The sequence below is a fragment of the Thamnophis elegans genome, chromosome 15 (genome assembly GCF_009769535.1).
Source record: "Thamnophis elegans isolate rThaEle1 chromosome 15, rThaEle1.pri, whole genome shotgun sequence".
NCBI lineage: Eukaryota > Metazoa > Chordata > Lepidosauria > Squamata > Colubridae > Thamnophis > Thamnophis elegans.
Window position 1 is genome coordinate 38,182,381 of NC_045555.1, and position 288,358 is coordinate 38,470,738.

The 288,358-nt window shown below is 42.4% G+C and overlaps 3 protein-coding genes across 5 annotated transcripts in view; 2 read left to right on the forward strand and 1 right to left on the reverse strand.

Annotated features, from left to right (window-relative positions):
* The first annotated feature begins 29,698 nt into the window (after window positions 1–29,698).
* Window positions 29,699–178,672, forward strand: MCU (mitochondrial calcium uniporter). 2 transcript variants are annotated; one of them, XM_032231911.1, is made up of 8 exons: window positions 29,699–29,936; window positions 152,936–153,005; window positions 161,116–161,286; window positions 163,716–163,820; window positions 166,563–166,747; window positions 168,813–169,016; window positions 173,915–174,031; window positions 176,715–178,672. In XM_032231911.1, the coding sequence occupies exons 1-8, from the start codon at window positions 29,769–29,771 to the stop codon at window positions 176,790–176,792; spliced, it is 1,098 nt and encodes a 365-aa protein (XP_032087802.1). In that variant the 5' UTR covers window positions 29,699–29,768; the 3' UTR covers window positions 176,793–178,672. The 2 variants fall into 2 exon arrangements, with proteins under 2 accessions (XP_032087802.1, XP_032087803.1); XM_032231912.1 differs by having other exon boundaries at window positions 166,563–166,723.
* Window positions 178,673–199,117: 20,445 nt separating this feature from the next.
* On the forward strand, window positions 199,118–260,734 carry OIT3 (oncoprotein induced transcript 3). The gene is given in 13 exon segments (XM_032231764.1): window positions 199,118–199,369; window positions 213,490–213,864; window positions 224,791–224,860; window positions 224,862–224,899; window positions 230,439–230,483; window positions 230,486–230,560; window positions 231,842–231,964; window positions 235,666–235,826; window positions 243,057–243,207; window positions 243,210–243,242; window positions 243,245–243,470; window positions 255,651–255,750; window positions 259,978–260,734. Coding segments are annotated over 13 exon segments (1,719 nt in total). The 5' UTR covers window positions 199,118–199,221; the 3' UTR covers window positions 260,152–260,734.
* Window positions 260,735–264,089: 3,355 nt separating this feature from the next.
* The window catches only part of PLA2G12B (phospholipase A2 group XIIB), a 28,637-nt gene continuing 4,368 nt past the window's right edge, over window positions 264,090–288,358 (reverse strand). Inside the window, exons 2-4 of one of the 2 annotated variants that reach the window (XM_032231928.1) lie at window positions 276,065–276,141; window positions 274,470–274,635; window positions 264,090–264,877 (exon numbers count right to left, since the gene is read on the reverse strand). In XM_032231928.1, the coding sequence (XP_032087819.1) occupies window positions 264,759–264,877; window positions 274,470–274,635; window positions 276,065–276,141 (362 nt within the window). In that variant the 3' untranslated portion in view covers window positions 264,090–264,758. Of the gene's footprint in view, window positions 264,878–274,469; window positions 274,636–276,052; window positions 276,142–288,358 lie in introns of both variants that reach the window. The other variant, XM_032231927.1, reaches the window with a different exon arrangement.

Consider the following 288,358-nt stretch of genomic DNA (forward strand, 5'->3'; position numbering starts at 1 on the left):
AGACAATTTGGAAGTGCTGCCTAGAAAACTACAACAATGTTTTTAATGTGCCTACCAGGAGTCATCTCATTATTTTCCATTTAGCCTGGAGGGAAGAATATTAATAGAAGACATACTGTAATAGCATATTTCATTTATCTGAAGGGTTCTTATTCAGAAAATTGAGCAACCGTATCTGCTATTGTAGGAGGTTAAAACCCACTCTTCTCCTAAAAAAATGAAATATCCTGGGAAATATTGAAAAGGTAGAATATTGTATTTCCCTGGATAAGAAATGGAGAAACATCAGCTCCAGGGTGATGGGATTAAGACATGATCGGATTAGCCCTTTACCCACCTGGGAAGAAGCAATCAAGCTTGAGATTCAAAAGGCACACAACCTACAAAGTTAGCTAAGACCCCTGCCCTTGAGAGTCTGACAACCAATCAGAATACATTTCTTGCACAGGAACAGGAAACAGAGATGTGGGGCCGAATAAAGAGTATTAAAAAACTTAGGAACTTTCAGCAAGCCCCTTTTCTCTCTTTTTTTTCTTCTTCACCCAACATCTGGAAGCATGTGATCCCCATTTTCTGTTCAGGAGCTCTTTCCATCTTTCCAAGCAGCCTCCGTGTTTCCAGTGTCTTTTTCCCCACTTGGAACTGAACCCAGAAGGACATTTCTTCCATCGCTATCATGTTAGAAGAGAGCTAATAAGCAGGTATTTCAGGTTAGTAAGTTTCCAGCGAAGGAACTCTTGGGCTGCAGAATAAAATCATGTGTCCATCAAATAACCCTCTAGGTGTTTCAGTAGAGATTCTGTTGCTATCTGCCAGGGTTTCAAAACCATTGAACTGCAGGGGTTCCATTGACCAGCCTAGACCAGATGCCTGCTTTGACCTTTTCCACTTCTAACCATCTGTAACGATCTTACAGAAGAGATCTGTAAGAGACAGATCTCTTCTGATGCTGTTCCCATTACCGGACACCTCCACACAGTGGTGGGTTTCAATTTTTTTTTAGAACCTCTTCTGTAGGTGTGGCCTGCTTTGTGGGAGTGGCTTGCCAGCCATGTGACTGAGTGGGAGTGGCTTGCCAGCCATGTGACTGAGTGGGAGTGGCTTGCCAGCCATGTGACTGCATGGGCGTGGCCAACTTGTAAAATGTGGCGAAACTCAATTAACAATGCTCTTGCTTAGCCACCAAAATGTTGGCTCGGAAACTCTGGGATTTGAAGCACACAAGTCTTAAAGCTGTCAAGTTACAAGACCCTTGCACCCCCAACCCTTTAGAAAAAAAAACCCCAGGGGTGTTCAAACCTGACAGCTTTAAGACTTGTGGACTTCAACTCCCAGAATTCCTCCTCTCTTCATCTTGATGATGTGCGGACGGGTGGGCGGGGGAGCTGGAACCGGTTCTAAACGGCACTGTAGATTTGTGGAACCTCTTCTATAGAAGAGGTTAGAACTGGCAGGAAGCCATCCCTGCCTCCACAAGATCAAAAGGTTTCATCAAAATCAAGAGGACAGCATCAAACTATAGCTACACACGGTTTGACTCTTTTGAACATGGAACTTCTTCTATAGAAGAGGTTGGAACTGGCAGGAACCCATCCCTACCTCCACAAGATCAAAAGCTTTCATCAAAATCAAGAAGACAGCATCAAACTATAGCTACACACAGTTTGACTCTTTTGAACGTGTATGCAAAGTCACAACAGATGTACAAAAAGAGACAAGTTTGCATCGCAGTAAAGTGATATAAGGCTGCTTTTGTCATTTGGATTTCCCTTGTTCCTTTCGCTTTCCTTTCGCTTTCTATATGATATGATATAGTTTTGAAGGCAAAGATTCCCCTAGTTACTTAACTTTCTTGGTTTAGCACAAAACTGAAAACAGGAAACAGTGAAATGATAAAAAAAATAAATGAATAGCATAACAGTGTGAAAGTGTATGGCATTGGAATGGTGGGATCCTCACTGCTTCCCAAAGAAACACAGTGGAATTCGAAAATCAGTATTTGTTACTTATATATAAAGAAACGAGTTATAGAATAGAATACAGAGGTGGGTTCCTACTAGTTCGCACCTATTCGGTAAAACCGGTTCGTCAAATCTACCTAACTGGTTAGAAGAGGTTCCACCAGTGGACCCGGAAAGCAGGCCACACCTACAGAAGAGGTTCCAAAAGTTTTTGAAACCCACCACTGGTCCTTGGATCTGATTATTCTACACTATCATGCTCATATTTATAAAACTCAGTGCCTCTATGAAAGGTAAGGATGACTACTGCATTTGTGGTGCAATCAGAACATTGCGTGTGTTGAAGTTGTTTTAACACAAACCAAAGATGCCTTTTAAAAAATAAGTTTTCATCATATTCTTATGCATGCCAGTGCTGTGTGTGAGGTAATTTAAGGTGGTTCTGACAAGTGTCATCGGCATCTTCCGGTCACATGGGTGGCAAGCCACTCCCATCCAGTCACATGGGCGACAAGCCACTCCCACAAAGGAGGCCACACCCACAGAGTAGGTTCGAACAATTTTTGAAACCCACCACTGATAGAATAGAATAGAATAGAATAGAATAGAATAGAATAGAATAACAGAGTTGGAAGGGACCTTGGAGGTCTTCTAGTCCAACCCCCTGCCTAGACAGGAAACCCTATACCATTTCAGAAAAATGGTTGTCCAACATCTTCTTAAAAACTTCAGGTTTTGGAGCATTCAACTTCTGGAGGCAAGTTGTTCCACTGATTAATTGTTCTAACTGCCAGGAAATTTCTCCTCAGTTCTAAGTTGCTTCTCCCCTTGATTAGTTTCCACCCATTGCTTCTTGTCCTCGGGTGCTTTGGAGAATAGTTTGACTCCCTCTTCTTTGTGGCAGCCCCTGAGATATTGGAACACTGCTATCATGTCTCCCCTAGTCCTTCTTTTCTTATTGACTCATTTAATCCACTCAGGCAGGGAGAGTACGGTGCAGATTCCATCCTTTAAAGAAATTTGGCAGAATCCGGGAATAGATTCCATTGGCCCAGACTTTTGGGACATGTAATCCCACTAAAGTGAGGTGGCCCTTGACTCTTCTGACTTTTCAGTTGAGCTCCAAGAGAGGGTACTTTCCAATCTAGGGACGTGGTGGTTCACTAGGGACACGGTGGCTCAGTGGCTAAGATGCTGAGCTTGTCGATCAGAAAGGTTGGCAGTTCGAGGGTTCAAATCCCTAGTGCCGCGTAATGCAATGAGCTCCCATTACTTGTCCCAACTTCTGCCAACCTAGCAGTTCAAAAGCATGTAAAAATGCAAGTATAAAAATAGGAGCCAACTTTGGTGGGAAGGTAACAGTGTTCTGTGCACCTTCAGCATTTAGTCATGCCGGCCACATGATCACAGAGACATCTTCAAACAGCGCTGGCTCTTCAGCTTTGAAACGGAGATGAGCACTGCTCCCTAATGTTGGGAACGACTAGCACATATGTGCGAGGGGAACCTTTATCTTTACTGCCGATTATCATGGGTGTGTGTGTGTGTGTCTAAGGGTGATATGCAACCCGGGAGATGATTGATGATTGAAGGCACTCCCTCCATCTCTTTCAACCTCTTTAACTTTGTTCTTAAGTCTATTTGTTTTTAATTTTGCTTTTTTAAAAAACTACTGGTTATTTTTCTTGCAAACTACCCAGAGTCACTTAGGTGAGATGGTTGGTGTGGAAATTTGATAGGAAGGAAGGAAGGAAGGAAGGAAGGAAGGAAGGAAGGAAGGAAGGAAGGAAGGAAGGAGTTGAATGGAGTTAAGTAATTTATGACCCAGTGAGTCTTTCTGCTTCTTTTTTTTTTAAAGTGGTGGTGAGGTTATAATAAAAATAAGATGAAGGCACAGAAAGGAAATTAGAGATGGCAGCCCAGCCCATTGTTGCAATCCCTAAATGGGTTGATCGTTTTCTACCGACTGATGTCGCAAAGACAAGAGAGTACCACAGTTAGATTGAAGGATTCAACACATTGCTTTGCATAATACACTGCTTGCACACGTCAAATCAAGGTAAACTTTTTCTGTAGTCACTTGGAGCAAACACAAAGGAAACAGTGTTGGTTCTGCCAATGTGAGCAGCGCTCTGGGTCTTAGATGAGTCAGAGATGGGTGGATAGCCCATTAACTCAGGGATATGAAGGAGCCTATGCATGATAGGCGTTGGCTAAAGAAAAGAACATTTTCATAGTTGTTAATCTCTTGTGCTCAGCCAGGTTGAAGATCACAGTCAGGTTGTAGAAATTAAGGTGTTGCAGTGGGTGAAAGCTGAAATGCTGCCAAATGAAACATTTCAGATAAGGCATTTATTATATAAGTACTCTGAAGTCATTCATAGAATGTTACAGAGATCTGAATTTGATGACTCACAGAATAAAGATAAAAGTTCCCTCGCACATATGTGCTAGTCGTTCTCAACTCTAGGGGGTGGTGCTCATCTCCATTTCAGAGCCGAAGAGCCAGCACTATTCGAAGACATCTCCGTGGTCATGTGGCTGGCATGATTCAATGCCGAAGGCACATGGAACGCTGTTACCTTCCCACCAAAGGTGGTCCCTATTTTTCTACTTGCATTTTTACATGCTTTTGAACTGCTAGGTTGGCAGAAGCTGGGACAAGTAACGGGAGCTCACTCTGTTACATGGCACTAGGGATTCGGACCATCAAATTACTGATCTTTCTGATTGACAAGCTCAACGTGCCACTGTGTCCCTTACCAATTCACAGAATAGCTATGTTCTATTCACGATAAGATTTTAAGGTTTAAGGTTTTATTTGGTTTGTATGCCGCCCTATTCCAGCAAGACTCAGGGCGGCTAACAATCAGAAGGGGAATTGAATAATAACATGCAATCAAGATGACAAATTATTCTACCATCTTTTTATTAATGTGGTTTAATTGAACACAGGAAAACTAAAATGTTATTTGCCAGGTTCAGTTCCCCCCCCCCCCCATATTACAACCACTTCTGGTTTTGCTGCAGACCAGGCAACCAGCATTTCTATATGTATTGAATATGGGAATTTATTTTTAACCTGATCTGAGCTAACAAATGAATTTCAAAGCTGCATTCCTAGCATGATTACAGACTATTAGACATTATTTAGTGAGATATATGAGTTTGAGTCATGCTGGTTGATTTTCTGTGTGGTTGGGAAACTCCATCAAATAAAGCAGTGGTTCCCAAACTTGGCAACTTTAAGACTCTGCTGGCTGGAGAATTCTGGGAGTTGAAGTACACAAGTCTTAAAGTTGCCAAGTTTGGGAACCACTGAAAAAGTAGAGGAATGAGAATGACTGCTTGGTATGAGATTTGAATTAAAAAAAAAACTGCCACAGGTTTAAGTCACACAGTTTGCAGTTAAAGTACGAGTTGTCCTTGCCTTTCAGCTACAATTGAGCCCCAAATTTCCCTTGCTGAGACATTGATTAAATGAGTTGGTCCCATTTTACAACTTTTCTTGCCACCGTTCTTGGGTGAATCACTGCAGTTCTTAAGTTAGTCACAAAGTTGTTAAGTGAATCAGGCTCCCCCGTTGATTCTGCTTGCCAGAAGGTCACAAAAAGCCCCCCCCCCGTGAGCCCTGGACACTGCAACCGTCATAAATGTGAACCAGTTACCAAGCATCTGGATTTTGATCATGTGACTGTGGAGATCCTGCCATGATTGTGTGAAAAACGGTCATAAGTCACTGTTTTCAATGCCAGTATAACTTCGAATGAACTGTTGTAAGTCAAGGATTACCTGTGCACCATTTCAAACTGTTTCTTGTTTTTTTCCCTTAATATTTTTTTATTTTTTTATTTTTATTTTATCAATTTCATATATACATTCACAATTATATGATCTCATAACTGTTATTAATAATATGTATTTATAACAATTTTTCCCTACAGTTGACAATATACTTGAAGATTGCTTTCTTAACATCCCATAGATCCATCTTATCTTACAACGGTCCTACTTCTTCTTCCCTCCCTCCCTCTTTCCTTCCCTCGTTTCTTCTCTCCTACTCCCCTTCCTTCCTTCCCTCCTTCCTTCTCTCCCTCCTTCCTTCCTTCCTTCCTTCCCTCCTTTCTTTTCTCCTTCTCTCCTTCCTTTCCCCCTTCCTTTCCTCCTTCCTTCCCCCCTTCCTTCTCTCCTACATTCCCTCCTTCAAACTGTTTCTTGGTACTGTAGCATTGATTCCTTCCACGAGGACCTTTGAATTGTGCTTTTAAGTCCATGGGGTGCTATACCGGCAAAAACATATGTGGGCAGATTTTATTCATGGAAAATCTAACTTTACACCAAATAGAATTAAAGCCAGAGCTATTTCCATTAGGCATGCTAACAGGGAAATATAATTTTAAAAACTCAATATTTAACGCTACATGTAACAACAGCAGCTCAAACCTGGAAAGAAAAATGGAAATATACCCACAGTGGAAATGGTAATAAAAAAAAGTATTATTCTGTGCTGAGATGGACAGGTTGACAATGGAAATTAAAGACAAAGGAGAAACAGAATACAATTTAATTTGGGAGGTATGGTATAATTGGTTAGATAGCAGATGCAAAGATGAGAAAATTAACAATGAAAGACAATGAATTAGAAATTAGAAATAAGTATCAGTACAGTGATAGATAGAAGAATATTTATTATAAATAATATAGCAATAGCAGTTAGACTTATATACCGCTTCATAGGGCTTTCAGCCCTCTCTAAGCGGTTTACAGAGTCAGCATATTGCCCCCAACAACAATCCGGGTCCTCATTTTACCCACCTCGGAAGGATGGAAGGCTGAGTCAACCCTGAGCCGGTGAGATTTGAACAGCCGAACTGCAGAACTGCAGTCAGCTGAAGTAGCCTGCAGTGCTGCATTTAACCACTGCGCCACCTCGGCTCTAAGTAAGATATTGGTAAGATATTATAAAAATATAATATGTAAAATAAAACATCCAGAATGATAAATATATAGACTTATGTTAGAAATATGGAAACAATAGTTATGAACATGCTACTGTATACTAGGAGACATAATAGTACGCATAATGTAAAAAAATTGTGGATGCAACCAGTATATCGATGTTGCAAAGCTGAAACTCTGATGTAAAATGAAGAAAACTCTATAATAAAAATACTATATATTAAAAAAAGAAAAGAATGGATGGTTCAGCTTCATTGAAGCAAAGTAGTAATATTCAAAAACTGATGACGTTACCTAGTTTGGTCATGAAACGTCTTCAAGGAAGCAGCCAAGCGCTGAGAGCACCAAGGACCCCTCAGAGTAACATTTCAACACTGCAATTTAAAGATGTTTTTAAAATTGAAAAGGAAAGGAAGCTCCGAGGCACCGAAGGCAGGAGGTGGGTAAGGAAGAAGAGCCCACTGTGTAGGAACTGGAATGCCCGCTGGCAGATGTCATGGTCGAATGGAACATGAGCTATTAGCGTTGAGGATAGTTCATTGATTTAATCCCATTAATCTTGGGGATTAATTCATAACTGGATTAACCCCAAGATTATAAAAATAACAATTGCTGAAAAACAGAGAACGGAGCAGCCCAGCATGAAATGGGAGCCTAGGGCATCAACCAACCTATGCATGGAAAGGGCATGCCAGCTATGTAGCCACACAAAGCTGGCTGCTAGTGTAGAATGAAATTCCAGACATTAACTTCGCCAAGGACAAGATACAGCATTTTTGAACTGAAGCTGGAAACATGGAGGGGAAAAGGCATCTGCAATGGGCTAGATGTGGGAGGTGGATGAGGTCATCGGTGCCGGCACTTGGGAAGGGGGGGGGATGATGACCCATACTAATGATGGGCCGAGTAGAACGTGCACTTCTAAATTGGTAAGAAATAAGAGACCAAACAAGGAAAGGAGAAGCAATTTGATTAGGAAGTGAAGACGGCTAGAGCTGATGTGATCAATACAGCCCGGCTCTTAAACTAGCATCCTAGGTACCGAAGTTGACCTGCTCAAATTAAGCCCTTTGGGCATCTGCCAATGCAATAAAAAGGGCATCGCAAGCAACTAATGGGGCTTAATTAGCTGCTGCAGCAGGAAGGTATGGAAAGGTATCCGGTAATGGTGCTGGAGCTGGCTTGTGTAGATGTGCATGAGAGCCAATAACTGGATTTTGTTGGAATTTTGCAAGCCCGTTGAGAGCACAGCTAAGTCACCACTGCTTGTAAGCCAACCATCTGCTTGGCAGTTCAAGGTGCAGCACAGAAGAGGCAATGGAACTAGCAGAGCTAGCTGTTATGCTTTGGTTCCACCACAAAACCGCGTTCGACGAAACCGCGTAGCTGACGTCATCAACAGGGCGACAACAGCGCAGAGATAGAAGCACACTGTAAACGCTAAACCTAAAATTAACCCCTAAACCTAAACCTAACCCCCCTAAACCTAATCCTAAACCTAACCCTTAACCTAACCCTTAACCTAACCCTAAACCTAACCCTTAACCTAACCCTAAACCTAATCCTAACCCTTAACCTAACCCTAAACCTAACCCTAACCCTTAAACTAACCCTAAACCTAAACCTAACCCTAACCCTAAACCTAAACCTAACCCTTAACCTAACCCTTAACCTAACCCTAAACCTAATCCTAACCCTTAACCTAACCCTAACCCTAACCCTAACCCTTAACCTAACCCTAAACCTAACCCTAACCCTTAACCTAACCCTAAACCTAACCCTTAACCTAACCCTAAACCTAACCCTAAACCTAACCCTAAACCTAACCCTTACCTTAAGTTGAATCGGCTTGCTTTCAAAGCGCTATTTAAAGCGCCCTTCTTTCTCCGCGCTCACTGTTGTCGCCCTGTTGATGACGTCAGCGACGGGGTTTAATCGGGCGCGGCTTAGTCGAGCGTGGGTTTGTCGTGCCACGTTATGCATCAGCACACCACTGTAGGTACTGTATTTTTTGGAGTATAAGACACACTTTTACCCCCTAAATTTGGGTGTGTCTTATACACTGAATGTAGTCCCACCCACCTGCTGGCCCCCACCGCATTTTCCACCAATTCTAATTGCTGCTGCCTGGAACAGGCAAAAAATGGGGTGCACGTAGGTGAAAATGAGGTGTGCGGAGGTTGAAAATGGGGCACGCAGAGGCAGCAATAGGCTATGGCAATCCCTGCAGTATGAAACAGCTGATCATTGGGAGACCGATCCAACAGACAATCAGCTACTTGTGCTAATCAGGCTGTGTGGAAATTGAAACTGAAACACGCTGGAGGCAAATTGCTGGGAGGCAAAGGCAGATTTTTTTTCTTATTTTCCTCCCCAAAAGCTAGGTGTGTCTTATACTTCGGAGTGTCTTATACTCTGAAAAATATGGTCCTGGATTCATGAAATATCTACTTTAAAGAGTTGTGGGTGGGTACTATATTTACAGTCGTGTATTCTCTTCAGTTCTTCGTTTGGAACAGAATCCAAAGTACCATGCAGTCCTAGCTTTGGGAGAACTATGACCTGGATGACTGAGAATCTCCATAGACAGACTTTGATGTAGTCTAACTGGGAATCTAGGGGTGCCAGGGGTGTCAAACTCAAGGCCCGTGGGCTGCATCTGGCCCACGGGGTGCTAAAATTTGCACCATGGGCTGACCTGGAAACATCAAAGGACAGCCCTGCGGTGCCTCTGCTAACAAAAATGGGGCACGGGGCCGCATTTTGGCCAGCAAAGTGCTGCAAGAAGCCATCCAGGTTGAAAATGGGGCATGGGAGGGGCACGTGCAGCTCTCCCATGCCCCATTTTGGCCAGCAGGGTGCTGCAGGAGCCGCCCAGCCTGTCTCCCCCCCACCGCCGGCCAGTCCGCGAAGAACTACAATGCTGATCCAGCCTTTGAAGAAATCCAGTCTGACACCCCTGCAAGGTTCAACAATCTCAGACAACCTCAGCTATGACCCCTGCATAGCCCCATGGGAGTCTGACAGCCACCAATAGAATACATATTATTGCACAGGAACAGGAAGCTCAAGTTCAAAGCCCAAGAGAGGGTATAAATGCCTCTCACTCTCCACTCCATGTGTTCAGCTGCCTAGGACCTCAAACTCATGTGGTCCTGTTCATCAATAAACCATCTCTCAAATCAGCCTCCATGTTTCCATTGTCTTTCTCCCCACTTGGAACTGAACCAGATGGATATTTCTTCCAAAAACACAAAAGTTTCCGCTCCTACATTGGGTTGTTGGTAACCAAATGGATTTGGAATGATCCAGTCACTGAATTTTGATCTTGCTATTTTTTTTTAATTTTTAATTTTATCAATTTCATATATACATTCACAATTATATGATCTCATAACTGTTATTACTAATATGTATTTATAACAATTCTTTCCCTACAGTTGACATTATACTTGAAGATTGCTTTCTTACCATCCCATAGATCCATCTTATCTTACAACGGTCCTACTTCTTCTTCCCTCCCTCCCTCTTTCCTTCCCTCCTTTCTTCTCTCCTACTCTCCTTCCCTCCTTCCTTCCCTCCCTCCTTCCCCCTTCCCTCCTTCTCTCCTTCCTTCCCTCCTTCCCTCCTTTCTTCTCTCCTTCCTTTCCCCCTTCCTTCCCTCCTTCCTTCCTTCCCTCCTTCCTTCCTTCCCTCCTTTCTTCTCTCCTTCCTTCCTTCCCTCCTTCCTTCCCTCCTTTCTTCTCTCCTTCTCTCCTTCCTTCCCTCCTTCCTTCCCTCCTTGCTTCCCTCCCTCCTTCCCTCCCTCCTTCCTACCCCCCTTTCTTCTCTTTCTTCTCTCCTTCCTTTCTTCCTCCTCTCCTTTCCCTTCTCTCCTTCCCCTTCCTCCCCTTGCTATTTTTGCCCCTTGCGGGACGCAAAAGGCTGTGTTTACAATTTGGCGTATGCCCTAAATATTGCTGTATCTCTGGTCATTGAATTAAAATAGTTTTATGATGCCTTGTCTTGGTCTTTTCTTCTTGGGTGTAAAAAAAATAAATAACGATGCTAGCCTCCCATAGCTTTCAGAAGTTTATATCCTCGGATTGGAAAAGCATGAAATTTAATCTTGGGATTATAATCAGTTCAGTCTGTGAGAATAATGTATTGGTTTAAGATGTTTTTATTTTGCCTGTCATTTTCAAGTTATTTACAGCTCTGGAAATACATACTATACATAAAATGTGAAAGCATAAAAATATAGATTAAAAAAAAAAGGATTGGGGGATTTTGCTGCAGTGGGACAAACATCAACCAAAAATATCTGGTTTGGATTTATCCTTCTCTAGAAAATGTGCTTTCAAATGATCCTTGTAAACTTCAAAGACGACGAGAATCTTGTTTTAAAATTAACCATTACAGCGTTTGGATGTGAACATAAATTGGATTTAATACATTATATCAGTTTTCTGATGTATTTTATTGCTGTATGTGGCACATCAAAATAAAAATAAAACAACTACTTCATGAGCACCTAAGCAGCTTCTACATCAGAAAGATCTTCAGCGTATTGTGGAGGTTGATAGGTCACAGGATTTGAGATACAGATCTGTGAACTTTCTAGATACACCGACCAACTAGCAAAGGGTCCAGTTTAGCTAGTTTAGCTCAAAGAAGGAGCCTGCAGGGAAAGCAGCTAAGGAATCCCTTTTCATAACCACAATAGCAATAGCAATAGCAGTTATATTTATATACCGCTTCATAGGGCTTTCAGCCCTCTCTAAGCGGTTTACAGAGTCAGCATATTGCCCCCAACAACAATCCCGGTCCTCATTTTACCCACCTCGGAAGGATGGAAGGCTGAGTCAACCCTGAGCCGGTGAGATTTGAACAGCCGAACTGCAGAACTGCAGTCAGCTGAAGTAGCCTGCAGTGCTGCATTTAACCACTGCGCCACCTCGGCTCTCGGCATGACATGCCTGCTGAGCATTTAGTAATCTGGGTTAATTGTGGAGATGCCTTCATCTTAATTCTCCAAGTCCTCATTTGAATCTCAGGCGAACAGAAAAGAGGTCTTGATAGCTAACTATAGCCAAAGAGTTAATAGCATACTACCTTTCTGTTTACATACGTACTATCTCTTCTCAAGAGTTCAGGAAGTCAGAGTTCAATATTGGAAGTGGGTTTCAAAGTTCACAATCTTGGCAATCACAATATCTCTCTCTATATATAAATGGCTGTGTGTGTGTGTGTGTGTGTGTGTGTGTGTGTTCAGCATAACTCTGGAACACCTTGAGCAAATTCAACCAAATTTGGTACACAGATGATTTACTCTCTGGAAAAAAATGCTGTGGGGGTAAGACACCTCTAACAACCCTCAGTGTGTGTGTGTGTGTGTGTTCTTATGAGATACAGCCTGTTGTGCCTTAAAATGGCTTCTACTGTACATTAACTATTCCAGAAGTTTTGATGTCTTTGTGTGTGTGTGTGTGTGTGTGTGTGTGCGCGCGCGCACGCACGTGCGTTCCTTCAGGTCAACCTTGATTCCTGGCAACTGTCTGGACAGGTCCTTCAAGTTTTTCTTGGCAAGATTTCAAAATGGTTTGTCATTGCCTGTGTCCTAGAGCAGAGACAGAGAGAGAGAGAGATGGAGGGAGGGAGAGTGAGGGAGGGAGAGAGAGAGAAAGAGAGAGAAGGAAGGAGGGAGGGAGAGAAAGAGAGAAAGAGAGAGACTGGCCCCAGTTCGCCCAGTTGGCTTCCTTCCCAAGGCAGGTCTAAGAGTTGCCAGTCTTCTGATTTCTAGTCTGATGCCTTAACCACTACACCAAATTGGCTCTCCATTCCAGAAGTTATATCGGCATTTTTATGTTATCAGGTGGAGACTTAAATACAGGTAGTCCTCGAGTTACAACAGCTCATATAGTGACCCTTTGAAGTTACGATAGCACTGAGTAAAAGTGACTTATGACTGTTTTTTCACACTTACAATCATTGCAGCATCCCCACGGCCATGTGATCAAAATTCACACACTTGGCAACTGAGTTATGACCCTTTCTCCACACTTACAACCTTTGCAGTATCCCCACAGTCACTTGATGAAAATTAGGCTTGACAGCTGACTCATATTTATGACGGTTGCAATGTCTCGGGGTCATGTGATCGCCTTTTGCAAACTTCTAGGAAACAAAATCAATGGGGAAGCCAGGTTCACTTAACAATTGTGTTACAACGGCAGTGATTCACTTACAACGGTGGCAAGAAAAGTTGTAAAATGGGGCAAAATTAATTTAACAATTGTCTCATTTAGCAACAGAAATCTTGGGCGACATTATGGTTAAGGATTACCTGTACTGGCACCATTCAACTGGTTCCACCACAAATGCGCGCACAACAAAAGTGCGCCTGACTAAACCGCGGTGTCTAAAACGCGGTGACAAAACCGCGCGACGAATGAGCGACTAATTAGCCCTAAAGCGCGCCGACAAAAGCGCGCCGACAGAAGCGCGCTGTAACGTAACCCTCAACCTAACCCTCAACCTAACCCTCAACCTAACCCTCAACCTAACCCTCAACCTAACCCTAAACCTAACTGTAAATCTTACCTTAAATGAAATCGCGCTTCTGTCGGCGTGCTGTTGTCGGCGCGCTGTTGTCGGCGCACTTTTGAAATCGCGGTTTTAGCGCCGCAGTGTTGTTGGCGCGCTTATGACGTTCGCGCTTTTGACGGGTCACGCATTCAACTGGCTCATCTTAAGTAGTTTCAGGGACAAGACTAGTTAGGAGCAATATCCTTAAGTAAACTACTTATTCTAAAAGTCTCTTCTAAACAAACTGATACTTTTTTTGGTGTTTTGGTGAAGATGCTCTTACAAGTTTTGTAGTCAGATCATTTGTTAGAGTGTTAGATTTTAGAATCTGAAGTTGTGGCACTAGATTCTACTCTGCCAGGTGCAAGGGATCGGAACCATAGGTTTGCAGTTCAGAAGATTGCTGAAGTCTATACATAAGAATCTAGTCGACTAAAATTCAAGCCTCAATTGGCACTAGATAAGGGTAAATGGATGGCTGTGAAGGTTGGACCATAAGAAAGGCTGCGCATCAAAGAATTTGAACTATGGCACTGGAGAAGACTCCTGTGAGTCCCTTGGACTGCAAAGCGATCAAACCTGTCAGTCTTAGAGGAGATCAACCCTGACTGCTCTTTAGAAGAGATCATGAAGATGATCTTTGGCCACCTAATGAGAAGGAAGGGCTCATTGGAGAAGAGCCTAACGCTGAGAAACATTGAGGGCAAAAGAAGAAGGGGACGACAGAATGAGGTGACTGGATGGAGTCATCGAAGCAGTAGGTGTGAGCTTAAATGGACTCTGAGGGATGGTAGAGGATAGGAAGGCCTGGAATTGTCCATGGGGTTGTGATGGGTCAGACATGACTTTGCAACTAACAACAACAACAAGGGTCAATGGAATTGGTTCCACCACAAATGCGCGAACGACAAAAGCACGCCTGACTAAACCGCAGTGACAAAACCGCGGTGACAAAACGGCGCCGACGAATGAGCGCTGAAGCGCGCCGACAACAGCGTGCCAACAGAAGCGCGCTGTAACCCTAACCCTAAACCAAACCCTAAACCTAACCCTAAACCTAACCCTAAACCTAACCCTAAACCTTACCTTAACTTAAATCGCGCTTCTGTCGGCGCGCTTTTGTCGGCACGCTGTTGTCGGTGCGCTTTTGACATCGTGGTTTTAGCGCCACGGTTTTGTCGGCACGCTTTTGACATTCGCGCATTTGTCAGGTCACGAATGGAATTCAGTGTCTTTTAATTGGACTGCTTACGATAACATAATGATTCTAAGCTTATGATACATTTAACTCTGCCTCCAGTTCTTCCTGCTCTTCTCCTACATCTCTGTGCTACATCTCCTGCTGAGTCAAGCCTGCTTGTTGCCTCTCTCAGCCCTTGTTCTGTTTCAGATAAAAAAATTCCATCAAAGGTGCGCATGCAGACAAATCATTCCACTTAAGTGCTCTGTGAGCAGAGCTTTTGAATAAGGAAATATTGACCCAAAATGCAAAGGATCTTATTAAGAGTCTATAAGAGCAGATAGAAATCAGAGCAAGAGACACACAATCACTTAAAAAAAAAAGCTCCTTGCAGCAGATCGGGTAAAAATTTACATAGTGAGAAAGCGGACGTGAAAAATCTCCACTCTTTTGCCATAAATCTTCCCGGTCAAATGAACACTGTAATCCATTCTCATTAAGAAAGCAGTCATTCTAATTTTTCCTCTGTAGAGCAGGAGACGGGGAAAGTGGAAAAGCCAGATGCTTGCCATCAAGTGTTTTCTTTCATTCACCACCATCCTGACACATGTGGGAAGAAATCGTATATTTCTGCAAAACAAATTACTTTAATGCACCAGCTCTGGGTACATTCCAGAAATGACATTAATGGTTTTTTTGGACGGTGTGCCTTGAAATCAAACCAGCGCTACCCAAAGAAAGAAAGAAAAGAAAAGAAAGAAAAAACTTTCCTAAGGGAGGTCAGCCAACCGAAGAATCCTTCAAGGAATTGTATACTGTACACCATTTATTTCCCCTGGGCACATTGTATTCTAGGGAAGGCATCCAAACTATTGTTGAGTCAGATCTATTTCCACTGGCAAGAGAGTGAAAAAAACGTTGACCACAATCTATGCACTCACAGGGTGAGCAACAGAGAACAAATCCAAACCAACCTGCTTGTTAACAGTTTTAGGTGTGTTCAGATTAGAAGGTTTATTATATTCCAGGAGATTTCTCACTTCACACCCTTAGAGACCAAGTACAAGCTGTCCTCAGCTTATGACCACAACTGACCCCAACATTTCTGTTGCTGTGTGAGACTTGAGTGAGCTTTGCCCCCGTTTTACGACTTTTGTTGCCAAGGTTGTTAAGCGAATCGTTGCAGTTGTTAAGTTAGTAACATGGTTGTTAAGTGAATCTGGCTTCCCCATTGACTTTGCTGGTTGGAAGGTCGCAAGAGGAGGGGTCACACGAACCCAGGACGCTGCAATGGTCTGTAGGAAGTTAGCACCCACCCCTCTCCTAGAAAAATGAAATATCAAATATTGAAAAGGCAGGATATTATATTTCCCTGGATAAGAAATGGAGAAACATGTTTTTAGGCAGGAAACAGACCCACTCTTAATAGCCCCCACCTTTCTCAATGGGCCATTAGGGGCCCTGAGCTAGTTTACTCTGCATAGCAAAGATAGGATTAGTCTTCTACAGAAACTCACCACATGGCGTCTAGGAACTCAACCAAGCTTGGGACTCAAAAAGACACACAACCTGCAAAGTTAGCTAAGACCCTGGGAGTCTGACAACCAATCAGAATACATTTCTTACACAGGAAGAGAAAACAGAGAGGTGGGGCCGAAAAGGATACAAAAAAAAAAACAGCAAGCCCCTTCTTATTTTTTTCTTTTCTTCTTCACCCAACATCTGGAAGCCTGTGATCCCCCTTTTCTGTTCAGGAGCTCAAGCCATGTGATCCTGTCCACCATTAAAACCATCTTTCCAAGCAGCCTCCATGTTTCCAGTGTCTTTTCCCCCACTTGGAACTGAACCCAGAAGGGACCTTTCTTCCAACAGGTCATAAATATAAGCCAATTGTCAAGCTCCCGAATTTTGATCATGTGACCGTGGGGTATTGCAATGGTTGTAAGTGTGAAAAATGGTGATAACTTATTTTTTTTCAGTGCCGCTGTAACTTTGAATGGTCACTAAATGAAATGTTGTAAGTCTAGGACATACATATATATTTCTTGCTGCAAACTAGGTCCATCAAGGGCCTCTAGAAGGTAGCAAAATGCTAAGCAGAGCCAGATTAAGTTAGTTTAGGGTTGGAAAATTAACCAGAAATCCTTCCATTCCCCACCAACCAGTCAGAGCTGAAGAAGCTTCTTGGATGTGAAGTGAACCGACTTCAAGGAAAACAAGAAAGTCCAGGTGCCTCTTGAAAAAAGCACCTTTGAGACAACCTGGATGACTGGGAATCTCCTTAGACCCCAGAAAATACCATGGTGCTAGATTAGAGAAGCAAATAAATTAAGCAGAGACCATAAGACTGAATGTAACATATAACATCAAAAGGTTAATTGTATAGTGCTTTCTACTATAATTAACGGCTATATTAACTTGTATTACTTTTAAATGGAAACAAAATAAAACAAATTATAGCTTTTGTCTTGGCCTTATCTACTTAAAAAAATATACATCCCCCAGCATGTTGCTTGAAGGCCAAGTAAAGCCTTAGCACAAAGTTATTTCCCCCTCTTTTTTACATAAAATTGTGCTGTACAGCTTTGCTTGTGGTCCATTCTATGTGTGGGGATTTTTGGTGTAAATATCTGAATAATCTACATGGAGGACACTCCTTGGATTTTTGTCTTATGATTCTGCATGAACTTAAAATAGAAGTGTGAAAAGGAAAAGGCTGCCCCAAATCCCAGCTGAGGACAGCCTCTCCAACTAGGAGTAAAAAGATAGTATTGTAAGTAGTACATCAGGGGTGTCCAACCTTGGCAACTTTTAAGACTTATGGACTTTAACTCCTGAGGGCTGGCTGGGGAATTCTGGGAGTTGAAGTCCACAGATCTTAAAGTTAGCAAGACTGGACACACACACACACACACACACACACACACACACACACACACACACACACACACACACACACGGTGTTGCACCTTCCTCTTATGAAGGGAGAACATAGGAGAGGAGTCAAGAGACTTGTGGTTATGGACTCAAAACAGGCCTTAAATAGGAGGAAAGGTACTGAGATTGGTAAAGGTAAAGGTTCCCCTGCACATGTGCACTAGTTGTTTCTGGCTCTAGGGGGCAGTGCTCATCTCTGTTTCAAAGCCGTAGAGCCAGCGCTGTCTGAAGATGTCTCCGTGATCATGTAGCCGGCATGACTAAATGCTGAAGGCGCACGGAACACTGTTACCATCCCATCAAAGTGGTCCCTATTTTTCTACTTGCATTTTTTATGTGCTTTCTAACTGCTAGGTTAGCAGAAGCTGGGACAAGTAACAGGAGCTCCTTCTGTTACGTGGCACTAGGGATTCGAACCGCCAAACTGCCCACCTTTCTGATCGGCAAGCTCAGCGTCTTAGCCACTGAGCCACCGTGTCCCACTGAGATTGGATGGATACCCAATTACCAAGGTGATGTGGTCAAAAACACTGTCACTTGTGTGAAGTTGAGAAATTACTTGGATTAAGGGCAGTTTATAATGTCTATTTTAGAAAACTAAACAAATGAAACCTTGAGCACTTGAAATCATGTTGTCTAGTCTTTCCATTATATTGATTAAAGAGCCCATTTCAAGAAATGCACATATTTTTTGATGTCATCCTTTATTATATGGTGTACAAGAACAAGAACACATTGCAGTCTTTCATGCAACTATTTTTTTTATTCTTTCTTTTTTTATTTATTTTTTTTTAAAAAATTTTTTTTAATTACATATTTTTTTATTACACAATGGGAAAGGGAGAAAATGGAAAAAAAGGGGGGGGAGGGGAAACCCATCTTCACATACCATATGTCGTTTGATCACAGGTGCATCCCTACTAAGTTTATACATCCCGTATCTCTCTGTTGTATATTTAATAAGCACCACAATAAGCTAGGGTTTAAAAAAATAAAAAATAAAACAAGAAAAAAAAGGGTGGGGGGAGGCCAAAAAAGACAAAAAAAAAAAAAGTCCAAAAGGGGGGAAAAAAAGAAGAAAAAAAACAACCATCATCACATGCAGCATGTCGTTGGGTTACGGTTGTTTTAACATCTACATCTTCAAATAATATTTACCATCTCAGATATTTCCTCTAATGTAACTAAAGGCCTCATTTTCCTTCTAGAATATATATTCAGTTAACATTAGCATTGTTTTCCCCCAGAGAGTATACTTCTATTCATTGTTAACCTTACATTTCATACCTTCAAACAGAGATCTTATTCCTTCATTGTTCAACAAGGCATCGCTGCCTATATATACCAGTTTTCATTTGTTCCCCTATTAGAATTGCCTTATCAGCAGCGAAGTATCATTATAGTAAGATCTTAACCTTATACATTATATCACCAGACCTTATATTAGTACTTCCTTATATCAGTGTTGAATTATTTCACAGCATAATTATATCATCATTTACTTTTTCCAATTAAGGCATAAGTGTATCATTTTTCATTTCCAAAATTTTGTTTTTTTTCCCTTAGCCATTGATAAAACAAGTCCCATATCTTATAAAATTGTTCATCCTCTTGCTCTCTAATTTCAAATGTCAATTTACTCATTTCGGCACAGTCCATTATTTTTCGAATAACTTCTTCCTCTTTTGGTATTGTTTCATTTTTTCAGTTTTTTGCAAATACAATTCTGGCTGCTGTTAACACATTTACAATCAAATATTTTAAGTCTTTGTTGTAGGTTTCTGGTAAAATTCCCAATAAAAAGACCTCTGGTTTAAAGTCTATTTGTTTGTGTATCATTTTCTCCAACCACATGTGGATTTTAGTCCAGTATCTTTTGGCTTCAGTGCAAGTCCACCACATGTGGTAGTATGAGCCAGGTATCTGGTGACATTTCCAACACTTTTCTGATTTATTCTTAAACATTCTTGCGATTCTGGTCGGGGGTAGATGCCACCTGTAAAACATCTTATACAAGTTTTCTCTATATGCAGTAGACATTGTCATTTTGTAATTTTGAGACCACAATTTCTGCCAATTCTCTAAATCAATCCCATACCTAAAGTTTTTTCCCCAAGCTATCATAGTTTCTTTAACTTGTTCTTCATGCAATTTAAACTCCAATAAATATCCATATAGTTTTTTAATTACTTTTTCATCAGTACCTGTTAGAATTTTGTCTAGTTCAGTCATTTTATTATAGAGACCTTTAGTTTTTCTATCTTCATTATATCTAGATTGTATCTGTACATATGAATACCAGTTCATTTCCATCCCTTCTTGCTTCAACTCTTGACTAGATTTGAGTTCACCCTCTGTATTCAATAATTCTGTATATCTAACTGTTTGTTCCTTTTTATTTCATGCAACTATTTAAATACTGCATTATTTAAATACATTATTTAAATAATGCCCTCTTTCTGTTTCCTTATTCAGCTTGTCTTTGATTGTCAGCAGTGTTATCAATACTTTTGAGAATAGAATTTATTTAAGTCCATAGATTCTTTAATTTCTTCTTCTTCTATATCCTGCCCTCTGGAATAGATTTCCTCTCCATTCACTTCCTCTTTCAGTATTCCATTCTTTCCATTTTCAGGAACAAACCAATTACCATCAATATCAGCAGGTTTAATCTCTTTATATTCATTTTCCACTTCGGTTTTTTGAGTTTCAATCACCCGTCTTGAATTTGATAAACATCCTCATTTTTTTCATCATATTTTATTGTTATGTGCTCTAAGTATTCCAGTTTTTCCTCTATTCTGTCATATTTATTTGATAATTTCTGTATTTCTGAAAGTATATTTTGCAAATTTGAGACTTCTATTTTTTTTGAAGTTGTGCCATTCTAACAAATACAGCTGCTCTAGCTTGGAAGGTTAATAAGATTAAAGCATAGATTCACAAATAATGTTGTTTCCACTTCAAAGGGACATATGTGTGCTTCCCTCTGTAGTCAAGCAGTAAAACCTTGTGGTGCCAAGTCAAAACAATCTGTGAAGGAACAAAAACCTCCCAACCTCCAAGCAATGGTAATGCTGTTAAAATGCTGTTGTATCTTTTTTGTATTACAAGTTAGAAAAAGGAAATCTTTAAATGAATTAGAAAAATACCCACAGCAATGAAAGAGGAAAACTTTAGTCTATAGATTACAGAGAATCATAAAGAAAAGGTAGAAGAAGAAAACTTAATCCATCCGTTTCAAAAGGTTTGCATAAATTCCATCCATGAAGATAGCATTTAAAAAGTAAGATAACCACTGTCCAAAACCATTCCAAATTTAATTCCGCCGCTTGACTCTTCTATTCAATTTAAATTAATTTTTAAGTTTTTATAGGCAGTCTCTTTTTTAAAACAGTAAAAGTTCCTCACCAGCTAGAAACACTTTCACTTTCTGTATCCTTCCGTTTTGGAGCCGCCCCGACTTCGTCAGCTTTGGCTGGATTTTTTGTCACCAGTTTGAAGAACTTCTCTTGCTTCTTTCAGGGATTTTGCGATATCCCCGAGATCAGCAAGATGTATTCTTCCTGTTCACTGTCTCTTCGGGATGGTTTAGGTCCGTTTGGACCACCCAGCGGCAAAAGTATTGGCTGCGGTCTCAGAGCATCGAGACCGCACGAACATATCGTCGCGACATTGGCTCCTCCTCCAGGTGGTCCCTATTTTTCTACTTGCATTTTTTTGCATGCTTTCGAACTGCTAGGTTGGAAGAAGCTGGAACAAGTAACAGGAGCTCACCCTGTTACGCGGCATAAGGGATTCGAACCGCCAAACCTCCGACCTTTCAATTGACAAGCTCAGCATCTTAGCCACTGAGCCACCACATCCCTCCAAGTTCTTCCTCACTCAACTCACTGCCCTACTTTTAACAGAAAGATAGTTAATTTTTCCATCTACTAGCACATCAGCGTCCACAAGCCACAAAGTGTGCCCTTTGACATGAGCAACAGCCACACATCACAGACTTGCATAATATGTGAATGCTTTTTAATTCCCCATACTGGTGGGATGCAGTCTGGATTCCCAAGAGGGAAGGGCTGCTTTCCAAAGGAAAAGGCAGAAGAGTTTGGAAAGTTTAATTAGCAGGAAGAGAGTTACAATGGCTCATCCCTAGCAATTCCCAGAGTGTACATATAGTTATGTATATGGTTGTTTAATCTGGCAAGATTCTGTCTATAGATAAAAGAGCAATAAAGGAAACTACTCAAAAAGAACTCATGGTGTTCTTAGTTTTCGGGCTCTGACATCCTTCAGCCTCTGTTTCCGCTCAGCAGGATGCCAATTCTAGGCTGCCATTCTTCTTGTATCAATTATGCAAAATTGCTGCATGAGGTGGCAATGAGCACATGTTGCTAGAAGACCACAAGAGTATTGTGCAATTTCCAGTCTACTACAAGAACCATGGGAAATGCTTCTTCGCTAATTCTAACCCCACTGCAATAGAATTGTCAGTCAGGTGTCCAAGAGTGTGTCAACCTGTTTCCCATGAGATTCACCGAGTACAGGTTCCGTTAGAAGATTTCCCTTAACTGCTTGTGGTTTTATTGTACTTCCTCTTTGAGCTTCACCTTCAGTGTTGTTCCGTCTTTGCAGATCCGTGTTGTTCTGAGAATTAGTGGACTTTCCTTCTTTGTCACTCGTCCTGCTCCATTTACACCTCTTAATAATTTTGGTTTTGTAACCCTGTAACGAGCTGTGCATGAATCTCTTCTTTTAGCACATTGCAACTGCCAGAATGGTAGATCCCAGCCAGATTTGCTTTATTATACAGAAATGCCCACAAATTCTTCCTGTCACCACATCTTTTGAGCTATTCAACTCGACCAATCAATTCATTCTGGGTTGGTTTTCCTCTGATGTACTATTTTAAGTTCTCTAATGCAACACCCCCACCCCCCCCAATGATGCAGTAGCCTATTCTGATCTGTGCAAAAGCTAGGGAGCCATAAAAGGGGCTTTTCTTTCTTCTGTAGCCAAGATGTGTCTAAATACCTCCATTAATTTATTTTGAATTTGTGATAGTGTTTGCACTTTCGTTAGTTGCCCTAGCTGATCTTGCAAGAAAAGGAGTTCAGAAACAGCAGTGTTATGTGGATTTTGTTTATATTCAGGTCCGCAAAAGGGGTTTGAGTGCCTCTTAGCATAGAGGTAGACTTGCAACCCAAGACTGCAAAGATTATTTATTTGTTTAGTTATATGCTGTCCATCTTCCCTACAAGGTGGCACTGGGCGGTAATTCCCAATCCTATGTTTTTGCAGTTCCCAATTAGAGCTGGGTAGAAATCCAGTTTAGAAAGACAAAATGTGACTTAAAAACAGTCCAAGTGTTCTGACCGAGGTTTCCCAAGAGCATGAAGCAAACTCCTAGTCCTGAAAAAAAAAATCCCCTTTTATTAATTTCCTGTAAATTCTGCTCATTCACATCCAGCAAAGTCTTTCAAGGGAGGATTTACAGTCACAGACCTTCTCTGGCTTGGAGAGCTGCCAAGTCAATATCTGCAAAACTTGGCAAGGAGTCTTGGAGAGTCATGAACTAATTAAGCGAAGTAATTGTCTCCTGCAAACTCCGCTCCCCTTTCGCTCCTCTTTTATTTCCTCTGGGAGGGGCCATTCATCGCCCACCTGTGGCTTTACTCCCAAGTCGACCCCTGTTCTTTAGCTGTTCTCTTCGTCTGGCAACTCTGCGCATGCGCTCACTGGGAACAGGCTCCAGCTGTTTGTCTGCCTCACTGATGTCTGACTCTGAAAGCAGCTGTTAACTGGCATATGACTCTGCCCCCCTCTCTGCCTCTGACACAGAGCCCTCATTAGAGCCTTCTCCAGACTCCAGGACTGGCTCATATTCCTCCCCAACCTCCTCACTGTCCAAATCTACTGCCAGCTCTGAGGCCGCTGGAGGGCCACACCACCAGGTAGTACAAGACTTATGACCATAATTGAACGTGGTCATAAGTCATGATAGTTGTAAAATGGGTCGACTGACCTGATTGCACAACCTTTTGTGGGAGGGCTGCTAAGCAAACCAATGTTGAACTATGGCCGTGGTTTTGATGAAAAACCAGATGTAAATGCCAGTTTTCAGCAAAACATTCATAAAATATTGTCACATGACTACAGAATGCTGCCAACTATCATAAATCTGGCTTGGTTGCCAAGTGCCCAAATTTTGGTCATGTGACTGTGGGAGGGGCCCGATCATCAGAACTTGAAATCCATCTTGTAAATACCACCAAAGTAGATCTGTTGTAATTTCAAAATCACTAAGCAAACTGTTGTTAAGTCGAGGATCACCTGTACATAAGTATGCATATTGGTACTATGCACTGCAAGTCCTTCCCCAGTTTGCAAGGATTAGGATTAGGATTTATTTCATTTATATGCCGCCCTTTTCCCCGAGGGGGACTCAGGGCGGCTCACAACTCAGTCAAGGGAAAGGAGGTACAAACAGGGGATAAAAAGACAAACAAACAATACACAATTTAAAACACACAACAACCATACCATTCGAGAAGGGGGGGCAGAAGCTCTTTAGCCCCAGGCCTGCCGGAAAAGCCAGGTTTTAAGGGCTTTGCGGAAGGCCTGGAGGGTGGTGAGGGTTCGAATCTCCACGGGGAGTTCGTTCCAGTGGGTCGGAGCAGCCACAGAGAAGGCTCTCCTCCGGGTAGTCGCCAGTTGGCATTGGCCGACGGATGGAATTCGGAGGAGGCCTAATCTGTGGGATCTAATCACACACATTCCTCCACTGCCTTTGTTCATCGGGAGTTGGCTGGGAAGGTTGGAAATGGTGATCACATGCCCCCATGGCACTGCAACCATTTTGAATATATGCTGGTTGCCAAGTGGCTGAATTTTGATCACGTGACTATGAGGAATGCTCCAAGGGCTGTAAGTGTGGACTTTTTTCAGTGCTGCTGTATCTTTGGATGCTTCCTAAATGTATAGTTGTAAGTCGAGGACTACCTGTATACAAGGAGTCATGATGACCAACCACTTCTTGCTACATCCTATAGCAGGGGTGTCAAACTCAAGGCCCGCAAGCCAGATCCGGCCCACAGGGGGCTTCCCTGGAAACAGCGAAGGACTGTCCTGCAGTGTCTTTGCCAATGAAAATGGAACTCAGGAGGGCCTCCCGAGTCCCATTTTAGCTGGCAGAACGCTCAGGCCACCACAAGTGCCCCCAATACCAGCGGTGTCGAGCTGGCCACACCCATCCTGGCCCCCTGAGGTCAAACACAACCCTGATGCGGCCCTCAATGAAATCAAGTTCGACACCCTGTATCTGACATCATTAGTCCCCTAAAGTCTTTTCAAGAGACATCTTGGTAAGGAAAGGAAACAGAAACATCTACTTTTCCAGCAAAATATTTTTGGCCGTGACCCGACAAAAGCGCGAACGTCAAAAGCGCGCCAACAAAACCACGGCGCTAAAACCGCGATGTCAAAAGCGCGCCAACAACAGCGCGCCGACAGAAGCGCAATTTAAGTTAAGGTAAGGTTTAGGTTTAGGTTTATTTTTAGGGTTAGGTTACAGCGCGCTTCTGTCGGCGCGCTTCAGCGCTCATTCGTCGGCGCTGTTTTGTCAGCGCGGTTTAGTCAGGCGCACTTTTGTCGTTCGCGCATTTGTGGTGGAACCATTTTTGGCAACAAACTGATAACTGTCTTCACTTCACATAGGCCCTCATTTTATATAGCCTTGTACTGAAATGATTCTGGGTTTGAAGTGGCTTTACCATAGGAAGTCATCTGAAACAGGAATGCAAAACTTGTGGCTTTTTAGTTGTGAACTGAGCTTCAGGGTGCAGCATCCCTTGCTATTGGTCTGGGGCCACCACGGATGTAATTTCACCTTAAATCTGGCGGGCAACTGGAAACTCTTTTATCAACGTTTGCAGGAAGAGGGCATGGCTAGTCTACTGAAGAGAAGGACCTGGGGAGACATGAGAGCAGTGTTCCAATATTTGAGGGGCTGCCACAGAGAGGAAGGGGTCAAGCTATTTTCCAAAGCATCTGAAGGCCAGACAAGGAATAATGGATGGAAACTGACCAAGGAGAGATTCAACCTGGAAGTAAGGAGGAACTTTCTGACACTGAGAACAATCAACCAATAGAACAGCTTACTTGGGAAGTTGTGGGAGCTTCATCACTGACAGCTTTTAAGAAGAGACTGGACAGCTATTGTCAGAAATAGTGTAGAGTTTCCTGCTTTGGCAGGGGATTGGACTAGATGACCTACAAGCTACCTTCCAATTCTGTTAATCGGTTAACTTTATGGGATGTACTTTTAAAATGTATGATATCATGGGACACTCTCTCTGAATACCAGAAGGGATATGAAATGGAACCCTCCTTTTTAACGGTTCCACCACAAAACCGCAGTAGACTAAAGCGCGTGTGACTAAAGCGCGGTGACAAAACCGCACCGTCAAAAACCGCGCGACAACAGCGCACCGACAGAAGCGCGCTGTAACATAACCCTAAACCTAACGCTAAACCTAACGCTAAACCTACCCTAAACCTAACCCTAACCCTAACCTTAAGTTAAATCGCGCTTCTGTCGGCGCGCTGTTGACATCGCGGTTTTAGCGCCACGGTGTTGTCGGCGTGCTTTTGACGTTCGCGGTTATGTCGTGCCACGCTTTTTAACATTTAGGAAGTTTTTAAAAACATGGGGGTGTTTTTTGGTGCCGATTTGGAGACTGGTGTCTGAATAGGTGGTGGCGTCCAAGTTGGGGTTGAATCTTGCTGCTGGATGATATATCACGGTTTCATGATTTTAATATTATCACTGCTGATGACATCTCTTCTTTCTGACACATGGATTCCATCGGTTGACTAATGAATTATGTTGCTGCTTGTACATTGCTTAGTTTCATACCTGTAGCTGCATGAAAGATTAGTAATGAATAAATGAATAAGAATACAGGTTCAACTTGTAACCGTTCATTTAGTGACTGGTTACAAGAGCACTGAAAAAAGTGTTTTCACACTTACGACTGTTTGTAGCATTCCCATGATCAAAATCGGAGTTCTTGGCAAATGGCATGTACTTATGACAGCTGCACTGTCCCACGGCCATCATCTGTAACCTTCCCAGCTGGTTTCCAACAGGCCAAATCAATGGGGGGAAACCAGATTCATTTAGTGACCGAATGATTCACGGAACACCTGCATGGATTCATTTCACAACTGTGGCCAGAGAGGGCGTAAAATGGGGCAAAACTCACTCAACAACTGTCGTGCTTAGCAATGGAAAAGGATTCATTTCACAACTGTGGCCAGAGAGGGCATAAAATGGGGCAAACCTCACTCAACAACTGTCTTGCTTAGCAATGGAAAAGATGGCTCAATTGTGGTCGTAAGTTAAAGACTACCTGTACAATGGGCACGATCACCGGGCGTCATCCAAGAAGAAGGACTAGGAATGACATGATAGCAGGATTTCAGTATTTGAGAGGCTGCCACTAAGAGGAAGGGAGTAAACTTATTTTCCAAAGCATCAGAAGACAAGAAAGAATGGATGGTAACTAATCAAGGAGAGAAGCAACCTGGAATTAAGGAGAAACTTTCTAACAGTGAGGACAATTAACCGGGGGAAAAGGCTTGCCTTCAGAAGTTGTAGGTGCTTCATCACTGGAGGTTTTTAAGAAAACAACCCAAGGAGCCAAAATGGTCCCAGGCCTTTGGAGCAGGACTACCACATTTATGCATGCAACTCGGGCACCTCCTCTCCAGCTCTCGGGTATGAACAATTCATCAGTAGGACAAGTTGTCTCTGGAAGTTGTGGTGGCTCCATCAATGGAGGTTTTAAAGAAGAGATTGGACAGCCATTTGTCCGGAATGGTCTAGGGTCTCCTGGTAGAGCAGGGGGTTGGACTAGAAGACCTCCAAGGTCCCTTCCAACTCTCTTATTCTGTAAGATTTGGCAGCCACTCATCTGAAATAGTGCAGGTTCCCCTGCTCGAGGAGAGGGCTGGACTAGAAGACCTCCAAGGTCCCTTCCAGCTCTCTTATTCTGTAAGATCTGCCAGCCACTTATCTGAAATAGTTCAGGTTCCCCTGCTCGAGGAGAGGGCTGGACTAGAAGACCTCCAAGGTCCCTTCCAACTCTCTTCTTCTGTAAGATTTGGGAGCCACTTATCTGAAATAGTGCAGGTCCTCCCGCTCGAGTCGAGGGCTGGACTAGAAGACCTCCAAGGTCCCTTCCAACTCTCTTATTCTGTATTCTGTAAGATTTGGCAGCCACTTATCTGAAATAGATCAGGTACTCCCGCTCGAGTAGAGGGCTGGACTAGAAGACCTCCAAAGTCCCTTCCAACTCTCTTTTTCTGTAAGATTTGGCAGCCACTTATCTGAAATAGTACAGGTTCTCCTGCTCGAGGAGAGGGCTGGACTAGAAAACCTCCAAGGTCCCTTCCAACTCTCTTTTTCTGTAAGATTTGGCAGCCACTTATCTGAAATAGTGCAGGTCCTCCCGCTCGAGTCGAGGGCTGGACTAGAAGACCTCCAAGGTCCCTTCCAACTCTCTTATTCTGTATTCTGTAAGATTTGGCAGCCACTTATCTGAAATAGAGCAGGTACTCCCGCTCGAGTAGAGGGCTGGACTAGAAGACCTCCAAAGTCCCTTCCAACTCTCTTATTCTGTAAGATTTGGCAGCCACTTATCTGAAATAGTACAGGTTCTCCTGCTCGAGGAGAGGGCTGGACTAGAAGACCTCCAAGGTCCCTTCCAACTCTCTTTTTCTGTAAGATTTGGCAGCCACTTATCTGAAATAGTACAGGTTCTCCTGCTCGAGGAGAGGGCTGGACTAGAAGACCTCCAAGGTCCCTTCCAACTCTCTTTTTCTGTAAGATTTGGCAGCCACTTATCTGAAATAGTACAGGTTCTCCTGCTCGAGGAGAGGGCTGGACTAGAAGACCTCCAAGGTCCCTTCCAACTCTCTTTTTCTGTAAGATTTGGCAGCCACTTATCTGAAATAGTGCAGGTCCTCCCGCTCGAGTCGAGGGCTGGACTAGAAGACCTCCAAGGTCCCTTCCAACTCTCTTATTCTGTATTCTGTAAGATTTGGCAGCCACTTATCTGAAATAGAGCAGGTACTCCCGCTCAAGTAGAGGGCTGGACTAGAAGACCTCCAAGGTCCCTTCCAACTCTCTTCTTCTGTAAGATTTGGCAGCCACTTATCTGAAATAGTGCAGGTTCTCCTGCTCGAGGAGAGGGCTGGACTAGAAGACCTCCAAGGTCCCTTCCAACTCTCTTATTCTGTATTCTGTAAGATTTGGCAGCCACTTATCTGAAATAGTGCAGGTTCTCCTGCTCGAGTAGAGGGCTGGACTAGAAGACCTCCAAGGTCCCTTCCAACTCTCTTATTCTGTATTCTGTAAGATTTGGCAGCCACTTATCTGAAATAGAGCAGGTACTCCCGCTCGAGTAGAGGGCTGGACTAGAAGACCTCCAAGGTCCCTTCCAACTCTCTTATTCTGTAAGATTTGGCAGCCACTCATCTGAAATAGTGCAGGTTCTCCTGCTCGAGTAGAGGGCTGGACTAGAAGACCTCCAAGGTCCCTTCCCGCTCTGTTCCGAGTGAATTCAAGTGGCGAGGCTTCCAGGTCAACGGGGCTTTTTTTTGGAGCGAGTTTAATCGGGGTGAAGCCCGAGGTGCCTCATCCTCGCACGCCTCACCTTCCACAGCCCCCCCCCTCCCCTCATCCCGCCCGCGTGGGAGCCTCGCGCGTCTCCCACGCCGCCCCTCCCGCCTTCCCCGCGTCACTCCCTTCTCTGAGGAAACCTCCTCTCGCGCTCTCTCTTCCCCCCCCCCTTCCCACCCGCGGCGTTTTCCCGCCTCCCCTGCAACCGCTGCAGCTTGGCGGGCGGGCGAGGGCGGAGGCAGCAGGGGGCGGGGCCCCGGGCTGAGATTGACAGGCGGCGCCCCGCGCCCTCAGCGACGGAGGGCCGCCCGATTGGCTGCCGCGCGCGGGGATCCTTTTTTTTTTGTCCCCGCCCTCCTCCCCACCCACCCCCCCAAACTCCCCCCTCCCCTCCTCCTCCTCCTCCTCCAACCCCCCCCCCACCCCTTTCGAGCAATCCCGCAGCGCTGCCTGCCGGAGAGCGGCGGCTTCCAGTGGAGCGATGGCGGCCACCGCGGGCAGATCGCTCCTGCTCGTCCTCTCCAGGACTCCCGGCGGCGGCGGAGGCGGCGGAGGAAGCGGAGGAGGACCGGCGTTGGCCGCCGCCGGCTGCTTCTTGGGGCTGGAGCGGCGCCGTCAGCAGCAGCAGCACCACCAGAGGCACCGGACGGTGAGTTGCCCGGGGCGGAGGCCAGAACAGGCGAGGGGCTTTGCGGGACTGGTTGCCCTTCAAGGGCTGGGAGCGGGCGGGGGAGCCGTCGGGGAAGCCCTTGGACGCCGGACTTCCCGGTGCCGCCCGTCGGAGCCTCTTCTTCGCCTTCCCTCCTTAGGGCGGGGAGCCCTGCCCAGTCCCTGGCTCAGGGTCCGCCCCGCCAGCGGAGGGACCGCCCGCCCGGGGGCAAGGACGACCCTCTTTCCCCGGTCCCGGCGTGGTGGAAGAAGGAAGGCGGCCGGCTGGAGGAGAACGAAGGACTGGTTGCCGGTGGGGGGGGTGTTAAAAAGAGGCGACCCGCAGGCTGCGGAATGGGAAGGAAGCGCCGCCGCTGTGGCTGCTTTGCTTTTGCTGCAGCCCTTGGAGGTCTTTCCCCGCCTCCTCTCCGCTGCTGCATCTTTTGGCTTATAAAAATAAAAATAATAATCATCATCCTCATCATCCTCTTGGTCCGGGAGCTCCAGGTGGGCGCGGCTGCTGCTGGGCGAGAACCGATCGTTGGATGCGAAGCGGTCGCCCCTGCGAGGAGCGCAGAGGGAAAGCGCGGATTCTTCTTTTTTTTTTAGTCACAGGCGCAGAGTTGGAAGGGACCTGGGAGGTCATCTAGCCCAACCCCCTGCTCACGCAAGGGACCTGCACTAGGGATTCGAACCGTCGACCTTTCTGATCGACAAGCTCGGGGTCGTCTTCTTCGCCTTCAGTCCCAACTTCGGGGGGGGGGGGAAGGGAGGGGGGATCCTTCCCGAGAAACGACTCGGGGTGGATCCCGCTGGGTTTTTTTTTTTTAAATGGGGGTGAACGGTGTTCAGACGTGCGGTGGGTTTTCCCCGTTTTCTGCGTCTCTTAAGCCAGGGTTTCTCAACCTTGGCAACTTGAAGATGTCCGGACTTCAACTCCCAGAATGCCCCAGCCAGCGAATGCTGGCTGGGGAATTCTGGGAGTTGAAGTCCGGACATCTTCAAGTTGCCACGGTTGAGAAACACTGCCCTGGCTGGGGAATTCTGGGAGTTGAAGTCCAGACATCTTCAAATTGCCAAGGTTGAGAAACACTGCCCTGGCTGGGGAATTCTGGGAGTTGAAGTCCGGACATCTTCAAGTTGCCAAGGTTGAGAAACACTGGCTTAAGCGAAGATGCGGGTCGCTTGACCGGCAGCGATTTTTGCCTTTCTTCACCCCACCCCACCCCCTCGCCAGGCCGTTTTGGCTTGTCACGTCTGAAGGCTCCAAAAACGATGACAGCGCGTCGATGTGTCAGGATTCACAAGCCACCTTGAATGCCAGCCAAGCGGTTTCAGCTCGGCTGCTCTCTGCGAACCCACCCTGGGGCAGCTGCTGTAGGCTGTTTGAGCACAGTGTTGTGTGAACCCATCAATATAGTCAACAACAGAAAGCCATAAGCCATAAGATACAATGAATGGGTTGGAATAAAGCCCTGATACCTTTGCATGTTGATAGCCATTGGGATGTGATTCCAGAATCTTGTCACAGGTTGTTTGGTAACTCTTGTGGTTGGCTTGCATCTAAGTATGTAGTAAAGATGGGTTCATATTTAAGTTGGTAAAAATCCCCTCCTCTTATGTTCTGTTTTTAAGATGGATATTAAGAGTGCTTTTGGCTGCTGCAGTCCACAGTTTCCTACTATCTTGCGGTGCCTTAAAGTTGTGAAAGTAAAGAGTACATGTTGTACGTAACAATGGTTTATTAATTCTTTATTCTTCCCACTTTAAGGGGTTTACTCAAAACAAATATAATCACTTTGTGCCAGAGTAACTTCAGTATACTTTGTGGAAGTGACTTCTGCTTTATTTTTTTGTGACACTCTTCGAATGAAACATGTTGTGAGGCTACTATCAATGGGGAAGGCCAATTCACTTAACAACTGGGTTACTAACTCAACAACCGCAGTGATTCACTTGACACTTGTGGCAAGAAAAGGTCGTGTAATGGGGCAAAACTCACTTAACAACTGTCCTGCTTAATAACAGAAATTTGGGGCTCAGTTGTGGCTGTTAAATCAACAACTACCTGTATGCAGCAGTGAATTTTCAACAAGAGTTATAGTTGTAAATTTGTAAGGCTTTGAATGGGCCAGAGAATTTACAGGCCAGAGATTTTCAAACTTTTTCAGGAATCTGATACTTTAAAAAACAAAAAAGCAGAACCTTTAATGATTTAAAAACTGGCAATAAACTGAAACTTATATCACTGTAATTTGTGTATGCAACTGTGTGTATTATTTCAATTTTACAAAAATCAATGCCCTTATCATTGTTCCAGAAAGCTTTCCACTTATTTCAAATATAAAAAAGTAAACTGAAAAATTAATATTTTGGTGTAAAATTTTTAAACCCTGAATTTCAAAGTGACATGATAATTCAATATTCAATATTATAACAAAATTAATGTCCACTGAGTGGGTAGAACTGTATTTCATTAGAAAAATTGCTGTGAACATTCTTGGCTGTGTTCACTTTTTTGCCATTACAGAACTCTATTTTTACTTATCGTAGACAATAGTTTTGATATTTGATATATAGATGCCAAAGGTAAAAAAAAACTTTTGCCAGAATTCAGGCCAAAAAAAAAGGGTTTTTATAATGCTATAGATGAGTGATAGTTTTGTCTAATTTATTTTAACAGAATATTGAAGTCTTCCTCATCCTAGCTGGAACATTTTAGTCTGAAATTAATATTTTTCAATCTGAAAAAGTAGGAATGATAACTGCTTATTAAAAAATAAGTTAAATGGAACATTTATTAATTTATTGATATGGTAGATCTGGTATTGATATAGTCAGTCATGATGTCAGTTTTGTGCTGATTTGTTTGTTGAGAAATAATTTTCATGAGCATAATAATCATGTGAAAACACTCCTTGATTCTTACATAGCAATGCGAGTAAGTTATATATGGGAAACCAGGAATTATTAATGCTGTGCTCATGTCCAATTCTGTCATTGGGACAATCAGGCATATTTTTTTTCATCCTTAAGAGTTTAAAAAAATACGTTCAATGTTGCATTTGTTTTGTTTGAAGGTTATGGTAGATTTCACTGAACAACCAACCTGTGCTTGCAGTAGATGGCATTGCACTATTCTGGTGGATTTCATAAGGTCAGAAATCAGATAGTTTTCACTGTTTTCTGTCCTCTGCTATTCAATAAAAGGCACATTGAATTGAGGCAGACAGTTTAAGAAACACAACTGTAATTTATGTGTAGTATGTAGAACAGCTTCCTCCACTAAATTTGAAAGGCTGGCGTGCTTTTGATGACAGAAACATGCCTGCTCTTGTAAGCATGTTTTATTATTTATTGTAGACATTTGGCCCTGTGAATATGTAAACTTTAAAAACCAGGCCACGTGGGACATGCCTGCATGTTCAGTTAGTTATTCAAAAGCTAAGTTCTCCTACCTCCTTCAGAATGAATAAATGAACTTAGCAAAGAATTGGGTCTCTCGGACAGGGAACATTTTCTGACCTTCCCCAATGTTTATTACGATTACTTGTATAGTTGTGAGATCTCTCCAGTGTTGTTTATTGTCGTCTTCTACCTTGTAAAAAGGTCAGGTGGCGGTGAAAGCATCTTACCTTATTATATGGTTATATTGCCATCATAATGATGTTCAAGGTTGCCATGGTGGTAATATGATGTTTGTGTCATAACCTCATCCCATCACAAAGGTTGTGTAGATATTGTTGCTGTTGTTGCCAGCATTTTAAAAGAAGAACAAAGGAAAGAACAGTTTGCAGTAGAGAGCATTGTGCTTCTTTGTTTAAGAAATCGAACAAAATAAAAAAAAATTCCTAGTCCCTGTTGTTTCTGTGTTCAAAACCTCAATACCTGTGGGGAAAAATCAGTAACATTGCATGGAAAGTGAGGCCAAAGTTGGACTTTATTTGGAATTATTTGGCCTTCCATAAGTTAGTTTATGAATTAAGGTTGGAATTCCTTCTGCGTTATTGACTTATATGGAATACACTGTATAAATGTATATTAGTCCCATCATTCAAGAAACAGCAACCAGAATTTTGCACCAACATTGCACTGCTATGCCTGTGATTTTGGCATATACTTCTATTTTTCCCAATTAAAGACATCACTTAAAATTTGTTGGGAAAAAAAGGGAATAATGAGTGTTCCTTTCTATAAAGCTCTTGTATACAGTACTTTTCCCACAAGTCTTAACAGTATTGGTGTAGCTTGAATCTTTACAACCATAATGTAGACTGGGTAGTTGTGAAGAATTCTTTTTGCAGGATTTATTTATGTGAGTGAGTGAGTGCGTACGAATGTGCATGTGTGATTGATAGCCTCCCATTTTTTTCTGTCTGGTTACAAAATTGTGCCAACAGTGAAGCTGTCATGCAAACATGTCCTGCGTGTTAATATTTTTCTAATTTTGTAGATGATTATCAAAAGTTCCACTTTACTAGACTGTGTTGCTTTCGTTTATTTGAGCCATGAATCAGTCTCCATTGCAGCCTACTATCTGCAGTTTCCGTGACAAGATTTTTTGAAATGCTTTGCTGATTTCCTTTTTCCTGGGGGGGGGGGGGAGGAGAGAGAGAGAGAGAGAGGGAGAGAGAGAGAGAGAGAGAGAGAGAGAGAGAGAGAGAGAGAGCCTTTTTTTTCTTTCCATTGTGGTCCTCAATTTCTCTTAAGAATACACTAAAACAATTCAACATCATACTGCTAAAGAACAGAGGCATGATTTCCTATGAAATTTTTAGGGGGGGGGAGGGAATTTGAAATGATAAACCTTAGGTATTTTTAGCAAACCAAGCTCTCCAAATAAAAGATTTGTCCTGGGGTGAAAAAAATGTTGCATCAGCAATCTTGACATTATTGCTCAATGGCCCGCAGTCACTAAACAATTGTAATAAAAAGTGCAGCCCCTAGCTACAAAAAGAATTGTCCATCTTATTTTAATATAAGAGCAAATATTATCCTTCATATTCTTTTTATATTTGATCACCATATACATTCCCCCTGAAGATAATTATATTTTAATATTTATTGAAGTTGCTGAACAACCAAAATAATGCATTAATGCATCAGTTATAGTGGGGATGGTGCATTGGTGGACAACCTGAAAAACCAACTTATGGACAGATCATCCCAGATAAAATCATGTGAAAGGTTAAAACCACTTTATTATGCCTTATTAAGGCCATGCTTGAAATACTGCATCCAGTTATGGTCACCACGATGTAAAAAAAGATTTTCAGACTCTAGAAAGAATGCAGAGAAGAGCAATAAATATGTTTAGGAGACTGGAGGCTAAATCATAGGAAGAATGGTTGCTGGAACTGGGTATGTCTACTTTGATGAAAAGGACTAGGGAAGCAATGATAGCAGTGTTCCAATATTTCAGGGGTTGCCACAAAAAAGATGGAGTCAAGCTATTCTCCAAAGCACCTGAGGGCAGGACAAGAAGCAGTGGGTGGAAACTAATCAAGGAGAGAAGCAACTTAGAACTGAGGAGAAATTTCCTGACAGTTAGAACAATTAATGAGTGGAACAACTTGCCTCCAGAAGTTGTGAATGCTCCAACACTGGAAGTTTTTAAGAAGAGATTGGATAACCATGTGTCTAAAGTGGTGTAGGGTTTCCTGCCTAAGCAGGGAGTTGGGCTAGAAGACCTCCAAGGTCCCTTCCAACTCTGTTGTTCTATTCTATTCTAAATCTAATGACAAAATATTGACATAAAATCTATGTGGCTGCTAAGACTCACCACTGACGTGATAGCAGATAATCCGCTTAATACAATTTCATCCATAAGAATTTTTCATAAAAGCTTAAAAACAATATCCAACTTCTACAAGGAAAAAACATTGAATATGCAGAAGATTTTTTTAAAAAAGCATGTCCATCCTCTATCTCAGTGGTGGTAACCTTTTTCTGAAGGCCAAAATTGTGTCCGCGCGTGCCCACCCACTTGTGCATTTACGAATGACCCCACCCCCCTTGTGCATGTGCAGCCCTCCCAATGTGTGTGGGGGAGTTTTTGCCCTCCCCAGGCTTCAGAGGCTTTCCTGAAGCCTGGGGAGGGGAAAATGGCCTTCCCCGGCCCTCCAAGTGGCCAAAAATCAGCTGGCATACGCACTGGAGCTGAGGACTGCCGTGCTGGCAAATATGACCCATAGGGTCACCATCACGGCTCTATCTTATGTAAAAGCCAGCGAGATATAGTGGTTCAGGTCAGTGGTGGGTTGTGCACGCGCGCAGTTCACGCATGCGTCTTAGCGCCTGCGCGATGCTCCAGCTGCTTGTGGAGACTTGCGCAGGCGCTGTATGTGCCATGCGCCTGCGTGGAAGCGCAGAAGCCTTCAAAGACTGGTAAGGAGGGCGGGCGGGCGGGTGGGCCCTTTGTCGTTCCCGGAAATTACTTACTTCCGGGTTCGCCGACCAACCGGTTCGCGGAGACCGCCGCGAACCGGTTGAAACCCACCCCTGGTTCAGGTGTTATCCTGCCAGTTCTGTTTACCTCAGAGGTTTATTAAGGTGGAGATAAATGGAAGGAGGACAGAGTGCTTGGTATCCTACCTTGAGTACCTGAATAATAAAACCAATATAAAATCTAATTCATACATAAAGTCTTCCTTGTTACTAACACTGCTGCTAACTCCCAAGGGCTTACCTTAGCTACATTGGATTATAAAATGACGTTTGAATGAAGTGCTGCTTTGAAGGCTCTCTGATGTGGCACCCGATTTCTAATTATCAGAATTTACTTAGCAACAGCTGTGCTTGTGCTCAAAACCCCTGGAATCAAGCAGCCTTGCCTTGCCTTTATACATTTATTAAACTCTATTATCCATTATTCTGAAGACTTCCAAAAGCTGAAACTCCTTTCATGCTGTATTACCTTGAAATGATTTGTCTAATGTATACTCTCTTGGCATGGCTATTTAAAGATCCGAAGAACTTTATTACACATGGAAATATCGGCATCCCTGCCTGTTCTTAACAGCAGTATCCAACTCATAAACAAGTTAAAAGTTAAATTTTCCTTTTGGAAAATCTCTTTCGGTCTTGCAAGCTGTAATTTATAATAATGCCCTATAATATATCACAGCTAACCGGTTTCAATACTCTGTTGGGTAGGTTCAGATGTGATTTTTAAAAAGTTGACATCTTGGAACCAAAGAAAGAATAGTGAGATTCTGGTAAGTTCAGTGTTTTCATCAATTTACTTGTCAGTAATTTTTGTTCTTTTAGGATCACAAGACTTCAGGCTTTGTGAAGGGGAATTTTGATGAATTAAATCAACAGTTTTATTGCAATCATTGGCCAGGTTTTTGACTTTTTGGCTAGGTTCAAATCAGTTTAAATTGGGCTGGTTCATGCAGTTTGTTCAGCAGTAGATCATATGAAGGTATGAGATATGCTACAAGTGTCCTGAATATGCTATTTATTAGTGCTCGTACAGATGTAGCAATATGCTCTTATAACTCTTGTGCTATAGTGAGACCAGGAATTGGTCTCTATGAACTGTTGATTATATGACAAATTGGTTTGGAAATAGTGCTATTAGCTTGGTGTTGGTTAAAATTATGAAAGTCGAGAATGTGTTTGTGTGTGTGTGTGTTTTAAAAAAGAGGAAGCATAAGTGGATTAGAAATCTGACTGATGTTCATGATATAATTGATTTGGCCATTTGAAGAGGATAAATGTCTTCATGTTTTTAGTCATAGCTCTTCAGAGGCATAGCATCTAAAAAGCTCATCAGTTTCATTAAAGTACATGGATCTTAATAGAAACCTTTACAGAACAAAACAAGAGCCTTTAGCAAGTCACTGATAGCAATTAAGCCGCCACGATATCTTTAGTCTATTCCGGAATAAATTATGGGTTTGCAAAAGCATTGTGTTCTGAGCTTGGAATGGCCACATTAAACACTCTTAACGATGGACTAAGATACACGTTCAGGAGAGATTTGCTGGGATCCTGGCTTAGTGTGCTGTGATGTCTTCAACAAAGCATAGTGTATGTGTCCTTCTGAGACTAGTCTTTACAAAATACATAGAATCACTGGGTTTTAATAGTGATTGATAAGGAAGTCATATGGTTCCTATGTAGTTCTTGTTAAGGTGGACTACAGCTTTTCTAAACCTGAAAACCTGTTAAAGGTACTTTCTTATGCAGAACACATTGTAATGGCCAAACATGATGTCACTTATTGGATGACATGTCCATCTGGGTTTAGTTCCAGGTGGGAGGAAAGACACTGGAAATATGGAGGCTGATTGGAAAGATGGTTTAATGGTGGACAGGACCACATGGTTTGAGGTCTTGGGCTTTTTTGCCCTAGCACATGGGTTAGAGAGGGAGAGAGATTTATACCTTCTCTTGGGCCCCGCCTTGGAGCTTCCTGTTCCTGTGTAAGAAATGTACTTTGATTGGTTTTCAGACTTTCATGGGGCCATGCAGAGGTAAATTTGTAGGTTGTCTTAAGTCCCATGCTTGGTTGAATCTTGCTGGGTGATGGTGTAATGAAGGGGCTTTGGGAAATTCCTATTATGGCTGAATGGTTTTGTCCTGGTTTGGATCTTGAGTGAGGGCTAATCCTATCACCCGGGAGCTGAAAGTCTTTTGTCTTGTAGCTATGCTGGCCCAGTCTTTCTGGGCTATTAACAAAGGGGGGCTGCTTTCCAAGAGAATGTTTCTCCTTTTCTCATCCAGGGAAATATAATATTCTGCCTTTTTAATATTTCCAAGAATATTTTATTCTTCTAGGAGAGGGATGGGTGCTAGCTTTCTACACACTTAAGCATTGTATCACTGAGGTCAGCTCTGCGTTCTTCAAGAATATATATTCTGGACTTGATTCATTTTAGGCTTAGCTGAGCAAAGGCATTTATAGCGTCCCTAATGGGTGGGGCTCAAAAACATCGTACTAAGTCATCACTTGTTTAACTATGGTTTATGGAATGAAACAAAGAGTATTATGCCAGTGATGACTCAACCCAACGTACCCAGCCATGTTTTTTTTTCAACTACTGTTACTTGATTAGCCTTTTTTGCATATAGTCTTTAGATGTAATTAATAAATTGTTTCAGCTGTGAATTGTTTTAATTTATTTGCATTTATGCAAAGCTTTCATATTCCTGTGTTCTCAGGAACCGGGATGCCAAGTTGTCATTTGAAGTGAGAAACAGGTATTGAATTTATGTTAAAAGAAATTGGAGGAAGTGAACAAAAATGTTCTTGGAATTTTAACCTTTAGTTTACTTTACTCTATTTATATGCCAGCCCTATCTCACTCTGCAAAGCAATTCGGGGTGGTGTACAATTGCAGTCATAAATACAACAAATATTTTAAAATGTTGAAAACATTAGGACCAAAGGTAAGAAAAGGCAAGATTGGTACAATGGTGGCATCTTCTCTGTTAGTTCACCAGCCACTTCCAACATAGGACTCCAAGCCAGGTTTTTATGCTCTTCTGGAATGCCAAAAAAAAAAGGGGAGGGAGAAGACTTTACACAGGAAGTAAGATAATCCAAAGAGCAGGAGCACAGCAGAAAAGGCTGCCCTTCTAGAACCCCTCCAGCCAAAACTCTTTGACCAATGTGGGCTGTAGAATGCCCCCTTGTGCTAGATTGAGTGGGGCTCATACCATTAGACCAAGATGCTTCTTAACCCTTATAATCATCAGTTACGTAAATCGAGATTCACAGTATTTTTACTACAAGCACTTGATGCCTGCTATTGCAGTGATTCCTTCTGGATAGTTTCATGATGGTGATCACTTAGATCAGGGGTGTCAAACTCAAGGCCCGGGGTCTGGATCCAATCCACAGGGTGCTTAGATCTGGCCGGCGGGGCTGCCCTGCAAAGAGTAAAGGACCAGCCTGCAGTGCCTCTGCCAGCAAAAATGGAGCTTGGGAGAGCTGCGGGCAGCCCTCTTGAGCTCCATTTTTGCTAGCAGAGTGTTGCAGGAGACCATCGCAACTGAAAATGGAGCATGAGAGGGTCGCGGGAGGCCTTCCCGAGCTCTGTTTTAGCTGCAGGAGGCCGTCGCAGCCAAAAATGGGAGCTCGGGAGCCTGTTTTTGCTGGCAGAGGGCTTAGGCCTCGTGATGGCAAGCCTATGGCATATCTGAGGGCACACAAGGCATTACCCTGTGTTAGCTCTGATTTTCAGCCTTCCGGAGGGCAGGGGAGGCTGGTTTTGCTCTCCCTAGGCTTTAGGGAAAGCCTCTGGAGGCTGTGGATGGCGTACAACGGGCCCAACGGGGCCTACCGGAAGTTCAGAGGCTTCAGTGAAGCGTTCATGTGCAGGGGAATGTGGGGTTGTGTGCATGCAGGGGGAGGGCATAGCATTATGGGTGTGGGCACACACATACGCACCTTTTGGCATCCGAGCAGAAAAACGGTGCACCAAAGTGACTGAAGTCAAGTTGGCCACGCCTACACTGGCCATGCCCACCATGCCACCCCCAAGGTGAAAAACAACCCTCATGCAGGGTTCAATGAAATCGAGTTTGACACCCTTGACTTAGATCAAATATACATTTTATATATCTACATGGGTATTGAACATTTTTCATGCTATCTGTTGCCACTTGTAGGGACAGAAAAATTTAGATAGAAACCTTCATTCTTTTACAAGCACAGCTGCATATCAAACTGGAGAATTAGAAGTGAGGGGCATTAAATATATTAAGATAAGAGATGAGAATGAAATCCAGGTTGTGCATTTCCAGCAACCTCGGATAATACCCCTTGTTGCTGTATTTTGCACTTAAAAATGGGGAGATTTAAGAGGATCAGTTGAAAATCGGCTATAAAATCAGAAAGCGAAAGTTGACACTTGAAAATTTGTCATAATTTCCTCATAATGGTGGTTGTGGAGGAAATTACGAAGAAATTGTGTTATGTGTGTTTGCTGCCTTGAGTTACCTATGAAAACAAGTACAAGCAGGATATAAATAAACAAACGTAATTGTGAATGAATCCTACAACCCAATCCACACATTCGGTTCAAAAAGGTATTTTCTGTAAAACCGAAACACTGATATTAGATAGAACCAGTAGGATCCTGCTGGTTTAACAACTGGTTTGGTAGTTCACGTGCTTTGTGTGCGACCACAGCTTTAACAAAACTTACCTTCCACGTTACCTCTGGGGAGTAACACACCGCGCAAATCAGCTGAGAGGATAGAAGTAAGTAAAGTGCAGGGGCAGGCGGGCAGGCACACCTAATCATTGGAGTGAAGCATTCACTCTCCACCTGATTGTTGGAGCTCCCGGTATGCCCGAACTGATCCGAACCGGCTGAATCCCACCCCTGGATAGAACTATTATAACCATTATATTCAAACCAGATAAAAGAAATATGTGTACTTCAGGGGTGAGTTTCTCGCCCCGTTCCAACCGGTTCGGTTGGAACGGGGCCAGTGGTGTCCTCGTGCACGCACGCGGTGCATGCATGTGTACTAGCGTCTGCGCGACGCTCCAGCTGCTCCTGGACGATCGCGCAGGCGCTGTATGCATCCTGCGCATGCGTGGAAGTGCAGAACTCGTCAAAACCGGGTAAGGACCGCGGGCGGGCGGGCGCGCCCTTCGCCGTTCCCGGAAGTTACTTACTTCTGGGTTCTGTGACCAACCGGTTCGCAGGGACCGCCGCGAACCGGTTGAAACCCACCCCTGGTGTACTTCAGAGTAAAAGCATGTAGACAGGGTAGAGAAGATAAATGGATAAGACTTATTACGATCATAAACCAAGAGAAAGAAAAGACCACTATGGTAAAATATTGCATAACCATTAGGAATTACAGCTCCTCACAGGCCAGCATTTACACACAGTAGAAAAAGAATTGGCAACATTTAAGACACAGATACTACCTTTGTTATCTAACAGGTAATGCAAGTGGAATAAATCAGAATGCCCTGGGAATTTAGAAAGAAGAGGAAGATCAACTGCAAATAAGTCTCCCTGTAGAACTGGCTACATAACAAAACATGAGCTACATTTTTTATTGTACCTGCCTCACAAAGGCACCATTGTTTAGCAAAGGAGATTTTCTGCGCTTCCAGCCTACTGTAGGTAGGGGGGGGGAAGGTTTAAGGGCAATGTCTGTTTATCAACCTACAGCTTAACCTTAGGGATGGAAGAATGCCTTGGCAGTTCCTGCTTATGTATAGGCATGGCTTGTTTAAACATAGAGTTTGCTGAACAGTTGCTAGGCTCACACATGGAAAGTAATACAAGCATTGTTTCCAAGATACAATTATTATATTTGTTTATTAAATTGAACATAACCTTCCACTCTAGTGTACTCTGGGCAGCTTACAAAACACAATACAGCAGTGGTGGGAATTCAATTTTTTTTTGCTACTGGTTCCGTGGATGTGGCTTGGTGGGCATAGCAGGGAAAGGGTACTGTAAAATCTCCATTCCCACCCCACTCCAGGGGAAGGTTACTGCAAAATCCCCATTTCCTTCTGATCGGCTGGGACTCGGGAGGTAGAGAATAGATGGGGGTGAGGCCAGCCAGAGGTGACATTTACTGGTTCTCTGAACTACTCAAAATTTACGCTACCGGTTCTCCAGAACTGGTCAGAACCTCCTGAATACTTACAAAAATTCATTTTGTGACCATTTGAACTCACAACTGCACTGTAAAAAGTGGCTAATGGCTGTTTTTCACCCTTACAACTGTTGCAGCAGACCTGTGATCACGTGATCAAAATTCAGACATTTGGCAACTGACTCGTATTTATGACGGTTGTAGTGTCCCGGGGTCATATGATCATCTTTTGTGACTTTCTGACAAGCAAAATAATGGGGAAGCCAGGTTCACTTAACAGTTGTGTTACTTACTTAACAACTGCTCTGATTTGCTTAACAACTGTGGCAAGAATGGTCATAAAATGGGGCAAAACTCACTTAACAACTGTCTGGTTTAGCAACATAAATTTTGGACTCAATTATGGTCATACGTTGAGGACTACCTGTACAAGGTGAAAATAATTAAAAATGAACAAATTATTGGATTTGCACTGTACATGAAGTAGGCGGTATATAATAGTTTGGAATACAAGCAGTCCTCAACTTACAACAGTTTATGTAGTGGCAATTCAAGTTACAGCATATTTTTTTTTTTAAGTAACATGATAGTTTTTCACACGACCATTGCAGCAGTCTCATAGTCAGTGATCAAAATTTTGATGTTGGCAACTGACTCGTATTTATGACGGTTGTAGCGTCCCGGGGTCATGTGAGCATCTTTTGTAACCTTCTGATAAGCAAAGTCAATGGGGAAACCAGATTCCCTTGACAACTGTGTTACTAATTTAACAACTGCGGTGATTCACTGAACAACTGTGGCAAGAAAGGATGCAAAAAGGGGTAAAATGCACTTAACTGTCACGCTTATCAATAGAAATGTTGGATTCAATTGTGGTTGTAAGTCGAGGAGTACCTGTAGTTATAAATCTAGGCTGGGTTCTCGTCTTTTGATCTTGGGTTTCTTCTGCTATATGCTGATTTAAAGTAAAGAGATCAGGATAACAAGCGGGAATTGCAATGCTGATGTTTGCTAAATTAGAGTTCTCCAGTTCAGATGTCATGCAAATTAAAATCTTAATACAAAAATGCTCCAACATATGAAAAGGTAAGAGAGAGATTCATTGATTATGCCATAAACAATGATGCAGAATTAATTGGATTCCAGACTCTTTTAATCAGTAGGAGTGGAATGCAAGTTGAACAATTTGATTTGCATCTAGATCCAAATTAACAATCCCCCCCCCCATTTCTATTAGACTACCATCTCCTATAATGTTATACGTTATACGGAGAAATGGCCATTTTCACTCTTTTGCATTTATGTGTAAGACAAAAATATTCCTTTTTAATTGGGAATTAAAATGCACTGTGTGTGAATGTAATACACATTTAAACTGTTCGCTGTGTACAATTAATTTGGCATTAAAAAAAAACCCCTTCTGAAATGAGCATTAAGTATGAAATGCTCAATTTTCTGAGCCCCGTAAAACTTGCAATTGGAGTTTTCTTGATTTACTTCTATATCCCTGTTATAGTATTTTCTAGACGTTTTTATAACTTTATTTATTCTATTTAAGGGTGTTACAGAACACCGTCAAACCAATTCGTTTACACACACACACACACACACACACACACACACGAAAACAACCCCAACTTTTTTTTTTAATTAACACGATTCATACAAATCGGAAAAACATAGCAACTGAAAAAAGAACTCAGGAATTTTTTAAAAAATCAGCAAGGGTGTTTTTTTGTTGGAAAATCATTGTTGCACTGAATGATTAACTAGCAGGTAGAAAAACTGCAATGCTGATTGGCAATCTCTCCCAGCATTATGCATCATTTAAAACTGCTCAAGCTGTAGGAGGAATTAGCTCTCCAGCAGCTAGAACTAAAATGAAATTGAAGTGAAACTTAAAGCTGTAGTGTATGGGTAAACTCTTAACTGTCTTGAAGTCGTTCTTATTTTGGGGAGGAGTTAATGCTGTTGTCAGACTTGACACCTCTGAACAGAAATGAACCTTGGTGCCATTTGTTGAGAAATGTATCGTTTATTAGAAGTCAAGTGTATTGCGGTATTGCAAAGCCAGAACTGAGAGTCGCATGCTAAAATCTCTAAGTTCTACTTTTCCTTCCCTTAACTCTAACCTCACTGCCCACTCCAGTGCAACCAATCAGGTTCAGGCAAGATAGTTTCATAAAGATCAGTCCAAGCTCGTTTTGGTATGCGGCTTCCTCCTCCTTCCAGCTGAATGACCTTGAGGGAACTTCTTGAGGAGACATAGCACTTACTTTCATTTCTCCAAGCCTTCCCCCTTCATTCTCCCTTCCCACAGTTCATGGCAGTCTATCACAGCATAGCAGCAAAGCCAGTGGTGGGTTTCAAAAATTGTTTGAACCTACTCTGTGGGTGTGGTCTCCTTTGTGGGAGTGGCTTGCCACCCATGTGACCAGATGGGAGTGGCTTGCCGCCCTGCCATGTGACCGGATATGAAGATGCCGACGACACTTGTCAGAACCACCTTAAATTACCTCCCACACAGCACTGGCATGCATAAGAATATGATGTAAACTTGTTTTTTAAAAGACATCTTTGGTTTGCGTTAAAACAACTTCAACACACGCAATGTTCTGATTGCACCACAAACGCAGTAGTCATCCTTACCTTTCACAGAGGCACTGAGTTTTATAAATAGGAGCATGATAGTGTAGAATAATCATATCCAAGGACCAGTGGTGGGTTTCAAAATTTTTTGGAATCTCTTCTGTAGGTGTGGCCTGCTTTCCGGGTCCACTGGTGGAACCTCTTCTAACCGGTTCGGTAGATTTGACGAACCGGTTCTACCGAATAGGTGCGAACTGGTAGGGACCCACCTCTGAGCAAAGCACAAAAAAACATAAGGGGGCAGTTGATAGGTGTTCTGCTGATTGAGGATACCAAAGCAGTGAATTGGGCATTGAATTTAATGACTTAAGGGGAAGGGTTTTACAGTGACTTAATTATTTTGACCAGGTGTAGTTCAAACACAAGACAACCCCACCCCCAAGAAAAAGAAACTTTAGCAAAGTGCTTCATTGAACAATAACACCCGGAATCCATGCTTATCAAGGCACATTAGAAATGTTTAGAAAGTTTCTGGAAATAAAGGTCACCGTTTAATTTGACAACTCCTATTTCTTAATTTTATTGGTTAAATTTATATGCCTCATGAGCTCAGTGCTTATTGAAAATAACCATATATCATTTATCTATAGCTCATCAAATAGACAGTTCATCTGTCCAATGAATTCTAGAATGAAAGATATTAACAAGAGTCAGACAAACCAACCCAGACAAGATATCATTAATTGAAGTGAATTACAACTGATATTTGTAAGGACCCCAAACAGTAATTTTTTTTTAATCTATTCTCTGAATTTCTCTTTTAATTTAGACAGTACATACGGTAATACTGAATTTAGCCGAATAAAAATTGTACGGGCATAAAGTCAGGATGATTTTTCCAAGCTATTAAAATAGGAGTTGAGAACATGTTAACATCAGAGCAGGTTTTACAGTATGGAAAAGAGAGCCATCATTACGTATACTTTGTCTCTTGATAATAATGGGATATGGATGAGAAATTGTATCTGTTCTTGGAATTACCTGCTCATTTGGCTGTTTGGGAATTTCTTAAAGCTTGATATGCATCCATAGCATTATGAAAATGTGGGTGTGATTCTCTACAGCCTCAAGCACTTGATTAAGGCTTCCTTCGTAGGAAGAACTGCACTTCTGTGTGATGCTACCAGGGGTGGGTTTCTCGCCCCGTTCCAACCAGTTCGGTTGGAACGGGGCCGGCGGCGTCCTCGCGCATGCGTGCGATGCGCGCGGCGCACACATGCATACTAGCATCTGTGCGATGCTCCAGCTGCTCCTGGAGGATCGCGCAGGCGCTGTATGCGTCCTGCGCATGCGTGGAAGCGCAGAACTAGTCAAAACCGGGTAAGGAGCGTGGGCGCGCGGGTGGGCCCTTCCCGGAAGTTACTTACTTCCGGGTTCGCCGACCAACCGGTTTGCAGGGACCGCCGCGAACCGGTTGAAACCCACCCCTGGATGCTACATGTATGGAACATTTTAGGGAAGTACAAGTAGTGATGAAATCTATAAGGAAATAATTTGTATAGCCTTTTTGGACTTTTCAGAGTATGCCCCCCCCCTCCTTCTGATTTTCAGAGACTGCCTGGATTGTTGTTGCTGCGAAGTTGTGTCCGACCCATCGCAACCCCATGGACAAGTTTCCTCCAGGCCTTCCTGTCCTCTACCATCCTCTGGAGTCCATTTAAGCTCATGCGTACTGCTTCAGTTACTCCATCCAGCTGCCTCCTTCTCTGTCGTCCCCTTCTTCTTGTGCCCTCAATCTTTCCCACCATTAGGCTCTTCTCCAGTGAGTCCTTCCTTCTCATTAGGTGGCCAAGGTATTTGAGTTTCATCTTCAGGATCTGGCCTTCTAAATTTTGCCAAATGTTTTGTCATTGCCTCCTTAGAGCTGAGAAAAAATGATTGGTCCAATTGGTTTTGTACTGAAAGTGGGAATAGAACTTATAAGTCTCCCTGTTTCTAGCCTGATAGTTTAGCCACTATGCTAAAGCATCTCTCAATAGCATTTGATCTGATGGTTAAGGCTCCAGGTTAGAAAGTTGGAGACCGCGAGTTCAAGTCCTGCCTTAAACATGAAAGCCAGCTGGGGTGACCTTGGGCCAGTCACACTGTTGCAGCCCAGTCCATCTCATAGAATTGCTGTTGTAAGGAAAGTAGGAGGACAAAAGTGTGGTTTGCCACCTTGAGTTATTTGTAAAAATAAAAAGGCGGTGTATAAATAAATATAATTTAGTAAAAATTTCAATAACTTTTCCATAGCATTCATCAGAAGCAATGGCATGAGGTATATGTGCATACAATCAACAAGATGGAAATAGAACTTGTCAGTCAATTGATATTTTAGAACAGTAAACTTTAAAAATACTTGAAAAGTTATTAGAATTGCTACCTAAATCCATATCTTTTCATGTCAGTTACTACTGATAGTACGTAACGTGCTCTAAAGCCTCTCATTATTTTTTTTATATCCTTTCCTTGGGTGAAAAATAAAAAAATGAGATTCAGCTTTCAGAAGATGAGACTAAGAAAGTAGATACCATATTTTTCGGAGTATAAGGCACACTTTTCCCCCCTAAAAGAGGGTGAAAATTTGGGTGCGTCTTATACACCGAATGTAGCCAGAAACGCGAAGCACGGGCGAGGCGATAGTCTGTGGCAATTCCTGCAGCCTGGAACAGCTGATTGGGGGTATTCCGGGAGCCCCACCCACCAATCAGCTGCTCATGCTGAATCAGGCTGCAATAATGTGCTGAAGCTGACCTGTCTGCAAGGACGTGTCAGAGTTTGTAGCAGCAATCACATTCAGAAAGCACATACAACTAATTAAGCAGGATTCAGTAACTTCTCTTTGTATATAATATAACACATTAAGTAAATATACAATACCAAAATCAGGTTTTCCAATGTGATAATTCAGCAGAGAAGTTTCACTTTCAGTTTTAGTTTCAGCTATCAGGACAGCATGCAGCTTTAGTACAGAACAAGCCACGCCCTGGCTCCTTTCTGTCTCCTTCCTTGTTGCTCACACAGCAAATGCTGTTTGTTTCCAAACAACCCTCAACTCTCTCACACATTGACAGGACGCTAGCCAGATGAATACCATGGTAGGTAGAGACAGAATATTTTTTTTTCTTATTTTCCTCCACAAAAACTAAGGTACGGCTTATACTCTGGTCATCTTATAGTCTGGAAAATACGGGTAGTTAATGTTCTTGTGAGAGAATTTTGTAGGTTAGACTGGGAAGTTGAAAGCACATTCTTTAATAGGGAGACGGCCAGAGCTGGCTGAAAGATGGGCAGCTATATAATAAATGTTTTAAATAAATAAATGAAATCTGAAATAAAACAGTGACAAACCTCATTCATGTTAACATTGAGCTTGATTTAAAGAAAGCTTTGTTTTGTTTTGAGCTAGAAGTGTTTTATAGAAGTGGCTGGGTTTAATTTTTCTTGGCAGTATTTCAGGTAGAAGCACAGAAGGTTTCAGTCTTTAAAAAAAAAGGAAACTTTGAAATTTGGTCATTTATAATTTGGGATTGAACCACACGAAGTAACAGCTCTGCTAATGCAAAATTAAAGTGTTTTATTATTAAGATAAAACTTAATAAATAAATCTATTTTTTATATTTATACAGTTAGGTTCATTTAAATTCATTCACATAAAATGTACACTTTTACCTTTTGACTTCTAAACTTTTAGTTTAACCAGAGAATTCATACTTTTAGGATGAATTTTGACATTGCCCATGTGATATGTTATAAAGAAGCTCAGATGCATTGTGTAAAAAAATAATCTTTCCAAGAAAATGTCTTATGGGGATATTTAAAAAGAAACATGTACCTAAAATTCTTTAGGGGAAAAAAAGGTTTCTTGTTGAGGGAATTGAAGAATTAACGATTTGCTCAGATGTTGAACAATACATTTGAATAATTCAAAATGGTATTTTAAAATAGAAATTGGCTTCATAAATCAATTAGTGGCTGCAAGCAGCCTTCTGGTTTTCTTTTTCCTAACATCTTCATGAAAAACATTATGGCAGTTGAGTGCTTTCAGTGCAGCTTACAGTGATAATGCCAGGTTTATGCCCAGTGCCTCAGAATGTGGGAATACAAATAGTCAAAACAGAGTTGATTAAAGTGACATTATATTATATTATACTAGCCTGTGCCATCTTTGCTAATTGCCATTTGTTCTGTTTCACTGAAAGATTGCAGCACTGACCTTTGTAGTCTAACTAATCTTAAGATAGCAGAAATTGAATATTTCTATAACATTTGCAAACAATAATGATATTCTGGGATACTCTGCCATAATCAAAGGGTAATCAGTCTTTACACATAAGAGTAAAATGTGAGACTTTACTCGTCAAGTTGGGTTATAGGGACAAAGTGAGAATGCTGCTTTTATACCTTCGTCTTTGATCTAGGAAAAGTGCCTGTCTCAGTTTTTGGATTCCAGCCCTGGGTTGGCAATCAAGTTTCCAAAGCTGATTGTTATTAGGGATCTCTGCTTGTTTTTCTTGGGAGAAGAGTTAGAAGTGGTTCAGTCATTCATGGCACCCATGATAGCCATGGACCTGTTCTGGGTCACATCAGAGATGGTATTCAGCAGATTCTGACCAGTTCTGGAGAACCGGTAGCGGAAATTTTGAATAGTTCAGAGAACCACTAAATACCACCTCTAACTGGCCCCGCACCAATCTAATCTCTGCCTCCCGAGTCCCAGTTGATCAGGCGGAAATGGGGATTTTGCAGTATCCTTCCCCTGGAGCGGGGAGGGAATGGGGATTTTACAGTATCCTTCCCCTGCCGTGCCCACCAAGCTATGCTCATTAAGCCACACCACGTCCACCAAGCCACGCCCACAGAACCGTTAGTAAAGATTTTTGAATCCCACCACTGGGTCTCATAGGACCCCCCCAAAAAATAGATGTGGATTTTGTGATGTGATTGAAGGCTTGGGATTGTTAATATCTCCCCCTTATCATAGTCAATAACCTCTGATTACTGTAGAGTGTTGAGGTGCCATTAACCTCCATGGAGAGGATAGGCCTATTTAATCAGTATCTCCAGGTGTCTAATGGAATGGCTTTGTTTTCAGAAGCATTTGGCAGAGTTACTTGCTGAGCAATTCTGTTGAAGCCTAAGCTACCTGTTGGAACAGGGAAGTACGGTAGCAATTGATTAAATTCCTCTTGAATGGCCTATCATGGCTTGCTAACTGGAGGAGACTTCTGGGAGTTCTGGGAACTTCAAGGAATTAATTTAATTTAATTTATTAGATTTATAGGCCGCCCAATCCCAGAGGACTGAAGTGAACCAAGAGATATCTCAACTGCCACTGACATTAATCAAAGAATGATTGTAACTGGCCACAAGAGCGAGCCCATACTGGGGCCTATACTGATAAACTGATGAACCCCACTCTCACTGCATCCATATGTAGCTGCCCAGCAGCTTTGAGTGACACTGCGTCTAAATAGAGACACAGGAGGTAATCCTAAGGAGCTACTGGGCGGAATTTTGTAAAGATCTGAAAGACAAAGTCACTCAGTTTCTCTTGGAGTTGGATGCTAGCTGGGCAGGTTCAGAAGAGATGCTGAGACATTGTCTTATGAAGTTATCTGCAATGAGTTTGATCCTTGGAGTCCTGAGGAAGTGATTGTAAAAACTTCCAAAGAGGTAAAGGGGAGCTGGTTTGGGACAATGGTGAACATATCTACGAGAGAGGCAGTGTTACCCCCTTCTTTAGATGAGCTAATATTATGTCTCCAACAGATGTGGCTAGATCAAGCCAAATTGGACTACAATCCACTTGCCTCTCCTTTTTGAGGAAAGTTGTAGAGAAAACTGCAGAAGATGCTGGGGGGAAACAAATACGCCCTTTTAAATTATATTTCAAGTCCATGCATGGCACAAAGGCAGCGTTAATTATGCTTATTGATGATCATTGCCAGGACTGGAATGGGGATAATAGATTCCTCTCCTCTTGCTTAGCTTTGGATTGGGATATTGATTCGGGCAACCTCCTGAGCCTTCTCCAAGGGTTAGGAATAGGGGCTACTGTTTTGCAGCAATTCTCCTTCCTGCTCCTTTTCCCCTTTTCAGTCCAAGGAGGAAGAAATCAAGCTACATACCTCTTAATTGTGGTGTGGTGTTGTGTTCAACACTTCCGTCTGCTCTTATGTGACACGCATGTGAAATCATCCATCAGCAAGAGGATAGGCTTCATAGTAGTGTTATTGTTGTTGTTAGTGGCGAACTCGTGTCTGACCCATCGTGACCCCATGGACAACGCTCCTCCAGGCCTTCCTGTCCTCTATCATCCTGTGGAGTTCATTTAAGCTCACACCGACTGCTTCAGTGATTCCATCCAGCCACCTCATTCTCTGCCATCCCTTTCTTCTTTTGCCTTCAATCTTTCCCAGCATTAGGCTCTTCTAATGGTGAGTCCTTCCTTCTCATTAGGTGGCCCAAATATTTGAGTTTCATCTTCATGATCTCTTCTAAAGAGCAGTCAGGGTTGACCTCCTCTAAGACTGACCGGTTTGATCACCTTGCAGTCCAAGGGACTCACAGGAGTCTTCTCCAGCACCATAGTTCAAAGGCCCCAATTCTTTGGCGCTCAGCCTTCCTTGTGGTCCAACTTAAACAGCCATCCATTGCAACTGGGAAAGCCATACCCTTGACTATACGCACTTTTGTTGGCAGGGTGATGTCTCTGCTTTTTAGTATGCTGTCTAGGTTTTCCATGGCTTCCCTCCCCAGGAAGTCTTTTAATTTCTAGGCTTTTATTTTTTTAATTTGTAAATGTCTTTTCATTTCTTTTAATTTAATTTCTTAATCATTACATAGTAGGGTATTGATTCCCAAATTTATATCTTGGCCTTTGACCAAATGGTACTGGGAAGCATTGTCCATATCTGGACAGTTGGCGGGATGTGAACAGGAGATTCAATCCCAGCAAGAGGCTGGTTTGAATTTGAGACTGATAATTCTAATGAGATTCCACCATTAGCACTGGACGCAGTTGCAGTTGGAAGGTCCTCTTGGAATCACAGCTGGAACGTGGGAAATTACTCATTATCATTCATGTCTTAGTCAATTCTTTTTTTAAATAATTTTTTTATTTTCAAACAAACAAACACACAAAACATATAACATAAAAACCTCTTCAACTGCATACAGTATGTTGATTGGTTGCAAGGTCTTTCTGCGTCCTTTCCATAGTCATCACTTAAGCTTTATCAAAAATCACATATTGTCAAATCAAATATTTTTGTATACATTACTATTATACTTCATTTGTTTGATTATCACTATTGTTTCTCCATTTTAAACAAGGTATTCTAAATATGTATCAATTTACATTATAATGATTCATTATATCTTCTTCAATGGAAAGGAAAGACAAGGATAAAACCTAGGTGGACACTAAACCAGAACATATTACAAGATAAACAATTTGTACAATCAATAGAAAAGGAATTGGGATACTTTTTCAAAGAAAACGGTAAAGAGCAGACATCAATACAAAATGTCTGGGATACAATGAAGGCAGTCGTGAGGGGAACATCAATAGCCTATATAGCAAGAAGAAATAAAATGCATAGGGAAAAACTTAATACATTGAACAAAGAATTAAGAGAGATAGAACTGCTGATTCAGAAAGAGCCAGACAATATTAAATACAGGGAAAAAGGAGAGTTAATTAAACACCAAATAAATCTGATTTCTCAAGAGGAAGTAGCACAAAACATTAAGAGAATGAAGCAGAACTATTTTGAACACGCAAATAAAACTGGGAGATGGCTGGCTCACAAAATAAGAAAAGATGATGCAAAAAGAACTATTAAACAACTGAGGGACGAGGAGGGGAACTTGAAACAGGAAATAGGGGAAAAGAAAAAGATTGTACAGAACTACTATAAGAAACTATATGAACCGGACGAAATTAGTGAACAAGACATCAGAAAATACCTAATAGAACAGAAACTTCCAGTCTTGCCGGAGGAGATGAGTGAAATGCTTGACAAGGAAATTACACAAGAGGAATTGAAAAAGGCCATTCAAAAACAAAAAAACAATAAAACACCTGGTCCAGATGGGCTTCCGTGGGAAATCTATAAAAAACTCCAAAATACCGTAGAAGACAAATTATTAGAATTATTTAATGAGGCACTACAAAACGGTAAGGTTCCAAAATCATGGGGGGAAGCTTTCATTACCCTAATACCAAAGGAAGAGGTGGATAGTAGTAAAATCCAAAACTATAAACCTATATCCTTGTTAAACGCGGATTACAAAATTTTTATATCAATTTTGGCGGAAAGATTAAAAATAATATTAAATCAAAACATCCATTCGGACCAAAACGGCTTTCTCCCTAAAAGACACATTCGGAACAATACAAGAATAATAATTAACACCATGGAATACTACGAAACAAGATCTGAGAAACAATTAGCATTAATTTTTGTCGATGCGCAGAAAGCATTCGATAACTTAGATTGGAATTTTTTAATCACACAACTAAAAATGATGAAATTCGGTGACAAATTTATTAAGATTATAGAAACTATATATTCACAGCAATTAGCAAACATTATAATTAATGGAGAATTAACAGAGAGGGTACGAATCGGAAAGGGTGTTAGACAAGGGTGTCCGCTCTCCCCATTACTATTTATTATGTCGTTAGAGGTACTCCTAAATCAGATAAGATTAAATCAGGAAATTAGTGGTTTGACCATAAAAAAAGAACAATATAAAACACAGGCCTTCGCTGACGACATGGTCTTTATTGTGGAAGACCCTCTAATCTCAGGACCGAAATTAATGAAGGACATTGAGGACTTTGGGTGTGTGGCCGGATTAAAAATAAATAAGGAAAAAACAAAAATGATTATAAAGAACTTTCCCAAAAAACAGATAGAAGAACTAGAGAAAGCAATGGAATTAAAGGTAACTAAAAAGGTCAAATACTTAGGGATTTGGCTATCTGCGAAATGCTCTTCTATAAAAGAAGATAACTATGATAAACTATTATGAAACATCCAAAAAGATTTTAAAAATTGGTCGAAGCTACAAATATCGTTGATGGGAAGAATGGCAGTAATCAAGATGAATGTCTTGCCAAAAATACTCTATTTATTTCAAACGGCACCGGTCAAATTAGGAGAAAAATTGTATAACGATTTGGATAAAATGGTACGAAATTTTGTGTGGAATGGCAAAAAGCCTAGAATAAAATATAAGCATCTTCAAGATAAAAGAGCGCAAGGTGGAATGGGCCTACCGGAATGGAAACCATATCATCAAGCAGCAACAACAATGTGGATAAAGGAGTGGGTAATGTTAACCAAGAAAAGAATCCTAACGATAGAGGGCCACGACTTGCAATGGGGGTGGCACAATTACTTATGGTGTGAGGGAAATGAAGTCCACAATTATTTTAGAAGACACCATTTAAGAGGGGTACTGATTAAGGATTGGCTGGAAATTAGAAGGAAATTCTATATCCAACTACCCAAATGGATATCCCCGACGGAAGCCCTGATATACCCAAATCTGATAAATTTTGACAAAAATGTTATTTACAAACAGCTGTTAGATGATCAAAATAGACTAAATTCCAGGGAAAATTTGGCTGAAATGGGAATAAATATTGATTGGTGGCCATACTTTCAAATACAAAATAAATACAAATCAGATCTAGCACAATTTGGCTTTCAGGACAAGAACCAGGAATTGGATAAAATCTTAATAGGACCAGACGAGAAATTAATCTCAAAAATATATAACTGCTTGCTGATCCGAAAAATGGAAGCAGAAAGAGTGAAAGAAGTCATGGTAACCTGGGCCCAGAATATCGGCCACACAATTGACCTGGATGACTGGGAAAGGGTATGGGAGTGGAACCTGAAATTAACGAAGTCGACGGCCTATAAAGAAAATATATACAAAATGTTCTACCGCTGGCATCTCCCTCCGACAAGACTGGCAAAAATTTCCTCAAAATTATCGGCCAAATGCTGGAAATGCAAAACAACACTGGGCACGTACTACCACATGTGGTGGACGTGTCCGGTGGCTAAGACATATTGGAAGCGAACGCTAAGATGGCTGAATGAAATCATGTCAATTAAATTAAGTCTTAAGCCGGAAATATTTCTATTAGGGATAACAGATCAAAAAATAGGTAAAACCAATCAATACCTTCTCGTCCACATCTTGACGGCGGCAAGGATCGCTTACGCGCAGTGCTGGAAGAGTGAAAATGCCCCCACTAGCACAATAGTGATGAACAAAATCTTAGAATTAGCAGAAATGAACAGATTGACAATGCGGATTAACGATAAAGAAGACACAGACTTTTACAAAGTCTGGGAGAAATTGTACAAATGGCTTGATGAGACTGTGAGGATTCAGATATAAAAGGAGATAGTTGACTAACTTAAAATGATCTAAGCAACAACTGAAATAAACAATACACAAAGACAGAGGGACAAATGAGAGTAGAAATGTATTAGAGGTGAGAATTCACCGTCGAGTAATACCATTAGACCACAACGTTGGAAAAACTTGAAAAGCTGATAAGAAATCCGTTATAACTACCTGCATGGAATTAGCAACCTAGTCTTATACTAGGTAAGGCGAGATGAGCTATGGGAGATGAAAATATGTAAAAAGCTTTATCTATTTTTGTATCTTGTATTTTGTAAATCTTGCCTTTTTTTATATAACTTTCAAATAAGGAAAAAAAAAAAGAGAACCAGGTCATCCCCGAAGAGGAGAATATGTAAACACAACAACAGATAGTGGATGGAGGGAGGAGTAGAAGGAAAGATAGGAAGGAGAGGAGAAAGGAGAGGAATAGGAGAAAGGGAAAGGCAGAGGAAGAATGGGAGGGAATGTAAGAGTAGGAAAGAGGGGAGAAATGGGAAGAAGAGAGGAAGGGTAAAGGGGAGGAAGGGGAAGGAGAGAAGGGAAAGGAGAGGAGGAAGGAAGGAAGGAGAGAAGAAAGAAGAAAGGGGGGTAGGAAGGAGGGAGGGAGGAGGGAGGGAAGGAAGGAGGGAAGGGAGGAGAGAAGGAGAGAAGAAAGGAGGGAAGGAAGGAGGGAAGGAAGGAGAGAAGGAGAGAAGAAAGGAGGAAGGAAGGAGGGAATGTAGGAGAGAAGGAAGGGGGAATGAGGGGGAAAGGAAGGAGAGAAGGAGAGAAGAAAGGAGGGAAAGAAGGAAGGAGGGAAGGGGGAAGGAGGGAGGGAAGGAAGGAAGGAGGGAAGGAAGGAGAGCAGGAGAGAAGAAACGAGGGAAGGAAAGAGGGAGGGAGGGAGGGAGGGAAGAAGAAGTAGGACCGTTGTAAGATAAGATGGATCTATGGGATGGTAAGAAAGCAATCTTCAAGTATATTGTCAACTGTAGGGAAAAAATTGTTATAAATACATATTATTAATAAGAGTTATGAGATCATATAATTGTGAATGTATATATGAAATTGATAAAATAAAAATTAAAAAAAAATATCCAATACTAACGATTTTTTTCTATTCTATTCTATTCTATTCTTTTAGCATTGATAACATTCTCTAATAATTTTCAATTCCATGTTTTTACCATTATTAGTATCATCAATCTAATATACATGTATACAAATTATTATAATTGTTAAACATCCATTAAGCATAGCTATCATTATATCTTTTTTATATGAGGCATATTAAATTTGAAGTAAATTTATATTATGGTGTTTCATTACATCATCCTGAAATCATCCAATGATATTACATCTTTATATTCTATTCTATATAGAATTATTTATCTTTTATAAAAAGGCTTTTCAACATCATCTCCATCAATCTCACTTACAGTTTGTATAAAATTTCATATTATGGATCTAGTATATATCAATGCTTTATTATCATTATTGATCATTTATTTGACTATAGCTATTATTACTTTGTCTTATACATAATACTCAAAGTTTAACTACATTTAACTAAATGTTATTGTGACATTTCATTTCATCATCCCTTATCCTTCCAGAAATAGTGCAGTCCAATATCTCTTGCCATTTGTAGAATCTGTATTCTAAGTGTTTTCTTGATAAGTCTTATGTGGACTTCTCTTGACAACTTGTTGTTCATTGGATATCTTAAAAGAATTCGAAACCCTCCATTTGTTCCTTTCATCTGCTTGATTTTTGTTATCACTGGTGCTTCTGCCAAAATTACTCTAATTGTTTCTGCAAAATTTTCTCCACTTTCTTCATCTAAGATAGAGTTCCAGTTCATCAATCTCTCTTTTCCATATTTTGCATTTATCATTTCCCTCTGCACTCGATTTGCTGTCAGTGTCAACAATTTTCTTATCACTTTCATATGTCTCTGTGATTTTTTTAACTCTGTCCTCAAATTTCATCGTTGTTTTATAAGTATTCTCAACTCTTCCCTCTGTACTTTCTGTACAATTCTGTACAATTCTTTTCTTTTGATTCATTCATTCATTCATTCTTTCATGGTTCCAAGTAACACCCCTAATGAAAGACGACTCTGAAGCTTGAGTTTCCTCAAAGTTCCATTTTATTAGAGATGTCATATTGACACATCTGGGAAAACCTGAATCTGAAAGTTTCCAGGTTTTCCCCACCCAACTGGAAATTCAAGTCCCTGCCTAGCACCCACATGTCCATCAAACCAATTTCATTGTATTTATTTTGTACAATGACAATAAAGGGTATACTACTACATGATCCATCCAAAACTGGAGATGCCTCCCAGTCTCACCATCGCAGCTGCAGGGCAAGATGTCCTTGACTCTCTGAGAAAGGAATGTTATTTTGACTATATATCACCCATACTCTGCCTAATCCCCACTTCCATTTTCCCACAGTAGAAAATGTGGCAGGCCTGAAGGGCCCAATGTAAAAGATGGCTTCCAGGTCTGACACATTCATCAAATTTATAAACTGCTTGTCTTATAAAAAGTGACTCTGGATAATATACATCAAGACTAAAATAATTAATATATAAAACAACTATTATTAAAAAATTAAAAATCACAAAAGCTCAGAGAAAGCAGCAGATGTTAATAAAAAATGGAACAATTATATGAGGAGGTATTTACCCACCTAATACAATAAGAGTGCTACACAATAGCGTTTGGTACAGTCAGTGTAGTCTTTGTGAATTTTCCTGATCACAAGCTACCAAGTCACTGTTGAAACGTGTTTTAGTTACCTGTTAAGTCATCCCTTCCTTCAACAATGAAATAACCTCTTCCTCTTGGGCTTCAGGAAGTTAGCGAAACTTGAGTTTCATGCATTAGTGGAGGCCAGTTCATGGTAAATATCCCTGCCATAGCGGATTTGTATTGTTTTGCATACAGGTCACTCTCAACTTACAGTCACTCAGTTAGTGACCATTCAGAGTTATAACGGCCTTTAAAATGTGACTAGCAGCTGGTCATAAGATTGGGCATTTTGGTCCCAGTTGTGGTTGTAAGTTGAGGATAACCTGTATATCTCCAAAATTCATGTTTTCATTTATATTACATAGGGTTTGATCTGTATTATTTTTAATCCCAACTACTAAATGTATTGGGAATTGTACACCACTCAAAGATGCCTGATTGAATTGATTATAAAGCCAATAAATAAATAATCTAATTAGTAAAATGTAATCAGAATGGTATTAAAAACAAATCCTTGTTTTCACGCTTGGTTTGTGCAGTATTTAATGCAGACATTGCCCACAACTGAATATGTTTTAAGGATGCATTTTTTAAAATGGAATTGGTTAATGAAGCTGATGTTATGTCCTCAAGACAACTGCACAGAACTCTCTGGCTTTATATCTACTTTTTATTTTATAATCTGATTTAAGATAAATGACATGCTGTTCATCCAAGCATGTTAGAAATTTTCTCAGGGGAGCAAAGAGTAATTTCTCACTATGGTAAAAGTGTCAGTGTGTGTGTGTGTGTGTGTGTGTGTGTGTGTGTGTGTGTGTGTGTGCATGCATGCATTTTGGAAATATGTGATATATACTGGAAAGCTTTGACATATTCCTGTACCACAATGATGCTTGGCTGGAGAGTAGAGAATTTTACCTTATCTTCTTTTCAAAGTTGCTCATTGAAAGAGCATCAAAACTAGATAATGAAAAAGTTCTCCTCTGTGTAAGAATCAACGAAGCTGCAAAACAATTTGCTTTTTTAAAACATTGACTTTTTGCTTAGAAACCTATGCTGGATCATCCTGTCTATCAGTATTGATTGGATATTGTCTGATCATGGCCTCTGCTTTTGAAATCAAAGAGAAACAGAGGCATGTGCTAATGGAGTTCAATGTCTCTTTTGAAGCTTATTGCCATTATGCCTTCATCTAATAATATCAAGGCAACCAAGCTGAGAGGATGAAATCTTAGTTCAAGCCAGTAGTTGTAGCAGGACATGTATTCTCAAGGCTGTAGGTTTATGTCAGAACTACCAACTCACACTCACCTCGTGCCTTTCTTTAGGTGCCGGTCAGCCATAAACTATGGGGGGGAGGAGAGAGGAGGAAGGAACACTGCTGTTCACTGTACCCAACACAAATTCAACTAATAAAGGAGGATATTTGTATCTAAGGGTTGACATCAGGGATCCTTCATGCTCTCTGAGCTTGCTTGTGTTCTTGCAGATGTGTCATTACCAGGGGTGGGTTTCTCGCCCCATTCCAACCGGTTTGGTTGGAACGGGGCCGGTGGCGTCCTCGTGCACGCGCACAGCGCATGCATGCGTACTAGCGTCTGTGCGATGCTCCAGCTGCTCCTGGAGGATCGCACAGGCGCTGTATGCATCCTGTGGATGCGTGGAAGCGCATAACTCATCAAAACCGGGTAAGGAACGCGGGCGGGCGGGTGGGCCCTTCGCCGTTCCCGGACGTTACTTACTTCCGGGTTCGCTGACCAACCGGTTCGCGGGGACCGCTGCGAACTGGTTGAAACCCACCCCTGGTCATTACCCAAACTAGGTAACATTGTCAGTGCTAGCCGAGGTGGCGCAGTGGTTAAATGCAGCACTGCAGGCTACTTCAGCTGACTGCAGTTTGGCTGTTCGGCTGTTCAAATCTCACCGGCTCAGGGTTGACTCAGCCTTCCATCCTTCCGAGGTGGGTAAAATGAGGACCCGGATTGTTGTGGGCAATATGCTGACTCTGTAAACCGCTTAGAGAGGGCTGAAAGCCCTATGAAGCGGTATATAAGTCTAACTGCTATTGCTATTGCTATAGTGATGATGTTACCTAGTTTGGGTAATGAAAAGTTTGTAAGAAAACAAGCAAGCTCAGAGAGTGTCAAGGACCTCTCACGAATCCAATCTATTCTATGAAGAATAGAATAGAATAGAATAACACAGTTGGAAGGGACCTTGGAGGTCTTCTAGTCCAACCCCCTGCTTATGCAGGAAATCCCTTACACCACTTCAGACACATGGTTATCCAATATCTTATTTAAAACTTCCAGTGTTGGAAATATAACTGCATACCAAGAATAACCATTCCAACAACATCTGGTTTCAATATGATTGGACAATCAGGGACTGAGGGCAGGTGGATCCTAAAAGAGGGGAATTACACTTGGGAATTTGGCACGTAAAACTCAGATCTGTTTTTGCTCTACTGTACTAGACTTGACCTTTGGTAAAGTAAATCCTTCTTTTAAAAGGGAGTCATGGATCGTTATTGCTTAAGATTTGAGTCAAGGCAGGTGACAGTTGCACATTAAGAGCCAGTTTGGTATAGTACAGTGATGACTAACCTTTTTGTTGTTGGGTGCCAAAAATGTGTGTGCACGTGCGCAATAGCACACATGTGTGCCGGCACCCATAATGCAAAGCACGCCCCCACATATGCATGTGTGCACAACCCCCCCACGCTCCCCCCATACGCGCCCACTGCTCGCCTCCAAGTTGAGCTTGGTATTTCCTCCGGGGGGGACCTGTGGAGTCCGTTTTTGCCCTCCCCAGGCTGCAGGAAAGCCGCTGGAGCCTGGGGAGGGCAAAAACGGCTTCTCCTGGCCCTCCGGAAGGCCAAAGATCAGCTGGCCGGTGTGCGCATGCGTGCTGGAGCTGACGGCTCGCATGCCGGCAAATATGGCTCCACGAACCACCTGTGGCATGCGTGCCATAGGTTCGCCATCACAGGTATAGTGGATAAAGGAACAGAGGTAAAAACTGGGAGACTGAATTCTAGTCTTTCTCTTAAACACAAAACCAATTGGGTGACATTGAGCCAGTCATTCTCCCTCAGCTACAGAGAAGGAAATTTTGCTGAGTAAATTCCAAAGGTTTATCTAGGAAGTCATCAGAAATCTAGACTGATTCTAAAGGAGGGAGTGAGGGAAAGAGAGAGAGGGGAAACATTTTTTTCTTTATACTCAAGCAATATTTCTCTGGCCACTTGTAGGACCATCCTCAAAAATATCCTTTGGACTGCGGGTAGTCCTAGACTTACAACAGTTTGTTTAGTGACTGTTCTAAGTTACAACGGCATTGAAAAAAATGACTTATGACCATTTTTCACACTTATGACTTTTGCAGCATCTCCACGGTCGCGTGATTTGCATTCAAACACTTGACAGGTGGTTCGTATTTCTGACAGTTGCAGTGACCACGTGATCCCCTTTTGCAACTTTCTGACAAGTGAAGTGAATGGGAAAGCCAGATTCACTTAACAACTGTGGCCAGAAAAGTCGTAAAGTGGGGCAAAACTCAACAAATGTTTCACTTAGCAACATAAATGTTGGGCTCAATTGTGGTTATAACTCAAAGATTACCTGTATTTCAAGCAAGAGGAAACTATAGCAATAGCAATAGCAGTTAGACTTATATACCGCTTCATAGGGCTTTCAGCCCTCTCTAAGCGCTTTACAGAGTCAGCATATTGCCCCCAACAACAATCTGGGTCCTCATTTTACCCACCTCGGAAGGATGGAAGGCTGAGTCATCCCTGAGCCGGTGAGATTTGAACAGCCGAACTGCAGAACTGCAGTCAGCTGAAGTAGCCTGCAGTGCTGCATTTAACCACTGCGCCACCTCGGCTCTAACTGTTGTTATGGTGGAAATATGATCTCAATATAAAGTTTAAAGGTGTCGGAGAAAAATGGCTACAATTGACCCTTTTGTGTGGCAAAAGAGTTTGCTCTTTTTGAGCTGGCCTTTTACTTAATATAAATGTTAATGTGGCCCTAATATCTCCTACAAAGGTGCTCAGGTAGTCCAATGAACATGCTTTTAGTTGATTGACCTTAGAGAAGGGGAATTTTCCATTTTGGCTTCCAGACTATAGAATGTTTTCCCTTGTTCTTCATTTTTTGCATGCTTTTTAAAGCTGATGTGCCCAGCTAGACAGTAATATAACCAAATTTACCTGATGCCAAATTCTAATAAGGATTAGATCGAATTAGCATTCAGATGGCAGATACCAGGAAAATGTAGGTCAGTGATGGTAAACCTTTTCAGCACCAAGTGCCCAAACCGGAACGCATGCGCACCGGCCAGCTCGTCTTCGTGCACACCAGAACACTGGAAACCCAAAGACCAGGTGGCCAGTGCACGCATGTACACTGGCCAATTGGTCTTCGGGGTTCTGGCACGCCGGTGTGCACAAAGACCAGCTGGCGTGGCAGAAATCTGAAGACCAGGTGGCTGGTGCGCATATGCACACCAGCCAGCTGCTTTTCAGGTTTTTGGTGTTCCGGCATGCAAGACCAGCTGGCCGGTGTGCATGAATGCGCCGGAAACCAGAAGAGCAGCTGTCAATGGCACGCATGCCCATAGAGAGGGCTCTGCGTGCTACCTCTGGCACATGTGCCATAGGTTCGCCATCATGGACCTTGTGTGAAGTTCCCAAGAGATGACCTAATTAATTTACGAGCCTCGAGACAAAGTTAAAAAAAACCCCATTCATTTATTAGGATCAACATCTTGCCATGACTTTCTGTGGAGCCGAAACTAAATTCCACTTAATGGCGTCTGAACTTTACCTCTGTGTCCCCTCCCCTCTGCCTGAAGTCATTAATCACATTCACCAACAAGATGTTACAGCAGGTTATAGGCATGCGCATTCACAGGCCAGTTGCAAAGAATATGAGACTTGAGGGGCCAAAAGTATGCATGGAATTCTCCCTTCCCAAGTTGATAGTAGTCATGGAAATGCTTTGATACCTAGGCTTTAGAAACAACCCAGAAATTCCCATATTGTCAAGAGAGCCACATGGACATGGACATGAAATCATTGAGAGCCAAGCTCAGTTCATGAGGTTGTGGTTGTTATTTTAAAGCAATTTCAGAAACCATTTTAAAAAGGGGAAAGCATACAGGTGGCTCTCGACTTATGAGCATTCTTTTAACAAAGGTACAGAGTTACCACAACACTGTCAAAGTGATTTATGGCCTGTCCTCAAAGTTATGACCGTCACATCATTCCCTGTGGTCATGTGATTGTGCTTTGGGCACTTGGCAAATCACATTTCATTTATCCAGTTCACATTTATGATTCTGACAACATTCTACGGTTATGTGATCATGATTTTAAACCGTCCAGTCAGTTTCTGGCCAGCAAGCAATGGGGGAAGCTGGATTTAGTTAATGACCACTTGATTCACTTGAGTGATTTACTTAATAATTATGGCAATAAAAATGGTTATAAAATTGAGTCTGGCCATCTGATGATTTGCATAATGGCCACATCACTTAGAAATTAAAATTCCATTGTCATTTTATAATTTTGAGACCACAATTTCTGCCAATTCTCTAAGTCAATCCCATACCTAAAAATTTTTCCCCCAAGCTATCATAGTTTCTCTACTGCATATAGAGAAAACTTGTATAAGATGTTTTACAGGTGGCATCTACCCCCAACTAGAATTGCAAGAATGTTCAAGAATAAATCAGAAAAGTGTTGGAAATGTCACCAGATACCGGGTTCATACTACCACATGTGGTGGACTTGCACTGAAGCTAAAAGATACTGGACTAAAATCCACATGTGGTTGGAGAAAATGACACACAAACAAATAGACTTTAAACCAGAGGTCTTTTTATTGGGGATCGTACCAGAAATCTACAACAAAGACTTAAAATATTTGATTGTAAATGTGTTAACAGCAGCCAGAATTGTATTTGCAAAAAACTGGAAAAATGAAACAATACCAGAAATTAAAATTCCAGTTTCAAATGTGGTTTTACGTCAAGGATTACGGCACCTGTTGTTTTGTTTGGCTCTGCATTGTATTGTAGTTCTGCAGTGGCATTTTTTTTTTTATTGAATGCTGCTTGGTATCAACTTTCAGAGAATTATGTTGTAAAAAAAGAATCTGAAAGTGTGAAAGATTATAGTTTCCCAACCCTGCGGCACACACCATATTAGTTAAAGAACAGAAAAACGGGTTTTTTTTTTCTTTTCTTCTTGTAATAACAGGACCAAAAAAAGCAAGATTTCCTGTCCCATGGTATTATTTTGGAACCGATAGCATCTCATTGCATTAGATTACTACCAACAATCAGATATTCAAAACCATTGGACTCTTAAAAGAACTTTTAAAAGAAACAAACTGAAACATCATTTAGTCATTTGAAAACAACATTTAGTCTCTAGGGGTCTTGTGGCATGTAAAGAACAGTTTCAGGAATTTAGTATGTCTAGCCTAGTAAAAAGAAGGACTAGGGGTGACATGACAGCAGCCTTCCAATATTTGAGGGGCTGCCACAAAGAAGGGAGCTCAACCTTTTCTCCAAAGTATCTGAAGGCAGGACAAGAAGCAATGGGTGGAAACTAATCAAGGAGAAGACCAACTAAAAACCATGGAGAAATTTCCTGACAGAACGATTAATCAGTGGAAAAGCTTCCTTTCAGAAGTTGTGGCTGCTCCATCACTGGAGGTTTTTAAAAAGAGATTGGACAACCACTGGTCTGAAATGGTATAGGGTCTCCTGCTTGACCAGGGGGTTGGACTAGAGGACCTCCAATGTCCCTTTTCTGTATTCTGTTATGCTATCTCTTGAGAACACATTTTAAAGTAGAAATTGTAGTAGAAAATTTAAATGCCTTGCATAGGTTTCTTTAATTGAGTTTTCTCGTTTATAAGGTACCACAAGATTATTATTCTTTAAATGAAGAATGTTTAATGCAGCCACTGTTCTTCAATTTTAATAATTTCTTGTATATTTTCAGAGTATTCTGCCTCATATTCCTACATGGATAAAATTTCTGAAGGAAACTAAATTACTTGACACACATTGTTTAATGGAAACTGTAGTTACATGATGGGAAACCTATGGCTCGGGTGCCTGAAATGGCACGCCGAGCCCTCTCTTTGAGCATGCACGCCGTCGCCAGCTCCTCTTCTGGTTTCTTGCGGACACCGGAGTGCCGGGAAACCACCCAAAAAACCACCTGAAAAAAGCCAAAAAAATGGCCTGAAAACAGGCATGTGACCAGCTGGTCTTTGTGGGCACTGGAGTTCCGGAACCTGAAAATGGGCATTAGCGTGCCAGCCAGCTGGTCTTTGGGTTTCCGGTGCGCATGCGCACACAAAGACCAGCTGGCCGGCTTGCATGTGTGTGCTGGAAACCCAAAGAGCAGTTGGCTCATGTGCGGATGCGTGCCAGTCAGCTGCTTTTTGGATTTCTGGTATTCCAGCACGCACACCTGCACAACTGTTCCAGTTTGGGCACTCGGTGGGAGGTTCTCCATCATTGCTGGAGTTTGTCCAGATGCATATTACTGAAGGAAAGCAATTCTTGAACAGTTTGGAATCTTACTGAGTTTACCAAATATATATGTGAAAGTTATAAAGAGCATAATATATTGTAATGTCCTTGGGAATGAGATGCTGTTTTGGGGGTGGAAACTTTAATAGCTTTGATTGCTTAGGCCTTGAAGGTTTATATTTACTTTTTGCAGTATAACTGCTTAATTTTACTGCTGTCAAATGATTAGTTCCTGCTCATTTCCTTTTTAAAGTGAATTTTTTGGAAATAAATCACCATATTTTTAAATTAAAAACTTAACTAGATGATTATAATACCATTGAGTTGTAAAAACAAATCTTTGAACATCAGCATCCAATTTGAATGAACCATAGTTAGGAAACTGCAATTCCGCTACTGATTTTTTTTTGCTGGATTTTTCGGCTCACTGCTTATATACTGGGTTATTCTTAAGCGTGATATGGCTGACTCGGGTTCATATCATACCAGCTGTGCTGTTAGCAAACCCAGATGATATCAGGATCTTGAAAGCTTTACCTAAACAAAAAAATTGTTGATATTTTAATTGGTTTATAACTATTGCTTTATGGAATGAATGGAGAAAAAGCAGCATTCGCAGGCAAAGAAAATAAAATTGTAATAATTATGATGTATGGATGGCTGTTTATTTTAATGAGACGCAACAAAGTGTTCTTATGAAACCCTTTTCACATTCTTTTTTTCTATGCAAAGAACTGTAAATAGTCTGGTCCATTAACTTACAGTGCAAATCAGTTAATTTTTTTTATGTTTGGAAAATAATCTGACTAAATAGCAAAGCAAACTGAAAATATCTGCCAGGCAATTTTTAATTTGGATTTAACTATCCAACTATTCAAGTATGCTGCGAAATAAATTAAATATGGATGGTGCATTTTAAATTCTCTTTATCCATAGGTTTCGGGTGCTAATTAACACTTTATACCGATGCATTTTCATTAATACCATTTGCCCAATTATTATGCACAAAATCCGTTCATACCCACATCCACACGGCAGTTTCTATAAGAATTCAAAACATCTCAAATAGTGGCCTTCATTAAATAATTTTTTTAATAGAATAACGGAGTTGGAAGGGTACTTGGAGGTCTTCTAGTCTAACCGTCTGCTCAGGCAGGAAACTCTAAACAGGGCAGGACAGAATAGAATGACCTGAAAGGATTAGGAAACCTAATGCAGCGATGGCGAACCTTTTTTGGCTCGCGTGCCATAAGTGGGGGGAGCGCAAGGGGGTCATGTGCGGGCATGTCGCACCCATAATGCAATGCGTGACCCCCAATGCGCATGCGCACACTACAGGCGCTCCCCCCATTTTTTACACGTTTTTTCCGCCCTTCCCATGCTCCAGAGGTTTTATAAGAGCCTGGGGAGGGCGAAAACAGCCTCTCCCCCCCACCAAGGCCCTCCGAGCAAACCGAAAGTGACTTCCGGTGTGCTCGGAGAGTCGTTTTGACTGCTACGGAGGGTTCAGGGAAGCCTCCTGAAGGTCCCTGAAGCCTCCGGAGTGCTCAAAACAACGCTCCGAGCAAACAGGAAGTCAGTTCCCAAACTTCCGGTTTGCGCATAGGGCCATTTTTCTGTGCTCTGGAAGCTTCAGGGAAGCTCATGAAGCCTCCGGAGGGCCTCCGTGGGGCGGGGGAGGCTCTTTTTGCCCTCCCCAGGCTCCTATAAAACCTCTGGAGCCTGGGGAGGGTGAAAAATGGCTTTAAAAAAGGGTGAACTCAGCTGGCCAGCGCACGCATGCAGGCTGGCCAGCTGACAGGGCAGCGCCTCGCGTGCCCTGACAAATGGCTGCGCGTGCCACCTGTGGCCCGCGTGCCATAGGTTCGCTATCCCGGACCTAATGTTTAACAATAACCCTGTGAGGCAGGTTGTATAGAGAGAAACAGATTTTTATTTGGCTAGGGAAATTCCTAGCATCTCAACCACTGCAATTCACCAAATCTCAGATATATTGAGTTGAGTATCGGAAGCCAATAGCAGCAGTATCTATTTTAATATTTTGTTTTTGGGGGAAAAAATGATATTTTTGGCAGATTCTTGGGTATTTGGTTACAAGTCACTAGACTAAGAATTCACCTTGAATGGTGTGAGATATGGAAAAGAAACATGTGAGAGGAAGCAACACAATCTCACAAATGGGAGAACCAGCAAAAGAAAATGTTTCTACTTTAATTAGCTCACTATAACTCTGGGGATTCAGTCATTATGGGGTTCATTTATTTTGTTTTTAATCCCTGACTAGTATTAAAGATACCTTCCTAAAACCTGTGTTTCTTGGGGTGTTTTGTATTTGCTAGTTACATGGAACCTGGTAAATGACCCATTTTTTCCCTCAATAATTTTTGGATTTCCCCTTGCCCATTGTTTGATATTTAGTTTAGACAAAATTTTTGCAGGCATACCTTTTCTGTCTGGAGATAATTCTGTATACACCATTCGTTAAGGCCACCATAACCACTGTGGCGGCACAGTGGTTAGAATGCAGTATTGCAGGCTAATTCTGCTGGCTGCCAATGGCCAGCAGTTTGGCAGTTCAAATCTCATCAGGTTCAAGGTTGACTCAGCCTTCCATCCTTCCGAGTGGGTAAAATGAGGACCCAGATTGTTGGGGGCATTATGCTGACTCTGTAAACGGCTTAGAGAGGGCTGTAAAGCACTGTGAAGCGGTATGTACAATAAGTCTAAGTGCTATTGCTATTCAAAGTTACAATGACATGACAAAAAGTGAATTACAAGCAGACCTTGTACTTATGACTGCGACAGCATCCCCACAATCATGCCATCAAAATTCGGCTGCTTGGCAATTGGAAATTCTGGCTACAGTTATGGTTGTAAGACATAAACTATCTGTATACAGAATTAGCATATCAGAGAAGAATTTTCAGTCCTGCTGTGCAGTTGATATTTTTAACAGTATTTATGTTGTTATGAAACATTCAGAGCCTGCATACTAAATACTGAACTGAACTGTATGTTTACAACACCGCTGTAATGCCTCTCATCACCTCCCCATTGTAGGAAAAGGCACCAAAAATGAAGGTTTAGAATTTATTTTTTTGAAGTTTTCAACATTTCTGAAATTATCAGCATTACAATTTCATTTCTTATATAAGACGTCTGATTATTAGCACGGTGTTATATGATTCAATAGCCAATCAGGAAGTCTAAACTGTGGGTGATATTGTTCTAACTTGTTATTATTGTTAAAAATAGTTACAGTCCTGCGTGAATAAGTCTGAATCATTCATAGATTGCATTATTTGCTTATTTGTTCATTGACAGGATTTTTTCTGGCCACTTGTGTATGTAATGACTCTAGAGGTGTGATGGAATCTGGCGCCAAGTTGTGAGAGGGAAGAGTAAAGAGAAACATCAGCCTTGAATCATTGCTAAGCACGAAGCATCATAGGAGGAATCCTCCCTAATTTCTTTTTAGGATTTTTTGGATAGGTGTGTAGAGTATACTTTAGTCTGTCAAGATTTTGTCAGGCACTGGAAGCCGAGAACAACAACTGTAAAAGCTCAGTTTCTTTATGTCATTTGCCAATAAGCAAATAGATAGATCACTAAAGGTAAAGGTTCCCCTCGCACATATGTGCTAGTCGTTCCTGACTCTAGGGGGCAGTGGTCATCTCAGTTTCAAAGCCGAAGAGCCAGCGCTGTCTGAAGATGTCTCTGTGGTCATGTGGCCACCTTTGACTAAATGCTGAAGGCGCATTGAAGGCTGTTACCTTCCCACCAAAGTGGTCCCTATTTTTCTACTTGCATTTTTACATGCTTTTGAACTGCTAGATTGGCAGAAGTTGAGACAAGTAATAGGAGCTCACTCCATTACACGGCGCTAGGGATTCGAACCACCGAACTGCCGACCTTTCTGATCGACAAGCTCAGCGTCTTACTGAGCACTGAGCCACTGCATCCCTGATTCTACCTCTAGGGACTCACAAAATCCATTAAAAACATATTTAAAAATAAAAAACCCTTTCCCCAGGGGCCAAACAATTATCCTCATGGCTCAACCCCCATCCTAGCCCGAAGCATGGGAGAAGAGTTAAGTCTTCACAACTCTCTGGAATATTAAAAGAGCAGGGCTCCCTCGGTTCTGAGATAGGAGACTGTTCCAAAGGGCTGGTGGAGTGGAGGCTCCTGCAACCCGCACCCTTCCCGATCGGAACAGCAAATCTCCGCTACCTGCCGGAGGATGAGGTGGCCGGAACCAAGCACCTTCCTCTGCCTCGAAAGCGGCTTCTGCGGGTGCGGGGACTGGTGGGGGCCGTGGCTGCCAGCAGGGTGAGGGTGTTGGTGGTGCCTGACCTGCTGCAGGCTGGGCGGATGAAGGCGCTGAGATTGGCCGTGGGTGGCCACCATCTGCTTCATCATCAATGCCGCATTCTGGCACTGCTGCAGAGCCGCCTGGAGATTCGAGCCCTTCTTGCCCGCCCCACCTGCCACCTGCCAGAAAACAATAAGTCCCCCCCCCCCTGATAATAAGGCCAAGGCCATATTTCGGGGATCAAAAGAAAATAAGACCCTGACTTATTTTGGGGAAAACACGGTAGGAAGCAGTGAAACCTTCACTAGGAATAATGTCCCATCTTGTTCACTTTTCCAGGTTGGCAGCTGTAAGCCATTTTTTATATGGTAATACTCCAGAAAGGGGCGCAGTGGCTCAGTGGCTGAGCTTGTTGATCGAAAGTTTAGCGGTTCGGTCGTTCGAATCCCTAGTGCTGCATAATTGAGTGAGCTCCTGTTACTTGTCCCAGCTTTTGCCAACCTAGCAGTTCAAAAGCAGGTAAAAAATGCAAGTAGAAAAATAGGGACCATCTTTGGTGGAAGGTAACAGTGTTCCATGCGCCTTTGGCATTTAGTCATCCTAGGCACATGACCACGGAAATGTCTTTGGATAGCGCTGACTGTTCGGCTTTGTAACAAAGATGACTACCGCCCTCTAGAGTCGGGAACGACTAGCACATATGTGCAAGGGGAACCTTTACCTTTACTCCAGAATAAAATATAGTATGTGAAATGGGAGTTAGACCATTGCAGAACAGCAAGACAAATGTAAAAATACTTAAAGTGTTGGGTGTGAATTAAGCGTTTGTACCATGATGAAGTGATACTTGGGGAGCTTTAAAAAAATAGAGTAATTTAACATTCAAATAGGATATGAGAATAGTTGACAAGAATGTTAATTTGGTAGCTAGTGACACTGTTTTTTGAGAAATATAATTGGTTCTTTTAAATTGGAATGTACATTGCCCCAGAAAGCTATAAATAATTAATCTTTCATACAGTACATATTTATTTTGCTAAAATATCTTTCCCCGTCTGACTTGTTAAAGATTTGTATGAGTTTGGTAAGAGGAAGATGTAAGGGTATGCATATACAAAATCAAACTACTATTTTCTTTTCAACAGCAATTGTCAAGTCAAGTCAAATTTTATTATCATTTCAACAATATACAGTACACAGTGAAATGAAACGTTTCCCCACGATCAAGGTGCTACATCAGACAACATAGACAACGTAACTCTAAATGTAAAAACTTAAAGAGAGAAAAAATACGCAAGCTAAACAAAATACACAAGCTAAATACACAAAAATATACAAGCTAAATACACAAAAATACACAAGCTGAATACACAAGTATTTATGGTTCCAGTTTCTTTGTGTTGAGGAGTCTGATGGATTGTGGAAAGAAACTGTTACACAGTCTGTTTGTGCGGGCCCGAATGCTTCTGTACCTTTTACCAGATGGCAGGAGAGTAAAAAGCGTGTATGAGGGATGAGTGTGGTCAGCCACAATGTTTCTGGCTTTATGAATGAAGCGTGTGGTGTATATGTCCATGACAGAGGGAAGAATAACCCCGATGATCTTCTCTGCTGTCCTTACTATTCGCTGTAGGGTCTTGCGATCCGAAACGGTGCAATTCCCAAACCAGGTGGTGATGCAGCTGCTCAGGGTGCTCTCGATGGTCCCTGTGTAGAAGGTTGTGAGGATGTGTGGTGGAAGCTGTGCCTTCCTCAGTTTCCTAAGAAAGTTATGGAACCGGTGTTGAGGGACCAGGTGAGATTCTCTGCCAGATGAACACCAAGGAATTTGGTGCTCTTTACGATCTCCACAGAGGAGCCATTGAGGTTCAGCGGGGAGCGGTCGTGTTGTGTCCTCCTGAAGTCAACAACCATCTCTCTTGTTTTGTCTACATTCAGAGACAGGTTGTTGGCTTTGCACCAGTTCGTTAACTTCTCCACCTCCTCTCTGTATGCTGCCTCGTCGTTTTTGCTGATAAGACCCACCACGGTCGTATCATCAGCGAACTTTATGATGTGATTCGAACTGTGCATTGCTACACAGTCGTGAGTCAGCCGGGTGAACAGCAAAGGACTGAGCACACAGCCCTGAGGGGCTCCAGTGCTCAGTATGATGGTATTAGAAGTGTTGTTCGCGATCCAAACTGTCTAAGGTCTTCCAGTCAAAAAATCTAGGATCCAGTTACAGAGGGAGGTGTTCAGGCCCAACAGGGTCAGCTTCCTCATCAGGTGTTGAGGAATGATAGTGTTGAATGCTGAACTAAAGTCTATGAACAGCATTCGTACGTATTAAGTCTTTGTTTTCTAGGTGAGTGAGGGCTAAATAGAGTGTAGTGGAGATGGCGTCGTTAGTGGAGCGATTCGAGCGGTATGCAAACTGGAGTGGATCCAATGTTACGGGCAACAGGGTCTTTATGTGCCTCATGACGAGCCTCTCGAAGCACTTCATGATGATGGGAGTAAGTCAGAGGTGGGTTCCTACCAGTTCGCACCTATTCGGTAGAACCGGTTCGTCAAATCTACCAAACCGGTTAGAAGAGATTCCACCAGTGGACCCGGAAAGCAGGCCACACCTACAGAAGAGGTTCCAAAATATTTTGAAACCCACCACTGGTCCTTGGATATGATTATTCTACACTATCATGCTCATATTTATAAAACGCAGTGCCTCTGTGAAAGGTAAGGATGACTCCTGCGTTTGTGGTGCAATCAGAACATTGCGTGTGTCGAAGTTGTTTTAACGCAAACCAAAGATGCCTTTTAAAAAACAAGTTTGCATCCTATTCTTATGCATGCCAGTGCTGTGTGTGAGGTAATTTAAGGTGGTTCTGACAAGTGTCATCGGCATCTTCATATCCGGTCACATGGGTGGCAAGCCACTCCCACCGGTCACATGGGTGGCAAGCCACTCCCACAAAGGAGGCCACACCCACAGAGTAGGTTCAAACAATTTTTGAACCCCACCACTGGAGTAAGTGCAATGGGACGGTAGTCATTGAGGCAGGACACTGATGGTTTCTTCGGCACAAGGATGATGGTCGTTGTATTGAAGTACTTTGGGACAACAGTGATGCTCAGAGAGATGTTGAAGATGTTGGTGAAAACATTTGTCAGTTGGTCTGCACATCCTCTGTATTTCTGCATTGCATTTCTTCTTGTATCTATAAAACTATTTTTTAACAGATATTTGAAAATTTTTAAGGATTAATTCATTGTATCTTGATTGCCTTTATAAAATGTCTCAAGATATATTGAATAAGATACTTCAGCAACGAAATATATCATGCCTTGTTTAGAAAATTCCTGAGTTGAAATCCAGATTGTATCCTAAACCTTCTTTCAAATTATTTGTTATTGCACCCTGAATCCACTTTTCACATTGTGATTTTTAATCTTGTAATGCAAAGGACTTCAGTTATTTATTATAACTTTTGGCAATGATTGTTTTCAATTGCATGTATAAATTCACGAAAGAGAACGATGCTGAAACCAAAGTACTGCAATACAGCATTTTCTGTGACCAGTTTGTAAGTATAGTTAGTATGGAAAACGGCGGCTTGACATGATGGAATGGAATTAACAATATATTTGTTTCTCAGTGTTGAAATGTCTTTCAATATTCTTGGTGTTGAGAAATTGTTCTGCTTTTGCTGCTTTAAGGACGGCAGTTCTGGTTCAGAAAATGCCTTATTGTATATTTAGTCTGTTCTTCCAGTTGTTGCCAATCCTATAAAACCCCAGAATCCCTCCACCATAGCCAAGAGTATTGGATGTTTTAATTGACGAAATCTTGAGGGCCACGGACCTCTCTGCCCTTTCTCCCTGCCCTTTCGTAAAGATTTTCTTCTTTAAAATGTTTATTTAATAAAATAATAGCCAGTAGGCATAAATGTTGCTCAGAGCTGCATCTGAGAGGAACTTGTAGCTGAATCAACAATATTTCTTAGTGTGGGAAGTTTTATATTAGAGACTAGAGGGAATCAGCAATGTAATATTTTTCAGCCATGCAGGTCTAAATGGGAACATCATATTGCACAGGAATAAATCTGAAAATAGGAATTCCAGAAAAGCAATCAATAGCAATAGCAATAGTTAGACTTATATACCGCTTCATAAGGCTTTCAGCCCTCTCTAAGCGGTTTACAGAGTCAGCATATTGCCCCCAACGACAATCCGGGTCCTCATTTTACCCACCTCGGAAGGATGGAAGGCTGAGTCAACCCTGAGCCGGTGAGATTTGAACAGCCGAACTGCTGAACTGCAGTCAGCTGAAGTAGCCTGCAATGCTGCATTTAACCACTGCGCCGCCTTGGCTCTTACACAAAATGTACATAAAGTGGCTATTTTCAGGTAATACCAACACTCTGTTATAACAGTGGACAGTTAAATGTCTCTGGAAAGTGATGGCATCACAGGGAGGGACTTTTCTCACTTATTACCAGCTATATTTTTGAGGGGGAAAAATGAGATGCATACTGCTGAAAATTGGCAATTTTGCTGCCAAAGTTCAGCCGTGCCCGCTCAGTGCTGGAAGGCTGCACATAGTGTGTGGGCAGTTCACCCTCTTCAGCTGTGATTTGTGATATGTATCTTTAAAGACTTCCAGTGCAGGTCTTTTTGATATGCGCTGTACTTTCTGTTTTAATTTGGCACATGGATTAATAGCTGCACTGCAGTGTTATGCAATTGAAAGTACTACTGCCAGACCTTTGAGTGAGCATGTATACGTTACCCATTTTCAAACAATTTTGTTGGGCACAAAATGGACGGCCATATACATTTGATTAATAAACAAATAAAATAATATGTGATATTGCATACATATACTGAATGCATGCTTGCACAGATTACAGTGATATACTGTAATCGATGGGGCAGTTCTTGTTTTCTTAATGAATGCCGGCAAAGCTACTTAGTAAACTTATTAATTTAACAATTTAAGCTTGTCTTTGAAGTATTCTAGGTAAAGAGTTTTCAATGCCATTAAAATGTGACATTCTTATTGCCAGTGCCAATCTGCTTTTCATTTGAGGAAAAAACTTCCAAAGCATTTTATAGGTCCGTGGTGGCGAATCTATGGCACCCATGCTGGAAACAGCATGCAGAACCATCCCGCGTGGGGCGCACAGTCTCACTGCCTCCTTTCGCGTTCCTGTGCACACACGCCCGCTGGCGTGCGAAGTTGGCCTTCGCACGCAAGGGAGTGCCAAAATCTGGAAGAGCAGTGTTTCCATTGCGTGCATGCGCAATGGCCAGCTATTTGTTGGGTATGCGCCCGCGCCGAAAACCAGAAATTCGGGTGCTAGCACACGTATGTGCGATGGAACATTGCTCTTCCAGGTTTCGGCTCTTCTGCGCACGTGAAGGCCAATGAGGCCACGGGTTCCTTGAGGGGTTGTTTTGCGTGCCATTTGCAGCATGCAGGTTGGCATGCAATGACAAAAAAAGTTAGCGATCACTGTAGGTGATAGATTTGCCCAAATTTATTGGAAAAATACATGAAGTTCCTTGCTGGAATTTCACAATATTGACATGCACAGGTTGTCCTTGACGTATGACCTTCAATTGAGCTCAAACTTTCTGTTGCTAAGTGAGACATTTGTTAAGTGAGTTTTGCTCCATTTTATGACCTTTCTCGACACAGTTCTTATGAGAATCATTGCAATTGTTCAGTTAGTAACACGCTTGTTAAGTGAATCTGGCTTCCTCATTGACTTTGCTTGTCAAAAGGTCGCAAAAGGTGATCACATGACCCCAGGACACTGCAACCATCATAAATATGAGTCAGTTCCCAAGTGTCTCAATTTTTGTCCTGTGACATTGGGGATTCTGCAACAGTCGTAAGTGTGAAGGCACTTTTTTCAGTGCTGTTGTAACTTCGAATGGTCACTAAATGAATGGTTGTAAGTTGAGGACTACCTGTACTAATGAAATATTGCTTAGATAATTTACTATGATAGTGGCAATTCTCAGTAGGCCTGTAGGTAGCCCAAAGGTCTTGAGAGAAGCATCCAAAAAATTGATGGAACTTCTGTGCTAATATTAATCTTTCTACAGACAAGATATATAGACGTACGTACGTACGTACGTACGTACGTACGTACATACATACATACATACATACATACTGGGCGGGGCCAGCCAGAGGTTGCTACTAACTCAGCGACCCAGGCCAAATTTCCCATATCTATTTCCCCTATAGATCTATCTATCTATCTATCTATCTATCTATCTATCTATCTATCTATCTATCTATCTCTATCTATCTATCTATCTATCTATCTATCTATCTATCTATCTATCTATCTATCTATCTATCTATCTATCATCTCAGACGTGGTATTCATACATATATAAAAATTAACCAATGTACTTCATTAATCAGCCTTATTGTCTAGAATGCCTGGCTATTGGATATGTTCTACTCAACTAACAGTTGTATAAGGGTTGGCAGAGTCTGGGATTGTAGATAACTTGGCTGTTACATTGCCTAGATAATAGCACAAGTCTTCTTGACTTTGATGCTGCAACATTCACAATTTTATGCAAATCTACCAGTCCAGTAATGTCTTTGTCATAATTTAGAAGAAAAGGTCACGTTTACCTTGATGGAACATTGACAATCACTGAATGCAGAACTGCTTTTCCATTTTCTTTCACAGTTGCTTTATTTTCCCTCAAAGGCACATTAAAAATCCACACCAACTGAACGGAACCTTATTTTTTCACAGCTTGAGTGATCTCTGAAAGACAATTGATTAGCCACCGAAAATTAAATTATTTCAGCAATGCAGTCTACATAGTAATTTGGTGGGAGATTTTTTTTTACATCTCCGATATATATTTATCTTCCATTTCCCCCCATTAATATTTTCTCTCTTTCACATAATTGTGGTAGATTTATGGGGTTTGTAGCAGCCAGAGGTGGGTTGTGGCCGGTTTGGCCCAGATTGGGCTTGTGCAGAAGCTTTGCGCGCGCCCACCCTCCCTGAACCGGTAGTAAAAAAATTAGCAACCCACCTATAGTAGCAGCAAGTAGTTTGAAGCCCCTTTGCTTCATTTACCATGTGATTCCAGACATTGTATGATGCATTTAACAAATGTTGAATTAAGAGTTTGCAACAAGAGATTTTCTACAAACAAAACCATATCTTTATGGAGTAGTCAGCATCATTGACATAAAATAAACAAGGAAAAATGATGCCTTCAAGCATGGTCAAATATTGTAGTCACTGTTCACAGACTACCATTCTAGGTCTGTGATGGCGAGCCTATGGTACACATGCCACAGGTGGCACACAGAGCTCTCTCTGCGGGCACACAAACCGTCCCCCCAGCTCAGCTCCACTGCACATACAAGAGCGCCTCCTGCTGGCCAGCTGGTTTTTGGGTCTCTGCCATGCATGTACGAGGGGTGGGGCAAGTGCAGGAGACACATGCGCATGTGTAGAGGAGCACGGGGTCCTTTACGCATGCATGGGAGTCATGCGCACATGCACAGGGGGTGGGAGGAGCATGGGGGTTCCATGCACAGGGCACACATGGGGAATTGCACGCACATGTGCGGAGGGGCGTGGGGTGTGTCACACACACACATTGCATTATGGGTACGTGTGCATTTTTGGCACACAACAACAAAAGCCATCACTGTTCTAGGTGTAACATAAGATAATTCTGCATAGTTTCATGTCAGCTACTGTAGATCGTAAGCACCTAGAAGACAGAGTCTCAAAAAAAAAAACCTTCACGGTCACAAAGCATGAGAAACTAACCCATTTTTCAGTATCTTTCTGAATGTCATTATGGTGAGAATTGTATAGATTTTAAAGAGGGGATATATTCAGATGGCTGGTACTGCAACAGAGATGGCATACCTTCTATGCCAGGTGTGTCAAACTCTATTCCATGGAGGGACACATCAGGGTTGTGTTTGACCTCGGGGGTGGCATGGTCAGGATGGGAATGGCCAGCTTGAAGACCAGCTCTTCCAGTGTCCGGCATTGCCACACACACAAAGACCAGCTGATCGTCATGGGCGCTGTGCGTCAGAAACACGGCAGAGGAACGGGCGATGCTGTGCGTGCCAGGTGAAATGGCTCCGCATGCAACTTCGGGCATATTTGCCATCACAGCCCTAGAATGTTAAAAGAATTGGTTTGTTTCTCTGAAAATAAATCTAACGGTTTCATTAGAACTAGAACCGGCATGGATGAAGGATGCTCATGAACAGTTCCTTCCCATTCCAGCACCTTAACCATTCCAGCACAACAGCAGTCATTTCTACCTTCTCACAGTTGTAAAAAAGAAGACTGGAGTAGGAGAATCCTGTCCCAAATTTTGCGGATCCACCAAGATCCTTTGCACGGTTGTTGTGATGGAATTGCACACTAAATTACAAGAGGGAATAATGGGGCATTCCAGCTTGGAGTCACTCCGTGGGAAGAAACGGTAGAGGCTGACTATTGAAGGCTTTATCTTTCTGTCCCCAAGAGGATGTGGTTAGTCTGGTGAGATGCTTCTAAATTGGTGATCAGCAATAAAGAAACTATTTTGGCCTACTCACAGAGGTGTTCCGGTTGCTTGCTCAGTTGCCTGTGCGTCAAAAGATCAATGTGAAAATGACCTACTTCCTTCCTTTACTATAAAGTCAGAGATGAGAGTGGGAGGGCCAGTTTTTCCTAGAACAGTGATGGCGAACCTTTTTCTAAAGGTGTGCCAAAATTGTGTGTGCATGCCCACACCCACAATTCAGTACACCCCACTCACCTGCACATGTGCACGCAACCCCCAGTGGGAGAAAGCCTGGGAGGGAGAAAAACAGCTCCAATGGGCCAACCGGAGGTTTGGGAATGAACTTCCAGTTGGCCTATTGGACCTGTTTTTCGGACTCCCCAGACTCCGGAGGCTTTCCTGAAGCTTGGGGAGAGCGAAAACGGCCTCCCCCAGCCCTCCAGAAGGTCAAAAATCAGCTGATGGCTCGCGGGCTGGCAAATATGACATGCGTGCCATAGGTTTGCCATCTTGGTCATAGAGGATTGTTGATTGATTGATTGATTGATTCCTAGATAAGGATTGTTTCCAAAGATGCTTAGTGGTTCAGCATTCCCATCAATCAACAGTTCCCATCTGTGTCTCCCCCATTTCATAAATTAAACAGGAAAATTGAGACCCATCTCATTTGCAGATAAAATAGTGCCTAAAATAGCAAGCATTAGTGCCTATTAGCAAGCATTATTTGATTGCATTGTGTAGACCAAGAGCCTAGGTCCAAATACTAGATTTAATGTTAATTAATGGCGTATTTTATTTTGAACCAGGGGACACGTATTGAACTTTCAAAACTTTAACAGCTGACAGGAAAAAAAATGTCTATGTAGACTTAAATATCTTAATCCATATGAGCCTGTAGGAAAAAACAAACAAACATGTATTTGATGTGGAAGCAAGTGAAAGAGCAATTTGGTATTTAATGTTCAAGAGAAAACTCTGGTGCAGAAGGAATGTCATAAGCATTTTTCTGTTTTGTTTTCCAGTGTGTTATTAAGGTTCTCCACTATATGATCACATTAAACCTGAAATTCACCTGTTTTCTTCCTGATCATCTCCACCAAAGATATTTCATTTTTAGTTTATTGTCCTGCCAGAGATCTCTTGCACATAATATAATTATGTATAATTAATGTATGCTCTGTTCCCTGATTCCATAAAAGATTTCAACACAGACTTGAAAAATTGAATAAAGAACAGGCTTCCTGATGCTATGCTCGTAGTACCTTCACCGTCCCTAACTACCGGTATTAGTTATACTTTTGGAGTGACTTAAAAAGATTTTCTATTGTTCAGTTGTAATGTATACAAACATTGTGTGACCTTTTTCTAATAAGTTTGTTTTGTTCATTGAGGCTATCTAACTAAAATGGAATAAAGCAGTTTTGAGCTTTACTTGAAACAAACTCTGTGTAGGAAGTTAGCACCCACCCCTCTCCTAGAAAAATGAGATATTTTAGGAAATATTAAAAGGGCAGAATATTTCCTCTAAAATCAAGGCAGAAACTCAGCCCCCCCACCTTTGTTAATGGGCCACTAAGGCCTGGGCCAGTCTACTGTACATAACAAAGATCTACATCCTTCAGGCAGAGCCTTAGTAGGAATTGCTCAAAGCCCCTTCATTCCATCATCTCCCAGCAAGAGTCAACCAAGCCTGGGACACAGACAACCTACAAAGTTACCCCTGCGAGTCTAACAACCAATCAGAATACAAGTTCAAATTCAAAAGCCCAGAGAGAGCATAGAACCAGGGCTGTTTCAGCATCACTTTCCTTTTTGCCCAGGACCTCAAACCATCTGGTCTTGTCCACCATTAAAAACCATCTGTCCAAGCAGCCTCCATGTTTCCAGTGTCTTTCTTCCAACTTGGAACTTGGAACCCAAATGGACATTTCTTCCAGCATTTGTTTAATCAATTTCCTGTTAATTCTAATCATCTATAGTGAGTTCATGAAGCTATCCCTATAGATTTCTTGTTCTGTTTGTGTGGTGTTTTTTTTAAAGAGGAAGATAGCCTTTTTGATTTTGCAAACTTTCCCTGTTGAAAGTTCATGCTGCAGTTCATACCAGCAAAAAAGACTGAAAGCCCGTTGAACTTATTTCTCTCCTTCTAGACTAGAGAAAGCTGGCTTTGCATTGCTTAAAACCAGTTATCAAAAAGGAAACCTTTTGCAGTTCCCTCTTCGTTTTTGCCTCTTGGATTATTTATGGAGTTCACCACCACAAAGAGTTTGAGAAGAACTTGGAAATGTATAGAATTTCTTCAGAACTGCACTTTATTTGAGATGGTCCTATAGTTGACTGAAGGACGGGGTGACTTAGTGGCTAAGGCATTCAGCGTGTTGATCGAAAGGTTGGCAGTTCAGCAGTTCGAATCCCTGGTGTCGCATAACAGAGTGAGCTCCCGTTATTTGTTCCAGCTTCTGCAGCCTAGCAGTTCGAAAGCACGTAAAAAGGCAAGTAGAAAAATAGGAACCACCTTTGGTGGGAAGGTAACAGTGTTCCATGCGCCTTCAGCATTTAGTCATGCTGGCAACATGATCACGGAGATGTCTTCGGACAGTACTGGCTCTTCGGCTTTGAAACAGAGATGAGCACTGCCTCCTAGAGTTGGCAATGACTATCACATATGTGCGAGGGGAATCTTTACCTTTATTATAGTTGACTGGGAGCTAATCTTTCACATCAGGTCGTAGTTCTATTGTTCTGGGCAGGATCTATCTCAGAAACTTTCCTTTCTGCCAAATGCTCAGGAAAGTCTTCCAAAATTCTCCAGTAACTAACTTCCAAGCAAAATTGAGCTGAACACATTATCAGGGAAATTCATTCACACTCTGCTGACCTTGCAAATTGATTTCTTCTTAGAGTCCTTTGATGCTTCCAGATGTAGCTGAGGAACTCTTTGTCACCATCCCAGGTGAAGAAAATTCTCCTTTTGTTCAGATCAGTGAGATTAAATGCCCCAAGTAAATGGTCATTAAGACCCCTGCTATATCACAAGATAAGGTATCTATCCAGGGGTGGGTTTCAACCGGTCCACGGCGGTCCGCGCGGACCGGTTTGTTTGTTTGTTTTGTTTTATTGAGCTTGTATGCCGCCCACTCCCGAAGGACTCCGGGCAGCTTACAATAAAACAAGGGAGGGGGATAATACACAAGACAACATATTAAAATATACAACAGTCACAATTTCCGTGGGGCTGGATATTTCGAAAGCCCCCCGGCCTGCTGGAGCAGCCAGGACTTAACGGCTTTGCGGAAGGCCGGGAGGGTAGTAAGGGTCCGGATCTCCACGGGGAGATCGTTCCAGAGGGCTGGAGCTGCAACAGAGAAGGCTCTCCCCCGGGGAGTCGCCAGCCGACACTGGCTGGCAGATGGGATCCGGAGAAGGCCTAACCTGTGTGATCTAATCGGTCTATGGGAGGTAATCGGCAGGAGGCGGTCTCTCAGGTACCCAGGTCCGTCAGTAAGTAACTTCTGGGAACGCCGAAGGGCCCACCCGCCTGCCCACGCTCCTTACCGGTCTTTGAAGACTTCTGCGCTTCCACGCAGGCACATGGCACATACAGCGCCTGCGCGATTCTCCATGAGCAGCTGGAGCATCGCACAGGCGCTAAGACATGCGTGAACTGCGCGCGTGCACGAGGACGCCACCGGCCCCGTTCCAACCAAACCGGTTGGAACGGGATAAGCAACCCACCACTGTATCTGTCTTGCCTTTTGGCTTATTATTTCTAACACAAAGTGGAACAAATGGCACTTAGAATTAATTCGGGGTTTTTTGTAGCAAATTGTAGCAACGGGGTTAAAAGCAAAATATCTGTTTACAACATATGTCAATAATATTTAAAAGTTTCATATGAGTAAAATGACCTTAGAGTTCAATTATGACAGCAATTTCAAACATTCATTTTAACCTTATGGCTTCACTTGCTTGAGTTTTTTTTTTTTAAAAGAGAATAGAATCACTAAATACAAATTAACATCAGAAACAAAAAATCAACTACCAAAGACAAACCAAGATAAACCAAACATTGGCACCAATTATTAGTGAGTTGGATCCATCAGTGGGTTGAAATAAAACCACTTTATTTGTTTATGAAAATGAAACGGGGTGGGGGGGGGCTGCATGCGCTTCTAAGTGGAGAATATGGGTACTCTTTGAATTACAACATTTGAGCCCAAAATTTCCGTTGCTAAGCGAGACAGTTGTTAAGTGAGTTTTATCCCATTATATGACCTTTATTGCTACAGTTGTTAAATGAATCGCTGTATTGTTAAGTTAGTAAGACGGTTGTTAAGTGAATCTGGCTTCCCCATTCACTTTGCTTGTCAGAAGGTCACAAATTATGATTACATAATCCCAGGACACAGCTACCGTCATAAATATGAGCCATTTGCCAAGCATCTGAATTTTGATCATGGGGATGCTGCAACGGTTGTATGAAAAACAGTCATAAATCATTTTTTTCAGTGCTATTATAAACTTTGGTCACTAAACAAATGATTGTATCTTGAGGACTACCTTTATTCCCTCGGAGACTGCTTTGACAGAGAAGACCTGTCACATCAACCATGTTCTCCAAATGTCACAAGTGGAGGAAGATTTTGTAGGCCCTTTCTCAATGACTCTAGACTGTATGGGCAAGTTCATTTGTGGCAGTCTCGATACGTAACTTGACTTAGCTTGAGGTGGTTTATTTGTAAACATGTTTATAAATTTCTTCTGGCATGCTTAGCATCAAATCTGAACACAGTACAAATGTACAATCTTCTTCTATCTTCTTCTTCTTCTTCGTCTTCGTCTTCGTCTTTTTCTTCTTCTTCTTCTACTACTACTACTACTACTACTACTACTACTACTACTACTATCTTCTATATATATATAAATGTGTGTGTGTGTGTGTGTGTGTCTGTGTGTTCCAACATAACTCTGAAATGCCTTAAGCAATTCCAACCAAACTTGGTACACAGATTATTTACTCTCTGGAAACAAATACTGTGGGGGTAAGACACCCCTAACACTTCTCGGGGTGTGTGTTCTGTTAAGATACAGCCTGTTTTGCCTTAAAATGAATTCTACTGTACTGCTGTAAAATGGCTTCTACTGTACAGCACAGTGGAGTTGCCACAGTAACAGCTTCACAGTACTCCACAAGGGGGCTCCCCCTGGTAAGGGAAAAAATTGAACATTAGAAAATTATGTTTGGTCCGGACATTTCCCCTCTATAAATAAATACCCAGACAACACCGGGTTATCAGCTATAGTTTATAATATACAATACAAAAATACATAAGAAAACAGTAGGAAAATGGAAGAGCAAAAAAGGGAACGGAAAATGTGGGGTAAAGGGAAGAAAGAAAGAAATGGCGTTGACTTCTGACTCTCTTTGCTGCAGTAGAATAAGGTAATAACATCAAACCTCAACTTTTTTACTTTTACATAATAATAAAGACTAGCCATTTCTATAACAACAAATCTATCTAAGCGGTAAAACCCAAAATCAAAATTACATTTTTTTTTTCAGTTCAAGCACAAAATCCAGAAGCAGTTTCCAAGTAGAAACAAAAAGAAGAAGAATTTGATCAAAGCAGTCAATTTGGCCATATCTGCTAACTCCACCAACTCTGTGCGTGTGTGTGTGTGTGTGTCTGTCTGTCTGTGTGTGTTCCAGCATAACTCTGAAATACCTTAAGCAATTTCAACCAAACTTGGTACACAGATTATTTACTCTCTGGAAACAAATACTATGGGGGTAAGACACCCCTAACGCTTCTCAGCGTGTGTGTTCTGTTAAGATACAGCCTGTTGTGCCTTAAAATGGCTTCTACCATACTGCCTTAAAATGGCTTCTACTGTACTGTGCTGTGGAATTGCCATGGTAATGGCTTCACAGTACTCTATAAAGGGGCTCCCTGTGATAAGGGGAAACCCCACATTAGAAATTGCGGTGACGTTAATGGAAGGAGGGTTGAGATAATAAATACCCAGGCAGCGCCGGGTTATCAGCTAGTGGTTTAAGAAAACAAAAACAAATCCATGTAAGCATATTGGAACTTTGGCTTGCCATAAAGCCATTCTTGCTATATTTCCAGCTCAGACTAAAACCTCAGATTGAAAGATTAAATATTCTTTATTCTGTGGCATTGAAGCTTCTGTTTACTCTGTGCAGATGTAATTAATTCACTTCTAATCAAAATCTCAGCAGGGAGCAAAGGCTTAAAGTCCTCTATTCCTTGGCTTAGGCTGAAGTCCACCTTGGCTCTCCTCTGTATCTATAATTTATTTAAAAAATGCCAAATTCGTAATTGTTAATGGCTGTTTGATCTAGTTTGACTTTGCAGGCACTTGATTGAGATAATCATCATCTTGTTCAAGTGTTCCCAATTCCCTCTTGAGTCACAAAATTATAACACCGAAAGGAACCTTGGAAGGTGTTTAGCCCAACACACTGGCGATATCAGGAATTAATAAAGGAGAATATTTGTAGCTTGGGGTTGGAATCAGAGGTCATTGGTGCTCTCTGAGCTTAGTGGTTTTCTTGCAGACGTTTCATTAACCAAACTAAGTAACATCATCAGTGCTAGTAAGGAGTGGGGTTTGCTCTCAGTTTATATTCTAGCATCTTGTCCTGTCAGTGTTAGCGAGGGAGGTTCTTTGGTTGGGCTCTTTACTGTTGGCTTGTTTAGCAGTGTCTTGATTGGGGTGTTATTTACTTAATGGTTGGTCTGATAAGAATCTTAGCAGGGATGTGCAGTCACTAGAGGCAAGGGAGGCGGGGCCTCACCAGTCTCCTCAGGGAAAGGAAAGTATTTTAAATAATTTTCTTAAAATAATTAAAGCCAGGGTAGTTGCTACCAGATTTCAAGTCACAGTGGCTTGGTGTCTGCTCTCAGTATTAACTAGGAGGAGGCCAGAGAACTAGGGGCCTCTTTTGCATAAGGAATTTTTCGCCTTTTAAGAGTTAAGCAAGGGTTAACAAGCAAAGAATTCCTTATGCAAATGAGGCACGTATTCTCTCGCCTCCTGTAGAGGGCATTTTTAGAGGCTTTTTAGAGTTCTCTGGGAGCAACTAGCTCAGTCTGACTTCAGAGCTCTGGTTTTTCAAGAGGGCAGGGTAGGGCAGGGAAAAGCAGAGTTGAAATCGTCTCTGAAACAGCTGGAAAAGGTGCGTGTGTGGGGAGGGGGGAGGAATTCAAAAAGTTTGATCGGAAGGCAACAGGGAAAGGGGGGGGTATGGCAGAGGAGCTGCTTTCAAGCCTTTGGAAAATATATCCAATCCAACTTCTGCGTTTGTGTTTGAGAATGAGTGAATGAGAGAAGGATCGAAGTTCTCTGTGTGCGTGTGTCTGTTTGAGAGAGGGGGGAGGGAGGGAGAGAGGGAGGAAGGAGGGGGAGGGAGAAGAAAAAGAATGGGAAAACTTATTTTGCAAGGGGGAAAAATGCTGTTGCTTTAAATCGGAACTGAGCATGCCTGGCTGTGGAATTCTGGGAGTTGAAGTCCACAAGTCTAAAAACAGCCTCACCGGGGCTAAAGCTGACCGCACGTCACTGAATCTTAGAGTTAACATCAGACCAACAATCAAGTAAAACATAGGCCACTAGAACAGGGGTGTCAAACCCGATTTCATTGGGGGCTGCATTAGGGTTGTGTTTGAATTCGGGAGGCCAGGGTGGACGTGGCCAGTTTGGGTGTGGCCAGCTTGAATCACTCATGTCGGGGGGTGCCTGTGGTTGCCCAAGTGCTCTGCCAGCTAAAACGGGCTCCCGAGTTCCGTTTTTGGCTGGGACAGTCTCCTGCAACCTTCTGCCACAGAAAATGCAGCTAAGGAAGGCCACACATGACCCTCCTGAGCTACGTTTCCGCTGGTAGAGGCTCTGCAGGCCGGTTCTTCACTGTTTCGAGGGCGGTCCCGCAGGCAAGATCTAAGCATCCCACGGGTCAGATCCGGCCCATGGGTCTTTAGTTTGACACTCCTGCACTAGAATATAAACCAGATGCATCTGGTTTGGGCAAACTGGTTGTGGAAATCGCGCACGCACTGAACTGGCAGTAATGCTGGCAGAAACCCACCCCTGGAACAAACCCACTCCTTATTAGCACTGTTGATGTTGATTACTTTGGGTAATGAAACATCTGCAAGAAAACAGCCACGTTCAGAGAACACCAAAGAACCCGCAGATCAGGAATTGTGTAACCATCTCAAACAGATGGCTGTCCAACCCCTTCTTGAAAAACCTCCAACGATGGAGAACCCCTGATTCATTCCAGAGGGCAGACTTTTCCATTGCTTAATACTTTTCACAGTCGGGAAATTACTCCTTATTTCGAATTTGGATCTCCTATGCGAATCTTCTTTTCCATTAGTTCTTGTCCTGCCCCCAAAAGCTGTGGAGAAGAAATCCATATCTCCCTCCTTGGGACAGCCTTCCAATATTGGAAGGCTGCTATCGTGTCTTCTGATATCCTGTTCTTCTTTTGAGTAATGATCCCCACTTTAAATTTTTCATAAGATTTCACCTCCAAGTCCCTTGGAGTTTGCTTAATGCATGCTCTTTATTGGACTGAGGATTCACCTTTATATTGATAGTGGTGTTTTGAAAGTCTTGAAGTTGTGGTTGCTTTGATGGGAGGTATCACAAAAAAACTAGAATAGAAAGAAGTTTTAAAACTTTAAAAACTTTTCCCTCTCTTTACTTTAGATTAGTACTTTCCTGTTTTCCTGCAAAGAACACGAGTTTTGTGTTGGATAGGAGTACAGGTAGTAATAAATCAATCAATCAGAATAAAGCTGGAAGGGTCCTTGGAGGTCTTCTAGTCTTACCCCCTGCTCAAGCAGGAGACCCTATACAATTTCAGACAAGTGGCTGTCCAGTCTCTTCTTAAAAACCTCCAGTGATGAAGGGTTCCACCACAAAACCGCGGTAGACTAAAGCGCGCTCGACGAAAGCGCGTATGTGACGTCATTGCAGCGCGACGAAAACAGCACGCTGTGAGCAGTAAACTTAAAATTAACGCGAAAACCTTACCCTAACCCCCCTAAACCTAACCCTAAACCTAACCCTTAACCTAACCCTAAACCTAACCCTAAACCTAACCCTTAACCTAATGCTAAACCTAACGCTAACCCTTAACCTACCCTAAACCTAACCCTAACGCTTAACGTAACCCTAAACCTAACCCTAACCCTTAACCTAACCCTAAACCTAACCCTTACCTTTACGTGAATCGGCTTGCTTTAAAAGCGCTTTTTAAAGCGCCCTTTTTTCTCCGCGGTCGTATTTGTCGCGCTGCTGATGACGTCACGTACGCGCTTTAATCGGGCACGCTTTAGTGGACCGCGGTTTTGACGGGTCACGGTGATGAAGTACCCATAACTTCTGAAGGCAAGCTGTTCCACTGGTTAATTGTCCTCACTCTTAGGAAGTTTCTCCTTAATTCCAGGTTGCATCTCTCCTTGATTAATTGCCGTCCATTCTTTCTTGTCCTACCCTCTGGTACTTTGGAAAATAAATTGACACCCCCCCTCCCCGCTTCTTTGTGGCAGCTCCTCAAATTAAAAACCTGCAAAAATGATAGCATAGAACCAATCCATGTTAATTTCTGGCAAAGTTAATTTCTTGTTTCTAGAGGACTGCACTGTATTGGATCATATCTGAAGCTGTTCTCTTTGATTCCCCCACAAGTGGTGGGGGAATATATCTAAATATATTTCTGATATCTGTGACCTATGTAATCTGGTAACAACTTATTCCCTATTGATTACAGGAGCTTGTAAGCATAATGTATGTAGAAGAAATTTTTATCTGAGTGGATATAGTGCAAAGCTAATATAATTTCAAAAAATCCTAGCAATGGGTGATAAGGAGTGTGGTAGTCCTCGACTTACAACAGTCCATCTAGTGACCGTTTAAAGTTATAACAGCACTGCAAAAAGTGAGTTATGACTGTTTTTCACACTTTACACTTGTTCCAGCATCCCCATGGTTACATGATCAAAATTCAGACGCTTGGCAACTGGTTTATGTTTATGATAGTTGTAGTGTCCTACAGCCATGTGATCACTTTTTGTGAACTTCTGACAAGCAAAATCAATGGGGAAGCCACAATCACTTAACAACTGTGTTACTAACGTAACAACTGCAGTGATTCACTTAACAACTGTGGCAAGAAAGGTTCTAAATGGAACAACACTCTACATTTGTCTTATTTAGCAACCAACATTTTTGGCTCAATTGTGATCGTGAGTTGAGGACTACCTGTCTATAACCGTTTACGTGACCCGTCAAAACCGCGGTCCACTAAAGCGCGCCCGATTAAAGCGAGTACCTGACGTCATCAGCAGCGCGACGAAAAAAATTTAAAATAAATTAAATTAAAATTAAAATAAAATTAAAGCAAGCCGATTCACATAAAGGTAAGGGTTAGGTTTAGGGTTAGGATTAGGGTTAGGGTTAGGTTAAGGGTTAGGGTTAGGTTTAGGGTTACGTTAAGCGTTAGGGTTAGGGTTAGAGTTAGGTTAAGGGTTAGCGTTAGGTTTAGCGTTAGGTTAAGGGTTAGGTTTAGCGTTAGGTTAAGGGTTAGGTTTAGGGTTAGATTTAGGGTTAGGTTTGGGGGGGTTAGGGTAAGGTTTTAGCTTTAATTTTAAATTTACCACTCACAGCGCGATGTTTTCGTCGCGCTGTGATGACGTTACGTATGCACTTTCGTCGAGCGCGCTTTAGTCTACCGCGGTTTTGTGGTGGAACTTGTACATTGGTAAGTTAGACTTAAAAATTGGTAGCACCCAGTTGCCCTTGGTTGATCTCATAGGTTAAGTAGCATCGTGCTTGATTTGCATATGGATGGGGCACCACCTGAAATTTCAGGGCTGTTGGCTAGATTAGGAAATGGGGGGATATAACAATCTAGATTAACTTCAACACAATTATTAGAAGTGCTGTAAGCTGATTTGATGGTATCTTTGCTTCTTTAAAATTGTTTTTCCTTTTGAGGAGGTCATCTGGGAATTTCAGGGTTGTTAGCTAGATAAAAAGTGGGGGAAATCCCATTTGGCATATGCAATTGAAATCCCAATTGCAATACAATTATTAGGAATAAAACCATCTGATGGTATCTTTATCTTTTTAAATGGTTTGTTTGTTTGCTTTTGATCAAGTTAGCATTTTCAGTTTAGAATACATCTTCCATTAAATATAAACTCTGCTTCTTCATCCAAAGAGGAATTTGGGACATGGGAATTTTCCTATAATAAAAGATTATAAAAATGTATGCAGAAAAATCAGATATAACGTGAACTACAATATTGTTAAAGCTTTATATCTTCTTAAGCTGTTCCATTTGTAAAGCGTAGTTATGGGTCCCTGTCGTTCCAAAGAATATGATGTACTTAGATTCTGTTGCACAGTCTCAAAAATCTTCTACTTGCATGATCCCCCCTCCGCCATGTAGTTATATTCAGAGAGGGACACGGTGGCTCAGTAACTAAGACACTGAGCTTGTTGATCAGAAAGGCCGGCAGATTGGCGGTTGGAATCCCTAGCGCCGCATAGTTCCGTGCGCCTTTGGAATTTAGTCATGCCGGCCATATGACCACGGAGACGTCTTTGGACAGCGCTGGCTTTTTGGCTTTGAAACGGAAATGAGCACCGCCCCCTAGAGTCAGGAATGACTAGCACCTATGTGCGAGGGACATCTTTACCTTTAGTTATATTCAGAGGCCTTTATTTAACAACATTTAGCATTTTCTGTCATTTAGGAGAGGAGGCTGTGACTTTTAAACCTGCTGAATCTCCTTAAAAAGTCTGAGCAGTTAATTAATTTTTATAGCTTAGAAAGAAATGGCATCGAAAGATAAATTACTATTTCCTGAATATCAACGAGAGAGGATACATTTTACGCCTCTGAGATTGCCTTTATTTTGCTTATTTCTACAATTATTTTTTCAAAGGGAACATATAATTTAAAATTGTAGCATAACATTGATCCCCTCATGAGAGAGATTACCAGGGAGGGTAGACAATTTTTATGTAAGCCATCTCCTCCGGGACTCAAACCCGGCTACCACACGTGCAGTGGCAAAATTCTGTGCTGCTGCACTGACCAGAAGGATAAATTTGTTTACAGAACTATAGCTGTCAACTTGCACCAAGTATTTGTAGATATCTCTTACAATTTTTAGAGAAATTATATTTACACACATACTTTATCTGCTCTCCAATCATGCAAACACAGGCATGATCCAAACTGTTTGAGACCATGTATTTTATTACCATGGATGTTATTATCCACTATTATTATTAGTACTATCTTTTAACATTATTGTAAACAGTGATGATTCTTGTCTATTGTTGGTCTATGATCGTAATAAAGTTCTAGTCTATTATATATATATTTATCAGCACAAATACAACACAAATGTAACAAAGGCAACAGTAAAAATATTGGGTTTCTGTCTGGATGGTCTCTTGTGACGAGCCGATAAACAGAGAATGGAAGCAGTCTGCTTCCTCCCATATTTGGGCATACCAGGGGTTGTGACACTAAATACATACCTACTTCCCTGGCTCAGCTGATAAGGAGGAGAACCTTGTGTCTTAGTGGTTAACACAACTGCTTAATATGTAATACAGCACAGGTTCAAATCCCAGTAGGGGTATGGCTAGCTGATGAGAGCTAAATAGCTTGAAATAGATCTATACTAGTCTCCCTTTATTTATTTATCAGCACAAATACAACACACACACACACACACACACACACACACACATATATAACAAAAAGGCAACAGTAAAAATATTGGGTTTCTGCCTGGATGGTTTCTTGTGACGAGCCGAAGGACAGAGAATGGAAGTAGTGATCTTCCTCCCATATTTGGGCATATCGGGGGTTGTAATTGTAATATATATATATATATATATATATATATATATATATATATATATATATATATATATGTATATATATATATATGTTATATTTGTGCTGATAAATAAATAAAGGGAGACTAGTCTAGATCTATTTCAAGCTATTTAGCTCTCATCAGCTAGCCATACCCTTGCTGGGAATCGAACCTGTGCTCTATTGCCTCTTAGGCAGATGTGTTAAACATTGAGCTACAGAGCTCGACTCCTTATCAGCCAGGCCAGGGTGAAAGGTATATGTTTAAAGTCACAACCCCTGGTATGCCCAAATATGGGAGGAAGATCACACTTCCATTCTCTATCCTTCGGCTCGTCACAAGAGACCATCCAGACAGAAACCCAATTTTTTTTTTACTGTTGCCTTTTTGTTACAAATGTTATATTTGTGCTGATAAATAAGGGTTGTGACTTTAAATATATACCTTTCACCCTGGCCTGGCTGATAAGGAGTCGAGCTCTGTAGCTCAATGGTTAACACATCTGCCTAAGAGGCAATAGAGCACAGGTTCGATTCCCAGCAAGGGTATGGCTAGCTGATGAGAGCTAAATAGCTTGAAATAGATCTAGACTAGTCTCCCTTTATTTATTTATCAGCACAAATGTAACATTTGTAACAAAAAGGCAACAGTAAAAAAATATTGGGTTTCTGTCTGGATGGTCTCTTGTGACGAGCCAAAGGATAGAGAATGGAAGTGTGATCTTCCTCCCATATTTGGGCATACCAGGGGTTGTGACTTTATGTGTGTGTGTGTGTGTGTGTGTTTTATTTCAGACATTTCCTTTCTATGTTCAGCAGTGTACTCTCTAGGTGTGCCCTGACCAAAAAATAGCCAACATCTTAAGAAACTCCAAAGACAAGATCCAGTTAGAAAACCAAGGAGTCTACGAAATACCATGCAAAATCTGCCCTGCAACATACATAGGAAAAACGAACAGGAAAATAAATGCACGCATCGCAGAACACAAGAAAGCAGTCAGAAAAGAAGAAAAAACTTCCTCCCTTTTCCAGCACCTTAAAGCAACAGGACATGAAATTGATTTTGAAGGAACCAAATTAATCTCCAAAACTGAACACTTCAACAAGAGAATAATTATGGAAGCCATCGAAATAGAGAAACACGCCCACAACATGAATAAATGTGATGAAACCTCCCGCCTACCAGACATCTGGAAACCAGCCCTAGTCAGCAAATGAGTCCCAGCCACGAAAACCGACACCGGACCCAGAAGAACACAGGAAGCAACCACAAATCACCCTCACCAGACTCAAACCCAAACCTATCCCATAGACCAAATGCAACCAGCATCCAGAAGCCAAACCACGCGGCATCACAAACTGCTGCACCCCTCTCCGACCCGCAAACTGATACACGCCATGAACACATGGCCAGACCGCAAATTCGGAGCCAAACCAAAATCCGGGATGTTACACCAGAGTTATGCTAGAACATACACACCAGGGGTGGGTTTCTCGCCCCGTTCTAACCGGTTCAGTTGGAACAGGGCCGGCGGCGTCCTCGTGCACGTACGCGGCGCACGCATGGGTACTAGCGTCTGTGCGATGCTCCAGCTGCTCCTGGAGGATCGCACAGGCGCTGTATGCATCCTGCGCATGCATGGAAGCGCAGAACTCGTCAAAACCGGGTAAGGAGCGCGGGCGGGCGGGTGGGCCAGTCGCCTATATATATATATATATATATATATATATATATATATATATATATATATATATATATATATATGTGTGTGTGTGTGTGTGTGTGTGTATGTATGTATATATATATATATGTGTGTATGTATGTATGTATGTATGTATATATGTATATGTATATATATATATATATATATATATATATATACTTAAAGTCACAACCCCTGGTATGCCCAAGTATGGGAGGAAGGTCACACTTCCACTCTCTGTCATTAGGCTCGTCACAAGAGTCCATCCAGACAGAAACCCAATATTTTTTACTGTTGTCTTTTTTGTTACATTTGTTATATTTATGCTGATAAATAAATAAAGGGAGACTAGTATAGATCTATTTCAAGCTATTTAGCTCTCATCAGCTAGCCATACCCAAGTTTTTGGGAATCGAACCTGTGCTCTATTGCCTCCCAGGCAGGGAGTTAACCATTTGAGCTACAGAGACCGACTCCTTTATCAGCCAGCCAGGGTGGGAGGTATATACTTAAAGTCACAACCCCTGGTATGCCCAAGTATGGGAGGAAGGTCACACTTCCACTCTCTGTCATTAGGCTCGTCACAAGAGTCCATCCAGACAGAAACCCAATATTTTTTACTGTTGTCTTTTTTGTTACATTTGTTATATTTATGCTGATAAATAAATAAAGGGAGACTAGTATAGATCTATTTCAAGCTATTTAGCTCTCATCAGCTAGCCATACCCAAGTTTTTGGGAATCGAACCTGTGCTCTATTGCCTCCCAGGCAGGGAGTTAACCATTTGAGCTACAGAGACCGACTCCTTTATCAGCCAGCCAGGGTGGGAGGTATATACTTAAAGTCACAACCCCTGGTATGCCCAAGTATGGGAGGAAGGTCACACTTCCACTCTCTGTCATTAGGCTCGTCACAAGAGTCCATCCAGACAGAAACCCAATATTTTTTACTGTTGTCTTTTTTGTTACATTTGTTATATTTATGCTGATAAATAAATAAAGGGAGACTAGTATAGATCTATTTCAAGCTATTTAGCTCTCATCAGCTAGCCATACCCAAGTTTTTGGGAATCGAACCTGTGCTCTATTGCCTCCCAGGCAGGGAGTTAACCATTTGAGCTACAGAGACCGACTCCTTTATCAGCCAGCCAGGGTGGGAGGTATATACTTAAAGTCACAACCCCTGGTATGCCCAAGTGTGGGAGGAAGGTCACACTTCCACTCTCTGTCATTAGGCTCGTCACAAGAGTCCATCCAGACAGAAACCCAATATTTTTTACTGTTGTCTTTTTTGTTACATTTGTTATATTTATGCTGATAAATAAATAAAGGGAGACTAGTATAGATCTATTTCAAGCTATTTAGCTCTCATCAGCTAGCCATACCCAAGTTTTTGGGAATCGAACCTGTGCTCTATTGCCTCCCAGGCAGGGAGTTAACCGTTTGAGCTACAGAGACCGACTCCTTTATCAGCCAGCCAGGGTGGGAGGTATATACTTAAAGTCACAACCCCTGGTATGCCCAAGTATGGGAGGAAGGTCACACTTCCACTCTCTGTCATTAGGCTCGTCACAAGAGTCCATCCAGACAGAAACCCAATATTTTTTACTGTTGTCTTTTTTGTTACATTTGTTATATTTATGCTGATAAATAAATAAAGGGAGACTAGTATAGATCTATTTCAAGCTATTTAGCTCTCATCAGCTAGCCATACCCAAGTTTTTGGGAATCGAACCTGTGCTCTATTGCCTCCCAGGCAGGGAGTTAACCATTTGAGCTACAGAGACCGACTCCTTTATCAGCCAGCCAGGGTGGGAGGTATATACTTAAAGTCACAACCCCTGGTATGCCCAAGTATGGGAGGAAGGTCACACTTCCACTCTCTGTCATTAGGCTCGTCACAAGAGTCCATCCAGACAGAAACCCAATATTTTTTACTGTTGTCTTTTTTGTTACATTTGTTATATTTATGCTGATAAATAAATAAAGGGAGACTAGTATAGATCTATTTCAAGCTATTTAGCTCTCATCAGCTAGCCATACCCAAGTTTTTGGGAATCGAACCTGTGCTCTATTGCCTCCCAGGCAGGGAGTTAACCATTTGAGCTACAGAGACCGACTCCTTTATCAGCCAGCCAGGGTGGGAGGTATATACTTAAAGTCACAACCCCTGGTATGCCCAAGTATGGGAGGAAGGTCACACTTCCACTCTCTGTCATTAGGCTCGTCACAAGAGTCCATCCAGACAGAAACCCAATATTTTTACTGTTGTCTTTTTTGTTACATTTGTTATATTTATGCTGATAAATAAATAAAGGGAGACTAGTATAGATCTATTTCAAGCTATTTAGCTCTCATCAGCTAGCCATACCCAAGTTTTTGGGAATCGAACCTGTGCTCTATTGCCTCCCAGGCAGGGAGTTAACCATTTGAGCTACAGAGACCGACTCCTTTATCAGCCAGCCAGGGTGGGAGGTATATACTTAAAGTCACACCCTGGCTGGCTGATAAAGGAGTCGGTCTCTGTAGCTCAAATGGTTAACTCCCTGCCTGGGAGGCAATAGAGCACAGGTTCGATTCCCAAAAACTTGGGTATGGCTAGCTGATGAGAGCTAAATAGCTTGAAATAGATCTATACTAGTCTCCCTTTATTTATTTATCAGCATAAATATAACAAATGTAACAAAAAAGACAACAGTAAAAAATATTGGGTTTCTGTCTGGATGGACTCTTGTGACGAGCCTAATGACAGAGAGTGGAAGTGTGACCTTCCTCCCATACTTGGGCATACCAGGGGTTGTGACTTTAAGTATATACCTCCCACCCTGGCTGGCTGATAAAGGAGTCGGTCTCTGTAGCTCAAATGGTTAACTCCCTGCCTGGGAGGCAATAGAGCACAGGTTCGATTCCCAAAAACTTGGGTATGGCTAGCTGATGAGAGCTAAATAGCTTGAAATAGATCTATACTAGTCTCCCTTTATTTATTTATCAGCATAAATATAACAAATGTAACAAAAAGACAACAGTAAAAATATTGGGTTTCTGTCTGGATGGACTCTTGTGACGAGCCTAATGACAGAGAGTGGAAGTGTGACCTTCCTCCCATACTTGGGCATACCAGGGGTTGTGACTTTAAGTATATACCTCCCACCCTGGCTGGCTGATAAAGGAGTCGGTCTCTGTAGCTCAAATGGTTAACTCCCTGCCTGGGAGGCAATAGAGCACAGGTTCGATTCCCAAAAACTTGGGTATGGCTAGCTGATGAGAGCTAAATAGCTTGAAATAGATCTATACTAGTCTCCCTTTATTTATTTATCAGCATAAATATAACAAATGTAACAAAAAAGACAACAGTAAAAAATATTGGGTTTCTGTCTGGATGGACTCTTGTGACGAGCCTAATGACAGAGAGTGGAAGTGTGACCTTCCTCCCATACTTGGGCATACCAGGGGTTGTGACTTTAAGTATATACCTCCCACCCTGGCTGGCTGATAAAGGAGTCGGTCTCTGTAGCTCAAATGGTTAACTCCCTGCCTGGGAGGCAATAGAGCACAGGTTCGATTCCCAAAAACTTGGGTATGGCTAGCTGATGAGAGCTAAATAGCTTGAAATAGATCTATACTAGTCTCCCTTTATTTATTTATCAGCATAAATATAACATATATATATATATATATATATATATATATATATATATATATATATATATATATATATACATATATATATATATACATACATACATACATACATACATACATACATACATAAAGATTATTTTTTTTTTTTAAAAAAAGGAGAGACACCATTGCTGATTCCGGACAGTTAATCTTCCCTAAAGACCAAGGCCATCAACTGTTATCTCTCTCTGTTTTTTTCTCTCAACTTAAATAAAAATAAATGAATGGCAGCAAAGGATTAGATTAATATTCTTTGAGTATTAATGCAAAGATTATTTTTAAAGCCTTATCTCTCTTCTAACAGGCCGCTATACTCGGTTTAAGTGGGGGGGGGGGAACCTCAGTTGTTAGGTTGTGGCACGTAACTTTGTACCTTGAAGCACATTTTTTATAGGCCGTGTCATTATTGTTGAAATGGGGACAGTGGAATGTGTTAATGGCTGTAAAACTATCGAAGCTCTTTAATTGCTACTTTCTCATTCAGAATATTTATTCCCATTGTGATGTTGGGTCAGTATCTTAAGGCAGGCAGTTGCTACCTTATTTATAACACTGCTCACACGAACGGTTATATCACAAGATTCCTGGGGGTGATTGTAACAGTTATTTGGAAGCTAAGAGCTCTTATAATCTGCAGGATGCTATCCACAAATTTCATTTTAGGGCCTTAATTAGGCAGCTGGAAAATCTGATGGCTTCATTACATTTCCCTCTTTAACTCTCTCTCCATGAAAACACACATTCATAAACTCCATCCTTTCCTCTCTCAACCTTCCCAAGCTTTGCATATATTGGATGGGGTGCTCCCTTGACCCTGTTTTTCACTCTTGATTTCTAAAATTAATTCAGCAATTCAGATAGGCCTTTCTAGTTGCATATTCTGGCCACTTAGCAACAAACTGGAGATGATATTGTCTTGTCCATTTCTACAGCATGGAATAACATTAGTATTAGGAATATGTCTTCTAAAAAATATTCATGGCACAACACAATATGGTGGGGAGCAGCCGGTAAGTCAGAAAATTCTTCCAACTAGTAACTTATCATTATCATTTTAGTCATTGTCTATCCAGTGCAGAATGAAGGCTTCTTCTGCATGATTTTAACCAATATGGTCCTGAGATTTCTTTTGCCAGTTGGGCCCACAATATTTGCTGAGGTCATCAAATCCATCTTGTTTTAGGTCTGGAAATGGGCTGGTCACATAGCAAGAAGAACTGATGGCAGGTGGTCCAAGGCAGTCATAGAGTGGATTCCACGCAGGGGTGGGTTTCAACCGGTTCGTGGCGGTCCCTGCGAACCGGTTGGTCGGCGAACCCGGAAGTAAGTAACTTCCGGGAACGGAGAAGGGCGCGCCCGCCCGCCTGCGGTCCTTACCCGGTTTTGACGAGTTCTGTGCTTCCACGCATGTGCAGGACGCATACAGCGCCTGCGTGACCATCCAGGAGCAGCTGGAGCGTCGCGCAGATGCTAGTACGCATGTGTGCACAGCGCGTGTGCACGAGGACGCCGCCGGCCCCGTTCCAACCGAACCGGTTGGAACGGGGCGAGAAACCCATCCCTGATTCCACATGATAAAAAGTACTCATGAAAATAACTAATATACTTGCTATTCTTCGGGAAGTTTTTCTTCTTTTCTTCGGAATATTCCAAATAGTGTCCTGTTAAGGAGAACTCCAATCCTGATGGCTGTCTTGACATACTGTATATATGGTACTTTGCATGGATGTAAAGACAAGAAACAATGAATGGAAACTAATCAGGGATAGAACCTGGAATTAAGGAGAAACTTCCTAAAAGTGAGGACAATTAACCAGTGGAACTGTTATGTATTGAATGTATATAGTTGTGTTAACTGTTCTAAAGTGAAACTAACCTTTAGATGACCCTAACTGTTAACTGTGCTAAAGTGAAACTAACCTTTAGATGACCCCCAACTGTTTTGGAGGGAAATGTAGAACATTTATATTTGGACGGGCTTTTTCTAGTTCTATGATAGGTTAATGATTAGGGTTCACTTAACAGGTGGGTCACTGAAATGTATAGATACATGAATGAGGGGACGTTTTTGTTGTTTTTTCCTTGCTATTTGAATAAGAAATTTCAAATGCAAAGCATAATATTACTTCTATTGTAATACGAGACATCATTCATACCACTGACTTCTGTGAAGTATCTGTTTTATGATGCATTGCTTGAATATAAATGATTTGGTATACAATTTTCCAGAGAGCCTTACTTACTTATTTAAGACCTTCTTTAAACTGTCTCTCACACCTAATAATCAGAATAGAGGTGGTTCTGCAATTATTCTGCCCTTCTGTTTCACAGGTTAAAATCAGCCGCTTGTATTTGCATGCAACTGAGAGTCAGCACAATTTGCAAAGTTGTGGTAGTCAATCATTTTATTTCAGTCACGGATCAATACAATTAATTTTGGGGGGGAGGAATCACATTTAACTCACTGAATATTAATGCCACCTTTACAGTGCAAGTTAGAACTTGACTAGAATAAAGAAGCTGTTCAATCATCTAACGCAAAGCAATGGTATCATCTAGGCATGCTATTGTGATCCACACCATTGCATTCTGTGCCGGTTCCATCTTATAGGCAACTTTAAAGAGCAGCCTTGGTCTCCTGCTTGGTCATCAAATAGGGGTTGACCAAGGTATTACTGATCGTCCTAACCAAACCTGCCACTTACATTTTGAGCAAGAATTAAGATTTAGAAGTATCTTCACAGTACATAAATTTTGTCTGGGGAAATGTTACCCACCTACAAGTAAACTACTCCAGATCTGGGGCTCTAACTGGTTAAGAGTTAAGTGAGAGTTGATTCTTTCCTATGCAGGCCAATAAAGCACCCAGATATTTGGAGAAAACCTTGATAAAGTCATTTGGGATGTCTGATTGAGAATCATCAGTAGGCTGATGATATTTTGCTCAGTGCTGGTGGATGAATTCCCTCAGCAGTTCATGTGCATGTTAAATAAGAGTAAGGAGAAAGTGGAGTCCTCAAGAACTCCAGAAGACAAGCATTTAGGGGTGAATTTAATCACCCTAAATCAACATCAAATGGAACTGGAGGAAGGATAAACCTTTCAGAATGATGCTCCCTCTCTAAGCTTGCTACACTAATCCTCTAAACTTGTCCAAAAGGGTACCAAAATCAATGCTATCAAAGGCCATTGGGAGATCAAAGATGGCCAAATGAATTTATCCCCATCGTTCCAGTCGTGCTAGAGGTCATCAGCCAGTGCTATCTCAGTACTATACTCACATTTGAAACCCAGCTGAAAAGTTGCCAAATCATCTGTGTCTTCTAGGGAGCTTTGAAGCTGCAACTGTCAGGTGCTCCTTCATTTAATAATCAGGAAATAAACCACTCAACTCCATTCTTAGAATTAAGTGTACTTTTACTAATTACAAACGATGAGTAGCAAAGCAAAGTTGAGTCTGATTAAATTAGCGTGAAAGCAATGGATATCATGTATAATTCGATATCATGTATAATAAGAGCCGAGGTGGCGCAGTGGTTAGGGTGCAGTACTGCAGGCCACTTCAGCTGACTGTTATCTGCAGTTCAGTGGTTCTAATCTCACGGGCTCAAGGTTGACTCAGCCTTCCATCCTTCCGAGGTGGGTGCAATGAGGACCCAGACTGTGGGGGCGATATGCTGACTCTGTAAACGGCTTAGAGAGGGCTGAAAGCCCTATGAAGTGGTGTATAAGTCTAACTGCTATTGCTATTGCTATTGCTAATTCAATCCCCTCCCCTTGGCACCCCATTTCATAATCCAATAATAATTCACCCAACTGTCAGGTGGGAGATATCTTCAAAAAACATCATCAGGCTGGAATGCCGGACAGTTGGCCTTGGCGGGAAACTCCCTTCCTCTACATGCGCAGAGAGATGGTCAGGACAGCTTCTAATAACACTCCTCCAGCACATGATTCCCCTCCCAAATACCATGCCCCCCCCTCCCCGTTTCAATGGCAGCCGAAAAGCAGTAGCGAAGCAGAGGCTGACAGCAACCCAACTACCTCCTCAGCAGTTTTCCACAAAAAGGGAAAGATGGAGACAGGACAAATGTTGTCTTGCACCATCAAATCCAGCAATGGCTTCTTAAGAACCTGTCCTGCAGCATCACGGAGTGGATCACAGTAACTTGAAAAGTCTTCACAGTAAAAATTAATCTGTCCTCTCTCTTCGGGAAAGGAGAGCTCATTATTGAATCCTGGATATGAGATGCTCACTTGTCATGCATGAGGCAAATGATCGATGGGCTATTACTGTTACTAGCTCTTCTCCTTGACATACACCAAGTCTAGGGTGGATTTGATTTAAATCAAGTTGACTTAAATCACAATTTAAATCATGATTTATATCACTAGGAAAAAGCCTTGATTTAAATCAGTGGTTCCCAAGGTGGGCGGTACTGCCCCCTGGGGGGTGGTGGGATGACTTAGGGGGCGCTAAGAGGCAAGAGGGGCGGCAGGGGGGCCCTAAGAGGCAAGGAAGGTGGCAGAGGAGTGCCGGAGGTGGCCCCCCTCACAGGGCGCAAGACTCTACTTGGAATGACAGGACCATAGAAGGGGATATAGTGTGTTGTGTGTAAATAACAAGCCCCAGAAAGGCCATCCAGCCTCCAGCGAGAGCCTCATACCAGTGATAGGGAAGAAACGGAGAAACGCACACCTATGGGCGCATTTAAAAGCAAAGCTGTGTGTTTTTTTCTTTTCTATTTTTTACTATTCCCTTTTTTTTGTTTTTTCTTTTACTTTTTTAACTTTAAAGTTAGCTGGCTTTATTATACTCAAGTGCTTGTTAAAGAACTATGCCGGGTATGGGACCTGGGAAGCCGTAAGGGGGTTAGGGAGGGGGGATTATAGGGGGGAGGGGGGAGGGTGGAATTACAGTTTCAATTCTTAGAACAATAAGAATTCACTTGTATACTGCGGCTCGTTTTTCTTTTTTTTCTTTTTCTCTTTTATTTTCTAAAAAATAAACTGAATAGATTAATTGTAGGGATACACCAAAGTGAGGAGAAGAGGGAAAGAAGAGGGAGAAGTAAAGAAGGAGAGAGAGGGGAATGTAAGGAGGGTGAGATGGAGGGAGGGGGAGATGTCTGAGGGGGAAGGGAAGTAGAAGAGGGGAATGCTGGAGGGGAGAAATGAAAGTTGGAGGGGGAGAAGAAAGGGTGTATGGGGGATTGAAGTGTCATGTTGGGTTTTTTTTTTTTATGGTGGATTTTTTCCCTTTTTTTGTTATTTGTTACGCACAGTATATAAGTGATTGTATAAAATGAAAATGAAAATGAAATAAAGAATTATTAAAAAAAAAAAAAAAAAAAGCAAAGCAGAAAAGCCAACTCGTTTCTTTCCCAAGGCTCCTTCTCCCCGCTTGGGAGCTCCTCTCGAAATCCTTACCCACAAACCAAGGGCTTTGTCTGGCTATTCCATTTTGTGCCCCTTCTCCCTGATTTATTTATTTTTTAAAAACCTGGATTGAAAAAAAACGATCCAGGGTCGCTGTAGGAGCCGAGCTTCCTTCGGCGAGTTGAGGCACCAAAGCCCAAGCATATCGGCCTCCTGTCTGCTTTGCAGCCCGGAAGTGGGAGAGCAGAGAGGCGGGTTCCTAAGCCCAGAAAGGAGGGAGGGAGAGAGAGAGACAGAGACAGAGAGAGAGACAGAGAGACAGAGAGAGAGACAGAGAGACAGAGAGAGAGAGAGACAGACAGACAGACAGACAGAGACAGAGACAGAAGGAAGGCACTGCCTGTCCCGTCATTAGAGCCTCTGTGACAGTAAATGGAATGGTTTCATTGGAAGTTGGGAAAAAATGGGCCATTTCAATATTTAAGGTTTAAATCTAGAAATCAGGGGTTCTAGTTTTGGGTACCACAAGTTCCCCCTGTGGCTTGTGCAGACAAAGAGAGTCTTGAGCTCTTCCTCTGCCTGAAACCAGGTTTTTAAAAACGGGGATCCTCCGGGTCCCACATCCTGGAGTTTTGCCCTACAATTTGGGAAGTAGCTGATTGCCACTTCCTTTGAAAAGACTTTTTTTTTTCTGGTATCACTTCATCAAGCCCATCCATCACATTAAGAATTTACTGAACAGTGAAGTAGTTACTAAATTTTACTGAGTTTACTAAGTTACTAGTTACTAAGGTTCTTGATAAATGACTATCAGACTTTGAAAACCTGGTATCACTGGATCATGTTCAACTATTTTGTTGAATTAACATTAACTAAAAAGGTTTTTAAATTGGATTTTGAATAAATGTGCAATTAATTGTTACAGTTTTGAATTTTATTGTTACTATCTTCCTTCCGTCATGCAAACCGCCCAGTCACATGACCCCCCCAGCCACGCCCACAAAGCCACACCCACAGAACCAGTAGTAAAAAAAAATGAATTCCACCACTGGGTGGGGGGCACTGAGGATCAGTTTGTAGCACCAAGGGGGCGGTGGACTGAAAATGTTTGGGAACCACTGATTTAAATCAACTCAATATAAATCATATTTTTAAGGAGCAACTGTCATCCTTGTCCCACAGCGGCTATTTCTCTGACCGCTGTTGATTCACCAACTGTCCCATTCACTTTAATGAGACGGCAGGTGATGCAGCAGTGACACAACAAGGTGAAGGACGTAGTGGGCAGCAGGTGAGTGGATGCCTACTAACAGGCTCTGCCATGATGCATCTGAAATGACAGGTGCTCTTTAATATTATATTTATAAGCTGCTTAGAAAGTTTCACTTTCATTTTTACTGCTTGCCTTTCCTCCTCACACTTACAGCCTGGTGGCACAGATGCATTTCTCTTCAAACAATCATACAGTTTGTAGTATATATAGATTTGCAAAACTATGGAATAAAGGAATATTCCTGATTTTTGTTTCATGATTTATCTCATGGTTACAGTGAACTTGTGTGAGTGCAGTGCATGTTATCTCAGCTTGCAAAGCTTGGATTCATTGAATGAGTTAACCAAAAATGTAAATATTGCAGAATATGCAGCCTCATGCTACATAACTAAGCTCCATTTCATGCTGAGCAAACTAAATTATTAATGTATCTTAAATAGAAAACTATATTTAGATAGATTTTTACTCCAAAAACACTTTATTAAAACACATTTGATAAAAAATAAAACAAATCCAAAGTAAATTTCAAAAAATCCAATTTAAATTTTTAAAAAATCTGGTTTTTTGAAGAATTTTTGGGGGGCCGTTTTTTTGCAAAAATGGGGGCGTTATTGCCTTCCCCAGCTGAAGCCTGCAGAGTGCTCCTAGGGGCTGGGGAGGACAAAAACTTTTTTCTTACTTACCTCTTCAAAATCGTGGTGCGTCTTATACACTGGTGCATTTTATAATCCGAAAAATTTGGTGTATATGTGTGTGTGTGTGTGTGTGTGTGTATATATATACATACATACACACACACACACACACACACACATATACATACATACAGAAGTTAATGGATCCTGCTGAATAAGTTACCTGTTTGTGCCTTCCTGATTTGATTGCTGCAACAAACTGACAGATATGAATATCTTTATATTAGCCTTAAGAAACTCTTTGCATACAGTTCTGTTATCAACTACATATGGTCTGTTTGCCAGGTCTATTTGGTCTTCTTTTAAGATATTTTTAAGTTATATTATTTGAAAATTATGTAGATTACACCAATCCTGTACTATATGTTTGAAGAATTCCATGCTTAATCCAGAATCAGCTTTCGATGCATTATTTTAAGAGAATTGCTAGCTGGCACTGAGTAGATTATCTGTTCTTTCATGACATGTCCTTTGTCCAAGCTGTGTGGCTAAACAGAATAATACCATAGTGGATTGGTTTTCCATTGCATTAGTAGAGAACCAGGGAATTTACATCAAGATGTCATAGAGTGACATACAGGGCGGGGCATAACCTTTTCCTAGGGGGTCACAGCAAGATCGACAGCAGTTTACAACTTCCGCGACACCTCATTTTAAAGCCCATAAAAAACTGAATTGAATGAGCTATTAAATGTTAAATTTGCTTTAAGAATGGCTGGAAAATTCGATTCGGAAGAACAAAGGATCATTGACAGAATAAAATGCATTGCCTTTCGAGAGGCTCGCGATGCTGGAGCGACGTTTATCAATCGAAAATGGATTGCAAACAAATTGAAACGTCATCCGGATTGGGTTACTGATAATTGGAACAAAACAGCCCAAGAATGTTTCACAAAATTTGGAGAAGGGCGTCCTCTGCAACTGTCCCAAGAAAGCAAAGCCATCATTGCAACTGGCAGTCGCAAACAACGAAAAGGAACCGAAAAGTGGCCCAAGAAATCCTTCAATTCGTGGAAAACGAGTTGATCAAAGGACAATCGGCCGATATCGAGAACGAGAAGGTTTGAAGCCATTCCACGTCATTTGCAAACCATTGAAAACTCAAACACACGTTCAAGATCGGCTTTGGTTGTGCGATTGGTTGTCTGAATGGACCGAGGAAGATTTTCTTCATTTGGCGCCATCTGACGAATTCTTCGTTTATGCCATTCGAAAACCGATTTCCAGAACGATCGAATTTGGGCTAAAGACGTCGACGACATCGCCAAACATGAACGATATCGACAAATCGTTCGCAATCCGACTTGCATCGGGATTTTCGTCATTTTCACAGCCAAGAAACTGCATTGGGTTTTGAAGGATAAAGGGGAATCCTGGGATGGCAGTTATTTCCGTGAGAAAATTTTATTGGAGAATGTCATTCCATTTCTCAGTGATCCAGACAATGTCTTGGTGGTTGGTGAGGCTGTCTTTCTTCATGACAAAGCTCCTTGCATGCGTGCAAATGCGACTCAGCAATTGTTAAAGGAAAACAATGTCGAATTTTGGGGCAATGACGTCTGGCCGGGAAATTCGCCAGATCTCAATCCGGCAGAGAACATTGGGGCCATAATTAAGGATGAAGTGGAAGCTCTGATGATTCAGGAGCAAGGTCAAAATCGATATTCGGTTGAAACTTTGAGAATGAATTTGGAAACTGTGTTGAAAAATCTGGAAAATCGAACGGAACTGTTTGAAGATTTGTTGTGTTCTTATCCACCTCGTTTGAATGCTGTTCGAAGGGCTAATGGTGGTCATACTGACTATTAAATCGTGTCAATAAACTCAGTTTTTGATGGGCTTTCGAATGGTGTATGAATTATTTGTGTTGTTATTACAAGTGTTGCTGTGACCCCCTAGGAAAGGTTATGCCCCGCCCTGTAGTTTTATATATTAAGCTAAAACAGGATAGTAATGGAACAGATATTGCATGCATTACTTGATACCTCAGCATAATGAAGTTGATAATCAACCCTTTCTTGCTGTTCTTTTAGTTGTCCAGTTAACCTGAACATTTCTTGTTGAATTATTCGCCATCTAGCCAGTGCAAAAGCTTTCTTCCTTTGCATTCCAACTAAGGCTCTATAACATTTAATTTTAAGTATTCTATGTTTCTTAACATTTCCCCTTCATACATATACGCACACATAGTGCCCAAACTGATAAAATCTGCATCTTGTGGATAAATGATGTAGTATGGGAGTGTGCATCCTACATAATTAATTCCCAAAAAATCAGTTATTTCTTTAGGAGCGTAAATAAAATATCTGGGGAAAGAAATTCCTCAATGTCTCTTCTTCTTTTTCATTCTGAACTCTTGCTCTGAATGTAGTAGTGGGTTTTGCTGTAGATTTTCATTCCCCCTCTATTAAGGGTATTGGTATCCCTGTTGATTAACAACAAATTGTTTTCCCATTTATTCGGTATAGTCTGAGGAACTTTATACATAAACACCAAGATTTTCCGTTCTCTTCTAAATTCCCTCTCCTATGTTACTGCAGGATTTTTGTAAAGGTGTTACTATTTCGTGTTGGATGGTGTTGGGTGCCAATTATAGCTAACAAGGATAATTTCATAAGCTTATAAAGAGCATAATTAAGCACAGATGATATTGGATACGTACTTTTTAAGGAGGTAAAGAACTGTGGTGGTGCAGTGGTTAAAATGCAGTATTGCAAGCTAATTCTGCCAACTGCTAGCAGTTCAATTCTCACCAGCTCAAGGTTGACTCAGTTTTCCATCCTTCCAAGATGGGTAAAATGAGGACCCAGATTGTTGGGGACAATATGCTGACTCTATAAACCACTTCAAGAATGCTGTAAAGTACTATGAAGCGGTATATAAGTCTAAATGCTATTGCTAAGTGCTATTGCTAAAATATGCTGTGAAAAGATTTATGGAATCTGGGATAGTAGCAATCCACAACTATGTATGTAAATCAGGGATTAGTAAATTGGCTAATTATTCAAATGCAGAGCAAAGGGACCTCTAATTTTGGGATGTCCTTGTGAATCAAGAACTCTCCCAATTACTCGTGGTTATTTGTTGCAAACATTAATGGAGCTGCCAAGCATAGTGAGAAAAGTGGCATTCAAAAATGTACTTTTTCTATTTTGCAAATGTTTCATGTCTTTAGCCTTGGAAAAATCTGCAGGGATTGCCTTACCTTGGAAAGTGTTCCCTGCACCAAAAAGTAATTACTGGACTTTGAAATAAATTGTGTTTGGTGCCAACCAGGAAGCCTGAACTGGTATCTTCTGAAGAAGGAATCCTTTTAACAATTAGGGAAGTGGAAAAGATCCTTTCTTTCTTTCTTTCTCCGCACTACCTATTTAGCATGCAGAGGGAGTTTCCACCGGCCAGCATCTTCCTGTCTCTCCTGCATCACATACTCAGTAAAGCAAGCAGCCTGCGGAAAACCCTGACAGTGAAAATGCTAGTGTTTGGGCAATAACCTTGATGGTGTTGCAAGGTTACTGGAAGTATTGAAGGAAGCGGCAAACTTTCATTTTGCATTCTCTTTTAAGTCTTGCTTGACCCCTTCCTCTCTGTGTAAGCCTGTCAGATATTGAAACACTGCTATCATATCTCTCCTGGTCCTTCTCCTCACTAGACTAGCTATGCCTGGTTCCTGCAACCGTTCATCATATGTTTTAGCCTCCAGTCCCCTAATCATCCTGGTTGCTCTTCTCTGCATTCTTTCTACAGTCAACATCTATTTTTTATAGTGTGGTGATCAAAACTAGATGCAGTATTCTAGTTGTGGTCTTATTAAGGGTTTATAAAGTGGTATTAGTACCGCATTTGATCTTGATTACATCCCTCTGTTAATGCAATTTAGGATTGCATTAGTTTGTTTGGCTGCTGCCACAGGCTGTTGCCTCGTATTTAATTGGTCCTCCACTAAGACTAAGTTGTACAAAGGGCATATGATTTCTGGTTCATTTGATAGGGTGCAACATTTTATAGTATAGTGTCTCACTTCCAATACTTAATCTGAGCTGAATATCTTTGTTTATATATTTCAAAAACTGGCTCTCTGGACTTGACACATGCAAATAATGTCATGTGAAAAGAAAGCAACATCAGAGTTTTTGCCTATTCTTCCTAATAGTGATATTTGCTTTTTAGTAAAGGTAAAGGTTCCCCTCGCACATATGTGCTAGTTGTTCCTAACTCTAGGGGGCAGTGCTCATCTCCATTTCAAAGCCAAAAAGTCAGCACTGTCCGAAGACGTCTCCGTGGTCATGTGGCCGGCATGGCGAAGGCGCACGGAACGCTGTTACCTTCCCACCAAAGGTGGTTCCTATTTTTCTACTTGAATTTTACATGCCTTCAAACTGCTAGGTTGGAAGAAGCTGGGACAAGTAATGGGAACTCACTCCGTTATGTGGCGCTAGGGATTCAAACCACCAAACTGTCAACATTTCTGATCGACAAGCTAAGCGTCTTAGTCACTGAGCCACATATTTGCTTTTTACTAGTCCTATGTTGCCTCCAGATGTGCTGTTCCTGAACTAATCTTGTTGAATTGTTAAATTGACTTTTAGGAAATTCTACACAAGTATGTTGTTAAATAATAATATTGTAAATGTTTCAATGCATTCAAGGTTTTTCTGCCCTTTGACCATTTTTAGAGGTTCATATTCCAACATTGGCTGTCAACAATTGTATAAAAATGGGTGTTCTGGCTGACTTAAACTTGAACTTTTCAAATTTAACGTTCTTATAAAGAGATGATGTTTGAAACATGTTGAATGTAAAACACAATTTACATTTGAAACAGTTCTGATTTTTCTGAAAGCATTTCTGGTGCAAAGCTCCTGTTTCAATCTTGCAACATTTCCATTATCATCAGAACAGCATTTTGGAGGTTTATAGTGAGGTTGGAACAGCCATTGAAAGCTACAACAATGTATTTTAAACTCAAAATATTTCAAATTCAGAACACTTTCATATCTTTACATAATTTTTAAAGGTAAAGATTGCCTGGAATTAAGGTCAACTTGTGTGGCTGCATGGACATTTTTCTAAAGTAGCCATCATTGAAATTATACAACGTTCACGAATGCCAATATTTTAGCTTTCCTTCATGATCACAGAGATGTCTTCGGACAGCGCTGGTTCTTCGGCTTTGAAATGGAGATGAGCACCGCTCCTTACCTTAGAGTCAGGAACAACTAGCACATATGTGCGCGGGGAACCTTTACATTATAGTTGAACCAGCATCTGGCCTTTCATTGCTAGTATGGAGACTTGACTCTTTAGTTGCCATGGTACGTAGGAATGATCTTGGAAAACAGGAAGAAGAGCTGCAAACTGGATAGTAGTCATGTAAAAGATATAGTATTTCACCCTGGAGAACATAGATTAACGCCATAATTAACATCAGATTTACAACCAAGATGTAAACAGTACCCTAATCAAGGAGCTGCCAAAGAATCTAACAGTAAACAGGATCGAATCTGGGTCATTCATGGGACCAGAGATTTAGCATTCCACGCTTTCAAACTCATGCTGGAACCCATCCTCAGGGAACTTGTCTCTAACAGAGTGTGTGCTTCGAGCTATTCTGTGTGTGGTATTTATATGGTGCCTGTTGTGTGTGGTCTTCGGTTGATTGGGGTGTTGATGGCTGGCTATTAAGTTGTTGGTTGTTGTTTTCTTGTGCTGCCAAACCCTCTCCTTGGTAGTAAATCAGCACTCCTGTTGTCTGACAAGAGGCCCATTTCCAGGCGTTCAATCACTTCCCTGGCTGTTTTTGGTGCCTGCTCATCCAACAATCTTAGTAGCTGCTAAATTGAATATATGTCCTTGTTTATTGCAATATATTTGCTTTCATTCGTAACAGTATATAGCCCAACCAAAAACCACCAAATACTGACAGGGCAAGCCACTAGAATATAACCAGAAAGTCCAGTTGCCCATTGAAAAAGCACCTTTGACTGAGAATCTCCATAGATGCTAGAATATAAATTGAGATCCAAACCCACTCCCTATTAGCAGGATGATGTTACCTAGGTTGGGTAATGAAATGTCTGCAAGAAAACAATCAAGCTCAGAAAAGCATCAAGGACCACTGAAAGGTATCTTAGTTCAAAGAAGGAGAGAAGGAACTTCTGGTGGGCCTGGTAGGTCCATTTTTTGCCCTCCACAGGCTCCAGAGGCTTTCTAGGAGACTGGGGAGGGTGAAAACGGCCTTCCCTCCACCTGGAGGCCCTCCAGAGGCCGGAAACAGCCCATATTTAGACTTCTGGTGGGCCCAGTAGGACCACTTTTCACTGTCCACAGGCTTCAGAGGCTTTCTAGGAGCCTGGGGCAGGCGAAAAATGGTCCAACACGCAAACTGGAAGTTCAGGAACGGACTTTTGAGTTATCCGTTGGGCTGTTTTTCTCCCTTCGGAGGCATGGCGCTGGAGCTGACAGCGCATTGTGTCCCCTCAGAAATGGCTCTGCATGCCGTAGATTTGCCATCAAAGCAAAGGGTGCTCAATTATATTTATTTAAAAGACGTCTCCCAGTTTAGTAGCAAGAGTCTTGAAAAATCTTACCGCAAATTCCTTATTCAGCTAGAATTAGGCTGCATTTCTCTTGGGGCCTGATTAAGACTTTGTCTCCTTACATTCTGGCAGAATTAAGTCTGTTGTGGGACTCCTTAGCTCATCCCATGCTGCTGAATAGATTCTCTTCCAACCTAGAAAGACAAATTAATGACTGTTTGGCATCTTGTAGTCTCATCTGTCACCACTATCTGCTTTGGGAGTTGATAAAACCCTGGCTGAAGTAAACCAGAGGTTTGAATCTAGTTATCCAGTATGACAGAGGCAAAGTCCATTCCTTTTATAACACAATTATTCTTCCTCCTTGACTAACTCTTAGATATTTCTTTAACATAGGAAAGTTTTTACTTTGCCCTGAATTGAGGTACTACTTATGAGGACAACAGCTGGTCAAAAAGTGGGCTGTGAAAATATTTACAGACCCCTCACAACCTGGACATAAATTGTTTCAACTCCTACCCTTAAAATGCACTGCACACCAGAACAACTAGACACAAGGACAGTTTTTCCCCCAACGCCATCTCTCTGCTAAACAAATAATTCCCTCAACACTGTCAAACTATTTACTAAGTCTGCGTTACTATTACTATTAGTCTTCTCATCGTTGCTCTCACCCATCCCTTCTCACTTATGACTGTATGGCTGTAACTTTGTTGCTTGTATCCTTACGATTTATATTGATTGTTTCCTGGTATGATTTGATTGTTTATTTGTTTACCCTATGACTATCATTAAGTGTTGTATCTTATGATTCGTGATGAATGTATCATTTCTTGTATGCACACTGAGAGCATATGCACCAAAGACAAATTCCTTGTGTGTCCAATCACACTTGGCCAACTCACTCACTCACTCACTCTACCTACCTGCCTGCCTACCTACCTACCTAGTCTCCTGTATGAAAGATGAACTTCTTTCTGTTCAGGATCAAAAGCAGAATCTATATTACATCTATATTATTTAAATGCCCATAATGCATCCAATGGCAATTTCGTTTAATACTTACAATTGTCAATAGCTATTACTCTTCTGGGTGGACGTAATTCAGAAACTTCTAAGAAGGTTGCAAAATTTGCATCAATAGCATTAGTTATTACAAACTATCTGGTACCTTCCTAATTATTTGTTGCTAATTGTTTTAGGATTTTCTCACAATTTTTTTAAAATTTATTTTTGTGGATATTGTATTGTATGCTGGGTTTTTTGGGGGGGGGTGGTCTTGGAGCATAAATCAGTTGATTGAACTGGACACCTAAGCAAATAAATAGCAATAGCAATTAGACTTATATACTGCTTCACAATGCTTTACTCTAAGCAGTTTACAGAGTCAGCATATTTCCCCCAACAATTTGGATCCTCATTTTTACCAACCTCGAAAGGATGGAAGGCTGAGTCAACCTTGAACCTGGTGAGATTCGATTTGCCAAATTGCAGGCAGCTGGCAGTCAGCAGAAGTAGCCTGCAGCTCATCTGTCAGTCACTCAATCCATCAATCACTTTAAGACTTGTGGACTTCAACTGGACTTCTCCATGCTGGCTGGGGAATTCTGGGAGTTGAAGTCCACAGGTCTTAAAGTTGCCAAGGTTGGACACCCCTGATTTAAACAATACATCTCTAAATAGAAGCATTGCATAGTGCGATTACTAACTTCAGTAACTATGAATTAGTTTTTTTATGGTATTAAAATTGTTTATTTGTTACTTTTAAGTTCTTTTACAATTTAATAGTGAAATAACCCAGTTTTAAAAAGTGTTCGGCTGTTTATTTATCATGAAATATGGTGTAAAGTTTTGAAATTGTTTTTCTGAAATCTGGTACATTAGAACTCTGCAGTAAAACCAACAAGCATGAGTAGTTTGATGAATTATGTACAAGTAGCAAGTGAAGTGGCATTTATCAATATTCTTTGCAATCCTTTCCTACAATAACTGATGGTTAGATGAAGCAAGCATGTTTAACAACTTGTATTGAGCATGGTTTTTAACCCTGTATTGGCAGAGCCCTTGCTGTTCATTTCTTGGTTCCATGAAAACATCTAGTGTCAACATTCAGTGCATCTCTAGAGGCTATTAGAGAAACAAAGGTAATTAGGGGACTGGAGGCTATATACAACGAACAGTTACAGGAAGTGGCTATGTCTAGTCCAGGAGTCGGCAATCTTAAACACTAAAAGAGCCATTTGGACCAGTTTCCCACAGAAAAGAAAACACCGGGAGCCACAAAACCCTTCCCGTGCCTGACTATTTTCTGAGTAGCCACAAAACTAGCATATGTAGTTGAATTAAATGTTCTGTTTTCTACTGAAACTTTTCTTTTCTTGGATTTATTCATGGTTGGCCTACTGGGGCGGGGAGGGGGTCGAAAAGCTCAATAAATTGCATGCCAGCGGGTGTCGCACATTGACAGTTGTGACACATATTTTGAATGACAGGGAGCTGCAGCAGAGGGATGAATGAGCCACATGCGGCTCCAGAATCATGGGCTGCTGACTCCTGGTCTAGTCTAAATAATGGAAGGATTAGGAGTGACATGATAGCAGTCTTCCCAATGTTTGAGTGGATGTTACAAAGAAGATGGGGTCAACCTCTTCTCCAAAGCACCTGAGGGCAAGACAAGAAGTAATGGAGGGAAGCTTAACAAAGGGAGATCCAACCTAGAACTTAGGAGAAATTTCCTGTCAGTGGAAACATTTAATCAACGTAGTAGCTTGCCTCCGGAGGTGGTGGGAGCTCTTAAGAAGAGAGGCTTTTAAGAGGAGATTGAACAGCCATGTGTCCAGAATGTCATAGTTTCTTCTGTTTGAGCAGAGGGTTGCACTGGAAGACCACCAAGTTTCCTTCCAATTCTGTTATTCTGTATTCTTTTCTGTGCTTTGCTCTGGCAGTCCTACAGGAAGTCATATCTGTACATGTACATATCTCTGCTGATGAGGAGGGTAATTTTGCATTAATGTGAATGCTTTGCACCATTTGGATGGTGTGTGTGTGTGTGTGTGTGTGTGTGTACATACTAGACGGTCCCTTCAATCTCCATGTATGCACTGAAAGCCTAAAGCTGCTGTCCTTTGGATACCTTCCACAAAAGGACATTCTCAACATTTCTTTGGATAACTTCTTATCAGTGGTGGGATTCAAATTTTTTACTACTGGTTCTATGAGTGTGGCTTGGTGGGCATGGCTTGGTGGGTGTAACAGAGAAAGATTACTGCAAAATCTCCATTCCCTCCCCACTCCAGGGGAAGGATACTGTAAAATCTCCATTCCCTCCCTACTCCAGGGGAAGGATACTGTAAAATCTCCATTTCCTCCCCACTCCAGGGGAAGGATACTGTAAAATCCCCATTCCTCCCCACTCCAGGGGAAGGATACTGTAAAATCCCCATTTCCTCCCCACTCCAGGGGAAGGATACTGTAAAATCTCCATTCCCTCCCCACTCCAGGGGAAGGATACTGTAAAATCCCCATTTCCTCCCCACTCCAGGGGAAGGATACTGTAAAATCCCCATTTCCTCCCCACTCCAGGGGAAGGATACTGTAAAATCTCCATTCCTTCCCACTCCAGGGTAAGGATACTATAAAATCTCCATTCCTCCATGCTCCAGGGGAAGGTTACTGCAAAATCCCCATTTCTTCCTGATCAGCTGGGACTCAGGAGGCAGAGAATAGATGGGGAGGGGGCAGTCAGAGCTATTATTTACTGGTTCTCCGAATTACTCAAAATTTCTGCTACCGGTTCTCCAGAACTGGTCAGAACCTGCTGAATATCACCTCTGTTTCTTACCATAAGTCCATGTGGTGTGATGTATGGAGGGATGCACTCAATATAACAAATACATTGCCCCACGTCTTTTAGAGCTAGTCAAGTAGACAGTCATGGTAAGAGTGTGGTTTTTTTGCCAAAAAGTCTTTACTTGATTTTGCTCTTGCAGTTAGGAGTGGATGTGTTGAAGTCTTTGGACTTTTTCCAGATGGATATTTTAATGTGATCGGTTGGATTATATTTTATGAAATTGTGCAGGGGTAACCAAGGTACTGGCGGAAAGATCACTGCTTCTCAGAAATAAAAATATAATTCATGTACTTGCAACTATATACCGGTAGTCCTCAAGTTACAACAGTTTGCTTAGTGACTGGCACTAAAAAAAGTGTCTTATGACTGTTTTTCACACTTATGACCGTTGCGGCATCCCCATGGTTACATAATCAAAATTCGGACACTTGGCAACTGATTCATATTTATGACGGTTGCAATGTCCCAGGGTCATGTGATCCCATTTTGCAGCTTTCAGTGGGGAAGCCAGATTCACTTAACAACCGTGTTACTAACTTAACAACTGCAGTGAGTCACTTAACAAACATGGCAAGAAAGGTCATAAAATAGGGCAAAATTAACTTAATAAATGTCTTACAGCTCGTGGTTGTAAGTCAAGAACCACCTGTAATGGATCATTTAACACTCCATCTCTGGATATTTTAAAGAAGAAGTTGGACAGCCATTTGTATGTTTGGTAAGGGGACTAGAAGACCACTAAGATTCTTCCAACTCGGTTATTCTGTATTCTGTAAATTATCAACTTACTAGCACTAACTTACTGTACTAACCTGTGCTGTACAGTAATGAGTCACCATTATGCAGTTGTATTACTAATCTCAAAGGGCAATATAACAACGCCCAGAGAAATCCATAACTCTTAGTCACTCAGAATTGTATAACTTTCTATCTCTAAGGGGTTGAACTAAGAATAGAAACCAGATTATAGGAAGAGAACATGAAATGAAGTTTATATATCATTTATGTCATGGCATTTGGTTCTGTCTCCCCTCTGGTGGACACCCACTGTAAAGCTCTGAAATAAGTAACGTTTTGTGAGACAGGTTACACCAATTGATCACATTTCTCTCAATTCTTTGGCATGGTATGTCTGTCTGTGTGCACACGTTTTTTTTCACAGGGGAAAAGATGGTGGGTTTTGACCATATATTTCTGCTTCTGTAGTCATTGAGATAGAATTGGAAGTGGGGAAAGGAGGAAGTGTTTATTTTTCCTAACAATCTTTGCAGCTAATTCACCATCATATTGTTGGAAGAAATGTCCATCTGGGCTCTGTGGGGAGAAAGACACTGGAAACACGGAGGCCGATGAGAAAGCTGGTTTAATGGAGCAGAACCATTAAGCAGATGGTCTTGGTGCAGCTGAACACATGGGGTGGAGAGTGAGTGTTATTTATACCCTCTCTTGGGCTTTGAACTTGAGCCTCCTGTTTCTGTGGCAAGGAATGTATCCTATTGGTTGCAGACTCCTATGTGGAGTCATGTTTGTCTGAATCGAGTTTGGTTGAACCTCGCTGGGTGATGTAATAACGGGGCTTGGTTGTGCCATGTGGTGAGTTCTGTTGCTAGATGGGTAGAGGGCTAATCCTATTATGTCCTGAGGGTTATGTCTTAATCATATCAGCCTGGAGCTGAGGTCTTTTGTTTTGTAATTAGGCTGGCCCATTTCTTCTCAATGGACACCAAATATCTGCTTGGGACAGTGAGCTGCTCTTTGTCTTTAAAAACCTGTTTCTCCTTTTCTCATCCAGGGAAATATAATATTCCGCCTTTTTAATATTTCCTGAAATATTTCATTCTTCTAGGCGGGGTGGGTGCCAGCTTTCTTCAATACGAAGCAACACAAAATACGATTTCACATGATACGCAAACTTTGCTACCGCGTACAGACTATTAAAGAAAGCGGTCAAACTCTTTGTTTCGTGTAATATTAAATTCTTAGAGTAAGCTAGATTCGGCTGCTCGTTTTACCTTTATTTTTTGCAAAATCAAGAACGTGAAATGCAGGCTGTGCTCTGTTTCCAAATTCTCAGTACAAAAAAATTTATCCCAGATAGGTCACTTGGTGGGCCAAATGAATCCATTCCATTGCCATTAGTGGTCCATGTTTATGTGTGTTTATGTGTGCTGAATTACTAATGTCAGCAAGAGTAAGACAGGAGTGCCTAATTAGAGCACTATTCCATATGAACAGGTTGACAGCTGATATGAAGTACAGAAATGTCTTAAATAAATAATAAACAATCCTTTGCACACACAACAAGAACACACCCTGTGGAAAAATCTTGCCATTTTGCTAAACATTGAATTGACAGAGAAGCACTATATTAAGCTTCACCTGCTATTTCATAGTCTGCTTTTATCTGAAGAAATTGGGTTCCCCCCCCCCCCAAGAAGGTAGCTTCAAGTAACAATTAGCTGAAAATATGTTCAAATGTAACAAAAGGTAGTTAGTTACAGGGCATCCCAAAGGTGTTCTTTTTCAAAAGGCACCTGGACTTTCTTTGTTTTTCCTTGAAGATGTTTTGCTTCTTATCCAAGAAGCTTCTTCAATTCTGACTCAGTCAACAGTTCTGAGTCAGCCAGAACTGAAGAAGCTTCTTGGATGAGAAGCAAGGTTCCACCACAAAACCGCGTTCGACTAAAGGGCGCTCGACGAAACCGCGTAGCTGACGTCATCACAGCGTGACAACAGCGTGGAGAAAAAAGCATGCTGTAAACGCTAAACCTAAAATTAACCCCTAAACCTAACCCCCCTAAACCTAACCCTAACCTAACCTTAACCTAACGCTAACCTAACCCTTAACCTAACACTAAACCTAATCCTAACCCTTAACCTAACCCTAACCCTAACCCTAACCCTTAACCTAACCCTAACCCTTAACTTAACCCTAAACCTAACCCTAAACCTAACCCTAAACTTAACCCTTACCTTAACTTGAATCGGCTTGCTTTCAAAGCGCTATTTAAAGCACCCTTCTTTCTCCTGCTCGCTGTTGTCGCCCTGTTGATGACATCAGCGACGCTGTTTTCGGGCGCCTTTTAGTCGAGCGCGGTTTTGCCGTGCCACGGAGAAGCAAAACGTCTTCAAAGAAAAACAAAGAAAGTCCAGTTGCCTTTTGAGAAAACTACCTTTGGGACAACCATGACTAGGATGACTGAGAATCTCCGTAGACATGTAACTAAGGGCAATGGCTATTACATAAAATATCTGTAATCGAGTGTTAGGTTTTGGGGGGTTCTGTTCTTAGGAGTGAACCCCCACCACAATTGTTTTTTATAGACTAGAAAAGCAGTGGTTTAATTGATCATATCATTGCTAGTTATTCTTCCACTTGTTATTTAACATACAGTAACCATATCTGCAGATTTCAAGTAAACTTATAAAGAACTTTGTGCCCCAAATCAATTGCCAGATCATTTCAGTTGGTTTGGGGTATTTCTAAGGTGAACTGATTTTTGAGGCCTGTTGAGTGTTAAATTTTAAATCATAGAGTAAAGATAAACCTAATTAAACTATGCAACAAATTTTATGTTCCGATGGGAATAATTGAATGACTGTTTTCCCCCCTTAGGACAATATATATGAAAGAAAGGTTGCATTAAAACTTTTGCTTTTAATGTTGCTTTTATAGGTAGCCAACATAGTTTAGATGCAATTTGGCTTGATAACATTTGCTTTAATATAGAATCTTAAAATCTTAATTTCTTTTTTGAAGGGAAACATTTCCTTACTGCAGGACATGAGATTCAGATGCATTGCTATCGGTCTTGATGCTTTTATTTGATTTGTATTCTCTGTGGATGGTTGTCAGATTGATATGTTAATGTACTTAAAAGTATATCTTTACCATAGGGAACTCTATGTTTTCAGTTTCATATCTTCAGCTTGCATTTATTTTGTGTTAATATTTTACTACTTTAGTAAACAACATTGACAAATACATTTCAGAACTGAAGAAAAACTATTAATAACCTTCATTTCTACACAGATAATCCTTCCTACAGGGGTTTATCAAAACATGTTTAAGTAAGCTGTCTCTGCATGATTCCCATATTCATAGTTGAATGTTGTTATCCAAAAGCTCTTTAAAGAAATCTTGTGCTGTGGAGTTTGCTAAAAGAAGCTTTGTGAATGAAATGTGAAAAATGAGTCAGGCTGAGTGCAAGCCCACTCACCCTCTGTTTACATTGCTTATTTTCCTATTTCTGCAGCAGAAGTGGTATCAGATCAGAATGAATAAAATCTTTCACCAAATCAGTTTTTGCAGAATTAAAACTGCAACTATTAAGCGTCAGTAATTTGATGTTCTTTATAAATAAATTCAATGAACTTTCAACAGTAGCTATAGATGGACTACAAAAATAGTAATTTTATGTTTCTTTATGTTGCTTATAAAGTTCAAACAGGCTCCATTGATGTAAGGAATGCAGTGTTCATATATGGTACATATAAATGTAGAATGTGATATAGCATTTTTGATGGTTTCTGAAGTTTATCTTGTGGGTATTGCTGAAAAGGACCTATTCATATTCAGGATCAAAAAACATTTGCAGTAGACTATTTATATAGATGTTATGAATTCATCATATACTTATGTAAATACACTTTTTTTTACGACTCGTCTACTTTTAATTTTCTTCTCTTTTTCCTCCTCTGGAACATACTGTTAACAGGACAAAGATATAAAACTGCTTACATTTCATTTTTAAGCCCTATCAATAAGTGCATCTTGGAATGCATAATTAGCTAATATCCAAGCTTGGCATATTGTTCTGTTGTCAATTGCTTCCAATTCTTTGTGTCCCAATTGACAACATTTTGTACAAGTTGGTCTAAAGAATATTCTGCATGGATCTTGTTTGAAAGAATTACTTTTGATTTGAGGGATTACCCTAGCTGGGACTCCAGTTGCAATCTGCCCACCTGCCCATCGATTCTTAGCTGAAAGCAGATTTGGCCCACAGGCCGTAACTGGCTGACACCTAGTCTAAAAGCAAAACAGAACAATAGAGTTGGAAGGTCTTCTAGTCCAACCCCTTGCTCAAGCAGAAAATCCTATAGAGAGACCGCCTCCTGCCGATCACTCCATAGACCGATTCGATCACACAGGTTAGGTCTCCTCCGGATTCCATCTGCCAGCCAATGTCGGCTGGCGGACTCCCCGGGGGAGAGCCTTCTCTGTCGCAGCTCCAGCCCTCTGGAATGATCTCCCCATGGAGATCCGGACCCTTACTATCCTCCCGGCCTTCTGCAAAGCTGTAAGTCCTGGCTGCTCCAGCAGGCCGGGGGGCTCTCGTAATATTCAGCCCCCCGGAGATTGTGACTGTTGTATATTTTAATGTTGTTTGTGTATTATTCCCCTCCCTTGTTTTATTGTAAGCCGCCCGGAGTCCTTCGGGAGTGGGCGGCATACAAATCAATAAAACTATAAACTATAACTAACTATACCATTTCAGGAAAATGGTTGTCCAAGCTTTTTTAAAAACATCCAGTGTTGGAGCACCCACAAGTTCTGGAGGCAAGTCGTTCCACCGATTAATTATTCTAACTAATTTCTCCTTAGTTCTAGGTTGCTTCTCTCCTTCATTAGTTTCCATCCATTGCTTCTTGTCCTGCCTTCAAGTGCTTTGGAAAATAAGTTTACTTCTTCTTCTTCTTTAGGGAAACCTCTGAGATATTGGAACACTGCTATCATATCACCCCTGGTTCTTCTTTTCATTCGTCTTTTCAACTACAAAAACTCAATTTCTGCAACCGTTCTTACGTTTTAAACTTCAGTCCCTTAATCATCTTTGTTGTTGTTCTTGGCACTTTTTCTAGAGTTGCAACATCTTTTTTATATCATGGCGACCAAAGCTAGATGCAATATTCCGCGTGTCCAACAATTCAGCGTAGCTGATGATCTGAAAAAACATAACTCTTAATGAGGTCTTGCTTAGAAGTCATTGGTTTGTTTAAGATATATTGCTAAGTCAGTATAAGTTTAAAGATTTAACAGTGGGTCTGTTTTGTTCTGGATCCAATCCATTAATAGTATTTTAGTGCTCCAATGGCTAGTTGAGGTGTGTTCCATTTGTGTGCAATGGATTTTACATAATATTTCTGTAATTTGATGTTCTTTATAAATAAATCCGATGAACTTTCAACAGTAGCTATAGATGGACTACAGAAATAGTAATTTTATATTTCTTTATGTTGCTTATAAGTTCAAACAGGCTGCATTGATGTAAGGAATGCAGTGTTCATATTGGTACATATAAATGCAAAATAGCATTTTTGATGGTTTCTGAAGTTTATCTTGTGGGTATTGCTGAAAAGGACCTATTCATATTCAGGATCAAAAAACATTTGCAGTAGACTATTTATATAGATGTTATGAATTCATCATATACTTATGTAAATACACTTTTTTTTTTTACGACTCGTCTACTTTTAATTTTCTTCTCTTTTTTCCTCCTCTGGAACATGCTGTTAACAGGACAAAGATATAAAACATGCTTTGATAATTAGTGTAAAGTTTAAAAATTACAAACTATTTAATTATTAAACCCTAGTTTTCTGTTTTTGGACTTATTTCTGATTCAATGTTTATCTTACTTTCTGCTTCAAGGTAAATGCAGCATCACTTAGAGCCAATGGTGGAATTATCCTAAATCAGAGAACTCTAAGTCAATAGCAATCCTTTTAACTGCGATTAATCTTTAGCCTCTATCTTCCAATTCCAGTCCCTCACAGCCTCCAAACACTTCCACTGCATCTCCTGTTTAGCCCAGAGTGCAGTTATGCAGAAGTTTCCAGTTATAGTGATAATATCTCATTTTGTGCCAAGAGATTATCTCTCAAGCTGCGTCATGTAGATATAAAATAAAATGAGGGGCCATAGCCAGAGGTAGGCTCCTACTGGTTTGGCCCGGTTCGGCCCGATTCGGCAGTGCCATAGGCGCAACCAAGGTGGCGCAGTGGTAATGCAGCACTGCAGGCTACTGCTAGATCAGCAGTTCAGCGGTTCAATCTCACCGGCTCAGGGTTGACTCAGCCTTCCATCCTTCCGAGGTGGGTAAAATGAGGACCCAGATTGTTGGGGGCAATATGCTGACTCTCTGTAAACCGCTTAGAGAGGGCTGAAAGCCCTATGAAGCGTATATAAGTCTACTGCTATTGCAACCATCTTGTTTTTGTTTCAGCACATGCATTTTTTTTACTATTGTGCATGCATGCGTACCACGCATCAAACGTGCGCGTGCCCAAAGCACGTCCCTGAGGTGACCGGCAGTAACAGAAGCCGGAAACTCACCCCTGGACGTAGCTGAATTTAAGGGCACCCAAGCCTTAATTCTTTTTACCACCTTTTTGGAATTTCAGTTAGGAAGGAACAAACAAACCAGCATTTCCAACTTCAAGCCCTCCAGGCAGTTCTTTTATATGTGGTTTCAATCTGTGTGGGTGTGTGTATGTATACACACACACACACACACACATACACACAAACACATACACACAACACACACACAACAAACAATAATGGATTAGAGAAAGAACTGAATTTTGAATCAGAAGGTTGAGGTGTGCCATTTTAAAGGGAGAATTTTATTTTATTTTCAGTTAGAGATTTTTTTTTTAAGGTAGTGAATATGGGGACGTGGCGATAAGAAAAAGAAATATTTGAAATTATTTCATTTTGCATCACTGGAATGACTGACAATTTAATTACTCATTCTCCTTATGTTTTTACAATAAAATGTAGAATCAAAAGTAAAACCTTAGATACCAATAATGTATTTAAAGAAGCAGTTACATTCATTTCATTTATTGTTACTAATTCTAAATCTTACATCGCCTTTCCATATCTGAAAAGGCTATTTTGGTTAAAATCATTTTGATTTAAACTGCAGTGCTTCTTAAGTATTAGCAAACTATCATTTGTTACTTATGCATGCCTTTAATGATGTATTGAAGCTTAATTTGATGCTCAAGTTTCCAGGGAGTATATTCCCTTGGACTCATGGAGAGCTTCTTTGGCGTTGATATCAAAAAGATCATGCTGTTAGATAAAGCAACTTCAGAGATTCGATTTAGTGGTGACCGTAGGGATTATTATTGATTCAGAAAGAACTGAAAGTGGGTGTATATAGCCTGATAGCACAACATATTTTTAACTAGAAATAGCACATTCTTTAGTTAAGGCCTAATGTTTTGATAAGAGGATGCCTACATATTTCTTCTTCTTCTTCTTCTCTCTTCTTTCTTCTCTTCTTCTTCTTCTTCTTCTCTTCTTCTTCTTCTTTCTTCTTCTTCTTCTCCTCCTCCTCCTCCTCCTCCTCCTCCTCCTCCTCTCCTCCTCCTCCTCCTTCCCCTCCTCCTCATTATTATCATCATGATCATGTAGTTTGATGAAAGAAGGACAAGGGGTACATGATATCAGTGTTCCAATATCTCAGGGGCTGCCACAAAGAAGAGGGAGTCAAGCTATTCTCCAAAGCATCTGAGGGGCAGGACAAGCAGCAATGGGTGAAAACTAATCAAGGAGAGAAGCAACCTAGAACTGTGGAGACATTTCCTGACAGTTGGAACAATTAATTAGTGGAACAACTTGCCTCCAGAAGTTGTAAATGCTCCAACACTGGAAGTTTTTAAGAAGAGATTGGATAAACATTTGTCTGAAATGTTATAGTGTTTCCTGCCTAAGCAGGGGGTTGGATTGGAAGACCTCAAGGTCAACTCTGTTTATTCTATTCTACCCTGTTTCCCTGAAAATAAAACTTCCCCGGATAATGTCCTCCCTGAAAATATTGCAAACACAGCAGCAACCATGAGGTGACCATGCTCGCCACCTCCTGCATCCCAAAAATAATAAGACCTCCTGAAAATAAGGCCAAGCGCTTATTTCGGGGTCAAAAGAAATAAAACTTATGTCTTATGCTCGGGGAAACACAGTATTCTGTTCTGTTCTACTCCTACTCCTACTCCTACACTGCTCTGCTCTGTTCTACTCTACTCTACTCTACTCTACTCAGTGAGCAGTGTCAGCCTGCAATACTGCATTCTAACCATTGCGCCACCATGGCTCCTCAATATTTTGATGTTTGGTTTTCTCTTTTGGTTTTGTTTTTGTGCTTTTTAAAAATATCTCTAGGATAGTTAGCCAAGAGCCAAGGTGGCGCAGTGGTTAAATGCAGCACTGCAGGCTACTGCTAGATCAGCAGGTCAGCGGTTCAAATCTCACCGGCTCAGGGTGACTCAGCCTTCCATCCTTCCGAGGTGGGTAAAATTGAGGACCCAGATTGTTGGGGGCAATATGCTGACTCTCTGTAAACCGCTTAGAGAGGCCTGAAAGGCCTATGAAGCGGTATATAAGTCTACTGCTATTGCTATTGCTATGCTATTTTATGCATTGATTTCAAGTTATGTTCTGATTTTAGGTATGCATTGTTGATTATTTTGGGCATAAACAGAAGTGCACCTCAGCTATCATCGGTTGCTCAGTTTTTCAACCATGTTAATTGTGCTACTTTCCATCTATTTGGAAAACAGCGATTTGATCTTCACCAAATGCAGCAAGGGCATCTTCTATGCATGAAAGGCATTAGCAGCTCATTAGTGAAACCTGACTAAAGAGTTGTCATTATGGTGTTGGAGAGCAACAGCATACCTCAGCTATTTTAAGGTTAAGTTTATCCTGATGAGCATGTGGGGGAAAGAGAAAAAGAGTATGTGTAAAATAAGCTATTATTTAGAGCCCGGCTATAGATAGAAGATTGTACGAGGTGTTTGAACACTTTCATTTTTCAATAATTACTAACTGAAGCTTCTATTGGAGAAATTTTCCTACTTCTACGTGCATTTTGTACTCATAGGTTGTGGCAATAGTACTTGTACTTGTACTACTTGTACTTGACGCCTCTTCACCCATCGTGGGTATAGGCGACTTCCATGGAAATTTGACGCCACTGTTTTCGGTCCTGGGCTAGGGTTGTCAGGTGGTGCAGCCAGTCGCTATTATATGATTTTCGGCTAAGATTGAATGGGCGCATGACTATATCTTCGGCTTCCGTTTGAAGTGACGCAGAGTGGTTAGACGAACACCTCCTTTTGGCCGTTCCAGGTCGGACCAGGCTCTGCAAGCAGGGAAATTTTTGGGATTCGATTTTCTGGCATTCTCAATGTATGGCCTAGCCAGCGCCAGCGTCTAAGTTTCTATAATGGCAGATACATTTTCATTGATATCACATCTTCGGCGGATTTCAGCATTGGATATTCTTTCAGAGTATTGTGGCAATAGTAGTGAAAATTCATAGCTTGGGGTTGGCATGTAGTAATGCTAGAGCAGGGGTGTCAAACTCACGTCGTCACTGCAAACATCACGTGACACATCAGGACTTCCCCCCTTCGCTAAACCGAGCGTGGGCGTGGCCAACATGTGAGACATTTGGCCCTGGCCCATGAGTTTGACAGCCCTGTGCTAGAGTTTTCTGATTTTCCGTTAAGTTTTATGGGTGGTTAATAATACTTGTCTCTCAAGCTTGGTTTTATTGATGGCGATATTTCACTTGCTGTCCTAAGTAATAATAGCAGCATCTTTCTTGGGGCAGTATTTAAAGGGAAGGCTGTGAGTTACCAGTGCAATCTTGTTTTAAAACAAAAATTAAGGACATTTTCCCCTACAAATATTGCCAGCAAGCGTAAATATAAATTGAAATGAGGTGAGAACTGACTATGTAAATTACATTGTAATATCTCCTTCTTTTACATATAACCCAAAATATTCTGTTTACTCTTCTCTGGCAGATTATTATTGAGCAGGCAGTTTACTGTTCAACTTTTACTTGTTGTAGCCTTCATTTATTAATCCAACCATTACTTTAGAAACAGGTTTTGTGTGAATTTAGAAGTAACATGGGTTTTCTGTTTTAAAATTCATTCCCAAGAACATTTCTGAAGAAGGAGATTGTTATGCAATGAGTAGGATATTCATTATTTCTTCAGTATCTATCTCTCTAGTGAAAGCTTGTGGCTCTTCATACATTTCCTTTTTTGGGCATAGATGTATGCTGTGTAATATTCCTGAATATCTTTGAATCAGCTGGGATATTATTTTGTGTGTGTGTGTTTCATCCCTAATCTGATACTGGCTCTTATTTTGTGTTGATTAAAAAGAATGGAAATCTTAATAGCAACGTTGTATCTCTTTGAACAAATGAATTAAAAATTGGAGAGTACAGGAGGACAATTATGGTTGTTTGTTGAATTTTATTTGCTGCCCATCCCATAGTTCAGCTAGTCCATAGTTCATCCCATAGTTCAGCTAGTCAGAATGCGGCCAGCACGAGCGATTGTGGGTGCGCCTCGTTTCACCCACGTAACACCTATCCTCCGCGAGCTGCACTGGCTACCTGTTGATCTCCGGGTACGCTTCAAGGTGCTAGTTGTCACCTACAAAGCCCTTCATGGTATTGGATCTGGGTACTTGAGAGACCGCCCTACTGCCAATTACCTCCACTCGACCAATTAGATCCCACAGATTAGGCCTCCTCCGAGTCCATCAGCCAGTCAATGTCGACTGGCACACCACGCAGAGGAGGGCCTTCTCTGTGGCAGCTCCGACCCTGTGGAACGAACTCCCCGTGGAGATCGTACCCTCACCACCCTCCAGACCTTCCGCACAGCCCTCAAAACCTGGCTGTCCCGACAGGCCTGGGGCTAAAGACCTTTAACCCTACCCGAATAGTATGAATGTTGTGCTTTTAACGATATATTGTCCTATATGTAACTGGTTTGTCCTACCCCTCCCCTTGAACTGTGAGCCGCCTGAGTCCCCCCAGGGAAAAGGGCGGCATACAATATTAATAAATACCAAATACCAATAGTCTCTTGTTTTTTGTTTGTTTATTTGTGTTAGATTCTAGTTTTTCTAATCATGGGAATCATGGGAAGGGAGTCCTTGGCAGAATCTTGTTCCATTATTGTCTAACCCAGTGGTTCCCAAACTTGGCAACTTTAAGACTTGTGGACTTCAACTCCCAGAATTCTCCAGCCAGCTCTGCTCTGCTGGCTGGAGAATTCTGGGAGTTGAAGTCCACAAGTCTTAAAGTTGCCAAGTTGGGAACCACTGGTCTAACCTACCTGCTTGTGTTTAATGGTAAACATTTTTTACTTTTAACCTTTAAAGGACAGGCTTGTGGTAGTTTAGTCAAGTTTTATTTATAGTTCCATAGCAGAAAGTTTTCTTAGATTATTTCCTTGTGTTTATGGACAAATATGGCAAAAAGCGTCCCTATTTATATTTATGTTTTCTAGCCACCTGTCTTCCACGTTTACTTATTTGAATTTTGTTGATTAAGTAACTAATTTGCTGAATTTTGAAAAAGTTGTATGAAGTCTGAATCTATAAGAATCCTATGTCAATGAACTACAGCTCTTTCACATTTTGAAGGACTACCATCTCACTGGCTTTTATCCCCTAAATAGATTTAAATGAAGACGACTTTTGGTTTTTGCTGTAATTTGGAGAAAGATTTATAGGAAACTAAGTTAACTTCAAGAGCAGTTTGGTGTAATGATTAAGGCATCAGCTAGAAACTGGGAAATTGAGTTCTAGTCCTCCTGGACCCACAGCTGACCTTCGAACATCATTTGTCGGCTGTGACCAGGGGGGCATTTGCCCAGGTTCGCCTGGTACACCAGTTGCGTCCCTACCTAGCCGGGAGGCCCCTCACAACAGTCACTCGTGCCCTTGTGACCTCTAGGCTGGAATACTGCAATGTGCTCTACATGGGGCTGCCCTTGAAGAGCATTCGGCGACTTCAGCTAGTCCAGAATGCGGCCGCAGCGAGCGATTGTGGGTGCACCTCGCTTCACCCACGTAACACCTATCCTCCGTGAGCTGCACTGGCTGCCTGTCGATCTCCGGGTGCGCTTCAAGGTGCTACTTATCACCTATAAATCCTCTCCATGGTAGTGGGCCTGGGTACTGAGAGACCGCTACTGCCAATTACCTCCACTAGGACCGATCCGATCGCATCGATTAGGCCTCCTCCGAATTCCATCTTCCAGCCAGTGCAGACTGGCAACTACCGGAGGAGAGCCTTCTCGGTGGCTGCTCTGACCCTCTGGAACGAACTCCCCGTGGAGATTCGGACCCTCGCCACCCTCCAATCCTTCCGCGCCGCTTTAAAGATCTGGCTGTCCCCGGCTGGCCTGGGGTTAAGATTTTAACCCCACCCGAATTGTATGACTGTTGTGCTTTCTTTTAATAGTTGTATTGTCTCATGTTGGAATACTGTTTGTCTTGCCCCCCCACCCTTCTGAATTGTGAGCCGCCCTGAGTCCCCCCAGGGAAAAGGGCGGCATACAAATAAAGGAAAGTAAAAAAAGTAGTCCCCACCTTAGGCAGAGAGCCAGCTGAATGACCTTTGGCCAGTCCCTTTATCCTCAGCCGTAGGAAAGAGGTAATGGCAGACCACTTTTGAGAAAGCTTGCCAAGAAACTGAGGGATTTTGTCCAGGCAGTGTCTGAACACCAGACATGACTGAAAAGAAGGAGAGAGAGAAGGAGAAAGAGAAAGAGAAAGAGAAAGAGAAGGAAGAAGAAAGAAGAAAGGAAGGAAAAAGAAAAAAGAAAAAAAAGAAAAAAGAAAAGAAAAAGAGGAGGAGGTGGTGCTGGTTGCTGGTGCTGGTGCTGGTGCTGGTGCTGGTGCTGGTACACTTCATTTGACTGTAATCCAAGGGAGCCATAACAATAAGTATTGGTTGTTAACGAAGTGAAGCCTTCTTTAGGGAGACTAGGATATGCAGCAAGGACATATTCTCTTTCCATACACAGATGTTAGCAGCTCATTAGTGAAAGTTGACTGACCACTGCCTATGTGATGTAGAGCAGCATTAGCCAGCTATTTTAGGATTGAGTTTATCCTGGGGAGCATGTGGAAGAGAAAGACTATATGTAAAAATAATCATTATTTAGACTCAGGATATAAGGGACGGGTTACATGTACGTTTTATTTTTCAGTGATTTAGAGAAGGAAGCTCAGCAGTGCCATCTGCTATCAGCTACAAAATGATATCAGGTGGTATCATGACATTCTGCACAAATCACATCATTTAATGTAGTTCAGGATAATCACCTATCACCCCCCGTTGAGCTCAATCCACCTCGGCAGATGCCTTTGAATGTTGCCTTTTGGGATGCTGGTGTGGCCTTCTATCACACCAAAAGCTAACGCAACCTCCAAGCCATCTGCAATGCTGTTTGAATAGAAAGGATTGTACCTCTAGAAAATCAGAAATCATATCTTTGAAAAAAAAATCTTTAGGGTAGGGGTATCTGACCTTGGTAACTTTAACACTTGTGGACTTCAACTCCCATGCTGGCTGGGGAAATTCTGGGAGTTGAAGTACGTAAGTCTAAAGTGGCCAAAGTTGGCATCCTACTCTAGGGCAGGGGTGTTAAACTTAAGACCCAGAGGCAAGATCCAGCCCAAGGGGTGCTTTGTTTTTTGTTTTTATTATTAACAACATGTCAAATACACACACACACGCACACAACTTAGACGTACACCACATTCAGTGGTGGGTTTCAAAATTGTTTGAACCTATTCTGTGGGTGTGGCCTCCTTGTGGAGTGGCTTGCCGCCCATGTGACCGGATATGAAGATGCCGACGACACTTGTCAGAACCACCTTAAATTACCTCACACACAGCACTGGCATGCATAAGAATATGATATGTTTTTTAAAAGGCATCTTTGGTTTGCGTTTAAAACAACTTCAACACACGCAATGTTCTTGATTGCACCACAAACGCAGTAGTCATCCTTACCTTTCACAGAGGCACTGAGTTTTATAAATAGGAGCATGATAGTGTAGAATAATCATATCCAAGGACCAGTGGTGGGTTTCAAACATTTTGGAACCTCTTCTGTAGGTGTGGCCTGCTTTCCGGGTCCACTGGTGGAACTTCTTCCAACGGTTTGGTAGATTTGACAAACCAGTTCTACCGAATAGGTGCGAACTGGTAGGAACCACCTCTGACCACATTTACATAATACAATACGAACAGGAGCCTCCTGTTCTTTCTAATAGCAATTATCAATCAAGGGGTACTTTGATTTGCCCGCAGGGCCTCTCTAGAAACAATGAAGGACCATCCCACGGTGCTTCTGCCAGTGAAAACGGAGCTCAGGGGGGCCATGGCAGCCAAAAACGGAGCTTGGGAGCCCGTTTTCACTGGTAGAGGGCTTGGGCCACCACACCTGACATGAGTGATGTCGAGCTGGCCACACCCACCCCAGCCCCGAAGATCAAACACAACCTGTGATGCACAACCCTCAACAAAATCGAGTTTGACACCCCTGCTTAAGGATTTCTGCATTTTCCTGGAGAGAAAGTAATAATAAACCTTCATTCCATCAAATCACCTGAAACTAATGATCAGATTACTTCCATTGATGAACTTAGATTTATTATTTGGAGGAGGCATTCGTGAGATAGTTATTTTCCCATTGCCATTAATGGATTTTTTTTCAACATCTGAGGGAATGATGTTATGCTTGCCCTAATCAAAGATAATTAAAATGGCATCAATTTAAAATTAAAATGTTTTCTATTGTCCTCTTGAGTCAAATTTAGGTTAAAAATATTTGAATTTCCAATATCTTTCCACCCAGATTAATGTTTCGGGGCCCAGGCATAGATAAATGTATATATTATTAGAACTGAAGGGTTTTTCTGCTGATGAGAAGGGGTTAGAGAAATTAAAAGAAAAGTAGAGGACAATGCTTCTGCTAAGCCAAATTTCATTCCACATGCTTTAAATGTTGCAATGGGATGAAATCACTGGTTAAAGGAGTGGGATGAGGTAAGACATCCCAGCATGGAGTATCTCCAGAGGGATGAACTTTCATAGACCAGGGAAGCCTTATCTACTGGTTCCCAAGGAAATGCAGCCAGTTAGGTGAGATTCTTGTAATATAGTTGAATCTATGCTTTTGCCTATTCATAAAGCTGTTCTGGTTCTTAGCTATTGACACATAACCATGTTTTTTGGCAATAAGACAGAAGTGATTGCTGCTGCTTTGTTCCAGGATATATTTTAAATTGCAGTTCTAGCCTACAGCTTTGGAATTTCCTAGTGGTGCCCCACCCAAATATTACCCAGGTTTTACCATTGATTGTTCAAGATTAGCCCAGGTGGTTAGGTGTTGTTTCTTGTTGGTACAGCAGTGAATTAATGTTTATGTATGATGGAAACAGTGAACTGTAACTCTGAGTAATAGGTGGAAAGACGTGGATGAGGTACTGAAAGTTCGTTTTATTTATTTAGGTGGGGGAAATATAATTCGATGCCATTTTAAGAGAAATTTTATAAATTATGGAAAAATAATCACAGGTCACCTCTTATATAATTTCAGTGCAGTTATTCATATAGGGCAATAGGAAAATGCCCACCGACGTGACCCTTTCAACTGATTCTGAAAGTTGGTAAAGAAAGTAAACTTTTTTTTTAAGTAATATTTTTAAATCAAATCTTGTTAAGGCTAAAAGGCTGGCAGTAACATTGTGTTCATAAGTCAGCATCATCTACTTTTAATGACCCCATAATCCCTTGTGGGGTGAAGTCTGGGCAACTGAATGGAGCTCAGTGTTTACTGGCCAGATGCCCTTCCTATCGGCAATGCAGAGTTTTTTCAGCAGATACATTGTCATGTGCCTAGAAATATCAGCTGGTTTTAACTTTAGCCCAAAACAAATGAGTAACACCCAAGAATGAACAGTAAACAAGTAGATTTATTTATATGAAAGAATATATAGATCAGAGACTTTAAAAGAAAAATAAATTCCTGGAAATCCAGCACCTGGTTTAAATGTTGAAAGAATCATAAGAGAAGAGGATTCATATAATAAGGCTCGGTGCAAGTGTAGATCCTTGAATGGGTCAAAATGTTTAATTGCGAAAGAAGGCGGGGCTTAGCAGTGAGAAGACGGAGTTTCAGGCTATTCTGAAATTCCTCTATTCCGAAGGATTTTGGACGGGTTCTTTGAACTCTAGCTGTCCCGGAGACGACAGTGAAGGTGAGGAGAGACCCAGGACCTCAGAGACACCCGCAAAGTCTCGGGGGGGGGGTATTAACTCCTCATGCCAATTCCTTTCTGGATTAGCTGCGTGCTAACTGAAACGCAGGTTGCCCCTAGAATGGCAGAAGTGATGTCATCTGGTAAGCTGATTTTATTATTCAAGAGAGACTGTCCGCGCTAAAAGCCTAAACTAATTGAAACCATAAAATAGAAGAATCTAGCGGCGAATTGGTCTTTTTTTAATGGATTTATGGCTGGTGGCTACCTTATTTCTTAAATGCTTCAAGGAATGCTTCAGCAACCCCCCTCACTGACTCTTTTTAAGTGGATCGTAAAGTCAACTTTCTACTAATTAGCCTGTCACGATCTGACATCTTTACTACCTGGCTGTGTTTACGATCAGATAAGATTGCACAGTTTTCAGCGTGTTTATATTTGGAATTTCTAACTGCGACACATCATGGCGTCTGAAGCCTCATTTCAGATTCTTTTTTCCGCATGTCAAGAGCTTTTTGACTCTTTTCAGAAATTGGAAAGAAAATTGGATCATATGATTTTAAAATATGAAGGAAAAACTGAGATTGTTGAATGTTTGAATGTTCCTGAAATACAAATGGAAAATGTGAGAAATGGCGTCTGGTCTATCTCAGAGGAAGAAAGGAGGGGGGGAGCCATAAAGAAGATTCATTTAAAGAGACAGAGTGCAGGAGAAATGGAAACCACCCTGGAGAATTAAAGTCAATCTGAAAAATTTTACAAGCCCGGGACAACATTATTATTTCATCACTGACATTCAGAGCCAAAGGTGCGAAGATATTTTTGTTTGGACTTGCTTATAAAAACATTTGGTAAATTTATTCAACGAATGGCAACTGGATTAAGAATATTTTGCTGTTGGAGGGACACAGGCTGACAGATGCAAGAATATAATTTAAAATTAGCCTGATTATTTTAATTTGTAATAGATATAGCTGAATAATAATTGATATTGATGGTAATGTATATAATGTGGAACTGGCTGATAGATTGAAGAAATCTAGCTAATCTAATTGAATTGAATTGAATTGAATTGAATTGATTTTATTTGTAGGCCGCCCTTTTCCCTGAGGGGACTCAGGGCGGCTCACAGAAACCAGGGAGAGGGGAATACAATACAATACAATACTAAGACAACAACACATAATAAAAATAATACGCAACATGCATACAACATTCGGGCGGGGTAATGGTCCTTATCCCCAGGCCTGACGGGCGAGCCAGTTCTTCAAGGCTGTGCGGAAGGCCTGGACGGTGGAGAGGGTGCGAATCTCTACGGGGAGCTCGTTCCAAAGGGTCGGGGCCGCTACTGAGAAGGCCCTCCTCCTTGTGGTTGCCAGCCGACATTGGCTGGCCGATGGGATGCGGAGGAGGCCTAACCTATGAGATCTTATAGGCCGTAGGGAGGTAATTGGCAGAAGGCGGTCTCTCAAGTATCCAGATCCACTGCCATGTAGGGCTTTATGGGTGGTCAATAGCACCTTGAAGCGCATCCGGAGATCGACAGGTAGCCAGCGCAGCTCGCGGAGGATAGGTGTAATGCGGGTGAATCGGGGTGCACCCGCAATCACTCGCGCGGCTGCGTTCTGCACTAGCTGAAGTCGCCGGATGCTCTTCAAGGGCAGCCCCATGTAGAGCACATTGCAGTATTCCAGCCTAGAAATCACGAGGGCCCGAGTGACTGTTGTGAGGGCCTCCCGGTTCAGGTAGGGTCGCAACTGGCGCACCAGGCGTACCTGGGCGAATGCCCCCCTGGTCACAGCCGCTATATGATGGTCGAATGACAGCTGTGAATCCAGGAGGACTCCCAAGTTGCGAACCCTCTCTGAGGGGTGTAGAATTTGACCCCCCAGCCTGAGAGTTGGATTAGTGGCCGAATTTTTGGGAGGAAAACACAACAGCCACTCGGTCTTTTCTGGGTTGAGCACAAGCTTGTTAATCCTCATCCAGTTCATGACGGCTTCGAGCCCCCGGTCCATTACGTCAACCGCTTCATTGATTTGGCACGGGGCGGACAGATACAATTGAGTATCGTCCGCATATTGATGGTATCTAATCCCGTGCCTACGGATGATCTCTCCCAGCGGTTTCATGTAAATGTTAAATAGTAGGGGGGATAAGACCGAACCCTGCGGCACCCCATATTTCAGGGGCCTTGGGGACGATCTCTGCCCTCCCACTAACACCGACTGCGACCTGTCCGAGAGGGTTGAGTTTGACCTCGAGGAGGGGTGAGCATGGCCAGCTCAACATCACTTGTCAGGGGTGCCTCTGGTGGCCCAAGCACTCTGCCAGCGAAAATGGCCTCCTGAGCTCCGTTTGGCTGCGATGGCCTCCTGCAACCCTCTGCCAGTGAAAACGGAGCTTGGGAGAGCCACGGATGGAAGGCCATACCTAAGGACACCCCTGTCCTAGATCCTCAGTCACACCTGATGGGCATTGTCTCTTCAGTTCCGTCTGTCACCACCATATATCTGGGTTAGATCCTATTTAAGGTAACTCTCCAAAGTATCTCTAGGAAACTTACTTGATTAGAAAGGGATATGAGATGAATGAAGATGAATCAGTCAAGGGGGGAATTATTAGAGCTTGCAGTGTTTCATATTTCTTACATTTTTAAAAAAATTATTTGGGGGCAGTTAAGGACACACATTTGACCCCTGTCGTAGCACTTATTTAAAAATTGAACTTTCTCAAGCTTTGTGCTAAAAGTTTGGAAGCCAGCAAAACATTTGCTTTCAGGGAGTGGCGGATTGATGTTATATCAGTGAACATCAATATGCTAGCTGGGGAATTTTGGAAGCTGAAGTCCATATATGTTAAAGTTGCCAAGTTTGAAAAACATAGCACTATACAAATGCTCCTCCACACGTGTGTGTGTGTGAGAGAGAGAGGGAGGGAGGGAGGGAGACTAAAACACCCAGGGACGTGCAGTCACTAGAGGCAGGGGAGGCGTAGCCTCACCAGTCATGAGGAAAAGGAAAGAATTTTAAAGAATTTTTTTAAAATAATTAAAGCCAAGATAGTTGCTACCAGATTCTAAGTCACAGTGACTTGGGACAGTGCTTAGTGTTAACTATAGGAGGAGGCCAGAGAACTAGGGGCCTCTTTTGCATAAGGAATTTTTCGCCTTTTAAGAGCTAACCAAGGGTTAAAAAGTGAAGAATTCCTTATGCAAATGAGGCACGTGTTCTCTCGCCTCTTGTAACTGAGGATGCCTGGCTGTGGAATTCTGGGAGTTGAAGTCCACAAGTCTAAAAAGCTGCCTCACCAGCCATAAAACTCACCGCACGTCACTGAAAACACCACTTTGGCTTTGACTATAAAGCACAACTTTTAAAAAATTGCTTCTTTAATGCTTGAATTTCCTTTCGCAAGGAAAGGAACCACAGCTGACTTTCGAACATCATTTGTCAGCTGTGACCAGGGGGGCATTTGCCCAGGTTCGCCTGGTACACCAGTTGCGCCCCTACCTGAATCGGGAGGCTCTCACAACAGTCACTCGAGCCCTTGTGACCTCTAGGCTGGAATACTGCAATGTGCTCTACATGGGGCTGCCCTTGAAGAGTATTCGGTGACTTCAGCTAGTCCAGAATGCGGCCCGCTGCGAGCGATTGTGGGTGCACCTCGTTTCACCCACATAACACCTATCCTCCGCGAGCTGCACTGGCTACCTGTCGATCTCCGGGTACGCTTCAAGGTGCTACTTGTCACCCATAAAGCCCTTCATGGTAGTGGATCTGGGTACTTGAGAGACCGCCTACTGCCAATTACCTCCACGCGACCTATTAGATCTCACCGATTAGGCCTCCTCCGAGTTCCATCTGCCGGTCAGTGCCGACTGGCAACCACGCGGAGGAGAGCCTTCTCGGTAGCAGCTCCGACCCTATGGAACGATCTCCCCGTGGAGATTCGGACCCTCACCACCCTCCAGACCTTCCGCACAGCCCTCAGAATCTGACTATCCCGTCAGGCCTGGGACTAAGATTGTAACCCGCCCGAATGGTATGAATGTTGTGTTTTTTAATTATGTATTGTCTTATATGTTTAAAAGTTTGTCTTTCTCCCCCCTTCCCTTTTGTAAGTTGTGAGCCGCCCTGAGTCCCCCCAGGGAAAAGGGCGGCATATAAATAAACTCAATACCAATACCAATACCTTCCTTTTGTCTCTCTGTCCCTTTTTCCTTTTTTTCTTTCATCTCTCTCACTTTTTCTTTCTTTATTTATTTATTCCTTTCTTTTCTTTCTCTGTGTGTGTGTGTTTGTGTGTGTGTGTGTTGGATTTCAAAAAATTTTGGAGCCTCTTCTGTAAGTGTGGCCTGCTTTCCGGGTCCACTGGTGGAACCTCTTCTAACCGGTTCGGTAGATTTGACGAACCGGTTCTACCGAACTGGTGCGAACTGGTAGGAACCCAACTCTGAATGTATAATAAAAAGTGAAGCAAATGCAACTAGGCAAAAATAAGTAGAAGTCTCATTTTCATGATCTTTAACTAGGGCAACCATTTTTGATCCGGGATACCTCAACTGGGCTAACTGACACGATGCATTCCAAATCCAGAAACTATGACTCCAAAGGGAATGAAATTTGAGGAAGTCGTAGCTATTACCTGCTGTTCCACTGCTGATCTGCTCCTGCAGTCATGAGATCCTCATTTTCAGTATTTCATGACAGTTTCCCAGCCAGTCTTGCAAACCCTCACCCCTTCCCCACCCAGCACCAGCCACTTACTGTGGGAGGGGTGGAAGGGTGCTCTCCCATATTCCCACAAAAAAAATTCAATTAGAAAGCTGTCTGGATGTCAAAAGACATACCTGATCCCAGTTCTCCCCCCCCCCCCTTGATCATTCTATTTCTCTGTTTAGGTGAGGAAACATTTCTGAAACAATTATACTATGGAACATGGGGTGTCTAGTATTATTAACATTTACAGCACATTCAAATTATGCTATATTTTAAAAAATGATCCCCTGAGGAGTTAAGACATTTATTGCTAAGCAGTATTGGAGGTTTAGTATCATCATTACTGAACCAAAAATTACTGCAGGGGAAGAAGAGTATTAAGGTCTATCGTGTTGAATATAATGCCTTTGAAATTGATTTTCAAATATCTGCCCTGCCAGATGGGAGACATATAATCACATTCTTCTATTCACATCACTAAAATCATTGTCATGATGGGAGTGATAATGGAAGAATTCCCTCAAAAAATGTTTATAGTTCTTGAGAACAATATAGTTGAAAATAATTTACAATAAGTTGTAAAATATATACAGTTATGGGTAAAATGTACAGTATATCATTTGGAGAATGAATGTTAAGGGATACAGTTTTAAGAGGAAGTGAAATTTATATTATTAATTTTATATATCCATAGATTATTTGGTTTCTTAAAGAAACTTTAATATGAATAACAAAATTAATATGTAGCTATGTTTCTTAAACATTTTTACTCTACATTATAGTACGATATGGTACTTATATGTCTAGGAAATAATAAAAGAGCATTAGCAATCTGATGTACAGATGTATGTATTCATTCTTTGAGAATTGATTTAAAATGCTTAATTGCAAACATTTAATTAGCTTCTAATTAAAAGCCTAAAATTATTTTTGTTTTAATGTTTTAAATTTTCCTAGCATGAATGGGAGAATTTCCTTTTGGCATTAGAGCAGGGTGTCAAACTCATGGTGTTGCGTCATCACGTGACATATCATGACATTTCCCCCTTTGCTGAAATGGGAATGGGGGTGGCCAGCGCATAATGCATGCAGCCCACAGGCAGTGAGTTTGACACCTCTGCATTAGAGCATATGTGGACTTCAACTTCCAGGATTCCCCAGCCAGCATAGAATTCTGGGAGTTGAAGTCTGCAAATTTTTAAGTTGCCAAGATTCAGAAACATTGCATTAAAGAGGAGGAGTAGAATTAAATCCAAGGGTTTAATTGTCTCTATGTGTCTCCGGTTTCATGAAACAAAAATGTAAACTACTTTATACATAGTAATACAGATCTGCCCTCATCTGTGTCTCACAGATGGGTTTGTTATTATCTTTTATATAGCTTTAAATGAGAGATGAAATAGCATACTCAAGGCAAAATTGCTTAAAGGAATATTATCTCTCCTCTTTCAGCTACCATCTGTGGACAATGTGGTAGGGTCAATCTGAGGGCTCAGAATGTAGCAATAATTTAAGGACCTTCTTTGTGTATATTATTTGCTTAATAAATATTTATTTGGAGTAAATAGTAGCAGAAAGAATAGTAGCAGAATTGCATATATGATAGAAAATAGTTCTTTGAAGTTTCATTTCAACTGACAACTTCTCAAAAAATTATTCATAAGAAATATTATACAGGTAGTCCTTGGCCTATGTCTGCAATGGGCTCTATTCATCACAGTTGTTAGTCGATGGTTGTGTGACTGACCCAATTTTACAACCTTTTGGGGGATGGTTGTTAAGAGAACACCATGGTCATTCACTGAATACTGTTAAGTGAGCTCCCCATTGGGAGAGCGAGTATGTTCTGAGAAGCGTTGTGAGAGTTGTGTTGGAGAACACACAAACCAGCATACAGAGACACTGCAGTTTAAATAGACTTTTACTTTTGTGGAAATAGAGGTATCAGAGTCCATCAAACAGTCCAAGTCATACACGGATAAGACAGTCAGTCATCAATGTCTTTCAGTTAAGGGATAATCCAAATAACATAGTCCAGTATCATATAATCAGTTCAGTACTCAAAGTTTTCTAGCAGTTGCAAAACTTACAATAGCTCACGGCACTTTCTAACAGCCAGCTTCCAAAACACTCAGATCAGATCAGCCTAGCATCTAATGAACCAGAGCTAACAGTCATTCTGGCTCCCTCTTATGGCCAATTGAGGAAAACAGCAACCAAACACATTTTACAGTATGATTTAAAGAAACAGATACAGCATTGTTACATATTTTATATATTGCCAACCCAACCGTTAGATTATATTCCTATACCGTGGTCTACCTATACCGACAAATACCGTGGTCATTAAACAAAGGGATGGTTCACAAGGGCCCCATTTTGTTGAAATCCAGAAGAGAATGATACATTTCATTAAAAATGTAAGAAGCACAGTCATGTGGTCATGACACTTTGCAAACGGTTGTAAGTGTAGCCACATGACTGTGGGGGCAACGGTTAGAGCTTCAAATCAGTCATAGAAACCTCCAGGGGGGTCCATCACAACTTTGAATGGTTGCTAAGCAACTGGTTGTAAGACAAGGACTACCTGTAAGAGTATGTTAGAGATTCTTCTGATCTATTTGTCAAAAATGGTTGGGCTTCTCTATAGATGTCACCACACAACACTAAGCACATGTAGGTGTGATCTTCCTCTTGACTCCCCAATAATTCTTACTAATCCCATTTTTCCTATGCTCTTATCTTTGCAATCTGATAAGGCATTATATATTAGCTCAGAGTGTGCATTAATTTAACAGGAAAGGAAGGAAAGCAATTTTCCAGGAAAAAAATATCATCTTTTGAATCCATATAGTAGTAACAGAAGATACATTATATTATATTTTGGAAGTCTAAGTCTAATTATTTAAAGGTGTCCTACATGAATATTCCTAGAAGAGCCCTAGAAAAAGACTTTACATAAACTGAATTTGATAGTAATCAAGAGGTATGTATGGTGCTATAACTCAAGATTCGTAAAATGATAATTACCTAGTCCCGTGGTGGCAAACCTATGGCACGTGTGCCACAGATGGCACACAGAGCCCTCTCTGTGGCCACGCGAGCCATCGCCCCAGGTCAGCTCCACTGTGCCTGTGTGCACGGCTCCTACTGGCCAGATGATTTTCGGGTCTCTGCCACGCATGCACAGGGGGCCGGGCACATATGGGAGACGTTGAATGCTCATGTGTTGGGAGTTCCCCCAGCCTGTTTTTGGCCCCAGGGAGACCTGCTATGCCCAAAACAGGTCATGGGGATGCATCATTCTCCCCGTGGCCCATTTTAGTCCCAGGAGGCTCCAGAAAAGTCTGCTAGGCTGAAAACGGAGTGCAGGGGGGTTGCATGCACATGCGGGGGGTGTCATGCATGCATTGCACTATTTGTGAGGGCATATGCAAGCACGCAACAGCGCATGTGTGCATGCTTTCAGTACGCAAGGACAAAATGGTTTGCCATCACTGTCCTAGTCTTTCAATAGAGCAATCTTTGCCCATTGGCATAAATTCTGGCAGACTGGTTAACGTATCACACATTTTGCCCAAATGTGTCAATCAAGTATACAACACCTGATCTAAGGAATGAGCTTTAAAAATGACATCCGCATACATTACCAGTATATCATCAGCATAATATACCAATTTATATTCTAATGAATTATGCAACACACAAAGACCCAGGGCTATTGTATTGTTGTCCAATACCACAAACTGAGGAGTCTAAACAAATCTGAAAATAAATGGTTCTAAGAAACATTATTAATATATATATATATATGTATATGTATATGTATATGTATATGTATATGTATATATATATATATATATATATATATATATATATATATATATATATATATATATATATATATATATAATAGACTAGCAGCTCACATTATAGCCGGATTCATTAAGATAAATATTTAATGCTTTTATCAATAAGGGATATGTCTATCTCACGTAGGAGGGAAATAATTGACAAATTCAGTACATATGCTAAAATGAATAAACAAAGTATTAATTTCAGTGTGGAACAATTAACAGGATATCTTTCAATTTGGCCATTAACTTCCACTTTGGTTGACAGGAGGGCGCCTAGGGAATATGGATAAATTATTGAGATAATCCACAGGTGATACGTATATATCATCTGTAAATTTCCACATTTAGCAATAGAATTGCAGTTTTGTGTTTTTTATTTTTATTCAGCTGATTGGATGTAATCTGAGTAGTTTTGACAAAGTTGATTATTCTACGGATGAAAAGAATTCTTATTAAAATCTGTTAGCAGTTAAGGTTTTCATGTCAACATTATTCAATGAAACAGGCTGATAATTAGCATATAACACACAATCTAATAAATTGATTTTTTATATTATTCCACAAGGAGTGATCTTCTAATATTACATTCCAAATCACCTTTTTCATCCCATCTGTGGTCAAAAGAATAATACTTGTCAAGAATCCAATTGCAGAATGTCAATTTTATTTAAACCCCTCTTCATCAGATAAGTTCTCAAATTTAATATATTTGGTCAAGTGAAATATGTGGTATTTCACAAATATGTGATATTTTGCAAATATGTGGTATCCTGCACAATCTTTTATCATTTTCTACTATTTAGTCTAACATAAACTCAATTTAATATGATAACATATTCTTCAGTTCATTTTTTGCTTATTGTATTCCCATGTAGGCTAATAGAAAGACATCTATATTCAAACAATTTTGAAATTGCCTTTCAAACTAGTTCCACTTTTTTGTTTATCTGACATGGGTGCAATAATGTGACTGTACTTCGTAAGCTTCTTACTCAAAAATTAAGGAAGTAGCTGTACTGTATTAAATTCAAAATATTGAAGGGTCACAGAACTCATACCCTTTATAAATTCAATAGAAAAACATTGAAACATCAGCTTCCATATTGTTTACTAAATTCATGTGGCTGTTAATTTAAGCTAATTCAATTGTGATGTATTGTCTAAGCATATTTGAACTTGTTGAAATCATGTTGAAGAAACCAAAACATAAGTGTAAAAAATTATGATGTAGAATAGAACAGAACAGAATAACAGAGTTGGAAAAGACCTTGGAGGTCTTCTATTCTGACCCCCTGCTTAGGCAGGAAACCCTACACCACTTCAGACAAATGGTTATCCAACATCTTCTTAAAAACTTCGAGTGTTGGAGCATTCACAACTTCTGGAGGCAAGTTGTTCCACTGATTAATTGTTCTAACTGTCAGGAAATTTCTCCTTAGTTCTAGGTTGCTTCCCTCCTTGATTAGTTTCCACCCATTGCTCCTTGTCCTGCCCTCAGGTGCTTTGGAGAATAGCTTGACTCCCTCTTTTTTTGTGACAGTCCCTGAAATATCGGAACACTGATATCATGTCACCACTAGGCCTTCTTTTCATCAGACTAGACCAGGGGTGGGTTTCTCGCCCCGTTCCAACCGGTTCGGTTGGAACGGGGCCGGCGGCGTCCTCGTGCACGCGCGCGGTGCACACATGCGTACTAGCGTCTGCGCGACGCTCCAGCTGCTCCTGGACGATCATGCAGGCGCTGTATGCGTCCTGCGCATGCGTGGAAGTGCAGAACTCGTCAAAACCGGGTAAGGACCGCGGGCGGGCGGGCGCGCCCTTCGCCGTTCCCGGAAGTTACTTACTTCTGGGTTCGGCGACCAACCGGTTCGCAGGGACTGCCGCGAACCGGTTGAAACCCAGCCCTGGACTAGACCCAGTTCCTGCAGCCATTCTTCATATGTTTTAGTCTCCAGTCCCCTGATCAACTTTGTTGCTCTTCTCTGCACTCTTTCTAGAGTCTCAACATCTTTTTTTACATCATGGCAACCAAACTGGATGCAGTATTTCAAGTGTGGCCTTACCAAGGCATTATAAAGTGGTATTAACACTTCACATGATCTTGAATAAGAAGAGTGTTGGTGATTACCTATAAAGTTGTGTATTGCATTGGCCTGATGTTTCCTCTTCACATTGAGTAGACTAGGACATCGCGGTTTTAGCGCCGTGGTTTTGTCGGTGCACTTTTGACGTTTGCGCTTTTGTCGGGTCACGGATCCGACCACATCACAGGCCAGATCTGGCCCACAGGCCTTGTGTTTGACACTTCTGGTGTAGAGTTTTATCACACTCATGATTTGTACATTCTATGTTCCCACTCCGATTCCGGCTTTGGGGCTTGTTTTCCTAAATGTCAGTATCAGCACTTAAACATGTCAAATGCTTTAATCTAGCTGTGTCATAAACACTATTAATATATTAAAACCAGAAGGTCTTCATTTCTCCCTTAACAGCACATTAAGTGACATCTGATCCGAGAGAAGATGCAAAATATAACATCAAAGGGATTTACTGAAGATTCAGCATATATCTTTGTAGGAATGTTACTTTTCAGCATATCCACCATCTTTTAGGATGTAAAACATAATACAATTTTGAAGTTATCTGAACAGGTTCTGTTTTTACTTATAGCACAGATCCCATTTGTTATCCTAACAATGTTACCCAATATTCGTTTTATTTAGTTCTTGAATACATTTCCTCTCTGTGGCGCTTTACACATAGTAGAAATGAAGTTATTAAAAATTCAAACTGCATGAAAGTAACTCTATAGGCACCATGTGTACATTGTATGTGACTATCTTTAAAACTATCTTTGAACCCCTTCAAAAATAATATGTAGTCTAACTCATCCCAAATATATAATATTGGGAATTGGAGTGAAGGAATTAAAATGTCCTTAAATGCTTTTTTTTTTTTTTTTTTTTTTTTTTTAGTTAACAAGCATCTTCATTATATTATTGCTACAATTGGGTTGTAGCTTGTTCGGCAAGAAAACTTGGAAGAAAAATTGTAATTCCAGTTGTGATTCGCTGTCTACATTTTTCACTTGTCCTTAAACGCATCACTTCACCTTAAATGGTAAATTCTGGGTACTCAGAGTCCCGAGGTAATCAAACTATTGGAACAGACACTCAAAAGGCAAGAACTGTAAACAAGGATGGCTTGCAGGATTGAAAAGACAGTTATGTGTTGAGAATGTTTTAGATAATTCCTAGCTGAAGTAGAGCTTTATACCCTGTTTCCCTGAAAATAAGACCTCCTCAGATAATAAGCCCAATCGGGCTTTTGAGCGCATGCTCTAAAATAATATTTTTCCCCAAAATATTTTCCCCAAAAATAAGCCCTCCCTGAAAATATTGCAACAGAGCAGCAGCCATGAGGTGACCACGCTTGCTGCCTCCTGCGCCTCCAAAATTATAAGACCTCCCCAAAAATAAGGCCAAGTGCTTATTTCGGAGGCGGGGTGTCAAAAGAAAATAAGACCCTGTCTTATTTTCTGGAAAACATGGTAATACATAGGAGTAGGACATAGGACTCAGCATTTGAATGAGCTGAAAGTACATTCTGTTGCCTGAATGTTTTGGGATTGGAAGGAAATATATACTCAGCTCTGCGCTCATCTGGCTATTTCTCCATTTAAAAAGGAGAATATTATCTACTGATTGTTGTATGAATTTTATATTCATATATACAACACACATGCATATACAAAATATGTTTTATCAGTGTACTACTCTATAGTCTTTGAATGAGTAATCTTCCGCAGTCAATGTAACATACAAGTGATACTTTTTTCAGCATTTTCTTTCAGATTCAAGATAAAACCAGTTTCCATATTCCATTGCACTCCAGCTATCAGAACAAACAGGTCGTTTCCTGTAAAAATTCAGTGGAAACAGGAACTGCATAATTTTAAAAACTTTCTGTTTGTATTATGTTGACTTTTGAAATCTTAAATATTGCCCTGAGCTGATATAATAGAAAGAAAACCACTCCCTGTCATCAGAGCTATTGTTGTTATTTAACTGAAATTCATTAAGTAGTAATGGTTCAGGTTTTTTTTTTTAAAAAAATTCTTAAGCTCTATACATAGTTTGTTAAATTACCCATATGAACCTAATGACTGCTACTTAATAAGACATAAACTCACACACAGACACATGCATACGTGCCTGCACACAACTGAAGTGTGGTTTTGCACACCATTTACTTGACAGTCAAAGACTGCTTCAGGAAAGCTTAGAGCAATCCCTAATGTTACTGGGATTATAGCCAAAAGATTGTGAGGTACTGCTTGTGTGAGCCAAAAATTGATTTTATATTTCAGAGTGGAGTGCTTGGAAGCACAATTTTTTCTTTCTTTCCTGCCATAGGCAGTTAATTGGCTAAACTCTAGAGCAGTAGAACTGAATTCATTTTTGAGGATCTACATATAACATTGTACTATAAATATTTTTAATTTTCTTATCAACTAATCTTTGCCTGTAAGTACCGCAAGTAGAATCGCTTCAGAGGTTTTTTTTAATATAATTTTTATTTTATCAATTTCATATATACATTCACAATTATATGATCTCATAACTGTTATTAATAATATGTATTTATAACATTTTTTTCCCTACAGTTGACAATATACTTGAAGATTGCTTTCTTAACATCCCATAGATCCATCTTATCTTACAACGGTCCTATTTCTTCTTCCCTCCCTCCCTCTTTCCTTCCCTCGTTTCTTCTCTCCTACTCCCCTTCCTTCCCGCCCTCCTTCCCCTTCCCTCCTTCTCTCCTTCCCTCCTTCCTTCCCTCCTTCCTTCCTTCCTTCCCTCCTTTCTTTTCTCCTTCTCTCCTTCCTTTCCCCCTTCCTTTCCTCCTTCCTTCCCCCTTCCTTCTCTCCTACATTCCCTCCTTCCTTCCCTCCTTTCTTCTCTCCTTCTTTCCCTCCTTCCTTCCCTCCCTCCTTCACCTTCCCTCCTTCTCTCCTTCCCTCCTTCCTTCCTTCCTTCCCTCCTTTTCTCCTTCTCTCCTTCCTTTCCCCCTTCCTTTCCTCCTTCCTTCCCCCCTTCCTTCTCTCCTACATTCCCTCCTTCCTTCCCTCCTTCCTTCCCTCCTTTCTTCTCTCCTTCTTTCCCTCCTTCCTTCCCTCCCTCCTTCACCTTCCCTCCTTCTCTCCTTCCTTCCCTCCTTCCTTCCTTCCCTCCTTTCTTTTCTCCTTCCCTCCTTCCTTTCCCCCTTCCTTTCCTCCTTCCTTCCCCCCTTCCTTCTCTCCTACATTCCCTCCTTCCTTCCCTCCTTTCTTCTCTCTCTCCTTCTTTCCCTCCTTCCTTCCCTCCTTTCTTCTCTCCTTCTCTCTTTCCTTCCCTCCTTCCTTCCCATGCTTCAGAGGTTTGGTATTTAACCGATTGTGTGTCAATGCTAGATTTTGGTCCTAAAATAAGAAATTGGGAAATATACAAAATTATCCCCAGGGATTTTTTTTAGAATATGTTCATTAAGTATGCTAAATATTGGAAGCAACTGCAAGCAGCGTGTACTGCTCGCAATTACCATATGTAAACATGTAAGTGGGTTTCACTCTATCTAGTAAGAGTATGAATATACTGCAAAGAGAAATTTAATTTGTTCTCAGCCAGGCCTAACTCATGGGAAATGTTGGAAGGCAAGAATCTGTAGCTTCTTTGATACGAATGCAGCATTATGCTGTGAGGAATGCAAACATTAGTTTCAGAGTCTTTTGAAAATCAGATTTACATCCTGATTTTCAGTTAAGTTTTAATCATGCAGGTAGCTGGTCGCTACCTATAAAGCCCTACATGCCATCGGACCTGGGTACCTGAGAGACCGCCTCCTGCCGATTACCTCTCTCAGACCAATTAGATCGCACAGGTTGGGTCTCCTCCGGATTCCATCTGCCAGCCAATGTCGGCTGGTGACTCCCCGGGGGAGAGCCTTCTCTGTTGCAGCTCCGGCCCTCTGGAACGAGCTCCCTGTTGAGATCCGGATCCTTACTACCCTCCAAGTCCTGGCTGTTCCAGCAGGCTGGGGGGAGCTGAGAAGCATCTACCTCCACAGAAATTGTGAATGTTGGTTTTGTTTTTAATATGTTGTCTTTGTCTCGTTCCCCCCTTTCCCTTGTCTTTTGTGAGCCGCCCGGAGTCCTCCGGGAGTGGGCGGCATGCAAGACAAATAAATAATAATAATAATAATAATTATTATTATTATTATTATTATTATTATTATTATTATTATTCAGTGCAGTTGTCGGTGTATAGCCATAGATGAAAATTTAAGGGAATCGGGAACAAGGAAGGTGAAACTACTTATTAATACCATCGGGAAGTAGCATTGTCATTAGTTCCTCGCACTTCGTTCAGAAAAGACATTGAAAGAATGTAGTCCGAAGCTCCTAATCTAATGGCGACCCCCAACACACAAAATGCTCACACGCCCCCAGTTAAAATTTATTGAGCAGTAAGACTTGCTGAACCACTTTGGTAGAAAAGATTTCCCATTAGATATCCATATTAGTTTGCTGGTTGTGCGTATCTTTAATTTTTTAAAATTCCAAATAACATTTCATATGAAAGCAGATATCAATATAGTTATCGTTATATTCTGTAATGCAAAAGTGAATTAATATGCTGTCTCTGATCAAAACAGGCCAACATATACAACTTAGAATTTTTGAAGTAGGGCAAGTAAAAACAGTATTACCAGGATAGAAGACTACAATTAACCGTGTTAGAGTTTCCAACAATAAAGCGCTCTTCTAAAAATACAGCAAGAAGCATGATTGGGAAAAGTTAAATCAAATTAAGGAGGTTTATAACTCTTGTTAATCCAAAGAATGGAATCTGAAAAGCTTTTAGTAGTATGATAGCTTTTGATAACCCCCCCCTTTTTTTTTACAAGCAAGGCGGTAAATCCTACAAGATCTGTGCTGTTTTAAAATTGAAACACTCATTTAAAATGTTAAAAAGTGTATTGTTCCTAGTTCTTGCCGGTAGTATATATTTACTAATAATGTAATATATATACTACAACAAGACCAGCATATGTTTTCATAGATTTTCACGGGTGTAGGTATGCTAGTCTTGTTGCATTCAGGTCTTTTCCCGTGTAAGATAGAGATTGTCTTGGCAATGTTTCGGCGAGGTCTCACTCGCCATCTTCAGGCTGGTGTTTTTGGCTTAAAGCGTGGCTGGAGCTGCTGTCTTTCTATAAATCTTGGTGGGTGGGTGTGGAGTGCTGGCGTTGTTTCACCAATCATGATACAGCCACACATCCAATCAATCCACTTACTGAAACAAAGCCAGCACTCCACACCTACCCACCAAGATTTATAGAAAGACGGCAGCTCCGATCACACTTTAAGCCGAAAACTATATATATATATATATATATGTGTGTGTTTTATTTGCGCTGATAAATAAATAAAGGGAGACTAGTATAGATCTATTTCAAGCTATTTAGCTCTCATCAGCTAGCCATACCCTTACTGGGATTCGAACCTGTGCTGTATTGCATCTTAGGCAAACGTCTTAGCCATTATGCCACAGGTCTCCTCCTTATCAGCTGAAGCCAGGGAAGAAGGTATATATTTAGTGTCACAACCCCTGGTATATATATTGTGTGTGTGCGTGTGTGTGTGTGTAACAACCGGTTTGGTGATTTCGTGCTTTGTGCACGCACTCCATGCCCACTCCACGCGTGCCTATGCTTAACACGTGCTTCATGCGCATTAGCAGTTTTAACAAAACTTACCTTCCACGTTACTTCTGGGGAGTAAGACAGCTGAGGCACAGCAATCCACTCTGCTGCACGAATCAGCTGAGAGGATATAGGTAAGTAAAGCGCAGAGGCAGGTGGGCGGGCCAACCTGATCGTCAGAGCGAACCGCTTTGCTCCCCAGTTGATCGTCGGAACTACTGGTTCACCTGGTTCACTTGAACCAGTCCGGTCCGGCTGAATCACACCCCTGAGAATAAGCATTATTTTCTCCTTCTGGCACAGCAGAGGCTGTTGCAAGGAAAATATTACCTAAATGAATATGGACCAATTTATAAATTAGCCAACAAGACTTTTAAGATTATTTGTGAATTTTCCTGCATGGACTATGTCTTAGTGTCCTTCATTATTGAAGCCCACACATTTCTCCACACTTTTTATATTACACACTTCTTATTTTAAACTTACTCCTTGGTGAGTCTTCTGGAAAATGGGATGAACAAAAATGTTGGTCAACATTATAATAATATAGAGATACTCTATCTAATACATTGAGGAGAGAGAGATTGATTTACCCCCCACTTTGCTCTTTAGAGTGCTTTAAATGTATGTATTTATTCCAGCTTATTGGTTGCCAAAGTCCAAATAAAACAGGGGCCATTAAAAAATACAAACTAGCCCAGGTCTGGAAATCAAAGCCAGATTTCCAAGGCTTTTCTAAGAGTGAGAACACCATCCTTATTTCTAGTGTTTTGCTGTTCCAGAGGGCGGTTGATCCTATATTTATATAAAATGCCAGGAAGGTTTCACTTTGACTGCTATTAGAAAGCATAATGCTGGATTTGGACAATTAGCAAATGTCTACAAACTGCTATATTAGTGATGTGTTCTCCCAAACAGTAAAATGTCTGAAGTTCAGATCCTGTGAAGTTCAGATCCTGTGCAAATTAGAGGAACTTGTATTTTTTCAGTGCTAAAATAGTTTCTTCAGTCCAGACAATGGTGGATGGTATGCCACATTAAAGTACTTTTTCATAACGTTAGTGTTTATTCTGAGTAAATATCAACGGCTTTTTACTGAGACAGTTTTCCTTGCTTCAGCTATATTAATATAGATGATCTTACCAAAATTTAAATACTGTAGATTTCAGCACAGTCTTTTTGGAGAAAAGAAGAAGTAAACCGCAGAATTTATCAAAACTGTATTAATTGTTTTATTCGTAAATAAGCATTTTCAAAATAGGTCTCATATCTGCCAAAGAATGTTTAAGTGTGCAAGTGTAGGCTTCATAGAATGGGATGGAGGGAGGGTTCTTAATATTTAAGAATTTGTAGCAAAGGAAAAAAAAATGACTTGCAACAAGTCCTGTAGTTTTTGGCTTGTTTTTGCAAAACACACATTTATTAACAAATCTTTGTGGAAAGGTTTATTTGATCACTAGCCCCAATGTATGAAAATCATGCTATATGTAACAGATGCATATGACTTTAAAAGGCAGCAAGCTTTAATCTGAATTATTTGCCAGCTCCATATACTTTGTGATGTTGTTTAATTCAATAAACAAGGCAAATGTGTGCAGTGAATACAGATTTATCAGTATTTCCTAGTGTTCTTATTATTTTCCCATTGTAATTCTATTACAATGTAATAGAATTTCCCATTGTAATTCTATTACAATTCTATTACAATTACAATGGGACAATAATAAGAACACGACTGCTGAATATACCCCCTCCTCAGTGGCGGGTTTCAAAATTTTTTAGAACCTCTTCTGTAGATGTGGCCTGCTTTGTGGGAGTGGCTTGCCAGCCATGTGACCAAGTGGGAGTGCCAGTCATGTGACTGGGTGGGCATGGCCAGCTTGTAAAATGTGGTGAAACTCACTTAACAATGCTCTTGCTTAGCAACCAAAATGTTGGCTCAGAAACTCTGGCATTTGAAGCACCCAAGTCTTAAAGCTGTCAAGTTACAAGACCCTTGCACCCCTAACCCTTTAGAAAAAAAAACCCCAGGGGTGTTCAAACTTGACAGCTTTAAGACTTGTGGACTTCAACTCCCAGAATTCCTCCTCCAGTCAAGTTGGCTCAGGAACTCTGGCATTGAAGTGTGCAAGTCTTAAAGCTGTCAAGTTACGAGACCCTTGCACCCCTAACCCTTTAGAAAGAAAAACCCCAGGGGTGTTCAAACTTGACAGCATCAAGACTTTAAGGTTTAGATAGGACTCTTAGAGGCGGGCGGGGCGATTGGTGAGCCAGCCAATCAATGAGCGGCGGGTGGGGCAAGCGTGGTGCGGACGGGTGGGGGGAGGGAGCTGGAACCGGTTCTAAACGGCACGGTAGATTTGTGGAACCTCTTCTATAGAAGAGGTTAGAACTGGCAGGAACCCACCTCTGCCCCTCCTCCTCTTTTAGTAACCACCTTGGTTAAAAACCATTTGCAGATACAACAATAATGAATGGTAATAAGAAATTATTTTCTGGCCAATGTGCTCATTTACAACAAATTTCCTGGGCATGCTGGAATGGCTGCTTGGTATGAACGCAATAGAATTTCCTCCCAGAATTGTGGCTGTTCCATCACTGCAGGTTTTCAAAAATAAACTGTACAACCATTTAACCGGGATGGTAAGGCAGTGATGGGGAACCTATGGCATGCATGCCACAGGTGGCAAACTGTCGCCCCAGCTCAGGTCCACCACGCATGAGTACGCCTCTCCTGCCAGCCAGCTGGTTTTCAGATCTCTGCCATGCATGTGCGTGGGGTGGGGCACGTGTGCATGTGTTGGGGGGTTCCACCACAATACCGCGAAGCCCTTATCCGCGGAGACATAAGCGCGAACCCTAATCCGCGCCGTCCGAATCGCTAAAGCAAATGCGACCTTACCGCGCTGACATAAGGGCGGAGGGCAAATCCGCGCCTTCTGAAGCACTCAGCACCCTAAACCTAACCCTAACCCTAAAGCAAACCCCTAAACCTAATCCTAACCTTAATTTAAATCGGCTTTCTGCCGCCGTGCTGTTTTAAAGCGCCCTTCTGTCGCCGCACTGTTGTAGCGGCGGTGATGACACACGGTGATGACGTCGCGGCTTTAGCGACACGGTTTTTTCACCGTTATTTTGACGAGCGCGGTTTTGTCATGCCACAGTGTTGGGGTGCACATGCTGGGGCGCACAAACATGCGTATGGTTGTGTGCACATGCACAGGGGTGATGTGCACGCACAGGGAGCAGTGGGGTTGCAGTGGTCGTGCGGGAGGAGTTATGCGTTCATTGCATTATGGGTATGTGCATGTGCTTTCGGCATGCGGCGACAAAAAGCTTAGCCATCACTAGTATAAGGTCTCCTGCCTTGAGCAGGGGATTAGACTAGAAGGCCTCTAGGGTCCCTTCTGGGCCATGGCCCGTGGGGCCACCCTGGAAACAGCAAAGGACCACAGTGCCTCTGTCAGTTAAAACTGAGCTCAAGAGGGCTGCACGCCGACTTCTGAGCTCCATTTTCGGTGGCAGAAGGTTACAGGAGGCCGTTGCAGCTGTAAACGGAGCTCGGGAGCCCATTTTCACTGGAAGAGTGCTTGGGCCACCACAGGTGCCCCCAATGTGAGTGACATCGATCTGGCCACGCCCATCCTGCTCCGCCCCCGAGGTCAAACATAACCCTGATGTGGCCCTCAATGAAATCGAATTTGACATCCCTGCCCTGCTCTGTGATCTAATGAGATTAACACCAGCATAAGTTTACGAGAGATTTTTATCCGAATGAAACAACAGTAAACAACGATCTTCACATCATCTCTTTCTTGGTCATGTGTTCACTTAGTGACCTTTTCATTTAATATCCTGGTCACCTGGAACAGAATGTGGTCCCTAAACAAGGAATGGCAGTATATGCCAGTCCTTGTTTTTCTATCCATTTCTAACCCATCCCATCAGTGCAGCATTCCATTCTTGGTTCTGTCCGATATTATAAAACGTTTCCGCCTATGAATGCCTTTTCTCCATTTGCTAACTCCAAATAGAAATTCATCCCCAAAGTACACTTAAACATTTCATGTCCACCTAATTTGTATTTGTATTGTATTGTATTTATTTGTCTTGTATGCCGCCTACTCCCGAAGGACTCCGGGCGGCTCACAATAGACAAGAAAAGGGGGAAGACTAGACAAAGACAACACTTTAAAAACAAAACCACAACATTCACAATTTCCGCGGGGCTGGATGTTTCACAGGCCCCCCGGCCTGCTGGAGCAGCCAGGACTTGGTGGCTTTGCGGAAAGCTGGGAGGGTCGTAAGGGTCCGGATCTCGACAGGGAGATCATTCCAGAGGGCTGGAGCTGCAACAGAGAAGGCTCTCCCCCGGGGGGTCGCCAGCCGACATTGGCTGGCGAATGGAATCCGGAGGAGACCTAACCTGTGAGATCTAATCGGTCTATGGGAAGTAATTTGCCTTTTAACAATCCGATGATCAAAAATGAAAGGTATGAGAAGTGGTTTAGGAGAATATCTACACATCCAGTAATGGGTTTTTCTTCCATTGTTAAACTGGGTTTCCTATCTTCCATGCTGTAGTTGTTAGGAAGATAGCAAGATTAAGTCTCATGGCATGGGTCGTCTGAAGCAGCCGAGCATTTACTGTTTTAACGGGAAAAAAATGCTCTTTTTTTCCTTAGGCGCACCAAAGATTTCCTCCTTGGCAGACTATGGGAGCTGTCTATTGCAGTACTGTAGCGCCCTCTAATGGTGAGTACCAAATCTATAAACCAACCTTTAGAGCAGTGTTTCTCAACCTTGGCAACTTGAAGTCCTGTGCATAGCTGGCTGGGGAATTCTGGGAGTTGAAGTCCACAGGACTTCAAGTTGTCAAGGTTGAGAAACACTGCTTTAGAGGATTTTTGTTCCAACGCTCAAGGAATTTGTTTTTTAGCTTAATTACTTGTACTTTTTAAAATGAAAAAAAAAATTGAAAGAGGAGATTAATTTAGAGCCGGTATAGTTCTTGGTGTGTGTGTGTGTGTCTGTTTGTGTGTGTCTGTTTGTGTATGTCTGTTTGTGTGTGTATGTGTCTGTGTGTAAAACCCTTTTCCTGTTCAAAGAAATAAATGAGGCATCTTGCTTGCTTTAGTCTTTCCACGGTACTGAATTGCAAAAAAACGGTGCACCGTTATTGGGGGTTATGATTTGTTTTTCCTTTCCATATTCTGCTTTGTTAAAGATCTTTCTCCACGGCTATTTGTTCACGACAAAACAAAAAAAAAACCCAAATCATTCCTTTTCTAAGACAGCATCCTTGTAAGCTGTAGGAAGGCTGCTTGGAGCTTCTGCCTCTGTTCTGAAGGTCAGGTCTTTTTTGCAAACAGCCTCCCGCACACCTGGGCTGCTGCTTCGCCTTCAAAAGCCAGTTTGGATATATTCGGTGCAATTATTACAGTTCTGCATTATTTCAGTTTTGCAAATATAACCGTGGATGAAATTTTCCAACACCGGTGCTTTTTAAGAACCTTTGCTTTGTTTTCAGCATCTCGAGTTGGATTTGAAATGCAGATGTGATCTTAAGCTTTACAGGTTTCTGTTTTCTCTGCTGCGCATTCATGAGTTCACCTTACCTAGCATGTGTGACTTAACGAATATTGGTTGAGTTTCTGAACCAAATTCTTTTAATGGTATTTGCTTCTTAGTACACCTGGTTCCACCACAAAACCGCGGTAGACAAAAGCGCGCTCGACGAAAGCGCGTACGTGACGTCATCACAGCGCGACGAAAACATCGCGCTATGATCGATAAATGTAAAAATAAAGCGAAAACCTTACCCTAACCCCCCCAAACCTAACCCTAAACCTAACCCTTAACCTAACGCTAAACCTAACACTAACCTTTAACCTAACGCTAAACGTAACCCTAACGCTCTAAACCTAACCCTAACCCTTAACCTAACCCTAACCCTAAACCTAACCCTTACCTTTATGTGAATCGGCTTGGTTTAATTTTATTTTTATTTCAATTTTTAATTTTTTTCGTCGCGCTGTGATGACGTCAAATGCGCGCTTTCGTCGAGCGCGCTTTTGTGGACCGCGGTTTTGACGGGTCACGGTACACCTTAGTACACCTTAATCTGAATTTAAGAATGGTTGTGATCACACTCTGTGAATGTTTGTCCTGCTGTCTGTCTGTGACTCACCTGGTTGTGGAAAATGCTGCAAAATAACCAGGTGAAATGTGAAATGTTAAGACATGGAATCTATACCATCCTGTTAGAATATTATAGCAGATAACTTCTTTTCCAAAGCATCTGAAGGCAGGACAAGAAACTAAACAAGGGGAGGAGCAACCTGGAATTAAGGAGAAACTTCCTAACAGTGAGGTCAATTAACCAGTGGAATAGCTTGCCTTCAGAAGTTATGGGTACTTCATCACTGGAGGTTTTTAAGAAAAGACTGAACAGCCACCTATCTGATATGGTATGTTGATCACCAGAGGTAGTATTCAGCCGGTTTGGACCAGTTCTACTGAACCGGTAGTAATGATTCTGCGTAGTTTGGAGAACCGGCAAATTGCACCACCGGCACTCACATTTTCAGTGAATCAGTGGTGGAAATATTTGAAACCTACCACTGGAGATCACCGTGACCCGTCAAAACTGTGCTCGACTAAGCCGCGCCCGATTAAACCGCGTCGCTGACGTCATCAACAGGGCGACAACAGCCAGCGCGGAGAAAGAAGGGCGCTTTAAATAGCGCTTTGAAAGCAAGCAGATTCAATTTAAGGTAAGGGTTAGGTTTAGGGTTAGCTTTAGGGTTAGGTTAAGGGTTAGGGTTAGGGTTAGGTTAAGGGTTAGGATTAGGTTTAGGGTTAGGTTAAGGGTTAGGTTTAGAGTTAGGTTTAGGGTTAGTTTTAGGGTTAGGTTTAGGATTAGGTTTAGGGGGGTTAGGTTTAGGTTTAGGGGTTAATTTTAGGTTTAGCGTTTACAGCGTGCTTCTGTCTCCGTGCTGTTGTCGCCCTGTTGATGACGTCAGCTACGCGGTTTCGTCGAGCGTGGTTTAGTGGAACGCGATTTTGTGGTGGAACCGAGATCACATGACCATGGTGGCGACGATGCAATGCTTTGTGACAGTCATTGATCTGGAATGATATAAGATCTCTTGCTCGAGCAGGGAGTTGGACTATAAGACCTCCAAAATCCCTTCCAGCCCTGTTATTTTATGTTATTCTAACTGGAAATGCTTTACAGGTTGTAAAGCACCCTTTCCGGTGCCATTGTAATTCTTGACTATTGTTAAACGAACAGTCACAAGTTGAGGTTTACCTGTAGTTCAAACAGAAAAATCTTACCTCCTTAAGAAAAGGAAGATACCGTATTTTTTGGACTATAAGATGCTCAGGACTATAAGACACACTTAGCTTTTGGGAAGGAAAACAAGGGGAAAAAATCTGCCTCTGCCTCCCAGCAATTTGCCTCCTTGCAGCAAGCAACAAACAGTCAGCTTCAGCACAGCCTGATTTAGCACGAGCAGCTGATTGGTGGTTGGATCGGCCTTCTATCAGCTGTTCCAGGCTGCGGGGATCACGTCCACCTCTCGCGTCCCATTTTCAGCCTCCGTGCGTCCCGTTTTTGGCCTCTGAGGGTAGGCTGCTGCAACAGTCTGAAAATGGGACTCATGGAAGCAGCGATAGGTGACAGCGGTGATGGGTGTCACCAGCACCAATGGGCAGCGGTGATCCCCACAGCTTGGAGTATTTGAGTATTTGAGTATTTTATTAAATTTATATGCCGCCCTTTTCCCTGGGGGGACTCAGGGCGGCTCACAACTCAAGAGGGGAGGGGGGGAAAACAAACTTTAGACATATAGAACAATACAAATTTAAAAAACACAACATTCATACCATTCGGGCGGGTTACAATCTTAGTCCCAGGCCTGACGGGATAGCCAGGTTTTGAGGGCTGTGCGGAAGGTCTGGAGGGTGGTGAGGGTACGAATCTCCATGGGGAGATCGTTCCATAGGGTCGGAGCTGCCACCGAGAAGGCTCTCCTCCGTGTGGTTGCCAGTCGGCATTGACCGGCAGATGGAACTCGGAGGAGGCCTAATCGGTGAGATCTAATAGGTCGCGTGGAGGTAATCGGCAGTAGGCGGTCTCTCAAGTACCCAGATCCACTACCATGAAGGGCTTTATGGGTGACAAGTAGCACCTTGAAGCGTACCCGGAGATCGACAGGTAGCCAGTGCAGCTCGCGGAGGATAGGTGTTATGTGGGTGAAGCGAGTAGCTGATAGGCAGTATTCTAGGAGGCTGATCCAACCGCCAATCAACTGCTCATGCTAAATCAGGCTCTGCTGAAGCTGACCAGACTGTTTGCTGCAAGGAGGCAAATTGCTGGGATGCAGAGACCGAAGGGTGGAGGGCCGGTGGGTAGGCGTGGTCTCGGCAACATTAGTTGCATAAGACACACAGACATTTCCACCCACTTTTTTGGGGCGGGGGGAGAAGTGTGTGTTATACACTGAAAAATACGGTAATTAGGAGGAATAGATCTTTTAGTTTACCAAGGGGAAGTCACCACCAATTTTATGTAGCTAAATCTTCTTATGTAACCAAATTGTTTCACTTGTTTCAGATTATGATTGATGGATGGATGGATACTACTGCTGATGCTGCAAAAATGGCATTGCCTCAGTTCAAGAGAGAAAATACTGCAGAATTAGAATGCAGTATATTTAAAATGTTTGAATGCAGCACCAAAGTATAAAATTGCATATGGGTCTTTACATGGGGAATGAGAGAGGAAGAAGAACGATAGCACGAAATTTTTTTTTAAAAAAGGTCATTTGTTGCTAAAGACACAGCCCATGTTTCCCCCAAGTATTTGGAGCTATTTGATCAGGTCTGGTTCACCGCCTTCTCCTTTTTAATGGCACTGCTTGTGCTCTGTTTATCTCTCAGCTGAACCTAATTGGTTCACAGATGCCGAGGGCTAACTTTCCATAGGGAATATCCTTTTGAAACTACAGGTTGCATCCCCTTGGCAACATGGAAAACTTTGTTTCAATAATCAATAGTTTTATTGGTTCGGGAATGGATGGATTCAAAGATGGAGAAGCAGGATGACTGAGGAAACTTGCAAGTTTGGGGCAGGTTTTTAAATAAAACAGTATTGAGTTATGTCATAACCGGCATATCTAACGCAGGTGATGGGAAAGCTTCTTTAACTGCATCTGAAGGAATTATTTAAATATGGTGGTGTTTTAGAGCTTCGTTCTCCAATACCTTTGATGCTATTCATCCCCATTTCATCGGCTGCCTAAAGCAATCTTCTCCTTTTGACCTGCATATAAAACACTCTCAATACTGCCAAAAAAACAATTACTACCAACCTGTCTTCTATTGGGGACCTGTATACTTCACAAAAAGAGGGCTGTGAAAATATTTACAGACCCCTCACATCCTGGACATAAATGGTTTCAACTCCTACCCTCAAAATGACGCTATAGAGCACTGCACATCAAGACAACTAGACACGAGAACAGCTTTTTCTTGAACGCCATCACTCTGCTAAGCAAATAATTCCCTCAAGACTGTCAAACTATTTACTAAGTCTGCAATACTATCACTATTAATCATTGTTCCTATCGCCCATCTCCTCCCACTTATGACTGTGTGACTGTAACTTTGTGCTTGTATCCTTACGATTTATAGCGATGGTTTCCTGGTATGATTTGGTTGTTTGTTTACCCTATGACTATCATTAAGTGTTGTATCTTATGATTCGTGGTGAATGTATCATTTCTTGTATGCACACTGAGAGCATAGGCACCAAAGACAAATTCCTTGTGTGTCCAATCACACTTGGCCAACTCACTCACTCACACACTCACTCACTCACTCACTTTACCTACCTACCTACCTACCTACCTACCTACCTACCTACCTACCTAGTCTCCTGTATGAAAAATGAACTTCTTTCTGTTCAGGATCAAAAGCAGAATCTATATTACATCATTTCCTGATTGGTTATTTGTACCCTATGACTATCGTTAAGTGTTGTACCTTATGATTCTTGACGAATGCATCTTTTCTTTTATGTACCCTGAGAGCATCTGCACCAAAGACAAATTCCTTGTGTGTCCAACCACACTTGGCCAATAAAGAATTCTATTCTATTCTATTCTATTCTATTCTATTCTATTCTATACTTGAAAATATGTGGACAACAGTGGACGACTTGCAGATTACAGGTTAACTGGCCTTACTTTTGCAGCAGTTAGAATGTGCTGCTGGAATTGGCAATAAAACTGTGCGTTTTTTTTTCCCATTGGGGAGTCAACTCATGCATTAAGCTTTCATGAAATATTTAGACCTCCCTTAAAAGCTATCCAAATCCCAAATGGCTGAAATTTCAGCCCTCTCTCTCTATTTGTGTCAGTCCTGCTAAATAGAACAGACCAAGAAATCAACTTCACACAAAGGCTAAAACTACTCTTCCGTAATAACAGAATCTTTCAAACTGGAGTAGGTTGCACTTCCTCTTTCTTCCTATAATTCAGTGAATTAGGGAGCTACTGTATTTTTCGGAGTATAAGACACCTTTTTCTCTCAAAAAAGAGGCTGAAAATCTGGGTGCGTCTTATACACTGAATACAGCAATTTATTTTGCCTCCTGAAACCCCGCCCCTTCACCAAAATGACCATGCATAAGCTTTGGGAGGCTTCCAGAGTGCTCCTGGGGGCTGAGAAGGGCAGAAATTAGCAAAAAACATTTTTGCCACCCCCACTCCCCGGAGCACACTCTAAGCCTCCTAAAGGCTATTCATGTCCCTTTTTTGTATTTTTTTTGGGGGGGGGCACCTCCCAGGAGCACTCTACAAGCCTCCTAAAGGTTATTCATGCCTTTAAAAAAAAAAAAAAAACCAGTTTTCATGAAAAACGGGCCGTTTTTAGGAAGTCTGCAGAATGCAAAAACTTTTTTTTTAATTTGCCTCTTCAAAATCTTGGTACGTCTTATACTTCTGGATGTTCTGGACTTTAAAAAAAAGTTTAATCTCTTGATGTGGTGATGGCGTTTTCATATCTCCTTCAAGGTCATCTTCTTAGAACATCTTCTTAGAACAATTAATCAGTGGAACAGAAGTTGCCTCCAGAAGTTGTGAATGCCCCAACACTGGAAGTCTATAAGAAGATGTTGGATAGAAATTTGTCTGAAATGGTATAGGGTTTCCTGCCTAGGCAGGGGGTTGGACTAGAAGACCTCCAAGGTCCCTTCCAACTCTGCTATTGTACTGTATTCTTTAGTGTCTATAGGAGGAGTGTCAAACTCTTATTTCATTGAGGGCCGCATCAGGGTTGTGTTTGACCTCTGGGGGCAGGGGTAGGTGTGGCCAGCGTGGGTGTGGACAGCTCATCATCACTCATGTCAGGGGCACCTATGGTGGCCTGGGCACTCTGCCAGCGAAAACAGAGCTTGGGATGACCGCACATAGCCCTCCCGAGCTCCGTTTCCTTTGGAGAAGCACCGTAGGATGGTCCTTTGCTGTTTCCGTGGGCCAGATTTAAGTACTCTGAGGGCTGGATCTGGCCTGCGGGCCTTGAATTTGACACGCCTGGTCTATAGTGGCGCCAAACATTTTGGAAACGAATCCATCTTCCCTAATACCAAAGGAGAAATTCGGTTTTCTACATTCAACGGGATACAGCATTGATCTGCAATGACCTCCTCACTTCTGGGACTTGGATAACATTTATTTTGAATAAGATAGCTACTGATTCACAACCCATGTTCAGTTAAAAACACTGGAAGTTTTTCTTTTTTTTTTTTTAAACAAACATAAAACTAACAGACATAGACACACACAATTCATAGAAATCATCCTCCAGTTACATACAGTATGTCGATTGGTTACAAAGCTTTGTGCTTTCTCACAATAGTCCCCACTTGCAATTTACACAAATTCTCATATCATCAATCATATCTATCTCTATCTCTATCTTTATCTCTATCTCTATCTCTATCTATCTATCTATCTATCTATCTATCTATCTATCTATTTAGTGTCACAACCCCTGGTAAGCCCCAATTATGGGAGGAAGCTAACTGCTTCCATTATCTGTCAATCAGCTCATCACAAGAGACCATCACGACAGAAACCCAATATTTTTACTGTTGCCTTTGTTACACATTTTGTGTTATATTTGTGCTGATAAATAAACTAGTCTCCCTTTATTTATTTATCAGCACAAATATAACACACACACACACACACACACACACACACAGGAAGTGTAATGTTGATTTATTGAAGCTTCATACAGAAAAAAAGTTGAAGTCAATACTTCGCAATCTTCTAGGAATCTTAGAAGTATAGAATTGGAAAAGCCCTAAAGAAACCTGTAGCCTAGTCCTTTGCAGTGTTCAGAAAAATCAATTAAACTATCTATGATAGCACACCTAATTGTGTGAATATATGTGCCTTTTGTCTATAGCAGTGATGGCGAACCTTTTTGGCTTTGAGTACCAAAACTGGAACGCGGGCATGCTGGAGCCCAGAAACCCGAAGACCAGCTGGTTGGTGCACATGTGCCAGCCAGCTGGGCTTCCGGTTTCCAGTGCGTATATGCGCACCAGCCAACTGATAGTTGGATTTCCGGCACTCCGGCACGCATGAAGACCAGTTGCATGCGTGCCAGAACCTGGAAGAGCAGCTGGCAACAGCCCACATGCCCACAGAGAGGGCTCTGTGTGCCACCTCTGGCACGCATGCCATAGGTTAGCCATCACAGATCTATAGACTTCAACTTAGCACCTATGTACATCTTAACATGCCTTTCTGAATCTGTTTCAATTGTCCCTGTTTATCCTCCGCAGACGTTACTGTGATTTACCAAAATGGGCTACCAGTGATATCCTTGAGTCTTCCGTCTCGGCGTGAACGCTGCCAGTTTACACTTAAACCTCTCTCGGACTCTGTTGGAGTATTCTTACAACAACTCCAGGCAGAAGACCGGGGAATCGACCGAGTTGCAATTTATTCACCAGGTACTACTGAGCGTTCCTGGAGGAACCCAATGACCTCCTTCGGCTTTGGATTAGATCACTATTTTTCAACTTAAAAGATTTGTGGACTTCAGAAATCCCCAGCCAGCATGCTCTTGATGGATTATTTACACTCAGGGCTATTGATGTGGCTATATTTCACTCTTTTGTTGACTTTTTGCTGTTGTTGTTACATCATGCTAATCGTATAGAGATTGGTGTTGTGTAAATTAGCCACTTCCTTTTTGGAGAAAGAAAAATAGTATGTAACTTTTGGCCTACAGTTTGCTACGGTTCCACCACAAAACCGCAGTCGACTAAAGCGCGCTCGACGAAACCGCGTACCTGACGTCATCACAGCGTGACGAAAAAAGCATGCTGTAAGCGGTAAAGCTAAAATTAACGCGTGAACCGAAACCTAACCCCCCGAAACCTAACCCTAAACCTAACCCTAAACCTAACCCTTAACCTAACCCTAAACCTAACCCTAAACCTAACCCTAAACCTAACCCTAAACCTAACGCTAACCCTTAATCTAACCCTAACCCTAATGCTTAACCTAACCCTAAACCTAACGCTAACCCTTAATCTAACCCTAACCCTAATGCTTAACCTAACCCTAAACCTAACCCTTACCCTAACCCTAAACCTAACCCTTACCTTAACGGGAATCGGCTTGCTTTAAAAGCGCTTTTTAAAGTGCCCTTTTTTCTCCGCGGTCGTATTTGTCACGCTGCTGATGACGTCAGGTACACGCTTTAATCGGGCGCGCTTTAGTGGACCGCGGTTTTGTCGTGCCACGGTTTGCTACAAACAAACTGGAGTTACAAAGAAGAGAACATTAGTTACCAAGTTCAAGTTAAAAATGTAATAGAAAAAGTCAAAGCAAAGTATGAAATAGTAGGTCTTAATTATATCTTATGGGGACATGGTGGCTCAGTGGCTAAGACGCAGAGCTTATCGATCAGAAAGGTCAGCAGTTTGGTGGTTCAAATTCCTAGTTCCACGTAGCAGAGTGAGCTCCCGTTACTTGTCCCAGCTTCTGCCAACCTAGCAGTTCGAAAGCACGTAAAAATGCAAGTAGAAAAATAGGGATCACTTTGGTGGGGAGGTAACAGCGTTCTGTGCGTCTTCGGCATTTAATCTTGCTGGCCACATGACCATGGAGACGTCTTTGGATAGCGCTGTCTCTTCAGCTTTGAAACGGAGATGAGCATTGCTCCCTAGAGTCAGGAACAACTAGCACATATGTGCGAGGGGAACCTTTGCCTTTTAAATTATATCTTGCACATGCTTTCTGTATTGACCAAAGATTTGTCAATGGATCAGGGTAAAAGCAGAAGAAAAGTGGCCAAAATTTGTTAAAACAATCTCCCCATTTGCCATTTCTTGCTTGTAATAGTTTCTGTTAGTAAAAAAAAAAAATCTCTTCCCCTCAAGTCTGTTTCTGGTCTTAGGACTCCACGGGGAGAAAAAGCATTTGAAATTGGAAAGTTGTTTGCAACTAAAAAAGGTAGGAAATAGGTGTCCTACCACTTTCGTGCCCCTTTAAATCTCTGCCCACTTATTTCGGTTGGTTTTTTGCTCATGATCTGTTTTGACCGTACACAGCTCTGCTTCCATCAGGCAATGGAATTATACAAAGAATACAAAGAATAGTTTAGTTTCTGAGATGCAGATAGTCCTCGACTTACGGCCAGAATGTCCATGGTCAAAAAAGGGGGTTGTTAAGTGAATCATGCCCCGATTTTATGACCTCTATTGACACAGTTGTTCAGCTAACTATTGCAACTGTGAATCACATGGTCGCTAGGCGAATCCGGCTCCTCCCCCCATTGACTTTGCTGGTTTGAAGTCAGCTGGGAAGGTTGCAGATGGCAAACCTATTACTCTGGGATGCTGCAACCATTCTAAATAAATACATTGCCAAGCACCCGAATTTTGCTCATGCGGCCATAGGGATGTTGCAGCAGCTGTAAGTAAAAGGACTGATCATAAGTTGCATTTTTTCAGCGCTGTTGTAACTTCAAATAAGCAATAGCATTTAGATTTTATACCAGTTTACAGCCCTCGCTAAGCGGTTTACAGAGTCAGCCTATAGCCCCAACAATCGGGGTCCTCATTTTACCCACCTTGGAAGGATGGAAGACTGAGTCAACCTTGAGCCTGGTGGGATTCGAACTGCCAAATTGCAGACAGCTGGCAGGCAGCAGAAGTAGCCTGCAGTATTGCACTCTAACCACTGCACCACCGTGGCTCATGGTCTCTAAGTCAGGGTCTAGCTATGTTTTGAGATGATAGATTGGAATCCTTAAACTATAGTTTCAGTTCATTTCGATAAGGTAGAATATACTAATTTGCAGTGGAACACTGGTGGAATATTAATAAGTCATATCTAGCTCTAAATACATCTATTCCTGTTTTCATTTCAGATGGGACACGAGTAGCAGCTTCCACAAGCATAGATCTCCTACTTCTTGACGAGTTCAAACTAGTAATTAATGACTTGAGTTACCACGTCTGTCCACCAAAGAGAGGTAACAGCTTCATGCAATTGGGATAGATTTGCAGAAGTCATTTGCCATCCAATAATTAAAAAATAATAATTTCATGTCTGTTTGGAAAGTTGCATCTTCTCCAAATATACTATCACCGGCCATCATAATATTCATGCTAATATTCTCCAAGCCTTGAGAATAATGGGCCTATGTCCAGGTTTTGTTGTGTGTTCTCTTGAGTCTTGATTGACACTTTTCCTATATGCCCGTGTTGGCGAACCTATGGCACATGGAGCCATATTTGCTGGCACAGCAGCCCTTAGCTTTGGCGCGCATGCATGTACTGGCCGGCTGATTTTCGGCCTTCCAGAGGACCAGGAGAAGCCATTTTCGCTCTACCCAGGCTTCAAGAAAACCTCTGGAGCCTAGAGAGGGCAAAAAACAGTAATTTCCAACCGGAAATTTGTTCCCGAACTTCTGGTTGGGTCATTTTTTCATCCTCCCCAGGCTCCGGAGGCTTTCCTGAAGGCTGGAGAGAGTGAACAACAGCCAGAAGTTCATTTCCAAACTTCCGGTTGGGCCATTGGGCTGTTTTTCACCCTCCCCAGGCTTCAGGAAAGCCTCCGGAGCCTAGAGAGGGCGAAAAACAGGCCCAACGGGTAAGGGCGAAGAATAGAAGAAGTTTCTTGGATGAGAAGCGAAACATCTTCAAAGAAAAACAAAGTCCAGTTGCCTCTTGAAAAAAGGACCTTTGGATTCCTTACCATTGGAAGGGCTTAGACAGATGTTTAGGGCTTCATAAATGAAGATACAATATCTTTTTGGTAAAATGTTTGTAAAGTTAAGCATGAAGGCTCAAATAAATTGTCTTGCACTCTGGGGTATAAAATGTAAATTAAACTATATTAGCCTGGATCAAAGTCCTATCAATTTAGCTATCTTGGGATTCTTCAGATGAAATATATAATTGGGGGAAAATCTACTTGTAATGGGTTTAATATATGCTCATTCAAACATTTCTTAGACTGGTTGGTGTGTTCTGTCCATTGTGTATTTAAGCTCACCTTCATATATAGTTGTTTTTCTTTCTGATATCAGAAGTTCTTGTATGATTCAGATGGTGCAGAATCTCTATATTCACAATGCAATAGAATACTGCATCTACTAGACATTCTCCAGTTCTTTTTCCAGGCTTAAACTTTTCCCAATATGAGCCAAAAATGAGCCCACCTGATGATCTTCAGACAGGGTCCTTCTCTGCATTATAATTTGATTTAAGTTCTACTTTTATCGTTACATGAAACAAGACATTAATGTGTTCATGCATTATCTGTTTTATATTGCTTTTGTTTTATAAATGGATGAAACTCATCTTCCTTTATATACCCATATAAACCTTAAAGTATTAAGAAGGAAATGGAATGTAAAGAATCTGATGTACTTTTTTGATTTGCCAACCCATTTGAGTACAATTTTCACATAGTCATACATTCCGTGTTTGTAATGCTATTCCATATTACCCAAACACACACACAGACACACACACAGACACACACACACACACACACACACACACAGGTCTAATAGTTAAGGCATCAGGCAGGAAAGCAGGAGACTGTGAGTTTAGGAAAAGAAAGGGGTATTGGATACGTTGCTGCCTTGAGTTATTGTTCTGGCCTAGGCTTCCCAAAAGCACGAAGCCGACTCCTTGTCCCGATAAAACCCCTTTTATTTAGTTTAAACTGAATTCCTTTCCAGCAAAGTCCCAGCCATCAGCCTTTCAAGAGGTTTTACAACTACAGACCGTTATCAGGCTTGGAGAGCTGCCAGGCGGATATCTTCGAAACGCCACTCTGTAGCAGACAATACTTGGCAAGACGTCAGGAACAGATCTTCATTCTAATGAATTGAACTAATTGTCTTCTGCAAACTCCACTCCCCTTTTGCTCCTCTTTATTCCCTATGGGAGGGGCCATTCACCGTCCACCTGTGGCTTTATTCCCAAGTCGATCCTTGTTCCTTAGCTGTTCCCTTCTCCTGGGAGCTCTGCGCATGCACACACTGGGAACAGGCTCCAACTGTTCTTCTGCCCCACTGATGTCCAACTCCGAAGGCAGCTGATAACTGTCAGACGGTCCTCGCCCCCTCTCTGCCTCTGATGCAGAGCCCTCATCAGAGCCTTCCCCAGACTCCAGGACTGGCCTGTGTTCCTCCCCAACCTCCTCACTGTCTGCATCTGCCACCAGCTTTGCTGGCTGCTGGTAGGCCACAATAGTTATTTGTAAAAATAATAAAGGCAGGATACAAATAAAACAAAATAAAATAGAATACCTACCTGTTGTTTACTGATTGAGTCCAAAAGCCACTTAATGTTAAATACCAAACACTAATATTTTCAAGTGACATTTGCTGTACAATGGTCTTAAGAAATAAAAAATAAAGGCAACATTAAAAGTTTGGCCCAATTATCACATTTTTGTTACTAAATTTTAAATGGAATTTTAAGCTTCCTTATTTCTGTAATATGCCAATCCAGCCTAAAAGAGTTTTATCAGTTTTTATCTTTGAAGAGGCAAGTATAAGCCAAACCTATATTGGAATGACATTTGTTTAAAAACTTGTCTGAACATGAGTTGCCATGTTACAGATTGAGTAATCCAATAAATTCCATCCTCTGTTTTATTTGATTTTGTAAATTTCAGTCCTTCCGCGCGACATTCTTCACAGTGCCATCACACTGTGAAAAAATAAGGATATGAAAAGATCTGTGTTCTTCTTTAGATCTCTTAAGCCACGAAGATGCCACCACGTTGAATGATGTGAAGACTTTGGTTCAGCAGCTCTATACCACACTGTGTATTGAAGAACACCAACTGAACAAGGAGAAGGAATTGATTGGGAGGATAGAAGACCTCAAGCAGCAATTGGCACCCATGGAAAAAGTGAGGTCACTGAGAGTTGTTTCAGTAAGCTTGACAGCTGAACAAAAAACCTATATTGTACATTAATGGCTTTAGACAACCCTCTTTGTGAAGGGTTTTTTCATACGTAAAAACTTTTTCATATGTAAACTTGTTTCTTGGACTAATTTTAAGTGGCCAAGGAATATCTGTTACTGTATGTATTGTAATTTGGATTTGGATTTAACTTTATTTGTATGCCGCCCTTTTCCCTGAGGGGACTCAGGGCGGCTCACAATTCAGGGGGAGGGAAGGACAAAACAAGTTATACACATGAAGACAATACATCGTTAAAAAGCACAACAGTCATACTATTCGGGTGGGGTTGAAGTCTTTAGCCCCAGGCCTGTCGGGACAGCCAGGTTTTAAGGGCTACGCGGAAGGTCTGAAGGGTGGTGAGGGTACGAATCTCCACGGGGAGTTCGTTCCATAGGGTCGGAGCAGCCACCGAGAAGGCTCTCCTCCGGGTAGTCGCCAGTCGGCATTGGCCGGCGGATGGAATTCGGAGGAGGCCTAGTCTATGGGATCTTATTGGCCTAGTGGAGGTAATTGGCAGTAGGCGGTCTCTCAAGTACCCAGAATAATAATTGGCTTAACATCATATAAAGAAAATAGACAACTACAAAGATCTTCTGATCCCTACCCAGCCAATGTTTGTTTACAAGTGATTTCCTTGTCAGATATTCTTGAGCTAACTCTTCAGACTGCAACACATTGAGGCTTATCTATTAATAAATGGGTATAGATCAGAGCATTTTTGTTTAAAAAACTAGTAAAGGGAGGGAGGAGGAACAGAGGCTGCTATAAAGCACTGTTTCCCAGTTAATTGAATCATGGTTAACTTGTCCACAACTAAGTATAAAATTCTCAAATACTGTGCACAGAAACATAGTCTGCACTGGCTTTGTTCATCAGTCTTTATCACAGTGCTTTTCACTCTTGGCAACTTTTAAGATGAACTTCAACTCCCAGAATTGGCTGGGAAGTTCTGGAAGCTCAAATCCACCTATCGTACAGTTCCCAATGTTGAAAAACACTATAAGGAACTATTTTAATGTTTGTTTAGGCATCAGGATCTGAAAACTTAGTTTTTGGAAATTGTGTTAAATCGCAGTTCCTGGTGCTGGATTAAACAAGATTGGTGCACAGGAGTGTTATAAATGCACCATGGAAAGGTGAATAAGAAATTGGGATTGGCTGTTCTTCCAAATAAATGAAAAAAACTTATGGCATGTAGAAATGCCAAATCCAAACCAAGAAGAAGTAGTGGCTTAACTTTCTGTTTGTAGCATGTAGCCAGAATCTTTTGGCTGATTCTTTTTACGACAAATAAGAAAAGAATTGTAGTTACTACTGGGAGACTGGTCCAAGAGGGACTAAAATGAGGGAAGAATTCTGTTCCACTATTGGAGAAGAGGCTCCTGTTCTGGAATTCTGGGAGTTGAAGTCCATACATCTTCACAGTACTAAGACTAAGATTGAAGATCTAGTCAGACATCCATATTTTTGACAGGGGGCAAAAAAGAAGGATTTAGTGATTTTTTTTCCATAGTCCAAAAGTAAACATTATGTGGACATGATAAGGTACTCTCTCCTTGGGTTTATCTGTATGCCTTCCCTTCTTTCTGTAATATTTGGAAGAGAGGCCACCTTACTTAGAACTATTTTATTTTAAAATGAGAAGGTAGGATAGGGACATATTAGAGCACGAACTTTATTAGAGCATTGGAAACACATGGTAACTACTCAAAACAATGGAAAATGGGTTATTCTGCATTTGAACAATCTGTCGTTTAGTCTCCCATCAAAAAATATTGACATTAAAAACACTTCTGACTAGGCCAGTGATCCCTCAACCTTAGCAACTTTAAGATGGGTGGACCTCAACTCCCAGAATTCCCCCGCCAGCCAGGAGGCTGGCTGGGGAATTCTGGGAGTTGAGGTCCACCCATTTTAAAGTTGCTAAGGTTGAGGGATCACTGGATTAGACAACGTTCTTGGATTATGTTCCAACTTGCATTAAAGGCCACTGCTCAATACCGTACTAGCCCTGGACAATCTTCTTTTGCAGGTCAGGATGGAAATTTGCAGAAAAGCAGAGAAGAGGACAACCTTGCTATTGTGGGGTGGGCTGGCTTACATGGCAACCCAGTTTGGAATCTTGGCTCGGCTCACCTGGTGGGAATATTCTTGGGACATTATGGAGCCAGTCACCTACTTCATCACCTATGGCAGCGCCATGGCAATGTATGCATACTTCGTAGTAACGCGTCAGGTAAGATGGGCTTTGCATTAAAATGGTGATTTCTTTGGGGAAAAGGAGGTTGCATAATTTCACTGCAAGATCACGTGAAGTGTGAATACCACTTTATAATGCCTTGGTAAGACCACACTTGGAATATCGCATGCAATTTTGATTGCCACGATGTAAAAAAGATGTTGAGACTCTAAGAGTGAAGAGAAGAGCAACAAAGACAATTAGGGGACTGGAGGCTAAAGCATATAGAGAACAGTTGCTGGAATTGGGTATGTCTAGTTCAGGGGTTGGCAACCTTAAACACTCAAAGAGTCACAAAGGTCCTAACTGGAAGCTCCCTGTTCAATTCTGGAGCCAACCAGAAGTTGGATTCCCCACCATAGAGTCTCCTAGTGTGACATCCTTTTTCCTCTACCTGTCCTAACCGAAAGCCCTATCAATTGTGGAGCCGGCAACAGGAAGCCACAGCAAAGGGATGAAAGAGCCACATACGGCTCCAGAGCCACATACGGCTCCAGAGCCACAAGTTGCTGACCCGTGGTCTAGTTTAATGAAAAGAAGGACTAGGGGAGACATGATAGCAGTGTTCCAATATCTCAGGGGCTGCTGCAAAGATGAGGGAGTCAAGCTATTCTCCAAAGCACCTGAGGGCAGGACAAGGAGCAATGGATGAAAACTAATCAAAGAGAGAAGCAACCTAGAACTAAGAAATTTCTTGACAGTTAGAACAATTAATCAGTGGAGCAATTTGCTTCCAGAAGTTGTAAATTCTCCAACACTGGAAGTTTTTAAGAAAAAAATGGACAACCACTTGAGTGAAATGGTATAGGGTTTCCTGCCTAAGCAGGGGGTTGAATTAGAAGACCTACAAGGTCCCTTCCAACTCTGTTATTCTGCTCTGTTCTAATTTATGTCAAGCCCGGAAAACATGACATAAGAGTCACTTCAGCAGAGAGATACGCACTGTGGAACTGATGTGATTCGCTTTGCCAAGAAAAGCCTGAAGGACAATGGCAATTGACTTCCAAAAGTCAATTACACAGCTTTAGAGATCTGCCTTCCAGTTTTAGTTTGCCAAAGCTGCCTGCTCAGAAAATATTTGGGCAAAAGGGTAACGGGAATCTGTTTTTCATCCCATTGACTTGAAGAGGTTTGAAGTGATGTTTCAAGCTGAACCGCATCTCCTCCTCAAAATCTCCTTCAAATTTTTCTGAAAACCTCTCCTCTTCCACTTAAAAAGTTAGTCCTGCAGAACAAAACCCAAAGAGGCTGCAAAACAGGGAAAAAATGCAAATAATTTAGTTGTTTCAACCCTTTGAAGTGGGCAGATCGGGTGGGGGGGCACATTTTATTTCATAGAACAGTTATGAAAGGGTTGCACTCCTTGAACCTTTAGAGAGAAAAGAATCACTCAAACATTGCATAGTTTTAATACGTATACGTGGGTGAATTGGTTTTTAAGGTTCAATTTTGTACTTTAGCTAATTTTCTCTGGCAGTCAGTTGCCTGCATTCCCTTTGAGGTTTCTGTATGGTTTTCGTATTGTTGCACAGAAGTTCAAAAACTCCTTTAGTAGGTAAAGAATGTGCTGAAGCTAAAAGAAGAATGCACGGGGAGTCCTTCTTAGCTTATGGCATGCCACTTTCAGACTTTTGTTTAAATTTGTAAGTTCATTTATGTTATCTTTTAAAAATGCAGGGCGGGAACCATGTTCTCCAAGTCATTACAGGACATTACATTATATTTAAATTTGCATTTTGTATCTTAACCACAGTAAAATGCACATTAATGATCCTCGGTGGCGCAGTGGTGAGAGTGCAGTTCTACAGGCGACTTCTGCTGACTATCGCCTGCCTGCAATTTGGCAGTTCAAACCACACCAAGGCTCAAGGTTGACTCAGCCTTCCATCCTTCCGAGGTGGGTAAAATGAGGACCCCAATTGTTGGGGGCATTATGCTGACTCTGTAAAATTGCTTTGAGAGGACTGTAAAGCACTACAAAGCAATATATGTCTAAGTCAGTGTTTCTCAACCTTGGCCACTTGAAGATGTCCGGACTTCAACTCCCAGCATTCGCTGGCTGGGGAATTCTGGGAGTTGAAGTCCGGACATCTTCAAGTGGCCAAGGTTGAGAAACACTGGTCTAAGTACTATTGCTAATAATGGTAGGGGTGCCTGCCTACTGGTTACCATCATACATTTCCCTCTTACTCTGCTACTACTAGGAGTGTCCCACTGATCATTGGTTTCCTGCTGCTAAGAGAATCAGAAAGTCAGAGTCCTATACTGATTTCATGGCAGAATAGCAACAGTACTTGGACTTATATACCACTTCACAGTGCTTCACAACCCTCTCTAAGTGGTTTACAGAGTCAGCATATTTTCCCCAACAATCTGGCTCCTCATTTTACTGATCTTGGACGGATGGAAAGCTGAGTCAAACTTGAGCTGGTCAGGATTGAACTTCTGGCTGTGGGCAGAATTAGCCTACAATACTGCATTCTAACCACTGTGCCAGCATTATCGGAATGGTATACAGGTAGTGCTAGTCTAACGTCCACAGTTGAATCCAAAATTTCCATTCCTAAACAAGACAGTTATTAAGTGAGTTTTGCTCTCAGTTCATGACCTTTCTTGCCACAATTATTACCGAATCAGTGCAGTTGTTAAATTGGTTTTAAAGTGAACCTGGCTTCCCCATTGACTCACCTTGTCAGGAAGTCACAAAAGGAGATCACATGACCCTGTAATTGTCAGCAATATGAGCCAGTTGTCTGTCTGAATTTTGATCACATTACAACCTGGATGCCACAAGTGTCAAAAATGGTCATAAATCAGTTTTTTAGTAGCGTTTTAACTTCGGTCACTAAATGATTGATTGTTAAGGACTATCTGTATACAGTCCACCTTCCCTTAAGCATTCAGAAAAGGGTACAGGTATTTCATGCTCTTGTACTAGATTACATATTATTTACACAACCTCTTCTGAGGGAAAGGAGGGAGGCTGTATGTTTACACAGTTTGCATCTTGTGTAGAGTTTTCAGTTTTCATTGACCATCAGGAGGTGATATGTGATCAATTTGATCCTTACTGGGGTTTTTCAGATGTGGGGAGCCAGATGTTATTCTAAAAGGTTCAACCCCTCCACTGAGAATTGAACTTACAGATGTTCATGCTTTAGATGACCACATACCGTGTAAGTCTGTAGAGATTCTCAATCATCCAGGTCATGGTTGTCCCAAAGGTGCATTTTCAGGAGGCAACTGGTTTTTTCTTGTCTTTGGAAGACAAAGAAGCTTCTTTAGCTCTGACAACTGAGAATCTGAATTTAGTTTTGAATGACTAAGAATCTCTGCAGACATTTAGCTATACAATTTGGGATGAACACCATTTGAATGGTATGGGAGCAGGAATGGATTTCCAGGGGAAAAAATTGCAGACTACAGGAATCAGGAGACTACTCAGGTGACCGATGAGGACACAGATAAACCTCCAAGTGCTTCTACAGCTGTCTAAAAGAATGCAAATGACCAGCTATCTGTAAGGAATATAAATCCTTCCATTCCCTATTATCCTGTCACAGCTGAAGAAGCTTCTTGGATGAGAAACAAAACATCTCCAAAAAAACAACAAGAAGAAAGTCTAGTTGCCTCCTGAAAATGCATCTTTGGGGCACATACAGTGTAATAACTTTGCAATGCCGTAAACCCTCTTCTCTTAGAGCTTATGGAGGAGGTGGCTCATATATGCCATTTTGGTAGCGCTTCTCGATACCTTTTCCATCAAGATCTGAGCGCCAGAAAGCTTTGAAAGCTAATGGAAAGCTTGCTTCTTTCTTCCCCATTTTGGCAGAATTCAGGATTGCTGAATATGAAGATATGCAAAATAGCTTGTGTAGGTCTGAATTAGCCTATGTGCATCTACAAGTCCAATAATCTGTTTGGCTTTTAAGACCAAAATCATTGGCCATCTATGTAGTAGCTAATGGGGGCAATAATAAAGATCAAATAACCACATAGTTCCAGTTCCTGTCGCTTGTCCACCATAACTTACTCTGCATTATTGTACCCATGCAGAATTTCATATCCTGCCTGCTGTTCTCCAACAAGCTAGTTAATCATTTGTTTATTTATTATAGTAATTTGTAATATATCACTCAAACTCTAGGTGGCTTAAATTACTCAACCACTGTGGAACAAAATTAAAATTAAATTGACTAAGTTGTCAAGAATTGCTTTCGGTTGCACATTTGAAGTGACACAGTGTCTGTTACATTGCTCAGTTCCTGCAAATAATCATAAGTAAGATGATATATCAAAAAGACTTAATATATTATCACTATTCAAAAAGACTTAATATATTAGATTTAATATATTATCACTATTCAAAAAGACTAATGTATTATCACTATTCAAAAAGACTTAATATATTAGACTTAATATATTATCACTATTCAAAAAGACTTAATATATTATACACTATTATCACGGTCCTTCCGGCGCGCCCTAAAAAGTTGGCTTTTCCAGCAAGCCGGCCTGGCCTGAATAAAATAAATTATTAATTTTAATTGTTAATTTTAATTTAATTTCTAAATCTCATTGTAAATGTCTATTGTTTTTTTTTTGGATATTCTATTTTAATCTTTCTTTTAACTTTTGTAATATGTGTTTTTATGTTGTACGCCGCCCTGAATCCTTTGGGAGAAGGACAGCATATAAGTCCAATAAACCTAACCTAATCTAACTTTTCAATTGATAATCAGATCTGCCGAGCATCATGTGGCATATAATTTGTTCCTATTCCATGTTAAATTAATTATTAGCCCAGAGTTGAGTTTCTCGTCTTTTCAAATTGGTTATTGATAAATAAGTGTTTGTGTCTAAGGTTTCAATTAATTTATTCTTTCATTCAATAGGAATATGTATATCCAGATGCTAGAGACAGGCAGTACTTACTATTCTTCCATAAAGGAGCCAGAAAGACTCGTTTTGATCTAGAAAAATACAATCAACTCAAGGATGCTATTGCTCAGGTAATAAAAATAAATCCTTGGAAGAAACTGGAGGGGAGGATAGGAAATTGTCCCATTATTAGTTCTTGAACATTCAGTAATTCTTTGATCTGCTTTCCTCATGTTTTTTCCATTTGTATTCCAAAAAACACTCTTATTTACAGCTGATTTTATAATGTTGATATAGGTTTCAGCCCAGAAGAGAGTTGAACTAGCAGATTAAATTTGCAGCACATTGGAAAGATAAAGCACTACAGGTAGTTCTTGACTTATGACCATAATTGGGACTTTCATCATTAAATGATGCAGTTGTTAAGTAAGTTATGTCCAATCTGACAACTTTTATTATGGTCCTTAAGCAAATCACATGGGTGTTAAGTGAATCTGGTTTCCCCTACTGATTTTGCTTGTTGGATACCTCCCTGAAAGAGTTGCCAATCACATGACATTGTAATTGTTATCATTTTTTTAATCACATGACTCCCAGGATGCTGCATTGACTGTAAGTCACCTTTTTAGCATTGTCATAACTTTGAATGGTCGTTAAATGAATGATCATAAAACAAGGACTATCTCTAGTATGTTTTCCAATGTAAAATAAGCAAACGTACATTCAGAAATGTATATTTTTGCCTGTGTTTCTGAGGTCCCTTGATTATGTGTAATAATAGCAATTAAACTCCATATATTTTGTCTACCAAATGAGTTATACGGTTTCTAAGGCAATAGAATATGGAGATCAAATATATATTAGATAGATAGATAGATAGATAGATAGATAGATAGATAGATAGATAGATAGATAGATAGATAGATAGATAGATGGTAGATAGATAGATAGATAGATAGATAGATAGATAGATAGATAGATAGATAGATAGATAGATAGATGATAGGATGGGATGGGATAGAGATAGAGAGATATATGTGTGTTATATGAAGAAAGAAGGAAAAGGAATAGATGAAGAATTTGCAAGACAATATAAATCCAATAAACAAACAATAAACAAACAAACAAAAAAGTCTGCCCTTAGAATCATCCCATCTCTTAGGAATAATTACTCAAAGTTGTTTTCGATGGATGGAAGCTGATTTTCATAATTGCCTTTTACCAATCCAATTACTAAAATACCTGCATTCCACGATTGGTCTATATTACAATGAAAAATACAGTAAATTTCAAAATTGGGCCAATATGGGTTCAGTTTCATCCGATCCACCATGGTTTGGCTCTACTCAATATTGCCTTATGTAATTCACTCGTATATTTGAAACTGTCGATGGCCATTCCTTCCTGTTGAAAATGCTAATCTTACTGCCACTGGCATCATCTCAGTTTCTGTAGAATGTCACAGGCTTCGTTTATATGAAAAATAAGCATTCATTGGAATGGGATATACAGGCAGTCCTTCGCTTACAACCTTCATTGAACCCAAAATTTCCATTGCTAAGCAAGTTAAGTGAGTTTTGCACCCTTTTAATGACCTCCCTTGCCACAGTTGTTAAGTGGATCACTGAAGCGGTTAAGTCAGTAATATTGTTGTTAAGCGAATCTGGCTTCCCCATTGACTTTGCTTGTCATAAAATCACAAAACCGGATCAGGTGACCTTGGGTCACTGCTATCGTCATAAATACAGGGCAGTTGCCAAACACCTGAATTTTGATCACGTGACCATGGGGGTGCTGCAATAACTGTACAAAACAGTCATAAATAAGAGCCGAGGTGGCGCAGTGGTTAAATGCAGCACTGCAGGCTACTTCAGCTGACTGCAGTTCAGCAGTTCGGCTGTTCAAATCTCACCAGGCTCAAGGTTGACTCAGCCTTCCATCCTTCCGGGGTGGGTAAAATGAGGACCCGGATTGTTGTTGGGGGCAATATGCTGACTCTGTAAACCGCTTAGAGAGGGCTGAAAGCCCTATGAAGCGGTATATAAGTCTAACTATTGCTATTGCTATTGCTATAAACCACTTTTTTACCAGTGCCATTCTAACTTCAAATGTTTACTAAACTACTGGTTGTAAGTCAAAGACTAGCTGCACATATAGTCTAAGATGGGTTCAACACTTATGTTAACCTCATGGGGAAAGTCATGGGGTTTTTTTATGGTGACCTTTTGTGAATGTGGATATGTTGACTTGGAATGAGATTACCTGTAATGCAGCTACCCCCAAACTTTTTAGCTTCAGGAGCCGGTTATGTGGAGATAATTTTTTCTTCGGAAAGGGAGAACGTGGTTTCATGCGCTGCCTGCATCCCGCACATGTGCAAATGAGGCCTCTTTCACATGTACGGCCTGGTTTCTGGCAAGCCGCGAAGCGATGCTGGTCTGCAGCCCATGAGTTGGGGACCCCTACTGTAATGCATTACACTAGAGCAGTGGAGTCAAACTCAAGGCCCCCGGCCCGGATCCAGCCTGGTTGGGTGCTTAGATCTGGCCCACAGGGCTCTCCATTTTTGGTGGCAGAGGGTTGCAGGACGCCGTCGCAGCCAAAAACAGAGCTCGGGAGCCCGTTTTTCGCTGGCGGAGTGCTCAGATCCACACAGGCACTCTCAACACGAGTGATGTCAAGCTGGCCACGCCCACCCCGGCTCCCCGAGGTCAAACACAACATTGATGCATCCCTCACTGAAATCGAGTTTGACACACTAGAGTATGATGGAGAGAAATATGGTACTTATGTCTTCATTTTATTGATTTTTAGGCAGAATTGGACCTTAAGAGACTTCGGGATCCCTTGCAGGTACATCTACCTGTCCAACAAATCAGTGATAAAGATTGATCGTCAGCGGAACGTCTGCACCTTGACAAAAGTGGCAGATCTTTTCAAGCTCTTGCCTCTTTCATTCGAAAGCATTTCAGGTGGAAGCTGGAAGGTCTTCTTGGGGTGGAGGGTTTTTAAATCATGAAAACAGAAACCTTGGCTGGGGAGGGAATAATGTGTTCATTAAAATAATAATAATAATAATCAGGCACTGTGGAATGCTAAGTCTTTTCGAAGGGCTTAATGACTGTTGCATTCAAATGTTTTTTTCTTTTGGATGAAAATATATAGATTATAAAGGTGGGCATTTCATGAAGAAATTGTATTGGGGGACATATTTTTCCAGCTTTGCCTCTTGAAGAAGCACTAGCAGCCTGCTCAGCATTTTTTTTAAATCTCTTTCAAACTATTTGCACAATAATCGTGCGCTAAACAAAAGAAGGAAACAATCAAGCCATTTTAAGACACCGTGATTGGTGATCCAGATTGAAGTAACGTCTCCATAAACATGCAACATGAGATTGGTCCCTAGTCTTTTTTTTAATTGTTGTTGTCGTTTGTTGTTCTCTTTTTTTTTGTTAGAGCAATGCAAAATTTCTTTTTTCTCCACAAAAAAAAAACAAAAACCCCACCTAAAACATTTTCCTCCCTGTCTGTTTACTGTCCCAACAAACTTTCTGAAAGATTATTGACGTTATCAGTTTTATCCGGATCACAAACTGAATAATTCTCGTTGTGGACAATTGAACATGGAAGTATTCCCGCATATCTTCTTCAGCTTCACTGCCCTGATCAACTTTTACACATAAATGGTGATGTTGCATGAGAAAAAAAACCTGTTCATATACAGTCTTAAGGGAGGAATGTTTCTTCCCCCTATTCTTTCTCCCTCCAAATAGAGCAGTCATCTGAATTAAAGCAAATCAGAGTTTGGGTCTACGGTAATGCATATATGTATGCAGTATTCGGCTTGAGATCATGACGCTTTATGAAGTCCCTTTACAAGTGGGATGATTAAATATTATGTTTGCCTAGCAGAATAACCATATCTTGATAAGGAAAAGACTACAGTTGCACTTTGATCCACAATCCCCCCCCCCTTCTTCTTTAAGTAGCTTTAAAAGTACGGGCTGGTGCTGAAGGGTCAGGGTTTCTGCACAGTAGCAGATGTAGCCCCTCCATCCCTATAGGGCGTGGGAAAAAGGCAGCAGTCTCCACCACCTGCTTAGAAGCCCAATGATCTTGTCTAAGGAGAACTTACAAACTTGTGCTAAAGAGAATCCGTGGCCGCCTTCGTTGTCCTGTTTGATCGATCCTGGGAAGGCAGGATAAGAGATGGGAGAAGGACTCTTAAGCTCATTCTCGCAAAGCTTGGGACTTCCCTTCAGCTCACTCCTCTTCACTGTGTCAAGGCAAGAGGCTCCCACTTTTGGAGGAATTGTGTTTTAAAGTGTAAAATAAATATAAACCAGACTCCAGGTGCCTTGCAAGACGGGATGGCCGCGCCCCTCCCTCACCCTCAATGGCATGTTGAGCTGAATGGATGCATGTTCCGAGATGTTTTCCTCTTCCTATTTCCTTCCCGTCTTTCTCCTTTCAATTATGTGGCGATTTTCGTTTCTAATTTTACCGAGGGGGCGGGGGGGGCACCCTTAGAAATTGTTAAATTATCTGTTCGTCCTCTTTGTATGCAGCATTTTAAAAAGGAAGAACGCAAACAGTCCTGTAGCAGAAATTCTCTTGAGTGTGTTTGGGGGAGGGAGGGGGCATGGAGAAAAGACCTTAAAATAAAATGAAATGAAATGAAATAATGAACATGTGTACAATCCTGTATCATTTATTAAATATGTATAAAAGAGAAATGTACTTCTGGAACAATAAATAATTATTCTGTTTTTGAACTGTTGTCTTGAAGTTGTGTCGCACCCAAGTCAAGGGAGGGTCAAGGGATATGTGAACTTGGGTGTAGGAATCCTCCATTCAAACAAAATTTCTTGGGCTCTTGATGTGTCTCTGCCTCTTCATCAGAGGTGGGTTCCTACCAGTTCGCACCTATTCGGTAGAACCGGTTCATCAAATCTACGGAACCGGTTAGAAAAGGTTCCACCAGTGGACCCGGAAAGCAGGCCACACCTACAGAAGAGATTCCAAAAATTTTTGAAACCCAGCACTGCCAAGGATCTTGTAACTTGACAGCTTTAAGACTTGTATGCTTCAATGGCAGAGTTTCTGAATAGCTACTTGGACCGACCTAAGTACTAATTCATAATTTCATATCCGGTCACATGGGTGGCAAGCCACTCCCATCCAGTCACATGGGTGGCAAGCCACTCCCACAAAGGAGGCCACACCCACAGAGTAGGTTCCGACAATTTTTGAAACCCACCACTGCTCTTCATGTATTGCAAAATTGCAGCACTGAAATATTTCAATATGAGAAATTAATCCCATAAATCATGGCATATCATTTTATTTAGGGACTTTTAAAATGTGTTTTAAAACCTAATGAGAAGGGAGGACTCACTGGAGAAGAGCCTAATGCTGGGAAGGATTGAGGGCAAAAGAAGATGGGAAACGACAGAGAATGAGGTGGATGGATGGAGTCACCGAAGCAGTAGGTGTGAGCTTAAATGGACTCCAGAGGATGGTAGAGGACAGGAAGGCCTGGAGGAATATTGTCCATAGGGTTGTGATGCGGCAGACACAACTTCGCAACTAACAACAAACACAAAATGAGTTTTATATACATTATAGGTAGTTCCACAATGGATTTGCTTCATCTTTCTCTTTCTCCCTCTTATTCTCTCCCTCGCCCTGCCTTCCGGTTATTTAAGTATCAATTATTGATAAGTCAATCATATATAGATGATACCTCTTTTTAATGTTCTAAATTAAGCACTTGTCATTAGGGATATGATACCCTTGGCACACAGTTTATTATCTAGCTATTCCATTGTCAATCAAAAGGAAAATCAAAGTCTTGGAAATAGTGCCTGTTACATGGAGAAGCAGGAAGGCAAATTTATGGGATGGAGACATCAACAAATGCTGTTTCAATACTTTCTCAGTGACATTATTGCAAATTGAATTGCTAGTCAAGGGGCTGAGTAACAAAAGCATAGGATTGGGGAAAACTGAAAGAAAGTTGTATCTTCTTTCTACATAAAGAATGATATACCAAAGAAGAATGTTAACTTAGCATTATCCCTAATACTACATTTCTATATGGGCAATTTTTAAATACTTCTTTTTATTTGATTCCACTTTCATCTACAGCAGTGGTTCCCAAACTTGGCAACTTTAAGACTTGTGGACTTCAACTCCCAGAATTCTCCAGCCAGCAGAACTCTGCTGGCTGGAGAATTCTGGGAGTTGAAGTCCACAAGTCTTAAAGTTGCCAAGTTTGGGAACCACTGATCTACAGCAAATGTGTGATCATATAGCACCCGCAGGCATGGGGGCAAATGTGAGAGCTTGAAATGATGTTCACTGCCTTTTTTTAAAATGGGGTGTGCAGGTGCTACTTATGTTGATTCCATCATTTTGAAACATGTAAATGGTGGATTCATACCAAGGGTGAAATGCTACCGGTTTGCACGAACCGGTAGAGATGGTTCCACCACAAATGCGCGCACAACAAAAGCGCGCCTGACTAAACCGCGGTGTCTAAAGCGCGGTGACAAAAACGCACGACGAATGAGTGACGAATTAGCCCTAAAGCGCGCCGACAGAAGCGCGCTGTAACATAAACCTAAACCTAACCCTAAACCTAACCCTAAACCTAAACCTAACCCTAAACCTAACTGTAAATGTTACCTTAAATTAAATCGCGCTTCTGTCAGCGCGCTGTTGTCGGCACGCTTTTGACATCGCGGTTTTAGCGCCGTGGTGTTGTTGGCGCGCTTATGACGTTCGCGCTTTTGTCGGGTCACGGGTAGAGACGATAGTTGTTGGTGCTGCGAACCAGTAGTAAAAAAAAGCTTCTGGGGATCGTGCTGCTCAGCTGTAAGCTTCACGATTGCCGGAAGGTTTTTTTCCACTTTTTAAAGCATTTTTTTTCCTGCTGGTTCGAGCGAATAGGCAGGAAAAAAAATGCTTTAAAAACCAGGGGGTGGAGCTTCTGACAATCACACAGATCAGTGGTGAGCCATGCGATTGTTGGAAAGTTTTTTTTTTTCACTTTTTAAAGCATTCTTTTTCCTGCCTATTTGCTCAAACCAGCAGGAAAAAAATTCTTTAAAAAGTGAAAGAAATAGTGCCGTGTGATCTTGGGAACCATTTTTTTCACTTTACAAAGAATTTTTTTTATTACCTATTCGCTTGAACCGGTACTTTAAAAAATGCTTTAAAAAGTGGGGGGAAAAGGCTCCCACGATTGCACGACAGACCTGAACCTTCTTTTTTCACTTAAAGCATTTTTTACTACCGGTTCAGGCAAATAGGTAGTAAAAAATGCTTTAAAAATTTTTAAAAAAAAGTTAACCATGCCGACCCAGTCACATGGCCTACCACCACCAAGCCACGCCCACCAAGCCACGTCCAGAGAACCGGTAGCAATTTTTTTTACATTTCACCACTGATTCAGACAATATACAAAAAAAAATCAAAATAATGTTTCAGGTTTCAGGTTTCGTTTTATTTATATGCCGCCCTATTCCCAACGGGACTCAAGGCGGATCACAAACCCAAAAGGGGAAGGGAAACACAAGAACTACAAATACAAGCATTTAAAATAACCAACAGACACACAATCGAGAGGGGAAGGGAACTCATCAACCCGCGGCCTGCCAACACGTGAAGTGTTAATACCACTTTATAATGCCTTGGTAAGACCACACTTGAAATACTACATCCAATTTTGGTCGCCATGTTATAAAAAAGACATTGAGACTCTAGAAAGAGTGCAGAGAAGAACAGCAAAGATAATTGGGGGACTAAGGCCTGAAACATACAAAGAACGGTTGCAGGAACTGGGTATGTCTAGTTTAATGAAAAGGACTAGGGGCAACATAATAGTAGTGTTACAATATCTCAGGGGTTGCCACAAAGAAGAGAGAGTCAAACTATTCTCCAAAGCATAACAAGAAATAAAGGATGAAAACTTATCAAGGAGAGAAGCAATCTAAAACTAAGGGGAAATTTCTTGACAGAACAATGAATCAGTGGAATGAGTTGCCTCCAGAAGTTGTCGGTGCTCCAACATTGGAGATTTTGAAAAAGAGATTGGAAAACCATTTGTCTGAAGTGGTGTAGGACAGAGATGGCAAACCTTTTTGGCACTGAGTCCCGAAAAGGGATTGCGTACACATACGCATGCTTCATATTCTCATCTGGGCCACAACCCGGAAGAGGAACTGCTCAGGGGGCATCCACGTGCCGGAAAATGAACTGCCGGTTTCCGGCGCGCCAGCTAGTCTTCCAGCTACTGCCGCACATGCATTTGTGACGATCAGCTGGCCGGCATGCATGCTCACATTGGAAAATGGAAAACGAAGGCAAGCTGATTGTCATGCGCGCATGCACACCAGAACCCCGGAAGAGGAACGGGCACCACCACAAATGCCAGGTGACATGACTCCGCATGCCGTTTCGGGCACACATGCCATAGATTCACCATCACAGGTGTAGGATCTTCTGCTCAAGCAGAGGGTTGGACTAGAAGACCTCCGAGATCCTTTCCAACTCTGTTATTCTGTTAAATCAATGCAGTCAGATCAAAGTCTTTCCTATTTGAATAAAACAAACTTGATATTGAATCCCTATTTTCCAGATGCATCTGGGAAGCCCACAATCAGATAAAGATCTATTTAAGAGTTATGCATAGCTTTCAAATGATCTTGGCAGATAAATTCTATTAATTCATCAAATTGGTACCAATGTGGGCCCCAAACATGGACAGCTTCCATATCCCTGTCGTCTTCCAAAATATTTCCCAGCTTCTCAGTCTAAGCAGCAATTCTTCCTAGCTTTTTAGGATCAAGGAAGCTTGCCTCAATGCTGCTATTTAATTGGGCTCACTGTAATAACCTTTTCAAAGCACAGCAGCTAATCATGAGAAGTAAATTATATCGGATACTGAAAGTGACTTTGGGGTTTTTTAAAAGTTGCCATGGGTGCAGTCACAACTAATTATGCAGCTGTAACAATCTTGCGGTTGTAAGTTTGATGAATGCTATGCAAAAAAGGACTCCTTCTTATATGCCCAAATTAGTATATTCCTCATTGCTATTTTCACAACAACAAAAGCCTCAAACAAAGTAAGTGTGTCTATGGAGATTCTCAGTCATCCAGGTCGTGTCCCAAAGGTGGCTTTTCAGGAGGCAACTGGTCATTCTTTTTCTTTGAAGACGTTTTGCTTCTCATCCAAGAAGCTTCTTCCGTTCAGACTGAGTCAGAACTGTTGACTGAGTCAGAATTGAAGAGACTTTTTGGAGGAGAAGCAGAACATCTTCAAGGAAAAACAAAGAAAGTCCAGTTGCCTCTTGAAAAAGCACCTTTGGGACATGGATAGAGTTTGGTTTTTCCAGCTCTTAATCTTTCAGCTCCCCCTCTCCCACTCTGTGTAAACATTCTAAGGCCTACAAACATTTTGAGGTCTATAACGAGAACCATACTAACGGTATGGATGCGCTATAGAATTAGATAAGTACAATGTGAATGGACAGGTTTGTTTTAGAGTCCTTACCTAATTATCCCCTATCTCTGTGATGGTTAATCTTTTTGGTGCTGGGTTCCCAAAGCACGCACATGCGCACACGAATGAATGCATGCGTGCCTCAATCCCCAAAATGCAATGCGAGCACCTCTGTGCATGTGCCCCCCTGTGTATGCGCCCCCCTGTGTCCTGTTTTGGCTTCCAGGTTGGTCCGGGTGGCAGAAACGGAGGAGAAAGACAGGGCGTGCTTGGGGGGAATCTGCGAAGATCAGGGAAGACCCCGCCCCTGAGCATGTAGAACAGAGAACGAAAGACCAGCTGGTCAGCAGGAGGCATGTGCACATGCATGGAGGAGCTGGGCTGGGGCAAGAATGCCTTCAGAAAGGGCTCTGCGTGCCACCTATGCAGAGGTGGGTTCCTACCAGTTCGCACCTATTCGGTAGAACCGGTTCGTCAAATCTACCGAACAGGTTAGAAGAGGTTCCACCAGTGGACCCGGAAAGCAGGCCACACCTACAGAAGAGGGTCCCAAAAATTTTGAAACCCACCACTGGTCCTTGGATATGATTATTCTACACTATCATGCTCCTATTTATAAAACTCAGTGCCTCTGTGAAAGGTAAGGATGACTACTGCGTTTGTGGTGCAATCAGAACATTTCGTGTGTTGAAGTTGTTTTAACGCAAACCAAAGATGCCTTTTAAAAAACAAGTTTACATCCTATTCTTATGCATGCCAGTGCTGTGTGTGAGGTAATTTAACGTGGTTCTGACAAGTGTCGTCGGCATCTTCATATCCGGTCACATGGGCGGCAAGCCACTCCCATCCGGTCACATGGGCGGCAAGCCACTCCCATCCGGTCACATGGGCAGCAAGCCACTCCCACAAAGGAGGCCACACCCACAGAGTAGGTTCGAATAATTTTTGAAACCCACCACTGCACCTGTGGCACATTGGCCATAGGTTCGTCATCACGGCCCTATATAATAGTAGCATCTTTATAGAATGCATCCAATTTGGCACAATATATTCTGGAACTCTTTTGACTTCTCACTACCATTTCAGACTCAGGACCGAACCTGGATGTTGCTTTTTAATAATTTACGAATTCGCAAGACAGGCTCTCTTCTTAGCACATGATTTCTAAGTTTGCTAATGGACTGTGAAAAGCTTTTTGAAAGTCTGAAGAAGAAAAATACAGTCCTGAATTCTATCCACATGCCTGTTGACCCTTCTGAAGAATTATTAGGTAGGACTTCCAGATGCTGCCTTGTTTTTCTTTATACTCTTCATCATTGTACTTTTAGTAATGACTTAAGCAAGTTGATCCAGAAAAACAACTTGCTTCTAATTTCTTTCATTAGTATCAGAGGTGGGATTCACTTATCTTTACTACCGGTTTGTCCAGCACTGGAAATGTGAGGATCCGTGTCCCTCACGCTTCGCTTACATGTGCGTCATCTGCGCATGTGCACGGCATCACAAAACAATAACAATGGTAAGTGTGGAAAATGGTCATAGGTTACATTTTTTCTGTGCTGTTGTAACTTTGAACTGTCAATAAACAAGTCGAGGACTACGTGTGTGTGTGTGTGTGTGTGTGTGTGTGTGTGTGTGTGAGAGAGAGAGAGAGAGAGAGAGAGAGAGAGAGAGAGAGAGAGTTATATGTTTCAATATAACTGTGGAACACCTCAAGCAATTTCAACCCAAACTTGGTACACAGATGACTTACTCTCTAGGAAAAAACACTGTGGGGGGTAAGACACCCCTAACACCCCTCAGGGTGTGTTCTGTTAAGATACAGTCTGTTGTGCCTTCAAATGGCTTCTACTGTACAGCGCAGTAGAGTTGTCATGGTAACAGCTTCACAGTACTCCACAAGGGGGTTTCCTCTGGTAAGGGGGAAAATCCAACATTAGAAATTACATTTGGTCTGGACATTTTCCCCTGTATAAATAAATATCCGGGCAACACCAAGTTATCGGCTAGTCCTAAATATACAAAAACAGAATTTTAATAACAATATCAAATAATAAATAACAATATTACAATATATAAATAAGGACAATCACCTAGGCAAAGAAATTCTCAAAGGCTATTTGGCAAAGAAGCTTTCATTAAACTCTGGAAGGCTATTATTAAGGACTCTATTGTTAATATAACACCCACATAAAGAATATTTTGTTGTTGTTTCTCTCTTCTCTCTGGTTTCTGTCCTTTTTCAGGAAGCAAAGTTAAATCCTTGAAACTTAAAGGAGAGGAAGCGAGAATGTAGAATGCATTATCTATTAAAGCAAGAAAGATGTTGACCTTCAGTTGACTTCAATTTGCCTCTAGCAAAACTCTGGAGGTATTCTGTTTTCTCACAAAGACTTAAAAGCGTTCTTTTGCTACACTCTCCAATCCTAATGTGGTCAAAGTCTTTAAAACTGGTGCCACTTTCCAGTGAAATCCTCACAGGCATGATGACATGAGTGGCATTCAAAGAGAGCATTGAATGCAAAGGTTCCCCATTCAATGCAGAGTGCATTGAAAATAAAAAAATAAGTATCGGTGAGTTGAACGCTTGCTTTTTCCTGGAACTTCACAAACCATTATGTGCAACTTAAACTGAACCAAGAAATACTGAAGGAAAAAGAATGTACACAAATGATTGAAAAGGAAATGAAATTATTTTTTAAGATAAATACAAAAGAAAATACCTCAGTCCAAAATCTGCGGGTCACCACAAAAGCATATATGCAAGGCTCACCATAGCTTTTATGGTAAAAAGAAATTTAAAAAGGAAACTTAATAAAGAGTTAATAAAACATAAATTGAATTTGACTATACAAGATAAAATGGCACAAAAAGTAAAAATGGCAAAAAAAATGTGAGCAGGCAAACAAGCTGGGACCTTGACTGGCATATAAATTAAGAAAAGAAAAAGAGAAAAGAATAATATCCCAATTGCAAGACGAGGAGGGCGTAACACATCATAGAAGAGAAGAAAAAAAGAACATAACACAACAATTTTTTTTCAAAACCTGTGTTCATTTTTCAAATAACTATAATGGAACTGGTGGAAGCAAGGAGGAAGTAAAAGAATAACAAAACACCATTACCAGATGGACTTCCTGTGGAGTTATATAAAGTGGCACAGGAACCATTAGATGCTAGTATTTAACAAGGCACTTGCAGAAGCGAAAATACCAAATTCGTGGAGAGAAGTACTTATCACACTTATCCCAAAAAGAGATACAAACCCACAACAGATTAAAAATTACAGACCCATCTCATTTCTACCAAGAACACAAATAAAGTATAATGTGAGAACTATTGATTGAATACATTTTATTTATTTCATTTTCATTTTCATTTTATACAATCACTTATATACTGTGCGTAAAAAAAGAAGAGAAAAAAAAACCCAACATGACACTTCATTCCCCCATACACCCTCTCTTCTCCCCCTCCAACTTTCATTTCACCCCTCCAGCATTCCCCTCTTCTACTTCCCTTCCCCCTCAGACATCTCCCCCTCCCTCCATCTCACCCTCCTTACATTCCCTCTCACTCCCTCTTTACTTCTCCCTCCTCTTTCCCTCTTCTCCTCGCTTTGGTGTATCCATACATTTCAGTTTGTTTTAAAAGAGAAAAAGAAAAAAAGAAAAAAGAAAAACGAGCCGCAGTATACAAGTGAATTCTTATTGTTCTAAGAATTGAAACTGTAATTCCACCCTCCCCCCTCCCCCCTATAATCCCCCCTCCCTAACCCCCTTACGGCTTCGCAGGTCCCATACCCGGCATAATTCTTTAACAAGCATTTGAGTATAATAAGGCCAGCTAACTTTAAAATTATAAAAAATAAAATAAAAGTAAAGCCAAAGGAAAAAAAAAAAAGAGAATAGTAAAAAATACAAAATAAAAAAACACACACACACACACAAAAAGAAAGGAGAAACAAGAAGGGTCAATAAACCCACTACGTTAACACAGCTTCCCATTATCTGTAAATCTTAAACAATGTAGCTCATTCCAAATTTCGGTTATTTTACTACTTGCAGGGTTTCAAACTGTATTAGAGCCAGGTAAGTTGATCAATTAGGATTCCCCAACTAAAAGTCTCATTGCTTTGTCTATCTATTCAGACCTTTAATTTATCTCTTTTTTATCCGAATATCCAAACCTTTCTATAAAACCATTAAACTCAAGTACTTCTTTCATTTTTCATTTCCAACACCTCCCTTTCTATCCTTACCCACCTCCACATGTAAATTTTTTTACCTTCCACCCTGCCTTTATCCATATCCACATATATATTTTATCCGCATCCATTGCTCCTCCCATATTTACTCCACTTTCCTGAAGACTCTCCGACCAATCTTTCTTGACCTTATATTGAAATAGCAACTCAAACAAACATCAGCTTGCATTCTAGCCCCAGGTAGTCTAATTAAGCTTTCGCTACCCTTCCCTCTCCCACGCACCTCCCAACTCCGTTCGTCCCAGACCACAACTCAAAAAGATCGCAATCTCCACTCTCCTCGCCTAGGAAAATAATTCATGCGCAATTTGAGTTAGAGTTCAGACAAATCTTATATACAATATGTGTCCACAATCAGCAACGCTTCTTTCAGTCTCCATGTCTCATCATCGATATACAACTTTTCCATTTTATCCCAGACGGAAATCATAAAGCTTTAAGAACATCGCTAAGTCTTTATTCTTTAGTCTTCTGCCCTTCCGGAAGAGGAAAGCAACACCCTCCGCCTTGTAGCCACGTGTCTCGCTGTTTGTCTTCTCCTTGTCTCTCCCCAGGTCCGGATGAATCAGGAAGTCCCGCCTTCAGGGTCTCGTAGTAAAATTCTCGGGCTTCACAGAGAGAATTAATGCGGTGTTTTTGGTTGCCAAATGTAACTGTAATACCAGCTGGGACTTCCCATTTGTATGGAATCTGAGAATTTCTGAGTTCTTCGGTTAAGAAAGCGTACTCTCTCCTTGATCTTAATATTTGAGATGGTAACTCTTTAAAAACAATCAAGTCCTGTCCATCAATTCTCAACCTCTTGCTGTAAAGCCTCTGTATTATCTCATTTCTGGATTCCCTTGTGGTAAAGTATATAATTATGTCCCTCGGAAGCTGTCGCTGTTTTGCTACCCACGAATTCTGGCGGTAAATTCTTTGAATCTGCCAATCAAAGTTAAATCCCGGACTTCCCACCAAGCGGCTGAAAGCCTCAAAGAAGATCTGTTTCAAATTCTCCTGTTGGTTTTCACGCAATCCTCTAACTCTTATGGCAAAGGCAGTCTTATTATAATTTATCATGACAAGTTGTTTTTGAGCATTTTCAATTTCCTGTTGTAACGTTTGAATTTTGGATATCAAATTAAGATTAGTTTCTTCCAAAAGTTCCAATTTGTCCTCCGTTTCAGCAATATAATCTGTCATGACTGTCATTACTCCGATCATATCCTTCTTTGCCTGAGCAATTTTAGCATCAAATTGATCATATAAATCCGATATCAGTTGATTAATTTCCTGTCTGAAATCATTAAGCGTTTTGAGAAGAAATTCTTGTGTTAACAAATCTCCCGTGGAGGGTGTAGGAGGCAAGGGTAGCGGCTTCATAGCAGTTTTTGGAGATATGTTATTAAGGAAGCGCTTCTGTTTAGATTTGGGAGCCATTCCAGAGTAAAAATAAAAGACAAGCAATCAAGCGAGCCAAAAATCAAAGTCTCTGCTCCCCTCAGTTAATCTTTTAGCAATTAGTACGGAGAAGCCTTCAGGAGGGTAGGGCTGACTAAGTACGTCACATCAAACACAAAAGCTACGAGATCGCCATCTTGTGACGCAGCTAAAAAAGAAAGGGAGCCTTTTGCGAAATTGAAGCTGGTATTTTAGATAGTAATAGAAGAAATTCCTCAGGAATGGTCCCCGCCCGGATTGACTTTTAAATAGCTTAGCTTTGTCCTGGGGGGGGGGGGGCAATCTGCCTAGGGCTGCAAAAAAGGCAGCACGGAAAACTGGCCGGAGTAAAGGCTCAGCTAATGTTGAACCTCTTCTCCATTCACAGCAAAAAAAGGCTATGAATTACAAAGAGATCCTAACGACTGACCTTCTCCCTGCCCCTTTCTGCCAGAAAGGGGAGATATCTATAGATCTTATAAGATATACGAACCAGAATCCTGACAGGAGCTTCATTGAGCTCCCGACGGCGGCAGCTCCTCCCCCCGAAGCCAATGTGAGCACTATTATAAACACATTAGAATATTATGAAGCCCATCCAGGAAAGCAAGCTGCATTAATTTTCTTGGATGCCCAAAAGGCTTTCAATAATTTAAATGGAAGGTTTATTATTTTACAGTTGGAGATGATGAACTTTGGGGAGAACTTTGTGAAGATGGAGGAAAAATTACACACAACCCAAACAGCTAAAGTAATAATAAATGGTGATACCATTGAAAAATTTAATATTGCAAAGGGGGTGAGGCAAGATTGTCCATTATCACCTTTATTATTCATCGTAATGTTAGATGTATTATTAATAAAAATCAGAGGCGTCCAGGAAATAAAGGGCCTGAAAATAAGAAAATAAGAATAAAGTCCAGGTGTTTGGGGATGGCTTAGTGTTTATCTTGGAACAACTGTTAGAGACAGGACCTGACCCGGTACAACAAATAGAAGAATATGGGAGTGTAGCAGGACTTAAAATCAATAAAAATAAAACAAAGGCAATAAGAAAAAATCTTACTAAAAACAGGAAAGAGAATTGGAAGAAAGAATGGGCGTACAAGTGACTAAAAAAGTAAAATACCTGGGAATTTGGTTATCGGCTAGATGTTCTTCAGTCAAAGAAGACAATAATAATAAATTAATGCAGCAGATAAAAAAGAATTTGGAAACATGGAAAAAATTACAATTGTCCCTTATTGGAAGGATAGCCTCCATTAAAATGAACCTTCTACCAAGAATATTGTTCCTTTTCCAAGTAGTACCAATAAATTTAGGGAAAGACTTTTTCAAAGACTTAAATAAATTAATCATGAAATACATTTGGCTTGGGGGTGGGGGGAAGCACAGATTAAACTAAAATTATTGCAGGATAGCAGAGAAAGAGGAGGCTTTGGGCTCCCAGATTGGGAGACATACTACCAGGAAACAGTACTTACATGGATTAAAGATTGGCTAGAGCTAAAAAAACTGAAAGGATTTTTATATTAGAAGGTCATGATTTATAACTAAGATGGCATGCGTTTATATGGGATGAGAAAAATTAAATTCATAATTACTTCCAGTATGATAAAAAAACAAAATATCTAATTTTACATACTACAATGGCAGCTAGAATTATGTACGCACAAAAGTGGAAGAATAATATCATTCCATCAGAGGAAGAAGTGATAAGGAAAGTCTTAAAGTGTGCAGAGATGTACTGTATAGACTCACAAAAAAGATCAAACATAAAGGAGAAATAGATTATTATAAGGTATGGAATGAATGGTATCAATGGTTAGAGGATAGGTGTAAAGCTTAAGGAAAGATTAAACAAAGAAGATATAGGGGTTAGAAATTAGTAATAAATATGCATAAATGAAAACAACATACAATAAATCACTGTAACTCAAGAAATGAACATATTTGTATATATAAAAACACTGGAATTACATGTATAGACAATGACATATTGGGGGGGGGGGGAAGGGATGCACATATAATGGATGTATATACCGATATGGAATTGTTGTATGGAAGAAAACTGTCAAAGTTTTTTGTTTTTTCTTTTAAAAAAACTGTGTAATAATTTTTTTTAAAAAATAAACTGGTTATATGGTTATAACCAGAGGAAGGTAGAGATAGTCCTTGACTTATGACAAAATTTTGGTTGCTAAGCAAGAGCATTGTTAAGTGAGCTTCACCACATTTTACCCAATCCATGACATCTCCTGGTGAATGACATCAAGTTGGCCATTCCCAGCCGGTCACATGACTGCCAAGCCACTTCCACAAAACAGGCCACACCTACAGAATAGGTTCTAAAAAAAATTGGAACCCACCACTGGTTAAATTGATAGATTTTATTGACATGGATAAATTGACTTAATTTTTTAATTTAATTTATTTATTTTGTCAAGCATATATAAGATAACAGATATAAGTATAAGCGTGATTATGAATGACAGGAAATGGATACGAATAAGTGGGGACAATAAGACAGAAATGGTAGGCACACTGGTGCGCTTATGCGCACCCCCTTACAGACCTCTTAGGAATGTGGTGAGGAATTATAAGATGTTTTATAGATGGCATTTAGATCCTAAAAAGTTGGCTTCTATGTATCCGAACTTACAACCCAAATGCTGGAGATGTGATTCTCTCGACGCCACATATTTTCATATATGGTGGACTTGCAAAAAGGTTAAGGCATTTTGGATAAAAATATGGTGGATTATGCAAAATGTTCTTTAAAAAAGGATAAAGTTTACCCCTCAGTTAGTTTTGTTAGGTATAATTACTGATTGTACAGCTGTAGAGATTAATTTGATTTTGCACTTAATAACTGCAGCTAGATTGTTGGTGGCGCAGTACTGTAAGAAGGAAGATTTGCCTACAATTCAAGAATGGACATTGAAAGTCATAAATTTAGCCGAGATGGCTAAAATATCTGCATATCTTAAGGACCACTCAAACGAGAGATATAAACGAGACTGGAAAAAATGGATCGATTATGTACAAAATAAATATGGGACTAAGAAAATCCAGATAGTTTATGATTAAGATCAGGAATGATATAAATTGTTTAAAGTTAGCCTAGCAAGGAGGAGCTAAGTTCAATATAAAGCTGTTATCAATTTTTTATTCTTTTTTCCAATATATTTTAGACGTTTTTTGTTAAAGATTTATACCGTGTATGGGTTCTGGGAAGTCGGGCAGGGAAGGTTGGGGGGAGGGGGGGAGGGGGGATGAATATTAGGCTTGACGAGGGGTGTTAGATTTTAATGTAATATGATTGCACATGTATACTGTCTTCTCTTATTTGTTCTTTAAAACGAAGATATGTTAAGTATATTGATATGGAAGCATAAATACCATCAACATAGAATGGAGTTTGCTCAGAAGCTGAAATACACCAAGTGAATGAGAGGAAAAGTGGGAAAGGAGAGAAGAAAGATGGGAAGAGAGGGATAGGAGAGAGGGTAAGGGGGGAAGATGAGGAGGATAAGGAGGAGTGGAATGAAGAGAGAGGAGAAGGAGAAAGGAAGGGGAAGTAGAGTAGAAAAGGATGATGGAGGGAAGAAAGGAGGTAGGAGAGAGGTAGAAGAAAGAGGTGTATGGAGAGCAGAAGAGCTAATAATGGGTTTTTATCTTTCTGGCCGTTGATGGCAAGAGGAACTGATGTAATTACTACTTAATACAATAGGATATTGAATAAGTTAGAAAATTTAAAGAATAAAAAAAATATAATTTTTTTTTTAAAAAGGAATGGGGTGAGATCAACAGTAGACAGTCTAAAGTTAAAGTTATGGGGGTTTGGGGATGAAACCATAGAATCAGGCAGTGAATTCCAGGCATTGACCACTTTGTTGCTGAAGTTGTAATTTCTGCAATCAAGTTTGGAGCGGTTTATCTTAAGTTTGTATCTCATGTATTGTTGCGGTTGAAGCTGAAGTAGTCGTTGTCAGGTAGGACATTGTAGCAGATAATTTTGTGTACTATGCTCAGGCGGCGTAGTTCTAAGTTGTCTAAGGTTAAGCTCAAAATTTCAAGCCTGTTGGCATAAGGTATTCTGTTGTGAGCAGAGGAGCAGCGAACTCTTCATGTGAAATATCTCTAGACTTGCTTGATTAATGTCTGATATGCAGTGCAGTTCCAGACAGATGAGCTGTATTCGATAATTGATCTAGCAAAGGTTTTGTATGCCCTAGTTTGCAATACAATATTACCGGAGAAGAAGATTTTTTTTAAAATTAATTTTTTATTTTATCAATTTCATGTATACATTCACAATTATATTATCTCATAACTGTTATTAATAATATGTATATTATAACAATTTTTCCCTACAGTTGACAATATACTTGAAAATTGCTTTCTTATCATCCCATAGATCCATCTTATCTTACAACGGTCCTACTTCTTCTTCCCTCCCTCCCTCTTTCCTTCCCTTGTTTCTTCTCTCCTACTCTCCTTCCTTCCCTCCTTCCTTCCCTCCCTCCTTCCCCCTTCCCTCCCTCCTTTCTTCTCTCCTTCTCTCCCTTCCTTCCTTCCTTCCCTCCTTCCTTCCTTCCTTCCCTCCTTCCTTCTCTCCTTTTCTCCTTCCTTCCTTCCCTCCTTCCTTCCCTCCTTTCTTCTCTCCTTCTCCCTTCCCTCCTTCCTTCCCTCCTTGTTTCCCTCCCTCCTTCCCTCCCTCCTTCCTACCCCCCTTTATTCTCTTTCTTCGGAGAAGAAGATTCATAAGCTTCTTTGAATAGAGGAAGACATTTTCTATATTTATTGGTGACTGGAAATCTCCTATGGGCTTTTGGGGTAAAAATGAATTTGTAATCTATGGATTGATAATTACATAGGATAGATTATAGAAAGAAAAGTACTATGATATAACTTTAGAGACAGAGATAAAATACATTTTACATATAACTGTTGTGAAAAATAATGAAAACTACTTCTTTATACTTTGTTTTTCTATTTTTCTTCACCTTTTCTTTTATTCCACACTTTTTGCTTTTTGTTTGATGTCTTTCTTTTTCTTTTTTTCTTCCTTATTTTATATTAGCTTGTGCTCGTTTTTATCTTCTTGATTAAAAATCTTTTTAAAAAATTATATTGGAAAAAAAAGAAAACAATCCAACATGTTATGAAGGAGATATGCAAGAAGGAGACTCCAAAATCTCTTTTTAATGTAACAGAAGGAGAAGGTATTTCTATGCAAAATCAATCAAAATTATTATTTCTTTCCCAGTTGTGCCCATAATTGGAATGCACTTCTGGACTGACACTCACAGATCCTCAGCCAAAAAAACTTTGTGTTCTTTCTGACAATTCCTTTCATCCGATACTTTTTGGCTCTTTTCTACATCCTATTCAAACTCATTGTCGTTAAAAGCAGCTTACTTCCCCTTCTGTACAATCCTTTTTCTGAAATATTCTCTTGCCTCTTCCCCAGATTATTTCTTATTCGGCTTTAAATACTTTGACGAAATAAATAATTTAACAGGCAAACACAATTACCATTTCAGCTGTCTGTTTTTACTAAATTCTTGCCCATGATGGATTCTACAGCATTTTCTCCTGAGTACCACTCTCCTTTTCTCTGTTACTATTTGTATTTGTATTTGGTTTATTCGCCCTTCTCCAGGAGGGACTCAGGGCAGCGAACAACTCAGGGGGGAAAGGGAACATAAACAACAGTACACATAATTAAAATACACGAAAATCACACAGCCATACCAGTCGAGAGGGGAGGGGAACTCATCAATCCCAGGCCTGCCAGCACAGCCAGGTTTTGACGGCTTTCCGGAAGGCCTGGAGAGAGGTGAGGGTCCGGATCTCCACGGGGAGTTCATTCCAAAGGGCCGGAGCTGCCACAGAGAAGGCCCTCCCCCAGGTAGTAGCCAGATGGCATTGGCTTTCCCAGTTTCCCTACTACCATTTGCCAAAGAGCAGCTGAGGATTCCTGCACTAATATTAGCAACAAGCAATTAAAAATATGATGTGGGTATATAATCCCAATGCAAAGTATAATGTTGGAGCGTAAATGTAAAAGTAAAAGAGCGGGTTTTAGAGATTTAAATGTAGAAGTGAGGGATTTAAAGAGAGGGATTTAGAGATATGGATTTCATTTCCTATTTCCACAACTCATTTATTTCTCTATTTTTAAAAAATGCTTATTTGTTTCTTTCTTTCTTTTTTTTTGTATACTGCTGCTTCAGCACTTTGCCTTAGATTATTTTTCCATTGTCTATCTTGGTCTTCAGTTCCAGTAATGCTTCTGTTAAAGCCAACATTCTTTTTTTCTTGCTGTTTTTAACTTTTGTCATGGTGGAATGTGAGCTCATAGAGTTGTAGTCTCACTTGTTTTTTCTTTCTTTCTTTAATGTGATTTCCCCCCACCCCCCACCCACCCCTAGCTCTTTGACCCTTAGCAATCAATTTTGGAAGCATGTCTTATCTGCAGTGTTCAGCCTTGAAGTAAACAGCACTAGACCTTCCTTGTCACGGAAAACTAGTTCTTGATGGCTTCACAACAGCTACAAAATAACACTGCTTCTCTCCCCCCCCCCTTCCTGAAAGTTATTAAAGGCAGTCTTTGGCTTATGACCCCAATTTGGGCCAAAGATTTCTGTTGTTAAGCAAGAGATTTGTTAAGTGAATTTTGGCCCATTTTGCAATCTTTCTTACCACATTTGTTAAGTGACTCACACTGCAGTTGTTACATTAGTAACACGGTTGTTAAATGAATCTGACTCGCCCATTGACTTTGTCTGTGTCACATGACACAGCAACGGTCATAAATATGAGTCAGATGCTAAGCATCTGAATTTTGATTGCCTTACCACAGGATGCCACAAAGGCCATAAGTATGAAACAGCCAACTAACCATGGCCAACTAACCATGGCCAACGTGTAAAAAAGATGCTGAGACTCTAGAAAGAGCGTAGAGAAGAGCAACAAAGATGATTAGGGGACTGGAGGCTAAAACATATGAAGAATGGCTGCAGGAACTGAGTATGTCTAGTTTAATGAAAAGAAGGACCAAGGGAGACATGATAGCAGTGTTCCAATGTCTCAGGGGCTGCCCCAAAGAAGAGAGAGTTAAACTATTCTCCAAAGCACCTGAAGGCAGGACAACTAATCAAGGAGAGAAGCAACTTAGAACTAAGGAGAAAGTTCATGACAGTGAGAACAATTAACCAGTGAAATGGCTTGTCTCCAGAAGTTGTAAATGCTCCAACACTGGAAGTTTTTAAGAAGATGTTGGATAACCATTTGTCTGAAGTGGTGTAGGGTTTCCTGCCTAAGCAGGAACTAGAAGACCTCCAAGGTCCCTTCCAACTCTGTTATTCTATATTCTAACTCACCATGACGAACTCACCATGGAACAAATTGCCACGGGACAATTCAACAAATACGAAAGTGAAAGTAATTTCAATGCAACCATGGCCAATAATAAGAATAAAATAAATTTAAATTTTGATGAAAATGCGGTCAGCAATAATAAAAGCATTTGAATGAAACAATTAATGCAGTGTTGAATTATCCCATGGCGAATTGTCTTGCGGTGATTGACCATGGGAAGTAAGCCTTGGCTAGTTGTCTTAGACCCTTTGGTGACAGATTGGAAAAGTTAAAAAATACCATTAGGATAACTAGTTTTTGCTCGTTTTCCAAGGCCTAACACAAGAGATTCATCTGGTTCCCTTCCCTAATACCATCAGAGGCTTATTTTTGTGGCCTGCTGAATGTACAAAATACATACTTCTGTATTCTCTTTCTCTTGCTTACAATCCTGTATTTTGGCATTCAATGTAGTGTTGGGTAGTTTAATATATACATACATACATATATATACATACATACATACATATACGTACACATACATACATACACGTACACACACACACACACACACACACATATATATATATGGTTTTTTTAATGTTTTTTTATTTGGGCTGATAAATAAATAAAGGGAGACTAGTATAGATCTATTTCAAGCTATTTAGCTCTCATCAGCTAGCCATACCCTTACTGGGATTTGAACCTGGGCTATATTACATACTAGGCAGACTTCTTAGCCATTAGGCCACAGGCTCTTATCCGTTATCAGCGAAGCCAGGGTGAAAGGTATCTATTAGATTTTTACAACCCCTGGTAAGCCCCAATTATGGGAGGAAGCTAACTGCTTCCATCATCTGTCAATCGGCTCATCACAAGAGTCCATCACGACAGAAACACAAATATATATATATATTTGCACGAGCCGTGAATGTTTCTTAGATAGGCAAGAAAGAGGGGTTGAAATTCTCGAATAACATTCCTTGCAATAGAAGTATTACTTGGTCCAGCAGGCTCAAGGAAATCAGCAACCTTTCTGTTTGACAGATGATCGATGTTTATGGGATTTGCAACAGCATGCAAAATCGCCGGCTACGGATAATGTCAATCCATCATCACAAAGGAGCAAGGACAAACTGGGGCAGGAAAAAACAACCTTCGAAAGCCTGAGTTCTCTGTGCTCCAGCCTAAAATTGCTGATTGCGGTTCCTTGAATTCCTTGCACAAAAGTCCCACACCAATAACGGCTAACCTTTTCTGGACCAAGTGCCCAAAGCACGTGCACCCACAAAATGCAATGCACGTGTGCCCCCCCATGCGGCTTGCCCTCTCCCATGCATGCATGTGGCCCCCGCACGTACCCAACCCTAGAATTTGCCTGACAATCTCAGACAACTACATTTCAGAAAATCCAGTCTCCCCTGAAATCTATTATTCTCAATAGTGTTTGATATTTAATGCCATTTCTGATTTAAGGAAAAGGATTTCAAGTACTAACCCACATGTCTGGAAGTATTAAACAAACAAAACCTAAATACACAAAACTCGATGTCAGCCTCTGCTTTGCTGTTGCTTCGGCTGCCATGAAACGGGGAGGGGGGGCATGGTATTTGGGAGGGGTTACTAATTGTGCTGGAGGAAGGTTCTGGAACTCAGCTGCCTGTCGGACTACGCATGCGTAGGAGATTCCCGCCAGGACTAACGGCACCGACATTCCATCTTCGTGATGCCTTTTGAAGTTATCTCACACCTGACACTTGGGAGAATTATGATTGGACTGTAACTGTGATGCCAAGGGGTGGGGAATGGGTTATTCTATATATCAATCGCTTTCGCACCTAAATAATCAGACTTCGCTTCGCTATGCCTTTAATCATTTATAATTAGTAAAAGTACACTTGATTTCTACTCATGGAGTCTCGTGGTCTTCTTTCCTAATTATCTAATGGAGAGGATCTGACACTCATCTTTGCTGACAAAGATGCGCAGAGGAGACCCAAAGACCAGTTGGTGGGCAGGAGGTGCCCGTGCGTGCACAGCGGAACTGAACTGGGGCGACAGTTTGCATGCTCGCAGAGAGGGTACTATGTGCCACCTCTGGCATGTGTGCCATAGATTTGCCATCACAGTTCTACACAGACGCACCTGAAACAGATTACCTTTATATGGGTGGAAAATGCCTTTCGTTTATTCATTTTGCTTGGGTGGATTACTGGATGATCAACTGATGTGCCCGATCATAGGCAGCTGGTGAGGGGATTGGCAGCTGTAGTTTCACACATTTGCAGAAACACCAGATTTGGGGAAGGCTTCGTGGCATTCCCTCCATTCTAATCTGCTTGCCTACATTTTAGCAAAACCAGGAGGGAAATCTCATTCTCCGCTGTTCTTCAACTTCAGAGCTGCTTTTCTTATTCATAGAAGCGGGGGGGGGGGGAAATAAATAAGGGCCACCATCTTCCCCCCATCTCCACAGGATGTCTGTGTGTCTCTTCCTTAGTTGTCCTTCTGGATAAGATAGCAGATGGGTCACGGCAGGGCACATTGCAAGCAAACAATTGGAGGATGGCTTTGCAAACAAAATGAATGAAAATACCCCCCTTGCTGATGTGGGCAGGTCAAGGCTGTGGTGGAAGCTATTATCATCTTGGCCTCTTCCTCTGATAACCCCCCCCCCCTAGTACCCACAAGACTTTCTCTCTCTGCATCTACACTTTGCTTCAAAACACCAGAGCCTGAAGGCATCTGGTGGGATTATGAGAAGTAGACCCACCTTGCCTTCTTCAATGGGTCCTGCTGGGACTTCTCGCTTTAGATGCCTTTGCCAGCAAGCGATGCTCCTGCTGTTCGTGTTGTCCTTTTGCCGCCACACGAATACGCAGTCTTTGCAGGAGAATACAGTGGGTGAGTACTTGCAGACGCCCATTAACTGGAAGTCCCGAAAGGCCCCATGTTCTTCTCTAAAGCTGGCAAGTTTCTTTTGAAGCCTTTACAGGCCATTCATAGGTAGGGAACAAAATGCCCAGTTGCTTGCTTGCTGCATGTAATTTGGAAGAAGATTTGTAATTTTGTTTTGTTTTAGACTGGGATAGGATGGGGTGGGGTGAGGTGGGGTGGCCTGGAGTGGAGTGGAATAGAATAGAGTAGAATAGAGAATAGAGAATAGAGAATAGAGAATAGAGAATAGAGAACAGAGAACAGAGAACAGAGAACAGAGAACAGAGAACAGAGAACAGAGAATAGAGAATAGAGAACAGAGAACAGAGAATAGAGTAGAGTAGAGTAGAGTAGAGAGTAGAATAGAGAATAGAGAATAGAGAATAGAGAATAGAGAATAGAGAATAGAGAATAGAGATTAGAGAATAGAGAATAGAGAACAGAGAACAGAGAACAGAGAATAGAGAATAGAGAATAGAGAACAGAGAATAGAGTAGAGTAGAGTAGAGAGTAGAATAGAGAATAGAGAATAGAGAATAGAGAATAGAGAACAGAGAGTAGAGTAGAGTAGAGTAGAGTAGAGTAGAGTAGAGTAGAGAAGAGAATAGAGAATAGAGAGTAGAGAGTAGAGTAGAGTAGAGTAGAATAGAGAATAGAGAGTAGACTAGAGTAGAGTAGAGTAGAGTAGAGTAGAGTAGAGTAGAGTGTAGAATAGAGTAGAGTAGATAGAGTAGAGCAGAATAGAATAGAATAGAGAATAGAAGAGAATAGAGAGTAGAGAGTAGAGAGTAGAGAGTAGAGAGTAGAGAGTAGAGAGTAGAGAGTAGAGAGTAGAATAGAATAGAATAGAATAGAATAGAATAGAATAGAAAGAATAGAAAGAATAGAATTCTTTATTGGCCAAGTGTGATTAGACACACAAGGAATTTGTCTCCGGTGCATAAGCTCTCTGTTGTACATACAACAGTTTTGCAGGGAATGTGAATTTCGGTAGCATTTACTCCAGCATATTGTTCTTATAATTACTTAATGTAACTCCACAGAAATTAGAGCAACCAAACCTTTATATATTGTGTGAAAGAACTGAGATGACTCTGAATTCTCCTCACGTCTGTTGTTCCCTGCTGGCTTGTGCCATAGCTGGCTAAAGAATCCTATAGACTCCCAGCAGCAGAATTTCAGATAACTTTAGAAAAAAAGCAATGAGAAGTTGGAAGAACCTAATATCCGAATGGAATTCTGCTCCATTTATACCTTTGATGTGTAATAGAGTTGCACCAGTCAGAAATATGGATACTTTCTCTTTTATTTTCTAATAAGACCAACATGGTTACATATTTCTTGCTTTCTTTTTTCCCATGTTTTATTTCTTTTATTTATATCATTCAATTTCCATCAAGTAGTGTATAATCTGGATACAGTTATTTTTAAATAGTCATAATCCACATATTTGTTGTAGTATTCATCACAATAATATTGATAATATAATAATATAATAACAATAATACTTAACATCTTCTTTAAGAACTCTCCACATTAATATTTCCTGTTTTTATGCCTCCTCCTTTCTGACTTCTGTTGTCCAACCATTGATAAAATACATCCCATATAAAAAAAATATCCAGTTTCTTCTTTGTCCTTAATAGTGAGTGTAAATCTATCCATTTCTACTCATTCTAATATTTTTGTAATTACATTCTCATCTGACAGAATCTCATTGTTTTTCCATTGCTATGCAAATACAATTCTGGTTGCGATTAGTACATGTTAAACCAGGTATATAGCCTTACATCTTTCTGGGATAAGTAATGCCCAACAATTTCAGTTTATGCTACTTTTATTCAGTTCTGTGAAAGTGGGCATTTTTGCAATTCTAATGCTAAAGTACAAGGAATAAACAGGATTTTATAAATGTCCCAGAAATCAAAACAGTCCTCCCTCCCTCCCACATCCTTCTCTCCCTCCCTCCCTCCCTCCCTCCCTCTCTCTCTCTCTCTCTCTCTCTCACACACACACACACACACACGCACATTGTAAGGGATGAATATTGAACTAAGATATTAAAATTAAATGAGATTATCTGAGTGAACCATAAAATGAAATTAACATAGGTAGAGAATTATTGCAAATGGATGCTGCTAATTTAAAGCAGGTTGTTAGAACATGATTCTGTGTGAGTTGTAAATTTCTTTCAAGCCACAACTACATAACAGTTGAGGAGGGTTTTCTATATTCTAATGTATTTTTGAATGCTCTGATATACATTTGTGTGATACCTTTCATTCAGAGGCTAATACTGTGTGCCTGGAAATTTACTAATTTTATTTTTATCCTAATTGCATCAGGTAGGTTATATGCAATAGTTCAAAAGACAATTGTTCAACTGCCAGCATTCATGACAGATAGTTCATTATACTTGGGGTGGTCAAGCAAATATTGAGTTTTGCTATATTTCCGTATTTATTTGATGAGCAATTCTAAATTAGAATTCAATGAAGATGTCTCTAAAGAGTGTGACAAAACATGGGAACATACACACACTCACTGCTATTTTGAAATCAAGGAGTGATTTCGAAAGGGAAATTGATTTATTGATTATGTGACATCAAGTCAGCATTGTAGTTAGATCTCCACCTGGATGAACTGTTCCCCCCCTGGTCCTTCAAGTCTTCCAATGCGTGACACGACAAAACCGCAAAGCCCTTATCCGCGGAGACATAAGCACATCGCTAAAGCCGCGACGTCATCACTGCGCGTCATCACCGCCGCGACAACAGCGCGGCAACAGAAGGGCGCTTTAAAACAGCGCCGCGGCAGAAAGCCGATTTCAATTAAGGTAAGGGTTAGGATTAGGTTTAGGGGTTTGTTTTAGGGTTAGGTTTAGGGTTAGGTTTAGGGTTAGGTTTAGGGTTAGGTTTAGGGTTAGGTTTGGGGTTAGGTTTAGGGTTAGGTTTAGGGTTAGGTTTAGGGTACTGAGTGCTTGGGAATGCGCGGATTTGCCCTCCGCGATTATGTCATCACCGTAGGGTCGCGTTTTTCCTTAGCGCTTCGAACGGCGCGAATTAGTCTTCGCGCTTATGTCTCCGCGGATAAGGGCTTCGTGGATTTGTGGTGGAACCCTTCCAATGGTCCCTCATCACGGTGAGTCAATCAAGATTGTCAGTAGTCATCCTCTCCATTTCTTCTGTCTTTCCCAGAATTATACTCAAGGGAGCTTGGTCTTCACATATAGTGTCCCAAATGTGATAACTACAATTAAAATAATTAAAAGGAAGATTAGCAGTGATAAATTCCAGTGGCATCTGCAAAGATCAGCCCATTCAGAGGTTTATGGAAAAGGCCAGCATTGTATGAAACATAATCCATAATACGATCATATCAACTGGGTGAAATTCGTTATTCTAAATTCTCTGCAACCAGTATGCACAGGATAAATTTAATTTTTAAGAAATGTAATGGTAAAAAAGATCTACCAAACTGGACCAGGCAATCATATTTTAGTCTGGAATGCTCAATCTGGACTGCAAAATCTGGATGTCTACTTTTACAAATGACTGCTTGAATTCGTGTAACCCAAATCTGATAGCCTTAGCAGCAGTGATAATTATTTTCTAACACAGAGTCAGACTTTCAGCTTTTAAACCCGTTTCTGATATGCTGCAGGGCCAAAATACATCCATAGAGGAGAGTGGTGGGTTTCAAAAATTGTTCAAACCTACACTGTGGGTGTGGCCTCCTTTGTGGGAGTGGCTTGCCGCCCATGTGACCAGATGGGAGTGGCTTGCCACCCATGTGACCAGATAATGAAGATGCCGACGACACTTGCCAGAACCACCTTAAATTACCTCACACACAGACTGGCCTGCATAAGACTAGGATGTAAACTTGTTTTTTAAAAGGCATCTTTGGTTTGCGTTAAAACAACTTCAACACACGCAATGTTCTGATTGCGCCACAAACGCAGTAGTCATCCTTACCTTTCACAGAGGCACTGAGTTTTATAAATAGGAGCATGATAGTGTAGAATAATCATATCCCAGGACCAGTGGTGGGTTTCAAAATTTTTTGGAACCTCTTCTGTTGGTGTGGCCTGCTTTCCAGGTCCACTGGTGGAACCTCTTCTAACCAGTTCGGTAGATTTGACAAACCGGTTCTACCAAATAGGTGCAAACTGGTAGGAACCCACCTCTGATAGAGGACCCAAATTGCCCAGAAGGGTGGCCTGTGTTGGACAGAGCAACATGCAGGTGGTGCTATGAGTGATTAGATTGGCCACTAGGTTGCAGCAAAGAGACGCATCTCTCCTCTTTGCTATCATCTTGTGGTCAACTGGATATTTACAACCTATATTTGATAACTTAGTACTGACACAGCTTAATAGCACCCCAATCCATCCCCAAGAGAGTATACTGAACTGCATTGCTGCAGTTCCTCTTCAAAAACATTGTGTGCGCAGATCCTGGTTACTAACAAATCCGATCCCTTGAAATTGGGCATTAGATCATAAATTGATTCCTAAAATTAACACAAAGGTTTCATCCAGGGGTGGGATTCAAATTTTTTTACTACTGATTCTGAGGGCATGACTTGGTGGGTGTGGCAGGGGAAGGATACTGTAAAAATCTCCATTCCCTCCCCACTCCAGGGGAAGGTTAGTGCAAAGTCCCCTTTTCCTTCTCATCAGCTGGGACTCGGAAGGCATAGAATAGATGGGGGCGGGGCCAGCCAGAGGTAGTATTTATCAGTTCTCTGAACTACTCAAAATTTCCGCTACCGGTTCTCCAGAAGTGGTCAGAACCTGCTGGATAACACCTCTGGTTTCATCTGAGTTTTTGTCCTGTGGCCCAGAAACCTTGACTTACTCCTCCACTGGTATGATACCTAAACTTAGCTCATATGGTTGATTGCAATCTCAGAAAATTGATTTAAATTAAGCAAATCATGATTAAGAGTCCTGTGAAAACATCAATTGAGAAACATACACAGTCAGTCAGTTACAAGATTCATGTAACAGCTGAGCTCATATAATTACAACACAGAAAAGTAACACAAGACACTGATAAAGTTAAATTCATCACACACAACCAAAATGATGCACCACTCACATATCACAGGTATCGAGTTCATATCTCATCCTGGCCCACATAACTATCTTTTTTTTTAAAGCCAAATAAATCAGAAATTACGTACATAATGCAGAACATTCAGTGGAAAGAGATACATGTTGTACGTCCAATAACATATATTAATGTTCAGTGTATCAAGTGATTGTTCTTTTTATATTTTGTAACTTCCTCTCCAAATTTTTTCATTCTGTCCCAAGCTTTGGGTGCTTTTCATGATGCATTCCATTTTGCTTTATGGTTCTATGCCTCTGTAGATTATTTATACATCTGCAAAAATTGCGGTGGTTTTTCTTTTTACGCTAACAAGTGCAGGGGTGGGATTCAGCCGGTTTGCACCGGTTCGGGCGAACCAGATGTTAATTTTACATCTGGTTCGCCGAACTGGGAGTTGCAATGACTGGCTGGCCCTGCCCTGCCCACCCCTCCCCTTCCAGGAGTCTCCACACGGCCCATTAATCATGCCGGGTAAGTGCAGGGCTCATGTGGAGCCTCTGGGAGGGTGAAAAATGGGATTCCTGAAAGTCTGGAAACAGGCCCTTTTCCAGCCTCCAGAGAGCCGAGGGGGAGGGGGCATTTTCATTCTCCTGGAGGCTTGAGGAAAGCCTCTGGAGCCTGGGGAGGGTGAAACACACACACCCCACCCTGGTGCAGGAGGCTGAGTAGGCCACACCCACCATGGCCACGCCCAGCAACTGGGCTGAGAATCAGTTGCTAAAATTTTTCAATCCCACCCCAAGTGGCATGCATTGTCTGAATATTGGGGAAAAAATGAATGTGATGAATTGCACCCACTCCGCCATCTATACTCATAAGCAAATGAACCAACAATAAATAACCAGCCATCACTGTGTTTTCTCATTAGGTAACAAGCCATTTTTCTTTTCAAATTAAATTGATATTTCACTGTTCCTAAAACACAGGTTGAAGCACGTAAGAATCCAAGGCAGCCCAGCGGCCAATGAAATTTTAAAAGGGAGGAAAAAAATATTTTTGGCTTCATTTTGATGTACCAAATTAGAGCAATTGACTTGTTTAGCAAAAGAAGAAGGAAAAACAATCCATTTGCTTCAATCTGGAGAAGGTTAATAATAAATCCTGCTTTAATGCCGCAGACAGCTTGGGTTACCTGGTGCTTAATCAGGTGTTAAATATATGCACAAACAGAAAGGGCAAATTTGGAAGCTGCAGCGAATAGATTAAATGCATTCTGGATGAAAAGTGTAATGAATATTTTTTTTTATTATCATATTCTCATTTGCAGCCTTCAGTTTAAATCTTGGGACCTCTGAAATTCTCTTTGCTGGGAGGAGGTTGACAGAGATGTCCTTTGCTCACCCAAAATCTTGCATTGCAGGTGACAGGTTGTTGGGTAATCAAGATTTGAGAATTGTCCAAAGGCAGCACCTCCTAGGAGATCTGAATTGCAAGAAGGCAGACAGGGAGAGCTGGGAAGGAAAGCGTGGCAAGGATCAGTGTTTGAAGATGGCTCATTATCGCCAAGTGACACAGAATGCTGATTCTTTCATTAGGAATGTTGATCCTGGATTCTTTATCTGCATGAAGTGGGAATCTCTAGCTCTCAGGTGTCAGTCAGAATAACAAAATAGCAGAGTTGGGAGAGACCTTGAAGTTCCTCTAGTCCAAACCCGCTGCTAGGGAGGAGAACCTATATCCGTGATGGCGAACCTATGGAATCCGTGACCCAGGTGGCATGCAGAGCCCTCGGTGCAGGCACGCAAGCTGACGCCCCAGCTCAGCTCCACCACGCATGTCGGGGGTCACGGGGCACAGGGGTTATGCATGCATGCACGGGGGTTAAACAAACATGCAGGATCACATGTGAGGAGCATGCGTGCACAGGGCAGGGGAGTGTATGGGGAGTGTGCACATACATAGGGGAAGGGTGTAAACGGGGGTCTCATGCGCATGCGGGGGTGGTCACGTGTGCATTGCTTTATGGCTTTCGGCACCCGACAACAAAAAGGTTAGCCATCACGGTTCCACCACAAATGCGCGAACAACAAAAGCGCGCCTGACTAAACCGCGGTGACAAAACCGTGCCGACAAAACCGCACGACGAATTAGCGACGAATTAGCCCTGAAGCGCGCCGACAGAAGCGCGCTGTAACGTAACCCTAAACCTAACCCTAAACCTAACCCTAAACCTAACCCTAAACCTAACCCTAACCCTAACCATAACCCTAACCATAACCATAACCATAACCCTAACCCTAAACCTAAACCTAAACCTAAACCTAACCCTAAACGTAACCCTAAACCTAACCCTAAACCTAACCCTAAACCTAACCCTAAACCTAACCCTAAACCTAACCCTAAACCTTACCTTAACTTAAATTGCGCTTCTGTCAGCGCGTTGTTGTCAGCGCGCTGTTGTCGGCGCGCTGTTGTCGGCGCACTTTTGACATCGCGGTTTTAGCGCCGCGGTTTTGTCGGCGCACTTATGACGTTCGCGCTTTTGTCGGGTCACGAGCCATTACTGCCCTCTACTATTCCAGACCGGTTCATCACTGGAAGCTTTCAAGAAGAGACTGGGCTGCCATCTGTCGGAAATGGTGTAGGGTCTCCTACTGGAGCAGGGGGTTGGACTAGATGACCTACAAGATCCCTTCCAACTCTGTTATTCTGTATTGTAGCAAAGTGCCTGTCCAGTCTCCTCTTAAAAGCCTCCAATGATGGAGGACCCACAACTTCTAAAGGCAAACTGTTCAAAATCGCTATAATTTGTGTCTTGTCAACTTTTAAGCCTATTTAACCAGGTAATAATTTTCACATTCCCTTTGGTTATGTCTTGTTAAAAAAAAAAAGGAAAAGAAAAACATGTCCTTTGCAGGATAACACTAGCTTTCCTATTACTTGTCTGCAAATCTTTTGGGATTCACTTGTTTGCATTAAAATGAAGAGTTGTTGGCTGTGACTTGTTTTGCAAGCTGCACTGGTTACTAGTTAGCACTTCAAGATGCTGGTTATCTGTCAGAGTTCGTTGCATAAATTGAAATCCAGAAACACACAAAGATAACTAATGCAGCAGGATTCATTAACTTCTTCATATACATAAGAATAGAGTAATAAATGTACAATACCAACAGGTGGTTCTTTCAAGTAAACACAAGGCAGGAGAGTTATAGGCAAACACAAGCAATTAGTTTCATATCAGCAGACAAGCCCAGAGACTGCTAGTTTACTTCTCAGAGCAGCAGACGGCTTCAGTTTTGTTTCTCAGCACAGAGCTTAATACAGTTAAGCCACCCCCAGACTTCTTACTTAAATTTCTGTTTCAATTCTCTGTACACTCAGCTATGTTTAAGCTCCCATTGGCTGGTTTAGTTAGTTAGTTAGTTTATTAGACTTGTATGCCGCCCTATTCCCAGGGGGACTGATTTAGTTGCTATGCCTATTTATTGGCTCCTTGTTCCCATGTCTCTTCCAGTTATGAATATTTTAACATCACATTATGACATAGGGCCTGGTTATTTGAGGGATGGTGCATCTACGGCTGTTTCTAGGGTCCAGGGTGATCAGCCAGAGTGGACAAGCTCTGAGTCCTTCTGATCAAGCAGTGTCCTCTGACGCAGGGTCTCCTGTCAGCTAGTCAACGTAGGTTCTGAAGCCCCAGGGGATTCTTCATATACATGCTGTATATGAGAGACAGTTTGGTTAGGTAGAGCAGTTAATAATTAAGTTGCAGGCTGAAAACAAGGAGACTGTGAGTTCTAGTCCTGCCTTGTGTAGAAAATTAGCACCCGCCCCTCTTAAAATGATGAAATATTTTAGGAAATATTAAAAAGGCAGAATAGTATATTTCCCCTAAAAGAGAAAGAGAACTCTTAAGGAAGACATAAACTCAGAGATTCAGCTCCCTGCCCCCAGCAGATATTTGGTACCCATTGAGAAGGACTGGGCCATCCTATCTACAAGACAATTACACCTTCAGCTCCAGGGTGATTGGATTAAGACATGACCTCTCAGGACATAATAGGATTAGCCATCTAGCAGCAGAGCTCACCATATGGCACAACAAGCTCCTTCATTGCATCACCCAACAAGCTTCAACCAAGCCTGAGACTCAGATAGCCTACAAAGTTAGGAGTACCCCTACAACAACCAATAAAATACATTTCTTGCACAGGAACAGGAAGCTCAAGGGCAAGGCCCAAGAGAGTGCATAAATAACCCTCACTCTCCACTCCATGTGGTTAGTTGCCCTGGACCTCAAATACACGTGGTCCTGTTAACCAATAAACCATCTTTCCAATCAACCTCCATGCTTCCAGTGTCTTCCTCCCCATTTGGAACTGAACCAAATTGACATTTCTTCCAACACTTGGACACAAAACCATCTTTGGGGACCTTGAGCCAGTCATTCCCTCTCAGCTTTTCTAGGAAGCAGAGAACGGCAAACCACTTCCAAAATCTTGCCAAGAAAACCGCATGGTCTTGTGCTGGCATTCACCAGGAGTCCACACTGACTTGAAGGCATGCAGACAAACACACTGTTTCCCTCCAGGCCTACTGCTCAGAGACAAATCTCCTTCTTTTGCTTACTCATAGAAGATCGATGGGCTCATATAACACAAACTTTCTTTTGGTGGCAAAAGAAAAATCCTCTGGCTTGCCTTATGCATCAATCAGATTGGTGCTTCCTTTGCTGGTTACAAATAGCCTTTCCCAGGGGTGGGTTGCTGCCAGTTTTACTACTAGTTTGCAACCTGTGTGCAATGCGCTGTGTGCATGTGCGCTGTTCAATGTAAATTGTTCTTCGTTGCCGGTTTTGCGACCCAGGCCTGAATTCTATTACCGGTTCAGCCGAACTGGGCCGAACCGGGAGCAACCCACCTCTGGCCCTTTCTGACAGAGCTGTCCCCATAGGAAACTTAGAAGACATAGCAATAGCAGTTAGACTTATATACCGCTTCATAGGGCTTTCAGCCCTCTCTAAGCGGTTTACAGAGTCAGCATATCGCCCCCACAGTCTGGGTCCTCATTTCACCCACCTCGGAAGGATGGAAGGCTGAGTCAACCTTGAGCCAGTGAGATTTGAACCGCTGAACTGCAGATAGCAGTCAGCTGAAGTGGCCTGCAGTACTGTACCCTAACCACTGCGCCACCTCGGCTCTTAAGACATCCTAATCACACAGCCAAGCAAGACAAAGCTTTGTTTTATCTCTCTTTATCAGAAGTGGGGAAGTCTTCCTTCTTCTCAGAGACATTCTCGCTCTCAACTATTGATTAAATAAGTTTTCCCTAAACTGAAGCCATCAATCTGTGTTGGCTTTTGCAATTATAGTGCTCACAATTTCCCATTGGTCACCCGGCTGGGATTTTGAATGGTGTTGCAATAGGTGGGGAAAGCCTGAATTCAAACATTTTAGCAAGGGGTTCTCTGCCTGGTTGCTGGGTGGGTGTGGCCATAAGGGCCATGGCCTAGTCGAACTCCTGCACCATGGGAGAGGAGGGGCGTTTTTGCCATTCCTGGGCTCCGGAGGCTTTTCTTGACCTTCTGGGAGGGCGAAAATGGCCTCCCCAGGCTCTGGAGGCCGGAAAAAGGTGTGCTTCCTGAACTGGTAGGCCTGTTTTTCACCCTCCCTGAGCCTCTGCACACACCCTGCACTTATCTGCAGTGGTGGGTTTCAAAAATTGTTCGAACCTACTCTGTGGGTGTGGCCTCCTTTGTGGGAGTGGCTTGCCGCCCATGTGACTGGATATGAAGATGCCAACGACGCTTGTCAGAACCACCTTAAATTACCTCACACACAGCACTGGCATGCATAAGAATAGGATGTAAACTTGTTTTTTAAAAGGCATCTTTGGTTTGCGTTAAAAGAACTTCAACACACGCAATGTTCTGATTGCACCACAAACGCAGTAGTCATCCTTACCTTTCACAGAGGCTCCGAGTTTTATAAATATGAACATGATAGTGTAGAATAATCATATCCAAGGACCAGTGGTTGGTTTCAAAAATTTTTGGAACCTCTTCTGTAGGTGTGGCCTGTTTTCCAGGTCCACTGGTGGAACCTCTTCTAACCGGTTCGGTAGAGTTGATGAACCGGTTCTACTGAATAGGTGCGAACTGGTAGGAACCCACCTCTGCTTATCTGTATCCAAAATGGGCTGTGTGGGGACTCTTGGGAGGGGAGGGGTGGGCGGGGCCAGCCAGCAGTGGGATTTGAGGTTCTCTGAACTGCACAGAATCTTAACTAGAGGTTCTCCTGAACCCTTGCGAAGCAGTAGTGGGATTCAAAAAATTTTACTACCAGTTCTGTGGCTTGGTGAGCATGGTGTGGCATGGTGGGTGTGGCATGGTGGGCGTGGCAGGGGAAGGATACTGTAAAATCTCCATTCCCTCCCCACTCCAAAATCCCCATTTCCTCCTGATCAGCTGAGACTCGGGAAGGAGAGAATAGATGGGGGCAGGGCCAGTCAGAGATGGTATTTAACGGTCTCCGAACTACTCAAAATGTATGCTATCAGTTCTCCAGAACTGGTCAGAACCTGCTGAATGCGCCCTGTGGTGCAAACCCCCAGCAGCCCATCCCTGGACTGGGCTTTCCCTTATTACAGGAGTTGAAATCAGCAATTATTTCTTCAAGTTAGTATTGGACATATTTTCTAGAAATGAACCGAGTTGGTTTATCCGAGCTCACAGCTGGTTAAGATACATGAGAGATTGCTGATTGAACTTGTAATATAGGCAAGATTCCATGTCAAGATAATTTCTTGTGGACCTCCTACTGAGTTTCAATTAACCTACAAGAAAATATCATAGAATCACAAATTGTGGACTTGGAAATTCCCCAAGGATCATCTGATCTTAAGTAAAAGAAAAATCAACGCTACAGGGCCCATAATTTAAAACTGCACCTTATGGATATTGTATTGTAGTAATACATCCAGATTCCCCATAAGGCAACAAATGATTATCAGACCAGAAAATAGGTTTCAAAATGAAAGACTGGGGGAACAGGGTTTATGTAGCCTCAGGAAGACATACATAGTTGAATAATAGAAAAAGGCCATGAGTTAATTCTATAACACAGAGAGTTCAAGCCAAATAATAATGTGGAAAAGCAGATCCAGCTGGAAATATTTAAATAGGAAGATTGGTTTTTAACAATAGAACCAACTGCTTAGAGCACAGGTGTCAAACTTGAAATGTCACATTGCCATCATGTGATGTTTCGTGACGTTTTGTCCAGTGGTAAGATTCAAAAATGTTTACTACTGGTTCTGTGGGTGTGGCTTGGTGGGTGTGGCAGAGGAAGGATACTATAAAATCTCCATTCCCTTCCCACTCCAGGGGAAGGATACTGCAAAATCCCCATTCCCTCCCGATCAGCTGGGACTCGGAAGGCAGAGAATAGATGGGGCGGGGCCAGTCAGAGGTGGTATTTACCGGTTTTCTGAACTACTCAAAATTTCCGCTACAGGTTCTCCAGAACTGGTCAGAACCTGCTGAATACCACCTCTGGTTTTTTTCCCCCTTCATGGAACTGGGGTGGGCGTGGCCTGCACATGATGCATCCAGCCCTTGGGCTGCCAGTTTGAGACCCCTGGCTTAGAGAAATGTGAGGCTTTCTCATAACTGGTTATGATCAAATTCATGGACTGGGCAGAAGGTTGGCTTCAATGGCCTTTCCCAAATATATGATTTTATGTTAGTCAATATTGTATAAAGGAAATAGAGGAAATTACTGTGAGATGGCCCTCACATGACCATGAAGCTTGACTAGGGATAAACTACCTTGGGTAGTTGTGTAGAAAGTAAATGCTCTCAAGAATTCAATAATTGGTTGGTTCTATTCCTGAAATCAAACATTTTATCTCTTCCTACTTATTGGTTACCTGACTCTGTGATTTCTTCCCCAAATCCCCAAAACTTTAACCTTAGACTGTCTACCGTCGACCTCGCCTCATTCCTAAGAGGTTTGTAGGGGACGTGCATAAGCGCACCGCACCAACATGCCTACCGTCCAGGGGTAGGTTCCAGATTCTTTTACTGCCAGTTCGCTCAGGGACACGCTTCGGGCACGTGCGGGCTTCGGGCATACGAATGCTCGATGCGTGAAAAATTGCTTCTGCGCATGTGCGAAGCAAAAAAACAAAATAGAACCAGTTTGGGGATGTGGGTAGCTGAGTTACTACCTACTTGTCCGAACCGGTCCGAACTGGTCCGAACCGGTAGGAACCCATCTTTGCTACCGTCCTTATATTAATGTTTCCTTTTATTTGTATCCTTTTCATGTATTTATAATCATGTTTATACTTGTATACAGGGACGTGCACTCACTAGAGGCAGGGGAGGCGGGGCCTCACCAGTCTCCTCAGGAAAAGGAAGGAATTTTAAAGATTTTTTCTAAAATAATTAAGGCCAAGCTAGTTGCTACCAGACTTCAACTCACAGTGATTTGGAGTGTACATAGTGTTTAAGTATAGGAGGAGGCCAGAGAACTCGGGGCCTCCTTTGCATAAGGATTTTTTTGCCTTTTAAGGGTTAACCAAGGGTTAAAAAGCAAAAAAATTAGTATGCAAATGAGGCCCATAATTCTCGGGCCTCTTCCTGCAGAGGACACGTGGTGGCTCTAGGCCTTGCGGAGTGCCAAAAGGGGAGGGAGCCTCTTGGAACACACCCCCACCCCTCTTCGCCGTTTCCTCCTGGGGCTGCTGGGAGACGGAACCAGGGCTGCAAACACCCCACCCCCCACCCCTCTTCGCCTTTCGCCTCCGCGGCTCTCGCTCCAGCCTGCTGCGGGGGGGGGGAGGGAGCCGCTTTCTTTCTTTTTGCCGCACCAGCCAGAAGCTTCACCGCACGTCACTGCTTGTATATGTTATCCAACGCAAGCGTGACAAAATAAGTAAATAAATAAATAATTGCTATAGGGTTCCAGTGTGATTAACATCCTGCCATGGATAATGACAAGCTTTTCTCTTCCTGTCTTCCAGCTCTTGATCCTTGCTCTGCCTACATTAGTCTGAATGAACCTTGGAGGAACACAGATTTCCAGGTCAATGATTCTACCGACCAGCCTGAATGTGACAGTCATGTGGATGGGGAATGGTATCGCTTTACGGGGATGGCTGGGGATGCCATGCCTACCTTCTGCATTCCCGAGAACCACTGTGGCACCCATGCCCCAATCTGGCTAAACGGCAGCCATCCTCAAGAATCAGAGGGCATTGTCCAAAGGCAGACCTGTGCAACTTTCAATGAAAACTGCTGCTTCTGGAATTCGACGGTTGAAATCAAGGCATGTCCCGGAGGCTATTACGTCTACCACTTAGCCAAGCCCAGTGTCTGCTACCATGCTTACTGTGGACGTAAGTGACCAAGCCTTAACTGCTCTTTCCCATAGAAGAGACTATTTGGAGCTGAGGGGGATCTGGTCCTCTCTGAGGTTGGTTGTTTTCTTGCAGATGTTTCATTACCAAACTAGGTGCTAATAGGGAGTGGGGTTTGCTCTCATTTCATATACTATCTAGTTGCTTTCCCTCTCAGTATTGGTGGGAGTTCCAGTGGTGGGTTTCACTTATTTTTACCACCACTCCGCCACATGCACACGCACCTTCAGGGCATGCACCTGGCCTTCCGTGCACGGGCTTTGCTTGTATGCACGCCTTCCACACATGCGCCCAGCCTCAAAAACATAGTTAAATAGGAACGCATAGAGCCGGGGCGATATCTGCTACCTGTTAGCTCTAACTCAGTGTTTCTCAACCTTGGCAACTTGAAGATGTCCGGACTTCAACTCCCAGAATTCTCCAGCCAGTCCGGACATCTTCAAGTTGCCAAGGTTGAGAAACACTGCTCTAACTGGTCCGAACCTGCTGAATACCATCTCTGGAGTGGTCTTATTGTTAACTTCTTTGCCTGATTTGGTAGTTCCTTGATTGGAGTGTTATTTGCTTCTTGATTGTTAGTCTAATGTTAATCTTGGTGTTAATCTCTGCTCATCTGGGTGTTGATTGCTGGTGAGGCGGTGTTTGGGTCTTTTGTTTCCTTTTTAGCTTTTTTTAATTGAAAATTTTTAGAAAAAAAAAGACTCTGGGCGGCTTACAGATAAAAATGGGGGGGGGGGGCTTTTACAAATGTTTACCTCCCCTCCCTGCCCTCCCCACTTGAACCCCACCCACCCCCAGCCTCCCCCCCCCCCCGACTTCCCAGAACAAATACAGGGTATAAATCTTTAACAAAGATGTTCTAAAATAAACTTAAGAAAGTTAGGATCATCTGTCATTGAGCTTTAACTCCTCTTTGCTAGGCTAACTCTAAACAGATTGTATCATTCTTGTTTTCTTCAGTCGTAAACTATCTGGAATTTCTTAGTCCCGTATTTATTTTGAATATAGTCAATCCATCTTCTCCACTCCAGTTTATATCTCTCGTTTGAGTGGTCCTTGAGATATGCTGATATTTTAGCCATCTCTGCTAGGTTTGTTACTTTAATGTCCATTCTTGAATAGTAGGCAAGTCTTCCTTCTTCCAGTATTGCGCCACCAACAGTCCTGCTGCCGTATTAGGTGCAGATCAATTAAATTATTATTATTAATACAAAATCAAGTTAGTCTCTATAACTGTACAATCAGTAGTTATACCTAACAAGGAAAAAGAAGCCTTTTTAGCTTTTTGATTTCCTCTTTTGAATGGATTTGAACCCCACTCCCTACTAGCCGTGATGACATTACCTAGTTTGGCAATGAAACATCTGCAAGAAAGTACGCAAGCTCACAGGGCACTAAGAACTCTCTACTTAAATGTCCTTTCTTATGTATCCTCTTCTTTCAGCACAGTATAACAAGAGGGATTTCACTTGGGGGGCAAGTATATGCTTCCATGTATGAATGATGCTCATTATTTTGTTTCCCTCAAACAAATAGCAAACCTCCTTGAGGGAACCTGGCAGTGGTGGGTTTCAAAAAAAATTTGGAACCTACTCTGTGGGTGTGGCCTCCTTTGTGGGAGTTGCTTGCCAGCCATGTGACCTGGTGGGAGTGGCTTGACGGCCATGTGTTCTCTCTCTCTCTCTCTCTCTCTCTTTCCTTCCTTTTGTCTCTCTGTCACCTTTTTCTTTTTTTCTTTCACCTCTCACTCTTTTTCTTTCTTTTTTATTTATTATTTCTTCCTTCTCTCTCTCTCGCTCTCTCTCTGTCAGTCTGTCTGTCTGTCTGTCTGTGTGTGTGTGTATGGCAGTGGTGCAGGGGTGGGTTTCAGGCGGTTTGCGGCGGTCCCGCAAACCGGTTGGTCGGCGAACCCCGAAGTAAGTAACTTCCGGGAACGCCGAAGGATCTACCCGCCTGCCCGCGTTTCTTACCTGGTTTGATGAGTTCTGTTCTGCGCTTCCACGCATGCGCAGAACGCATACAGCGCCTGCGCGATCCTCCAGGAGCAGCTGGAGCATTGCACAGGTGCTAGTACGCATGCATGCACTGCGCGTGTGCACGAGGATGCCGCCGGCCCCGTTGCAACCGAACCGGTTGGAACGGGGCAAGAAACCCACCCCTGCAGTGGTGGGTTTCAAAAAAATGTTGGAACCTCTTCTGTAGGTGTGGCCTGCTTTCCGGGTCCACTGGTGGAACATCTTCTAACCGGTTCGTTAGATTTGACGAACCGGTTCTACCAAATAGGTGCAAACTGGTAGGAACCCACCTCTGGAACCTGGTTTACCCCTTGACATGATTCTTCTCACTGGTGATCATAATAGCAATAGCACTTACACTTACCTACTACTTCACAGTGCTTTACAGCCCTCCCTAAGTGGTTTACAGTCAGCATATCGCCTAGGGGTGAAAAAATGCTACTGTTTGTCCAAACCAGTAGTAAAAAAATACTTTAAAAAGTAAAAAAAAACAAGTTCCAACGATCAGCTGTGCAACAATCAGCTGTGCCGCGTGATCATGGGACCTTTTAAAAAAAACCTTTTTAAAGCATTTTTACTACCTATTCGCCTGAACCAGTAGTAAAAAAATGTTTTAAAAAGTAGGGGGGAAAAAGTTCCGATGATCAGCTGTGCAACAATTAGCAGTGCCAGGCAATCGTGGGAACTTTTAAAAAACTTTTTAAAGCATTTTTTTTTTACTACTGGTCACCTGTACGACAATCAGCTGTGCCTGATTGTCTGTGAGGTTCCTGCTTGTTGCAGGGGGCATTTTGTGTGAAGTCCAGCTGCTTTTGCATTGTGTGTGAGGCAGTTGTGTAGCTTTTGTGTTATTTTTGTGTAAAGGGTAATAGTTGGTTTGTGAGCTCTCTGTGATTCTGTGAGGTTCCTGTCTGTGAGGTTTGTCTGAAATGGTGTAGGGTTTCCTGCCTGAGTAGGGGGTTGGACTAGAAGACCTCCATGTTATTCTGTATCTATATATCTGTGGCAACAAAATAGCCCTCCTATTCATTTTTCCCACACTTTCTCCACATGCACAGTTACACACAGACATAAACAGCACACAAAAATACATTGATGTTGTTATCAAAAATTGTCTTCATTGGCCTCAGTTTACAATTTATTTTCACATATAGCTGACCCCCCACCCCCCAACTAATTTTTTTTTTAAAGAAAGCATAGGCTAATTTTCTTGAGGAATCAGTCTATGAATTTCCGATTAGCTCTGCATTCTCGGGCAATGTAGTTAATAGCTTTCATTGCATTGCTCATTGACCTTTACAAGCTTATAATGGAGAAATCATTTTAGTAATGTATCTCATCTGGAAAATCTGCTGGGTGCATTCTAGGCAGCTGAAGAGGTTTCCTCCCTGAGCCGGGGAGGGAGCAGTTTGAAATATCTGATCTTTTCTACTACGGCGTCTTTCCAGGGATGGGATTCAAAAATTTTAGCAACCAGTTGTCTGCCCAGTTGCTTTGTGGGCATAGCCATGGTGGGCATGGCCTACTCGGCCTCCTGCACCATGGTGGTGAGGAGCATTTCCATCCTCCCCATGCTCTGGAGCAGTGTTTCTCAACCTTAGCAACTTGAAGATGTCCGGACTTCAACTCCCAGAATTCCCCAAATTCTGGGAGTTGAAGTCCGGACATCTTCAAGTTGCCAAGGTTGAGAAACACTGCTCTGGAGGCTTTTCTTGAGCCTCTCGAAGGTGAAAATAGAGTCCTCTGGACTCCAGAGACCTTCTGGAAGCCGGAAACAGGCCTGTTTCCAGACTTCCAGAACTTCCAGGAGGCCTATTTTTCGCCGTCCTGGAGCCTCTGTGTGGGTCCTGCATTTACCTGGCATCCAAAATGACAGGGACATGCAGTCAGGGGAGACAGGGGAGGCAGAGCCTCATCACTGTCATCATGAAAAGAAAAAAAAATGTAAAAGGAAAAGGCAAGAGCTGAGGTCAGGCTGAGCTAGTTGCTGCCAGAGTCATCGCGGATGACTCTGCTTAACTAAAAAGCACTAAAAAAGCACCCTCTACAGGAGGAGGCAGGAGAACGAAGTACCTCATCTAGTCTGACTTTAGGCATTTTAGGATTACTCGAGCAGAGTTAAGCAAGGGTTAAAAGCCTAAAAATTCCTGTTGTAGGTGAGGCACGTCGTTCTCCTGCCTCCTCCTGTAGAGGGCGCTTTTTAGAGGCTTTTTTAAACAGTTAAGCAGAGTCATCCATGGTGACTCTGGCAGCAACTAGCCCAGCCTGACCTCAGCTCTTGCCTTTTTCCTTTTACATTTTTTTTCTTTTCATGATGGCAGGCAAGAGCAGAGTTGAACTCCTCTCTGAAACAGCTGGAAAAAGGTATGTGTGGGTCGGAGGGAAGGGGAGGAATTCAAACTTCATCCTCAAGTGTAGATCCCTCCCCAAGTGTAGTTGATTGCAGGCAGAGCCACGATGCCTTTTCAAATACACACACACACACACACACAGACACACACACTTCTCTGTGTGCATGTGTCTGTTTGAGAGAGGGGGGAGGGAGGGAGAGAGGGAGGAAGAGGGAGGGAGAAGAAAAAGAATGAGGAAACTTTTTCGCAAAGGAGGAACTGAGCATGCCTGGCTGTGGAATTCTGGGAGCTGAAGTCCACAAGTCTAAAAAAATTTGAAACCCACCACTATGTCAGTGCCTCACCAGCCATAAACCTCACTACACGTCACTGCAAAATGGGCTGTGTGTAGACTCATGGGAGGGTGGGTGAGTGGGTGGGGCCAGCCAGTCCTTCATCTACCAGTTTGGCGAACCAGGTGTAAAATTAGCATCCGGTTCACCCAAACCGGTCCTAATGGGCTGAATCCCACCCCTGCATCTTTCCTTGAATATCTTTTGCACAATCAAGAGTAATCCCTTGTGATATTTAGAAGACAGGTCATGCCCTTTCTTTGGGGAAAAGTTTTAGACTGCCAAATTTAGACAGTCCAAACTTTGGACTATCGTATTTTGGACCCCCTCTTCTTTCTGGCAGTCCCTCAAATACTGGCACACTGCTAGCAGGATTAGGGGTGACATGATAGCACTGTTCCAATATCTAAGGAGTGGCTACAAAGAAGAGAGGAGTCAACCTATTATCCAAGGCACCTGAAGGCAGAATAAGAACCAATTGATAGAAGCTAATCAAGGAGAGAAGCAACCTGAAACGTAGGAGAAATTTCCTGACAGTGAGAACAATTAAACAATGGAACAGCTTGTCTTCAGAAGTTCTGGGTGCTGCATTTTAAGAAGAGATTGGGGTAGACATTTGTCTGAATTATATAGGGTCTCCTGCTTGTGCAAGGGGTTGGACTAGAAGACCTCCAAAGTCCCTTCCATCTCCGCTATTCTGTTATTCTGAATTTGTCAGTAAACTGGGTGGTGTTGTTTTTTTTTTAGCAATATTGCATATTGTTTTAAAAGTTAGCATTTTGTAAATGGTCTAACTTATACACTGGCAAAATAGCTATTGTGAGCATACAAGTAGCCTCGGCTTGCAATCATTCACTTAGTGACTTACGATTGTTTTTCATACTTACAACCATTGTGGCATCCCTGTGGTCACATGATCAGAATCCACGTATTTATAACAACTGAAGTGTCCCAGGGTCATGTGATCACTTTTTACGACTTTTTGACAAGCAAAGTCAGTGGGGAAGCACTGTCGTGTCGCTAACTCAACAACTGCAATGATTCACTTAACAACTGTGGCAAGAAAGGTTGTAAAATGGGGCAAAACTCACTTAACAGCTTAGCTTTAGCTAAGTAACAGAAATTTTGGAATCAACTATGGTCGTAAGTCGAGGATTATCTGTATCTTTGTGTATGTATTTATGGCTGACTACATTTGTGGGTATCATAATGGAGGGATTTTATCCTATATACAAAATATAATACCATGATGGGAGATAATTAAGTTGATTCGTTAAATAGTTCTAAGACTGTAACAAATGCATTTAAGAATTAAACAAATATATATTGAATTAGCAGAAAATTGTGCAAGAAAATATACTAACTTTATGACATCTCCAAATGAGTATCCAGCTGACCTTGAAAAATACTTTCCTTCCCTTTTTCTTGGAGGAGAAACTATTGATTTTTCCCTTCTTGTTCAAAGACTTATCAAACTTACTTATAAAACAGTTACAAATCAATAACATCAAAGTTTTGCAGGCATTTCCAGCCTTTTCCCCTGATAGCATTTAGATCTTGGCAGTTTTATAGGAACACTAGACAACATGGTGCTAATGTGCCCTAACACAACTTCCTGGTCTCCTCTCTGCCCCTCCCTCTTTTTTTGAAAAGTTTATTTTCATTAAAGAGAGAGAGAAGATGAGAGGAAGAAAGAGGGAGAGGGAGAAGGAGGGAGGGGGAGAAGACAGAGGGAGGGAGGGAGAGGGAGGCAGGCAAGCAGAGAAGGAGAAGGAGGGGAAGGCGGAAAGGAGAGAGGAGGGGAGGGGAGAAAGAGGGAGGCAGGGAGAGGTAGGTAGGCAGGCAGGCAGGGAGGGAGGGAGAAGGAGGGAGGGAGAGAAGGAGGGGAGAGAGGGAAGGAGACAGGGAGAAGGAGGGAGGGGGAGGGAGGGAGGGAGAAGGAGGGAGGGAGAGAAGGAGGGAGGGGAGAGAGGGAAGGAGGCGGGAGAAGAGAGGAGGGAGGGGGAGGGAGGGAAGAGGGAGGGAGAGAAGGAGGGAGAAGGTGGGAGGGAGAGAAGGAGGGAGGGGAGAGATGGAAGGAGACAGGGAGAAGGAGGGAGGGGGAGGGAGGGAGAAGGAGGGAGGGAGAGAAGGAGGGAGGGGAGAGAGGGAAGGAGGCAGGGAGAAGGAGGGAGGGGGAGAAGGAGGGAGGGGAGAGAGGGAAGGAGGCAGGGAGAAGGAGGGAGGGGGAGGGAGGGAGAGAAGGTGGGAGGGGGAGAGGGAGGGAGGCAGGCAGGCAGGGAGAAGGAGGGAGGGAGAGAAGGAGGGAGGGAGAGAAGGAGGGAGGGGAGAGAGGGAAGGAGACAGGGAGAAGGAGGGAGGGGGAGGGAGGGAGAGAAGGTGGGAGGGGGAGAGAGAGGGAGGGAGGGAGAGGGAGGGAGGCAGGCAGGGAGAAGGAGGGAGGGGGAGGGAGGGAGAGAAGGTGGGAGGGGAGAGGGAGGGAGAGGTAAGTAGGCAGCCAGGCAGACAGGGAGGGAGGGAGAAGGAGGGAGAGGGAGGGAGAGAGGGAGGGAGGATGGGAGAGAGATGAATAGAGAGAAAGAGGGAGGGGAATGGATATAGTGCATAAGTTGTTAATAGGGACCAGAAAGACCCTAATATAATTCAGGTCCATGGAAGCTTACAATGTGAATTTGGATTGGTCACTTTTTTCAGCCTAACCTACAGTATTTTAGTAGCATAGGATGGTTGTGAAGAATAATGGAGTGCTTGTATATCTCACTGAACTCCTGCATTAAAGGAAAGTTATATTTCTAGCAAAGAAACTCTTAACACAAATAAGTGTGAAGTTTACTTCTTACAAGTAAATGTGAAGTTCTAGTACTGCTTTACAAAGCCTTAGTAAGACTACACTTGGAATATGGCATCCAGGACTGGTCACTACAACACAAAAAAGATGTTAAGACTCTGGAAGAGTGCAGAGAAGAGCAGCAAAAAGGATTAGGGGTCTGGAGACTAAAACATACGGAACAATGGTTACGGGGAATTGGATATGCCTACTCCAATGAAAAGAAGGATTAGGGGGGAACATGAGCCGAGGGTGGCGCAGTGGTTAGGGTGCAGTACTGCAGGCCACTTCAGCTGACTGTTATCTGCAGTTCAGCGGTTTTAATCTCCACCGGCTCAAGGTTGACTCAGCCTTCCATCCTTCCGAGGTGGGTGAAATGAGGACCCAGACGGTGGGGGTGATGTGCTGACTCTGTAAACCGCTTAGAGAGGGCTGAAAGCCCTATGAAGCGGTATATAAGTCTAACCGCTATTGCTATTGCTATGATACCATTGTTCCAATATTTGAGGGGCTGCTACAAAGATGAGGGGGTCAGCCTATTTTTCAAAGCACCAGAAGATGACAAGAAATGATAGTTGGAAACTAACCAAGGAGAGAAATTAGGAGAAATTTCCTGACAATTAGAACTATTACGGTAATCAACAGAATGACTTGCGTCCAGAAGTTGAGGGGGCTCCAACACTGGAAGTTTTTAAGAAGACAGGACAACCATTTGCTGAAATGGTATAGGGACGTGATGGCTAACCTTTTTGTCATCGTGTGCCGAAAGCATGCCTGCCTGTGAGTGCCAGTGCTCACGGTTCTACCACAAAACCGCGGACGACAAAATCGCGGTCGACGAAAGCGCGTATGTGACGTCATCACAGCGCGACGAAAAAGATCGAAAAAGATCGAAAAATGTAAAAATAAAGCTAAAACCTTCCCCTAACCCCCCACAAACCTAACCCTAAACCTAAACCTAAACCTAACCCTTAACCTAACCCTAAACCTAACCTAAACCTAACCCTTAACGTAACGAAAAACCTAACGCTAACCCTTAACCCTAACGCTAAACGTAACGCTAACGCTTCTAACCCTAACCCTAACCCCTTAACCTAACCCTAACCCTAACCCTTAACCTAACCCTTACCTTTATGTGAATCGGCTTGCTGTAATTTAATTTTTATTTCAATTTTTCAATCTTTTTCGTCGCGTTGTGATGACGTCACATACGCGATTTTGTCGACCGCGCTTTTGTGGAACGCGCTTTTGACGGGTCACGGTGCTCACACCCATAATGCCATGTACACACTTCATTTTGGGCCTATCAGGCCTCCCTGAAGCCTCCTGGGACCAAAAATGGGCTGTGGGGGCTCACTGCACCCCTCATGCTCCCTTCACACACACCCCACATGCGTGTGTGACCCCCCCATGCCACGCATGCACACACATCTCCCGCATGCACCCCGCCCCCTGCACATGCATAGCAGAGACCCGAAAACCAGCTGGATGGCAGGAAGTGTGCAGTGGAGCTGAATATAGCAATAGCAATAGCAATAGCAGTTGGACTTATATACTGCTTCATAGGGCTTTCAGCCCTCTCTAAGCGGTTTACAGAGTCAGCATATTGCCCCCAACAACAATCCAGGTCCTCATTTTACCCACCTCGGAAGGATGGAAGGCTGAGTCAACCTTGAGCCGGTGAGATTTGAACAGCCGAACTGCAGAACTGCAGTCAGCTGAAGTAGCCTGCAGTGCTGCATTTAACCACTGCGCCACCTCGGCTCATCGAATCAGGGCAATGGCTTCCATGCCATCTGTGGCACACGTGCCATAGGTTCACCATCACAGGTATAAGGTCTCTTGCTCGAGTAGGGAGATGGACTAGAAGATCTCTGAGAGATCCCCTTACAACTCTATTATTCTATGTTCTAAATAGAAATTGGTGTGTTGTAAATCAAAGCACAGGATTCTACCTTCATACGTGTTTTCAGGCATTTTATTTGAGTCCCGTAAAGGTCCCAATGGATTGGAAGAAAAGAATCTGATGGCTAGCTTCACTTTTGGTAAAATATTTTTATGACTGGTACCACGCCTACCCATGATAAATATTTGATGAATATACAATTCTCTCTTAAGAGCCATTTTGTGAGTACATTCAAAAGTTCCTAATAGGCTTCTACTGCAGTCCAAAAATATTTCCACCCATTTTCCTACACAGAAGATAGTTTTGATACTTTTCAAGCTTTTCAAATGAGAACTAGTGGTTCTAAGCATTCGTAGATAAGCCTTTTTGATAAATTAGTCTGTGAGATCAGAACAATTCCTTCTCTGCTGGCATTTAGAAAGACAATCTACTTTTTAAAGCCTTTGAGCTACTACTTTCAAGATTTGTCTACTGTTAGTTTTACTATTTGTTGCTATTTTCTACTGTGTGTGTGTGTGTGTGTGTGTGTGAGTGTGTGTGTGTGTGTGTGTGAGAGAGAGAGAGAGAGAGAGAGAGAGAACATACATCATTCTGAATTTGAGGAATTGTCTTAGCTGGCAGATAAAACAGATTTGAATTTTAAAGCTATTATTTGCAGTAGAACTCATCATGAACTAGAATGGCATAGCAATGCAAAATCATTACTGTGTTGTTACATGAGATAAGACTTAATGCATATATGTAGTCCTCAATGTATGACCAGAATTGGGACTAGAATTTCTATCGCTTACCAAGATGGTTGTTAAGTGAATCCGATATTTTTTGCCATGGCTGTTCATTTTTGCAGTTGTTAAATGAATTGTGTGGTCGTTCCCTATTTGCTTGTTGGAAGCGGCCTGGGAAGGTTGCAAATGATCATATGACCACAGAATGTGACAACTGTCATGATTACATATCAGTTTTCATGCACCCAAATTTTAATCAATGACCAGGGAGATCCTCCTCCTGTTTCCCCATAAAAAGAACCCTTTGGTGTGAGTTAGGCTGAGACAGAGTGACTAGCTCTTGGCTTAAGCCCAACTAATTTCATTAAGTACACCCAATCAGTTAATAGGGATGCAGAAAGGTCAGCAGTTCGGCGGTTCGAATCCCTAGTGCCAAGTAACAGAGTGAGCTCCCGCTACTTGTCCCAGCTTCTGCCAACTTAGCAGTTCGAAAGCATGTAAAATGCAAGTAGAAAAATAGGAACCGCCTTTGGTGGGAAGGTAACAGTGTTCCGTGCGCCTTCGGCATTTAGTCATGCCAGGCGCATGGCCACGGAGACATCTTTAGACAACACTGGCTCTTCGGCTTTGAAATGGAGTTGAGCACCGCCCCCAAGAGTCAGTAACAACTAGCACATATGTGCGAGGGGAACCTTTACCTTTAATCAGTTAATCTGCTTTTCTAATAACTTTTCTTTATCGTTCTGCAGATTTCTATGACATTTGTGATGTGGTGGATTGTCGAGGTTCCTGTCTGGACACTGGAGATGCGTTTGTTCCTGGGGACAATTATGGGGCCAGATGGACAGACTTGTCTTGGTAAGAAGCCTCTGCACAAAGAAATAGGAGAACCAAAAGGAAAATACCAAGCCAGGGGAGAAATCTGAGGTGGGGGAAATTAAAAAATTGCTTATCGATTGCTCCACTTTTCTTAAGTGATAAGGAAAAAAGAGGAATATAAATAATTATTATCCCTGTGAAAAGGAACTAACATTCATTGCAAGTGTCATCTTCTCATCATTCCCACCCATGCAAACTGATCTCTGAAAAAGCAATTAGAACAGGAACCTAATTTACATACTTACTAATTCCGAATTAATTCATCTTCATGAAATGACCTGGATCTCTTCCAGCTGATGCGTACAAGCTTCAATTTCACCTGATAAATCTTTCTGGGCAGTAGTGGTATTCAAAAAAATTTCCTACCAGTTCTGTGGGCGTGGCTTAGTGGTGGTGGGGTCATGTGACTGAGTAAGTGTGGCCAACTCAATGTCACTCACGGCCACATCCACTCAGTCACATGACAACCACCACCAAGCCATGCCCACAGAACCCGGTAGAAAGAAAAATAGAATTTCTACCTATCTGCCTATTTTCTGCCCAGGCCTGGCTTAATCTGTCAAAGGCCTCCTCCTGCATGCGCCGCCCGCTCTCCCTTCGCCAGTTCCATTTCCCCTACTTCAGAGGCCCCAACCCTAGCCCCACTTCCTCCCCCATGATGGCCTCTTTCTTTGGGCTTACCTTCCTTCCACAGGGGCGGGTCCGGACTTCGGAAGGCAAACTCTCTTTTTCCGTGCGACTGTGAGAAGCCTCCCAGCCGCCACCTCTTTGCCAGCTGCTTCCTGGCATTGGAGGCTGGCTGGAGGCCGCTGAAAACTACTGCAGGTCTTGAACGCACCCAAAAATACCGCTGCCATCACTGCCCTGTTCTTCGCGCCAGCCATACACGCACATCCCATTGCCTGCTGCACCGGAGGGACTAGTCCGGGCAAGTGGAAGTGGAAGGAATCTTGGCGGTCTTTGGGTCCAACCCTCAGCACAAGTAGGAGACCCAATACCTTTCAAATGTCTGTCCAATCTGTTTTAAAAGCCTCCAATGGTGGAGCGCCCAGAACTTCTGAAGGCAAGCTGTTCCACTGGTTAATTGTTCTCACTATCCAGAAATTTCTCCTTAATTCTAGGCTGCTTCTCTCCTTAGTTAATTTGCTTCTTGTCCTGCTGGTAAATAGATTTTTACAAATAGCCTGTAGATTTACAATCTGTAAATAGATGACATCTTCCTCTTTGTGGCAGCCCTTCAAATATTGGAATGCTGCTACCATGTCACCCCTACACCAGACCTGCCCAGTTCCTGCAACTGTTCTTCATATGTTTTTAGCCTCCAGCCCCCTAATCATCTTTGCTGCTCTTTTCTGCACTATTCCAGAAACTCAACTTCTTTTCTTATACTGTAATATGGTGAGCAAAACTGCATGCAGTATTCAGGTATCCTTGGAGTAAAATAATAGCAAATGATCCCAGACTACTCCAGAAAGTTATGTCAAGATTATAGGCTTTGCAATGAAAATAGTAAATCTGCAGACTCTAGAAAGAGAGTAGAGAAGAACATCAAAGATGGGACTGGAAGCTAAAACGTGAGGAAGAGCCAGAGGAATTGGGTATATCTAGTCTAGTGAAAAGAAGGACTAAAGGTGACATGATAACAGTCTTCCAATATCTGAGGAGCTTTCACAAAGAAAGAGATCAAGCTATTTTCCAAGGCACCTGAAGGCAGGACAAGAAGCAGTGGATCAGAGGTGGGTTTCAAAAATTGTTCGAACCTACTCTGTGGGTGTGGCCTCCTTTGTGGGAGTGGCTTGCCGCCCATGTGACTGGATGGGAGTGGCTTGCCGCCCATGTGACCAGATATGAAGATGCCGACGACACTTGTCAGAACCACCTTAAATTACCTCACACACAGCACTGCCATGCATAAGAATATGATGTAAACTTGTTTTTTAAAAGGCATCTTTGGTTTGCGTTAAAACAACTTCAACACACGCAATGTTCTGATTGCGCCACAAACGCAGTAGTCATCCTTGCCTTTCACAGAGGCACTGAGTTTTATAAATAGGAGCATGATAGTGTAGAATAATCATATCCAAGGACCAGTGGTGGGTTTCAAAAAATTTTGGAACCTCTTCTGTAGGTGTGGCCTGCTTTCCGGGTCCACTGGTGGAACCTCTTCTAACCGGTCCGGTAGATTTGACGAACCGGTTCTACCAAATAGGTGTGAACTGGCAGGAACCCACCTCTGCAGTGGATGGAAACTAAGCAAGGAGATAACCAACCTAGAAACTAAGGAGATATTTCTGACAGTTAAAACAATAACCAGTGGAAAAGCTTGCCTTCAGACATTGTGGGTGCTCCATTACTGAACTAGAAGTCTTCCAAGATCCCTTCCAGGAAGGACTCACTGGAGAAGAGCCTAATGCTGGGAAAGATTGAGGGCAAAAGAAGAAAGGGACAGCAGAGAATGAAGTGACTGGATGGAGTCATCAAAACCAGAAGTGGTATTCAGCAGGTTCTGGCCAGTTCTGGAGAACCGGTAGTGGAAATTTTGAGTAGTTTGGAGAACTGGTAAATACCACCTCTGACTGGCCTCGCCCCAATCTATTCCCTGCCTCCTGAGTCCCAGCTGATCAGGAGGAAATGGGGATTTTGCAGTAACCTTCCCCTGGAGTGGGGAGGGAATGGAGTTTTTACAGTATCCTTCCCCAGCCACACCAACCACACCATGCCCACCAAGCCACGCCCACAGGACTGGTAGTTAAAAGTTTTGAATCCCACCACTGACAAAAGCAGTAGGGGTGAGCTTAAATGGACTCCAGAGGATAGTAGAGGGCAGGAAGGCCTGGAGGAACAACGTCCATGGGGTTGCGGTGGGTCGCGATGGACGTGACTTTGCAACTAACAACAATTCTGTTATTCTCTTCATAGCAGTATTCCAATGTATTTAACCAAGCAAGACCTTAATACAAAGAAAGTTAATAAAAGTCAGCTGCAGGTAAGGGGAAGAAAAGTAAAATTTGGACCAAGCTTTGTTTTAATTAGATTTTTGGTTTTGACAGCTGTGCCAATACTTTTAATTTGTGAAGTTGTAGAAAGAACAGCCAGAGAGGGTAATCTCCAATGCAACACCACTCGGCAATCTAATCAATTGCCATGAGTCAGGAAGCAGCTGCATCACTATTCGGCTTTAAATTATGTTTCAGAATAATCAGACTCACGAAAGATATACCGTTATCTGCTAAATGTGCGAAGAGCATTCAGATGAGATGCTTCATAAAGCATGAATTTCACCTTTACAAGCAAATATTCTGCTTTTATCCATATTCCCCCATCCACCCAAGGTCCTCTAGAAAGTCCATTAGAAGTTTCCTTTGATTTTCTGATTTGTTTCACTTCACCATCAAAGTTTGATAGTTTTTCATGTGTGGGAATCCCACACACAGCACACACACTGCCAGTTCGGGACGCTTTTTTTTTTCTGTGCATGCAGAAAATTGTTCTGTGCATGCGCAGAACCAAAAATCAAAATGGTGCCGCCATAGGAGAACCAATTTGGGAGAGTGGCAGGCTTGGGTCCCTGCCAGTTCCAGCGACCCAGGCTGCCAAGTTACTACTGGTTCGGCCGAACCGGTCCAAACCGGTAGGAACCCACCTCTAAACAGCACTAAGCTTGAATCATGTCACTCTGAATCAGGAGTGGGTTTTGGCTCCCATTGCAACTGGTATGCTGCAACAGGAGTCAGGCGTGCACCATGGGCACGCACGCTGTTCAAGCATGTGCACTCACTTTCTGCAGCGCTCCAGCTACTCAGCATTGCATCACGCAGGTGCCATACGTTCAGCTGTGCATGCGCAGATGGCCCGTTTCCTTCAAATACAAGTAAGGAACGAGAGCGGGCCCTCCAAGCACCGTTCCGGTACGATGGTTGCTGCTTCCGGCAGGCACCGGTACATGGGTACCGGTTGCGTACTGCCTGCAACACAGCACAGCTCTGAATATTTAACATCTGGTTGCTCATTGACTTTCTTGTCAGAAGGTCACAAAAGATGATCACATATCCCCGGGGATACTGCAACCATCATAACTACTGGTCAGTTGCCAAGTGTCCGAATTGTGATCACGTGACTGTGGAGATGCTGTAACAGTCATGGAGTGTGAAAAACAGTCACAGGTCATTTTCTTCAGTGCCGTTGTAATGTCAAAGCGTCACTAAACGAACGGTTGTTACGTGAGGACTATCTGTACTGAACATGATGTCATTGAACCCATTATCTTTATTCAGGGACAATGAATGAGACACAGAAAGCTGTTTTTCATTTGTGAATGTTTGAGTCTATTCCTTTCACATCCAAATGCTAGCTCTTCATATTGGAGGAAGCAGGTAGCTGCTTTGTCGGTGTTTCTTAATGAAAATTGATTTCTCATGTCCATCACGCAAATTGTGATGAAATGCCAACAGACCTTGGGAACATAGGGGAAGCAACAGGACAGTTATAGGTGGGAACAGAACCAGAGAGGGTATTCAGCTCGTTTGGACCAGTTCGCCTGAATCGGTAGTGGAAATTGCAGGTTGGAAATTGCAGGTGGGCCAACCCGCCTACCTACCCAGGCTCTAAGCCATCCTATTTAGGCACGTTTTCAAGCCGTGTTCATGCATGTAAGCCGTGCGTACAATCAAAGCACATGCACAGAAGGCACACTCACATTTACAAACTGGTAGAGAAAGTAAGTGAATACTACCCCTGAACAGAGCCCATTATACAAGCATTTCTTGGAGCCCGGGTCAAGGAAATGCCTGAGAAGAGACTTAGAGCACCTACATTGCTTTCAGTACCGAGGTGGTATTCAGCTAGTTCTGACAGATTCTGGAGAATCGGTAATGGAAATTTTGAGTAGTTCGGAGAACGGCAAATAGGCTGGCCCCGCCCACACTGCCTCCCAGCCTCCTAGTTGATCTTCTTTTGTTGCCCTAAACAGGAAAACGGAGCTGCAAAGCAGGTTAGTGGGGTGGGGAGGGAATGGGGATTTTGTAGTACCCTTCCCCTGCCACACCTACAGGCCATGCCCACAAAGCCACACGATGCCCACAAAGCCACGCCAACAGAACCGATAGTAAAAAATATAGAATCCCACCACTGTTTCAGTATACTGTAGGTTGAGCAAGAGAATTCCTCTGGGTGGCTTTCAAGCAAGATCTAGCAAGAAAGATCTCAGACATCAAGTGGGTCTTTTTTCTGTATTCGTGGGCTTAACACAAATGGAGTCATTGGCTTTTTTACTCTTGTGATGCAAAAGTACCACGGTTACACACACAAATCAGGCACGTCTAACTTTTGTGGCTGAACCATCAAGGATGCTGACAAAACTCCACTCAACAACTCCACTCAACAACAGTCCTTTCAAACTGACGACATAAAAACAGTATTACTGCATATAGCCTCTAGCATACATGTCCTACACTCCAGCCCTTAGCTGCTTTTAGTGTTGCTGCTAAGTTGGAAGTATTTCACTCATGTTTCCTTGTAGATGAAAATGAATGCGAAAGGAATAATGGAGGCTGCAGCGAGTTCTGTATAACCTAAAGAACTCCTATCGCTGTGAATGTGGAGTTGGGCGTGTCCTGGGGCCGGATGGAAAGACTTGTGAAGGTAAGGGCATGATTTAGAATGACTAGCTGAACTTTTGCGTCTGACTAGCAGGTTGATTTAATTAACGTGCTTTACGATTCGTGAGAGGATAAGGTTCGAAGTGCCAGAACATACCCTAGAGATCAGTGGTTGTGTCCGAGGGACGGGAAGGGCAAGGAGAAAGGAAGGGGGAGGGGAGGGGGAAGGCGGGAAGGGGACAAAAGGGGAGGAAAAGGAAAGAGAAGGAGAGAGGGAATGAAAGTAGAAGGGAGGGGAGGAGGGGAGAGGAGGAAAGAGAAAGAGAAAAGAGAATAGGATGGGACGGGAGGGAATGGGGAGGGTTGGAGTGGAAGGCAAGGAAAAGGAAGGAAAGGGAACAGAAGAAGGGGAGAGAAGGGATAAAAGTAGAGGAGAGGGGAGGGGAGAGGAGAAAGAGGAAGAGAACAGAGAATCAAATAGGATGGGATGGTACAAGGAGGGGATGGGGAGGGGAGGGAGTAGAAGGGCAGGGAAAGGAAGGGGAGAAAAAGGGAGGAAAGGAAACAGAAGAAGAGGAGAGAAGGGATAAAAGTAGAGGGGAGGGGAGGAGGGGAGAGAGGGGAGAGAGGAAAAGAAAAAAGAAAAGAGAAGGAATGGAAGCCTGGGGTAGGGGAAAGAAAGAGGAGAGGAGGAGAGGAGAGAAGAGGACACGGCAATATTGTGACAGCTTTCTCTTTTTTCAGGCTCCATCCAAGAACAGGTATTAGAGAGCCAGTGGGGGGTTTTCTTTAGTGCTGAGACGTGGGTGGGAAAAATTGCATAGACAGATGTACATCTTCAAGTAACTGGATCTTGTACTGAAAGCCCAGAATTCACAATAGGATTGTGCATAGATCCAAAGAGCAGTTTTCTTTGTGGAAGCATCAATTAAGGCGACCTGCTTCCACAAGTAGACACACACCCGGCTAAGGAGGATCCACTTCGGGAGCTTATTAAACCTTTTCCTTCTAGTTCCTTCACACAGTTTATCTTTCTAAGGCTTAATAGGAACAACCCCGAAGCTGTCTGTTCTCGGTGCTTTCCACAACTCTCATTAATTTCAATACAGAGATTCCTGAAACCTCCACAGATCTTTGCCCAATACAATAAGAGGACAATGGAACATTTAGACTGCTTAAATGACTGCGTAATAGAGGAATATAATTCCCCTTCATGTTTACCTGATCCTCTAGCTTCATTCAATGTGAGCAGAGAAACGATATGGTTGCAAGGGCACTGCTACATGGAAAAAAGCTATTTGTCTACTCATTATTTCTGCCTTAGAAATTGAAGGGTGTCACAACAGCAATGGAGGCTGCAGCCATAGATGCAACATGCTGGAAACCAGTTATCTGTGTGAATGCCCTCGAGGTCTTGTTTTGTCAGAAGACAACCACACATGCCAAGGTACAAAAGGAAAGGGGGATGTGGCTAGTCTAGAGTAATTGTTCATTTGTTTATTTGGTAAATGTATATCCTGCTTTTGCTTCGGGAGGGGAAGGCCACGGCTATCTTCTGGTGAGCTTCCAGGGTTGAGGTGGCTCCTGAACCTAAAATTCTGTAGTAATTATCTCTGTGCCCCATCCTATCAGCATGGGAATCAGAGGTGGTATTCAGCAGGTTCTGACCAGTTCTGGAGAACTGGTAGCAGAAAATTTGAGTAGTTCAGAGAACTGGGAAATACCACCTCTGGCTGGCCACGCCCCCATCTATTCTCTGCTTCCTGAGTCCCAGCTGATCAGGAGGAAATGTGGATTTTGCAGTAACCTTCCCCTGCTATGCCCACTAAGCCATGTCCACCACCAACCACACCATGCCCATCAAGCCACGTCCACATAAGCAGAGGAAAACCATTTGAATCCCACTACTGATGGAAATGCATTTTAAAAAGGCTGAATCAGAACACAAATTTAATCTGCAGGTCATCCCCATTATATTTTACCAGCTAGCCCAAGACTTGTAACCTGGTCCCTGCAGAGAGTTTTGATTTGAGTTCCCATCAGTCTTAGACAGTCTGGTCATCAGATAAAGACGATGGGAAGCAACAACCTAAGAGATTTGGCATGCAATGGCTTGAATGGCTTCCTAAGAATTGTAGAAATGGTTGTGCAGCACACTTTTAGAGAGCATTGAAGAAGACTTAAAGGTGATGGATCTATGGACAGCAATAATATCATATTTTACCACCACCACATCTATAGAGGTGGTTAATATTAAAGGGCTGGATGCTGCTTTTTATGGAGGCTATGAGTTGCATATCCACACATATGCACCCAGTTTGATCGTGGCAAGAGGAACCTGCTAAGCATTGCTCCACTTTCTGACATACGTGGACTGTAATAAAGTAGTAAGCCTTCTCAGAAGCAGCTTCCATTTTATGGAACAATCTCCCCCTCCCCCACAAGTTCCCTATTTTTTCAAAAATAAGACCTCCCCCAATAATAAGCCCAATCGGGCTTTTGAGTGGATGCACTAAAATAAGCCCTCCCCCAAAATATTGCAACACAGCAGCAGCCATCAGGTGACCACCACTCGTCGCCTCCTGCACCTCAAAAATAATAAGACCTCCCCAAAAATTAAGCCAAGTGCTTCTTTGGAGGGTCAAAAGAAAATAAGACCCTGTCTTATTTTCTGGGAAACACGGTACATGCAGCCTCTATCTTTCTGGCTTTTCATGAATTAGTGAACAAATTATCCCAGGGGTACCGTTGGTCCAGCAGTCAAGGGACCTATGGGCATCTCTCCATTAAAAAGGAAGGATATTTTAATTGTACAGAGAGCTGCCCTCTTTATTTCTTTTTATCCTTGTATTCCCTCCTACAGATGTCTCTCCAGGGAGTGACCTATTCTAATATGGCTTTTAATTCCAGGAGTTAGTATATGGTTTTTCTGGCCAGGAGTCTATTTGGGGCATGAGAGTAGATATCAAAAGGGAGGGGAAGAAAGAGGGAGAGGGAAGAAAGAGAGAGGGAGGGAGAGAGGGAGAAGGAGGAGAGGGGAGACAGAGAGAAGGAGAGAATTAGAGGAGAGAGAAGGAGGAGAGGAGAGAGACAGAGAAGGAGAGAGAGAAGAAAGAGAAGAAGAAAGGGACGAGAGACAGAGAAGGAGAGAGAGAACGAACAAGGAGAGAGAAAGGAGAGAAAGGAAAGGGGAAGAGAGAAGAAGAGAGTGAGAAGGAGAGAGGAGAGAGACAGGAAGGAGAGAGACAGAGAAGGAGCGAAGGAGAGAGAAAGAGAGGAAGGAAAGGGGAGAGAGAAGGAGGAGAGAGGAGAGAGAGTGGGAGAGACAAAGAAGGAAAGAGAGAGGAGCGAGAGAAGGAGATGGGGGAAAGAGAAGGAGAGAGAGGAGAGCAAGGGAGAGAGAAAGATGGGAAGGAGGGGGGAGAGAGAAGGGATGAGAGAGAGAAGGAGAGAGTGGGAGAGACAAAGAAGGAAAGAGAGGAGGGAGGAGGGAGAAAAAAGGAGAGAGGGAGAGAGGACAGAAGGGAGAGGGAGAGAGAAGAAGAGAGGGAGAGAGACAGAGAAGGAGAGAGGGGAGAGAGGAGAGAGAAGGAGAGAGGGAGAGAGAGGAGGAGAGGGAGAGGAGAGAGGGGAGAGAAAGAGAGAAGGGGAGAGGAGGAGACAGATGAAGCATATGCTTGTAAAACCATGTCGTGCATTCAGTTCCCCTCTCCTTTCCCATGTGATATATATTCTCCTTGTCTAAGAAGGGAGACAGGACAAGCATTATGGATGTGCAATTTTCTTGGAGTCTTCTTTTCAGAAAAAGAAAGACAAAACTTTGGCCTGCAAAGCTCAAAGGAGCAGTAAAGATTGTTTTAAAATATATTCTTTTGGGAAAAGTTTAAGGAAGCCCTCCAATCTTTCAGCCTGGTGCTTCTTGCCTTCATGTCTGGCTAAGGTTGGGCTGACAGTCTCACCAATTCCATTAGTGTCCGTCTCATGGCAGCTGGAGTTGGCATTGCCACTGAACTGCTCCCCCTATGGATGTCTAGTGACTGATGAGCTAGAAGGACAGTGAGATTCATTGGCACTGAGGCAAGCATGGCCTCACTGCATTGAGGAATCTGTCTTTTTTGGGGGGACGCACCTGTTGGATCTCTATTCCACCTGGTCCATAAGCTTCAGATTTCCAGCTGAACTATTGATAGGTTCGGCTGGTTGATTTTAGAGTCTGAATTATGTACAGTTACTAGAGAATTAGGAGTGGGTGTAAGCAAAGATTTCTGTCAACATTCTGCTTAGGTGGGAGGCAGCAGTCAGCAGGTCAGTTTCCTTGGGAATTATAGAAGCTACTGTCCAATACTTCTGGTCCACTACAAAACCACAGAAAGAATAACAGAATAACGGAGCTGGAAGAGACCATAGAGGTCTTCTAATCCAACTCCTGCCTGCCCGCCAGCAGACAGCAGAGTTGGCAGTAAATTTGGATAATGAGGATGTTCTCACCATCTACTGCGCATGTAGCAAGGAAGGGAGTTTCCCGCCAAGGCCAACTGTCCGGCATACCAACCTGATGATGATTTTTGAAGATGTCTCCCACCTGACAGCTGTGGAGATATTGGATTGGACTATGGACTGGGGTTACCAAGGGGAGGGGAATGGGTCATGTATTGATATCTAATGCTTTAGCGCGCTTTTGCTCAGATCCAGCTTTGCTTAGCTTCTATTTACTTATAATCAGTTAAAAATACTCTTAATCTGCAAAATGGAGTTGAGTGGTTTCTTTCTTGGTTATTAAGTGAAGCAGCCTTGACACATAAACCATTTCATAGTGCTTTGCAGCCCTCTCTATGTGGTTTACGGAGTCAGCCTCTTGCCCCCAACAATCTGGCTCCTCATTTTACCCACCTGGGAAGGATGGAAGGCTGAGTCAAGTGGTGAGAATGGAACTGCTGGCAGTCGGCAGAGTCAGCCTCCAATACTGCAGTATAACCACTGTGCCACCAGTGCAAATCAAGGCATCATTTCCCCAGGCCAGAACCTGGAAACATTTGATTTTAGAAGTGACAGCTATTCAAAAGACTTAATTCTGCTTCTTACAGGGATATCACTGAAAGGCGGCGTTTTAACTTCTGACTCACTTACTGGCTGTGCTCCTTCTTACAGTTCCGGTGATATGTAAATCTACATCTATAGAAGTGAATATTCCCAAGGATCTCGTTGGGGGAATGGACCTCTCGCTTACCAATGGCTCCTGCAAAGGGGTATCCAATGGCACACATGTCAACCTCATCTTCTCTCTCAAAACCTGTGGAACATCTATAGAAGTATGTACTGATTGCATATTTGTTTCAGCCTTGCATTCATATCCTATATTTCCTCTTGAGATCTCAAGGTACAGTCCACAGGGAATCTCTCCTCATCTTATGTGCATACTACAGGTAGTCCTTGACTTACAACAGTTCATTTAGTGACCGTTCATAGTTACAACGGCACTGAAAAATGTGACTTATGACCGTTTTTCACAGCTACAACCTTTGCAGCATCCCTAAGATCATGTGATCAAAATTAACATGACAACTGACTCATATTTATGACCGTCATGTGATCACCTTTTGTGACCGTCTCACAAGCAAAGTCAATGGGGAAGTCATATTCACTTAACAACCGGGTTACTAACTTATCAACTGCAGTGTCTCATTTAACAACTGTGGCCAGAGAGGTCACAAAATTGGGCAAAACCCACTTAACAAATATCTCAACAACAGAAATTTTGGGCTTACTCGTGGTCGTAAGTTGAGGACTACCTGTATAACCTTTTGAGATAGAGCAACTGGGCCAAAGGTGTCTACAGGTAGTCCTCAAATTGCGACACAATTGAGACCAAAATTTCTATTGCTAAGCAGTCGTTAAGTGAATTTTGCCACATTGAATGACCTTTCTTTGGCCACAATTGTTAATTGAACCACTGCCCTTGTTAAGTTAGTTGTCAGGCCTACAGCCATATTCCTCTTGGATCTTTGGCCTGCCACACTTTCTATTATTCTATTATGCCTTTTCTATTGTGGGAAAATGGGAGGGGGGGAGTGTATGGAGCTAGAAGCTATGTAGCCATAACAAAATTCTTTCTAGAAAGCCAAGGTCATCCTTTGTCTTAGCACCTCTGCACCTGACCGGAGCTGGATGGGTGGAACTGCCAGCATGGCAGTGGAAGATGGACCATGTGACGGGCTTGTGGGGGTGGGGGCAAGATCTTAAACTTTCAGCTGGGTGGGGAAACCAGGAAGCTTTCAGGTTTTCCCAGATGTGCCAACATGGCTCTCTTAATTAAGGAGTCGAGGTGGCACAGTGGAAGGAGCCGAGGTGGCGCAGTGGTTAAATGCAGCACTGCAGGCTATTTCAGCTGACTGCAGTTCTGCAATTCGGCTGTTCAAATCTCACCGGCTCAAGGTTGACTCAGCCTTCCATCCTTCCGAGGTGGGTGAAATGAGGACCCAGACTGTGGGGGCGATACTCTGACTCTGTAAACCACTTAGAGAGGGCTGAAAGCTCTATGAAGCGGTATATAAGTCTAGCTGCTATTGCTATTGCTATTAATAAATTGGAACTTTGAGCAATATTTTGCCTTGGACTTGATTTACTTTGGATGCTATTTGGATTAGTAACATGGTTGTTAAGTGAATCTGGCTTCCCTATTGATTTGATAGTTAGAAGATTTGGGACACTGCAACTGTCACAAATATGAGTCGGTTGCTCCATGTCTGGTTTTTGATCGCATGACCGTAGGAATGCTGCAACGGTCATAAGTGTGAAAAATGTCCGTCAGTCACTTTTTAAAGTGGTGTTAGGTCATTAAATGAACTGTCGTAATTTGAGGACTGTCTGTATCGAGGGACTATGTCCAAATGAAGAGTCAGCTTGGCTCTCTGCACTTCAACTCAGCCATTATCCTTTATTCCTTCGTTATTAAATTTTTTCACAGTGGCTTTAGCGTAATTAAACAAATGGACAATCTCTGTCACTGGAGGTGCAGACCTTAGTAACTGCTCGATATATAGATTGCCTAGCAACTGTGTGGAGCAAAAAATATTTCCCAACCTTTTGCTTTCGACCTGCTTCTCTGCCACTGTCCAAAAGCTGCTGTCGTTTTAAAAAAACCTGTAGATCAGTAGAACAGACTTAGAGGTTGTTTGTGACAATTCCACTGTGCAGTGGTGGGTTCCAGCAGCTGCTGCAGCAGTTTGTTCAGGGACGCAACCCACGCATGTTTGATACGCACTGTGCATGCAAGCACAATACAACGAAAATTGCTCTGTGCCTGCGCAAAAGGCAAAAACAAGATGGCAGCGCCTACTGGTTTGGGGGCATGGCAGACTGGGTCTCTGCCAATTCCAGCGACCCACACTGCAAGTTACTACAGGTTCAGCCAAACCAGGCCGAACCGTTAGGAACTCACCACTGCCACTGTGAGACCTTCCTAAAGAATCTAGAAAAGGACACATTTCTCCAAGCTTTTGGAATGCTTGTTGCCTTGTGGCATCCAGGAGCAGACTCCTGAATAGGAGGAAATACAGAAATAATGACTGCCATTAAAATGTCCCGTCTTAAAATGTCCCGGCAAAATATCCGAGCCTGAAGTAGCATCTCCTATTCCACATCATTCACCTTTTTTTCCCCCGCAAAAAACAGGTAGTCCTCGACTTACAACACAATTGAACCCAAAATTTATTTTGCTAAGTGAGACATTTGTTAAGTGAGATTTGGCCCTTTTTATGACTTTCCTTGCCACAGTTAAATGAATCGCTGCACTTGCTAAGTTAGCAATAGCAATAGCAGTTAGACTTATATACCGCTTCATAGAGCTTTCAGCCCTCTCTAAGCGGTTTACAGAGTCAGCATATCGCCCCCACAATCTGGGTCCTCATTCTACCCACCTCGGAAGGATGGAAGGCTGAGTCAACCCTGAGCCGGTGAGATTTGAACTGCCAAACTGCAACTAGCAGTCAGCTGAAGTGGCGGCAATACTGCACTCTACCCACTGCGCCACCTCGGCTCTTAGTTAATAAGTGCAGAGAAGAGCAAGGATGTTTAGGGGACTGGAGCAGCGGTGGGATTAATATTTTTTTGCTACTGGTTCTGTGGGCATGGCTTGGTGGGCGTGACGTGGCTTGGTGGGCATAGCAGGGAAAGGATACTGTAAAATCTCCATTCCATCCCCACGCCATGGGAAAGTTACTGCAAAATCCCCCATTCCCTCCCGATCAGCTGGGACTCGGGAGGCAGAGAATAGATGGGGCGGGGCCAGCCAGAGGTGGCATTTACCAGTTCTCCCAACTACTCAAAATTTCCGCTACCGGTTCTCTAGAACTGGTCAGAACCTGCTGAATAGCCACCTCTGAATTGAACCCAAAGTTTATCTTGCTCTAAGCAAGACATTTGCCCAATTTTATCACCTTCCTTGCCACAGTTGTTAAACAAATTGCTGCACTTGTTAAGTTAGCAAATTAAAATGCAGAGAAGAGCAACTAAGATGATTAGGGGAGTGGAGGCTAAAAGATACAGTGAACGGTTGTAAGTACTCAGCATGGCTAGTGTAGGGAAGAGAAGGACAGGGGGAGACATGATAGCAATGTTCCAATTTTGAGGGGCTGACATGGAGAGGAAGGGGTCAAGCTATTTTCCAAAGCACCTGTAGGCCAGACAAGGAATAATGGATGGAAACTGATCAAGGAGAGATTCAACCCAGAAATAAGGAGAATTTTTCTGACAGTGAGAACAATTCATCAGTGGAATAGAAGTTGCCTTCAAAGGTTGTGAGAGCTTCGTCAGTGGAAGCTTTCAAGAAGAAACTGGACTGCCATCTGTGAAAAGGGGTGTAGGGATCTCCTGCTTGGGCAGACAGTTGGACTAGAAGACTTCAAGGTCCCTTCCAACTCTATTAATCTGTTAAACCTGTTAGTAACATGGTCACTAAGTGCATCTCCCTTCCCCCTTGACTTTGCTTGTCAGAAGGTCGCAAAAGGGGATCACGTGACCCTGAGACACTGCAACCGTCATAAATATGAACCAGTTGCCAAGCTTCTGAATTTTGATCACGTGACCATGGAGAAGCTGCACCCAGTCATGTGTGAAAAATGGTCATAGGTCACGTTTTCAGTTCCGTTGTACCTTTGAATGGTCACTAAATGAATGATTGTAAGTCAAGGACTACTGTATGTTTGTGTATACACACACACACACACACACACACACACACTTACTTTTTGCAGTTGAAATCCACACAGCTTTAAGTTGCCAAATTTGAAAAAGACTATTCTAAAGGAGAGAGTGCGAGTTTACTTATCTATCCCCTATCAGGTCCCACAGTGGTATCAGTTATTTGATGATATGCAATTAGAAACAAATGTAATGGAACCAAGAAAGGGATTTTTCTTTATTAATGTAGGCTGGCATATTCATTGCCCTTGCCTTTTGCCTTTCTTGACGAAATTTGCAATCGGTTTTTGTAACTTGCTAAAATTTGACTTTCATGCTAGGTTATGGCATAATCCTGTTAGCCCAAGCAGAATACCCATTCCTCCACAGAAGGGCGTTTTTAATTAGCTGTAAACTGGTTTTAATGAAAATAATAAATACTGGAATATTTTGCTTTTCTAAGAAGTCATTGTTTAAGCAGAATTTTTATGATCTATGGGCGCTATTCATTTCCCTTATTCTTCTAATGTGTTTTGTTTGTTGTGGCAGATGATATATAACCAGCCCTGCTCATTAACCCTGGAAACCTTATTAGTCATGCATAGCTTATTAGCAGAGGACTCCATATGGCCTTCTAATACGGGCTAGAAATGTATTCTTAAAAGAGATAAATATAAAAATACAATCCTAGATGTTGCTGGTTCTTATATACCGCCTTCATAGGGCTTTCAGCCCTCTCTAAGCGGTTTACAGAATCTGCATATCACCCCCACAGTCTGGGTCCTCATTTCACCCACCTCGGAAGGATGGAAGGCTGAGTCAACCTTGAGCCGGTAAGATTAGAACCGCTGAACTGCAGATAACAGTCAGCTGAAGTGGCCTGCAGTACTGCACCCTAACCACTGCGCCACCTCGGCTCTAGCATCCAACAGAACCCTTGTTAATCCAGGCAACGCTTCAGCCGGCATAAATTTCATTTTTTTTCGTATTCACCATATTTGAATGGGTTTGTGGAGCAAATTTTGTGTGGCCCTTCACCTGAGACCTGTCTAATATGGTTGCACCTGTTCAGCATAGCCCTTAGGGTCATTAGAGAGTGCAAGCCCCTCCACCACGACCAGGTAAAGCTTCTTGTTGTTGTTGATGTTGTTGTATTATTATTATATATACTTTATCATTAAACATGAAACTCAGCCACCTGAACATTCAAAATGCATTACAAATACCAGTGACTGGTGCTAATGGTTGATACGGTTTGCTGCCAGAGTCCTAGGTATCAACCAAGTACCTTCTTAAAATATAAGATGTTCCAAATAGTGCAGTTTTTTGCAGTTCTGCTGGTGTTATTGCAGGAAGCTGTAATTTGTTGATGTACCTTGTAAAATTCTTGGACATGGTGCCAAGTGCCCTGATGACAATGGGTATCACTGTTACATGCTTCATCCTTAGCTGTGTAGTTTCGATGGCCCAGGTCACGATATTTCATGATTTTTTCTAGTACTTTTTCTTCAACACTAGCATCTCCAGGAACAGCGATATCAATAAACTGTACATTATTATTATTATTATTATATTATTATTATTATTAAATTGTATCACAGCGGCCAGTTGTTTCGCCGGATTTGGCATTGGTTACTAGTCGGGCCCCACCAGGGGCCTAGGACGTCGTAACGTATTTTCGTAATATGCGTGCAGATCCAAGCACTGCGGCTTTTGCATTTGACTGATGGTGATTTTGTCAATTTTTAACTGTTTTAATGTAAATTCCAGTGCTTTTGGTATAGCACCCAGTGTGCCAATTACCACTGGAATTATCACTGCTGGTTTGTGCATAGTCGTGAATTTCGATTTTTAAGTCCTGGTATCTTGCGATTTTTTCATGTTCCTTCTCGGCACCCTGCTATCACCTGGTATTGCTGATGTCTATGATGTGACCTTATTTTCTCAACCAGTGTGATGTCTGGTGTATTATGCGCCAGTATTTTGTCCGTTTGTATTCGGAAATCCACAAGATCTTGACCATCTGATTGTCGGTGACTTTTTCAGGCTGATGTTCCCACCAGTTTGTTGCTGTTTTAATATTATAATTTTTGCACAAATTCCAATGGATCATTTGTGCTACTGAATTGTGCCGCAATTTATAATCAGTCTGCGTGATTTTTTTACAGCAGCTGAGTATGTGATCAACAGTTTCATCAGCTTCTTTGCAAAGTCTGCATTTGGCATCATCAGAGGATTTTTCGATTTTGGCCTTAATGCATTTGTGCGGATAGCTTGTTCTGTGCAGCCAGGATTAGTGACTCTGTTCTTTCTTTAATGTACTGTTGTTAACCATACCCAAGTTTGTTCACTGTCCACTTTATCTTTTATTTTTTCCAGAAATTGGCCATGCAGTGCTTTGTTCTGCCAACTCTCCATTCTTGATTTTATCACATCTTTTCTGTATTCTTGTTTCGTCTGTTGGGCCTTCAGTAGATTTTGTTCTTTACTTCGATTAATAGATGTTCTTGACTTTCTTTTAAATAATCAGCCAGTGCATGTTTTTCTTCTTCAACTGTTTGCTTCACTTGTAATAATCTTCTGCCACCTGATTTTCGGGCAGGTACCGTCTATCAGTATCACCACGTGGATGTAAACTGTAGTGCATTGTCATTAGTTTCCTGGTTTTTCAGTCCAAAAGGTCCAAATCAGCTTGTGTCCAGTTAACTAAACCAGCTGTGTATCTTATAACTGGTATTGCCCAGGTATTATGGCCTTGATTGTATTTCCACCATTCAATTTAGATTTCAAAATTTTCCTAACTCTGTGGTGTACTCTCGCCTGACAATAGTTTTTACTTCTCCATGCTGATGTTATCCAACTGCAGAATGCCTAAGTATTGTAGGCTTTATTTCTTTGCATTTAATTAATTGGCCATGGGGCATTTCAATTCCCTCACATGCAGTGATTTTGCCCTTTTTATGGATACAGTGGCACATTTTCCATGCCAAACTGCATTGAAATATCGGTGCTGAATACTCGGACTGTGTTTGTCAATGATTGGATTTCTATTTCTGACTTCCATAGAGTTTCAAATCATCCATATAGTAAATGCGAATTTTTTTTCAGCTTCTTTGGCTGTTTGGTAGCCTAATTTCATTTATTATTATATTATTATATTATTATTATTAGTAGTAGTAGTCGTAGTAGTAGTAGTAATATTAGTATTAGTATTATTTGTAATATTAATAGTATCATTAGTAGTAGTATTCTTGCAGATGACCACCTAGTCCAGGTAATAATGAATAATGTTGTTCCTGACATATTCTTTTATTCATGTGGTCCACCTCACTTACCATACCATCTTTGCCCTCTGTCTACAGGTAGTCAATGATAAAATAATCGCCACCAATATGGTCACTGGCTTGCCAAAGCAAACACCCGGCAGTAACGGGGACATCATTGTTCGCACAGGAAAGCTACTGATCCCTGTGACTTGTGAATTTCCTCGCCACTACACCATCTCAGAAGGCTACATCCCAATGTGAAGAATTTGCCCCTGGAAATTATGGGCACAATCAAGGCGTCTTCCCTTTCACCCTTGAGATATTCAAAGACAAAGATTTCGAAGAGTCCTATCGGGATTCCCTTCCCACTCTTAAACTCCGAGACTCTCTGTATTTTGGGATTGAGCCCTTGGTGCACGTCAACGGTCTGGAGACATTGGTGGAGAGTTGCTTTGCTACCCCTACATCCAAAACAGACGAGATCCTGAAGTACCATTTAATCCGAGATGGGTAAGCCTTTATACTTTTGTCTTTGATCTGAGATTTAAAACTGAGGTCCTTTGATTATTTAGTCATCTTCGTCTGAGGAAATCAAATCTTTCCTAAGACTGTCAGCATGCCTTTTGGCCAGGAGAGAAATTAGAACAACAGCCAGCGGTCATGATTATGCAGGCAAAACTTATCCACTCCATAAAAAAGAAAGTATAGATGAAATGTATTTATTTGTGGTGGCTAAGACGCTGAGCATGTCGATCACAAAAGTCAACAGTTTGGAGGTTCAAATCCCTACCACTGCGTAACTGAGTGAGCTCCTGTTACTTGTCCCAGCTTCTGCCAACCTTGCAATTCCAAAGCATGTAAAATGCAAATAGAAAAATAGGAACCACCTTTGGTGGGAAGGTAACAGCGCTCCGTGCACCTTCAGCATTGAGTCATGCCAGCCACATGACCACGGAGACATCTTCGGTCAGCGCTGGCTCCTCAGCTTAGAAACAGAGATGAGCACTGCCCATCGGGAACGACTAGCATATATGTGCGAGGGAAACTTTTACCTTTACCTATTTATTTGTATTCCACCTTTATATTTTTATAAATAATGTAAGGCAGCAAATATATCTGACACCGTGACCCGACAAATGCGCGAACGTCAAAAGCGCGCTGACAAAAGCGTGGCGCTAAAACCGCGATGTCAAAAGCGCGCCGACAACAGCACGTCGACAAAAGCGCGCCAACAGAAGCGCGATTTAAGTTAAGGTAAGGTTTAGGTTTAGGGTTAGGGTTAGGTTTAGGGTTAGGTTTAGGGTTAGGTTTAGGGTTAGGTTTAGGGTTAGGTTTAGGGTTTGGTTTAGGGTTAGGGTTACAGCGCGCTTCTGTCGGCGCGCTTCAGCGCTCATTCGTCGGCGCGGTTTGTCACCGCGGTTTAGTCACCGCGGTTTAGTCAGGCGCGCTTTTGTCGTTCACGCATTTGTGGTGGAACCATCCGACACACCTTCCCCCTGCTATTTACCCCACAATAACAACAACACCTCACTGGGAGGTGAGGTTGGGCTAGAAGTAAGAGGCTGTAAGTCACTCAGCTGGCTTTAATGGAAAAACCAGGACTTGAACACATAGCTTTATTTTCTAGCCTGGCGCCTTAACCACTAGACCAAACTGACTCTCATTTACAATTAAAATAAAAATACTGTTCAGCAGAGAAACTTTCCTTTCTCATGATAATGCTTGAACAATTTGGTGGCCATAATTAAAGACATTTACCCTTTTTTTATATAGCCCAGCTGTTAACCCATCATTAGAGCATATTTAACATTAATGAGCAGAAATGAACTTTTATGGCTGTTCCAGGCCTCAAACTGAGCCCAGTTCTTTTCCTTTGTGAAGAATTCATGTTTTGTATGAGAACTGTATTTGCAATTATCATACATAAGCATCGGACTCTTGGTTTCTATCCATTTTTAATGTATTGGTTGCACACTCAGCCAGATTTTTATCTAGATATTGAGTCCTTCCCAAAGACCTGGGATAGGCAGATGGTTGTGGTGGTATTAGAGGTATCATTGCAGGATATAAGGTGTTCCAAGCAGGGCTATCTTTTGCAATTGACTGATAGTGATTTGCCGATGGTATTCAAGTGGTGCTCCAGTTGTTTTGGGATTGTAGCCAGGTACCTATTATATTGGTACTATCTTGGTTTTCTATTGCCACAGTAATTCAACTTCTGTTTTTAGATAAAATAGAAATCTCAAATCATGTTGTAATCGTCTCCTGCTCTTTTCTTTCTATTTGCTGTCTCCTGGTATTATAATAGTTAGTTAGTTAGTTAGTTAGTTAGTTAGTTAGTTAGTTAGTTAGTTAGACTTATATACCGCTTCATAGGGCTTTCAGCCCTCTCTAAGCGGTTTTACCGAGTCAGCATATTGCCCCCAACAACAATCCGGGTCTTCATTTTACCCACCTCGGAAGGATGGAAGGCTGAGTCAACCTTGAGCCGGTGAGATTTGAACAGCCGAACTGCTGAACTGCAGTCAGCTGAAGTAGCCTGCAGTGCTGCATTTAACCACTGCGCCACCTCGGCTCATTAGCCAACCTTTTTTGACTTGTTATTAACAATTCTTTTTTTAATATTATATTTTATCCCATCTTTATATATGTGTCTATGAATGTGTGTGTATACATTCTATATATAACTCAAGGCAGGCATTCTTATCTAATTATTTTTTATTAGATAAGTAAGGATTTATATTATAACCTTAAGTGTATAGTACAATAGATGTCTATGATGATCTATCTATTATATCACCCTATATGAAATTTGATTCAAGTCTTGTTATCCCTGTGGTTAGGTAGCCTAAATCAACATGACTATGAACAAGAGAGAGAAGAGAGAGAGAGAGAGGGAGGGAGGGAGAGAGAGAGAGGAGAGAGAGAGAGAGAGGGAGGGAGGGAGGGAGGAGAGAGAGGGAGGAGAGAGAGAGAGAGATTGGCCAAGAGATTTGTAGACTGACTCTTGAGAACGGACAAACAGAAATGGCAAAATATCTCAAATAAACTACAAACTAGTGCAGGGGTAGAAAATTTGAGCAATAGACAGGAAAATATGACACAACCAGGTGGCTAGAGGAAAATACAATTATTAGGAAACACAAGCTAGTAAAACTATATTTTTTGAAGTATGATAAAGGACACATCAGAAACATGAGAAGAAGTATGTTGGTCTCACCTTATATCTAACATGAAGTGGCCATATGCTCCCTAATCTTCTTGGTGATGACCAGAGAGATCATGAAAGATCAGAGTTGATTGAAAGAAGTACAAACTAAATGCAACTGGGAGCCTTAATAAGCTACCATGTAAAATCTGTGTTCAACTGGAGTGAATAGAACTTCCCCAAACTGGTTAAATTTATGGTTTAGTCTCAAGTTACAAATGGACTCAAATAGATTAGGGAGATGTTGTGCAAAAGCAGTAACAAATTCACAATATCTCTGACTTTTGTCAAATGAATTGTTCCTGGACTGGTTAACAGACCACCAGTTTCAGAATATTGAAACTAACCACAGCTTGGCTCAAGAACTGTAGAATAATTCTTGATTCCTTTATCATTTTCATTAGTTTGTTCCATGTTTCAGGATGCTCAAAATTCAGATTCCAAGTATTTGTATGCCCTGCTGAACATCAACATTCACAAATAATAAAATGACGGCAAGCACAAATAAAAAAAACCCAGAGCATCAGCAACAGGAAATGGCAGTCTTGAACCACTCATCATTGCAAGTTAACTATAATGTTTAGGCAAGTCTAAGGGTATATTGTTCCTTTAGAGAAATGAGAGATTAAATGAGCAGTTGGGGGTCTCTTAAAATATAAATCCTGTAAGCAGATGGAAGGGTTAAGGGAAAGGATTTACTCATTACACTAAACCACACTTAAGATTGATGGGCTGGAAATTATTATCCTAACATGTATCGCATAAAGGCTAACGTTTGGGGACAACCCAAACGAACCACAAAACGTGTTGCAAAAGAAGTGTGGTTAATGATTCCTCCTTTGAAACCCAGTCAGACCTGCCTTAGCTTGAACCTCTAAGTAAAAACGATCCTTGACTCCATTTGTTGAGAAAGGTATAGTTTACTAGAGGTCAAGTGAATTACAGTAATGCAAAGCCGGAACTGAAAATTGCGTGCCAAAATCCCCAAGTCTAACTTTTCTTTCCCTTATGTGTCTTCCAATGCTGGAACCCCCTATGTCCAATCAAATTCAAAGAAAACGTTTTTCGAATGGTCACTTCACATGTAGGTTGGCGTGCAATTGTGTTCCGTTCCTGGCCAGTTGACCTTGAAGTCGCATCTCAGGGAGATACAGTGAAATTTTCACTTTCCTTGAAACCTTCTCCCTCCCTCCCATCCAACCCCAATCCCCCCCCACTCCTGTAGAGTCCATGGCAGATTGTCTCCGAGCAAGAATAAAACACAGGTGTGAGGTGGCAGCTGACCATGACCCGTCAAAACCGCGGTCGACTAAAGCGCGCCCGACGAAAGCGTGTACGTGATGTCATCAGCAGCGCGACAAATAAAATTAAAAATAAATTAAATTAAAATTAAATTAAAGCAAGCCGATTCACATAAAGGTAAGGGTTAGGTTTAGGGTTAGAGTTAGGGTTAGGTTAAGGGTTAGGGTTAGATTTAGGGTTACATTAAGTGTTAGGGTTAGGGTTAGGGTTAGGGTTAGGGTTAGGTTAAGGGTTTAGCGTTAGGTTTAGCGTTAGGTTAAGGGTTAGGTTTAGGGTTAGGTTTAGGGTTAGGTTAAGGGTTAGGGTTAGATTAGGGTTACATTAAGTGTTAGGGTTAGGGTTAGGGTTAGGGTTAGGGTTAGGTTAAGGGTTAGCGTTAGGTTTAGCGTTAGGTTAAGGGTTAGGTTTAGGGTTAGGTTTAGGGTTAGGTTAAGGGTTAGGGTTAGATTTAGGGTTACATTAAGTGTTAGGGTTAGGGTTAGGGTTAGGGTTAGGGTTAGGTTAAGGGTTAGCGTTAGGTTTTAGCGTTAGGTTAAGGGTTAGGTTAGGGTTAGGTTTAGGGTTAGGTTAAGGGTTAGACTCAGGGTTAGGTTTAGGGTTAGGTTTGGGGGGGTTAGGGTAAGGTTTTCGCTTTAATTTTAAATTTACCGCTCACAGCGCGATGTTTTCGTCGCACTGTGATGACGTCACGTACGCGCTTTCGTCGAGCGCGCTTTAGTCTACCGCGGTTTTGTGGTGGAACCGCAGCTGACACCCATCTTGGAAACTAGGAGTACACTTACTATGTAGATGGGAGCTAACTCAAATTCCATGCAATAATTGTTTTCTCTGCTGTTGATATTCATTCAGAAACCACCTTTGGGTTAAAGGAGGGGCCACACACAGGAATGCCATGGAGCCAGTTCTTACCTGCATTCTTAACTATGGGAAGTTGTATCTCCTTGCCTCTGGCACCTATGATTGTAAACTATGGCAACTCTGTAGAAGGCTTTTTTTTTAAAATTATTATAATTTTATATTATTTTTATTACATAGACAACATAATCACATAACAATAGAAAAGGAAAGGCAGAGGGAAAAGAAAAAAAAAACCCACACACAAAAAAAGGGGGGGGGGAAACCATCATCCCATAGAGTATGTCATTTGATTACAGGTGCATCCCTACTACGTTTCCCCCCATACACACACCCCGTATCTCTCTGTTATATATTTAATAGACACCACAATAACCTAGGGTTTAAAAAAAAAAAGAGAAAAGACCCCAAAAAGGGGGGGGGGAACAAAAACAAAACAAAACAAAACCATCATCACATGCAGCATGTCGTTTGGTTACAAGTGTTTTACATCTGCATCTTCAAATCATATTTACCGTCTTGGTCTAATATAACTAAAGGCCTCATTTCATTCTACAATATATATTCAGTTAACATTAGCATTATTTTCCCCAGAAAGTATACTTATATTATTGTTACACCTTGCATTTCATACCTTCAAACAGAGATCTTATTCCTTCATTTTTCAACAAAACATCGCTGCCTATATATACCAGTTTTCATTTGTTCCCCTATTAGAATTGCTTTATCAGCAGCGAAATATCATTATAATAAGTTCTTAACCTTATACATTATATCCCCAGACCTTATATTAATCTTCATTGTGTCATTGTTAGATTATTTCACAGCATAATTATATCATCATTTACTTTCTTCAATTAAAGCATAAGCATTTTTTCATTTCCAAAGTTTTTTTTTTCCCCCCCAGCCACCGATAAAACAAATCCCATATCTATAAATTGTTCATCCTCTTGCTCTCTAATTTCAAATGTCAATTTACTCATTTCAGCACAGTCCATTATTTTTCGGATAACTTCTTCCTGTTTTGGTATTGTTTCGTTTTTCCAGTTTTTTGCAAACACAATTCTGACTGCTGTTAACACATTTACAATCAGATATTTTAAGTCTTTGTCTGCAGAAGGCTTTTGATGAAGAAAGATACCCAAGTGAAGCACAATAAAAAAGATTTCCCAATTGTGTTCTTAAAAAGCCAAGTGGCCTGCCATTAAGGACATACTGTATCTTTTACTGGACCAGGCTATTTTAATAGCAAGGGGAAAATATGACATTTTTAAACACAATGGGATGGGTGGGTGGTGCCTCTAAGAGTCTTGTAGCACTATAAATATTAGCCAATTTCTTATGCCATAAACTTGAATGGACCATATTCCAGCAATAATTGTTGGAAATACAGCAACTACAGTTGCTGTATTTCCAGCAAATGCAGTTCCTAAAATACAAATACAGTTAGCAAATACAGTTCCTAAAATACAAAGGGGTTTCTTTTTCAGAATAAATTGTTAATGTCATTCTCATTCTGAATATCTAATACATGGTTCTATTTTTTTAAAAAAATAACAAAATTAAGTACCCTTTTAAATCAATGTAGAGTGATCATGTCTTCGAAGATCTTATGTAGCATCTGGTGTTTATCCAGCCTCTTAATTTATATTGGTGCTGTTGATTTCTGATGTAGTTCATACATTTATAAGTTCCCCTAGGGATCATCTTTGTACCTGTTATTTAGCAATAGCAATAGCAGTTAGACTTATATACTGCTCATAGGGCTTTCAGCCATCTTTAAGCGGTTTACAGAGTCAGCTATTGCCCCCAACAACAATCCGGGTCCTCATTTTACCCACCTCGGAAGGATGGAAGGCTGAGTCAACCCTGAGCCGGTGAGATTTGAACAGCCGAACTGCTGAACTGCAGTCAGCTGAAGTAGCCTGTAGTGCTGCATTTAACCACTGCGCCACCTCGGCTATTTATGAAACCATTTTAGATGTATTATCCCTAAGCTCATACTGTAAATTAACATTTTCATTTGTGAATAACAGTGTCAAGTTCCTTCTTAAATGTTTTATGAAGTTCATTGAATCTCACTGACATAAAGTGACATGGGGAAAATTTTCTAAATTGGCATTCTGGAGCCCTGGTGGCACAGTGGTTAGAATGCAGTATTGTAGGCTAACTCTGTCCACAGCCAGGAGTTCGACCTGGACAGGTTCAAGGTTGACTCAGCCGTCCATCCTTCCGAGGTCAGCAAAATAAGGACCCAGATTGTTGGGGGGGCAATATGCTGACCCTATAAACTGCTTAGAGAGGGCTGTAAACAGTAGTGGGATACGACTGCTATGCCCCGGTATGGGTGTACCGGTGCCTACTGGGAGCACCAAGTACTGTTCCGGTATGGTGCTCCAGAGGGCCCACCTGCCCGCCCGCTTACCTCTATTTGAGCCAACCAGGGCATTTGCGCACATGCATGGAGCATACGGCACCTGTGCGACATTCCGCCGAGCAGCTAGAGCGTTGTGGGCGGTGGGTAGGCATGCGCATGCTGCAAACATACACATGGTGGATGCCCAGCCCTGTTGCAGTGTACTGGTTGCAATGGGATCTGGAACCCACCACTGGCTGTAAAGCACTATGAAGCAGTATATCAGTCTAAGTGCTATTGTCATTGCTATTCTGGCAGTCTGCCCCTGAAGAGTGTTCGAAGACTGCAGTTGGTCCAGAATGCAACCGCGCGAGCGATATTGGGTATACTGAGGTACACCCATGTTACACCCATCCTCCACGAGCTGCACTGGCTCCCCATTGGTCTCCAGACGTGCTTCAAGGTGCTAGTCATTACTTTTAAAGCCCTACATGGTTTAGGACCTGGCTACCTGAGAGACCGCCTCCTGCCACTTATCTCCCAACGACCAACAAGATTGCACAGATTGGGCCTCCTCCGGGTGCCGTCAACCGGACAATGCCAGCTGGCAGCCCCTCTGGCCTTCTCTGTAGCTGCACCGGCCCTATGGAACGATCTACCCATAGAGATCCGGACCCTTACCACTCTCCCGGCCTTCCGTAAAGCCACCAAGACCTGGCTGTTCCGGCAGGCCTGGGCCTGTTGATCGATATCCAGCCCCACTTTGACAGAATGGATGATGTGGAATTTTAATATTGTATCTTTTATTTTAATTTTAAATGCTTTTTTTACCACGCCTGTAAGCCGCCCCGAGTCCCAAGGGAGTGGGCGGCATACAATTTTCAATAAATTGAAATTGAAATTGAATTCTTATTCTTGTAATGCTAAATTTACAGCACAATGCAAATGCATGTTAAAGCAATTCAGTCCTAGTCTTGGTGTTGGATCATCTGTTTGGATTCCTTACCATTGAGTCTTCCTTTCATTTGTCTTTGGAGTCCTTCGGTTGTTAATGACAAAGAGACACGGTGATCAAACATTAGAGAAATGGAGAAAACTTCACAAAGGCAGGGGGAAAAAAGCATTAAGGAGCATCTGTTGTAGGTGTAAAAACAAATCAAGAGACAGCTGTGATTGTGAGTTCAAAGCCCCAACCTTTTTAACTGTAATACACATCCCAAAAATGGGCAAGGCTTTGAATTGAATAGCAACCTCCTTGAATTTGTGAATTTCTCCTCATCCATTCCATACCCTCCAAGGTTGGCCTTGAAGAAACTACTGCTTGGAATAAACCTAGATGTGCCTCATAATTCAAAGCAATTCCTTTCCTGACACTTAAGCAAGGAATTTTCTGCCATTCAGCTTTCTATGTTTGGTAACATCATAATCCATATTCCAGGTGCCATCAATTTTTTTTAAGTTCTCAGAGAGTATTCATTTGAGAATACAGAGTATTCATCTCTCTCTCTCTCTCTCTCTCCTCCTCTCTCTCTCTCTCTCTCTCTCTCTCTCTCTCTCTCTCTCCTCTCCCTCCCTCCCTCCCTCCCTCCCTCTCCCTCTCCCTCTCCCTCTCCCTCTCCCTCTCCCTCTCTCCCTCTCCTTCACCCTCTCCCTCCCACCCCCTCTTTCGTCAATGAAAACCAATGACCCAGTGGTGAAATTCAAAATTTTTAACTATCGGTTCTGTGGACGTGGCTTGGTACACGTGGCAGGGGAAGGATACTGCAAAATCTCCATTCCCACTCCACTCCGGGGCCAGCCAGAGGTGGTATTTGCTGGTTCTCCGAGCTACTCAAATATTCGCTACCAGTTCCCTGAACCTGTCAGAACCTGCTGAATGTCACCCCTGCAATGGCCTAATAACTTGAAGCATATAAAAAAAAATTCAGGGGGAAGTAACCCTTGAAATTGTACTGAACAGATGGTTTTTATAGCTGTAACTTAAGAGAGTTGGTTCCATATGATCTTTAGCATACTGAAGAGGACTATTGGAATGGACCTTGCTTGATACAACTGCACTACATCTTTGAGAATTGCAAGAACAGTGAAGAATCTAGTGGCATCTTTTAAACAATTGATTTAGTTTATAGCATAGGTTTTTAACTAGTATAGATAGCAATATTTTCTTAAGTGGATTTATTTTTCCAAGCCTGACATGGGTACTTACTACCACAGAAATAATTGTTGAACTTTTCTTGACATGCTTACAAAATGATCCCCGCCCCACAATATAGCAATAATACAAGGAATGACAGTCCATCTTATCCTGAAAATCCAAGTTCTGTCTGATAGCCTCTTCTCACTCGGGATATAAAATGCAATTAATGAGCAATTTATGTCAGATTCCAAGGGGCAAAGGTTATTTCTATGTAGGACATTGCTGTCCACGTCTAGTACTTTTCCTTTGTTTTTTGCTCTTTGTAGCAAGTTTTATAATGTTCAAAGTCTGCATTCTGGAGATTAGATTGCTGGTAAGCATTCCCTTGTGTTATCATTCACCACCAAAGACTATGCCTTTTCTTTGAAGAAACAGACACAGTCACACAAGAAACTAGACACTGAAGAATAACAACACCAAGTATCGGCTCATTCTCATTCTTTGGTGTCCTTAGAATGACATCTCATTTTTCAAGGAAATTCATTTTGTTTTCCTCAGTCTACTTTCTTTATATTAATTCATTTGGTTTTGATTCTCCATTAAGGTTCAGAAGCTATTACACATTGACAAAACAAACAAACAAAAGATGTCTGTAACCATTTGATTAATTCAATTTTTGGACTCAAATATCCTGAAAACTTATAAGCATAATGGAACAAAATGACTTGGGAATAATGTATTCTGTTGCCTATTTTTCTCTCTCAGATAAATGTCTTAGTTATTTGCAGGGGTGTCTGGCAGGAAATGAAGATGGCAACCGCAGGTCTCTGATTGATGTCTTCAGAGGTGGGTTGCAAATCCCAGCACCACCAGCTCGCTCGTGTGCGTGCACAACACTTCTGGGCATGCGCAGAAGCATCCGGGCGGGTGGGCGGAGCCTCCTGTCACCGCCACTACTGGTTCGCCTGAAACGGGCCAAAACGGGAGCAACCCACCTCTGGATACCTTGTTCTTTTTTATGGTGCATCACAGTGTACATTCAAAAGGGGCAGGGCTTTGATCCAGTGGTGAGATTCAGCCAGTTTGCACCACTTTGTGAGAATCGGTTGTTAACTTTCCAAGCAGTTTGGTGAACCGGTTGTTGGAAGAAATCATCAAGGCAGAGAACCGTTTGTTCAAATTATTTGAATCCCACCACTGCTTTGATCCCAGGAGTGTGGCAGCCATTTTGATGTTTCAGACGTTCAGTAAAAACAGCTGGCTATTTGCCAACAATGAAATAATTAAATAGAGGATATTGAATTATGTCCTCTACATTCAAAAGGTCCACTTCCAGCCCAACTTTCTACAACTCAAGGATTTGCAATCTACTTTAAAGAAAAATACAAAAAGTAACAAAAAAAATCAGATTAAAAATTATCAGGAAAAATTATTTGATGTGTTGTCTGTCCGGCCTGCAGCTATGGGGTTTTTTTGGGGAGGGGATCTTTGGCCTGCCACACTTTCTATTATTCTACTATGCATTTTCTATTGTGGGAAAATGGGAGGGGGGGGGATTGTACGGAGTTAGATGGTATGTAGCCATAACAATATTCTTTCTAGAAAGCCAAGGTCATCCTTTGTCTTTGCACCTCTGCATCTGACTGGAACTGGATGGGTGGAACTGCCAGCATGGCAGTGAGAGATTGGACCATGTGATGGACTTCTGGGTGTGGGGCAGAGGTGGGTTCCTACCAGTTCGCACCTATTCGGTAGAACCGGTTCGTCAAATCTACCGGACCGGTTAGAAGAGGTTCCACCAGTGGACCCGGAAAGCAGGCCACACCTACGGAAGAGGTTCCAAAAAATTTTGAAACCCACCACTGGTCCTTGGAGATGATTATTCTACACTATAGTGCTCCTATTTATAAAACTCAGTGCCTCTGTGAAAGGTAAGGATGACTACTGCGTTTGTGGTGCAATCAGAACATTGCGTGTGTTGAAGTTGTTTTAACGCAAACCAAAGATGCCTTTCAAAAAACAAGTTTACATCCTATTCTTATGCATGCCAGTGCTGTGTGGGAGGTAATTTAAGGTGGTTCTGACAAGTGTCGTCGGCATCTTCATATCCAGTCACATGAGCAGCAAGCCACTCCCATCCGGTCACATGGGCAGCAAGCCACTCCCACAAAGGAGGCCACACCCACAGAGTAGGTTCAAAAATTTTTTGAAACCCACCACTGGTGTGGGGGCAAGATCTTGAATGTTCAACTAGGTGGGGAAAACCGGGAAGCTTTCAGATTAGGGTTTCCCCAGATGTGCCAACATGGCTCTCTTAATAAATTGGAACTTTGAGCAATACTTTTGCCTTGGACTCTGATTTACTTTTGGATGCTATCTGGAACCCTGACATTGTCATTCATCCCACATGTTTGGGAACTTGAGAAGAAAAAAAATTCCTACAATATTTTCTCCATTAGTTCTTCGGTTTTTGCCACGTCTCCGAGTCATCTTTATATCTGTTGAAAAATCAAAGGTTGGCTAAGGATTACTTGATTTAGGATGCTGGTAAATCTTTTGGTCATTAGCAGAACTGCAAATCCCAAGTGTGGGGGAAGCCTAATGCATTCTTTTAATCATTTTTTAAATTGCAATGGGAATTATTTTTTTTTACATTTCTGGCAATGCAATCAGACTCCCGTTCTGTTTTTTTCATCTTGGTTGACCTTCTAGTAGAGTTAAGACAGCAATATGAGTGCCTGCCAGCTTCCTGGAAGGCACCAAAATATCTTGCCTTTTGGGCATCTCTCTGTGAAAGCTGTTGACATTTTTCTTCTCTTCCTTTCTCTTCAGCTGCGTTTCGGACGATTCCATAAAGCAGTACACATCAAAGGATCATCTGGCTAAGCACTTCCAGGTCCCAGTGTTCAAATTTGTGGGTAAAGACAACAAGGTGAGCAAAAAATTCAAATTCATGAATTTCAGGAGAACAGACAAAGTCTATTGAAATGGACTAGCAGAAGATCCAGATGTCACCAGGGGTAGTATTTAACTTTAACTTTAATGGTATTTGTATGCCGCCCACTCCCTAGGGACTCTTGGCGGCTCACAGGAAATAAAACAGGAAATAAAAACATTTAAAACATTTAAAATTACAAAATTAAAATGAAACACAGCATCCATTTCATCAAATGGGGCTGGAATACTCAACAGCCCCAGGCCTGCCGGAACAGCCAGGTTTTAGTCGCTTTATGGAAGGCCGGGAGGGTGGTGAGGGTCCGGATCTCAGCAGGAAGTTCGTTCCACAAGGCCAGTGCAGCTACAGAGAAGGCCCTCCCTCGGGAAGCCGCCAACCAGCATTGTCCGGTCGACGGCACCCGGAGGAGGCCCAACCTGTGTGATCTTATTGGTCGTTGGGAGGTAAATGGCAGGAGGTGGTCTCTCAGGTAGCCAGGTCCGATACCATGTAGGGCTTTAAAAGTAACGACTAGCACCTTGAAGCGAGTCCGGAGACCGATAGGAAGCCAGTGCAGCTCGCGGAGGATAGATGTAACATGGGTGTACCTCAGTATACCCATTATCGCTCGCACGGCTGCATTCTGGACCAACTGTAGTCTTCGGACACTCTTCAGGGGCAGAAGGTATTAACTTACCTTCCCTAACGTTTCACAAATGTGAGCACACACGCCTTCCACGCATGTGCTTTGCCTTTAAAAGGGCCTAAATGGGATGCAGTAAAGCCGGGGTGGGTGGGCGGGGCCACCCGCGATTTCCGCTACCGGCTCAGGCGAACCGATCAGAACTAGCAGAATACCTCCTCTGGGTGCCACCAAGATCTTCTCTCACTTTTAATAGACTTGACTAGGAAAATAAGGGAATGAATATATTGGTAAACGGGGATTTAAATTAATTAAACAGCCCTTTAAAGGCAAAACCAAATTGGGGGAAGGTAATATTAATATTGTAAAGGGTTTGCAAAATGCTTTCAACCCTGCTGTTTTCTTCTTCTATTTCCCACACCTACCATATTTTCTTTCTCCTGAACTGTTGTTTAGATGAAATGGACTGTCTCGCCTGAGATATGGTCGCTAAACACCACCCATTGCACCAAAGAGATGATTTCACAGCTTGCTTCCCTAGGAAATGTTGTACTACCATTTTAGACTGGGTGCCCACAAAACTCTCTGTTCTGAAACAAGAACTTCTCATGTGCAAAGCACTTCTTAACAATGTTTGCAAGATCAATAAATATAGGTGGGCTCATCCTAAGAATTCATTATCGCTACACATTTTATAGCACTAACCATAACATTCCAGAAGGAGTTTTGGATACCAGGCACCCCAGCAATTTCAAATTTTCAAGGAAAGAATGACAGGGAAACCAGCTTTTGTTCTAATCTGCAGCATAGAGGTATCATCAGTTTTTCTTGAAAAGGCGTTAACAACATTGCTCCTTTTAAGTTTTTGTCCAGGAGTAAAATACTACTGTTTGCTAAAACAATGTTCTGACTCATTCTCTGAAGCTCATGCCTACTATTGGATAGATATATTTAATTTACATTTCCAAATGTATCCAGGGAGGGGCTTCAAATATTTCAGCAATGGGTTTGCTGCCCCGTTGTTGGAGTGGGCATGGACATGGTGGGTGTGGCCTCATTGGCCTCCTGCACCACGGTGGGGTGGGCCGTTTTTCGGGAGGTGAAAACGGCTTCTGGACTTCTGGAACTTTCGGTAGGCCCATTTTTCACCCTCCCCAGGCTCTGGAGATTTCCCTCGAGCCTTCGGGAGGGCAAAAAATTGCTTCCCCCGGGCTCCAGAGGCCCTCCACAAACTGGAAAGAGGCCCATTTCTGGACTTCCGGAACCTCCGGTAGGCCCATTTTCCCCCCTCCCTGAGCCTTCGTGCGGGCCCTGAACTTACCTGGCAGGATGAATGGGCCGCATGGAGACTCCTGGGAGGGGAGGGGTGGGGAGGGTGGGGAGGATGGGCGTGGCCAGTCAGGGGTGGCATTTGGGAGTTCGCCAAATTGGGCAGAATCCTAGCTAGAGGAACGCCCGAAGCCGTGTGAACCCCCAGCAGCCCACACTTCCATGTATTTTGTTTGAGGTAAAGATTGTCGATGGATTAGTGCAGAAATGGTGAGCCTTTTTTGGCTCGCGTGCCATAAGCGCGTGAGAGGCGTTTCCCCCCCGCCCATTTTTGCATGCTTTTCCCCCCTTCCTAGGATCCAAATGCTTTATATGAGCCTGGGGAGGGTGAAAACAGCCTCCCCTGCCCCCCCCCCGAGGCCCGCCAGAGGCTTGAGGGTGTTGAGGACTCGGAAAGTCCTCGACTTACGACCTGGCAGCTAGCAACAAGCCAGGCAGTGCCCTGATTGGCTGGGGCACGGCGTCGCTTGTTGCTAGCCGCTAGGGGCGCGCTCATTGGCTATCCCTGCTTGACAGCTCCGTTTAAATATTTGTCAAGCAGGGAAGGTGCTGAGTCGCCTGTAAATAGTTACCGTGAATAAACTGCTTGTTCTGACAGTCCTGGCTCCAGTCTCGTCCTTCCGTCGATCCTCAAAAGAGGGACCTTCAGGAGGAGTCCCTGAAGCCTCCGTAGGGCTTAAATCGACCCTACGAGTAAACCGGAAGTCTGTTCCTGAACTTCCGGTTTGCCCATAGGGCTGTTTTTTTTGCACTCCGGAGGCTTTAGGGAAGCTCCTGAAGCCTCCTGAGGCCTCCGTGGGGGGGGAGCCTCCGTGGTGGGGGGAGCCTTGTGTGGCCTGACAAATGGCACCAGGTGCCACCTGTGGCACGCGTGCCATAAGTTCACCATCCTGGGATTAGTGTCTGTTCCATATTATGGGTGGCTGAAGGTTGGTACAAGTAAGAATCCACCAGGCTCATATTCCTTCTACTGTCTTCTACCTTCTGTCTTCGCCTCCTGAATGTCAGGAGCCGAGGTGGCGCAGTGGTTAGGGTGCAGTACTGCAGGCCACTTCAGCTGACTGTTATCTGCAGTTCAGCGGTTCTAATCTCACCGGCTCAAGGTTGACTCAGCCTTCCATCCTTCCGAGGTGGGTAAAATGAGGACCCGGATTGTTGTTGGGGGCAATATGCTGACTCTGTATACCGCTTAGAGAAGGCTGAAAGCCCTATGAAGCGGTATATAAGTCTAACTGCTATTGCTACTGCTATTGAATGAGAGAAGTTTCAAAATATTGTACCAAGAACTGCAGCTAAGGCAAAATGAATATGTGTCTCTTAGACTGTCAATCTCCAGGTGGTCTGCTTCTTTCAATTTCAGGCATGAAAATCCATAGTCAAAAGCTTAGATATTTTTTGTGTCTGAAAAGCTAAGCAGGATGAAATAGCATTTTTTTCTCAGCCTCTGGTTCTCCTTCCCCTATCACCAAGGGTGGGCTGCTACTGGTTTGCCCGGATTTGGGAGAACCCATAGCTAACATTAGGGCTGATCCGGAGAACCTTCAAATCCCACCCCTGGCTGGGCCCGCCCACCCACCCCTCCCCTCCCAGGAGTCTCCACGCAGCCCATTTTGGATGTGAGGTAAGTGCAGGGCCTATGTGGAGGTTCGGGAAATGGGGAAAACAGGCCACCCGGAAGGTTTCTGGAGCCCGAGGAGGCAGTTTTCACCTTCCCAGAGGCTCGAGGAAAGTTTCTGGAGCCTGGGGAAGGCAAAAACACCCCCCGCCGTGGTGCAGAAGGCTGACTAGGCCACGCCAGGGGTGGGTTTCAACCGGTTCGCGGCGGTCCCTGCGAACCGGTTGGTCGGTGAACCCGGAAGTAAGTAACTTCCGGGAACGGCGAAGGGCACGCCCACCCGCCCGTGGTCCTTACCCGGTTTTGACGAGTTCTGCGCTTCCACGCATGCGCAGGACACATACAGCGCCTGCGCGATCCTCCAGGAGCAGCTGGAGTGTCACGCAGACGCTAGTACGCATGCGTGCACCGCGCGCATGCACGAGGACGCCGCCGGCCCCGTTCCAACCGAACTGGTTGGAACAGGGCGAGAAACCCACCCCTGGGCCACGCCCACCATTGCCACGTTCACCAGCAACCCGGCAGAGAACCTATTGCTGAAATGTTTGAAACCCATCCCTGGCTATCACCTTTGGCCAGGTAACGTATGTATGTAGGTATGTATGTAGACATAAATATGCTTTTTTCCCCCCTTTAGGAAGTGTTCCTACATTGCCGTGTTCTTGTATGTGGCGTAACAGATGAGAGATCTCGCTGTGCACAGGGCTGTCACAGACGGATGCGCAGAAGAGCTAAACCACAAGAGGAAGGAGATCACATCACACACCACATCTTGACGAGTGGACCAATTAAAATAGATGTGCAAGAATAGATGTATGAAAACATATATACCGGGATATAAACTCATATACATGTGAATATAGGTGTATAGCCCATTTCTCTCAGAAGCGTATGCCCCCCCCTTGGGTTCAAACTAGATTTAATCTACATCTCAATTCCATTGCATGTGGCAGGGACATTGAATGGGAAATTTGATTTTTGCAGGGTCAAAGCAGGGTCTGCTTCGATTAGACATGATTTATTCCAAGCACAGCCAAAATTACAGGAGCATCCATGGCTCAAACAAATGTTGAAACCTTGCTCTCTTTTTTGTATGCATCGAAACAATTCTTCATACATGTCAACATGTTGAGTTTCTGCAAACCAGTAGTGACATTGGGATAACAGTTGGGGGTGGTGGAAATGTATCAACATATTAAATTGGCATGCTTAATTATGTGTTCATGCTTTGAAAAGTTGATATCCTCATAGGCTTAATTATGATATCATGGATCTAGGATCTTTCCCTACTGATCTGAGATAGGCACTGCCCTTATGCACCGTCACAATACTTTTGAGCCCCTGGCAGTCTTTTCCTTCTCAGCCAATTAAATTCAGAAGTTAATTGGCTACTAATCTAAAGGAAAGGCATATTTGTGCCATATCCTCATAGCAGAGGGGTCGGCAACCTTAAACACTCAAAGAGCCTCAAAGGTCCTAACCGGAAGCCCCCCATTCAATTCTGGAGCTGACTGGAAGTCCGGTTCCCCCACCATAGAGCCTCCTCCTAGTATGGCATCCTTTTTACTCTGCCGACTGGAAGTCCAGTTTCCCCACCAGAGAGTCTCCTCCTAACGTGGCATCCTTTTTCCTGGGCCTGTCCTAACTGAAAAACCTATCAATTGTGGAGCCAACCGGCGAAAGGGAGCCACAGCAGAGGGATGAAAGAGCCACATGCGGCTCCAGAGCTACAGGTTGCTGAGCCCTGTCCTAGCATATCCTCCCTAGGATAGGCAGTTCCTACTTGAAATTCCTATCTTCCTCAGCTTCCTGTTCCCAAGATTTTCCCTTCTGAAATGAAAGTGTTGATGTGATAATTGACATTATTCAGGCTGTTTTGAGAGATGGTTATTTTTGTGCCACTGCACAATGATCTTTTTTTGGGGGGGGGGGAATCCTAAACCCATAAAAAGGTAAATGCAACATGAAAATAGGAAAGTAGGGGTAGGGTACCAATTAACATGGCACCAATAAAGGAGACTATTTGTAGCCCAGGGTTGAAATGAAGAGTTCTTGGTGCTCTCTGAGCTTGGTTGTTTTCTTGCAGACGTTTCATTCACCCACTAGGTAACATCATCAGTGCTGCAAGAAAACATCCAATCGCAGAGAGCATGATTAAGGATCCAATTAACATACATTTTAATGAAGCAATAATAGCAATAATAGCAATAACAGTAGACTTATATACTGCTTCATAGGGCTTTCAGCCCTCTCTAAGCGGTTTACAGAGTCAGCATATTGCCCCCAACAACAATCCGGGTCCTCATTTTACCCACCTCGGAAGGATGGAAGGCTGAGTCAACCCTGAGCCGGTGAGATTTGAACCGCTGAACTGCTGATCTAGCAGTCAGCCTGCAGTGCTGCATTTAACCACTGTGCCACCTTGGCTCAATGAAGCCCCATTGGCCAGTTGCAGAAAGAGGAAGGGAACAACTGTTGGAAAGCATTGGTGTGAAAATGTGTAGTGTGGTTGTGTGGAAAGAGCACTAGCCATTCTGAAGCTTTTTTAAGCAGTTCTGCAGGTGATGAGAATGTTCTCGGTGATAACGGAGAAAATCTTGCAGAGTGGATGGAAAAGAATAATAATTTGCAGGTCATACAAGGATTGAAAATGTGTCCTGTTCCCCGAGTAATAATGCACCCTAAAGTTTTCAGCATGCTCAAACTCAGGCTGTGAAACTTGGCTGTGCAACTATGGAAATGGATCGGCTCCAGTTTGAATTATTCAACTTCCTGAAGAGAAAACCATGACATTTCATTGCACATTTTTTCCCCAGAAAATTTATACATCGCACTGCTTTGGACTTTGGAAATTTATTGCTACTGCTCCATACCTTGCTATTATCTCTTTCTAACCAACCCTTTTTTTTTCTTTATGGAATTATCGGGAAATTTCTTCCAACCACTCGATTTATGTTAGCTCCCTATGCTGATTTAAGAAACGCTGAATCAATTAATAAGCTTTGCAATTCTCCCAAAGTTGGGTTTTCCAAATGTATTTAGAAAAAAAATTAATATTTCCACTATTGAAATTTGCATGTTTTAACTAGCTAACCATGGGGTTTTTTTAAAAAAACTATTTTCAGAGGGGAAAGCAGTTTTCACCCAAATTTCTCCTTTTCCCTCTTGATTCAAAAAGCTTCTTGCATTTTATTCATCAGGATGCTATGATATTGCTGTGTATGCTGTTGTGTAAGAGAGTCCTTGATTGACAACATTTTGTGTAATGACCGTTGGGAGTTACAGTGGTGCTGAAAAATGTGATTTACGATGGATACAGCATCCCCATCAAATTCAGATGCTTGACAGCCGACTCATATTTATGACGGTTGCAATGTCCTGGGGTCACGATCCCCTTTTGCAACCTTCTGACAAGCAAAATCAATAAAGAAGCCAGATTCACTTCACAACTGTGTTATTAACTCCTTCAGACATTGTGGGCGCTCCATCACTGGAGGTTTTTAAGAAGAGACTGGACAGTCGCTTGCCTGAAATGGTATAGGAGCTCCTGCTTGAACAGGGGGCTGGACTAGAAGACCTCCAAGGTCCCTTCCAGCTGTATTCTGATTCTAAACTTGCCATGATTCACTTAACAACTGTGACCAGAAAGGTGGTAAAATGGGGCAAAATTAACCAAGATCTCACTTAGCAACAAAAATTTGGGTCTCAGTTATGGTCGTACGTCGAGGACTAACTGCATTATGATAACAAAAATTCGGGGGAACCCAATGAAAGATTGCTGATGTCTTTCACAGGATCACAGCAACAGGGGAAAGGGAAAGTTTTCTTTTGTGGGGATTATGAAAAAGAACCGATTCTTCTGAGGCAAAAGGTTGGCCAGTGCAAATCCAATTACTGCAGTACAATAAAGCAGCTCCAAATACTTCGGTCTCAGGCAGAAGGAGATTTAATTCCATTAGCCTGTGTTCAGAGGGGGGGAAATAGTCCTCTTTCTTTAGAGAGCAATGGGCAATTTACCAGAATGCTTCAATTTTAAAGAGGAGGAAAAAGAAGGGACACTGTGGCTCAGTGGCTAAGACGCTGTGCTTATTGATTAGAAAGGTCGGCAGTTCAAATCCCTAATGCCGCGTAACGGAGGAAGCTCCCATTACTTGTTCCACCTTCTGCCAATCTAGCAGTTGGAAAGCATGTAAAAAATGCAAGTAGAAAAATGGGGACCACTTTGGTGGGAAGGTAAATGCATTCCGTGCGCCTTTGGCGTTTAGTCATGCCATGACCATGGAGACATCTTCTGACAGCGCTGGCTCTTCCGCTTTGAAACTGAGATGAGCACCGCCCTTAGAGCCGGGAACAACTGGCACTCATGTGCGGGGGAACCTTTGCCTTATAGAAAAAGAATCAGGAGATCAGGAAGGATCAGGAAGAAGGCGGGGCTTAGCAGTGAGAAGACGGAGTTTCAGGCTATTTCTGAAATTCCCCTATTCCGAAGGAAATTAGACTGTTCGTTTTGTACCCAAGCTGTCCTGGAGAGACAGTGAAAGGTTGGAGGAGATCCAGTGACCTCAGAGACGTTCGCAAAGTCTCTGGGGGGCTTGGAATTTAACCTCCTTTGCCAGTTCCTTCTGGATTAGCTCTGATATTATTTTCAGTGATATATGTTATTTAATAAAAGTTTGAAATGCTCTGCATTTTATATTTTTCTTACCATCATGTACCACTTATACCTTTTTCTGATTATAAGATGATTCGTATTTTTTACTCTTTTAATGGAACGATGATCTGGTCAAAATAAAATGAGCATTACGCAAATGACTTCATACTCCGATCTTGGTGTTCTTCTCTCGTTCGTCTTCAAGCAGGTGCCCACAACTCAAACCAAGTTCTGCAATGGGTTAACCCAGTCAATATTGACGGGCTTCTTCTTCTTTTCTTTTTTTTTTACAGCAGTGTGAAGTTTCCATGACTTTGTATCACTCGAAAAGCAAAAGTGACAGCATGTGAGGAAAGTTTTGGGCTTATCATATACACGAGGGCTGCAAAGGTGTATCTTGTCAATATCATCTTGCAGCCTCTCTAGATCTTCTTGGATGCTTGAATTGATCACATGCATCTCAGCTGCTCTTCTTACAGGACGAATCATCTCTAGGTCTAGCAGATGCTCTGGGAAGTAGATAGACGTCATTAGATAGAACAGATGAGGGTATCAGACTAAGTCTTTCCATTGCTTTTGGGGTTCCTTTCTCAATCATGCTGACTTGACAATTAATGCATGGGTGGTCACAAGACCTGGGATTGATTCCCAAGCCCCAAAGTTAAGATACTTGTGCTTGTTCCAGAAGATAGAAGAGCAAGCTTCTTGTAAACAAAGGACATCAGAAGCCACCGTGGTGACACTACCAAACAGCTTGATGGTCATTTTCACAATTCATCTCGTTCTTCTTCATTACAGATGCAGGCACTTCTTTGGCTGTTCATGAACGGACGGCACCCCAGAGTCCTGACTGTCTGGAATATTGTATCGGCTATGGATTCACACGCTGTAGCAAAAGAGAAAGAGATCAAATCCATCAACACCTTTTCTTTTATTAGATGACTGGGATTTCTTTTCCTTGGACCCATGATGGTGAACCTATGGCACAGGTGGCACACAGAGCCCTCTGCGGGCATGCCAGCTGTCACCCTAGCCCAGCTCCACTGTGCATGCACATGTGCCTACCGCTGGCCAGCTGGTCTTCAGGTCTCTGATGTGCATGCAAGGGGTGCAGGGCGCATGTGGTGGACACACATGGGCATGCACGGGTGGAGGGTGCATGCACGGGGGCACTTGCACTGCATTTTGGGAGTTTGCATGCATGTGCGTTCCCCCCGTACCCCGTTTTGAGCTTGGAAGGCCTCCTGCACCAACATGGAAGCCAAAGTGGGGTACAGCGGTGCCGCATGAGCCCCCCGTGCCCCATTTTAGACCTTGGAAGCCTCCTGCACCAACCTGGAAACCAAAAATGGGCAGGGGGAATGGGGCGCATTCATGACACACACACACACATGTGCAGGGGGTAGGGCACATGCACAGGGGGCATGCTCACTTTGCATTTGGGGGATTGGGTGGGCATGTGTGCATTCACCCATTTTGGGCACTCAGCACCAAAAAGGTTAACCATCACTGCCTTAGACCATAAGAATGCGATCAAGATCTGATTCAACAACCTCCAGAACCTGTGCCTGACGTTTCTGGGGCACCACAGCAAACAGGGCCCTACTATTCCCAAAAACCAACAGTTTTCTTATTTTATAAAAGCTTCCAAAAATCCATCCAATATTCGGTTATGAATATTGATCTCCTGCTTGAGCCAGGAGGTTGGACTAGAAGACCTCCAAGGTCCCTTCCACCTCTATTCTGTTTGATTTTGATTTTTCAAAAGGTGCAGTAGTCACTTTAGGAATACTGCACCTTTTCAAATGATAGCAATTTGGGGGGGGGGGCTATAATAGCATTACACCTATAGCATTGACAGAAACGTGATAAAGGTACTAATTTTTTAAAAAACACTTTGTCCCTTTATTTTAATATACAGGACAGTTTTAATTTTTATTATATTAAGCTTTTCGTATCAATAAATCATAAACTGCCCAGTACCACATTTCTCACCAAGTATGCATGGTTCTTTGTCATCATGGAAGGGTGTTTCTTCTTGAACCCCAAAAGTACCTTTATCTCTAAAGGGGTTGCCATCATTCTGGTTGGTCCTAAGGGATGCGTGAGCTGAACCTCCAGCTGTGTTCCAGGCTTACAAGGACTAGTACATCTTTGCCACGCAGCCAAGGTCCGTTCCTGGCAGTTCTTTGGTCCCTCAAACACATTGGAAATAGTCCAATCTCGCCTTTCTCTGGCACTTTTGAGATAACTTAGACTATAAATTCATTCCCATTAGCGGGAGAATTCAATAAGCTGCAAAATGCTTTTTATATTTATTGTTCCTTTTAATTTGGCATGGTATCATGCTAAAAATATAGTAAAGATTGCCATTTAAAAAAATAAAAGCTCTTGTTTTCTTGGAGTGTGAATGAGCTGAACTAGAAATACAGCAATGAGGAAAATGGTTTTAATATATTTTTTTCCTATGCCATTTTCCTCTTTAAACATCCCTCCTTCCCCTCTTGCTACATTATCACCCTGTGGCTAAATTTCAGCCCTATTTGATAAGTTTAGGGTCACTTTATCCTAAATATGGGTGTCCTTTATCCAGTTAAGGCAGAACTTTTAATAGGTTTGCTTAAAATGCTCTTTCACAGGGCTATGCAAGCACTTTGGAGATCATCAAAACCATCAAGGCTATCAAACTAACACAGCAAACCACTATATAGAAACAGAGAGCAAACCCCCTCTCTTCCATCACTGAAGATGTGTCCTAGTTGGGTAACGAAACGTCTGCAAGAAAACCACCAAAGACCCCACACCTTGAATATCATATCTGTCCAATTCATCCTATGTGAAAGGCTGTAAATAAGAGGTGCTCAATCCTGGAATTAAGGAGAGACTTTTCTAACAGTGAAGACAATTAACCAGTGGAACAGCTTGCCTCCAGATGTTGTGGGTGCTCCATCACTGGAGGCTTTAAAGAAGTGGCCTTGACTGGACAGCCACTTGTCTGAAATGGTATAGGGCAGTGATGGCTAACCTTTTCCAGACCGGATGCCCAAAGTGCAGGTGCGCGCCCGAGCTCTCAAAATGCAATGTGTGTGAGGTCCTGTCCATGCACCACCCAAACATGTGCACGGAGCACCCATGCATGCACCCTTCTCCCCACTCATGTGCATGCATGGCCCCCGGCCTGCCCATCATCCCCACACACATGCCCCCTGGCCCCCCATGTGGGGGGAAAGGGTCCATGTATGGCAGAGACCCAAAGACCAGCTGGCCAGCAGGAGGTGTGTGCACGGCAGAGCTGAACTGGGGCAACGGCTCGCCTGCCCACAGAGAGGGCACTGTGTGCCACCTCTGGCATGGGTGCCATAGGTTCACCATCACGGGTATAGGATGCTTGTGCACGGGGGTTGGTCTAAAAGACCTCCAAGGTCCCTTTCACCTCTATTCTGACTGACTGGATGCAGTACACCAGATGTGGCCCCATTAGTGTGGTATAGGGCAGTATTATCACTTCTCATAATCTTAACCCTATCCTTCTGTTGATACAGCCTAAGACTGCATTGGTTTTGGGTTTTTTTTGCAACGGCTCACATTGCTGGCTTGTACTCAAGTGATGGTCACTAGGACACCTAGATCTTATTATGGAAGAAGATCTATGCCAAAAAGGTCAAACTAGCATTTTCCTAATAGGTCTGAAGCGCTGAAGACAAGGGTACTGGGAAAATAGAGACTCAGCCTGTCTAAACATTTCAGACCTCGTAAGAACAGAAAATTGTGTATGAAGAATCCCATTGAAGCAGTGTCTTAAGTCTTGGTTTAAAAAAAAAAAGCTATTTTCCCCACTGTGGTTTCTTCTTCCTGGCATAAATCATAAAATGATTTATGAGAAATAGTTTCTTCTTTTCAGCAGACTTTCTTAAGTCTTGGCGTTCTAGCCAATATTTATAACTTTATTCCCCTTTATTAACCAGTAGAACCAATCTGGAAAAGATTTTTGGCAACATGATTTAAAATATATAGCTTTATAAATATGCATGAGACATTTGCTATAAGAAAGAGAGGACATCTCCTTCCAGATAAATACTTAAAGGAGGATTAAAAAGAGAGAAGAGAGAAATTCAAGGCAAGGAAAATAAATACAGAAATTGAGTATTTAAAAGGGCGACTGGATCTGTGAGACAATAGAAAATGATACAACTGGGGGAGAAAGTGTTTCCTAATTAAAATATGGGTTTCATTATTTCTTTCAGCTAAATTAATTCGGAAGGGAGAATATAGCAAAGGTTTGGAATCTAGAAGCCTAATATTTTCAGAGCTAGCTGTAATATGCTTGGATACCATAATTTTTAAAAGAAGTGTTTATGAATTCAGACATACAAATTAGATTTTCTGTTCTAGTTAGTATGATTCAGCATTTTGGGGGATTTTATTCAGGCTAACTGAAGGATAAATTTAGCTAATGTGAAATAGAGTTTATTAGCCACCAAATCATTTTTTTCGACAGGATATGCATTTATGATTTGTGGCTTTGTTATTACTCTATATATTTCATTAATACTGTTTATTATGAATGTTTTTTCATTAATAAAAATCTATATATAACTCACAGGTTTCTTTCATCCTTTTCAACAAACTGTTAACATTTAATATTTATATGTAAATTGGAGCAGATTTAATGATAGCACTATATTTAAATTATAATGTTAATTAATAATCCAATAATTATTGAATAATAGAGACATACAACAGCAAGCAAATCTTCTCAGAACAAAGTAACCTAGTAGTGCCTCCAATGTGGTATTTATGGATTATACTATTAAATTCACAATGGTCTTAAAACACTTCTTTCCCTCCATTTTTCCCTTAGAAGGATAGTGTTGAGGACTCAGAAAGTCCTCGACTTACGTCCTGCCTCGTCCTTCCGCCGATCTTTAAAAGATAGATCACTCAAACTGTCCGTTATGTAACTGTTTGTTTTTGTGTGAGAGAAAAAGATTCACGCTGTGCTGGGATGCTCTTTAGATAGGATCAGGTAATAGTTCCTTTCTTACTCTTTAGAAAGGATCAGGTAAAAGTTTCTCTTAGTAGATTGGAGAAAGATGCGTTTTGATCACAGACCTAATTTTTGGTAAATGTTGCCCCTGTCTTACTTAGGAGCTGTAGTGACACAGTGGTTAGAATGCAGTATTGCAGGCTGACTCCGCTCACAGCCAGGGGTTCGATCCTGACTGGCTCAAGCTTGACTCAGCCTGCCATTCTTCCAATGTGGGTAAAAGGAAGACCCAGATTATAGGGGGCAATAGGCTGACTCTGTAAACTGCTTAGAGAAGGCTGTAAAGCATTGTGGAATGGTATATGAATCTAGCAATAGCAATAGCGCTTAGACTATAGACCTCTTCACAGTGCTTTTACAGCCCTCTCTAAGCGGTTTAACGATTCAGCCTCTTGCCCCCAACAATCTGGGTCCTCATTTTACCCACCTTGGAAGGATGGAAGGCGGAGTCAACCTTGAGCCTGGTGAGATTCAATCTGCCAAACTGCTGGCAGCCTATGATCAGCAGAAGTAGCCTGCAGTACTGCACGCTAACCACTGTGCCACCCTAGTTCTTATTGCTAAGTGCTCAGTTCCTGGCATCTTCAGAAAGAGCTAAAAAAGATGTTTGCCTCAGCATCTAGAACTGTGATGGCAAACGTATGGCAGCTGTGCCAGAGGTGGCACGCAGCGCCCTCTCTGATGGCACGCAAACTGTTGCCCCAATTCAGCTCCAATGCTCATGTGCGCGCACCTCCTGCAGGCCACCTAGCCTTCAGGTCTCTGCTGCACATGCGCGGGGTAAGTGGGAGCACATGTGCAGGGGGCACATGCGTAAGTACGGGAGGCAGGATATATGTGCAGGGATTGTGCGTGCATGTGTGGGAGTTGGGTGTGTGAGAGGAGTCACATGTGCAGGCATGGGGATGGGGCAAGTGCGTGGGGCTGTGCGTGCATGTGCAGAGCTGTGAGCGCATGGGCAGGGCACACATTCGTGGGACGGGGCGCGTGCATGGGGGAGTGCATTGCATTTGGGGGGTTTGGGCATGCGTCAGAGGTGGGTTCCTACCAGTTCGCACCTATTCAGTAGAACTAGTTCGTCAAATCTACCGAACCGGTTAGAAGAGGTTCCACCAGTGGACCCAGAAAGCAGGCCACACCCTACAGAAGAGGTTCCAAAAATTTTTGAAACCCACCACTGGTCCTTGGATATGATTATTATACACTATCATGCTCATATTTATAAAACTCAGTGCCTGTGAAAGGTAAGGATGACTACTGCGTTTGTGGTGCAATCAGAACATTGCGTGTGTTGAAGTTGTTTTAACGCAAACCAAAGATGCCTTTTAAAAAACAAGTTTACATCCTATTCTTATGCATGCCAGTGCTGTGTGTGAGGTAATTTAAGGTGGTTCTGACAAGTGTCGTCGGCATCTTCATATCCGGTCACATGGGCGGCAAGCCACTCCCATCCGGTCACATGGGCGGCAAGCCACTCCCACAAAGGAGGCCACACCCACAGAGTAGGTTCGAACAATTTTTGAAACCCACCATGGGCATGCGTGCACACATTTGCATGTCTGTACCCGCACTTTGAGTACTCGGCCCGGAAAAGGTTAGCCATCACTTATCTAGAAGATAATGCCAGTGACTATACTGTAACTGAACCTGAGCAAGGACAACTCACACTAATCTTCTGTATTAAGGTAAATTCCTAGAGTAGCTTTGTGCAAAACTGGGCAACATACCCAGAACCAGAGGACAATATTCTAATCCCAAACTTCGTGGAAATCAAATCAGTCCTCACCCCTATTTATCGATATATAAATAATTACTGCTGAAATGGTGAAAGACACAGAGGAGAAGAGGAGAAACTTTTGAGTAAGATGTGTTGAATTCAAGCCATGGGACCAGGAAGTGGTAAATCTACACATTCTAGCACCCTAATGAAGCCAGTGAATTATTAAGTCACTTTTTTTAGCTAGTCCCCATACATCAGTATCTCTGAAGTAGGAGCTTCCTAATTTATCTTAATTATTACATTTGAAAAATAAATTAGCAATCCCTCTGCCATCTAATTGTTCCTGATTTAACCAAAGAGAACTTAATGGTGCGTGAGGATGAAATGCTGCTTTCTGCCTGAATGAGCTTTTTCAAAATACTTGGTTCAGCGTTCCACGCCTTTTTTAATTTGCAAATATGTTTTGATAAATCTCTGCATCTTTTAATGCAATGGCCTTCCTGCCTTCCTTCCTTCAGCCGGCTGGTTTTAGAGGAAGTTTTGTTTTTAGTTATTCAGAGGGAAATACAGTTATTCCAGACTTGGAGTGGTGCGGTGGCCTAGAGGTGAAGTTCTCACCTCCCAATCAGGAGGCTTGTGAGTTTGATTCCTAGGTAGAGGCAGATATTTCTCTCTGAGCACATTGAGAATTTATCTGCTGAACAAAACTCTGCATTGGCGAAAGGAAGGGCATCCGGCCATTAAAACACTCTGCTAGCTCCATTCAAGTTGCCCAGACTCCACCCCGCAAGGGATTATGGGGTCGTTAAAAAAAGATGATGACGATGATGATACAGGTAGTGGCAGATTTAGTCATTTGTTTAGCCACTGTTCAAAATTACAACAGCACTGGAAAAAGTGATTTATGAGCAGCCCTCACACTGATCTCTGTTGCAGCATCCCCTTGGGCACATAAACAAAATTCAGATTCTTGGCAACCAGCATGCATTTATGATGGTTGCGGCATCCCAAGGTCACACAATCACCATTTGAAAACTTCCCAGCTGGCTGATGACAAGCAAAGTCACTGGGGGGTGGGGTGGAGAGAGAGGGATTTGCTTAGCAAACACATGGTTCACTTAAGAACCTCAGTGATTCGCTTAATAGACGTGGCAAAAAAAAGGCCATCGCATTGAGTGTGACTCATTTAACAGCCACCGGGCTTAGCAGCATAAATTCTGATCCTAATTGCGATCATGAGTCAGCTCCCAGAGTGGGAGTTGAGGCCTAATATGTAAAGAGCCACACTTTCCCTATCGGTCCTTTCAGGAGTACAAGCACTGCAATGAAAAAAATTGTTGAGTCACTTTTGTAGCATCCATCTGGAATTACTTTACTTCCATTCCTACTTAATTATATTCTATAAATCTCATAAGAAAAAAATGCAGGTTTTTTGGCCTGGACCATGCAGCCTGCTATGCTTTTTAATTATTTCAGGATGAGTATAAGTCTGGTTCACAGGTGGGTTCCTACCAGTTCGCACCTATTCGGTAGAACCGGTTCGTCAAATCTACCGAACCGGTTAGAAGAGGTTCCACCAGTGGACCCGGAAAACACGCCACACCTACAGAAGAGGTTCCAAAAATTTTTGAAACCCACCACTGGTCCTTGGATATGATTATTCTACACTATCATGCTCATATTTATAAAACTCAGTGCCTCTGTGAAAGGTAAGGATGACTACTGCGTTTGTGGTGCAATCAGAACATTGCGTGTGTTGAAGTTGTTTTAACGCAAACCAAAGATGCCTTTTACAAAACAAGTTTACATCATATTCTTATGCAGGCCAGTGCTGTGTGTGAGGTAATTTAAAGTGGTTCTGACAAGTGTCGTCGGCATCTTCATATCCGGTCACACGGGCGGCAAGCCACTCCCATCCGGTCACATGGGCGGCAAGCCACTCCCACAAAGGAGGCCACACCCACAGAGTAGGTTCGAACAATTTTTGAAACCCACCACTGATCTGGTTTAGCCTTCCCTGTCCATCAGGGTGATAGATTAAAAATAATAATTCAGATACTCTCAATACAGATTTGTTACCACCAATTCGCGCCTACTTTGTGCCTACTTTGCAAGTGCATGTGCCACTTCCGCGCATGCGCCCAACCTTCGGCCTCCCACCCTTAGGCCTCCACACATCCTCTTCCTGGCTGCAGAGATTGCCACAGACAATGGCTTCCATTTTTGGGCTCTGCGCCTCATGTTTTCAGAATCCAAACGCTCCGTTTGAGATCTGTTCAAGGCTGCTGGGGATCACCAGAGCACATAGCTGCTGATCGCTGCCTCTGTGTGTTGCTTTTTTGGGCAGTGATCGGAGTGTTTGGAGACTGAAAACGCGAGTTGTAGAGCCCAAAATGGCAACCCGGAACAGCAGCTGCCTTCTCTTACCTCTTCCACGCTTCACATGCTTTACTAATTGCAGCTCCCTGCGACAATCAGCTGTGCTTTAGAAGCTGTTTTTCAAGCCCAATGAGGTTTTTTTCAGCCCCAACTCCGTGCTCGCTCATAACCAGCAAACTAATGTGCTGAAGCTGTGCTGAAGGATGCTAGCCAGATGAATATCTGGTCGGCATTTCCCCCACTTCTTTTCCTCCCCAAAAACTAAGGTGTGTCTTATATTCCCGAGCGCCTTATACTCTGAAAAATATAGTAAGTGGGAAAAGAGTCATAAGTCTCATTTTTTCAGTAGTGTTGTAACTTCGAACGACCACTAAATGAACTGTTGTAAGTCGAGGACTACTTATATTTGATTTTTGAGCTGATTCACAAGGGCCTATAAGTCCAGGTTACTATATGATCCTTGGTGGCGCAGTGGTTAGAGTGCAGTACTGCAGGCTACTTCTGCTGACTGCCGTCTGCTTGCAATTTGGCAGTTCGAATCCCACCAGGCTCAAGGTTGACTCAGCCTTCCATCCTTCCGAGGTGGGTAAAATGAGGACCCGGATTGTTGGAGGCATTATGCTGACTCTGTAAAATTGCTTTGAGAGGACTGTAAAGCACTACAAAGCGATATATAAGTCTAAGTCAGTGTTTCTCAACCTTGGCCACTTGAAGATGTCCGGACTTCAACTCCCAGCATTTGCTGGCTGGGGAATTCTGGGAGTTGAAGTCCGGACATCTTCAAGTGGCCAAGGTTGAGAAACACTGGTCTAAGTACCATTGCTAATAATGGTAGGGGTGCCTGCCTACTGGTTCCCATCATACATTTCCCTCTTACTCTGCTACTACTAGGAGTGTCCCACTGATCATTGGTTTCCTGCTGCTAAGAGAATCAGAAAGTCAGAGTCCTATACTGATTTCATGGCAGAATAGCAACAGTACTTGGACTTATATACCACTTCACAGTGCTTCACAACCCTCTCTAAGTGGTTTACAGAGTCAGCATATTTTCCCCAACAATCTGGCTCCTCATTTTACTGATCTTGGAAGGATGGAAAGCTGAGTCAAACTTGAGCTGGTCAGGATTGAACTTCTGGCTGTGGGCAGAATTAGCCTACAATACTGGGGGCTGACTCTGTAAATCGCTTAGAGACGGCTGTAAAGCACTGTGAAGCGGTATATAAGTCTAAGTGATGTTGCTATTGTCCCTGTCCCTATTGTTAGCTCAGAACGTGGTGAGGCACTGCAGTCATGTGTTTATGTGTTTAACATCTTCCCCATCAGGAAACTTACCTTCTACCTTGGAGACAAAACCAAGGCTCCGTTTAAGGTCAGAGCAGATGGACTGCATGCACCAACGAAACTTGGCATCGCAGCGATATTTGTTAGACCCGCAGGTATCATAACATGCATCCACCTGGTTACAGCATTTCGTCATGGCTGGGATGCCCATGTCAAGCTGCAAAAGAATGCCAAGAGACATGGGAAAAATCACTCTGGGGTTTGAAAGGATTCTCCCCTCCTCCCATATCTCTCCTATAAAAAAAGCTCTCCATGCCTCTCCACAATGAATATTTCAACAAGGGAAAGTGCTGTATATTTGACTGCCTTGCCCAGCAGGAAGACTGCAGTGAAATGTGAGATTAGGCAAATCGATCTTCTATTTTATTTTGGGAATAAATAGGAACCAGGAGAGGATCTCCTGTGCTGTATCTGCCCATGGCTTTGAGCGACAAGATACTGTTCAACGTCCAAGGATGCTTTCAGCCAAGCTGAATAGGTCAACAAAGCGGCAACCGTCCCAAACTTTCTTGGAGATTTATCAGGAAATTTTAGGGTGGCAGAGCAAGGCTTCCCTGCTGTTGCATCAGGTTGAAAGTACCAGCAATTTGTGAACAGTGAGCCTGAAGCCGGGGCAGTATCAGAGGTGGGTTCCTACCGGTTTGGACTGGTTCAACTAAGTAGGTAGTAACTCGATCTGCCACACCCCTGAACTGGTTCTATCTGCGGTATCATAGGCACTGCCATCTTGTTTTTTGCTTCTGCACATGCACAGAAGCATTTTTTACTACTGTCCATGCACGCATGCAGCGTGCACCCAGCGCATGCATCAAGCATGTGCCTGAAGCACGCACATGTCCGAAGCACATCTCTGAGCGAACCGGCAGTAGAAGAAGCCGGAACCCACCCCTGGTCAGGTTAATAGGCTGTCCAAAATAAACTTGTACAAAGGAAATACGCATTTATGTAGAATGCAATTTCCATTCAGTAATTGCAGAGGATTCTTGAAACAAGGAATTCTGTAACGGGGTGGAATTTCAATGCTAGCAAATTGTACATCTGCTAGGAAAATATCAGATGCTGGCTAAATGAAATTAAGTCGTGGCACCAGTTGAGGTGAAATGAATGGAGTCTACTCTGAATCAGATTTGATTGTTTTAGCAGCCCTCTTATTGTTAATATTCACGTTACAGTACTTTGGGCCTTTAACTTTAATTATTGAGATGATAGGGGTTTTCTAGCCAGAGACCCATTTTTAAATCTGCAATTTTTAGAAGATATACTTAACACTCCAGCTGTTCCTAACAGTTGGGGATTAAATATTCAGTTGCCCAACCAATCAAAGAGTAAATTCTATGGGCAGTGGTCAGACAAAAACACATTCATTTTGTCTGCCATAATAAGCAGCTGGCCATCCCGTTTGGCAAGCACAGAGAAATAGCTTGCATAACACGGGGAGGCTGACTGTCCAGCCAACTTTGAATAGACATAGTTGAGCAATTGCAGTTATTTACAGCAAGGTCGAACGCTTCTTTCTTCCTGGATGTTTTGATTAGTTAATTATTTCGTATGGGAAATGGGTTGTTAGTACGTACACTTTCTGGTACCTTGAGACCCAGGAAATAGGAGCTACAGCCATTGGGTTCTGGAGATTTGTAATTCGGTCTAGGCAATGGTGCTTTACCTGGAAAAAAAAGAAAAGTGCTTTGTGGCAGCCTTGAAAAGTATTATACAGTATAACATAAAGTCCTGTACGTGCATCTGATATCCTTCAGAGGTTGAATTCCAATTATCATCAGACCTAATCAGCATGGCCAGTGATAAAGGATGATAAAGTTTAGCAGCAGCTCAAAAGCTAGAAATTCTGTCTTTTGCAACGTTGTTGGAAAATAGGAGAGACACAGCTGGGGTTTGCCAAAGAGAAGAACATACATTTCATTAAAAATCCTTGAAACAAAATCCAATATGCGTACAGAAGATCAGAAACTTTACTTGCGTTCACAGCTATAATTCAATTCTGGGCATTTCAGTTTTGAATTGTTCACTCTCCTTCTGAAATATAAAAGCAGGCTGGGAAAGGGGTTCCTTTTGTCTTTAGCCTTTTAGATGTGGCTGCTGAAAACAAAATAACTTTTGGAGCTGAAAATTTATGACCAAACATCGTGTTTCCCCCCAAAAATACAACCTATCACACACGTAGCACACGCATGTGTCCTTACCTCTTATGATGCCTCTGCGAGCCTCCGTGACGCTCCAGCTGCTTGGCGGAGTGTCACGCAGGTGCTGTGCACTCCCGTGGCACGACAAAACTGCGGTCCACTAAAGCGCGCCCGATTAAAGTGCATCGCTGATGTCATCAGCAGCGCGACAACAACGACCGCGGAGAAAAAAGGGCGCTTTAAAAAGCGCTTTTAAAGCAAGCCGATTCACGTAAAGGTAAGGGTTAGGTTTAGGGTTAGGGTTAGGGTTAGGTTAAGGGTTAGGGTTAGGTTTAGGGTTACGTTAAGCATTAGGGTTAGGTTAAGGGTTAGCGTTAGGTTTAGCGTTAGGTTAAGGGTTAGGTTTAGGGTTAGGTTTAGGGTTAGGTTAAGGGTTAGGTTTAGGGTTAGGTTTAGGGTTAGGTTTGGGGTTAGGTTTGGGGGGTTAGGTTTAGGTTTACGCGTTAATTTTAGCTTTACCGCTCACAGCGTGCTTTTTTCGTTGCGCTGTGATGACGTCAGGTACACGGTTTCGTCGAGCGCGCTTTAGTCGACCGCAGTTTTGTGGTGGAACCGTGCACTCTGTGCCCATGTGCGGAAGTGTCAAAGAGCTCAAATATAGGTAAGGAGCTTGGGTGGGCGGGTGGGCTCTCCGGAGCACCATACCGGAACGGTACCCAGTGCTCTGGGCAGGCACTGTTACGCCTGTACCGGGGCGTACCGCCTGCAACCCACCACTGAAGCACACACTTCCCTCAATCTTCCAGAATTGTCTTTTTCTGAAGCAGCAGTAGCTGGGTAGAGGCTGCAGAGAGCCAATTCCAACAGGCCACATGGCTTTCTGCCTCACTGGCCCTTGCTGGCTCAGTTGATCTGTGGAACATGGGGTGACTGCGCTACCCACCTCCTGTACCTCAAAAAAAAATAAGACCTCTCCAAAAAATAAGCCAGAGTGTTTATTTCCAAGCCTAAGAGAAAATAAGACCCGGTCTTATTTTCAGGGAAAGACGGTATATGCCACTTCATGTTAGCTTTATTGTCAAATTTAACAAATAATGTGTTACGCCAGTAATCAAAGATTATAGTTTTTCTATTCCATATTTAATGTTGCAGATCATGCCCTCATTAGAAACTCAAGAAGTTTTTTAATAAGACAAAATACCTTGCTTTTCTTCATTTATAATGAAGTAATACAGCTAATTTATGGAAGGAGACGTTATATTTTAGGTATAAGTTTGTAAGTTTGTAAGTTTAATTTTATTTATAGGCCACCCAATCCTGAAGGACTCCGGGCGGCTTACAGAAGGGAAAAGAAAGAAAATAAAAAAATAAAAATAAAATAAGACAAGTTAAAACGACACAAATACATTCATTTCAATCGGGGCTGGACCTCAACAATGAGGTCAACAGCCCCAGGCCTGCCGGAAAAGCCAGGGTTTGACAGCTTTTCTGAAGGACATGAGAGTGGGTGAGGTCCAGATTTCTGGGGGTAGTTCTTTCCAAAGGGTCGGGGCAGCCACAGAGAAGGCTCTCCTCCGGGGAGCCACCAGCCGACATTGTCTGGCTGACGGCATCTGAAGGAGGCCAACCCTGTGGGATCTTACCGGCCGCTGGGAGGAGTGTGGCAGTAGGCGGTCTCGCAGGTATGCTGGTCCTAGGCCATGTAGGGCTTTAACGGTAATAACCAACACCTTGAATTGCGTCCGGAGACCAATGGGTATCCAGTGCAGCTCGCGGAGGATAGGTGTAACATGGGTGTACCTAGGTACACACAATATCGCTTGCGCGGCTGCATTCTGGACTAGTTGCAGTCTCCGAACACTTTTCAAGGGTAGCCCCAAGTAGAGCGCGTTGCAATAATCCAGCCTTGAGGTGAGTAGGGCATGAGTGACAGTTTGGAGTGCCTCCCGATCCAAGTAGGGCCGCAATTGATGCACCAGGCGAACCTGGGCAAAGGCTCCCCTGGTCACAGCCAACAGATGATGTTCCAATGTCAGCTGTGAATCCAGGAGGACCCCCAAATTGCGTGCCCTCTCTGAGGGGTGTACGTTTTCGCCCCCCAGGATCAAGGATGGACTATCTGGGCTGTCCTTCGGGGGGAACAGGTATAGCATAAAAGGAGCAGGTTTTAAGAACTGAGACTTATTCAAGAGGGTTCAAATGCCAATAACAACTGCATAATGGAAGCCCTGTGCCCTTTTTCTGTACGTCACATGTGCAGTGCATTTAAAGAAAATGGGTAAGGACTTTGAATACAGCTAGTCCTTGACTTATGGCCACAATTGGGGCCAGAATTTTCATTGATAAGCAAGATGGTTGTTAAGTCAGTTGTGCCAAATGTTAAGACCTTCTTTGCCAAGGCTTTGAAGCAAATCACTGCAATTGTTAAGTGAACCATCAGTCATTAAGTGAATCACAGGTCCCTTTTTCACGGACATTGTTAACTTCACCAAGTCACTAAATGAATGGTTGCAAGTCAAGGACTGCCTGTATGTGGTTGTGACCATCATCGTGACCCGAAAAATGTGCGCCCGACAAATGCACATCGACAAAACCGCGCCACGATGAAAAAAACAACATAGTGGGATGCGAAAACAGCGTTGGGGGTTAGGGTTAGGGTTAGGGTTATAATGTTGTTTTCGCGTCGCAGAATGTTGTTTGTTTCATCGCGGCATGGTTTTGTCGCCGCGCATTTGTCGAGCGCGCATTTGTCGGTGAACCCATCATCATGACTTCTTTGTCATTGTCCCCTGCAGATATCTGGTTTGAGGGAGTTGACAACTATCAAATAAAGGAGGAAACATTAGCTGCAAGCAAAAATTCATGACCCATCAAAACCGCGCTCGACTAAGCCGCGCCCGATTAAACCGTGTCGCTGACATCATCAACAGGGCGACAACAGCCAGCGCGGAGAAAGAAGGGCGCTTTAAATAGCGCTTTGAAAGCAAGCTGATTCAACTTAAGGTAAGGGTTAGGTTTAGGGTTAGCTTTAGGGTTAGGTTAAGGGTTAGGGTTAGGTTTAGGGTTAGGTTAAGGGTTAGGATTAGGTTTAGGGTTAGGTTAAGGGTTAGGTTTAGGGTTAGGTTTAGGATTAGGTTTAGGGGGGTTAGGTTTAGGTTTAGGAGTTAATTTTAGGTTTAGGGTTTACAGCGTGCTTCTGTCTCCGCGCTGTTGTCGCCCTGTTGATGACGTCAGCGACGCGGTTTAGTCGGGCGCGGTTTAGTCGAGCGTGGTTTTGTGGTGGAACCCAAAAATTAACATTCGTCATTACATATTCACATAAGTAATCATGTTTTACATAAATAGTGTAACAACTCTATTTGGGTTGGGGGGGGGGGGGGAATTCCGAGTCTTAGATACTCAAAAAGAGTTGAAAAGGTAACTGAAGCTCAGGTTTAATCTTCTCCAGAAAGCAGTGAGCAGACAATTAGCCCAGGGGTGGGTTGCTGTCAGCGTTACTGCTGGTTTGCTTCGCTTGAGTGTGTGCCCTCTGTGCATTGCTTGCACATGCACAGTTGCCTTTAAATTGTTCTTTGCATGCGCAGAACATTATAAAATGACTAAAAAACATGCCGGCAACGGCATGGATGACTGGGGAACTGGTTTGGGGGCGTGGCCAGCCTGCGTCCCTACTGGTTCGGCGACCCATTCCCAATTTCCACTACCAGTTTGCACAAACCAGTGCGAACTAGTAGCAACCCACCTCTGAAATACCCCTATCAAAGAAGTAATGTTCTTTTATAAAATAAACCTCTTCATTCTAGCCCAGTGTTTCTCAACCTTGGCAACTTGAAGATGTCTGGACTTTAACTCCCAGAATTCCCCAGCCAGCAAATGCTGGCTGGGGAATTCTGGGAGTTGAAGTCTGGACATCTTCAAGTTGCCAAGGTTGAGAAACACTGTTCTAGCCCTTTCGTAGATGGCTTCCTTCATACAGTCCCATCTGCTTGTAGATAGTGAAAAATGTGCTATTTCACACGCTGTCAACATCATTTCAACAGGGAAACCCACTCATTCACACAGCAAAAGAGTTCATCTTTGGACAGAGATGATTAATACTGGAGGGAAAAAAAGATTATCTGTCAAACAGTTGCTTAGTGCAAAACAACTTAAAATCTCCTTCCCTCTCTAGTCCATTGCTATCTGAAGGCTGTTAATGCTAAGTTATTTTTTATCAATTTTAAAACCAGAGATGCTGAATTCACTTATTTAGAGTCAGCTCGCCTAATCATGGGATGCTTTCCTTGGTTATGTTCTGACTTGACTATTCGACATAAATGTGCATATTTAAATAATTGTTTTTATCCCTTCATTTTGTCAAAACAATCTTATGAAGGAATAACTGCAGAGGTGGTATTCAGCCGGTTCGGACCAGTTTGCTCGAACTGGTAGTGGAAATTGCGGGTGGGCCCAGTCCCACCCACCCTGGCTCTATGCCATCCTATTTAGGCACGGTTTTGAGGCCAGGCTCATGCCCAGAAGGTGCACGTTCGAGCAAAGCACATCCATGGAGGGCCGGGAGCATGCACAGAAGGGACCGGGCACATGGAAAAGCCGAGGTGGCACAGTGGGTAGAGTGCAGTACTGCAGGCCACTTCAGCTGACTGCTATCTGCAGTTCAGTGGTTCAAATCTCACCGGCTCAGGGTTGACTCAGCCTTCCATCCTTCCGAGGTGGGTAAAATGAGGACCCAGATTGTTATTGGGGGCGATATGCTGACTCTGTAAACCGCTTAGAGAGGGCTGAAAGCCCTATGAAGCGGTATATAAGTCTAACTGCTATTGCTATTGCTATTGCAGGGTCAACCGGTGGTAACAAAATGTGAAACCCACCACTGAATAACTGGGGCCAAATATAGCACCCAGAATATTTGCAAGAGCTAGAAGCTCATCATATATTAAAATGACTCCAATTTGCCTCCAGAACTTGAGGTGATCCAACACTGGTGGTTTTTAGGAAGAGATTGGACAACTGTTTGTGTGAAATGGTATAGGGCAGTACTGGCTAACCTTTTTGATGTTGGGTGCCAAAAATGTGAGTATACACGTGTGATAGTGCGTGCCTACTGGCACCCATAATGCAAAGCGCGCTCCCACATGCGCATGTGTGCACACACATACACACACACTCCCCCCACGCACGCCACACTGCTCACCTCTAAGCTGAGCTCTGGGGAGGAGGGAAAGCCTTCGGAGCCTGGGGAGGGCGAAAAATGGGCCCTAGTGGAAGTTTGTTTCTGAACTTTCCTGGGTCCCCGAAGTCCCTCCGGAAGCTGGAAACAGATCATTTCTGAACTTCCAGTAGGTTTAGGGTTAGGGTTTTTAACCCTCCCCAGGCTCCAGAGGCTTTCCTGGAGCCTGTGGGGGGGGGTGAAAACGGCCTTCCCCGCCCCTCTGGAAGGCCAAGGTCAGCTGGCCATACATGTGAGCTGGAGCTGACGACTCATATGCTGGCAGATATGGCTCCATGTGCCACCTGTGGCATGCGTGCCATAGGTTCACCATCATTGGTATGGGGTTTCCTACTTGAAGAGAGCTTGGTCTAGAAGAACTCCAAGGTCCCTTCCAACTCTGTTATTCTGCTCATTTATAAACAAAGTATGATCTCAACCATTGAATTGTGCCTCCAAACAGACAGAGAAAGAGAGAGATAGAGACAGACAGACGGACGGACGGACGGACACAGACACAGATACAGACACACACAGACACACATGCTTTTACCAGTATGACAGGTTGGTGACTACCTTGTAGTTGTTGAGATTGAAAACATGGGAACAGACAACTGGTGTGTGAAATGGCTATGCATAATGCTTACATGACTATACATAGTACATATTACAACTTGGCAAATGGACATCTATGCCTGTCCTCTATTGGCACTGCCTCTCCCCCCTCACCCCCCCCAAAAAAATGGGTTAGGTGGAGTTTCAAAATACTACATTGCTTTTTAGTAGCTTAATAGTCTATAGAACTCCCTGCAGTACAAAGATAGGCAGGAAGTTGTGTGAACTTTGATTGGTTGCCAGGGAAGATTGACATTCTATGGACATAATAGGAGCAGGATGACATCGTCTTTTTGTCATGACCTAATAGGTTGGTCCCCTCAATTGTCCGGGCATCTGCTCCTACATTTTTAGTAGGGACTCTTTATTTTAGGAGGCAAGAGGCCTTGAATCCCCATTTAAGCTAGATTTATGACTCAATGTACAGTATATTGTACATTACTAAAGACACCTACTAGGGTGCAATTTATAAATTGAAAATGTTGTATATATATATATGGAGAGAGAGAGAGAGAGAGAGAGAGAGAGAGAGAGAGGGAGGGAGGGAGGGAGGGAGGGAGGGAGGGAGGGAGGAGAGAGAGAGAGAGAGAGAGAGAGAGAGAGAGAGAGAGAGAGAGAGAGAGAATGCCCAATTATGGGAGGAAGATCACTACTTCCATTCTCTGTCACTCGGCTCGTCACAAGAGACCATCCAGACAGAAACCCAATATTTTTTACTGTTGCCTTTTTGATTCCCAGTAAGGGTGTGGCTAGCTGATGAGAGCTAAATAGCTTGAAATAGATCTATACTAGTCTCCCTTTATTTATCAGCAAAAATACAACATGTATGTATGTATGTATGTATGTATGTATGTATGTATGTATGTATATGTATGTATTTAGTGTCACAACCCCTGGTATGCCCAAATATGGGAGGAAGTCTACTGCTTCCATTCTCTGTCCATCGGCTCGTCACAAGAGACCATCCAGACAGAAACCCAATATTTTACTGTTGCCTTTGTTACATTTGTGTTATCAAATGTACACACACACACACACACACACACACACACACACACACACACACACACACACACACATATATATATATATATATATATATATATATATATATATATATATATATATCGACAACATTTTCAATTTATAAATTGCACCCTAGTAGGTGTCTTTAGTAATGTACAATGTAATCATCAATTAAAGTTTATCATGGCAACCTGTTTTGAGGTTAAAATGAGGAAAGTCAATGCTGTGTAAACATTAGAGCATACAAATCATACAGTAACAAAGTTAGAAGTATCCGAAGGACCATGTCTCCCTGATTGTGTCTCCTCATCCCATCAGATCTGGTGGAAGAGGCATATCTGTATATTTTAAAAAGGTCACCTGGGAAGACAAAGCATTTCCTGTTGGAGCACCCTGGGACAAAACGTGTTGATGGCTTTGGGGACTGAGGGGAAGAGATGCTGTCTACAGTAGGAAACAATCAGAAAAGAGAAACGGGAGCCCCAGTGGCTTAATGGTCAGAAGAGGAAACACGGGGAGAACTCAATCTAACGGATCAAGCCATTAAATCTGACAGTGGGAAGTTTGTATTTTCAGAGTTGAAAGATTCTGTCCTCCTATTAAACCAGAAGCATGACCAGGGGTGAGCTTCAAAAATTGCAGCAACACATCCTGTCAGCCTCTGCTTTGCTGTTGCTTCGGCTGCCATGAAACGGGGAGGGAGGGCATGGTATTTGGGAGGGGTTACTCATTGTGCTGGAGGAAGGTTCTGGAGTTCAGCTGCCTGTCGGACTACGCATGCGTGGGAGATTCCCGCCAGGACTAACGGCACCGACATTCCATCTTCGTGATGCCTTTTGAAGTTATCTAACACCTGACACTTGAGAGAATTATGATTGGACTGTAACTGTGATGCCAAGGGGAGGGGAATGGGCTATTCTATATATCAATCGCTTTCGCGCCTAAATAATCAGACTTCGCTTCGCTATGCCTTTAATCATTTATAATTAGTAAAAGTACACTTGATTTCTACACATGGAGTCTTCTTTCCTAATTATCTAATGGAGAGGATCTGACACATCCGCTGCCCCGTTGCTGGGTGGGCGTGACCATGGTGGATGCGGCCTAGTCAACCTTTTGCACCATGGTGGGGGTGGGGGGCATTTTTCACCTTCCCCAGGCTCCGGAGTTTTTCCACGAGCCTTCGGGAGAATGAAAACTGCTTCCCCCGGGCTCCGGAGGCCGGAAACAGGCCCGTTTCTGGATTTCCAGAGCCTCTGGTAGACCCGTTTCCCCCATCCTTAAGCCTCCGTGCAGGCCCAACACTTACCTGGCATGATGAATAGGTGACATGGAGACTCCTGGGAGGGGTGGGGTGGGGTGGGAGGGGTTGGGCCAGCCAGGGGTGACATTTGAGGGTTCACCGAACTGGGCGGAATCCTAGCTAGATGATCACCCGAACCCATGCGAACCCCCAGCAGCCCACCCTGAACTCATTCTACCTCGTGGTAAGATTCCATCAAGGTTAATCTTACATGCTACAAAAGACCAACACTAGACGTAACCTGCAGAGGAGTCCGGAACAGTGGTGGGTTGATGCCAGCATTACTACAGGTTCGGTACATACAAAAAAGTTACTACCTATTCGGCCGAACCAGTCCGAACCGGTAGGCCTGGAACAGTGTTTCTCAACCTTGGCAACTTGAAGATGTCCGGACTTCAACTCCCAGAAGTCCCCAGCCAGCATTCGCTGGCTGGGGAATTCTGAGAGTTGAAGTCCGGACATCTTCAAGTTGCCAAGGTTGAGAAACACTGGCCTGGAACCTACCTGGCCATGATGAAAACTGGGAAGTTTGCCAATCGCTAAATAGACTGTGCATGGCTACAGCCAGAGCAAGGGAGATATTTGAATAAATGGGGATATTTGCTGCCTTCTGCCTGTTGTCAGGGTGGAGATTTACAGACAATGACACACACATGGATATTTGCCCCTCATGCCCTGCCCAATGTATTGTTATGACAGTGCAACAGAATGCCATTGTTGCTGCACGCTTCTGGACAAGCACGGCTTAAATCAGGCTTTTATGCTTCTTAAATTTTTTGTTCTTATGTTTGCATCCATACCTATGTGTAAAATTTTAATAGTGATGCTTCTGACACCAATAAATCCACAAATTTTGCAAAAGTGAAAGTACAGATTTCCCACTTCCACTTTTAAGCATTTGATCCATTAGCGTGGCGTTCCTGTCATTTCCCAAAGTCATCAACACATTCTATTACGCATCCACTCCAGTGGTGAAATGCAATTTTTTTTACTACCGGTTCTGTGGGCGTGGCTTGGTGGGTATGGCAGGGGAAGGATACTGTAAAATCTCCATTCCCCCCCCCCCTCCACTCCTGGGGCCAGCCGGAGGTGGTATTTGCCAGTTCTCCCAACTACTCAATATTTCTGCTACTGGTTCTCCAGAACCTATCAGAACCTGCTGAATTTCATCCCCAATCCACTCTCCCCGGATAGAAGATTAGCTCTAACCCTGCTGGCTTCTGAAGACTTGATTATTGGATTGGATTGGATTTATTATATTTATATGCCGCCCTTTTCCCCGAAGGGGACTCAGGGCGGCTCACAATTCAGTCAGGGAAGGGGGTACAGACAGGAGATAAAAAGACGAACATAACAATACACAATTTAAAACACACAACAACCATACCATTCGAGGAGGGGGGCAAAAGCTCTTTAGCCCCAGGCCTGTCGGAACAGCCAGGTTTTAAGGGCTTTGTGGAAGGCCTGGAGGGTGGTGAGGGTTCGAATCTCCACGGGGAGCTCGTTCCAGAGGGTCGGAGCAGCCACAGAGAAGGCTCTCCTCCGGGTAGTCGCCAGTCGGCATTGGCCGGCAGATGGAATTCGGAGGAGGCCTAATCTGTGGGATCTGATCGGTCTATTGGAGGTAATTGGCAGCAGGCGGTCTCTCAAGTACCCAGGTCCAATACCATGAAGGGCTTTATAAGTGACGACTAGCGCCTTGAAGCGTATCCGAAGACCAATAGGCAGCCAGTGCAGCTCGCGGAGGATAGGTGTTACGCCATAGCAAATGTGGATGGGATGGGATGGGATGCTCATACTTGCGATGTTTTTTTTGCCTCAGCTGCCAATTTGTATTCAATGTCATATTATTACTAGTAACAATATATTAAGAGCTGTAGTGGCTCAGTGGTTAGAATCGAATTCTGCCAGCAATTCAATTCTCACCAGTTCAAGATTGACTCAGTCTTCCATCCTTCTGAGTTGGGTAAAAGGAGGACCCAAATTGTTGAGGGCAATATATTGATTCTGTAAACCACTTATAGAGGGCTGTAAGGCACTGTGAAGTGGCAGGGGTGAAATTCAGCAGGTTCTGGCAGGTTCTGGAGAACCGGTAGCAAAAAATTTGAGTAGTTCAGAGAACTGGCAAATACTACCTCTGGCTGGCCCCAGAGTAGGGTGGGTGGGAATGGAGATTTTGCAGTATCCTTCCCCTGCCATGCCCACCAAGCCACGCCCACAGAACCAGTAGTAAAAAATGTTGAATTTCACCATAGTGAAGCAGTATATAAATGCCATTGCTATTGCTACTATTTTATTTTGTTAATTTGAATTTGAATTTATTATATTTCTATGCCGCCCTTTTCCCAGAAGGGACTCAGGGCGGCTCACAACCCAAGTCAGGGGGGGATAGGGGATACAAATAGGGAAAAAGACATGGACAAACAATACCACAATTTAAAAACAATTCAACAGCCACACCATTCGAGCAGGGACAGGAACTCATCAGCCCCAGGCCTGTCGGAACAGCCAGGTTTTAAGGGCTTTGCGGAAAGCCTGGAGGGTGGTGAGGGTACGAATCTCCACAGGGAGCTCGTTCCAGAGGGCCGGAGCAGCCACAGAGAAGGCCCTCCTCCGGGTGGTCGCCAGTCGGCATTGGCCAGTGGATGGAATTCGGAGGAGGCCTAATCTATGGGATCTAATCGGTCTGTTGGAGGTAATTGGTAACTGCAGCTTGCCACTCAGAGTCAGGAAGTTTCAAGTTTAATTTTATTTATAGGCCGCCCAATCCCAGAGGACTCCGGGCGGCTTACAGCAAGGGGAAGAAAAACAATAAAAGAAAATAAAAATAAAAATAGACAAGTTAAAAACAACACAGATACATTCGTTTCAGTCGGGGTTGGACCTCAACAATGAGGACAACAGCCCCAGGCCTGCCAGAATAGCCAGGTCTTGACAGCTTTTCTGAAGGCCATGAGAGTGGGTGAGGTCCGGATTTCTGGGGGTAGTTCGTTCCAAAGGGTCGGAGCAGCCACAGAGAAGGCTCTCCTCCGGGGAACCGCCAGCCGACATTGTCTGGCTGACGGCATCCAAAGGAGGCCCACCCTGTGGGATCTTACTGGCCATTGGGAGGAGTGTGGCAGTAGGAAGCTGAGAAGGACACCTCTGGGGAATTCTGAGAGTTGAAATCCAGACCTCTTAAAGATGCCAGGATGAGAAACAATATTTTGAGCTATTCCAAAGAACAGGAACACAGATATATAATCCTGTGCACAAACGCCCAGTTAAAGTTTAACCATTAACATTAACCATTTTAATGTTAAAACTTGGTTTCTATGAACAGATCTGCACGTTTCGAGTTGTTTAACAGACCTTTCAAACAAACACAACAGCAGGACGACTGGCTGCAAAAGACGAAGCAAAAGAGACGAGGTGGCGCAGTGGTTAGGGTGCAGTACTGCAGGCCACTTCAGCTGACTGTTATCTGCAGTTCAGCGGTTCTAATCTCATCGGCTCAAGGTTGACTCAGCCTTCCATCCTTCCGAGGTGGGTGAAATGAGGACCCAGACTGTGGGGGCGATATGCTGACTCTGTAAACCGCTTAGAGAGG

Coding starts and splice junctions, on each gene's coding strand:
- MCU (XM_032231911.1), top strand. CDS start 29,769: ATGGCGGCCACCGCGGGCAGATCGCTCCTGCTCGTCCTCTCCAGGACT. Junction 153,006..161,115: donor TACTGTAGCGCCCTCTAATG/GTGAGTACCAAA, acceptor TATCCTCCGCAG/ACGTTACTGTGATTTACCAA. Junction 166,748..168,812: donor GGTCACTGAGAGTTGTTTCA/GTAAGCTTGACA, acceptor CTTCTTTTGCAG/GTCAGGATGGAAATTTGCAG.